Below are 288,358 nucleotides of genomic sequence, written 5' to 3'. Positions count from 1 at the left end.
TCGATGGTCCATATATGCATTTTCAAAGCCCTGGTCATGACACACAAGAGATTCTACCAAAAAACCCCCAGCCTACATAGCATCCAAGCTACACCTATGCAACCCTAACCACCCCCCTCCGCTCCAAAGCAGAATAAAGACTCAGCATTCCTGCAGGAAGATCCCTCCAAATGAGTACAGTGTATAAACGCTCCTAAAGCCATTTCCTACCTCAGCTATGGAACCGACTACCCACACAGATCAGGTCGCTAGAGCAGTAAAGACCTTCCTCTTCCTCCAATTGGGCCATTAAAAACTGCCTCCTCAATATATTTTTCCTAGTACTCTTTGCTATAAGCTCTGTTATTGTCTACTGTAACCTATTTGTTGTCATGACTAGTCTGTCTTCAAACGACTGTGAATGTCTACTTGTAACCCGTTCTGAGCTTCTGGGAGAACAGGATAGAAATTGAAATAAATAAAATAAATATATCAGATAACTTATAAATGACCCACATTTCATAGCATGAGTAAAATTGAATCATGTGCCTGGTCTTCAATTGTTCTTGTTGTGAAAAACTTTCTTGGCAACAAGCAGGCATGCCACTGCTATCGGGAACAGGCCGAGATCTCCCTGCTTCTCTTCTGCACCGGGCCGACCAACTCTCACCGCCCGACGTCAATTCTAACGTCGGAAAGGACGTTCCGGGCAGCCAGGCAGCGATTGGCTAGCCAGAATGTCCTCTCGACGTCAGAATTGACGTCGGGCCGCGAGAGTTGGTCGGTTCCGCAGGGAAGAGAATAGTGGACCGCCCTCCCCCCTTGGTACGCCACTGGAGCAGCAGCGTGTCTGGCCGGCTCGTTCGTTCAAAGCCGCGGGTGGCGGCTCCTTGCGAGATCCGTGCATGCATCTGAAGCCTCTCTGATGTTGTGACATCAGAGAGGCTTCCGATGCAGGAGTGGATAGTGCAAGGAGCCGCCAACCCGCGGCTTTGAACGAACAAACCGGCTGCTGCTCCAAAAGGAAGACAATGATCACCTCCAGACCGGGGGCCGCAAATAAAACCTGGAGAGCCACATGCGGCCCGCGGGCCGCGTGTTTGAGACCGCTGATTTAAACACTACATTAAAATATCTTGATTTTTTAAATGGGCGAGCAGAGTGAAGAATGGTATATGGCACATGTTCTGTATCCCCAAAGCTAGAGCTGATAGGAGAAAACTGGTGCCATTTTTGGAAACAGCAGGTCAAATATACCCGGAAACCGGTCTAACATTTGAGGCACCACAATGAGTGTTGGCCAGTGAGATAGAAGTGTTGGTGCCCTGTGATTATTCTCCGTGTCTCATGGAGACAGAAGATTCTTAATACCCAAAAAAATGCAGAGACCAAGAACATTTTGCAGAAAGATACAGAAATATTCCCCATCATGCCAGCTGCAATTATACAACATTTCTAAGTACACCTAGACATGTTGTCTGTGCATATCACATCTTATGAATTTCAGACAAAAGCACTTTGGCATATTGCAAGTCCTATGGAAAGCGTTAATAATGAATTGAGAGACTGAAATCATACTCTGCATTACCCTCACTTGGGAGTGAGGATCATTACTGTCATGATATTATGCACAAAATTAATCCATTTGGAGACATCATCCACTGGAAAACTGCCAGTCAGCACTGCTATATTTTACTGCAGCTGAGTAACTACGTGCTGTACGCCTATTACGCAGATTTGATCTTTTCCACCTCCATCAACTCACATTTTATCTACCCAATTCTATACTGTTGACCTAAGCTGTATAAATCACTTGTTTTTTTCTCTTCTTTGAGTAACGGGTTGTGCCAAACGCGCACCTCCGTCATTTTTAAAGAATCTTCAACCATGGCAGAAGTATAATATGTTCCAATGGTTGAGCTACCAGCCGAGCCTTTTTCTGTGTTTTGTAAGTAACCTAAATGTCTTTTTCATTCTGTGCAAGATCAAACTGCAACACTTGATTTACTGTGTCAAATCATTCCATTCCTGAAGTGCTTACTGTTGTAGCTTGCTCTGCTGGAGTATATGAAATCCCTTCAGATTTTATACACAACCAGCATCTCTTGTAAACATTTTTTTCCAGGAAATACTAAATAATGGGCTGGGGGGGGGGTAATCTATTGAGATGGCAAACACATGAAAACATTTTTATGCATATATATTCAGCCATGATATATCACTGAGTATACACTCCTTATTTTATACCGCTAAATGTTAAATGTTTTGCATGCCAAAGTATTTAAATAGATGCATTTATCCTGCCAGTGCTACTGCTGGCTGCATATTGTAAGTGCTTTTAAAAATTTGCTCTTTTACCTATATAGACTCAGGATGCTCAGAAGAAAGACGTAATTGGAAAATCCCAGGAAAGTTCTATGGATGTATCTGCTTTATTAGAGCAGTCAGACAGAGAAGTGGCTATTCCAGCCACTCTCCTACTGACTGTAGTTCTGGCTCCAGATAAAGACTGGATCCTTAAACTTTTCTTTAAAAATAGAACCACAGACTTCCTGGGTTTTCATATTCAAATTTTTCCGGATGTCTCTAAGGAGACTCAAAAGAGAAGAAGGGAATTTCTAATGTTGAAACCTGGTGTGACCCAGATTGGGGGTTTATTTTTCCTTAGATATCCTTGTAAATGTGTAGTAAGGTATCATACTTTGAAATATGTGTTCTTTGAACCAGCTCATTTGACAGCCTTCCTCTCCACGAAACGCCTTGGGAATGAAGGAAAATCAGCGTCCAAGGAATAATTAGCTCCTTTTCAGTATCAGATAATGTGATTTCCTTTAGTTGTTATTTTGTATCCTTAAATCACTCCGTTTCTTAAGTCTTGGATCCTAATTTTGAGGACTAGTGTGCGATTAAGTTGAGAGTTATTTCTTCTTTTTTGGATAAAAAGTTTTTTTAATGTTGTGTTTAATATTATGTTTTCTTAATTGCACTTTCTGTACAAGATGATATGCTTGTTAAATAATGTAAAAATTTCTAAAATAAATAATAATTAAAAAAAAAAAAAAAATTTGCTCTGGTCTCAAACTCAAACCCTTTGCAGGGCCACAGATACATGCATAAATTTAGGTGTACGTCAAAAAAGGAGGTGCAGAAATGAACGGGTCACGGCAGGTCAGGGGCTTTCCTTTAAGTTACATTTGTAGTTATTGAATAAGGGCCTCTGCATCTAAATTTAAGCACAGGCATTTCAACAATGTTTTCGTTAGTGCAAAAGTTATGCATAGTTCCCGGACATAAGAGCTATTCAGCAAACTGCACCTAACTTTAAGCACAGTTTATAGAAAAGTACTTTTTTCAGCGCCGATTTATTTACGCGCCATATATAGAATTTCCCCCCTAATGTGCAACCTAACAAGATGAGATCTTCTTTTGTCCTTAAGTTAAAACTCTATAAGTTAAAACTCTATCCTGCATCATACTATCCTGCAGATTGCTTTCACTTACTATATTACATAGTTTGGCGTCATCAGCGAATAGAGTTACTTTACCCTGAAGCCCTTGGGTCAAGTCCCTTATGAATATGTTAAAAAGGAGTGGACCCAGGACCGAGCCCTGTGGCACTCCGCTGGTCACCTCCGATGTCTCAGAGAGGGTGCCGTTGACCACCACCCTCTGACGTCTTCCACTCAGCCAATCATTGACCCATGCAATTAGTGTCTCACCTAACCCCATCGATTTCATCTTGTTTAATAGTCTTTGGTGTGGGACGCTGTCGAAAGCCTTACTGAAATCCAAGTACACTATGTCTAGAGACTCTCCCAAGTCTAGCTTTCCTGTTACCCAATCAAAGAAGCTGATAAGATTGGATTGGCATGACCTACCTTTAGTGAATCCATGTTGACTAGGATCCCTTGGATGAGGGGAATCTAAGGGATCCTAGTCAACATGGATTCACTAAAGGTAGGTCATGCCAATCCAATCTTATCAGCTTCTTTGATTGGGTAACAGGAAAGCTAGACTCGGGAGAGTCTCTAGACATAGTGTACTTGGATTTCAGTAAGGCTTTCGACAGCGTCCCACACCGAAGACTATTAAACAAGATGAAATCGATGGGGTTAGGTGAGACACTAATTGCATGGGTCAATGATTGGCTGAGTGGAAGACGTCAGAGGGTGGTGGTCAATGGCACCCTCTCTGAGACATCGGAGGTGACCAGCGGAGTGCCACAGGGCTCGGTCCTGGGTCCACTCCTTTTTAACATATTCATAAGGGACTTGACCCAAGGGCTTCAGGGTAAAGTAACTCTATTCGCTGATGACGCCAAACTATGTAATATAGTAAGTGAAAGCAATCTGCAGGATAGTATGATGCAGGATCTGCTTACGTTGGAAAACTGGTCCTCGACATGGCAGCTGGGCTTCAACGCTAAGAAATGTAAGGTTATGCATCTCGGTAGCAGAAATCCATGCAAATCTTACACCTTAAATGGAGAAACACTAGCCAGGACTTCAGAAGAAAGAGACTTGGGAGTAATCATCAGTGCAGACATGAAGGTCGCCAAACAAGTAGAGAAGGCCTCATCCAAAGCAAGGCAACTTATGGGATGTATCAACAGAAGCTTCGTTAGCCGCAAATCTGAAGTCATAATGCCACTGTACAGAACCATGGTGAGACCTCATCTGGAGTACTGTGTACAATTCTGGAGGCCACATTACCGTAAAGACGTGCTTAGAGTTGAGTCGGTTCAGCGGACGGCCACTAGGATGATCTCGGGGCTCAAGGGTCTCTCGTACGAAGAAAGACTAAACAAATTGCAGCTCTACACTCTAGAGGAGCGCAGGGAGAGGGGGGACATGATTGAGACATTTAAATACATCACGGGACGTGTCGAGGTGGAAGAAGACATCTTCTTTCTCATGGGACCCTCGGTCACAAGGGGGCATCCATTCAAACTCAGAGGAGGGAAATTCGATAGTGACATAAGGAAGTATTTCTTCACAGAAAGGGTTGTAGATCACTGGAACAAGCTTCCAGAGCAGGTGATCAAGGCCACCAGCGTTATTGACTTTAAGAATAAATGGGATGCCCTAGTAGGATCCTTACGAGGGTCGAGTTGAGGAACTAGGTCATTAGTACTCAGACTTGATGGGGTGGGTCAGTAGAGTGGGCAGACTTGATGGGCTATAACCCTTTTCTGCCGTCATGTTTCTATGTTTCTATGTTTCTATTACATATTTGCAAGTGGGTATATACAGCATTGTAGTGAGGGAGGGTGGTGCCCCCTCTGCACTCTTCCCCACTTAGCGCACTCCCTCAGCGTACCTCAACAATTCTTCACTGGCAGTGAACAGGATCTCCTACCTGCTGTTTGCGTTGGCCTCAGATCTCCCTCTGACATCACTTCCTGGTCCTGCTGACATCCCTTCCTGTTTCTTCTCTGGTGGGACACAACAGAGGGAAGCATTGCTGTTGCTGGTGATGGCACTGAGGTAGAAAGGGCATTCTATAAAGGTTGGGTGTCCTTTATAGAATGGGGACTCAGTGCTGATCTTTTCAGTGCCTAAATCATCTGATAAACTACTGAACTATAGAACCTTAAACAGCTCAAGACTACCTCATCATGAGTAATGGCTTACAGTGCTTCTGGTTTTATCTACAGTACTGTCAGTAAATCTTATGAATTCTACTTTAATCAGAGAAGTCTCCATTTGGGAAAAGTTTATGTGTATCCATTTGTCCATAAAAAAAATATAATAGGCAAAGCAGTACCGAGGAAAGAATGTAAAGTGCTGCTAAAGAGAATCCAGGGAACGCTATTGAGCTCAAGCCACATATTTTAAACAAAATAGCTGATGGTAAAGTTCAGTGAAATAGCACTAATCTTCATCCTGAGCCTGCTGTGCCTATGGATCCCTTCCAGCAGAGCGAAGTAGTGGCAAATTCTGGCATGAGATTATTTTTGGCCAACAAAACTTGGACCAGGATGCTTTCTTCTATCCTGGCATCGATCAGGATTTAGCAAGAAGCACCTGGACCTACGTCAGGTCAATGTCGGGGTGTTGATTTTATGTAGGTGCAAAGTCATTTCAGAAAGGGTAATTGTGACTTCGAGCATGAGGTAGAGTGGTCTATGCTTTTTTTTCGCATGGGGGAAGTTGCACCCGCAATCTTTCACGAGAACAGTGAGGCACCACCGTCAAATCAATTACAGGAAACTTTGATCTAGCGCAAGTCAAGAAGGGGGATATGCCCTTCAGCTGGCAGTAACAACTCCTGATGCAGGCTTCAGCCAAAATATGAGCCTTGTCATGCCAATAAAAGCTCTTCATTTATTTTTGTATATCTACTTGACATTTGGACATTGGATCCTCCCTGCCTTTCTTTGCAAATAATGGCCCTATCTCATGCTAATTTTTGACCCTTGCAACTTCTCCTTTGAGCTTTTTTTCTAACAATGTCTTCATTTTATAATAGTCTTCCATTTTAAAATTAAATGCTACAGCAGAAGTTTTATTTTTAGTGGCATTATTCCAAGGATGACAAATTTGATCATATGGTGGCCCCATCCCAAGTCATTCAGAAATCATCACCCTAAATCAGAAAATAATATTAAATATTGAACTAAGGCCAGTACTGGGCAGACTTGCACGGTCTGTATCTGTGTATGGCCGTTTGGTGGGGGATGGGCTGGGGAGGGCTTCAGTGGCTGGGAGGGTATAGATGGGCTGGAGTAGGTTTTGACGGAGATTTCGGCAGTTGGAACCCAAGCACAGTACCGGGTATAGCTAAGAATAAAAAATTAAAAATTTAAATTGAATCAGGTTGGGCAGACTGAATGGACCATTATCTGCTGTCATCTACTATGTTATGTTACTAAATGAATCACTTTAGACCTCAGCGGTATGGCTGCATTAGTTAGCACTTTTCATGCAAACTCATCGCACCATTATCATCATCAGTCTTACAGGTTATACTTATCTTTTATCTATTCAATATTTCTTAATTCTTTTCCTTATTTCTTACTTTAGCATGATTAAATAATAGTAGTCATCTTATAGACTTAAAACTAGCTAGGGGGATCTCATTCTGATATACTTCCTATGTTGCACGGTAGCTTTAAAAAGGATATTCTCCTCAGTTTGCTGTATCTATCGTTCCCGCATTTACCCCCCTTTTAAAAAGTTGCGCAAGAGGTTTTTAGTGCCGGCCGGCACGCTGAATGCTCTGTGCTACTCCGATGCTCATAGGAACTCTATGACCGTCAGAGCAGCACAGAGCTTTCAGCGTGCCAGCCGGCGCTAAAAACCTCTTGCGCAGTTTTGTAAAAGGGGCGGGGGAGGGGTTGTCTTTCTAAGTCAGGCATATCATTATCTACCCCTAATACACTAACTTTTAACTATGCATTTTACACTAAGCACCTAACTGTTGTAGAATCACGACTCAAGAGTAATACTAGACTCAAGAGTAATGATTTTTTTTAAAAAATTACTCTCAAGAGTAATGGTAGACTCGAGTAATGATTTTAAAAAAATTACTTTCAAGAGTAATACTAGACTCAAGAGTAATGATTTTAAAAAAAAAATTACTCTCAAGAGTAATGGTAGACTCGAGTAATGATTTTAAAAAAATTACTTTCAAGAGTAATACTAGACTCAAGAGTAATGATTTTTTTAAAAATTACTCTAAAGAGTAATGGTAGACTCAAGAGTAATGATGAGGTCTGTGCTTGTATTCCTATGACAAAATGCTAATAAAACTGATTGAACTTAAAAAAAAAAATTACTCTCAAGAGTAATGGTAGACTCAAAAGTAATGATTTAAAAAAATTACTCTGAAGAGTAACGGTAGACTCAAGAGTAATGCTAGGAAATTCTTCTTTACGGAGACTGTTGATGACCGGAATGCACTCCCGAGGGAAGTGGTGGAGAGGAAAACAATGAGAGTTCAAACAATCATGGGATGAACACTGGGGATCTCTAATCAGAAAATAATGGCATATATTGAAGGAGCTAAGGCTAGTACTGGGCAGATTTGCACGGTCTGTGTCCCGTATATGGCCTTTCATTTGAGGATGGGCTGGGGAGGGCTTCGACGGCTGGGATGGTTTAGATGGGCTGAAGTGAGCTTTGACGGAGACTCCAGTAGATGGAACCTAAGCACAGTAGCGGTTAGAGCTCTGGGTTTCTGGCCCAGAAATATCTAAGAAAAAGAACAATTTAAATTAAATCAATAATTTAAAGAAGGTACGATTGGGCAGATTGGATGGACCATTCAGGTATTTATATGTCATCATTTACTATGTTACTACCAAGTTAGATGCTTAACTTTCTTTTTATTATTATTATTATATCTTTTAGTTACTACATAACATAACAAAACAATCAAGAAAAATGATATCAAGAACAAGGAAAAATACATAATCATAAGTAACATCGATTAATTTTAGCCCACATTATTGGGACTGTCTAGATCAGTGTTCTTCAACCACTGGTCCATGGACCAGTGCCAGTCCACAGAAATTTCCTGCTGGTCCACAGGGCCAGCACGTGCATCAGGCCCAAAACAGTGTTCTTCAACCCCCAGTCCACAGTGCAATCGATGCGGCGTTATCTTCGAGCCAGCTCCCTCTTCCTAACTGATTCGGTGCACAAAGCCACGGGCAGTGGCTCCTACGGGCATCCTGCGCCTGAACCGGAAGCCTTCTCTCTGACATTGCAACGTCAGAGGGAAGGCTTCCAGATGAGGCACTGGACGTGCAAGGTGCAATTAGTACTATTATGGGGGCGGGGTCTGGGGTGGAGATTGGGTAGAGAGGGCGGGGTCTGGCCCATGACTTAGCCCAGCGTTCTTCAATCGCCGGTCCACAGACCGATGCCTGTCCACAGAATAATTATTTTATTTCTGCCGGTCCATAGGTGTAAAAAGGTTGAAAAACACTGGTCTAGATCAGTGTATTGCAAACTGTGTGCCACGGCACACCAGTGTGCCTCCTGAGATTTCATGTGTGCCGTGACACACTGGCAAAGAGGAGAGTCATCCACCCTGGCTGACTGCCTACAGGACGTGCCTCTTGTAGCCCAAGTAGTTTACATTCAGGAACTCAAGCACTTTCCCCTATCTGTCCTGGTGGGCAATGGGGGATTGAGTGACTTGCCCAGGGTCACAAGGAGCAGCGTGGGATTTGAACCCACAACCCTCTATCTGTCTTCCTTACTTCCATTGCTTTCCCCTGCCCCGCAGCCATGATAAAACAACTACAAACAGTTCAAAACATTAAGACGTATCTATTCACTAAGGAAATACGACCACATCACGGCGGCATACCTCAACTCGCACTGGTTCCCAACGCAAGCAAGTCAGCTGGCGCGGATGACTCTCCTCCTCGCCAGCATCTCTTCTCTTCTCCTCTCCCCTCCTTCCAGATCCCTCCACCAAAGTAGGTCACGGCCAAAAGGGCCTCTGCGCATATGCATGATGTCATTGCGTTGACGACTGCGCACTTCCGGATGCCTTCTGGCCGGGGCAGTGGGTTTAGTGTGCCACCAGCCGGAAAGTTTGGTCTAGATGTGTAACTTTCAATTAACTCCACTTAGAGACAATCAAGAGGTGCTGATTATTAGTCTCAATTTGGCTTATATCGGTGCCTAACTTTAGGCACGCCTTATAGAATTGGGGTGCCTAATTCTCTCATCTTTGTTTTTTTAGACTTAAGACATTTTTATACATTCAATTTTCTCAAAAGCGAACAGAGGTTTTTCATAGTAATCTGTTCTACAACCAGTGCTTTTTAACTTAATTATTGGGGATTTGGGAATCAGAACAGTGAGTTAAGTGATTAAAAGGCCGTTTTCCTGAAGGGCATTAAAATCTAATCTAATCTGGGACTTATGAGTCACGCTATGCCTAAAAAGGTTCAAGGTGACTTACAGTACAATTTATGGAGATACAGTTTAGAGCAGTGCGAGAATGCATCTGGTCTCAGTGTGTCCTAAAGCGAGACTTTCTCAGGTGCTAAGCCCAGCGTCATCATGGCAAAGCACAAGAGGGTGCCGAAAAGTTCTCAGCCCAGCCAAGAAGAGAATGACGTGGATAGGGTTCAATCAATGATCTGAAAGAATGTCAAAAGCACAGAATTTCATTTCTGCAAATTGGCACTTAGTGAAATAAGATAAAACTCTTTCAGCTACAGTGGCAAAATAATGCTCAGAATTTAGGAAGTTGGTTGGTTGGGCTGAGAACCTTTCAGTACCGCCTCATAGGTAATAAAAGTGAGCCAATTATAGGACAATCAAGCCATTGTGACATCACTAATGAGGTTGGCCTTTATTGGTTGAATGAGGCATGATGACATCACAATCTCAGCTCTGGTTACCAGAGACTGAAACTCTTCACACTACAACGGGGTGCTGAAATGTTCTCAGCCCAACTAAGAAGAGAATAACGTGGATAGGGTTCAATCAATGATCTGAAACAATGTCAAAAACGTAAAAAATTTTTTTTCCTGCAAATTGGCACTTAACGAAATAAGATAACACTCAGCTCAGAATATAGGAAGATGGTGGTTGGTTGGGCCAAGAATTTTTCAGCACCCCCTAAAGTATTCCTTTTTTTTTTTTTTTTTTTTTGCTCAGGTTTATGGTGATGTTGCCATTAGTGCATAACCCCTGCACAAAATTAATCTGGGAGTTTTCACCCCCTCCTATTTCAGAGGTTCTATGTGATCTGTGTTGTCTGCATTATACGGTTAGCACAGGAGTAGGGAACTCCGGTCCTCGAGAGCCGTATTCCAGTCGGGTTTTCAGGATTTCCCCAATGAATATGCATGAGATCTATTTGCATGCACTGCTTTCAATGCATATTCATTGGGGAAATCCTGAAAACCCGACTGGATTACGGCTCTCGAGGACTGGAGTTCTCTACCCCTGGGTTAGCATGTAATAATCAGAACACACTAGCTGAATAATGCTTCCACACCCATTTTTCACCCATGACAGGTCCCCTCCCTAGAAAATTTTTTTTTTTTAATGTGGTTATTTTGCAGAAAATGGGGAAATGTAAAATGCCATAATGTGTTTTGTGTAAGGACTAAGAACATAAGAACATAAGCAGTGCCTCCGCCGGGTCAGACCATAGGTCCATCCTGCCCAGCAGTCCGCTCCCGCGGCAGCCCAAACAGGTCACGACCTGTCTAAATCACCAGAAGGGGCCCCCATGCCACCTCGGTTTCCTAATTGAGTCCTATCTTCCCATCAAAGTCCTAGCCCTCCGGTCTTGCACCTGCACGACCTGGTTGGGTTTCTACATTTATTTTCTGGTTAGCTTTCTCAGTATCCCATGATCCCTTTATCCCTCAGGAATCCATCCAGTCTCTGTTTGAATCCTTGTACCGTACTCTGCCTGATCACTTCCTCCGGTAGCGCATTCCAAGTGTCCACGACCCTCTGGGTGAAAAAAAACTTCCTTGCATTCGTTCTGAACCTATCTCCCTTCAGTTTCTCCGAGTGCCCCCTCGACTACTAGACCCTGGCTACGAATGTTAGCCCCTGTTTGCATATATTCCCAGAAGGAAGGATACACACGCACTTACCAGTGTTTTTTCTTTCTGAATGTACAAAATTAAGGATTTGGACAAAGCAGAAATAGTATAGGAATACCTCAACCAATGTTTCACAAAATTACATTACATTTCATTAGTGTCTCCTATTCCGACACTACCTTTCGATTCAAGGCGGATTACAAAAAAATTGGTCTGGGCATACCCAGAGAAATTACCAGATAGGCAACTAGCAGAAGCGTTACGTTCCAGGGATATATGGAGAAGGTTAGTTAGATCATTTGACAAATTTCTTAAATAAATTTCTTGGGTTTTAATTTATTCCTGAAGGTTGCTTAAAGAAGCTGAGGTTAAAAAAAAAATTACCTACAGGAACACCTGAATTATATAGTTCCTGATAAAGCCTACCTATTAAAGAGCTTTCAAAAATCAGGCACAAAATTCATTGGGGAATAGAAAACAGACCATATGGAGATAAAAGATTTAGGGCTGCTTTTATCAAGCTGCGCTAGCGTTTAACGTGCGTAATACTGCGCGCTAAACCGCCTGCCGCGCTAGCCGCTAATGCCTCCCTTGAGCAGGCGGTAGTTTTTAGGCCAGCGCAGGGGTTAATGCGTGATGAAACATCACGCGTGTTACCCCTGCAAGCATGGCTTGATAAAAGGAGCCCTTAATCAGGGTGTTTCCAGGTACAATCCTCAATACAAAACTAAACTTCTCAAGTTTCAATAATTAAATAAGGGGATTTCAGTACGGGCTCAATTATCCCTATGAATGACCAAAAGCCCAGACCTACAAAGTTCTAATAAACCCTGCCCCGTACATCATGATTATCCTTATTTCAAAACATTTAACTAATAGCATTAAATGAATATATAAATATAAAGTGCAAATGTGCATCCAGCATGGGAAGAAAAGGAGGGGAGGGGGAATATATTTTAATCAGAATTTTCATAGTATTGGTAATTTACATCTTTTGGTTTTTTGAAGCCTATTCTGTAAAAACAGATGCCATAATCCCCCCTCTCCACCCCCCCCCCCGATTTTCTAACCGGCACCCATGTCACTGGCACCAGTTACAGAATCATGCCTGCCTGATCGAGGGATCCCTTGCCATCAGCTGATTGCGGCAAGGGAACCCCTGATCAGCTGAGCCAGCATGCCCTTCAGCTGGGCTTTCTTCTACAAAAGGGTGTTGGGAAGGGATTTTGAGAATCGTAGGGTGTTGGGGGTTCTGGAAGGTGTCGGGGCTCGGTGGGGGGTGTTGGCGACAGGAGCGAGTGGGCATCCATCCTGTTGGTCTTCAAGAGGGGGTCGGGGGTGTCACCGCTTTGAAGGGGTGGCAGCAGGAGGGAGTGGGCATCCCTCCTGCCAATCGTGATGGGGGGATTGGCAGCAGGAGGGCATGGGAATCCCTCTGCTACTCTTCATATGGGGGGTGCCACTTCAGGGGGGTGTCGGCGGCAGGAGGGAGTGGGAATCCCTCCTGCCGATTTTGCAGTACATGTTGGGGGGGTCCCCTGCCACAATCAGCTCAGCTAATCGCAGAAGGGGTGTTTTCCCCTCAATCAGCTGAGGCAGCAGGATTCCCCAAAGCAGCAACTTTTGGGAATCCTGCTGGCTCAGCTGATTGGGTATTCCCAAGCCGCGATCAGCTCAGCCAGCCACGGCTACTTTTAACTTTGGAAATGTAGACCAGTATTTTGCTGGCCTACATTTCAGGCATCTGTCATGGCCCTAGGGAGACACCTAGGGTTGCTTAAGCTCGCCCAAGGCCACTTTCGGGTGAAACCACACCCACGCCCAGTCTTGGGCGAGTTTAAGTGTCCCTAAGTATTTCTCTAGACCTGCAACAATCACCTACAGTGCAGGCATCCTGCCTCTGGGGGTTTTTTTTATTTTAATGTGCATCCCAATTGGCTGCCAGACCATGGTAAGATGCCTACCACCGCCTACAATCGGGACGCCCGTTTATAGAATCAGCCCCTCAATGACTTGACTCCCATGATGAAAAAAAAAAAAATGGCCATCCAAAAATAAATCAATCATTCCCAGAAACTATTCGCGAAATGACACAAAATGAACATTTTCTGGCTCCAGTCCTAATTTAGAGAGATACCAGTCACCACCCAGTGGCCACTGTGCATAATGCATTGAAATCTGCTCAGTGTGCCTTCATGCTTCCATGCTCATCTCCACTTTTCTTTTTTTGACACTTATTCGTTATTGAAACAGGTCTAGCCTCAAATGTCCAAGTTTTGCCCTGAACGTTTTCTGCAGTGTTCCACGGAAGAACCACACTTCTAGCTGCTGCTGTAAAGACAGAACAGTATAAAATGCATCTTGATGTTTGTCTTTTGTGTGTTTAGTTTCTACTTAAGCAATTGCCTATCTAGTCACATCTGAGTTAGCGTCAATTTCCTGGATGTAGAGCGGGTACAAGATCAGATTTGCCATTCAGTTTAAATTCAAGTTCGCAATATGGAAAAATTCTATTCAAATTAATTCCTGTCATGAATAACAAAATAGTACATGCTGATGGTTTATTGTATGTCTCTAGCTGCCCTGGTGGTTCTTGAGCAGCTTATTCTGGTTGGCCAATATAGATTTGTAGGATTTTAATGTGGTCCTTGCAGAGTATGTCTCTGGATGGAAAACTTGGAAGGATTTAGCGATGTTAAAAAGCTGGCAGCTCTCCCATTTACAATGCATAAGGATTGGATGCAATAGATTTTATATAGCGCTACATACATCAGTGCTAAGTGGTGTATAATGCTAGCAATTTCTATTACATGAGTACAAGCACGTGAGACTGCAATATCATAGATATTACACTGCAAAACTCTTAGCTTTCAGTGAAGGGAAACCAATTGGATAGGAGTATGCCAGGAGTACTAGAATTCATTTTCCAACTTGAACCAGAAGCTACGTATTAGAGAATGACACGGGGACAAATTTTTCCCCGTCCCCGCAGGAACTCAATTTTCCCGTCCCATCCCTGTGAGTTTTGTCCCTGCCCCATTCCTGTAAGCTCTGCCTTAACTGCACAAGCCTCGAACACTTATGATTTTGAAGTGTTTGAGGCTTGCGCAGATGAGGACAGAGCTTAGGCATTGGTGGAATGAGGCATTATGACATCACCATCTGAGCTCTAGAATGGGCAGCCAGGCAGCGATTGGTTAGCCAGAACGTCCTCTCGACGTCAGAATTGACGTCGGGCCGCAAGAGTTGGTTGGTCCCGCAGGGAAGAGAACAGTGGACCGCCCCCCCCCCCCTTGGTACGCCACTGGAGCAGCAGCGTGTCTGGTCGGCTCGTTCGTTCAAAGCCGCGGGTGGTGGCTCCTTGCGAGATCCGTGCCTGCGTCTGAAGCCTCTCTAATGTTGTGACATCAGAGAGGCTTCCGATGCAGGAGTGGATAGCGCAAGGAGCCGCCAACCCGCGGCTTTGAACGAACGAGCCGGCTGCTGCTCCAAAAGGAAGACAATGATCACCTCCAGACTGCGGGCCGCAAATAAAACCTGGAGAGCCATTTTAAAGGGTTTTGAGGCTTGTGCAGATGACAGAGTTTAGGCATTGGTGGAATGAGGAATTATGACATCACAATCTGAGCTCTAGAATGTTGCAGATGAGGGCAGAGCTTGCAGGAATGGGGCAGGGGCAGGAAAAGAACTCGCTGGGATGGGACATGAAAATGAGTTCCCATGTCATTCTCGACTATGTATCACAACTTGACACAGGAGTAGGGTTGTCAACCACCCCCGGTGTCAGGTCAAAAGCGCGCCGGGACAAAGGCGCATGCAGACAATTGAGCGCAGCGCGGAGGCGCGCGCTGCAGAAAATTACTGTTTTTAGGGCTCCGACGGGGGGCCGTGGGGGGTGAACCCCCCCAACTTTACTTAATAGAGATCACGCCGCGTTGTGGGGGGTTTGGGGGGTTGTAACCCCCCACATTTTACTGAAAACTTCACTTTTTCCCTGTTTTTAGGGAAAAAGTGAAGTTTACAGTAAAATGTGGAGGGTTACAACCCCCCAAACCCCCCACAACACCAGCGCGATCTCTATTAAGTAAACTGGGGGGGCTCCCCAACAAAAACCCCCCGTCGGAGCCCCTAAAAACTGTCATTTTCTTCGGCGCGTGCCTCCGTCTTGCACTCAGTTGTCAGCGTGCACCTTTGTCTTTCGCGGGGTTGTCTATGAACCCCCACCCCCAGAATTCCCCCATCTTTCAGGCTCATAGATTACCATCAGTCTCACTGTCTACCAATGTAATATACTGCATAAGCTTGAATTAGGTGTTTAACAAACATCAAAGCTGGCTGACACCTATAGATGCTAGTGTGAATATCAAGTCAGATTAGATAAAGCCACGGTACAGTTTTACAGTGCATATATTTTGTATCAGTTGTATAATAGGAGGCACAAGTTTGTCATGATTACTTTGCTCACTGAATTGCCAGTTTCACTTAACTATTATGAAATAAGGTCTGAAATTCTGTTGTTTTCATTTTTACATATGCGCTGTGCAAATTCAATCTCTATTTATCTGTGTCTGTCTTCGCAATGGAAAATAAACCTATTTATCTGTGCACAGTGGACTTTTGAAAATCTCCCTGCTAAACGGAGGTATCAGCCGGCTGTATTGCTTCTTATGCTTTTACCTGTAAGGAAGGGGGAATGTGAGGAATAGAATTAAATTACATATAGGAACTTGAAAATCAAATCTTTGCATGCTCTTTCCCCCCATGGCATCAACTCATAAAGGACTCGATCCAATCAAAGGTATCTAGTACATGCTGCAATTTTAAAAGCATACTATAAATCTCATGGATATCAAGGGGGGAGTGTGGTGCAGTGGTCAGCGCTACAGCCTCAACACCCTGAGGTTTTGGGTTCAAACCCACACTGATCCTTGTGACCCTGGACAAGCCACTTAATTCCCCCATTGCCCCAGGTGCATTAGACTCCAACGGATCCAAAATGCCGCGGCCAAGCTTATCTTTGCAAGAAGTAAATTCGACCACGTCTCACCTCTCCTTGCCAAGCTTCACTGGCTTCCGATCATTTCCAGAGTCCACTTCAAATCCATCTGCCTAACTTTCAAGATCCTCCACGGCATCCTTCCTCCATTAATCCCACTGTCCTGGAATTCCTCGAATCTTAGTACCACCAGACCTACCCAAAAATAGAAGCTATCCTTCCCCTCATTAAAAGGCATTTCCCACCCAGGAAAACTGGGGACCTCCCTCCTCTTCAGATTCACCGAGCTCTGGAACAACCTTACCTCCCCTCTTCGGAACCTGAGTGCTCTCCAACCCTTCCGGAAACATCTGAAAACCTGGCTTTTCTCAAAAATTTAATCACTCCCTTCTCATCTGTCATCCTAGCTCTCTAACACTCTTCTTTCCTCCGATCTTCATCTAACCCTTTCCCTGGAGTTCCTTTCTCATTACAATCCCTGTAAACCGTGCCGAGCTCTATGACCATGGAGATGGCGCGGGATACAAACCTAAGGTTTAGTTTAGTTTAGTTTAGATAGATTGTGAGCCCGCTGGGACAGACAGGGAAAAATGCTTGCGTACCTGAATAAATTCCTGTAAACCGTTCTGAAAATGGTATAGAAAATTGAATAAATAAATCTGTGCTAAGCTAGTATTCTGCAAAGGGTGCTTTCCACGGAGTGCCCTTTATAAAATACTAGGTTAATGTGAATTCCCCCTCCCCCAAATTCTATATAGGACGTTTTGAGTTGTGTATGCAAATTTGGGCATGCATCCAATTTGCATGTGCACTTTAATTGAAAAACAAGATTTTTTTTTAAAATAAATTCTTTATTCATTTTCAACACATTCAGTAAGTGAAAACAGAATTTAATTAAACGTTTACACTTTAGACATCACTTAAGTTTTACAAGATTCATACATATTAATACCCTCCCCCCGCCCAATCTAATCATTGAAATAACTATAAAATTTTCCATATCTTCAGAAATATACTATATATATTTTAAACAGAAATTACATATATATATATAACCATTCAGACTTATTTATCAAACCTCAAAAATTTACCACTCTTCCCCCCTATTTCCATCCATAAAAATAATCAATAAAAACCTTGTATACCTTCCATCCCCCCTCCCTGGATGTGCATTTTATCTAACAACAAAAACATAACTATAGTGATTTTACAAAGGACGTCAATGGGCCCCAAATTAATTTAAAGTTTTTATTATTTCCTAACAGAACAGCGTTCATTTTCTCATATTTATAGATTAAACATAGACTTGCCCACCAGAATGTAAAGTTGAGATGATCCCAGTTTTTCCAATTTCTTGTAATCAGTTGTATAGCTGTACTTGTCATAATTAAAAAGAGACGTCTTTTATGTTTATCTAGAGGATCTTTGATATGCAGAATGGTATCAAACCACAAATTACTATTTCATAAGTTAAAAGAATCTCAGAATCTAAAATATTATTAATATGTCCCCAAATTGATCTCCAAAAAATCATTATTTTAGGGCAATAAAACAGTAAATGATCTAATGTTCCTATGTCTAGGTGACAGCATCTATTAGATCTAGAATTATCTAACTTATTCAATCTAACTGGGGTCCAAAAAGAACGATGTAACAAAAAGGACCAAGTTTGTTTCATAGATGCTGACGCTGTACACTTCATCCTCCAAGACCAAATACGTGACCATCGAGATGCAGAAATATACTGCTTAATCTCAATGCTCCAAATGTCTCTAAGAGCGTTTTTGGGTTTCTTATTCATAAGTTCAGATATTAATTTATACTACTTGGCGGCTTGATGTCCTAACATGTCTGCCTGAAAACAGAGGAATTGCAGGCTATAAAAATTTCTCAAATTATGCCACTCAGGGAACCCTTTCTGAATAGCCTGCTTCAGTTGCAACCATTTATAAAATTGAAATTTTGAAATACCAAAAGATTGTTGCAATCGTGAAAAATCCAGCAATTTTCCATTTGAAACAACATCCTCTAATGTTCTTATGCCTACTTGAATCCAATCTTTCCAGGCAATTTTAGACCTGCCTATTTGTATCTTGGAGTTCAGCCATAAGGATTGACACAAAGACTGTTCTATAGGAATTTCAGTTAACTTATTTATACATCTCAGGGTCTTCCAAGTATCCAAAATAATGTTATTATCCTTAGCATAACTAGGTAGTTTAATGTCCAATACATGAGAGACAGACGCATTGGGGACATAATTTTACATTCCAAAATTAACCACTCTGGTTAATGTTCCATGAGGTCAGGCAGGATCCAGTACATACCCTGACGCAGAATATAGGCCTGATGATGCCTATAGAAATTTGGAAAATTAACCCCTCCCTCCACAATTGTTTTTTGTAAAGATACTAAAGCTATTCTAGCAGTTTTGCCCATTCAAACAAATTTGATAAGAATACTATTCAATTTCTTGTAAAAAGAATCTTGAAAATAAATAGGTAACATTCCCATTTGGTAACATACCAAAGGCAAAATCATCATTTTCACTGTTTGAACTCTCCCACACCAAGATAAATGTAATGTATTCCATTGCTCACACATTTCTGTTACCTTTAACAATAAAGATTTTTCATTTATTTTCATTGTTTCTTCCAGTGTCTTATAAATCTGTATTCCTAAATATTTTATACCCTCTTCTTTCCAAAGAAAAGGGAAATGATCAAACAATCCTTTTTGAGAATGTATATTGAGCGCAAGGATTCCTGATTTATTCCAATTTATTTTATATCCTGAAAATTTTCCAAATCTTTCAATCAAGTCCAATAAATGTGGAATGGTAGATTCAGGATTCCTCAAGTGAAGCAAAATATCATCTGCCTATGCAGAAACTTTGTATTCCCGACCAGCATAAGGGATACCCTGAATCCCCTCTGCCTCTTAAAAAGCCAATAGTAAGGGTTCCAACTTCCAATACAATATCAAACAACAGAGGAGATAAGGGACATCCCTGCCTAACTCCCCTCTCCAGATGAAAACTGTCCGAAAAAGAATTATTTATATACAATATGGCCAAAGGGGAGCTATACAAAGCTTTGGTCATTTGTATGAATTGAAAACCAAGATATGAGAGAATGAATTTTGAACAACTGGTACACTATAACAAATTCAAAGAAACTTGGGGTCTATTAACGGAATTTGTAAAAACAGATTGATCAAATAAGCCTTTGATTCCTAATTGTTCTTTTCACACATCCAGGGAGGGTGGGAGGGAGGGGGTGTACTTTATATCATTATTTCTTTGGATGTAAGTGCTGATTATTGTATTAATTGATTGTATATTTTTTTCACTTTTGTATTTGATTTGAAAATTAATAAAGAGTTATAAAAAAAAGAAAAACAAGCCAATGAACACTGATGATTGGCTTCTGAATAAGCAATTATTTGTGTTAATTGGTTTTAATTTAAATATATGTATTCATTCAAATGAGGTGTGGGATCCACGGCTAAAATTTATGTGTGGTGGCAGAAAGGAGGTGTGAAAATGGTTGAGTCATGGACAGATCAGGGGCGTTCCTCAAAGTTAAGTCTATAATTATAGAATAAGGGGTATCTTTGCCTAACTTTAGGTGAAGGATTTGCATGTTTCCTCTGGTGCAAAATAGACTTGCCTAAAGTTAAGCATGGATCCAAGGTGCCGGTGCCAATTGTTTAGGCCCTGTATATAGAATTCCATCTTTTGTGATATCAGAAGGGAGCTGAGGCCGGCGTGAGCAGCAGGTAGAAGATGCTCTGGCAATGCTGTGTGCCACTGCCCTGGCCTCCAATCTCCCTCGCTATGCTACTGGCCATAACACTTCCCTCTCTGGCTCCCAAAGCAACATAGGATTTCTGTTCTGCTTCTTTTCAAGTGCTCCTTGAAAACCTTCTTATTTAAGGACACGTTCGAAATTTAAACTCTTTAATTCAGTCCCGCCCAAACAGAATAATGCTTATTTCTTGGCCCTACACTACCTCCTCCAAAAGATTTTGATTTTGTTGTGCCCCTGATGCCTTTCCTCTTTCCATTAGCGTTGGCTCTCTTATAAACATTGTAGTTCTACCCTCCTTTTTCCGTCATGTTTCTGTTTGTATAATGTCCATTTATCGTTGTTTGTTTTTAATCTTAATTGTTTGATATTTCTCATTTCTATGTACTTCGCTTAGAAATTCTTTTTATAAATGGTTTATCAAATTTTTTTAAAAATTTGAAACTTCTTATCTCCAGTCCTGTAGAGCTCGACTGGGAGATATCTCTTCACTTGTTGCCAGAAACCCCAGTTCCAAGGCTCGAACACCTGACTCACCAGTTCCCTCGACGCACTGGGCTATAAATGTACAGCGTTCGGATCTACTGTGGAGATACTGAGGAATTGCCATTCCAACGGGGAAAATGTGGTATCATATGCATTTGAATGAGGATCTCCAGGCACCTCATCCTTAGTAGCCTTCCCCCCATCAACTTTGACAGATGTCCTCACAATCACGAATCGATCCATGGTAGGCTGTCCTGGGAGTGATGGTGGGGATTCCAAGGGATAAACCCTCACCTTTCCTTTCTGTTTGAGCATGGTAGCAAAGAAAACTTATTCAAGGGGAAAAAGATATAACAATTATCTTTAGAGGCGCTCCCGATTCGTGTGTGTGTCTTCAGGACGCCATCTTGGCTCCTCCCCGATACCTATTTTCTAGGTGGTAAGGGCTTCCATACTTAATCATGTGCCACACTCGTAGTTAATGTGCAGTGATAGTGCGCTATCCGATTAGCGCCGAGCACACCTACTCTCAACCCTCAAATATATCCCCAGCCAGGGCTACCAGATGTCCGGATTTCCCCAAATGGCTTTTCCAAAACCCGGCACTTGGTCTGAGTTTTGAAAAGCTTCCCCTGAAATGTGTCAGGCAAGAAGGCATCTGGGATTAGGGGCAGGACTGGAGTGTAATAGGGCAGGGATGGGCGGGCCTGGGGGTGGATTTAGGGGGGGTCCAGATTTTATGAATGTAAAATCTAGCAACCCTATTTTCTAGTGCATAGAAACCATGCATAGATTCAAAAACTACCACAGGATGTCCACATTCGTGGATTTTATCCTATGGTAAGCACGCATACGGGCTTATTGCAGTTTAGTAAAAGGACCCCTTAGTATATTAAAACCTTTAAGCACCTTTCTACTGAGTAAACAATGATAAATGTTTCTATAATTTGATATAAGGCATTCATTAAACACATGAAGAAAACAATCAGTGTTTTAAACAGCATTGCTGGGAATATCTGCTTTCACAAATGTTCACTTCTTTCTGCTTTGACTAACAGCGGTAAAAACAGGTTGAGGAATGAGAGTCATTTGGAATGCCTGAGAATGGTGTACTGTATCTGCATATTCGCTAATAATCTGGGTTGCTCAGCATTCACTTCACTTCTGTGGTGTCAAGAAATTCAAAACAATCATTAAGAACTTTGCTCAGCAGAAATGTTAGACTCTGCAGCCACTGCAGAAGTGAATTTAAGCAGGGAAAGTCTGTTTTCTGTAGCTTTTGATACATTCAGCAAATGTTGAGTTTTCCCACAGAAGCATACTTTTGCCGATTCCACTCGGCCTCTGTGGTGAGCCAAATGATGAAGTGATATCATTTAATACTTCTCCCTAGTCAAAGGGGATATTTATTTATTTCGCTAAATGATTTGTAGTCTGGAGTCATCAGTAAATTGGAGAGTTGGTAATCTAGTTTTGCTGCTTGTGTGGCTAGGCCATCGTACAGTTTTTTTTTTTCGTTTGATGTCTCTGATTGGGGGATGCGTGAACGGTTTGTGGATTCTCCTATGTCTGGTTGAGGTAGTTTGGATTAGGCGGTTGTTTAGGTAGGCTGGGCTGTCTCCATTTATGGTTTTAAATAGTAGGCAGTAGAATTTGAATTGTACTCTTGCTTGTATTGGGAGCAAGAGTACAAGTCAAATTCTACTGCCTAATGATCTTCCCCATTAAAGAGGGCCTATCAATTCAGGCTTCTCTTAAATTCAACACGTTGCTCATTAAAATTGTTGACTCCTTAAAACTTTTAGGGGTCACATTCGACAGCAAATTTACTTATCATATACACATTAGTACTATAGTTCAGCGCTGTTTTCATCAACTAAGAATGATCAGATCTCTCGACAAATTGCTTGAACCTTCCTAATTCACACTAATTCACTCTCTAGTGATATCTTGTATCGACTACTGTAACGCCCTCTTTAAAAGCATAACAAAAAAAGAACTAAGGAGCCTCCAAATAGTGCAAAACACCGCAATAAAAATAATATTTAATGCTAAAAAATATGACCACGTTTTCCCCCTCTTGTTTAATGCACATTGGCTGCCAGTTAAACACAGAATTAATTATAAAATCCTTCTATTTACCTTCAAGACGCGTCTAAGTAACCAACCCAAATTTATCAATAGCCTTCTTATTCCCTACAGTCCATCTAAAGTCCTTCGCTCTATGAATAAAAACCTCCTTGCAGTCCCATCATTAAAGCATATTAACACATTAAGGCTGAACAATTTTGCAGTGACTGCACTATCTATTTAGAATTCTATTCCCAATTACATCCACAAAGAATCATCTCTGCCCCATTTCAAAATAAAGCTGAAAACATTTCTATTCCAAGATGCTTTTGAAACTTAACTGCCCTTATAAGGGCTAAATACTTATGGACATTTTTAATGAAATCCCCCTTCCTATTGTTTATCTCTTATTTGTTCTCATTTCTCAAAATATTGTAGTTCTTCCTCTTTTTCCTTCTGTTCTTGTTCGTCTTTAGTCAGAGTATTTTTTCATTTCTTCTAACATCCCCTGTTGATTTATTGTCAATCCATAACATTGTTTTATCATTGTAATTCTATTTTATTGTACACCGCTCAGAAGTCTGATTGAGCGGTATAAATTTTTTTAAATAAACTTGAAACTTCTATATTAGTTGAAGTCTCTGAAAGGCCCAAATACATTGAGTTACAATAATCCAACCTTGACAAAATGATTGATTGAACTAGTACTGAGAAAAGTTGCCGAGGAAAGAGCGCTCTCACTCTTCTCAGAACACGGAGGCTGAAAAAACACTTTTTTACTAGCAAATTTAATTGTCCTTTGAATGTAAGTGCTGAATCGATGACAATAACCAATATTAGTGAGGAAAACTTAATTTTTTGAGATACTAGCCAGTTCTTAGTAGAGCCACAAGCAGGTCTCTGGAGTAGCCTGGTGGACAGTGTAGTGGACGCTATGCCATGCCACGCTAACTAGTACACTTGTGGTGGTAAAATCTTCTGTACTGCCATATAGATGATACATTCTACTTCCAACCTTGGTGTGAATAAATGAACTTTAATAGGATTGTCTATCCTCAGTTGGTTGCTCTGAAACTGAATTAATAAAAGGTCGACAGACCCAAAGAACATGGCAAAAATTTGTCTTGTCTCCTCATGACGTTCATAGCGAAACACAGCTTGGTGTAGAGCAAGACCAGTTCTAGCATGTGTCAATAGATGCTTCATGGTAAAGATAATTATTCTCCTGGTTAAAGATTTATTCTCCTCGTGATTCAATCTATGTTAAGAAAATCGAGAATGTATACCATTCTTCAAAAAACATCATGGACTATTGTGGTTAAGATACATTCTAAAAGACTGAAATTGGGTTTGATTTTAATACATGCACATGGCGTGGGGTAGTTTCTGTCGGATGTTGTGAATTGATTGTAAATATCTGTTATTTGTGATTTGATATAGTTTTGAAATAAAGCTAATTTGTATTGAATAATAATAATAGATTTGAATTACAAAATGCAGGCTTCTTAGTTAATGTATACTTTCCTTTGGAAAATATGTCAGTTATGCACATACCTGCTGCCCAAGCAAATCAGTCTGCTTTAAAATTACCCTCACTGTTTTGCCTATCTCTGATTAGTTCCACAAGCTGATGAAAACCACTGATAACTTCCTGAAAAGGATGAGACTGTAATAGGCCGATAAGTGGAAACTAAGGAAGCAGGTTGCAGGAAACAATTATTCTCTTTTCTTTAAAGGACAGGTCTTCAGCAGGTGACCTTGTTCCTCCTACTCAGCACAGAAATAATGAAACAGATTGAATGTAATTTACCTGGGAAATCAGATCTGGATTTCAGCTTTTTTAGCAGACTGCTGTCACTTTCCTATCAGAAATGATTTATTGAATACTCCTCCTGCATGATGATGAAAGCTTTTGGCGTAGGATACTAAAAGGTCTTGCGGCAGTCGCAGACGCGTGGACAAGTGTTTCTGTTTTAAAGATCCGCATTCTTTCTCATCCTCTTCTGGGATACAAAGAATGAGACTTCGGTTGCATCAGCCATTCGTAGTTATATAAATATTAGCAGAATATTTAAAAATTTCACTAAGAAGCGAAGGTAACCGGCCAATTTTAGCCAATTAGCATTGAAAAATATTCAGCTGATCTGACTAATTAGGATTTCAGATGAATATTTTCCTATATTTACTAGGTAAATATATGATTGACTACATTTAAAATGACTGGGTTTCCTTGTTAAAAGTGTCTTATCAGTGCATGAAAATCACTTCAAGCTCGCCCCCTCCTTTACTAAAGTGTAGCGTGGGTTTTAGCGCTGCCAGTTACCACCATTGTTGGTGCTAAAACCCATGCTATGCGTCAGTAAAGGAGGGGGGGGGTCAGTGTTTATTTCTTTAAAAGCATTTATTTCCTGCTTATCCACTATTCAAAAGGTGAAGGGGAGGAACCCAACTGCTAAACTAATACCAGAATAATATAATAATGGTGAAGTATGTCCTTAGTGTGAGGTTACAAGCTTGCAACCTCACATTGAGGACATACTTCACCATTATTATATTATTCTGGTGTTAGTTTAGCAGTTGGATTCCTCCCCATCACCTTTTGGCAAATATAAGAACATAAGAAGTGCCTCTGCTGGGTCAGAGCAGAGGTCCATCGTGCCCAGCAGTCCGCTCGCGCGGCGGCCCAATAGGTCCAGGACCTGTGTAGAAGTCTTCTATCTATATCCCTCTATCCCCTTTTCCTTCAGAAAATTGTCCAATCCCTTCTTGAACCCTAATATCGTAGACTGTCCTATTACACCCTGTGGAAGCGCATTCCAGGTGTCCACCACCCATTGGGTGAAGAAAAACTTCCTAGCATTGGTTTTGAATCTGTCCCCTTTCAGCTTTTCCAAATGCCCTCTCGTTCTTGTATTTATCGAGAGTTTGAAGAATCTGCCCCTCTCTACTTTCTTCATGCCCTTCATGATCTTGTAAGTCTCTATCATGTCCCCTCTAATTCTCCTCTTCTCCAGGGAAAAGAGCCCCAGTTTCTCCAGTCTCTCAGTGTATGAAAGGTTTTCCATACCTTTTATCAAATGTGTCGCTCTCCTCTGAACCCTCTCAAGTATCGCCATACCCTTCTTAAGGTACGGAAACCAATATTGGACGCAGTACTCCAGATGCAGACGCACCATCGCCCGATTAGCTCTATAATCCACCAAGCATTAAATACTTGACAGTGCATTTCCAACTATCTTGTGTTGCAGGTTTCTTTTAAAATGTAATCATCTGAGTTTGGATTTTAGATATGTTGCTCACCTTTTCCAAATCATAGCTTGTTGCAAATTACATTCAGGTACTACAATTAGGAGTCCCAGCTATTAAACAACTATGAAATTTGAACATATCGAGGACTTTTTGATTGAACATATCTTCTTATGCCACCAGGAAAAAAACCGAGGTCTATAGTGATTTGTATCTTGAGGTACTCTCAGTTATTGGTAATTCTGAAAAAGCCAATATATCAACACCTGCTCTGCAGGAAAGAAAGAACATTGTGATTCTTTTCAACCTGAAGTCAGCGCACAGAAAAGAAGAAAAAATAAATAAATTTGGGCAATTCAAGGACACCAAAGAAATACAAAAGTGATGCTCAGATTGTTCTATCCACTGTGAAAAATACACTGTGAATAATAAGACCAATATCTTTGACTGTACTAAATAACCGCAAGGGTGTATTGATTCTCTTTCAGGAAACAAAGTGAAGGCATGATGATTCATATGTGCAGGAAGAGACAAAAAAAGGAGAAAAAATTCAGGCACAGGTTTATACACTGTGGGGTAGATGCATTGTAGGTCTCTAAAAGGTTGGTGCCAAAAATCTGAGCACTAAACTAATATTCTACATGGTTCAATCATATTACTATGTCCACCTGCTAAAATCCATAATAATCGCCTCTGGCAGCATGGATGACAGTCAGACGCTGTGGGAGTGACTCAATAAGATTCTGGATGGTTTCAAGAGGTATCTGGAGCCATGCAGACTGCAGTGCATCTGACAGTTGCTGACGGGTACGTGGTGGTGGTAGATCCAATTGTCAAACATGCCAATCGAGGTGGTCCCAAATGTGCTTGATTGGGTTAAGGTCTGGGGAATTTGGAGGCCAGGGAAGTACCTTGGTCCTGCTCTGTGAATCACTCGTGAACAATTCTTGTGGTATGACATGTTGCATTGTCCAGTTGAAAGATCCCATTGGCCATAGGGAAATCCATCAACATATAAGGGTTTACTTGATCGGCAAGGATGAAGAGATACCCATTTTGGTTGAGAGTACCTTCTAGAGGTATCAAGGGATCCATACCATACAAAAAAAACATTCCCCAGACCATAACACTGTCATCACCAGCTTGTGTATGTCCAATAATGGTTGCCTGGTGATTGTTCTCTGCGGTTTCATGCCTGACATACCAATGTCCAACTGTTCAATGGAGAAGGCAACCCTCTGCCAGTTGGTGCAAGTCCAATGTCAGTACTCCTATGCAAAATGCAGCTATTTTTTGTGATGAACCCTCATGAGTATGGGTATAGTTACCAGCATCTGCTCCAGAGCCCCATTTGCAACAGGGTTCGCTGCACATTCATTTTGGACACACATCTGGAAGCCCCATGGTTTATTTGGATAGTAAGTTACATAGAAACATAGAATATGACGGCAGAAAAGGGCTGTAGCCCATCAAGTCTGCCCAAGCTAATAACCCACCCCCAGACTTCATCCGGCTAGAGATCCCACATACATATCCCATTTCTTTTTGAAATCGAGCACGCTGCTGGCATTAATCACCTGCAATGGAAGTTCATTCCAATGATCGACTACCCTTTCGGTGAAGAAATACTTCCTGGCGTCGCCATGAAATTGCCCACCTTTGATTTTCAGCGGATGACCTCTTGTGGTTGAAGGTCCTTTAAGAAAGAAGATATCGTCTTCCACCTCGATGCGGCCCGTGATATATTTAAAAGTCTCAATCATGTCCCCCCTCTCTCTACGTTCCTCGAGCGAGTATAGTTGCAGTTTATTCAGTCTTTCCTCATATGGGAGGTCCATGGTAGCATGCCAATTGGCTCACACCAACCTGCTCAGCCGATGTTCATCTCTCGCATCAATGGCTCATGCTGCCCCACAGTTACCACGTTGGGTCATCGAACAGGTTCCATTCGTCCAGTCACAGCACACTTTAACCACAGCAGCCCATGAACAGTTCACAAACTCCGCCGTTTCTGAAATACTGATGCCCTTAGCCCAGTAGCCCATGATCATGCCTTTTTCAATGTCTGATAAAATCATGCTTTTTCCTTATGACAATAGGAACAGACAAGGAAGTGGGGAAGGGACAATAGTCAAACCACTGTATGGACAAATACGCTTATTTAAAATGTCAAACAAATTTCGGGTAAAATTACACAAATATATGAATAAAAATGTAGCAGGCATATAAAGTTCTTTGTAATAAAACATATATTGGATCCCAACACAGTTCGTGTTTCAGCCAGAAAGGCCTTCCTCAGGGGTGTGAAAAGTAGCCCAATAGATGGCGCCAAATGACATAAAACAAGCAAAAATAAGGTTACTTGCAGTGAGTATTACAAAGTTCCTGCCACTTGGCACATTATCAGAAAAAGCGCAATCTCAACATAACGCTGCGATAAACAGGAATCGCTATAATGTCAACTTACTGACAGCCCACCTTATATATCCACAAAGGCTGAATGTGACACATGCATTCGTTCATTAGCTGTGCGTCTCTAACATCAGAGGTAGGCGGTAGTCATAATAATGTAACTTGACCATATATAATGGCAGAGTTGAGTGCCAAATCTGTTATAGAATACTAGTGCAGAGGCAGACATGGGGGAAGCCACTGCTTGCCCTGGATCGGTAGCATGGAATGTTGCTTCTATTTGGGATTTTGCCAGGTACTTGTGACTTGGATTGGCCTCCATGAAGATGGGATACTGGGCTAGATGGACCATTTGTCTAATTCAGTAAGGCTATTCTTATGTTCTTATGTAAGCCAAGCATAGGACAATAAGGCCATTTTGATATCACTGATGAGGTTGGCTCTTAGGCATTGGTGGATTGAGGCATTAAGACATCACAATCTCAGCTCTGGAATGCTGCTACTATTTGGATTTTTGCCATCTACTTGTGACTTGGATTGGCCTCCTTGTAAATGGGATACTGAGCTAGATGGACCAATGGTCTGACCCAGTAAGGCTATTCTTATGTTCACAGTTATGGGTCAAATGTTAGGGGTGACCACTTATGCTATGTCTAAAACTGGCATATATGGTGGCACCTAAATGGCACTGCAGAGAGTTTGTAGATTTTTAGAAGTCGTTTCACTTTCAGTTTGGGTTTCTTATAGGTTTGCGTAAGGACGTGCCAACGCTCCTCACTGGGGCATAAAGTTTGGTTATCCATGGCAGCCATATTTTTACACATTTCATGATGAGGATAGGTTTTGTTTCCTGTGTCTACCCATTCAAGACTGTCAACTGCTTTCACCACATTCTCTGGCAATGAATTACGAATTTCAGAGTGTAGCATGGCGTGATCATGCTCCGCAGTTTCAACTGCACATACAGCAAGGAAGAGGACACAGAAAATGCATCAGTCAGCTAAAAGATGGTTTCCTTTCTGCAATTTTTGATCCTGGCATTTATGGATAAGGATTTTCTCTTGTCTTCCTCATTGCTAGACCGACTAAGCTATTTAGCTTCACTTGAATTTGTTTCATTGTAGAAACAGAAATTGGTTGCTGATGAAAAACATAAAATAGCAACAGCAGCAGTGGCATCCATATCTCCGTCATCCTTTCTATTCATATCACAAAGAAATACTAGAGCAAGACCTGATTACTCACTCTTCCTTTTTTCTATATTGCCCCATAAATAACGGGCCCGATACTCAGTGGCGCTGACTAGCACTGGCACTGTATTTATAAATCCATCAGTGCTATCCATCTGAATAACAGCATTGAATATATATTTGCAGTATGCGGAAGCTAGTGCTGCCACTTCTTTATTCTTAAAATCTCATATACTGCCATTTAAAGAGATCATTCAAGGTGATTAATACAACATAACATGAAATACAATCCATAACCCTTCACACATATCCGTTGACATCAAAATCCTGCAACAGACACATTTCAGTATTCACTAACTCTTCTACAAGAAAAAGCTCTCAGCGTTACCATCAGAACCTATTTGTCTTTGCCCAATTAACAGATTGTGTATAGATTGTTTGAACCATTCAGATCAACATATATGCAATAATAGAGGAAATCAGAAGGGGGGGGGAATACTTTTTCACACCACTCTAAGGGGATCATTTTCGAAACACAAAGATGTCCAAAAAGACGGCATAGATAGGCACTCGGACGTTTTTCTCACCAAAACGTCCAAGTGCCGTTTTTTCGAAACCGACGTTCTGGACGTCTGAGTGTCCAGAGCTCAAGTGGGCATGTTGGAGGCATATTATGAGTGGGTTTTGAGCGTGCTTAGCACTTGGATGTCTTGCTTAGGTAATCGAACCTTAACCAAGATGTCCAGGATGCAACTTAGGTGTCTGGAGCTAGACCTGTATTAAAAGCATCGAAGTGCAAAAAGGTACCCAGACTTACCAGATGACCACTGGAGGGAATAAGTTATGACTCCCCCACACTTCCCCAGTGATCACTGACCCCCTCCTAGTACATACCTGTCTCTAGAACAATAGCACCTGGTATGGGAAAGCCTAATAAAGCAGCAAATAGGTGTCTGGAATAACATAGTGGGCGGTGTATTGAACCATAGAGAGGGGGGGTCCAGGCCCATATCCCACTCTAACCACTACATTTATGGTGAAAAGTGTAAGCCCAACAATACCCTACTACAGTATACTGCCATATATGTGCCACCTGGAGCCTTAAGGGGTTTTGGGATGGTAGACAGGTGGGTATAATAGCTTTTAGGGGAAATTTGATGGGCTCACCATATATTATAAGGGGGCTATGGTGAAATGTGTATATAACATCCTTTATATGAGCAGTGCCCTCTAAGGTCCCCTACTGCTCTGCTGGCATGTCTGTGTGGCCAGTGTAGTATAAATGGTGGCCCTGCATATATCCAAATGGCCTGGTTTTTGACATTTAGAACTTGGAGGCTTCTGTGTTCGAAAATGGCCAAAAAAGTTAGGCGTCCTAAGGTTTGATGTCCTGATGGCCAAGACGTCTAATTAGGCCATTACAAAAGGATAAATGTCTTGTGGGTTCAAAAATGGACATTTTCTCCACCCGATTTGTGGACATTTTTCTTCAAAGTCGAACTTAGACATCGTATCAAAAATGCCCCTCTAAATCAAATATTTATAAAATCACAAACATTCAATAGACACGTGGTACTAAATTGTATAAATGGCTCCTTAAAATTAAAGGTGCACTCAAAAATAGGCACAGACATTTTCTAGAGCTGTAACAAATATCATATTTTACTATTTGGCCGAATACAAATAACAGACACTGAGCTTTAGCATAACAAATAATAAAAGAAGCAATGTGAAATCAGAGATCAAGGGCCTGATATTCAGATCAAGGGAGCTAGCCTAGCAAAGGTAAACCCCATGTACCATGGTTAATTCCCAAACTACAATGCCTACCTTGGAATATATACAAGTATAGTAGAGACCATTTAGAACAGCGGTCTCAAACTCAAATCCTTTGCAGAGACACATTTTGGATTTGTAGGTACTTGGAGGGCTTCAGAAAAAATAGTTAATGTCTTATTAAAGAGTTTGAGACCACTGAGTTAAGGGGAACAGTTAATCTGCTGGCTGGATTGGAGGGCAGAGGGGAGAACAGGACAATCAAGCCATTGTGACATCACTGATGAGGTTGGCTCTTATTGGTGGAATGAGGCATTATGACATCACAATCTCAGCTCTGCTTCCCAAAAACAAACAGGATGTCATGGTTACAGTTAAGCCAATGGTCTCCAACTCAAACCCTTTGCAGGGCCACATTTTGGATTTGTAGGTACTTGGAGGGCCGCAGAAAAAATAGTTAATGTCTTATTAAAGAAATGACAACTTTGCATGAGGTAAAACTTGTTATAGTTTATAAATCTTTCCTCATTTGCTTCTGATAATTTCAGCTGTACACGGTTGAAAGCAGTGCAACATGCAGAAAGTGAAGTTTAGATAGTTTTTCACTTTCTGCATGTTGCACTGCTTTCAACCGTGTATAGCTGGAATTATCAGAAGCAATTAAGGAAAGATTTATAAACTATAATGAGTTTTACCTCATGCAAAATTGTGATTTAGATTCTAAAATATCAATTACAAGAGACAAGATTTTGGTGTAGTCCTCTAGGCTTTTTTGTAGGGGGGGGGGGGGGGGAGAATCAATATCCAACTTGTGCCTTAAGTGTCCGGTGGTCGCGTCCGCAACCGCCTTCAGCTCTCACCTCCTCCAGCACCGGACACAACCGCCTTCTTACATCAAACAGTCACCGCCAGGAGAGGTGCCAAATTTCATGAGAGTTCATGAGATTACATACACACGCACAAGCTGCACTGCCTCCAATGGTTACCTTACGTTCTAGAACATTGCCCGCCTCACTGCTGTAACCTCACGCAAGCACTTTCCTGCGTCTATATGCGATTGTCCTCTCCACTCCACCTCACAGTCGCATACATAGACAGGAAAGCGCTTGCGTTAGGTTACAGCAGTGAGGTGGGCGACGTTCCAGACCAATGGTGACATACTGAGGGCCTCAACATAGTACCTGGCGGGCCGCATGTGGTCCCTGGGCCACGAGTTTGAGACCGCTGATTTAGAAGCAGCATTGAACATATTAGATAAGATTTTTCTCATATTAAGTAGCATAGTCTGTTCAGGACCCTTATTTAACCATACTCCTAGGTATTTAAACTGTAATGGCGACCATTTAAATTTGTTACTCTTAGGGCTCCTTTTACGAAGGCGCGTTAGGGCCTTAACGCGCAGAATGGCTTGCGGTAAAATGCTACATGCGCTAGCCGCTACCGCCTCCTCTTGAGCGGTCGGTAGGTTTTTGGCTAGCACGCGCTATAGCGCACGCTAATCCGGGGTGTGTGTTAAAAACGCTAGCGCACCTTCATAAAAGGAGCCCTTAGTGTAAATCATTTTTTATTGTTGAACAGCGCATAACTACACGCAAATCACATATAACAATAAATATTAATGGATGATTCAGAGGTGTACGAGGCGCCGCTGGACTATTCTTAGCCCAACCAAGAAAACGATGATGTAGAGCCATGAAACTTATAATGCTATGAAATGAAATGAAAAGTGTCAAGAAAAGTGGGGGAAAACGTGTAACTTTCATGGCTCCCCATCATTCTCTTCTTGGTTGGGCTGAAAGCTTTACAGTGGCCCCTCGTAGTTATTTAATAGTATGATTTCAGATTTATCCCAGTTTAATATTGTAATCTGAAACACCAGAAAAAGGGCCTGATTCTGCAAACGTGCATACCAATGGTAGGCAACCTACTCCCATCTCAAAGTCAATCGGGGGACACATTTTTTAAAAAAGATAGGAAGGATGCTTATATTATAGGCACATGTCACACACCTACAGGGAAGCATAGAGATCTACAGGCCTTGAGATCAACTAATCTATGGTGGCATTGTGAGAGCGAGTTAAGCTCTATATCCCATATGCTATTTGAATGCTCAAAGATTAGGTCTTTCTAAGACAATATATGGTTTATTGTACAAGATCTTTTTGATATTAAACTCACTTTTTCATTACCTCTAATTATACTCAAGTCAGCTCATCCATCTTTGCACCTCTTCGAGCTTATTCGGCATTTTTTTTTTTTAAATCTAATATGGTACAAACAAAACTAGGATCTTGGAAGAACTCCAAAAATCTTAATGATACATGTTGGTAGCACACAGTGTGCCAAACTCACAAATTAGAATTAAAAGTTTCTGAGAAAACAAATCTCCATAGAAAAGTAAAACAAAATTTGGCTCCCACTTGAAACATTCACATCAAAAAAGCACTTTTTTTTGTCCCACTGAGAACTTTAGTAGATGGCTCACGTAAACACGATCATTTCCGTATTTCCTTTGTGTTATAGAAAATAAGTCCAACTCACAATACGGATGTCCAGGTCTGTATGTCAGAAATGGTTGTCCATTTTTCATTTCTTTCTTTCAATAAATATAAATTCAAATAAAATGCAAGATTTGTGAGTATTAGTGTGAAAAGCTCAGACCCACAACCAAACCTCAAGTGATAAACACGGAGCTGGTTGCCGATGAGACCATCACTGCTAATCACCATCTCCTACCACCTGTATACTTATTACGCATTAGTTCATCGTAGCTTAATATAGCATTAATCAATTTATCTGAACTGTAAGGTGGCTATGGCTCATCCGCCCAACCGCTTCGGGCCTGTATCTTATTTCAAAACGAGTGCTGCTGAAATATTGCTGTCACAAAAACTCCTCGACCTTCCCCCACCCCCTCCCCACCCAAACTCGAGTTTCACAAATTGGAGCTTCTTCAGGAGGGAACACTATAAATAAATAATAAATCCTCAATCATTAAAATGTCCAAACCCTCCATGCTAGCTACTGGGATCGGTCGCTGCAGCCCCCCCCCCCTTTTTTTTTTTTTTTTTCCTTTTCTTTATTTTTCTTTTTTGGGGGGCCTTTGGGATCTTCATGACCTCTTGGTCATCTTTTGTGTGTTTCTCTTGGGGGTGGGGGAGTGGAGTTGGGGTTTGGGGTTTTTGCTGGTAAGGTAGGGTTGGGGAGATGGGGGGGATTGCTGCTTCTGTTTTATTGTCTATTCCAATATGTTGTATTGTGGGATGCTGGTTCTTTTCATTTTGTTATGTTCCTTGATGTCTATTGCTTGGCATTCCCAATAAAAAAACAAAGATTTGAACATAAAATGTCCAAACCCTCCCTAAATACCCCCCACTAAGCCAAACATAAACCTTAGAATCGAATCTCAGTTTTATCTAAATAATTATAAGCAGCTCACCCATTCGCTGGCAGTGTTTGCCAAGTCAGTCCTGGAGTACCCCCTTGCCAGTCAGGTTTTTAGGATATCCACAATGAATTTGCATGAAACAGATTTGCATACAATGGAGGCAAGGGAGGCAGTGTATACATATCAATCTCATGCCTATTCATTGTGGATAACCAGAAAACCTGATTGGCATGGGGGTACTCCAGGACCAACTTGGGAAACGCTGCTTTAAAATACATGAGAAATGGATGCCCAACCCCCTCTTTTACTAAGGTGCGCTAATCGAATTAGCATGCGCAAAACGCTAACGCATCCATAGACTAACATGCACACATGAGCATTCAGCGCTCGCTAATTGGTTAGCGCTCCTTAGTAAAAGAGGGTCCAAGTGCTGGCAAGGGTCCAGTATGAGCATCCGTTTTTAAAACTGAAACACCCGCTATGAGCAGAGCAAAATAAGGGGCATGGACCTCCGTGTGGCAGTAGAGAAATGTCCATATTATAAAATGATGATACAGCAATCCATCTGAAGGCGTAGCCTAATGATTACAGCAACCAGGGCAGAGAAGCAGAAATTTCCAGTTCATGACCTAGTGCAGCTTTGTGTAATTTTTTTTTTTTGTCTAAATACCAGTTTCAGGCATCCAAAATATGAATAGAGCTCCCAAAATAACTACTATAGTGCTCTTTATGCTAGCAATTCCTGCCCAGCAAATGCGACAAAGCCCATTCAATTACTATGAGCTTCATCACATTTGCCGCACGGGAAGCGCTAGCGTAGATTTGTAAAAAGAGCTGATAGTGTTCCAGAATATACAGTGTTCCCCCGCGAATTTGCGGTTTGCGAATCGAGGACTCATTCATTCGCTGTCTGCTCTGACTGCCTCTTCCTGTAGTAAAGTCGGGCTACACCAATCAGGAGCTGCGTGTCAAAGCAGCTCCTGATTGGTGTAGCCTGACTTTGCTGCAGGAAGAGGCGGTCGGAGCAGACCGTGAGTGATTTTTCTTCACCCGCCAGCGCTCCAACTGCCCTCTCCTGCCTCCCCTGTCTTTTTTGAAATTCCTGGGGTTTCCTGGAATGGAACACCCGTGAATTTTGGGGGAGTACTGTAAATACTTTAGCCAATAAAAGAAAGACACTCTAGGGCAGTGGCATAGTGAGGGCGAGAGGCACCCTCCTCATCTCCGCCCCACCCCCGCTCCTTCCTTGCAACCACGTCCTCTCCCTCTGATGTCATGTCCTATGCGCGGCACCCGGAAGTGATGTCAGCAGTAGCCGACGCGGTCACAAGGAGCATGTTGAAGTTGTTACTTGCAGCGGTGAACAACTAGAGGTACGGGGGAAGAGGGGCTCGTGTGAGGCAGGGGGGAGGAGTGGGAAGAGCGGAGAGGAGGAGGAGTGCCATGGCGGACCATTCCCCCCCCCCCCTCCTCCTTATTACACCACTGCTCTAGGGTGTGCATTTTAGGTGAGAACAGAAAATCGTTCACATCAATTTTAGTTTTTGTTTTATGTTTCTCAATTTTCATACAATTAATGCAAACAATAGCCACATGATACAGAAAAAGTGGCAACAATAAGATGAGCAATGTTAAAATAAAGATAAATCACGGTAGCCTAATTGTTAGTGCAGCAGATTGAGATCCTGAAGAACTAGGTTCAATTTCCACTTCAGCTCCTTGTGACCTTAGTAACATAGGAGATGACGGCAGATAAAGACCTGAATGGTCCATCCAGTCTGCCCAACCTGATTCAATTTAAATTTTTTAAATTTTTTCTTCTTAGCTATTTCTGGGCAAGAATCCAAAGCTTTACCCTGCACTGTGCTTGAGTTCCTACTGCCGAAATCTCCGTTAAAACCTACTCCAGCCCATCTACACCCTCCCAGCCATTGAATCCCTCCCCAGCCCATCCTCCACCAAATGGTCATATACAGACACAGACCGTGCAAATCTGCCCAGTACTGGCCTTAGTTCAATTTTTAATATTATTTTCTGATTCTAGATCTTCTGTGTTCATCCCATGCTCCTTTGAACTCAGTCACAGTTTTACTCTCCACCACCTCTCTCGGGAGCGCATTCCAGGCATCCACCACCCTTTCTGTAAAGTAGAATTTCCTAACATTGCCTTTGAATCGACCAACCCTCAACCTCAAATTATGTCCTCTGGTTTTATCATTTTCCTTCTCTGGAAAATATTTTGTTCTACGTTAATACGCTTCAAGTATTTGAACGTCTGAATCATATCTCCCCTGTCTCTCCTTTCCTCTAGGGTATACATATTCAAGGTTTCCAGTCTCTCCTCATACGTCTTCTGGCGCAAGCCTCCTATCATTTTCGTCGCCCTCCTCTGGACCGCCTCAAGTCTTCTTACGTCCTTCGCCAGATACGGTTTCCAAAATTGAACACAATACTCCAAGTGGGGCCTTACCAACGACCTGTACAGGGGCATCAACACCTTCTTCCTTCTACTGACTACGCCTCTCTTTATACAGCCCAGAATCCTTCTGGCAGCAGCCACTGCCTTGTCACACTGTTTTTTCGCCTTTAGATCTTCGGACACTATCACCCCAAGGTCCCTCTCCCCGTCCGTGCATATCAGCTTCTCTCCTCCCAGCATATACGGTTCCTTCCTATTATTAATCCCCAAATGCATTACTCTGCATTTCTTTGCATTGAATTTTAGTTGCAGGCATTAGACCATTCCTCTAACTTTTCCTAACATCTTGTATGCTTTTTTGGCCACCGTCGCTGGGCGGAAGGTTTCAGCGTATTGTCTAGGACTACACCTAGATCTTTTTCTTGGACCCTAGCTTCTAGTAACTATGATTTTGATTATTCATCCAAATGTGCATCACTTTGCATTAAATTTCAATAAATTTCATCTCCCATTTAGATGCCCAGTCTTCCAATTTCCTAAGGTCTGCCTACAATTTTTCATAGTCTGCATGTATTTTAACAATGTTGAACAGTTTAGTGTCATCTGCAAATTTAGGCCTCCTTTTATGAAGCTGCGTTAGGCTTTTTTATTGCTGGCCGCAGCAGTATAACTCTGACGCTCATAGGAATTCTATGACCATCGGAGCTAATATCGCTGCGGCTAGTGATAAAAAAAGCCTAACGAGGCTTTGTAAAAGGGGGGGGGGTTAATCACCTCACTCATCGTTCCAATTTCCAGATCATTTATAAATATTCTAAATAACACCGGTCCCAGTACAGATCCCTGTGGCACTCCACTATTTACCTTCCTTCATTGATAAAAACAGCAATTTAATCCTATTCTACGTTTTCTGTCCAATAACCAAATTCCTAATCTACAACAAAACATTACCACCTATCCCATGACTCTTTAATTTTCTCAGGAGCCTCTCATGAGGAGCTTTGTCTAACACTTTCTGAAAATTTAGATACATTACATCAACCAGCTCACCTTTATCCACATGTTTATTCCCCCCTGCTCCCATATATGCCCTTGGGTCTTGGGCTTAGCTCTGTGCTTAGCTTTCTTTAAAAAAACAAAACTTTATTTATTAGGCTCAACCAATCCATCAAAGACAATAAATGGCTGATTCTACAAACAATACCGTAAGTTAGGTGGCAGTAGGGACCTTATCACCATCTAACTTACCGTAATTGTTTTCATTGGTTTAATCGGTGTACTAATTGACTGTACCAATTAAAACCTCATTAAAATATGTAGGCACCCGCAGGCACCTACACAATGGGTGTCGGAATCGTATCTTCAGAGGTGCCTTGTGGCACCTAAGGTCAAAGTAGGTGTGGTTTGGGCACACCAATAGGAATGATTCTTCATCAACGGTAAGCATCAACAATGTAGGCTTTTAAAACCCTGGCCTATATAACCCGTGCCTACCTTTCATGGGAGTCGCAATTCTGTAAATGGAGCCGTAGCACGGTTTATATGTGATTGGTGCAGTTTTTGTAGGCGGCCTCTGATTATGGTGCCATTTGCAGAATCTGCCCCTAAGAGTACAAGGACATGATGGGCTCTTATCCACACTATCAGCATCGCATGCAAAATAATAGTTCCCTTATCTGATAACTCTCAATGTGAGCAAATCAAAACAACACAGTCCACTCTGGAACATCAGTTAACAGAAGAGATAAAATACAGAGAACAGTTTGCCTGGCAACATTTTTCAAATTTTGTTTAATTATCAATAACAACCCAAAACAGAGGAGCCCAGAAGTTCTTCCACCCTCGCCCATTACCCCATAACACACCTTACACCAGGGGTAGGCAATTCCGGTCCTCGAGAGTCGGAGCCAAGTCAGGTTTTCAGGATATCTACAATGACTATGTATGAGATGGATTTGCATGCACTGCCTCCTTGAGATGCAAATCTATCTCATGCATATTTATTGTGGATATCCTGAAAACCTGACCTGGCTCCGGCTCTTGAGGACCGGAATTGCCTACCCCTGCCTTACACATTCCCTAATCAGTAATCAGCCAAAGAACAGTCATTTCCATAATTTCAGGGCTCTGGCAATATACAGTACATAAGATGTGATTAAACCAATTAATCTGTTTAACACTAAGCTTCTGTATCTGTGAGAAAATATGGCCTAAAAGGGTTCCTACATGGATTGAATGCCCCTCTATTGCTGAGTTTCTTCTAATTTACCCCCTGCCATTCCAACAAAAGACTGCTGAACCATTGAAACAAGCTTGGGGCTATTTCTAACCAATTACTTTTTTGGTTTTTTTTGCCAATAATAAAGCTTTCTGGAGCGATAATTTTAAGCACTCCAATAGTGAATCAATTGTTCTCTCCCTCCCCTCCTTCCCCCCCCCCCCTCCTCAACTTCTGGAAGAGGAAGCAAACAGGTTGCATAAAAATCCCACAATGCCATAGCCCCTGCAGTGTACCTTTAAGCTGCTGCCAGTAAGATTGTGCCCGAGGGCAGTATCAGAACATATGGGCCAACATGGCCCCATTACTTTTGCATTTTGGACAGGAGCCATCCATATTAAGGTTAGCCTTGAAAGCTCTCCGTGGAGCAATATGCACTCTCAACAGGAATTTTTTACTCAAGCTTTATTCAGTAATGAACAAATAGAGATGGAATTGATATTTTGGAAAACAGGCTTGTAGCAGAGAGCAGTGGCCTCTACCTCATAAGCTAAACCATCAGTCCAAGCATGGGGTGAAACCACAAGCCCCCTAACCCGGAAGGAGATCCATCACATAATAAAAATATCTAAGTTGTACTCTCCCCTTCTCAGAAAACATTGTGCAAAGAATTGAGCGTATATAGCTGTGAATTGGGCTCTTGGATCCTCGCTATGTAATGTCTCATCTGGGAGAAAGCCAAAGGTTCTTTGGAATGCAAATTGTAGAGGGTTCGAATCATATCTAAAGATGTCAATTGTCCTTTTGAATGTCCAAAATATATTCCACCCATCTTAGCCCTTTATCCTTCCATTTATGAAAAAATGATGCCAGGCACAAAAATTCAGGTTATCAACCAAAGGCATCAGCGGGATAACATGGAGGCTGCTGTCCAATCAACAACACAGTTTCACCAGTTCGTTCTAATCTAATCCTTGGTTCATATACCGGGTCATCTCCCAGTGGAGCTCGACTCGGTTCACATATAATTAAGACTAGAGTACATAGCAGAAAACATAGGAGAAGGAAGAACTAATTAAAAACTAAAGTACATAAGAAAAGCATAAGAAAAATAACTGTAATATTATCATTTCATTGAGGCTGTAGTTAAACCATTTAAAAATTGTGAGAACAACAAAGTTTTCAGGAATTTACGAAATAATTGCAGCTGGCCTAAAACCCTAATGGAGTCAAGAAGTTCATTCCAGATCTCTACACACTGGAAAACAAAAGATCAACTGAGCTTCCCAGCAGATTTAATTCCCTTAAAGGAAGGGAAGGCTAACATATCTTTGTGTGTTTCTCAAATGGCAAAGTCTAAGGGTATTCCAACATAAGGGGTCAAAAGGATCAAATATTCCATAGAGAACCTTGAAGATTATGCATGTGCATTTAAACTGGATCCTAAAGCGAACAAGTTTTCAAGTTTTATTTAAAATTTGATAAATCGCTTAATCACATCTCAAAGTGATGAACACTGATAAAAACAATTTTACAACATTAAAAGAGACCAGATATCTAACGTACAAAAGACAGACAGGACTTACTGAACCAAAAAAGGAAAGAAGGGGAGGAAACACAATATTAGATAGGAAAGAAGACGATTAGGTGAAGATTAGCACTGTCCAATCAACAACACAAGTTCACCAATTCGTTCTCATGTATAGTCAAATAATGTATCCTCATGAGTGCTTATCCCGCACTAGAGCCTTGGTGTGAAGTAAAAAGCAATCCTGACATTGGAGGCAGAATTTGCAATTCATGCTGAACGAGTGTGAAATCCTCCATGTTTGAACTCCAGTCTCACACCTGCACCTGGCGTAGCCCCGACACTAACCCCCTCTTTTACTAAGGTGTGCTACGCTTTATAGTGCACGATAAATATTAACGCACGCCAATCATGCGATAAAAGCTAACGTGTGCATGTTATCCTATGGACACGTAAGCGGTTAGCTCACACGTTGATTTAGCGTGCGTGAAAATGCTTAGCGCACCTTAGTAAAAGAGGGCCTAAGGTATGCATTTGAATATCTAATAATGTCAGATTTCCCTTCTCTGTCAGAATCATTAATAATTGCAGGGGTATCTAGCCTTCTTATCGTCCCCCAAGAAACCAGAGAGGGAATTATGCAACTGTTGCACATCCTGTTGTCGAACCTACAGGAGGAGAATCTGTAAGATAAAGCCACCAGGGGGTTATAAGCTTACATAATAATATTTTACCCCAGGCCTGCAGTCGCTCTACTGTGCTTTTCAAAATAATGATTCATGCCTTCAACGTAAAATTTGTCCCATGTTGTGTAACACATAGGTTAAGGGGAAGGGCTTCAAGTTTAGATCCATTTAATTTTAAATCCAGAAAGGACTTTGAACTGTGCAAAGGAGTGCAATTCCGGTCCTCGAGAGCCACAGGCAGGTCAGGTTTTCAGGATATCCACAATGAATATGTATGAGATGGATTTGCATGCACTGCCTCCTTGAGATGCAAATCTACCTCATGCATATTTATTGTGGATATCCTGAAAACCTGACCTGCCTGTGGCTCTCGAGAACCAGAATTGCCTACCCCTGATCTAGGCGAAGCAGGTACAGGGCCCATGATTTTCAGTATCATGATTTTATCCATGAAAGCCAAGTGTTTTACTTTTTTTCTTCCCTATCTGTACTTCTAGGATTCTCAAGGCATATTCAAGCTGAGTTAAAAGGGCTCCAAAAATAAGAGATATAGGAGTAGTGACAATGGACAACCCCTGTCTCGGTGAAAATGCCCATGAAGGTAACCTGTGAAGATTTTCCTTTACTCTCAGCTGTGCTGGAAATTGCAACATAAATCACATGTTGTGAGCTACCTGTGCCTTGCACACAGTGGCATATCCACAACACAATGGAGCTACACACACCGAGTAATATTGGAACAAGAGTACCCAAGTATTAAACCCCATTTCTTTTAACAAGCAGTAATTATGCAAAACTATGTCCTTGTGGGTAAAATGTAGCTTTCTGGTGACGAGGTAGAACAAAGAGCAGACCAAACGAGTATACGAGGGTTGTTCAGAAAGTATCAGACCTTTTTTTCATAAAAAATGCTCGCATTCAGATACAATAATCTTATACAAATCTCCTTCAAAGTAGTCCCCTTGGGCCACCACACACTTCTTCCAATGGTTATGCCGCTGTCAGAAGCAGCGCTGGAACGCCTCTTTTGAGATTGTTCGCAACTGGTCTGTCGCATTCTGCATGATGTCTTCTCTTGACTGAAATCTGGTCCCTTTCAGCTTAGGGAAAAGCCAGAAGTCACATGGAGCCATGTCAGGAGAGTAGGGAGCCTGAGAAATCACAAATGTGTTGTGTTTGGCCAGGAAATGCCATATCAAATGTGAAGAATGGACAGATGCATTATCGTGATGGAGCTGCCAATTGTCCACTGCACACAGGTCCGGCCATTTGCATTTCACAGCGTTAAGAAGGTGATGCAGAACCTCTTGGTAGTACCCCTTGGTGACGGTTGTGCCGTGTGGTGTGTACTCATGATAAGCCATGCCAGTGGCATCAAAGAAGACAGTCAGCATGACTTTGACATTGCTGCAGACCTGCCTTGCTTTTTTTGGCCTCGGGGATGTTGAATGCTTCCATTGTGATGACATCAACTTGGTTTCTGGGTCATACCCATAAACCTAGGACTCATCATCAGTGATCACTGTGCTGAGAAAGTTGAGATCACTTCACAGTCTCCAGCAAGTCCTGTGTAATCTACAAATGGAGTTGCTTCTGCTCGATCGTTAGCAGCTTTGGCACAAACTTCGCTGAAATTCTCCTGAAGCCCAAATCCTTAGTCAAAATGGAATGAACGAATCCATTGCTGATGCATGCCTCATCTGCAAGTTCTCTGATCATGATTCGACGATCCTGCCTCACCAGGGTCCTCACTTTGTCAATGATCTCATTTCTGGATGATGAGTGCCTACCAGAACGTAGGCACTCATCATCCAGAAATGAGATCATTGACCAAGTGAGGACCCTGGTGAGGCAGGATCGTCAAATCATGATCAGAGAACTTGCAGATGAAATCTGGTCCCTTTCAGGGTCGTACCCATAAACCCAGGGCTCGTCGCCAGTGATCACTGTGCTGAGGAAGCTGGGATCACTGTTCACAGTCTCTAGCATGTCCTGTGCGATCTCCAAATGGAGTTGCTTCTGCTCGATCGTTAGCAGCTTTGGCACGAACTTCGCTAAAATTATCTTGAAGCCCAAATCTTCAGTCAAAATGGAATGAACGGATCCAACGCTGATGCTCGCCTTGTCTGCAAGTTCCCTGATCATGATTCGACGATCCTGAATCACCAGGCCATCTGTGAAGCGGTTGTACCACTCCTTTATCTGTGTGGTGCCCATTGCTTCGTCCCCGAAGGCCTATTGAATCTTGCAAATTGTTTCCACTTGGGAATCGCCAAGCTTTATACAAAATTTAATGCAGTAGCGTTCAACTTTATCTGTCATTTTGTCAAAAAAGAAAATCTGACAGCGCTCACTTACACTTCCTCACTTATCGGCAGTCTGCTGGCAACTGACAGCTTCTGTAGGCAGGAAAAAATTCAAACATGTGCACTAGGGTCGCCTACATACATGCACCAAACCACGCCTCCCTAGCTTTATTAACAAGAAAAATTAAGGTCTGATACTTTTGAACAGCCCTCGTATGGAGTATATGGTCTGCTTTTTGTTTTATCCCTGAATCATCGCAGATCATCTGCCTCTTACGACCCTCCTCTCTCGTTTTCTGGTGATAACTACTCTTGGTTTACTCTTTGCACATTCTTGCCCACATGGTGATCCAGTTCGATTCTTAGAGGGCCCAAAGCCAAGACTTTAAGAAGTTCCATTGAGAGCCATTTTTCCAGGAAGCCTAATAGCTCATTATCTTTTAAAGTCCCACTAATCTGGTATTATTTCTTCAAAAACCACTTTTCTAAATCATCATGTTTATCTCTGTAACCAGTCACTGTCTTATGCAGTCATGCCAACATGATCCCTCTGTTCTAATTCAGGAACACAGCCATTAAAATCAGCATCGTACTTTGTGATGGACTGAACATTTTTCATTGATAGTATCAATAGTACTGAATCTAGTTTTCCAAAGCACAAACTTCAGCTTAGGTACCTTTCTATTTTGCCATATCACCATCGGTCCATCAGCAGCAGAGTCTGCCATCTTAGGATCACATGCAACTGGCAGTTGGCTTTATCTTTGTCCTTTTTCGCTGACTTAGCCACAATGGTGTCTCCAAATTTGCAAATATATTTGGTAATGCAATTTCCAGAAGTGAGGGTAATGATCTTTTTCAAGATGTTAGATTTAAGCCACAATGATTCCTAGCTGACACTTGCGGGATACAGGAATCAATGTGGTATGTGTGATATGGTACTAATCATTTCTATAGCACTACTAGGCATTAGCAGGGTTTTACACATTATATGTAGGTATTATCTCTGTCCCTAATGGGCTCACAATCTAAGTTTTTGTACTTGGGGCAATGGTGTGCCAGGTGACCTGCCCAGAATCACAAGGAGACTACAGATGGTGCTTTAGGGCTATGAGTTAAATTCAACCTCAAAAAGGTGGCCTTTTAGTCTGGACTTGAATAATACTAGGGAGGGGGCTTGACATACCAACTCAGGCAGTATGTTCCTGGTTTACAGTGCAGCAAGAGAGAAGGGACTTAGTCTGCAGTTAGCAGTGGGGAGAGAAAGGCACAGATAAGAGAGAGACTTGCCCGATGAATGGAGTTCTCGGGGAGAATTATAGAGAGAAATAAGAGAGGAGAGATATTGAGGAGCTAAGAAATAAATTCACTTATAGTTCAATAAGAGGAATTTGAACTGTATGTGGTGACAGATAGGGAGCCAATAAAGCGACTTGAGAAGGAGATGATGTGGGCATAGCGATTCTGGCAGAATATAAGTCGAGCAGCAGCATTTTGAATAGATTGAAGGGGAGAGAGGTGGTTAAATGGGAGACCAGTGAGAAGCAGGTTGCAGTAGTCTAGGCAAGAGGTGATAAGGGTTTTGGTAGTGTGCTCAATAGTATAGAGATATAAATAGTAGGTTTTGGCGGACAGGTGGATTTGTGCAGAGAAGGATCTCCCCCCAGTTTATCATGTTTAATGTAGGACTTTCACATGCATTAAGTCCAGAGAAGAGCAACAAAAATGGTTAAGGGACTGAGGGAGTTGCCGTACAACGAGAGGCTAGAGACACTGGGCCTCTTCTCCCTTGAAAAGAGAAGACTGAGAGGGGACATGATCAAAACATTCAAGATATTGAAGCGAATTGACTTAGTAGAGAAGTAGAGATTGTTCACACTCTCCAAGGTGAAGAGAATGAGAGGGCACTCACTAAAGTTAGAAGGGAAAAGATTCCGTACAAACGTAAGGAAGTTCATAGAAACATAGAGTATGACAGCAGAAAAGGGGCAACGGCCCAACAAGTCTGCCCACTCAAGAACCCTCCCTCCCACGAGAATCCGTATATTAAGCATTCCTCTTGAGCGACCCCACCTGTCTGTCTCATCGTCCCTTGAAATCAAGCGTGTTACTGGCCTCGACTAACTGACGTGGAAGACTGTTCCATCGATCAATTACCCTTTCGGTGAAGAAGTATTTCCTGGTGTCCCCATGAAATCTTCCCCCTCTGATCTTTAGCGGATGCCCTCTTGTCACCATGGGACCGGTAAGAAAAAATATTTCTTCCTCCACCTCAATGTGGCCTGTGATGTATTTGAATGTTTCTATCATGTCTCCCCTTTCTCTACGCTCTTCGAGAGAATACAGGCGTAGTGTGGCGTAGTCTCTTCAAGAGAATACAGGCGTAATATTCTCTTCACCCAGAGAGTGGTGGAGGGCTGGAACGCTCTTCTGGAGGCTGTTACAGGGGAAAACACCCTTCAGGGATTCAAGACAAGGTTGGATAAGTTCCTGCTGGAACAGAACATATGCAAGTAAGGCTAGACTCAAATAGGGCACTGGCCTTTGACCTAAGGGCCACCACGTGAGCGGACTGCTGGGCATGATGGACCACTGGTCTGACCCAGAAGCAGCAAATCTTATGTTCTTATGTTATTCAGGGCTTTTAAAATGATTGCAATTTGCAGGTTCTACACTCATTTTCTCATTAGCACAAGGGACTTGCAAAAAAAATGGACAAGGGAACATCTCCTAGGAGGTGGTAACTGCTCCTGTATTAACAGGCCCTTTTACAAAGCGTGGCAAATGTGACGAAGCCCATTCAGTTTCTGTGGTCTTCATCGCATTTGCCACACCAAGAATCTCTACCGCAGCTTTGTAAAAGCGACTCCAAGTCTGCATTACCCATTGGATAATGCTTTCACCCATGGCATGCCCCCTCCTGGGTCACCATGTGGGCAAGAAAGTACAAGGTGTGAGTAAACCCAGAGTAATTATCATCAGAATGCCCATGCAATTAGCATACACAGGCAAATTACTGCAAAACGCTTTAATGCATTTTGTTGTAAGCCATTTTTGGCATGTTAACTGCGCATTAGGGCTTCACACCCAGTAGTAAAAGTGCTGGAAAGAAAATGAAATAAAAAATTTTTTCAAACCCTGAAATAAAAAATATGGAAATCCCATTGGAATCAAATGGGGGAAAAAAACTATGACATCCACTCTCCTAATTTTCTCTATCCCAAGAGAAGATAATGGGTATAACATTGATTGGAATATTGCAACTTTTTATTTAGTTAACAGCCATGTTTGTGCCTTAGGGAAATTGAATATCAAATGCATTTTTTAAAGACAAACCTTCTAACAAGAGATTTTCATGTAGTGATTTTCATGTACTGTGTTTGTGAAGATGATTGAAAGCAAGTGGGACACTTCAGTGTTTGAAGGATTTATTTTTAACCTGTTACCAAGAGATGCGATCTTCACTGAAAGACTTATTCAGTGTTCTGCGTGAATACCAAAATGTTTTTCTCAACATGGTATATGTACCCCTGAAGTAGAAAATCACCTTTGCATTATTATGATTTCTCATAGGGTACCTGTATAATATTTTATTTTATAAAATATGATAATTGCTTGCATGTCACAATAAATACAATTGTCCTGCACACCCACAGAAATATGCATGCAGTGCATCTTATACCTTTTATATTGGAATTATGCAGAGAATATATACTGTGTTATATTCCAATGAAGTAACTATTGTTTCAATTTTTTTTATTTTCTATGCATCTTTTCTTTACCACATCCTTTTTTACAGATCTACTCAACAGAATTAACTGAAATATTGCAAATTATTAAATCCATGGCATTCATCTTATTACTTTACTAATCTATGCTTTAATTGTTATTCACTCGTTTTTTTCTGGTAATTCTTGCTAAATTGATCAATCCATTATTCCTTTAACCTTTAAGCTTCTACCACGGGCCAGCGACGTAAATGCTCCTACACTCAGAGAATTTCTGAGAGCATTGGGGCATTGACCTCGTCGGCCCGCTTTATAAAAGAACCCCTTAATAACCTTTTCCTGTTTCTGAATTCTGCCTACAATTTTCAAAGCAAAAGCCACGTGTAAAGAGACAGAGTACCGCAGGACCTTCGCCTACTGGAGATGCAATACATCCGTCAAGTTTTGCTTTGAGTACAACACAAGGTTATTTCTGTGATCCATCAAACTGTTTATCATCAGACACCTTGGTATTTTCAATAAGTCATTGCGAACTATAAACCAGGCAGATCTTTACGATCTGAAAATAAAAATCTGTTAGCCTCAGGGAAGCAAGGTTACTATGCAGACACCAGAGCAAAGACATTCTGCATAGCTGATGTTAAGATGTGGAATGCTTTGGTGGGTCAGTTGCAACAATTTATCGATCGGATTCAACTCAAGAAACAGCTAAAAACCCAACTGTTTGTCACCCGCATTCTTATGACTTAATAGTTCTTTGGAAAGGAAAAGATAGTTCTCTCCAGTTGATTTTTTAAGATTTTAGTTTGTCATAATTATTGTTTGTTTTAACTCAAAAGGAGGAAAAATGGTTGACTCGAGAATTCGCAGGATCCAGTCAGGAAGCCGCTCGGCGCTGAGCAGCAGCGCCAAAGCGCGCTCCTGCTCACGCCGCTCAGCGGCTGAAGAAACTGGAACTTGTGGCGGCCATGGCAACAACTGATCGACCGGGTTAGCAGCGGGGCAAGAGCGCAGAAAGCTCGCTCCCGCCCGCTGCACCTCTGGACCACCAGGGATCGGCAGAGCAGGTACAATGGACAGGGCAGGGAAGGAATCAGGGTGCATAGCCTGGCTGCAGCCTGCAATAATCTGGGAGTGGCCGCTGGCCCGAATATAAACTGGGACCCCCCGTTTTGGGGCCAAATTTTTTGGCCCCCAAATCCCGGTTTATATTCGAGTATGTAAGTGGACTAACATGGCAACATTAATACTGTACTATTTAAAAATTGTATAGTTATTCGTCCCCCAAATTCTGTATATGGCACTTTAATTTGTGTGCACAAATTGGTGCACACAGCTGATTTGTGCACACACCTTAATTGGCTTAATTGATACTGTTAATTAGCAATTAACACTCATAATTGGCACTAATTAACAGTTACACGTACAACTTGGAAAGCACGATTCGCATATGCATCAGTTATTTTGTGTGTGAATTTGAAAAGGGGGTGTGGCCAGGGTCAGATCTTGGGCGGATTGTGGGCATTCCTAAAAGTTATGCACATTGTTACTGAATACTGTCACAAGCCCGACTTCCCCGGCAGCCTAGTGCCAGTTATAGTCACAGAATATTTCCTGCACTACAGTCCACAAAGCACAGTCAGGGAAAACAGGGGCATGCCCCTTTAAGGGTATCCATTTTGAAATTGCTAGCAAAACAGGCTGAAAGGCAGTCAGAGCTGAGCAGGGACCATCCCCTGTGCAGGGCTGGGCATGGCTCTGCAGCTGTGCAGCATTTAAATGCCTGGGAACCACAGTCAAGGAGGCAGCCCAGGGAAGCTCCTAGGCTGGAGGAGCCTCTGCAGTCTCACCAGCCAGAGGACGTGGAAATGCAGACACCCAAGGAAGGAGTTTTACTTCTAGAGGATAATTTGCCAGAGGCCATGGAATGGAATGCCCTGCCTGAGCTATCACTTTCTGAAGAGGTGGAAGTGAGTTAAACTGTTTGTTGGCCTTTGCCATGGGGTTTGGTTTTTTTTTTTCTTTCCTTTTTCTGGAGCAAAAGTTTTGCTGTTTTGTTTGCTAGGACAATTGCTTGCCTGTAAGGAAATTTATGACTATGAGTTCTGCTGGGATGTTTGAGAATTTGTGGGGACTTTCAGAAGGGGAAAGTTTACTCCTTGAAACCTTGCAGTGAGTTGTTTTCTTTTTCCTGGAGGTTTTTTTTTTCCTTTCAAGATGGCTGCCAGAGCAGCCAGGAACTCTGCTGCAATTAAGCAGGGTTAAGACTATCTTTGCCTGCTTTATTGAATCTAAAGAGACATTGAGGTTGGGGACTGGATTTGCTTGTCATCTTCATGGAGGAATTTTTGAGGGTTGTCAAAGTGCCAAATTGGCAGATCCACCAACCTCGCTCTACTTGTTTGCATTGAGAGGAGGGAGAATTTTCAATGCCTGAGCTGCAATGTGTTTTTTTTCCCTGCTAAAGAACTGAATGATAGTAATGTTTTGATACATGTTTCATTTGATGTTTGAAAATAACCAGAACTTACCTGGGACATGGACTGAGCACTCAGGGTTTTTGCCAAACCAGGCTGGCAAGTGAAACTTTGGGGTTTTGTATTGTTGGTTGTAATCCAGGACACAGTTTATTATGAATTCTCAGTCAAGCCTGTATGAAAAATAAATTTTGTTTGTTTTGAAAGCTTACCTGTTTTATGCCCACCGATACAGGGACTTCCTCCTATTCGGGGAAGTACACCGGGCGTATATCAGTGGCGTGTGCCTGTCCCTGCCGTAGCCTAAGGGACGGCCACACTACAATACACCCCATTCACGTACAACTTAGGTGCAGGTATTTAAGCCTAGTTTTAGCTGGCCTGAATGGGTGCGCCTAAAAGTTGCACAATTATATGAAATGTGCGCACCACCGTTGAGAATCGCGCTAAGTGCCGTAGGTGAGGGCCTTCATTGTATAGACCAGAGCTGCCCAAGTCCGGTCCTTGAGATCTACTGGCAGGCCGGGTTTCAGGATATCCACAATGAATATGCATGAGAGAGATTTGCATGCACTGCCTTCTTGGTATGCAAATCTCTCTCATGCATATTCATTGTGAATATCCTGAAAACCTGGCCTTCCAGTAGATCTCGAGGACAGGATTTGGGCAGCCCTGGTATAGACTGGTATAGACTGTGCTTATTTATCATAATATATAAAGTTGTAACTATAAAGTCCAACAGAAATATATACGAGTTTGTTAAGAAGTAGACTTCAGCTCAACCAGCAACCAAGGTACTGCCACATGAAAAGAGGATACACTGTCTTGTGTTTTGTTTTTGTTTTTTTATCATGAACGGATCTCTGTTTTGTGTCTCATAAAGACTTCAGTTTGGCACAGAAACTCATTTACAGACAGATTTAATGGTAAAATCATGCCAAATTGTGACCAGGAGGGCAAGCCAGTCCAATCAGCTCACCACCTCATTAGCTATATGATAAATTTTAAGAGTAATGTCAAAAGGCATCAAACAAATTGCTTCTGGTTATTGCCAGAAAGCTAAACATTGCCATTGCAAAATTTACGATAGCTCAGTATCTGGGTCCTCTGTTAAAAAAACAAATGGAAAAAAAAAATGAGGTTGATTGTATTAGACCTTTTTTTGCTCTAACACTCATATCTAAAAAAGGAGCTGTACATATCCTATTCACTCACACACCTTCTTTTTCTTTTTCCCAGGCCTCTCCTGCACATTTTCTCAGCAATGCTAATGATGCAGCCACAAGGTCAAGCTCAGCTTACCGCAGCCAGCAGTGAAGCAGCTACCTGGCCTCCCTTAGGTACCACCAGTCAGGTTGCATAAGCCACTAGGCAAAAAAGTGGTATGCTCCTAGGATTGGGACAAAGCGACGGAAGGAGCAGGTTGCCATGTTGTAAGACGAGAATGTAAGACAGTACGTGAGCAGGCGAAGGTACAGAGGGGTTGGCGAGGAAGGGGGAACCACGAGGGAGATAATTTTGCGAGACGCCGTTGTGAAAAAATGCAATGTGAAGGGGACGGTTTGGGAACTTGGAGCCGTGGAGAAAAGACAAGCAGATTTTCACAAGCAGTGGGATGTGCTCTTGACATTGCCCCTGAGGAAGAGAACGAAACAGGGGACTCTGTGGGGCATTCGGTTGAGGCACCCCCCCCCCCCTAAAGAGAGAGCTTTGACGCCATGAGGACTCTTGAAAGCTAAGTTTTTCTGCATATTACATTCTATGGCGAAAACTGCTACATTTAAGAACTGGTAGATTTAAACTTTTTTTTTTATTATTAAGATTTTATATACCGCCTATCAAGGTTATCTAAGCGGTTTTTACAATCAGGTACTCAAGCATTTTCCCTATCTGTCTTGGTGGGCTCACAATCTATCTAACGTATCTGGGGCTCTGGAGGATTAAGTGACTTGCCCAGGGTCACAAGGAGCAGCATGGGGTTTTGAACCCACAACCCCAGGGTGCTGAGGCTGTAGCTTCAACCACCGTGCCACACACTCCTCCACATTTTCGCTGATACACGATTGATTTACTTGATTCCAAACTTGCACTTGGCACTTTACCATTTATTGATTGTTTTATATATGAAAGACACTTTGATATTTAAAAGGTTCATGGGGAGACTGAAGGTGATGTTTGTGGGTTAAAATCCTGTAGGGCGCTTTGTGCGCTCATGCGCTGAGGATACACCCAGGTGAACTCCTTTGGAGCTTTTTCTCTCAGGAATTTCCCAGGACTGATTACTCTCCCTGTGTTAACCATTCTACAGATTTAATTTTTCTTAATTCTTTTTGAATAGGGTGTGTGCTGGTGCATAGTTGGAATACAAGGAACTGAAGCAGGTCTGTGTGAGCGTACTATATTTGAAATTGACCCCCTTCGTATTTATAAGTAATTTTAGGCTTTTTTATATTTTGGGGAACCTGGAAGACATTCTTTAGCGGTGGTAGCAACTGAGAAACTGGTTTGGACAGGTTCACTTTGAGGATTGCACGTGTGTGTTAGAAAAACGAAAGCAGTTCGCAGGTAGAAGTGTGTTTTAGACAGGAAATGGGATTCATAAATATGCAGACACGTACTATGTGCAATGTATTATATAGACAATTTTACATCTACTATCAATGATGCCTAACTCTGAAATAACTTGTTTTTTGAAATCTACTACTACTACTATTAATTATTTCTATAGCGCTACCAGACATACGCAGCGCTGTACAGAGTCACAAAGAGTAAGAAAACAGTCCCTGCTCGAAAGAACTTACAATCTAAACAGGCAAGACAGACAAACAGGATGTCCTGGATACAGTTCAGGGGAACGGTTGATCAGCGGGCTGGGTTGGAGGGCAGAGAGAGTACAGGATAATCAAGCCATTGTGATATCACTGAGGAGGTTGGCTCTTATTGGTGAAATGAGGCATTATGACATCTCAAGCTCAGCTCTGCTTCCCAAAGACAAACAGGATGTCAAGGATACAGTTAAGGGGAACAAATAATCAGCTGGGTTGGAGGGCAGAGGAGTAGGGTTAAGGACTGAAAGCTATATCATAAAGGTGGGTTTTCAGTCTGCTTTTAAACAAGGGAAGGGGCTTGACGGACGAACTCAGATAATTTATTCCAAGCATAGGGGGCAGCTAGAGGAAAGGAATTGGCAGTGGAGGAGAAGGGTAACATTAAGAGCGACTTATCTGAGGAACGGAGTTCTCTGGGAGGTGTATAAGGAGAGAGAAGCGAGGAGAGATATTGAGGGGCAGCAGAATGAACACACTTGTAGGTCAGCAATAGGAGCTTGAACTGTATGCGAAGGTGGTTGGGGAGCCAGTGAAGTGACTTAAGGAGAGGGGTGACATGAGCGTAGCGAGGTTGGCAGAAGATGAGCCGCGTGGCAGAGTTTTGCACAGATTTCAAGGGGGAGAGGCGACACTGAGGGATACCAGTTAGGAGTAGATTGCATAGATTAATGCATAGATTAGTGGTTGGCTGTGGAGAGCTGTTTATGAGTTAATAGTCAGTCATTCTTTCTAATTCTTTGTCCACTCGTTTCTCATGTACTCATTTTTACTCTATAACTCCCTCCCCCCCCCCCCCCCACACACACACTTAAAGAGATTATTAGGGGCATTTTCAAAAAATTAAGATGTCATAAAGCAGCACATGGATGTCCTAACCAGGACACCCAAGTGTTGGTAATCAAAACTGTCTTTCTGGATGTCATGTGCAGGGCCGCCATCAGGGCAGTACTACCAGTCCTGCATTCAGGGGCCCGGAGCTGACAGGGGGCCCGGGCTCCCCCAGGGTCCTAGGCCACAGTCTAGGGAGGGGGCGGTCCGCCCCAGATGTACAGGAGAGAGCTGGATGGGGCATCCTCGGAGTTCAATACATCTCGAGCCGCGAGGCTCGTCTTCTGTTCCTACCTGCCCTGCCGCTCACATTTAGCCGATTGGAAGTGTTCCCCAATGTCAGCGCTGACGTCGGAGGGAGGGCTTAAGCAAAGCCTGCCCTCCGACGTCAGCGCTGACGTTAGAGAATACTTTCGGTCGGCTATTTGTGCGCGGCAGGACAGGCAGGAAACAGGAAACAAGCCTCTCGGCTCGAGCTCCGTTTTGCTAAGAAAGTTGCAAAGATGGGCTGGGAGGCAAACGCGGAACACAAAAAGGGGGAGGGAGTGCGTTTTGGACACAAGGCATGAACTTGGGAGAGAGGAAGGGAGGGAAAGAGATGCTGAGGTGGGGAAGGGAATGGGTTTTTGGACACAGAAGGCATGGACTTGGGAGAGAGAAAGGGAGGGAAAGAGATGCTGAGGTGGGGGAGGGAATGGGTTTTTGGACACAGAAGGCATGGACTTGGGAGAGAGGAAGGGAGGGAAAGAGATGCTGAGGTGGGGGAGGGAATGGGTTTTTGGACACAGAAGGCATGGACTAGGGAGAGAGGAAAGGAAGGAAAGAGATGGTTGTGTACACGGGGAATAGAAGAAAGGAGAATTTTTGGTCATAGGGAGGGAGTGAGGTACAGATAGTGGCATACCCACACCTGGTTTACATCCCAAGAGGGTGTACAGCTGGCCACCCTCCAGTGTTCTCCCTAGGCTGGCAAACTGCGGCTCTTTAGCCACTTGAGTGCCATCGCCGCCATCAGGAACAGGCCGGCGCCAAGTTCTCCCTGCTTTTCCCTGTGGAGCCGACCAACTCTCACCACTCGCGTCAATTCTGACGTCGGAGAGTACATTCTGGGCCAGCCAATCGCTGCCTGGCTGGCCTAGAATGTCCTCTCCGATGTTAGAATTGACGTCGGGTGGCGAGAGTTGGTCGGCCCCGCGGGGAAGAGAAGCAGGGCGAACTCGGCGCCAGCCTGTTCCCGATGGCGGCAGTGGCAGCCTATTCCCCAGTGGCGGTGGCAGCATTTTCCCAATGGTGGTGGCATAGGGGAGGGCAGGGAGAAAGAAAGAAAGGAGGGGACAGGAAGCCAGGAAGAAAGAAAGGGGGCAGGGTGAAACAAAGAAAAATGGGGCACGGAGAGAGAGAGAGAAAGACAGACATACAGAACGAAAGAGGGTGTGGAGAGAGAAAGAAAGAAGGGGGCAGGGTGAGAGAGAGAGAAAAACAGACATACAGAAAGAAAGGGGGTATGGAGAGAGAGAAAAAGAAAGAAGGGGCAGGGTGAAACAAAGAAAAAGTTTGGGGAGGGAATGAGGTCTGGATGAGAGGAAGCATACAGGAGGCTGAAAGAAGGGAAGAAATATTGGATGCACAGTCAGAAGAATAAAGTGCAACCAGAGACTGATGAAATTACCAAAGGTAGGAAAAATGATTTTATTTTCAATTTAGTGATCAAAATGTGTCTGCTTTGAGAATTTATATATGCTGTCTATATTTTGCACTATGGCCCCCTTTTACTAAACCGCAATAGCGTTTTTTAGTGCAGGGAGCCTATGAGCATTGAGAGCAGCGTGGGGCATTCAGCGCAGCTCTCTGCGCTAAAAATCGCTATCGCGTTTTAGTAAAAAGGGAGGGGGAATATTTGTCTATTTTTGTATAGTTGTTACTGAGGTGACATTGCATAAAGTCATCTGCCTTGACCTCTTTGAAAACCCGCGGAATATAAATGATAATTAACATTTTCTCTGCGTACAGCGTGCTTTGTGTTTTAAAAATGTTATTGTTGGTAGATCATTTTGACTTGGCCACAAAGGTAAGGGGGAGGGAGGGAGGGGAGCTGCTGAAAGACATCTAGTAATCCTTGCAGGCTTGACTATGCAGGGAATTATTTTTGTAAAATCATGTTTTGTTATGTGACTGGCATTATTTAGACTTTAATTTCTATGAATGAATAGAATGAAAATGATATAAATTACTTGCTTGTTTTTATGTGCGTGCGCTGAAGGAAAGTGGAGAGAGAGTGGGCTGAGGACGCTGAAGAGAGAGTGGGGAGAAGACGCTGATGTATAAATTGACAATTGAACAGAATATTGTTTCTTTTTTATATTCATCCATAGCTGCATGTTAATGATGTGCTCATATGCACTTATTTATCATCATAACATATACATCATCATTAACATGCAGCTGTGGATGTGTAAGGACAGGCTGAGGAGGATGGATGGGAAGGAAGGAAGGTGCACATATCAACATATCGTACATACATGCATGATGCAGCTATAGGCAAGCTGAGGAGGATGGGATCATACAGATGTGTATGTTCAGATATGCGCTCAGATGTGTAGTTTTTCTGATATATTTATTAAGCTTACAGTATTTATAAAAACACATTTAATACTTGTTACAAAAAATATTGTGCAATTGTGATCTACTTCTGGCCTACAAAAAAATCCTTAACTGAGATTTTACATTCAAAAGTGAATTATAGCTACTAGCACTATTATTTATTAGTTATTTATTATGCAGATGTTTGTTAGTTTGTTATTAGTTCAGTATTAGACATATGTTAGTTTAGAATAGATAGGTATAGATTAGTTTAGTTTAGGTTAGGTTAGGGCCCTGCTGAAAGAGTCTACCTTGACGTGGTTGCAGGCTTACAAATCTTTTGGTCAAAGAGTGCGGTGACAGAGAAAAGTATGTGTGTATTCGGCCCATGGAAGAAGGGGGGTCGGGGGGGGGGGGAAGGGGTGCGTGGGGAGCCCAATAGGATTGCTCAGTAAGGGGCCCAGAAATTTCTGATGGCGGCCCTGGTCGTGTGAGGTGTCCTAGCTGCTCTGCATCCAAGGTTCCTGGGAGCATTTATTTATTTAAAAAATGTGTATACCGTTTATAACTAAACAGTTAACAGAATATGCATACAAGTCACTCAACCCTCCATTGTCCCAGGTACAAAACTTTCAATTGTATACCCACTATGGACAGAGAAAATACCTGGAAGCATGTGTGTGTGATTGTACCACAGAAAGGCAATATATCTAATCCATCACTCTTAAATGACAAAATTCCACCTAAGTACTATTCTGTAAAAAGCATGTATCTTACATGGTGCACATATCACATATAGGCACATGCATGGGCAGAGTACAAACTACATGAATAACTTATAAAGTTGTTTCATATAACACATGCACCTTCAACCCTTAGATACATACACACACCTGCTCTATTGCTGGTGTATGTGCACCTAAATTTTAGTCACATTTTCTCTAGTATGATAGGATTCTAAAAAGGAATTTAGGTGCCTATATAGGAATATAGAATAGGTCCCCAAGGGTAAAAGATATAGAAACATAGAATATGATGGCAGAAAAGGGCCATCGGCCCAACAAGTCTGCCCACTCTAAGAACCCTCCCCCTAAGCACTTCCTCGAAGTGAACCCACATGCTTATCCCATTTTTTCTTAAAATCGAGCACATTGCTGGCCTCAATTACCTGAAGTGGAAGATTATTCCAATGATCAACCACCCTTTCAGTGAAGAACTATTTCCTAGTGTCACCGTGAAATCTCCCATCCTTGATTTTTAACGGATGCCCCCTTGTTGCTGTAGGTCCTGTAAGGAAAAAGATGTCTTCTTCCACTTCAATGTGGCCAGTAACATATTTGAACATCTCTATCATGTCTTCCCTCTCTCTGCGTTCCTCGAGAGAGTATAGCTGCAATTTACCTAGACGTTCCTCATATGGGAGATCCTTGAGTCCTGAGACCATCCTGGTGGCCATTCGCTGAACCGACTCCACTCTCAGCACATCCTTTTGATAATGTGGCCTCCCAAACTGAACACAATATTCCAGATGAGGTCTCATCATGGGCCTGTACAATGGCATTATAACTTCGGGCTTCTGGCTGACAAAACTTCTACGGATGCAACCTAGCATTTGTCTAGCCTTGGATGATGCTTTCTCTACTTGATTGGCAGTCTTCATATCTTCACTAATGATTACTCCTAGGTCCCGTTCTGCAACAGTTCTTGTTAAGGAGCCTGTTCTATAATGGAACGTAGGCACCTAGTAGCACTATAAAAATGATTAATAGTAGCAGTAGTACTGTAGCATATAATGTGACCCAGTTATTGGTGCTATAGAGTAGAGAATGACATGGTGATAAAATTCATCACCATCCCCGTCCTCGCGGATAACCGTGGGAAACCATCTCCATGTCATTCTTTAAGGAGAGAGGGAAGAATTAGAGTATGAATGGGCACAACCATTGACCCTCAAGCCTTGAATTGAAGAAAGCTTGTGTGGAAGGACTGAAGTTGAGGTTAAACACTAAAGAATGACATGCAATGGTTTCCCATGGTTATCCGCGGGGATGGGGACGGTGATGAATTTTGTTACCGTGTCATTCTCTACTAAAGAGTCTGTGTAAAATCTGGCAACCCTATTTAGAACGGAATCTGATTATGGTGCAAACCATGAAAAAATATTTTGACCCAATTCCATTCAGATTACTAGTTCAGGCGTTAATCCTGTCCATTCTTGATTATTGTAATGTATCTGGGATCCTATAAAACAATACTTGGAAGATTAAGATTAATTCAAAATACAGCAGTTTGCTTAATCTTCGGGCTGAGAAAAAAACAAGAACATGTCAGCTCTTATTACCAGCAACTGCACTGGTTACCTGTCGAAGCTAGAATATTATTCAAATTTGCCTGCATTTGTTATAAACTGTTATCTGGATTATCTCCACGTTACCTTATCTCTCATTTTCAATTGTATAGACCGGTCAAGTTTACTCATTGTACTAGCTTATTTATATTTCCGAATCCAAAAAAATTGCCATTACATGAAGTTCCTTGATAGAACCTTGGCCTTTCAAGTGGGTAAAGCTCAATCTTGGCTAGATAATTTGATTCATCAAACTGAATCATACTGTTCTTTCAGGAAACTAGTAAAGACCTATTTGTTTAAGAAATTCTTATCTGTCTAAGAACTATGCAATTATATCTATGTCTTTTGCTCATTGTATTTTTATCACTGATTGTCCAGTTCTTCTTATCTGTAAACTGCCTAGAACTCTTCGGGTGTTGGCGGTATAGAAAATAAAGTTATTATTATTATTATTGAACTAGTCTTTAAGCCCTTTACATTAACGGGTACTAGAATAGATTTGTATGTCTGTCTTTCTTTCTTTCTCTCTCCTTGGCCGCTGTCTTTCTTTCTTTCTCTCTCTTTCCTCAGCTGTCCACCACCACCCCTTGCCTGCTCCCCCTGTCCAGCAGCAGCCCTTCTCCCTTCCTTTTATTTCCCCCCCTGTCCAGCAGCACCTCTTCCCTGCTCTCCCTGTCCAGCAGTAGGCTTCTCCCTTCCTTTTACCTCCACCCCCCCCTGTCCAGCAGCACCTCTTACCTGATCCCCCTATCCAGCAGAAGGCCTTCTCTTTTCCCTGCTCCCCCTGTCCAGCATCCACTAGCCCGGGCAGCCTCAGGGCTTTTGCTAGACCAGCCCACCTCGCATTATCAAAGTGGGCCGGCCTAACAAATGCCCCGCAGCTGCTGCGTTTGGTGGTCAGGGGGTGAGAAGAGGTGTCCCAGTAGCGCAGGAGTCAAACCGCTGCTGAAATCGCTGTCGCAAACTGCCCCACGCGCCGGAAATGGAATTCGGCACGGAGGGACACAGCACGGTAGCAGGGATCAGAAAACCCTAAGTGCACATGCGCGCTTAGGGTTTTAACCCACGCTGCTCCTTGTGACCCTGGGCAAGTCACTTAATCTCCCCGTTGCCCCAAGTACATTGGATAGATTGTGAGCCCACCGGGACAGACAGGCAAAAATGCTTGAGTACCTGATTAATTCATGTAAACTGTTCTGAGCTCCCTGGAAGAACGGTACAGAAACTGAATAAATAAATAAAATAATTGTTTTTAAAACCTCTGGGTTGTATCACTCAACACAGCGGCATAGCAGTACAGCAGAACAGCTTCACACAAGCAGTGCACCGTGCTGATTGATGTTCCAGAAACCTTTTCTTTTATTCCTCACAGCGAGAGAAAACAAAATTATATCCAAAACTGAAATACACAGGTGAGCAAGTTTCACTCTAATTACAGTATTCACGTACAACTGGTTTCAGCTGTACAAAACTCATAACTGTAGAATAGCAACAACATAAAACATTTCTCTCTAGAGAGCCTAGGAGCATACAGATATCTTTTCCAGAGCTAATATTTCTTTCAAACAATCCAGGCACACCTGATGGGTCTCAGGGCTGGTCAGCAATGCAGTTCCTACCATATTCATGTTCTTTGGAACCTTTCCACAATGCACCAGCCTCACCTCACAAGAACACACACATCAAAAAGTATATTATAAAGAAATGAAAATAACATCCAACCTATAAAATGTAAGGAGTTGATGTTCATAGCAATTACCAGCTGTGGGTAACGTGATTTTTGTTCCTGGGTAGTAAGTATAATTTCATAATTGTTCATGTCTAAAAAGTATAGAAAATGGCTGTTGCTTCCATAAAAGTTTGCTTTTGTGACCAGGAAGGATAGTCAAATTTTGCAATTTGCCTATTTAAAATGTGAACACACTAACGGCCTCTTTTACAAAGCCGTGCTAGCAGCTGCCGTGTGGAAACAGCCCCGAAGCCCTTTAATTCTCTATGGGCTTCGGGGCTGTTAGCGCAGAGCAGCCGCTAGCGTGGCTTTATAAAGTAATAAAAAGCAACATATGAATCACAATTAACATGTGTTTATATTGAAGTTATACAAAGATGAACACAGAAGATTTAGAAGTGTGTAGTTTTTTGAGATTTGGGATTATATTGTAAGTCACTTTCACAAATCAGGCCCCAGATGTAATCTCCCATCATGTTCTCATTATATTGCCTTGGTAGCGGCATTGGAAGTCCAGTATATCCTGGTGGAAGCACTCACCTTGCTTCTTTGAATATGCTCCTATGTTCTTGTTGAATGTCTGAAATTTTCGGCCTTGTGATTGCCCAGGAACCCTCGAACCACTGCGACACAGCTGTTCCAAGCCACTGTCTCCTTCCTAGTTAGCTTCTGGGGAAATTCCTTCTTGGGAGAACAGTATAGAAAATTGAATAAATAAATAAAAATAAAAAATAAGACACCAACTTTGACCTTTGCCTCAGACAGACTAGGGAAGATGTCTTGAAAGCACTTAAAGGCTACCGACTCCTTAGCTAGAGCTCTGAGAAACTGTTTCATTAGGCCCAATATGATATGCAGTGGAGGCATCAACACCACCTGAGGGTCCACCAGTAGTTCCCATTTGACGTTTCTCCTCACAGAGAACTCAGTCCGCTGTGGCACACTGGTAGTGCACCTTTGTGTCCCTGCTCTCCCAAAGGCAGAGGTAGCAGAGAAACTTGGTAAAACCATCTTGGAGACCCATTAGGAATGCCACCATTTTGAAGTCTCCAATGACCTCTCAGCCGTACTCATCATACTTCAAGGTGCCTAGTAAGGTCTTGATGCTGTTATAATCCTCTTTGAAGTGTACTTAGTGAGCCAGTGGAAGAGACGGGTACTTGTTCCCTTTATGGAGCAGCATGGCTTTGATGCTCCTGGATGAGCTGTCAATGAGGAGACACCACTCTTTCAGGTTGCAGTGGATTCCGATTGCCTCAAACAATCTGGTCACATTGTGGCAGAAGCAGAACCCATATTGATGAATGAAGAAGGTGGAAAAAGCTTCTTCTGATCTGCATACTTTCATTCACCAAGTTCCGCTGCTTGAGCTTAGACATCAAAAGCTCGGCATTGGACTTGGTGAGATCAATATCTCTTATCAAGTCGTTGAGGTATTTTTGGTTTAGATAGTATGGGTTTCTCTCATCAGCTGCACCACTGATATTGTAACCTGGATCTACATCTAGCTTCACTCTCTGACTTGCTACTCTCTTTTTAAGACAACTGTTCTCTCTCATAGAAACATGACGGCAGATAAAGGCCAAATGGCCCATCTAGTCTGCCCATCCGCAGTAACCATTATCTCTTTTTCTCTCTGAGAAATCCCACCACGTGCCTATCCCAGATCCTCTTGAATTCAGACACAGTTTCTGTTTCCACCACCTCTTCCAGGAGTCTGTTCCATGCATCTACTACCCTTTCTGTAAAAAAGTATTTCCTCAGATTACTCCAGAGCCTTTCACCTCTTAATTTTATCCTATGCCCTCTCATTGCAGAGTTTCCTTTCAAATGAGAGACTTGACTCATGCATATTTACATTACGTAGGTATTTAAACGGCTCTATCATATCTCCCCTCTCCTGCTTTTCCTCCAAAGTATACAGAGTGACATCTTTAAGTCTGTCCCCATACGCTGTATCATGAAGAACATACATCATTTTAGTAGCCTTCCTCTGGACTGACTACATCATCGGCATAAAAACCTCTTTGTATCACTGAATGTTTGAAATAAGCAATCCTTAAAGTTTGCTTGATAGTTTTGACAATATGTAAAGTTATTACAATTTACTGAAAATTGTCAGATACAGCTCTTTTCTCCCTATTCCCTGAGGCAGCCACGAGGCAAAATGTTTGGCCATCGTCGGTGGGGGTCAGTTGTCTTTGCCGGAGCACTATATGCTTAAGATAAGTCCCTGTATCTGACAATTTTCAAGCTAAAGAGCCCTAACTTTTATAGACTTTCCTCATATGAGAGGAGTTACATCCCCTTTATCATCTTGGTCGCTCTTCTTTGAACCTTTACTAATGCGCTATGTCTTTCTTGAGATAAGGGAGACCAGAATTGAACACAATACTCCAGGTGAGGTCGCACCATGAAGCGATACAGAGGCATTAAAACATTCTTAGCCTTGTTAACTATCCCTTTTTTAATAATTCCCAGCAACTTGTTTGCTTTTTTGGCCACCGCCACACATTGGGTGGAAGGTTTCATTGTATTGTCTACAATGACACCCAAATCTTTTTCAGTGGTGCTAACCCTCAGGGTAGACCCTAGTATCTGGTAACTGTGATTTGGGTTATTTTTCCCTTTGTTCATCACTTTGCATTTGGCCACATGTAAGTTTCATCTGCCACTTGAATGCCCAGTCTTTCAATTTCCTAAGGTCTTCTGCAATTTTTCACAATCTGCATGCGTTTTAACAATTTTGAACAGTTTAATGTCATCTGCAAATTTAATCACCTCACTCATTCCAATTTCCAGATCATTTATAAATAGGCTTTACTACCCACAGCAGACTTTCTTGCTTCTTTTTTCGAAGATATAATTGTTACTATTAGGAATTATTTTTCTGCAGTGAACCTTGGCCTCTTTTTAAGGGATTCTAAGGATAATTCTAAGTTGATGCCAGCTGATCGCTTCTGGTATTCATTTGACTCAATATCTGAGTCTCAAGTCTCAAAACTTTGTGCAAAATTGATGAGATGTAAATGTATTCTTGATCCTTTTCCCTCTTATCTTTTTGCCAATATTTCAACTCAGGCGATCAATTGGCTGACTATATTATTAAATTATGCTTTGGAAACAGGATTTTTTTTCCCATGATATGAGTTTAATAAGTCTTACTCCCCTTCTGAAAAAATCAGATCTCGATCCAACCGTTACCTCCCACTATAGACTAATTGCTAATATACCTCTCTTAACTTTATCTTTATTGTCTTATACTACGGTTATCTAATATATTGATCATCTTCTGATGTTACAGACTTTGGATACTGCTGTAACTCTTTATCATACTGCAAGAACAAAAATGTCATTCTTGTTCTTTCTTGGTTGTATTTTATATAGTGTTTATTGAAAAGTCTAATAAATATTATTGAACATAAACTCATGTAATCAATTGTTGCTACCCAACTCTCAAGTTATCTGGAGAAATTTTCTATTTTTTTGCCTTTTCAGCATGGGTTCCGCCCGAATTTCAGTACAGAAACTCTTCTGGTTTCACTTCTTTCTAAGATTCAACAGCTACAGTCTAGTAAGAAGCGTACTATCTTACTTCAGTTCAATCTCTCTGCAGCTTTTGATGTAGTTAATCACAATATTCTGCATTACCTGCTTTCAGAAATCAGCCTTCATCAAATTGCTCTAGACTGGTTTGACAAATTTCTATCTTCTCGTTCTTATTCAGTCAATATGAAAGGCTCTAATTCAAAATCGTGGAGAGCCCTCTGTGGTGTCCCCCAGGGCTCTACATTGTCTCCAATCTTATTTAACATCTACATGAGTTCATTGAAACATTACAATTTGAATACCCGAGAAACTTTACTAACATATGCTGATGATATCTTCATATTACTTGAGGTTGATCCACATCTTGATAATTTGATACCCAATATTAACCATTGTATTACTAAACTTCAGTCCTGGGTGACAATGGTCCAGATGAAATTAAATGCTGCAAAGACTAAGCTTGTATGGCTTGGCCCAAAGTTAGATTCTCTCCCTTCTGCTGTAATCTTAAACTCAGGAGAATCTTTGAAAATTGAGTTTTCCTCGTTAATACTGGGTATTGTTATCAATTCTTCACTTACATTTAAGGACCAACTAAACTCGCTTATTAAAAAGTGTTTTTTCAGTCTCCGTGCTCTGAGAAGAGTGAGAGCATTTTTTCACCAACTTCTCTGTATTGGTTCAATCATTTTGTCAAGGCTAGATTACTGCAATTCAGTGTATTTGGATCTTTCAAAGGTCAGTCTGCAGAAACTTCAATTAATACAAAACACTGCAGCTAAACTTATTTTCAATAAGAGTAAATTTGATCACGTAACCCCTCTGCTCAAGGAATTACATTGGCTTCCAGTGTATCTCAGAATTCAATTTAAGTGCATTTCTATTGCATTTAAGTTCCTATTTGGCATTTTTGCCATTTTGATTCCTTTAGACTGGAATGTTCATAGATCTCATCTTGACAGAAGTTCTCAAAAATTAAAACTTACATTTCTCTTTCTCTCAGTGGTAAAAACAGAACCTTTAAGAGATTTTGGGCTCCTTTTACTAAGGTGTGCTAGCGGTTTTAGTGCGCACTACAATATTGCACACACTAAACGCTAATGCCTCCATAGAGTTTGCGTTAGTATTTTTTGTTTAGCACGCACTAAAAACGCTAGCGTACCTTAGTAAAAGGAGTCCTTAGTTATTCTTTTGTTTTTAAATTAACCAAATTCTGGAATGCTTTATCGCTTACATTAAGAAATTTAGGTTCTTTTGCTTTATTCCGGAAAGTTCTGAAAACTTTTTTGTTTGCTAAACATTTTGGAAATTAACTATTTCAATCTATTTTTCTTGTCAAATTTGTGTAAAAAAGCCTCCATTATTCCAATAATAAAAGATCACAAAACCAGCTTTGAGAATGCCACAAATTACCGGCCCATAGCCAACATTCCTTTTTTGGCAAAACTAACTGAAAGGCTGGTTTTTGAACAATTATCAGATTTTGTAGAAACAACTAATGTCCTACACCCAAATCAAACAGGTTTTAGGAAAAATCACTCTACGGAGTACTCACTAATTGGACTAACCACTAATATACTTAGATCACCATAATTCTGTTATTCTTTTCTCTCTTGATTTATCAGCAGCATTTGATACCATTGATCACGTATTACTTCTTGATAGATTGAAATCAATAGGAATTGGTGGTCAAGTTCTCAATTGGTTTAACTCTTTCCTCTCCGATCGTTCATCTGCTGTTACTTTTAAAGACACAGTTTCAAAACCTTATACTTCCAATTATGGTATTCCTCAAGGATCAATACTATCTCCACTTTTATTCAATATTTTTCTTTCTCCACTACTATGCCTATGTCAATCTATAGGCTTCACTACTTTCACTTATGCAGATGATGTTCAATTGCTTCATCCAATAAATCCAGAAAACAAAAATGAAATAATTAAAATAAATAGAAAGCTAGTAGATATTAAACAATGGCTTAGTTCTAATATGTTAGCTTTAAACATACAAAAATCCAAAACACAATTTTTCCCCTGGAAAAAAGATATTAATCTAAGTGATCCATTCATTTTGGACAATGTTCATTTAAAATCAGTAAAATCTCTAAAAATATTAGGTATTACTATAGATGATAGGTTATCTTTTCACGAACACATTACTAACACTGTCAGATCTTGTTTCTATAGGCTGCGTATGATCCGCTCAATTGCCAAATTCTTAGAACCAAAATCACTCAACATACTGATTCATTCGCTAATTATTTCAAAACTTGATTATTGTAACTCTTTATTAATAAATGTCACTCATAAAGAGAAGAAACGTCTTCAAATAGTTCAAAATACTGCCATCAAATTAATACATAACCGCAAAAAATTTGATCATGTTAACGCCGCTCTTGATTGAATCACATTGGCTTCCTGTGACTCATCGCATTACTTTTAAAATTTTACTTTTAGTTTTTAAAACATTGTCCACAAAAGAACCCCAATTCACCAATAAATGACTTATTATCCATAGTACATCACGTTCTTTAAGATCCACTAATCAAAAACTCTTAACAGTTCCATCACTAAAAGTTATCGGAACTCGTCATCCTGATATTTTTTCTGTAATGGCGCCACAACTATGGAACACTCTGCCTCAGTATCTAAGAGAGGAAAGCGATCTGAAACACTTTAAAGGCATTCTGAAGAGCTTCCTTTTTAAAGACGCTTTTAATTTATAATCATATTTAATGATTACCTTTTTTTTTTTTCCCGCTCTAATCCTCTTTTTAATTTTGTTTACCTTACCTGTTATTTTTTACCATTTATGTTTCCTTTATATATACAATTGTAGTTCTGCCCTTTCTTCCCTCATGTATCTGTTAGTTTGTATGATAGTATGACAAATTTATGTAATCTTTTATAAATAATTTAATGTGTACACTTTTGTTCTTTTATTTGTAAATCGCTTAGCAAATTAAATTAAGCGATTCAATAAGTTAAAAATAAACTTGAAATTATTATGTTTTACATTATTGTAAACCGAGTTGAGCTCCTCTTGGTTGATGACTCGGTATATAAACTAAGTTTTAGTTTTGTTTAGGTTATATAACACCAGTTCCAGTACCGATCCTTGCGGCACTCTAATGTTTAGTATCCTCCATTGAGAAAAATGATGATTTAACCCTACCCTCTGTTTTCTATCTGATAACCAATTCATAATCCACAACTGAACTTTGTCACCTATCCCATGACTCTTTAACTTTCTCAGAAGCCTCTCATGAGCAACTTTGTCAAAATCTTTCTGAAAATTTAGATACATTACATCAACTGGCTCACCTTTATTCTCATGTTTATTTACACCTTCAATGAAGTCAAGGAAATTTGTGAAGCAAGATCTCCCTCGGCTGAAACCATGCTGACTCTGTCTCATTAAATCATGTTTGTCTAAGTGTTCCACAATTTTATTTTTTATAATTGTTTCTGCCCAGCACTGAAGTCAGTCTTATTGGTCTGTAATTTCCTGGATCTCCCATGGAACCCTTTTTAAAAATTGGCATATCATTGGCCACCCTCCAATCTTTAGGTACTACAGATGATTTTAGTGACAGATTACAGATCACTAACAGCAGGTCAGCAGTTTCATGTTTGAGCGCTTTTAGTACCCTGGGATGTATACCATCCGGTACAGGTGATTTATTACTTTTTAACTTGTCAATTTGACTTATTACATCTTCCAGATTCACCAAGATTTCTTTCAGTTCCTCCACATCATTCATGCTTGAAAACCATTTCCAGTTCAGGTAAATATCTTATATCTTCTTCCGTAAAGACCAAAACAAAGAATTTATTCAGTCTCTCCATTATGGCCTTATCCTCCCTGAGTGCTCCTTTAGCTCCTTGATCATCCAATGGTCCCACAGATTCCCTCACAGGTTTTCTGCTTCTAATGTACCTAAAAAAACTGTTATGAGTTTTTGCCTCTGGCAAGTTTCTCTTCATATTCTTTCTTAGCTTTCTTTACCAATGTTTTGCACATAACTTGCCAGTGCTTATATTTCTTCTTATTTTCTTCATTCAGTTCCATTTTTCATTCTTTAAATGTTCCATTCTTCCATGTTTTATTTTCTCTAATAGCCATTGTGGCTCTCGTTTCCTCTTCATTCCACCTTTGTTAATACATGGAATACATCTAGCCTGGGCTTCCACAATGGTATTTTTAAATAACATCCACCTGCTTTATAGGCCTAACCTTTGCAACTGATCCTTTTAGCTTCTTTTAAACTATTTTCTTTATTTTATCATAGTCGTCCTTTCAAAAGTTAAATGCCTCTACAATAGATTTCTTTTGCGGTCACTCCAGGAAACCAAGGACATGCTTTTAAGGCTGAGAAAAAAATGACAACTCCACACCAGATAGTGTTTTCCAAATTAAAAAGAGCTTGCGGATATGAGTTGCTATATAATGATCAGTTGACAAATAAATTTTATTTTCCTAATATCCATAAAACAAATGTAAATAGTCACTTAAATATAGAAATGCTGGAGCCTCCCTTGACTCTAGCTACTTCTTCAGACAATCCCCATGAGATCTACACTTGTTTACCTTTGACTCCCCTTTGTACCTGATTGTTGCTGACTTCTCTCTTGATACTCTTTTTGCTGTCCTAAATGGCTGAGGTCAAATGTGGACTCTCTGAACAAAAGGATTTCCTTCTGTATTAGGAGCTCCACTAAAGAAGCTCATGCTGCACTTTCTCAATGGTAGCAAAGTGTCCATCACTTCACACACACTAGGCACTCCCTGATCCCTTATGTACCGTTATCCAAAATTTCAGAGAACATTGGAAAGGATGTTTCTGAGCAGAACAATTATTCTGTTTTCCATTTCCAGGAGTCTTCTACATATTCCTTTGTGAAATCCACTCAAAGCACACTCTCCTTGAGACCCAGAAGTACCTTTCCTGTGCTCTGGATCTTTCTCAAAGATAAAGCCAGAAAGTTAGGCCTTGATTTTACAAAAGGTGCCTGACATTTTGGGCGGATCCAAAACTAATATGGGCGGATTTTAGGTGGATCCAGAACTAATATGGGTGATCATTATACATTTAGGTATGTGCAGTATTTCTTGGCTTAGCCCTAGAGTACACGTGATAATGGATTTCTAAGTAAATAGTCTGCCCAACAGCTATCCCGCAGCGACATAAACTACACTCGTACTTAATGGAAAACCAACATTTTTTAATATAGTTGTCTGGCCAAATTTAAGAGACTAATGTATTATCACCTACTATAATGGCAAACATCTCAGCACACATGACTGTATCCTGCAAAATGGTTTTAGCAATGGCACATATCCTTCAAATTTTGCTTTATAAGAAATGTAAATGCATGATTACGCGGAAGTCATTAAAATACCTTTGACATCTTTTTTTTCCTCCCTCTGGCTCTACTGCTTTCTCTCCCTTCTGAGACTGACATTTACCAGTCCAAGCTCCTGACAGTCAGAGGCGTAGCGAGGGTGAGAGGTGCCTGGGGCAGTGCGGCCCCTCCCCTCACTCTTCTCTGCCCCACCCCACCCCCTCTTGCCATGCATGCCTCTTCCCTTCCCTCATACCTCCTTAACATTCCAGGCAAGAGCAGCAACTCCAAGCTGCAGCTCGCACCAGTGTCGGCTCTTCCTCTAATGTCACTTCCTAGACACGGGTCCAGGAAGTGATGTCAGAGGAAGAGCTGACACTGGCGCAAGTAGCAGGGTGGGGTAGCTGCTCGTGCAGGGCATCTTAAATAGGTACGAGAAAGGAAAGGGGCATGTGTGCACAGTAGTGGGGGGTGAGGAAGGAGTGGGGGGGCAGAGAGGAGGAAGTGTGCCAGCGCCCCCACCAAGATGGCGCCTGGGGTAGACAGTACCCCTCTTTACTACGCCACTGCTAACAGTGTTCCTTCCACGCCATTCTCCTTAGAAAGGAGCCAATAAATCAAGATTTTTCCTTCTCACTTATCCTTTGATAAGGTCTCATTCTATGCTAACAGATGAGAAGTGTCCTTAGCAGTGTGGCTGACTGTTTCTATGTTCACTGGGAGATTTTATTTATGTTTTATTTTTCCTATAGCAGCAAAGCCACCGTGGCTTGACACTGTTTCCTCTTTGCTGCGAGGCCTCTCCCTTGCAAACGCCATCCCTGGAAGGGAAGTGTAGTATCCACCGCCAGCAGCTACCTCACCTTTTAATTGAGTCACCAGGTACTGATGGCAGTACACACAGGAAAGGAAGAGGATGCTAAAGCAGAAGCAGCAAAGGTCCAAAGTATGTACAGGGGAAGAAGCAGTTTCTAAAGCAGAGCAACATATCAAAATGAAACATAGAAACATGACAGCAGAAAAAGGCCAAATGGCCCATCTAGTCTGCCCATCCGCAGTAACCATTATCTCTTCCTCTCTCTGAGAGATCCCATTTGCCTAGCCCAGGCCCTTATGAGTTCAGACACAGTCTCTGTCTCCACCACCTCTTCTGCGAGACTTCCACTCATCTACCACCCTTTCTGTAACAAAGTATTTCCTTACATTACTCTGGAGTGGCCTATCACCTCTTAACTTCATTCAATGCCCCCTCATTGCAGAGTTTCCTTTCAAATGCATTTGTGAATTCTTTTTAATCAGTCTGTATTTCCCACCAATGTTTGTCCTGCTTGTACTGTGAATGGACTCTTGTGACCCGTTCTGGGCCCCTTTGGGAAGACGGGCTAAATAATTGAATAAATAAATAAAAAATAAATAAGATTGGTGGCTCCTAACAGAATTGAGAGAATTTCTATATTAAGTTGTTTTGGGGGTTGTTGTTTTTTTTGATACCTCACAGCTTACAATAAAAATTGATATAAATAAAAGAAAAATAAAATAAAAACATCACACAACATGTATGGTTAACGGGGATGAATTACAATTCATGACAGAAAAGCAAGGGGAAAGGATAACACAATAGGTCAAAGGGATGATCTATGCATTCCAGCCGGAATATTCTATACTAGCTGATGCCCCGGCGTTGCACGGGTATTTAATTATAGCAATAACACTGTACATGGATTCATATAAAGATACTTTATAGTGGTGAATGAAATTATTTTTTACAGCTTAATAAAAAGTACAATATTCAAATTATAATGTGAAATATTTGACAAAATGAATACAATACAACTAACGCAAAACGTGATTATAAACAACATTTTTAGTTTCACCTCCAGGAGCAAGAACATATAAATTGTTGGGTGAACCCACCCTTGAGCAAGCAACATAGAGTTGTGGGCCGAGAGACCCCCAGAACATATCACCCCAGGTAGTGAGGGATCTGCATACCAAGTTTCGTTCAAATCGGTCAAGCCGTTTTTGAATTACTGTGAGAATGGCAGCTTTTTACATTTTTTCCATTGATATGAATGGGTGAAATCTGATTTTATGTTTGTAGCTCCGCCCACGTGTGCAGGTGGGCCGCGAGACCCCCAGAACATATCACCCCAGGTAGTGAGGGATCAGCATACCAAATTTCGTTCAAATCGAGCAAGCCGTTTTTGCGTTGGCTGCTTTTTACATTTTTTCCATTGACATGAATGGGTGAAATCTGATTTTCTGTTTGTAGCTCCGCCCACGTGTGCAGGTGGGCCGCGAGACCCCCAGAACATATCAGCCCAGGTAGTGAGGGATCTGCATACCAAGTTTCGTTCAAATCGGTCAAGCCGTTTTTGAATTACTGTGAGAATGGCAGCTTTTTACATTTTTTCCATTGACATGAATGGGTGAAATCTGATTTTATGTTTGTAGCTCCGCCCACGTGTGCAGGTGGGCCGCGAGACCCCCAGAACATATCACCCCAGGTAGTGAGGGATCTGCATACCAAGTTTTGTTCAAATCGGTCAAGCCGTTTTTTAATTACTGTGAGAATGGCAGCTTTTTACATTTTTTTCATTGATATGAATGGGTGAAATCTGAATTTCTGTTTGTAGCTCCGCCCACGTGTGCAGGTGGGCCGCGAGACCCCCAGAACATATCACCCCAGGTAGTGAGGGATCTGCATACCAAGTTTCGTTCAAATCGGTCCCACAGCTTTTTACATTTTTTCCATTGACATGAATGGGTGAAATCTGATTTTATGTTTGTAGCTCCGCCCACGTGTGCAGGTGGGCCGCGAGACCCCCAGAACATATCACCCCAGGTAGTGAGGGATCAGCATACCAAGTTTCGTTCAAATCGAGCAAGCCGTTTTTGCATTGGCAGCTTTTTACATTTTTTCCATTGACATGAATGGGTGAAATCTGATTTTCTGTTTGTAGCTCCGCCCACATGTGCAGGTGGGCCGCGAGACCCCCAGAACATATCATCCCAGGTAGTGAGGGATCTGCATACCAAGTTTCGTTCAAATCGGTCAAGCCGTTTTTGCGTGATCGCGACACATACACACATACATAGCTCCGATTTTATATATATAGATTACAAAATATTTTAAAATCGAGTGTCTACGAGAAAGCATCAGTAATTTTTTTTTTTTTTAAAGTCTTAAGATCTTTTTTGAAAATATTTAGAGAGGTTTGAAGCCCAAGATGAGTAGGAAGCAGATTACATAGTTCAGGACCCTGGACAGAGAAAATGGAATTACATATGGAATCTAAAAAATATCTCCCTAACCCCTTCCTTTACTAGCGCATAGTGCGGGTTTTAGCGCCGGCAGCAGCGGTAACTGCTCTGACGCTTATAGGAATTCTATAAGCATTGGAGCAGTTATCGCTGCTGCCGACGCTAAAACTTGTGTTAGTTGGGTTAGTAAACAAGGGGTTAAATGTAGGTACTACTATATCTTTCTGGTAGCTCTGAAGGGCTGATTTTATAAAGGGCGCCTAACTTAATTGGCAAAATATCCTTAACAGCCTCAATAATTTGTTTTTAAAAAATTAATTGGGTGATAGGCATCTCTCACAGGGGTCCTTTTACTAAGGCATGCTAACCGATTTAGCACATGCTAAATGCTAAGGCGTCCGTAGAACAGTGGTTCCCAACCCTGTCCTGGAGGATCAACAGGCCAGTCGGGTTTTCAGGATAGTCCTAATGAACATGCATGGAGTAGATTTGCATGCCTGGCACCTTCATTATATGCCAATCTCTCTCATGCATATTCATTAGGTCTATCATGAAAACCCGACTAGCCTGGGGGTCCTCCAGGACAGGGTTGGGAACCACTGCGGTGGAATATAATGGGTGCCTTAGCATTTAGCGTGCCTTAATAAAAGGACCCCATAATGCGCTTAGTGACGCCTAACACTTAAGTGGGTGTTTCTATGGGTGGAGCGTGAGTTAGGCGCCGCTAAGCACGATTCTCCCAAAAATTTAGCTGCCTGAAATTGAGGCCTTTAAAACCCTCGCCTACATTTCAGACGCTTTTTACATAGGCACCACTAGCTGCGATTCTGTACACGGTGCCTAAGCACGATTGACACGTGGCAGGCGCCTTTTTTTAGGCCGATTTAGGTGCCGTTTATAGTATCAGCCCCTTATTGTTGTTTTTTTTTTTCTGGCACAGCTATGTTATAATGTGTGCATAGCTTCCAATAAAAGGAGACCAGCTGCTTAATATTCCTTTCTATATATATATAGTCTTATAAAATGACCTGGTAGACAGGACCAGTGAAGCTTTAAATAAAGTCAATTGCAATCTGGTGCTAATGCACAATTCCAAAGCTGTATAACAGCACCTAGCAAATTAGTTGATAGCTTGAAGCTTGTTGAGACACCACGCTCATTAAAGAATGAGGCGCCTTCTTTTGCTATTGAATATATCAATAATGCTGTCATGGTCCAATGAATCACACAGTTCTCTCTCAAATGATAAAAGTGACAGGCTATGAGGGCGGCTGGTAAGCATTGAGGCTCTTGATGCTGTTTTGATCTTGTTTACTGCAGAAAAAAAAGTCGTTCCACAGAGCAGGTTGTCAATACAGCGTGCTAAGAACTCTTAAAAGGGCACTGACATTTGGGGAAAACGTCCACATTACAGTTATCTAGTAGTTCGATTAACGGTGGTTAATTTGTGCCTTCCGCTACTTTGAGTTTTAGATGTTGAATAAACACTGATGACTCTGCTTCTCCTGTTGTGATGTCCTACAAAGCACATGGGGGCAGTGGCGAAGCTAAGGTGAAAGGCACCCCTCCCCACCCTATTCGTCGTACCCCACCCCGTCCGCTCCTTCCCCTTCTCCATACCTCTTTAACTTTCCAAGCGTAAAAAGCAACCCCAAGCTGCTGCTCGCACCACCGTCGGCTCTTCCTCTGACGTCACTTATGAGGCGCGGGTCCAGGAAGCAACGTCAGAGATGGAGCCGACTCATGCCGCGAATGTGAAATAGGCGTGGGTGAAGGGAAAGGGTGAGCGTGCGTGCGCGGTAATGGGGGGTGGGGAAGGAACACTAAGGGCTCCTTTTACTAAGGTACACTAGCGTTTTTAGTGCACGCAGCAGATTAGCGCACACTAACCCCGTGCTACGTGGCTAGAACTAACGCCAGCTCAATGCTGGCGTTAGCGTCTAGCGCGCAGCATTGTAGTGTGCGCTATTCCGTGCATTAATGCCCTAATGCAGCTTAGTAAAAGGAGCCCTAAAAATGTATTTCCAAATTATATTGGATAATAGTGTCCCAATTAGGTCCTTATAATAGCCTCCTTGTTTAATGTAGCTTTTTGCTGACTGTTGTTTTCTAATTGAATATTTCTTCAAAATAAAATCAATAACAACAGAAAGTCTTTTCTTTATTTATTTTTAATATGCAGTATCTCTAGCATGCCCCGAAGGGACCCATTTCGCCACAAGGGCTTTTTCAAGGGAGCACTACTTAAAGTATTTTTCGCTCCATAAGACGCACTTTTCCCCCCAAAAAAAAGTGGGTGTAAATAAGGGTGCGTCTTATGAAGTGAATATAGAAAAAAAATAAAATAAATAACCGGCAATACCTTTAAATGTTGGAGGTTGGTGACGGTTGCCTGCTGCTTGTCGGGGCCCGCAGCACACAAGCGCACAAATGCCTGGCCCAGACACTTCCTGGGCCGGTCGCTGGTGCTTCGCAGGGCTGCCTGCTGATTACTGGCAGGTCGGGGCCAGCGGTGCACAAGCGCGCTGCTGTGTGGGGGGGGCTCCACTTCTGAATGGCTGCCTCAAAATGAGCAGCAGTGTCACCTTTCATTCTGGGGTGAGGGGAGGGAATGGGAGGGATGATAGTAATATGTATGGAAATACTTGAATTGTATATTTGCTTAATTCATTAATTACAATGTTATAATTGAAAGAAAAACAATGGGGGCTAGGAAGGGAGAAGGGGGAGAGGAAGGGGGGTGGGAATAGAGGGAATGTATAGAGGTATGAAATAGGTAATATGAAAATATATTTTGTAGGAATGATAGAAATATGTATGAAAAATTAGTATTGTGAATATAATTGTAATGAATATCTTATTGTATTATATTATTGTATACTTTTTAAATTGAAATGTCAATTACTTCACAAGAATCCTCTTGTTCAAGAAAAACAGAAAGAAAACGTATAAAAGAAATTACATCACTAATGTTAAGAATATTAACAAACAAAATATATTCAATCTTTCTCAGACCACAACTTGGAGGAGGAGAATTCCATATAGTAGAGAGACTCAAAAAGGAAAACCAAAACAATACAATAATCTGAAAATAAGCTTAACAGCTATAACACCATATTATAACTACTGTTCTACAGTTTCTGATATTCCCCCTTTCGCCAGTCTTCAGAGTCATCGATCCGATAGCGTTCTTTTTTCCTTACTATTCCTGTTCTGGAAATGCCGCACACGAAGTGCAAGGGCAGTATCCGAACCGACCCCACTGCGGCTAGGACATCCACCCCTGTCCAGCGCTCGATTTTGAATTATACCGCCGTCACCAATAACACCAGAGGTTTAAATGGAGGTACACGCGTGCTGTCTTCATCAGAGAGAGCGACCGGAGACTTCGAGCTGGAGGTTTCTCTCTCCCCTCCAGGAACTGTTCCTCCGCCACTCTCTGCTGTAGTCGCGGCCCTGTCGGGAGGCCCCTGTGTGGAGGAAGAACCAGGGGAAACCCCGGATCAGGGGGCTGGGCTTGCGATAAATCCAGCAAGCCAGGGAGAACAGAGAGCCGGCTTGGAAACTGGCTTGTTAACACCAAAACCGACGGGTGATTACCCTCGAGAGCATTTGGGAAGCTCTCAAGAGGCTGAATTCCTCAATGACCAGGTCTTCACAGGAGATTGCGACTCTTGTAAGTACTGTGGATGTTCTTGGAAAGTCTTTTCAAAATACTAAAGAATTTTCCAATGACATTCAACAAGTTAAAACAACCATGACAGACGTGCAGGCTGTTACTAATGACTTGATTAAAGAGAGAAACTTTTTGCTTAGAAAAACTGAACAGCTGGAAAATTATAACCGTAGATTAAATATTCGTATACTGAATTTTCCTAAAGCTAATGTATACTTATTGGATTCCTTCAATAAAAAGTTATAAATTAAAGCTGCACTGGTCTCTCTGGGCTTGATTCTGTATAGGACGCCCAGTCTTAGAAGCCGCCTAAGTGGGTTTCGAGAATCGCACACAGGCATCCTATACAGAATTGCGTGGAACAGATGCCTAACCCTGGCTAACCACCCCAATTCTCTAACCGGTGGCCATGTCACAGGCGCCATTTAGAGAATCATGTTGCTGCTGAGCTAATCGTGGCAAGGGAATCTCCCTTCCACTTTTAGCTGAGCAGCAGCAGCAGGGAACCCTTGAACTTCCTTCCCTCACAAGTTGGCCAGCAGGAGGGATGCTTACTCCCTCCTGCAGGAACCTCTGGAACAAACCCCTGACAGGACGGATGCCCAATTCCTCTTGCCGCAATCCCCGGCCAGCTCCCCCCCCCCCCAACATCCCCAGCAGGAGAGATGCCCACTCCCTCCTGCCGGCAACCCCGAAACACATGATACCCCTGAACCACCCCACCCCCGAAATCCATCTGGACCCCCCTATACGTTTATCAGCAAGCCCAGTCAGAGGGATGCCTACTCCCTCTGACTGGCAGGCCTGCCTCTTCAGAATGGTGGGCCTTTCCCTTCCAGGTAGGAGCCTAAGGCCCTGATTGGTCCAGGTGTCTAAGGCCCCTCCCATAGTAGGGCCTTTAGGCACCTGGGCTAACCGGACTCTTAGGCATCCTTCCAGTGCATTCTCCAGTTGCACTGGGAGTGGCCTAAGATTCCGATTGGCCAGATTCCTATGCACATCCATAGTAAATATATTATTAACCCCTTCATCCCTTTTGCAAAACCCTGGAAGCGGTTTTTAGCACAGGCTGATGCGCTGAATGCTCTGTGCTGCTCCCAACATTCATAGGAACTGTAATGTTCCCGTCAAAAAGAATGGAGATCATGACAGATTAAAGTATTGCCAAACATTTATTTCATTTCATGCTGCAGCCATTCTAAGTGAGGGCATGGATGGAATGGATGAAAAAGAAAAGAAGTTGGGAAATGGTAAAGGAAAAAAAAGGTACACCGTCAAAAACGCAGAGGACAATGGCGCGCCGACAGTTGAGCACAGGACAAATGCGTGCCATACTTCCGCTGCTTTGAGGCCTTCCGTTTTACACTCTGAGGGATGGTGTGGGGGAGAACCCCCAACTACAGTTAGAACTCTTTGTGCTCCCATTGGAGGGATTGGGGGAAACCCTTCCTCCAGTACACTGAAAACTCCCGTTTTCCTTCCCGATTTCGGTCTTCAGAGGTTTTCAGTGTAGTGGGGGGTTCCCCCCCACACACACACCCCCAACGGGAGCGCGAGGACTTCTAAGTGTAGTGGGGGGTTACCACACACACACTCCCTTAGAGCGCAAAAAGGAAGGCCTCAAAGCAATGGAGGCTCAGCACACATTTGTCCTGCACAAATGTCAGTGTGGGATTGTTGGCGCGACGTTGTCCTCCACAGTTTTGACACGTCACTGAAAAAATATATATATATATTAATTTGAAGTTTCTTTTAATAAATTTGTGTTTTATCATGGACCGCTTGTTGACTTTCCCTTGATTTTTGAAATTTGTCTATTAGCTGGATCTTTCACGACCAGATATCCAACAGTTATGCAATATGTTTTTGAAAATAAATATTAGCATTTCATAAAGAAGGCTCGCACCCACCTGTTTTGAAGCCAATGTAGATGGAGATTTGCCATCCAGCTTTGATGTGAATTGGTTTCTTTCATCGTAATATATTGTTTCATGTTCACTGTAAAGGCTGGTTTGACTTCCGAGATCCAATCTCTATAGAGAGAAGGGAGACAAGAGGGGGAGGGCAAGTTCTTTCTGTTAAACATCTCTTGCTACTCATGCCAATTTCTTATCAGTTTAGCCTCACTGACCCCAATCTCTGTTGCTTCCAGTGGAATTTCATGTATATTTGGGCACTGAAGAGCTATGCTCAGTATGACAGACAGAAACTGTTGTCTTGCATCTCTTATTTCTGTATTTATGGACAAATGTGTTGGATAGCACTCATGTGCCCTTGGGTCCATCTGGACATGTATAGCAGTGGTCTCAAACTCGCAGCCCACCAGGTACTATTTTGAGGCCCTCGGTATTATAAAGAATGATCCTTGATGGAAACTTGTTCCTTAAGTGTCCAGCGGTCGTGTCCGGTGGTTGCATTCTGGAACATTGCCCGCCTCACTGCTGTAACCTCACGCAAACACTTTCCTGCGCCTGTATGCAGGAAAGCGCTTGCGTGAGGTTACAGCAGTGAGGCAGACAACGTTCCAGAACGTAAGGTAACCACTGGAGGCAGTGCAGCTTGTGCGTGTGTCCGGTGCTGGAGAAGGTGAGAGCTGAAGGCGGTTGCGGATGTGACTGCCGGACACCTAAGGCACAAGTTTTCCATAAAGAATCATTTTTTATAATACTGAGGGCCTCAAAATAGTTGGTCCAAAATCTTTTCTCTCGCAGTTGATACTTTGATAGTTTTTCACTTTCTGCATGTTGCACTGCTTTCAGCTGTGTATAGCTGAAATTATCAGAAGCAATTAAGGATGCTTCTGATAATTTCAGATTTCAGATAATCCACATATTGGATTTGTAGGTACTTACCTCATGCAAAGCTGTCAATTTACTATTTTTTTTTCTGCGGCCCTCCAAGTACCTACAAATCCATAATGTGGCCCTGCAAAGGGTTTGAATTTGAGACCGCTGATGTAGAGTATGTGTATATTTTCCTTTAGAATGAGTTTCTTTAGCCCTGACCCTATATTCTTGTTTCATTTCCAGGGAAGTGACATCAGGAGAGCTGAGGCCAGTGCAAGCAGCAGGTAAAAAGATTCCGCTGGCATTCAGTAAAAATCCGAAGAGGTGGGTGGGCGAAGAGAAGGAGAGGTGCCGGCGCCCAAGGTGGTCCTCACCCGCCCCCTACTCCCCCCTCGTTACATCACTGTTGACGCTCCCAGTTTAGGGATGTTTTTCCAGTTATTACTTGATAGGCAGCATTCATAGGGTTACCAGATGTCCAGGAATACCCGGACATGTCCTCATTTTAGAGGACTGTCTGGGCTCCCGGACAGACTTTCCAAAACCCAGCATTTGTCCGGGTTTTTGGAAAGCCCCTACAAGCTCCAGAGCTTGCTCCAGCCCCCCCCCCCCCCCCCAGATGCTGCCGAAGCTCGTTGCACAGCGATGAGGCCTTTCTGAGGGTGGGGCAGGAAGGCGGAACATGGCGGGACTAGAGGCAGAACTGGGTAGAGCTAGAGATAAAACTGAGCGGGGCTGGAGCAGAACAGGGTGAGGTCATGTGTCCGGGATTTTCTTTTTTTTTTTAATATGGTAACACTAAGTATTCATTGCAAGTTGCATTATAGATTTTATTTAGTAATGAGCTGCTTTACATGCATTTGTATGTTGTGCATCTCAATAGTGGCGTACCAAGGGGGAGCTGGGGGGAGGTCTGCCCCGGTGCAGCCTTAGGGGGGTGCACAGCTGGCCCGGTCCCTATCGCGCTCTCTCCCTCCTTACTGCCGACCTCCTTCGTGGTGCTTTCACACACACACCCCTTACCTTCGTGGCGCTTTCACACACACACACCCCCGAGGTCCGGTCCAGTCCAACAAATCTCCCTGCCCTGTGGCCGGTGATGTCTAAACTGTCTTCTTATGGCAGCTGCAGTGTTGTAGTTGCATATGGCTGCCGTAAAAGTCGTCTCTGACGCAACCGGATGTTGCATCAGAAACAACCTATACGGCAGACATATGCAACTACAACACTCCGGCTGCCTTAAGAAGACAGTTTAGACAACGCTGGCCACAGGGCAGGGAGGTTTGTTGGCCCGGGCCTGTTAGGGTGGGGGGGAGGTGGAATCGCCACGAAGGTAAGGGGCAGGAAGGGAGAAAGGGAGGAAAGGTGGGGTGGAGAGGAAAAGACGCTGAAGGGAAATGGGTAAAACAGAGGGGGAAGAAGGACGCTGAAACACATGGGGAAGACAGAGGGGGAGAAGGACGCTGAAAGCACATGGGGAAGACAGAGGGGGAGAAGGACGCTGAAAGCACATGGGAAAGACAGAGGGGGAGAAGGACGCTGAAGGGAAATGGGGATGACAGAGTGGGGAGAAGACGCTGAAGAGAAATGGGGAACAGAGAGTGGGGAGAAGATGCTGGAAGGGAAGAAGACAGAGATGCCAGACTATGGGGGGGGAGAGGAGGGAAAAAGATGGGTGCCAGACTAATTTGGAAGGGGGGGGAGAAAGGGAGAGGCACAGTAACAGAGCAAATGGAAGACGCAGAGGGAAGAGAGACAGTGGATGGAAGGAATTGAATGAGAAGATGAGGAAAGCAGAAACCAGACAACAAAGGTAGAAAAAAAATTATATTTCTTTTTTTTTTTTTTTTTTTTTGCTTCAGGATAAAGTAGTATATTAGTTGTGTTGATAAAAATTTATAAACAAAGCCCTGTCAGCTGAACATCTTTCTCCAGTTCAGCAGCCAGAACTTTGATTTATAAGGAAGGAATAAGCTAAATATTGCAGTTCTGAGGCTTGTATGGATGCTGTGGGGATGGGGACGGGGCGGTGAAGGGAATGACGGTGACAGAGCGGTGAAGGGGACGATGCAGTGATGGGGACAGATTTTTTCCCCGTGTCATTCTCTAGTGCTCACGTCTAAAGCTTCCCTCTGACTCAGCTTCCTGTTTCCACTTTGACTGAGCACTGCGTTGCCGATCTGAAGTTCTGTTGATGCCGGGTGTAGAAGGAGGCCCGTTGCCGATCTTAAGTGTCATCGCGGGATGGGGGGGAGCGTTTCCGATCTTGTTGCCAAAATCGGAAAGGTGAGGAAGGGAGAAAGATGGGCCTGTGGTGGATGGAGAGATTGAGAGAAGGGGGCAGATGATGGAAGTGGGGAGAAGGGGCAGATGATGGAGAGAAGGGGGAGGGAGAAGGGACAGATGATGGAAGTGAGGAGAGAGAAGAGGGCAGATGATGGAAGTGGGGGGTAAAGAGAGAGAAGGGGCAGATGATGGAAGTGGGGAGAAGGGGAAGATGATGGAAGTGGGAAGAGAGAAGAGGGCAGATGATGGAAGTGGGGAGAAGGGAGAGCAAATGCTGAATGGAAGTGGAGAAAAAGAACACATACTGGATTGAAGGAGCGATAAAGAAAAAGGGCATATGCTGGATGGGGGAAGAAGATAGAGTTAGTGAGATAGTGGAGGGGTGAAGGAAAGGGGTGGCATGCTGTGGGTAGACATAGTGAAAAGAGGGAAACTGAGGACTGCGTAGTAAGAAAGAATTTAATTTTGACGGGGGCAGAAAATAAAGAAGGAAGACCAGAGAAGGGAAGGGAGAGAGGAGAGAGAGAGATGCCAGAGAACGGGGAAGGAGACAGAGATATCAGATCTGAGCGGAGAAATGAGAAGAGAGAGATGCTAAAAACCACAGGGGGGATGGAAAGAGGAATGAAAGGAGAAAGATGCCAGACCATGAGGGAACAGAGGGAAGATAATGGATGCCAGACCAAAGGGGGGGGTGTCTAGAGGAGAGACGGCAGGGGGAGATAGACAGTTTCTGGAAGGGGCAAACAGTGGATGGAACGGGCAGATGCTGGACTGAAGAGACAGGGCAGACGTGGAAGGAAAAGAGTGAAAAGAAGATAAAAGCAAAAAACAGAGACAACAAAAGGTTAAAAAAAAAATCATTTTATTTCAATGTTGTCATTAGAATATATCAAATTTGAAATATATATCCTGCTAGAGACATAACTGGGGACTGCAAAGCCCAGGCAGTGCTTCTTTAGCTTCTAGCTGGCTTAGGGCTCTCTCGGACCAGGGGCCAGTTGCCCTAGTTGCACTCCCCTAACACTATTCCTGTCATGACTGCAGTATTCTGTTAGCATGATATTTCTGTGTAGCATTCTATAATAATTTGGCTTGTTCAGTTTTCTTGATAGTAGAGGGGATATATGTGAAGGGAAGGGGAGACAGGGGTTTTGTTGGTCCTTGCTCTGTATATTTATATTTATAAAATGACAATTGTACAGATTATTGTTTCTTTTTATACTTTAATAAAATATGTTCAATATAACATCATAACTGAGACTTGTGCTGATGGGATCAGATGGTTTGCGGGGACTGAGCTTGCGAAGACGGGGCGGAAATGTGTTTTATAAATTTCAGTCTTAGTAGTTTGCCGGTCCACAAAATAATTATTTTATTTCTGCCAGTCCACGGCTGTAAAAAGGTTGAAAAACACTGCTCTAGAGCAGAGTCGGCAGCTGCGCTGAGATGCAGGAAGGTCCCCCGATAACTCGTCTGCCGGCTTTGCTCCGGAAGAAGTAAGTTATGTCGGAGGGGGTGGACCCAGCAGACGCAGTCATCGCGGGTCCTTGCCGCAACTCCCTGCGTCTGCCAGGTCAACCCCCTCCGACGTAACTTATTTTTCCCGGAGCAAAGCCTGGAGCCATCGCGGGACCTTCTAGCACGTGGCTGCTGACTCTGCTCCAGAGCTAGTACGTCGGAGTGGGGTGGACCGGCAGCCGGCAGCTACAGTCATCGCAAGAAAGGAGCAGTACTGCTGGAATGAAAGAGTGGTGCAGGGAGAGAAAGGGGGCAGTGTGGTATGGAAGGGTAGTGCTGATGGAATTGATGTACAGGGAAAGGGGAGAGAGACATAAGGAGGGAAGGATAATGGATGGAATTGGATTGGAGGGAAAGAAAGGGGGCAGATGCTGATTGAAGAGGGGAGAATGGAGAGAGAAAGGGCAGACATTGAATGGTAGTGTGGTGGGTAGAGGGGGAGCCTATGCTGGATGGAAATGCAGATGGGAGAGATAAGGGAGCAAATGCAGGAAGGAAATCGGAGGAGAGAAAGGGGAGCAGACGATGAAAGTGGACAGAGAGAGGAGAAGGTACTAGATGGAAGGGGTAGAGAAAGAGGGCACATGATGGAAGGAGGGGATAAATAAAAGGAGGGCACATGATGGGGGGGGAAAAGGATTGAGTTAGGGAAATACTGGAGGGGTGAGGGAAAGAGGTGGCGAGCTGTAGGTAGACAGTAAAAAAGGAAATTGATAAGAGGGTAGTAAGAACATAATCTAGATGGATGCAGAAATTAAATTGAAAAGAAAAATGAGGGAAGAAATGGATTGCAGAAGAGAGGTGTGGGAGAGGGAAGGAGAGGAGAGAGATGCCAGACCAATGGGGGTGAAAGGAGAGATGGAAGGAGGAGGCATACAGTTTCTGGAAGGGGCATAGAAGGAGAGAAGATGCCATATAGGGGCAGAGAAATAGCAGACAGTGGATGGAAAGAAGAGAGTAACAAGAAGATGAAGAAAGCAGAAACCAGAGAAGACAAAGATAGAATAAAAAATTTCTATTTATGTATTGCTTTAGGAGACATGTGTCACTGTTTCTGTGGTGTTGCATTGTATGCAGAGTCCAGCTTCTTGCTGGTTCAATTTAACCTTTGTCTATGTATTTCTATTTTATCCCCCCTTTTACAAAATAGTGGAGCATTTTTTAGCGCCAGCCATGGTGGTAGCAGCTCTGATGCTCAAAATACTAGGCGAAGGTGTTTTCTGTGTTCTGTGTGTTCGAAAGACATGTTTTTCTGTTAGGATTGATCTGTACTAGTCTGACTTGTTTAGTTTTACAATGGGTGTATTGCTATTGTACTGCTCACTGCAATATGTAAGATGCTGCCTTTTCCTAGGTACTCATGTGTGACATGTGGCTTGTTACTAAAAATCATGTTTTTCGTACAGATGGGGGGGGTGCCAAAAAATGATGGGCCCCGGGTGTCACATATGCTAGGTACGCCACTGCATCTCAATACTATGTATCTTCTGGAACTCCTCTCGTATGAGGAACGACTACAACGGTTAGGGCTCTTCAGCTTGGAAAAGAGATGGCTGAGGAGAAATATGATTAAAATCTACAAAATCCTGAGTGGAGTAGAACGGGTACAAGTGGATCAATTTTTCACTCTGTCAAAAATTACAAAGACTAGGGGACACTCGATGAAGTTACAGGGAAATACTTTTAAAACCAATAGGAGGAAATATTTTTTCACTCATAGAATAGTTAAGCTCTGGAACTCATTGCCAGAGGTTGTGGTAAGAGAGTATAGCGTAGCTGGTTTTAAGAAAGGTTTGGACAAGTTCCTGGAGGAAAAGTCCATAGTCCGTTATTGAGAACAATATGGGGAAAGCCACTGTTTGCCCTGGATCAGTAGCATGGAATGTTGCTACTGTTTGGGTTTTAGCCAGGTACAAGTAACCTGAATTGGCCACCGTGAGAACGGGCTTGATGGACCATTGGTCTTACTCAGTATGGCTGTTCTTATGCTCTTAAGTGTGCCAAGTATAGGACAATTAAGCCATTGTAACATCACTGATGAGGTTGGATCTGAGGCACTGTGGAATGAGGCATTATGACATCACAATCTCAGCTCTGGAATGTTGTTCTCATTGGGGTTCCGGAATCTTGCTATTCTCTGAGATGCTGGAATGTTGCTACTCCTTGGGTTTTGGCCAGGTACTAGTGACCTGGATTGGCCATTGTGAGAACGGCCTACTGGGCTTGATGGACCATTGGTCTGACCCAGTAAGTCTATTGTTTTTATGTCATCTTTACATAGGTACTATACAATAGGTTTTGGAGGGCTCACCATCCAATAAAAGGAGGTTTTCAATACAATAAAAAGGCCTTTTCAAGTGACGTTCACTGCAGTACCCCCTAGAGTGCCCCTCTGTTCTGTTCAGATATGTCTGTATGCCCATTTGAAGCTGTCATACAGTCATACTGTTTCTTTCATATCGTTGGGTGGTGTGAGGGGGTCAGTGACTACTGGGAGGAGTAAGGTGGGTCATGCCTTATATCCTCCATTGTTCATCTGGCAGTTTGGACTCCTTTTTGACCGTTATTCATTTTTAAAACAGGTCTAGCCCCACATGTTTAAATGACGCCCTGGAGTTTTTGTTAAATTTTTGATTATCCCTGCAAAATGTTCAAGTCCGAAGTCTGCCCAAAATAAGCCTTCGACATGCCTCCATGGAATTTAGACAACCAGCCTAGAAAGATGTCTAAAACACGGGTTTTGAAAATAGAGATTTGGACGTTTTCTCAAGAAAACGTCCAAATGCCACTTTTGGGATGGTTTTCTCTTTCGAAAATGAGCCCCTTAGCATTCAAGTTTCAAGTTTCAAGTTTTATTTAAATTTGATGGTTCGCTTAATATTTCTAAGCGAATTACATAAAATGTACAATTGGGGTAAAACATTTAAAATATTAATAAAATTTCTACAATAAATAAAACAGAGCAATTACAAACTGACAATACTAACAGATTATGCAAAACAGGAGTGAATAGGAGAGAACGAAAGGGAAAAGTTACAAAATTTTTGTTTCCTAGTGCGGAGAAAAAGAAGGTTGAAGGGGGAGGGTAAAAACATTAGGGATTAGGTATGAGATACTGAAATTAATATTTACGTGGAAGAATAAAAATTTTAGAGGTTGAATGCAGCTTTAAAGAGGAATGTTTTTAAATTAATTTTAAATAAATTGAGATCTTTAGTTTTTCTAATGTACAAAGGAAGGGTATTCCAAACAAGTGGTGCCTTGACTGAGAAGATGTCGTGGCGCCTGGTTCCTATTGTTTTTAATGAGGGGACCATTAATAGATCTTGTGTATTAGATCGAAGGAGACGATTTGAGGTTTGTGGAATTAGAAGGCGGTCAATGAACTGTGGTTCTTTGGTAGTTATTGCTTTAAATACTAATAAAGCTATTTTATATGTTATTCTTTGGTTAATAGGTAACCAATGCGAGTTAATTAGGTAGGGCGCTCATCTGACAATTTGTGACTTCTCTTTGCAAATGCATTATAATATTGCAATCTCAACCAAGTAAGTACATATGGTCAAATCGACAATCTGTAAGTATCGCAAACTCTGATTTATCCAAGATGAGACTGGGGGCTCCTTTTACAAAATTGCGCTTGCGTTTTTAGCGCCTGCACCAGATTAGCACGTGCTACCCGAAAAACTACCGCCTGCTGAAGAGGAGGCGGTAGCGGCTAGCGCACGCGGCATTTTAGCATGCACTATTCCGCGCGTTAAGGCCCTAACGCACCTTTGTAAAAAGGAGCCCTGAGTCTTGGTGTTGCTTATTTCTTGCTTTATTCATAAGGATTTAATTTGATTTGATTTTTCTTATTGTAGTACCCAGAAGAATGTCCTTTCCTCTATATAATCTGTGTTGAACTTAAGAAGGTACAGTATATGCGGAATAGAAAAATTCATGCTGTGCTATAATCACTAGGATATTACATACCTCATTATGGTTTATTTCAAGTGACTGTGTTTGTTGTGAATTAAGGCAGGTGCTGATGGTTGAACATTAAAAGTATCAACAGTGAGAGGATTATCTTGAAAGGATCTGTAAATTGAAAAAAAAAAATCTGCTTGGCAGATAAGTACCAGCTTCTGGAGAAATATATCTCTGTTAATAGAGTTTTGGGATGGTATTTTTTTTTTTTTTTTTTGTATCTTTTATATTTTGAGCTTTACACATTGAGGAACTTTGCAAGTGATTTGTGACTTTTCAATATTCCAATTAAGTTGTTTTGGGTTTTTTTAGGCAGCTATTTTTATCCAGTAAGCTAATTAATAAATTAATGTAATTTTCTATACTGTTCTCCCAGGGGAGCTCAGAACGGTTTACATGAATTTAATCAGGTACTCAAACATTTATTCCCTTATTTATTAACTGGAGATTTTTTTCACTGTTCTTTTTTTCTCTCCAATGGTTAGAAGAAACCTATGACAATATGGGTGACTGTGATCAAAGGTGTCCTGTACCTGGGAATAACTAAGACCAGATGTAGGGCATTGCAGGTGGTCCAGAATGCCGCAGCTAGGTTGATAACTGGAACATATTACTCCATATCTTCAACAACTGCATCGGTTGCCAGTTGTGTTTCAAATTCAGTACAAGGCAATCGTGTTATGTCATCAATTCTTATATGGTACGATGCCTGAAATTTTTATCAACCACAAAAGTCCCTCATTCTGCAGATGCTGTACTGTTGAAAACAAAGGCCAACCCTAAACATGTAGATACCAACACTATGACTTTTACATGTGCAGGAGTTAAGCTATGGAACGGCCTTGTTGGCCAAATTCGAAAATGTGGAGGGAGGAATTATTTTAGGAAAATGTTGAAAGACTTAATATTTGTTAATGCATTTTTCTGAGCAATTGATTCACGCTACACTCAATTTATGCTATACTGAATATGTCTATTTTATCTTTTTAGTTTGTATAGACTTTTAACATTTTATGTATGTAATCCCTTGTGAACCGTTTTGGATAAAAACGGTATAGAAATTTTAAAAATAAATAAAATAAATGATAAAACACCCTAAAGAGGTTTGAGGCATCCTTTGTTTAAAAATTTTTTTAAAAGGTACCCTTGCATCTTTCCTCAATTTTTGGCAAGCTATTTAGTGGTATTGGGTTAATTCAAATACAGCCATCTGAATCTGGTTCCCGTATACACCTCCAAAAAAGAGGGGCTCTTATCCTCTCTAGTGAGCTAAATTTACCAAAAGGTGCTAGTGAGTTGCTGCATATTTACTTGCATTAATATATATTATTTATTACAGGTTCCATTTTATGCAATAGGGTGAATTAACTAATTATGTCCATTAACATGCTATCAACAAAAAACCAATAAAGGAACAAAAAAGGACTTTTAATACCTTTTTAAGCCTGAGTGGCGCTCAGAATCCAAGAATGGAATGAAAAAACTCAATGTGGGGAACAAACCCCTATAAAGTTTTTTGCAGAATCTATCATTGCACCAACTTTGAAGTAAAAGGTTATTAAAAATGCTTCTTCAAAAATTATAACGTGTGTTGTATATCCATAAAGTGAAATAAATGTCCAACTGCTTGGTAACTTCAAAAAAAGTGAATTCAAAATTGACTTAACTTAAATGTCCGTACAGCGATGGTCCGGCAAGGTTGTATTGGACATTAACATGCTATTACATGTTAATATGGTAGCACACTTCAGTAAATCTAGCCTAGTATTTGCAAAGTCTGCAAATGTGAACTTGGACACTAATTTTCAAACAGAAACTACAAAAGCAGTATTCATACACCAGCTATTTGTGTGTTTGCAGAAATAGAAGGGTGATGGTAATGGTGGAAAATAGGATTCGTGCTTTCACTGAATTCCTCCTCTGAGCTAAACACACTGTTGAAAATGCCCCCTTTCAATCCCTTTCAAAGCACGTGCAGCGTGATGGCTCACGAGAGGTTGCAGCTTGAAGGGCAAATTTCAGACAGATTTCAAGAATTCAGGATTCGAAGGGTACAGAAGAACTGCAAGCAGCAGTAAAACAGGACATGAAGAAAGCAACAAATCTCTAGCAAGGCAGGTTAACAAAGAGGAGAAAGTGATCAATATGGTTCTCCAAGGAGAAAGCAGAAACAGTAACAGCTCAGAGTCCAGCAATCAGAACATTTTTGGAAAAAAAAAGTCACAGGAGAGGGACAGGCCAACTTATCTGGAAATTCAAAGGAGGCAGAAAAGTCGATAGCATGAGCATAGGCTGAAACAAAAGATAAAACGGCACGGTCAATAAAAACAGGAGAGAGATCTCATATATAGATGAGAGATGAATAGCAGGATAATAGTCAAAAGGAAAATCTGTTGACAAGAGGGAAGAGAAGCCAACAGAAGGTAGAAATGTTAAGCAAATTTATTTCCTCAATAGTAATGAAGCAGCTGTGGATAGCTTTTGCTCATAGACTATAATTATTTCCCTCTATACCAGGGGTGTCAAAAGTCCCTTCTCGAGGGCCGAAATCCTGTCGGGTTTTCAGGATTTCCCCAATGAATATGCATGAGATCTATTTGTATGCATTGCTTTCAGTGTATGCTAATAGATCTCATGCATATTCATTGGGGAAATCCTGAAAACCCGACTGGATTGCGGTCCTCGAGGAGGGACTTTGACACCCCTGTTCTAAGGACTACCTAATGTTTGATTCTAATAACCCATTCCTAAAGAAGGAGCCTTATACATAAGCTTTTCTTTCAATGCACTCAAACCCCTTTCTTTGTTTCTTCCCAGGTGAACAGCTAGCCCAGGGGTGGGCAACTCCGGTCCTCGAGGGCCGGAATCCAGTCAGGTTTTCAGGATTTCCCCAATGAATAGGCAAATGATTTATTTGCACGCACTGCTTTCAACGCACATTCATTGGGGGGGAAACCCTGAAAACACGACTGGATTCCGGCCCTCGAGGACCGGAGGTGCCCACCCCTGAGCTATCCCCTTACAACAGCTATACCTCCTGCAATTAATAGGTAAGCAGCCATAGCCACCAGAAAGAGAGAGGCATCTGCTGGGCCTCCATTTGCATTCTGTTATTATTTATTTATTTAAATTAAACAGTTTCACAATGGTTAGATGCACTCTGTCAGATGGTGTATTGGTGACACAGTACAGGCTAAATAAACATTTTCAGACGGAGGAAAAAGCCTCAGACAAGGGCCCTCCCACCTCCTCATTGGCTAAAAAAAAACCTCCTTCAGATGAAACAAGCACTGTACTGTACTTAGAAGAAATCCAAGATAGATGAAAAAATAAATTCAACTTATCTTCTGTTGATCGGTACACCAACGATGGCCAGCGTTTCACAATTCAGCTGCCTCAGGGTGTAACATAGTATCCGATCAAACTTTAATCCGGACGCTGAACGCGTCTCCTGCAACCTCCGTTTGAAAATGTTCATTTAGCCTGTACTGTGTCACCAATACACCATCTGACATAGTGCATCTTACCATTGTGAAAGTGTTTATTTTAATCATTGTTGGTTTTCACAATATCTGAGTCTTTTTGGATATTATTTATTCATTTATTCATTCATTCAATTTTCTAGTCCATCCTCCCAAAATTGCCCAGAACAGGTTACAACTTTACATACATAATAGAGGTTAGCGATAAGATAGTTTGAGTAAGATCTTCCAATAAGGATAAGACAAACATATTTTGAGTAGCGATAAGATAGCTGGTATAAGGGCTTTAAATGAACATAAGGCAATTTTAACAAAATGGCACATTCTTCATACAATAATAAGACCATCTCTATATACAGTATGGAAAATCGAATATAATGCGTTGGGACATATTACAGCAACAAGGCAATTCTTAAGGCACTTGTAACGATATGGGACCAGACACGGTAGTAGGACAAATTCTGTTTGAGGTATGAAATCTAGCATATGAGTTGGGATTAATTGCAGCAACATAACAATAACTTATTACAACAGTAGGAGATTTTGACAATTCTTTCTAAATCATCGGGGGTGGATCCCGGGATAGCATAAATGAGATTTAGGCAAGTTGGTTTAGGGTTAGGAGCTATCTTTATGGGTGGTAATTATGTGAAGAGGTGGGTTATAACCGCGTTCCTTAAATTTAATAATCCAGACAGTGATCTGATAGCAGGATTTTGTTCCATAATCTGGGTAAGAAGTGGGAATAAGCATGTTTCCGGGTTTTTTTCTAGTAGAAGTGTATGTGCCACAGGGAAGATAGAGAAGCTAAACAGTCTCTTACTTTTTTTCCTCTCGCTGTAGGGCCTTCTTGTTTGCCCTAAATTGATGAGGATAGGACCCTGGAGGCAATTCTGAGGTTCTTTCATCCTTTCTCTTCTGGTAGCCAGATGCTCTTGGCTAGCATAGGAACAGCCATTGCACTATCTACTGTTGGAGCTCAGAGAAGCACTGGGGGGTTTCCTCCTGCATCCAACAGGGGTGGTGCAGTGACTGCTGTCATGGAGCACCTATGGCAGTGAGTCAACACCATCAAGTAAAAGATGGAGGTGAGCATGTTCTGGTACAGATGCTAGATCTGATATCTCTGATATCATCTGCTATTGAGTAGAGGGCATATTTTCTTTGTCTAAATGCTACTCCCCTGAAGTCCATCCCTACCTCTTTGAACTTATTCTTCCTTCCATGGGTTCTTTGTTTTCTACTATTTTAGGCCCCTTTTTATGAAGCTGCGTTAGGCTTTTTTATTGCTGGCTTCGGCAGTATTAGCGCCGATGCTCATAGGAGTTCTATGAGCGTTGAAGCTTTTACCTCCATGACCGGCGATTTAAAAAACCTAACGCAGCTTCATAAAAGGGAGGAGTAGTTTCTTAGATCTACAATATTTACTCTCAATTTATCTAGGTTTTTTCATATACTAACTAAAAGTGTATCATATTATTTGAAAAGTTATCGTGTCTCTTTTATTACTTGATGGACTCCCACTCAACCATGCCCTATAGCTGTCTACGTGATATAATAATACAAAAACTGGCTAGAAGTGTATATAGTTTGAAACTCAATTTCAAGATTGAGAAGAGGACCATTACTCAGTATGGTACTTAAATAAGGATCAGGCACATCTGCAAAAATGATAACCTAATATGTTGCACTTCTGAGCATGCATCCATAGTTCACTATCTAAACCCACACCTAGAGCTTTGGCTTCTAATTTAACTGACCCAATTAACAGATCCAGAAGTAGGAAGTAGAGGTTGTAAAGTATGGGAATAAAGTTTATTATCAAGTTTCAAGTTTATTTGATATACTGCCTATAATTACGTCTAGGTGGTTTAAATTTTTAAAAAAGCCATATATGATAAAACAGGGGAATAAATGAAAACATCATTACTGGAATATAGAGATGAAAATGAAACAATGATCGGAGACAAAAGGGGGGAGGGGAAAATACAATATAAAAAAAAGAAAAGGCCACACAGATAGGAGGGGGTAAAGTTAATAGTCTGTACTAATAGAGAATAAGAACTTCTTAGATAGTATAGGCATCCTTAAACAGAAAGGTAAGAATGTTTCTTGTCTAAGATGACGTGGAAGGGTGTTCCATAAGGTAGGCCTTGAGTCATACTTGATGCTTTTAGCCATTAGGAAATTGCATATTTTAAGAGCAATTGTAAAATTTTCAGTGCAGCCCAGACTTTATGAGAGAGCTGTAAAGTGTTTATTAGCTGAATTTTGAAACTCGGCCTTCATCTGCAGAGTTCTTGTTCTATGGAGCTTTCTTTCTGTAGAGACAAAGGCGACAAAGGATTATTTTTGTTTTAGGATATTCAAATGAAACAATTGTATAATCAGGCATTCCATGTCTGAATGAGGCTTTCAGCTCGTTTTACTGGAGGTGAAATCTTGGTGTTCTTTGTAATTGTTATTATGATAAACATTATCAAGTCTATTTGTTTGGGTTTTATTCAAATATAAGCCACTTAACAGAAGGACGATGAAACCACCTAACTTAGGGGTCCTGTTATTAAAGTGCGCTAACCAATTTCGGCATTGGTTTCAGCTTTGGTGCCAAAACTGGTCCAAAATTCAAATTTGGTCATGCCATTTTCAGCCGAAAATGCCAGTACTGGCACCGGAGCCTATTTTGTTATAGAATCTAGTCCCACTAGTTCCCGTTTGAGGATACTAACATAGCCTGTTATTGACAGGCACATGTACAGGGATATGGTAAGCTATGTGCATGCAGTGCAGCCATACAGAGCAGAAGGGAGGCGGGGCTCCAAAACTGTGTCCTGTTCACTGCCTTCCCTGCTTGGCTGCAATGCGGTGGGTGGAATAGAAGCTCTAGGCGTTTGTTGCAAGTAGCTCGTTTTCAAACTGAGATGGTCCTGCGCCTGCATTTACATCACAGAGCTGATGCAAGTGCGAGTGTCTGAATGTGCTAGGGATGCATGCAGCTTATGGGGCTCATGATCATAAAATGCAGATGTCCAAAAATTGGCATAAACCAGGATATCCCAGTGCGGATTTTTGAAACCATCTTTCTGGATATCTTGCGAGGTGTTCTACCCGCTGTGCATCTAAGAGTAAAGGGGGTGGGGGGGTGTTGGAAGCTTGCTCTGGGCGGGCTTAGACTTGGATGTCTTGTGGTAATAATTAATCAAACCTTTCCCAGGACGTCCTGGACAGAAAGACATTCTGAGCCAGACCTGTTTTAGAAACCACAAAAGTACTCAAACTAATCAAATGACCACTGGAGGAATTAAGTAATGGCCCCCCCCCCCCACCCCACACACACAAATACTCTCCTAGTAGTCACTGACCCTCCCCCCCCCCCCCCCCCCACACACACACCTACCAAAAATCTGAATAAAACAGTGCATAGCATACCTGTCTCTAGAACATTTGGTATGGGAAATTCTAGTAGAATATCACACAGGTGTCTTAAGTAGCCTGGTGAGTGGGCTGGTGAGCCATAGAGGAGAACCTAGGCCCATAAGCTACTCTAACCACTATCTTTATGGTATAAAGTGTGAGCCCACTAAAACCCACCAAAATCCTTCTATACTAGCATTTAGATGCCACCTGCAGCCTTAAGGGCTATTGGGGGGTAGACAGACAGGTATAATAGGTTTTGGGTGTGTGCTGGAGGGCTCACCATACATTAGAAGGGGGTTATAGTGAGATGTACTTCTGGTACCCTATATGTGAAGATCATAGCAGTGTCCTCTAAGGTGCCCCACTGCCCTAGGGGCATGTCTGTGTGGCAAGGCCATTACAATGCTAGCCCATCCCACATCCAAATGGTCTAGATTTGGATGTTTTCGACTGTTTTTGTGGTCAAAAATGGTGAACAAAGTTAGGTATCCTAAGATTGGACATCCTGGTGGCCAAGATGTCCAAAATATATGATTTGGGGGGAAAAAAAAAAAGTGAGCATCCATCAGTTTTGAAAATGGACATTTCTCTGCCCCTGACTTTGGATGTCTTGTGGGAAATGTCCAAAGTCGGACTTGGGGGTCCTTTTATCAAGCCGCGCTAGCGGGGTTAGCACGTCGGACATTTCATCGTGCGCTAACCACCGTGGCCGGCTAAAAAACTAATGCCTGCTCAATAAAGGCGTTAGCGGCTAGCGCGGCAGGCGGTTTAACGCACGGTATTACGCGCGTTAAACCCCTACCACAACTTGATAAAAGGACCCCTTGGATTCACTATTGAAAATGGCCCTCCACACTTGTAAGTGGGTCCCTTGCCCATTCCCCACTAAATGGACTGGGCGGATTCTTTCATTCAGTTCTTTTTATACTTAAAATTATTACTTGGGCTGGAGAGGGGCAGAAGGATGGAAAGATACCTCAGATAACTGGTATATTTGGTTGCCTGGCACCGCATTATTATTCCACGTGTATGCCTAATGGTCCTCCCCCATATATACTTCCCTTCCAAATATGTGCTATATAAGTTATGCTGGCCTTTGCAAAATAGTACTTGGGCAACAAGCTGACATTTACACACCTAAGGAGAAGGCTAATGGTTAGTGCAGATGCTTGAGAACCGGAGAATATGGTTTTGATTCTCACTGTACCTCCTTGTGCCTCTGGGCAAATCAGTTAACCTAGAGGCAAAGCTTAGGTGTGGGGGGGGGGGGGGAGATATAAGTGCAAGGGGATCAGCTAATTCCCAAACAGATTTTGAATGAAAAGGCACCTAATCTAATCTAATACACATTTTTTCCCCCTTTATTTAGTTATCAATTTTACATTTATCAAAATCGAACATTTTATTCAGAAAGATTGTTTGTTAACATAACATTAAAAGAAATAGAAAATAGAAAAAAAAAAAAAATTTTCCTACAAGAATAATTTTACTTCATACAATCTCAAGTCCACGTTTCGATCCAAGAATTTAATGAGTGAACATTAAAGAAATTCAATGGATATATAGGCAAAAACAAGGTATCTATGACTGGTTCGAGGAGTTAAACTCTAATTAACTAATCCGATGTTCCTTCCTATCCAGACGTTTCAGCGTCAGGAAGGTTGTAAGTTGGGCCGGTTCAAAAAAGACATATTTATTATCTCGATACCTTACAATGCACTTACATGGGAAACGTAAGAAAAAAATACCACCCAAATGAGTGACACCTGGTTTCAATAAAAGAAATTGTCATCTGCGGTTTTGAATTTCTTTACTAACATCTGGGAAAACTTGAATTTTCAAACCTAGAAATTCCTTATCTTTATTTTTGAAGAACATTTTTTTAATATCCATTCTTTATCTGGCAATAATGCCACAAATAATAAAAGAGTAGCTGGTTTAGCCAAATCCTTATCAGATACTTCCAAAATTGCTGTCAAATCTAATTGAAAGTCCTGCTCCTGATTCTGATCTTCTGCTTGCTGTTGCAATGCTTTACCGGGAAAATAATACACCCGAGTAAAGGGAGGTATTGAGTCCTCAGGAATTTTCAAAATCTCCATGAAGTACCTTTTTACCATTTCCCTTGGACTTATAGAGAGAACTTTTAGAAAGTTTAGCAAGCGTAAGTTATTATCTCGATAACTATTTTCCATTGTCTCTAATTTCCTTCTGATAAACTGATTATCTTTTATCATTGTTAATTGAACTTGTTTAATCGCGGTCACTTCTTTTTCAATATCTCCTACCTTAATTTTAACATTGGAAATTTTTTTGTCTATTTTCCTCTATTTCTTGTTTCTGAGTTTTTAAGTTCTTTTCACCTTCTTTAATCTGTTTAGTCAAAGAGTCTCCTAGTTTGGAAACCAAGTCCCATATTGAATCCAGGGTAACTTCTTCTGGCTTCTCTAAATGAAAGGAAATTCCCTGTAATGTTTGTTCCGGCTCACCTTGTCCACCTTCTGTCTGCCGAACCTGGAAATCTCCTCCCAATGGTAATCTAGCAGCTGGTATAGTCTCAGGGCTTAAACAGTCTGTTGAGACTTCTATTAGCTGGCTTCCAGATGATTCAGCCTCCCACTCAGGAAATGCTACCACTCCGGGCTTACTCCCTTCATGTGGTGAACTAGCACTCAGCGGGGGGAGGAAGGAGGATTCCTTTGGTCGGGGCTCAAAGTTGATTCCAGCCCAGGGACTTCTGGGTCAGCTTCACTCCACGCTGATGGGTCCAGCGAGCGACTCCCCGACGCTACTGGCTCGCTCTGAAGACGCTGCAAGAACTGCTCAATAGTAGCGAGAGGCTGCAGCGGCACTCCTGCCCCTTCTCTTCGGCATCACGGGAAGAACCCTAGCAGGAAAATCAGCTCAAACGATCAGCACCTCTCACAGCGTCCCTCCAGTCAAAAGGTACCTGACGCCATCTTGGATCATCCTAATCTTTTTCTCTAATACATAATTTATTAATCGCTCTATACCAAAAAGGTTCAAGGTGATTTACATTCAAGGAGGCTGTAAAATCTAAGGGGAAATACAAAAGCAATCAATAATTAAAATAGCATCATAACATGAATATTACAAGAAGTATATATAAAAAAAGTTTTCACATTTTTATGAAATTTTAAGCAATTGATATCAGTCCTAATATAAGAAGGTAGATTATTCTAAATTGTAATGGCAGTGTATGCAAAAGAGGAGTTGAGCTGTCGTTTATATCAGTGGTTCCCAACCCTGTCCAGGAGGACCACCAGGCCAATCGGGTTTTCAGGCTAGCCCTAATGAATATGCATGGAGCAGATTTGCATGCCTCTCACTTCCATTATATGCAAATCTCTCTCATGCATATTCGTTAGGGCTAGCCTGAAAACCCGATTGGCCTGGTGGCCCTCCAGGACAGGGTTAGGAACTCCTGGTTTATATCATAATCCTCTAATCTGTGGAAAATGTAGTAATAAAGTACCACATAATCTGGTGGAAGAATAATGCAAATGAGAAAAAAGCAAAATCCGATTATCTGAAGAGTCAGTCTGTAATATACGATGAACTATGCATGCTGATTTAAGCTTAATTCCTATGCAGATCAACCCTCCAGCCTCACACTAACAACTCTTTTATAAAAGGTCTGCTGCCCATGACATCAAAATCTGGCCATGCTTCTGCACTTAACCCTCCATTGCACCAGGTACAAAATACCGTATTTCACCATGTATAAGCCGCAGCCTATACATGGGTTTATAATCCCCTGCAGTGGGTGCGGCTTCCTTATATGGGGCAGCCTTTCTAAAGACATCGTAGATAAGCCACCCCATTGGGAGATCAACCGCGGAGTCCCCCATCGTACCTGCAGCTCCCTCCTGGATGGCTGCCGGCTGCCTCCTGCCTCATCGCAGCCAGTGGTGCCAGGTAGATGCGATTCTGTCAGCATCCAACCATCCCCGCGCTGCTTCCTCAATGCCTGTGCCAGTTCTCACAAGATTGCTTCTGCCCTGCAACGCTGGCCGCGATGAGGCAGGAGGCAGCCAGAAAAGGTATTTACTGTGGGGGAGGGATGTATAGGCCGCCGCAGCCGCCCCATTGTATAGGCAGTTTTAGGTTTTAAAACGCTTAGATAAACCGCGGCTAGTAACATGGGGCGGCTTATCTAAGAGTTTTAAAACCTAAATCTGCATTTCCTGCAGCCTATACATGGGGGCGGCCTATACATGGGGAAATACAGTAAGTACCTGATTGTAACCACAGAAAGCTAAATGCTATACAGTACTCCCCTGAAATTTGCAGAGGTTCCACTCCAGGAGCACCCGTGAATTTAAAAAAAACGTGAATGCAGTTTAGAAGCAGATTAGAGGCAGGAGAGGGCTGCAGGGGTGGCGGCGGGTGCTGGAAAATTGGGTACGGGATCATTCTCAGTATTTTCCGACCGTCTCTTCCGGAAACTAAAGTCAGGCTACGCCAATCAGGAGCTGCTTTGACACGCTCTCTGGCGCGTTGAAGCAGCTCTTGATTGGTGTAGCCTGACTTTAGTACCTGGAAGAGGCAGTCAAAAAATACCGCGAAAGACCGAGTCCGCGATTTGCGAACCACAAACTCACGGGGGTCTACTGTATATCAAATCCCCATTCCCCTTTTAACATTTGCAAGTACAATGCTGCATAAAATTAGCAACTAGTTTGTAGAACTTGCCCCTCGCTTGCTTAGAAAGCCCCTGGATCAGATTTTGAATCTGCCTAACTTTTAAAATATAATTTCAGAAAGTATTTCTATATTGAAAAAGCATTAAGCTATACCATTTATCTTCTACCACAGAACTTTAAACCTCAGAGAAGTATGGCAAAATGTGATAAGGTTATGGGAAAAAAAAGCTTGACAGCGAAGCCTAATGGTCTGGGTGGATTCTTTTATGTAATTCTTGTCATTAAAATTCTGTGCTGGCAATTAAAAGCTTCTCAGCAGAATTCTGCACAGCAACACATGCTAGGCTTTGAAAATCTAGAGAGAATATACCCGTCAAGAGTGACTACAACACACCTGTCAAGGTTAGCCAATTTTATCATGTTTATTTATAGACAGTAAGATTTGCATGATCTGCCTTACACGTGGAATAATAATGTGGTGCCAGGCAATCAAATATACCAGTTATCTGAGGGATCTTTCCATCCTTCTGCCTCTCCCCAGCCCAAGCAATAATTTTAAGCATAAAAAGAACTGAATGAAAGAATCCGCCCATTCCATTTAGGCATCCCAGGCATATTGCAAGCCAACAGACTAATCATTAAACTACTATTGGAGTTTATGTTGGCATAAATATTTCCAGTTTATACCCATGTCTCTATGACGGTCTGCTAATTGTTATGAAGATATTTTGTGCACAATAACAGTACTTTTAAGTTGCTTTTTGGTTTATAAAATTACTAATGTGTTAACAAATTATACAAGGACGCACAACATCTAATATGTTCATATAATGATTCAAAATGTTGTGTGATCGTGGCACCGAGGGACCCCCCTCTTCAAACGCAGCATGCACCCGAAAAGAGGGAGAAAAAGCCTCAGACTAATGCAGCAGCATAGAACCAAAAGCCGATTGGTTGATTCAGACCGGAAGTGAGGTCTATGTTGGAGGGAGGGCTTTAAGTGCTCTTATCTGTTTCCTTGGTTCTGGGGCTGGTCTCAGCATGGCTGCACTTTTCAAGGCTGTATTGTTTGTTCCCCCGATGAGCCAAACATTGGTGAAACAAGGTCGGTTGTTGGGAAGATTGGAAAAGACGTGACAGCGTTGGAGCTCAAGTCGTCTTTTGTCAGCTAAGCCCTTGAACGAGCCTCCGGATTACTTTGCCCTTTTCTAAACCTGAGCTGTTCTGTAAGGGAGTTTTTTTTTGCCAGTGAAAAAATCAGTTTTGGTTTGTACCTTTTGGTTCTATGCTGCTGCATTAGTCTGAGGCTTTTTCTCCCTCTTTTTGGGTGCATGCTGGATTTCATGTGGATGCCACGATCACACAACATTTTGAATCTTTATAAAATTACTATTGTAGTGTGTGACAGGGATCTGGCTAGTCTTACTGAATCCAAGGAGAAAGTTCCTGTAAGCCCCAGTAAAAACCCGGTGACCAGGTCTAGGAAACATCCTGAGCGAGGTGAAAATCCTGTGAACAGCTTTAGGAAGGTGCCTGCCCCTTTAAGAGTATCCAAAGCTCAGGCTGTTAATGAAAGGACAGGGTCCTTTAAGAATTTGGCTAACCCTGCTAGGAGGGGGTGTGGCTTGTTGCCGAGGCTCCCATTTACGGAGCTTTCCTCGTCAGATAGAGAGGAGAGGCAGCTGGGAGAGGAAGCTGAAGTGAAGCCTATAAAATGGGGCTGCTGCGGCGGCCTATACATCCTCCCCCACAGTAAATACCTTTTCTGCCTGCCTCCTGCCTCATCGCGGCCAGCGTTGCAGGGCAGAAGCAATCTCCTGAGAACTGGCGCAGGCATTGAGGAAGCAGCGCGGGACACAGTTAGAGCTATTATCAAGAGAGCCTTGTACCAAGAAGCTAACACCTGAAGCATGGACTGTTCTGTGATACTATGAAATGTGGCCAGAGGGCTAAACTCAGGATTGTAGTATCACTATTCTGGACTGACTCTGTAAGCACGGCTGGTGCTAGGAGTAGGACATATTGGTTTGAAAAAGGAGCGAAGCAAAATTCTTGAAAGTTTGTTTTTCCACTCGTGCCAAATTCTGACATATTTTTGTTGTTGGAAACTTTTGGCTGTTTCATTAAAGTGTTTTTGTTTGAACAACCTGGACCTTTTTGTGTACAATTTCTGGGAGACAATAAGAAATCTGTGTTCCCACTATCTTTATTTTAAACTCAGGACTAGGATTCAGCGAAGCCATTTGGCCTAGCCAGGATCCTTGTCCCACAAGTGCTAGGGTGTTCTGTCAATACATGTGTTACGAATCCTCAGTGTGAGGTGGTAAGCCAAACAGAGCACACATCCTAAATAGGAAAGAACGCCAATACTTAACAAAGCCTGGTTTTACCCAGTTGAGAAACTTTCTCACTTGTCAAAACCGCACACCATCATAGGATATCGCACAGTGTGCTTTAAATCATAATAAATATACTGTGAAAATGTGAAAAATACTCATCACACAAAATATAATAACTTTTCCCTCCTCCCCAGACTGTCAGCCACAAAAAAATTAAAGTGAAGTCCAAACTTATCTTAGACAGTGAAACGTGTCCAGACTGACAAAGGAGGAACGCCGTATTAGAAAAGTGTTGTTGCCTTCTTCAACGTTGGCATTTGGGTTCAATCCAGCTCGGTTTCAAGGGCGAACCCCTTCTTCAGGAACCATCATAGTAACACAGTAGATGACGGCAGATAAAGACCCGAAGGGTCCATCCAGTCTGCCCAACCTGATTCAATTTAAATTTTTTTTTTTTTATTTTATTTTTTTTTTTGTAATTTTTCTTCTTAGCTATTTCTGGGCAAGAATCCAAAGCTTTACCCGGTACTGTGCTTGGGTTCCAACTGCCAAAATCTCTGTTAAGACTTACTCCAGCCCATCTACACCCTCCCAGCCATTGAAGCCCTCCCCTGCCCATCCTCAGAGTTGTTCTTTTGTTGTCCATTGTCAAAAGATAATTTCTGGAAATGCTGACACTTCACCCACAAGTGAATTGGGCTGAAAAAGGAGGAAATGGCAGAGGGAGAAAAACAGACTGAAGTTAAATCTGCCGCAGGTTGACGTAAACCCACGTAGCACCATAGAGCAAGAGAGAAGGGACAAACTTCATCCCGCCTGAGAGAGGCAAAGAACGCTAAATCCTCTCAGGTAAAAATGGAAAGCCATACATACTGTAAAAGGATACAAAACCTGAAAATATAGAAAGGTGATGATAACGAACCCAAAAGCCATATGATAGTATTCCATTTTATGAAGTCATTAAGACCATTTGGTTTGACATAGTCCAATTCAAAAATCCAAAACTGTTCACGCAACATAATGCGAGCCATTTTGTTCCCTTTATAAGTGCTTGGAATTTGATCCATAATAAACCATATTAGGTCCTGAAATGTATGATAGCTGTCCATGTAATGAAGCACCATAGGTGCTGAAATAGTAGATGTATTTATCTTGCTCTTATGTTCCTGGAACCTTATTTTCATCTGACGAGAAGTACTTCCCGCATACAGTAATTTACAGGGGCAGATGATTACATATGTCACCCACTGGGATTTACAGGTGGTATAATATCTCAAGCTGTACTCTTTATTTGTGCCAGGATGCACCCGCATGGAGCAACATAAAGTATTTGCACACATCTGGCATGAGCCCTGAATATGTATACCCTAGAGGAAAGGAGAGACAGGGGAGATATGATTCAGACGTTCAAATACTTAAAGCGTATTAATCTTTTCCAGAGAAAGGAAAATGGTAAAACCAGAGGACATAATTTGAGGTTGAGGGGTGGTAGATTCAGGGGCAATGTTAGGAAATTCTACTTTACGGAGAGGGTGGTGAATGCCTGGAATGCACTCCCGAGAGAGGTGGTGGAGAGTAAAACTGTGACTGAGTTCAAAGAAGCGTGGGATGAACACAGAGGATTTAGAATCAGAAAATAATATTAAATATTGAACTAGGCCAGTTACTGGACAGACTTGCACGGTCTGTGTCTGTGTATGGCCGTTTGGTGGAGGATGGGCAGGGGAGGGCTTCAATGGCTGGGAAGGTGTAGATGGGCTGGAGTAAGTCTTAACAGAGATTTCAGCAGTTGGAACCCAAGCACAGTACCGGGTAAAGCTTTGGATTCTTGCCCAGAAATAGCTAAGAAGAAAAAAATTTAAATAAAAAAAAAAAAATTTAAATTGAATCAGGTTGGGCAGACTGGATGGACCATTCGGGTCTTTATCTGCCGTCATCTACTATGTTACTATGAACCACATAGCTAATAATCCCGTGAAGCAATTGTATCACTCTCGCTTGCAATTCTGTAAGGACTTGTTAAATAATTTGCCAGGTTCTTAGGGCGAGAAAATGCCATGCATGGACCTTCAGCCAACACTGGGTGAAGCAACAAAATGTGCCAGTGTTTCTGGATGAATTTTGCCCTTGCATCGGCTTGATCAGTGAAAGTAAAAACACAAAACTGCTTGTTGGAAGTTTGTTTGTGTGGCGGTAATAATAAAAAAATCTGGGTTGGCATATCGTGCTCGCAGATAGGCCTGTTTTATTGTCCGTTCTGGATAACCCCTTTGTCGAAATCTCTTAGATAACATTTTGGCTTGTTTTTTAAACTCCAAATCTCAAGAACAAATCCGGCGTATTCGTAAAAACTGGTTAATGCCTGGTTTTGTCTAGGAGGATAGCAACTGCTATAGTGAACTTAAGTATTATGATCAGTTTGTTTTCGATATGCTGTAGTTGTCAGATTGGTATCATTCTTAATTACCTTGGTGCCCAAAAAGGTAATGCATTATAATCATGTGTCATAATGAACTTAAGGTGATAATTAAGGGTTTTCAACCAAACCTTAAACTCCATAAGAGCTGCTTCAGTGTGGCTCCTTTTTCTGGAGCCTAAATAGGGGCCACTGAAGTGTGTGGGTGGGGGGGGGGGGGGCGCCCACTGTGTCAAGCCCAGGGACACTGATCTGCATCCGGGAGGTAGGCAGGCATGTTTTATGCCATCACTATAAAAAAAGAAGTGCTCTTAAGAATTTAAATATTGACTGGTAAATGGCTACTTTGCTGAGAAGGACTCCAGCTGGGTAGCTGAGCCATTGGCGAGGCTTCCTCTTTTACCACATCTGGTCCTGCATCCTCCGTGCGTGTCACACCCCTGAGCTGCCATGTCAGCTGGCCTAGTAATGGGCCTGTTTACAATTATAATAAACATTTCTGCTGAATACAATAAAAATCACTCTGTTAGTTAAAAAGAGGCACTGTAAAGGAATAAATATGTATTTATTCCATTCCATGAAAATTTCTTCCTTCAAATGATCATTTGGTAAAAAAAAAAAAAAAAGAATACCTTATGAAACAAGTTGCAGAACCAATGTCTGCCTTGTTAATTTCTATGCTACATTTTCTTAGTCTACCAATTAAAATATTTTAATTAAGCTACTGTTCTGTGACAATGATATACAATACTCAACCTCTGATTTTTTTTTCTCATGAAATCATCATGCAATAATTGACAGTTTTCTCATGAAACTGAAAAATGAAAATTCTCCCTGCATTTCTTAAGCTATTTTTCACGGTGTGGTGTGTGCGTCACCTGTATAAACCCCAAGCCTCATTATTTAATTAAGCACAGAAGAACCAAAGTCAGACAAACTAATATGACCCAAAGGACTGATGTTCACAAAGTGACTTTTGTCATTACAGGGACACTTTAAAGAATACAGTAAATCTATTAGCCTCACCTCTGGACAGCTTATTAATCTGGTTTTCAAAAGAAGCATGCCATACAAACTCCTTAAGTGCAAGATGCATCATGTTAATGCCTCTCCGGTAATATCTGTGAAGCATAGTAATGGGATTAGTCAAGATGCTGAAGGATAAATATTGTAGGTCAGAAAGGGGGGAATTATATAAATGGCAGAAAAAAATCAGCACTAAGGGCCAGATTCCACAAACAGCGCCAGTATCGGCGGCTGCATAAAAAATGGCTACTGACAAGTCAGGAAGGAAGAGAATCGTATTACCCACGTGAGTTATAAGTGCAAGGGATCTTGCCTTTTGCATAATTTCCAGCACTTGAGGGTAACGGAAGACTTTGAGCACGATGGGTCTCGGACGCTGATCACATGGTTGGCGCGAAGATGGCGATCTATGCGCGCGTTCAATTTCAAAGTCTTTCTTTAAGTGAAGGTCTAGCAAAATAGGGATAAAGGTCTCCAGGAAGGCAATCATATTGTTTCCCTCCTGACCCTCCGGGACCCCCAAAAGACGTATATTGTTCTGACAAGAGCGGTTACTCGCATCTTCCAGCTCTTTTTCAATAGCCAGCGTGCATTTCACATGGCTCTGCAGCGCCTTGATGTTGGCATCCGCAGTTGCCGCTCTAATTTCCAAGTCAGCGACTTTGGTCTTGAACGTGGTTAGATCTGTGTGAAAAACCAGGTTGACTCTATGGTACGTAAGGGCTTCCACACATTGTGGAAACTCAGAACCATTAGAGCATATTTTGATATAAACTCATTCCGATTGCTAGTGCAAGCCTTGGTTTTGAGCTAACTTGATTATTGTAACATCATGAATCTTGCTGGAGCCCAAAAAAATCTGCAGAGACTGCGCATTAATCAGAATGCAGCGGTTCACTTGATCTATAATCTGAAGAAGTATGGTCATGTTACACCCTACTATCATCAATTATATTGGCTACCGATTGAAGCACGGATTAAGTTTAAGTTTGGATGTTTCTGTTTCAAGGCATTGGTAGGCTTAATTCAAGAATATCTCTGGAAATCATTTACAGGATGATGTCACACGCCTGATGTCTTCCCTTCCTCTGTTCTCTGTTTCAAAGGAAAATGCTCTTGTCCTCCCTGTTTCATCGGCTTGCAACCTCGGGGCCATCTTCAACTCACCTCTTTCCTTCTCTTCACATATCCAGCAGACTGCCAAAACTTTCTCTCTGTCACTAAAATCCAGCCTTTCCTTTCTGAGCACGCCACCAAGACCCTCATCCACACTCTCATCACCTCTCGCCTAGATTACTGTGATGTGCTTCTCGTAGGTCTTCTGTTAAGCTATCCCTCTCCCCTTCAGTCTGTTCAGAATGCTTCACTGACACCCTTTCCATTTCCGCATACAGTTCAAACTCATCTTACTGACCTACAAGTGTATTCACTCTCAACTCCTCAGTATCTTTCCTCTCTCATCTTTCCCTACACTCCACCTCAAGAACTCCGTTCATTGGAAAAGTCTCTCTTATTAGTACCCTTCTCCGCTACTGCCAACTCATGACTCTGTCCCTTCTACCTTGCTGCGCCATACGCCTGGAATAACCTGCCTGACTCGGTGTGTCAGGCTCCCTCTCTGGCGGTATTCAAATCCAAGTTGAAAACCCACTTTTTTGAAGCTGTGTTTAAGTCTTAACTCTAACATCCTGTAAACCATCAATACCTGTGTCATTTCCTTTATAGTCCCGTATCGTATCCTCATCAGTCCCTTGTAAATGCCTACCTAAGCAATATGCATAGATTCACCTCTGTCATGTGTGTCTATCTTAATTAGATTGTAAGCTCTTTTGAGCAGGGACCATCTCTTGAATGTTTAATGTACAGTGCTAGATGCCTCAGTTTTGATATTGACCTTCTATGTAAAATGAGGCTGTACAAGTTTTATTTAATGATGGTCGATGTCCCACAAAACATCTGCCATGGGGAGTTCCACAGGGTGTGCTGGTTTCTTCCCTTCTGTTTTATATATTTTTACAACCAGTAGGTTAGACAGTATGATCATATGATATTATATTTGATGCATGCACCGTGACATTCAACTGATAACCCCCATAGGGAAGGAATACAGATCAGGTTATCAGTCGGTTAAATCATTGCCTGGTATATGGAAGGACTTGGATACAGGAAAACCTGCTAGTTTTAAATGTGTAGAAAATGAAATGCCTTTGATTCAAAGAGATGGATTGGAGAGGTTTAAGCTCTAAGTCAATTATTTAAAGCATGATTATTCCTCTAAAGGACTCCTTGAGATCCAGGAGTATTTGTTTGAATCATGATGGAATGGTACAGCAGCAAATCACAAGAACAACTAAGAATGCATAAGTTATGCCTGGTAAAACAAGTGAAACTATTTTTAGAGGCTAGTTCATCATGCTCTGCTATACAGGTAGTGGTATCGAGTTTGTGGAACTATATTACATATGGGATTGTCACCTAAAATGCTACGTAGATTATAGATAATCCAGAACACTGTAACATGAATTTATTTTTATTTTTTAATTTATGCATATTGAAAATTACAAGCATCCACAAATCAGAGTATCCTATAATTAACAAAAATAATTTCCAAAATTGACATGAAAATCAAATAAGGTACCTTAGCTAGGTAATTCTTTTAAATTTAAGAAAATTTAAACAAGTCTAATTTTCAACTCTTAGAAAGTCCTCAATATCAAGTGAGAAACAATTGAAAAAGAGACAGAGAGATCTCAATATTAGGAAAAAGCTGAATGCATAAAGAAATGGCTTAACATGATAATAAACAGACCATCAAATTGGTACTACCCTACAGCATTTTCTTAGTGTCCAGAAAGCTACGAAGGTGCTCGGGAACAAAGAAAACCTACCGACCTACCGACCTCCTCAACCAACCACTTGAACTACCTGTCGCCCAACACACCGACGAACCCAGGGTAGATATGATCTGGAGCGACTTCTCTATCCCCACCTGGAACCAATTCTGCAAACTCTACTCGAAATATGCTGATTCATACTGCAGATTAGACAACTGCCCACCTAACGTCATGAAAGCCGCTCCAGTCGCCTTCAAAGCCAAGCTACACGATTGGCTCTCCTCCCTTTTGCTGTCTGGCACATTCCCCAAGGAGTTAGGTAAGATACTAATCACACCGATTATAAAAAAATCCCAAGGAACCCATTAAGTCGACCTCTAACTAGAGGCCCATTGCTAATATCCCCCTTTTTGTAAAACTGATAGAAGACCTGGTAAACCAGGATTTAGTATCGTACCTCGACAAATTCAGCATACTTCATGACAACCAATCTGGTTTTCGTTCCGGGTTCAGCACGGAAACAGTTATTGCTTCACTGCTGGACTCCCTCCTGAACCTATTCAGCCAAGGCTCCAGTGCACTGATCCTTCAGCTAGATTTGAGTAGTGCCTTCGACTTAGTCGATCATGCCATCCTAACTGACTGCTTAGAATCAATTGGACTCTCCAGAAATGTACTGAAATGGTTCCCAAGGTTTCCTGACTAAACGATCCTACCAAGTCCACATCGATAACAATCTATCCCCCTGCTGGGCAAACCCATGCGGAGTCCCTCAGGGCTCCCCCCTATCCCCCACCCTTTTCAACATTTAACTTGCCTCATTGGCGGCCCTACTACAAAAATTAAAAATCAAATTTTACATCTATGCTGATGACATCACCATAAACCATCCTCTAACAAACCTGACTCCAGAAATGAAGAACCAACTATCATCAACATTGGATCATATTGAATCATGGATGACTGAGTTCAGACTGAAACTCAACTCTGAAAAAAACAAATTCTTCCTGGCAAGCCCAAATGACAAAATTAAAGACACTTCAGTTTCCCTGAACGGACAAACCTTCCTCATTGTCGATTCCATAAAAATCCTGGGTGTGACGCTAGACTGCTACCTCACTCTAGATATTCACACAGATTCACTAATCAAAAAAGGATTCTCGACACTATGGAAACTCAGAACCATCAGAAAGTATTTCAATGCAGCATCCTTTCGCCTACTGGTACAATCCCGGTTAGAGGATGCAAACTAAAAAAAACACATCAGGCTGCTCTATGGGGTAAAGATCTAGAACAACTCCTATTGCCCACCACTTATGAGGTATTCAGGAAATGCCTCAAAACTCACCTATTCCTGAAATACCTAGACAGCTGACCCACTTCCCTTCTTCCCCTCTCTTGCCCTTTCTCCCCATTGTTCCCACATCCCTTCAGTTAACTCAACTTTTACGTCAACTCAACTTGTACCCCACTAATCTTCTGTAAACCGCATAGAACTTAACGGTATTGCGGTATATAAACTGTTATTATTATTATTATTATTATTATTAATCCTCCATATTGAGCCTACTCGACTACTGTAATATCATCTATCTGGGGTCCCTCAAGAAAACCTTACATAGACTCTGAATCATACAAAATTCTGCAGTGTGACTGATCTTCGGTATAAAAAAATGGGACCACATAACCCCCTACTACCAAAAACTCCACTGGCTACCACTAGAAGCAAGAGTCCTATTCAAATTTGCCTGCCTTTGTTTCAAATCTGTCCTTGGCATGGCCCCGTTATACCTGGCCTCCCACTTTAAATTTGATTGTTCCACCAGACCCACACGTAGAATACATCTGTTCAGCCACCCTTCAATAAAAACCTGCCAATACAAAAGATTCCTAAACAGAATGCTAGCCTTCCAAGCAAGTCAATAAAACAACTGGCTAGGCAACTTCATCAAACTCTCCTCATCCTACCTTAACTTCAGAAAACTAATTAAAACAAACCTGTTCAACCGATTTGTAACCAAGAACCCTTAAACCCTCTATTGCACTCCTTTTCACATCTTCTTGGTTCCCCACATTGTGACTTTATGCAACCAAAATCCTCACTGTTATTTTTTTCTTCTTCGCTGTATCCAAAATTTCCATTGTTATTTTCCTTCGCTGACTGTCCAGCTCTTCTTGTTGTAAACCGCCTCGAACTACTATGACTTTGGCGGTATATAAAAATAAAATTATTATTATTTAATCCCAGTGTATCTTATCAAGCACTTACAAGGGTAACTAAGCAGAAATGTTGCCCCCAAACTCTTCACTTCCTCCCTCATGGCAAGAAACAGCTTGAGTAGACTTTGTCACATCAGAAAAAAATCCAAATTCTCTGACCCATAAATAGAGCCTGGAAATGCCAAAAGAAGATTTTCAATATAGCATTAAGATCTTGTTCAAAGACTTGGGATAATATAAGTGTACCACAATATTCAATGTCTTCATGGGTGGCTTCCAATATGCCTGTTAGGTTATTTAAATCAATAGGTTGGGATCCGCCATTTTGTTTAACAGGTGAGGAAAATTCAGCTTTCCTTGGAAGATAGTATACCTTATTTATAGCTGGAATTGCATCCAGAGGAAATTTTAAATTCTCAGTTAGGTATTTTTTAAACATGTCAAGTGGGGTAATAGTCAAAGATTTAGTAAAATTTAGCACTCTAAGATTGAGTCTCTTGTTGTAATTTTCCAGCTGTTCAATCTTCTTTTGGAAAAAAAAACCTGTCTTTAACCAATGTTCCTGTTAAATTTTGGACTGAAGCAATTTCTTTATTGATTTGATCAAATTTTGTAGTAGTTTCAGTTTGAATATTGTGTACAGAAGCAGAAAGATCATCTAGTTTACTCACAATTGTAGTGATATCACTGGCAGATTTTGTAGCAGCCACTTCTAATTTCTGGAGCACTCGCCAAATGCCGTCCAATATTACCTTTGATGAGCAGCTGTCCTCTGCTCCTAAACTTGATGAAGACTCAGCGCTCAGAGCGGCATCAGGCTCCCCACTGCGTGAGAACGCTGGACTCACAAGGACCATGGCACTCACGCTCTTGATGTCCTCTGGCACCAGTTTAGGTGGCAAACGGGTAGCCGGAGGGGAGAGCGAGATATCAAGTTCCATGGTTCCGGTGGCTCCCTCCAACTGAGTCATCGCTGGGTTCCTACCCACTTCGATACTGGCCGGAGAGCTGGTGAGAAAGCAATCCATCGACGCTTGACTGGGTATGGGGGGATTTACCCGGAGAAAGCCTTTGCATTTGGTATGGGGCATCGTTGAAGGAAAGAAATCCCTCTTCAAACTTGAGGTATTAATTAGAAGTTGCAAGGCGCGACGGAGCTCAATTCACTAGCTGCTATCATGCCACTGCCATTTTGTTCCTCCCTCTGCTCTTAATCTTGCTCTCGCAACATTAATTTTAATGAGAATAAAAAGGAGAGAAATTTCCTGTCCCCATTACATAAGTGCCACATTTTGAGAATCAAGCTGCCCAGAATATTTAAGGACAATAGTATTTTTTCCAACTGGAACACATTAAAATTCATTAATAAATTAACATCTATTCCAATACAACAATCCACGTGTCAATCCTTATGGTTGAACTCCAAGATTCAAATTGGCAAGTCTAAGATTCTCTGGAAACATTGGCTGCAGCCAGGTATATGTACTGTAGATGATATGAACTCAAATGGGAAAATGCTAAATTTATTACAACTGCAACAATCATTCGGCATCTCAAAGTCTCAAGCTTTTAAATGGTTGCAGTTGAAACAGACCATTCAGAAAAGGTTCCCTGATTGGCAAAATTTAATAAATCAGTATTGCTTGCCAGGTCTATGTTTCCAGACAGATTTCCAAGGGCATCAGGCCGCCAAGTGGTACAAATTAATATCTGAATATTTAAATAAAAACCCAAAAACAAGCTTAAAAGACATTTGGAGCATTGAGATAAAGCAGCAGATTTCTGCTACTCAATGGCCATGGATTTGTACTTGGAGGATGAGATCTACAGTGTCAGCACCTATGAGACAAACCTGGTTCTTTTTGTTACATATAATTTTTTAGACCCTAGTTTGTTTACAAAAGTTGGACAGTTCAAAGTCTATTAGATGCTGGCACTGTCATTTTGAAATAGGGACACTGGATCATCTATTGTTCTATTGTCCCTTGATACTCAATTTTTAGAAAACAATATGGGGGCAAATTAATTTGATACTGGAATCTTCGATTCTGTTGTTCTATGAGGTGGTAATCTGTGGGAAATTGTTGTAAACTAAACCTCCGTTAGAAAGGTATAAAAGCAGACTTTTTATCATTATGACTGGGATAGCCATGCAAATGATTACCAAGAACTGGAAAAATTGGGACAGACTTAATTTTTCCTTTTGGTGGGAAACTTTATGTTTATGTTATAAATATGAAAAAATGAATTCAGAAATATCATGTCATAAAAAGTTAAATTAACATGGGGTCCATTGACAAATTTTATTAACTCTGATTAGTTGGATTATGCCTTTATTTTCTATTTGATTTGCACATCCAGGGAGGGAGGGGGTAATATATTTTGTTGTATTCATTGATCAATTGTAAGTGCTGTCTATGACGTTAATTGTATGTATATATTTAATGCACTTTTCTCAAATTGAAAATTAATAAAGATTTATTTTAAAAAAAAGAACTTATATACAAGCGTTTAGCTCTACTCTTTTTAGACTTGTCACAATTATTGTATTGAACCCAATGTTTCTTCAGGAAGTTCTCCCCCACCTGACTGCCTGAAGTATGAATATCCCACTGACCCTTCTTATTTCTGGGCAGTGGGTTGAGAACCATCCACCCTTGTTTTAATGGTCTAAGATTCCCCTCCCAAAAGTTCACATTATCAGGGATGTGCAATGTCAGGTCACTGAATCTACTCCGGGCTTTATTGCTTCTTCTAAGGATAGTTAGCATTACCTATCCCTCACTCATTATGCTTTGCTTGCATACAGGGAGTTTGGTTTAATTTCTGTTGCTAACCAATCCTCACATTCACACATCAAACATTCATTCCTTATACAGTCTCTCATGAGGACAGAAATGTTGCTTTGAAGTACACTTTAGACCATTATTGAACAAACTTTCATTCCCTTCCCCCACACAGCACCTTACTGACTCATGCTGTATTCAGACATATAGGGCTCCTTTTACTAAGCTGCGCTAGCAGTTTTAGCGTGCGCTAGATGCTAACGCCAGCATTGAGCTGGCGTTAGTTCTTGGCGGTTAGCGCACGCGGCAATGCAGCGTGTGGTAAAAACGCTAGCGCACCTTAGTAAAAGGAGCCCATAGTCTAGGGCTTCTGAGCTGCGGTTCATTTCATTCCCCTCAGAGACATCTCCCTCTACCTCCATAAGAGATTCCTCACTCTCTGAAGCTGGATACAAGCTATCCTCTGGAGCAGTATTTGGCCAGCCCTGCTCCTGGAGCTTTTCCCTTCCAATTAGCCTCTGCTTGGAAAGCAAAGTTTTTGTCTGCATGGCGGTACTGTGGAACAGGAGGTTTCGTAGCAGAAAGCAGTAAGACAGAGCTCCTAGCCTTCAGTTCCCTCTTCTGTGAGGAACATCCTTCCCTCCAGGTTCCTGATTCTCTGCATGTGTTCTCAGCTTGCTTGGATTTATCCTCCTGTGAAACTTTCACTTGTGCTCTAAGCACTTCTGTCTGTCAGCTCCATCCCTTTCCTTAACCCTTGCTGTGTCAGCTTGCCTGACCAGAGGTTTAACCTGAGAATGAACTGATGATTTATGAAAGGAATTATAGGAGCTTGGAACAGGTATTCTGTTTTTCTCTGCCCTCCCTTCTCTGTTCTGCCCTGCCTGTCTGATCTTACCACTGGGAACCGAGTTAACGGGGAGCTTCCTTAGCTTAGGAGTAGGCACATTTGCTTTAGTGGCAGGGTTTAAAGCAGATTTTGAACCCATGGCAGGAGCTTCCCTGTCACACTATTCAAGCACTGGGAATATTGCAGATAGCTCAGAATTCAGCAGGGTGACCTGTCAGATTTATTCTGATTCAATCATACCTCTCTAGTCTTGAAAAGCTTACACTGGTTGTCTATTAAATGGAGAATTCAGTTTAAGAGCTTGACCCTTATCATCAAGCAATGGCTTCTTCTTTGCATACTTACCAATTTTCATGCTTAATGTTGCTAGTTGTACCTGTATTCCATCATTTCAGGCAAAATGATTATAAATCATTAATCTTTTGCATTGCTGGTCTTTTATTGTAGAATATCCTCCCACAGGAATTATGCAGTGTAACTTCATTTTTATACTTTCAGAAATGTTTGAAAGCATATCTTTTGGCCATCTTTTTTAAACAAATTTTATAAGTGTATTGTTGATTTTTATTTTGGCATGTTTTTATACTTTTTATTAATTTTGTTTGTACTGTCTTTTGTTGGCTACTAGAATGTCTTTGTTAATTTGTAAGGTAATATGTAGAAATAAAACAAAAACATAAAGGGAAAAAAATACCTTCTTTATTGGACTAACTTACCCCCCCCCCCAACACACACACACACATTTTTACAAAACCGCAAAAGCCGTTTTTAGCGCAGGATGGTGCCCTGAATGTTCTGCGCTGCTCCCGATACTCATAGGAACTCTGTGAGCATTGGGAGCAGCGCAGAGCATTCAGCACGCCATCTGGTGCTTAAAAACCACTTTTGCGGTTTTGTAAAAGGGGGGGGGATTAATGTAGTTTATGATTAGCTTTTGAAATTAACCCTTTCTTCCTCAGATTGTTAGCCAACCAGAATTGTTTAGATAGTGTGGATTATACATTTTTTTAAAAAATAAATAAATACATCTTTTACTAACATGCACTCAGATTCTCTAAATTGCTGTAAATTGATGGGATATGGTTCAAGTGAAAATGATAAGAGAAAATGCCTTGGGGCTGATATTAAGACCACGGGAAGCAGCCTATATCTGACCACCAGCAATGAATTTCTAGGTTAAAGGCAGCCGCTGCATACATAGGCAGCCACGTTGATCTTCACTGGCTGGCCTGCAAAGACCTAGTGGTCAAAGATAGACTCGCCTAAAAATCAAGTTTCAAGTTTATTATGTTTTTATATACCGCCTATCAAGATTATCAAGATATCCTATATGGTATCCTCCCTCCCTTTATCCCTCTTTCTTGGAATTCCTCAAACCCTAATACCACCAGATCCTCCCACAAATTAAAACTATCCTTCCCCTCGCTAAAAGGCATTTCCCACACAGGAAAGCTAGGGACCTCCCTTCACTTCAAAATCACTGAGCTCTGGAACAACTTTACCTCCCCTCTTCAGAACTTGAGCTCTCTCCAAGTTTTCCGCAAACATCTGAAAACCTGGCTTTTCCCTAAAAATGTAAGTCTCCCTCCAACTTAGGAATCAAGGAAACTCTTATATCTTGGCATCTCAAGTCCTCTAAATTTTCTTCACACTTCTACCTCTAACCCTCTGTTGTAGTTCCTTCCTATTTCTCCTACTGTAAACCGTGTCGAGCTCTATAAACGTGGAGATGATGCGGTATACAAACCTAAGGATTGGATTAGATTATCTAAGCGGTTTTACAATCAGGTACTCAAGTATTTTCCCTATCTGTCCCGGTAGGTTCACAATCTATCTAATGTACCTGGAGTTATGGAGGACTGAGTGACATGCCCAGGATCACAAGGAGCAGCGTGGGGTTTGAACCCACAACCCCAGAGTGCTGAGGCTGTAGCTCCAACCACTGCACCACACACTCCTCTGCTAGACCATTAGACTTAGCTGATCAGCCAATGAACAGCGGCACTGACTGGCCATGTCACGTGACTGGCCAATCTGCTGACCAGGATATCCAGCGGGAGAGAGCCAGCTTTCTCTCACTGAATATTGGCAGTTAACCATCTTAGCAGTATTTAGGCAGCCAAGAGCTATTCCCGGCCAACTAAATACCGCGGAAATATCAGACGGCTTATGCTTAAATTTAAGAGGCTGGCAAAGATAAAATAAAAGGTATATTAAACATGCCATTCTCATATGTTTGCTTTCATGCTTCTTTCGGGCTGTTCCCTGGCATGAAACATGTGGGCACATCTGCAGATAAAGTTTTTTTTTTCCCCCCATTCTATTTCAAGTTTGCAACTGCATCCTAATTAGTGCAAATGAGCCAACCAAGGGAGGGTTCCATAAAAACAACCGGGGGAAAGCACTCTAATAAGCAATAGGTAATAATAAGGGACACAACCTGCCGAAAAAGCAATGAGCTATAATGCAGCCTAGCACCTTATTTTCCTAACTCCCGCTGTTTGGCTACACTGAATGCCATTTCCACTAATATCCACACCATTATGATAATGGCACATGTCGAACCATTTAGACTTTCAATAAGAGCTCTGCAATCATAATCTGCTTTTGCAAAATGGGTTTATTTATCTTTTCTAGACTTACGCAAGCTTGCAAGATTGGTCATGGCCTTTGTGCTGCGCATTAGAGGCTAATGCGGTAATATTTTCATTTTCTTCTGACATTTTCATACGACCCTTCCGTCAGGCACGTGAGCTTTAGAAGTATAAAGAGACCCTGGGCTTAAAGTCTTTTTTTCTTGTTCTTTTTTGTGCTTCTGGTTTTCTGTTTTAAATTCACTTGCAATATACTCATCCTCTTATTTGATTAATATGTATGCGATACAGAGATGAAATGCAGAAGGATTAGAATGTTCTGCTGCTAGATTGGTTTCAAAAGAAGACTGGGATACTTTGCGGATTCTAATTTCTTTTGTTAGAGCAAGCAAAGAAATATTATAGTTAGATATTATTGTGCATGAGCCTTCAGGGACATATGAAGCAACAAAGGATTATGTGTAAGAACAACTGTGCATACCATTTCTTTTATTGTTTCAATTAAAGACATGACAACCTTCAACATATCTTGCTAAATATGCTAATAATGAATTCACAAGCCCTATGCGGAAACAATCTTTGGCCATTTCACGTTGCCTCAGACGTACAGTTCAAGTTAAAGCGCATCTATAATATGACCGCCATTGAATTTTTTTAAACAATTTTTTTTTTTATTTAATACAGCTTTCAGAAATATTATACAAGTAGTACATTTGAAAAGAAACATGAGCAGATCAATCCAAAATAAAAATTTTCCATAAGTTAATATAAAAGTATATGGATAATCCCTGCTATAATAAAGTTAAGAACATAAGCAGTGCCTCTGCTGGGTCAGACCAGATAATAATAATAACTTTATTCTTCTATACCGCCACAATCTTGCGACTTCTAGGTGATTTACAATCAAGAGAGCTGGACATTCAGCGAAACACAATATGCAGATATACATAGGAAATACAGATAGCATAGACAAGAGGACATCATGCCCAACAGTTCGCTCACGCGGCGGCCCATCGGGTCCAGAAACCTGTATTTAACCCTCTATCTATACCCTTCTATCCCCTTTTCCTTCAGAAAATTGTCCAAACCCTTCTTGAACTCCAATATCGTACCCTGTCCTATCACGCCCTCTGGAAGCGCATTCCAGGTGTCCACCACCCGTTGGGTGAAGAAGAACTTCCTAGCATTGGTTCTGAATCTGTCCCCTTTTAATTTTTCCAAATGCCCTCTCGTTCTTGTCGTTTTCGAAAGTTTTCCACTTTCTCTATGCACTTCAACATCTTGTAAGTCTCTATGATATCCCCTCTAAGTCTCTGCTTCTCCAGGGAAAAGAGCCCCAGTTTCTCCAGTCTTTCATAAGAACATAAGAAATGCCTGCACCGGATCAGAACTGGGGTCCATCCAGTCCGGTGATCCGCACACGCAGAGGCTCAGCCAGGCGTACCCTGGCGCATACATTAGTCACTCGTATCCCTCAATGTGTCCTGCAAGAAGATGTGCGTCCAAATTTCCCTTAAATCCTAGAATGGTAGTTTCCTCCATCATCTCTTTCGGGAGAGAGTTCCAGGCGTTCACCCCTCGCTGTGTGAAGCAGAACTTTCTGACATTTGTCCTGGCCGTGTCCCCTCTCAGCTTCAGGCCATGACCTCTGGTCCGAGTCTGGGTCACATTCGCCAATGTGAATAAGGCTATTTCTTGCTCTCCATCCTTTCCCCCTGCTGGTGAGTGAGCTTGCTCCATTTTGTCGATTCCTTTTAGCAATTTAAAAGTCTCTATCAGATCCCCTCTCAGTCTTCTCTTCTCAAGGGTGAATAACCCTTTCAGCGTATGAAAGGTTTTCCATATCTTTTATCAAACGTGTCGTTCTCTTCTGAACCCTCTCAAGTATCGCCATATCCTTACCTAAGGAGAGAAAATGAAACGGGCAATAAGGAAAATTGCTCTGCTGAATGTACAGCCAAATTATACTATTAATGAACATCACACTGAAGAACTAACCACTACAGGATCCTTTTACAAAGCTGTGGTAGAAAGTGGCCTTAGTCTACATGTGCGAGGGGCCGCTGAAAAGTTCTCAGTCCAACTAAGAAGACAATGATGTGGGGCCATGAAACTTATACGTTATTCCACACTTTTCAGTTCATATCTTTGAAATGAAAAGTGTCGAGAAAGATGTGGAATAATGTGTAAGTTTCATGGTCCCACATCATTCTCTTGTTGGTTGGACTGAGACCTTTTCAGCGGCCCCTCGTATCGTGATGTCATAATGACTCATGCCACCAATATCTAAGAGCCAAAACCATTGGTGATGTCACAATGGTTTGGTTTCCTTATACTTGTGCCCGTTTGCTAGATGCATTTGCCTCATTGAAACAAAAAATGTCAAGAAAAGTGTGGAATAACGTGTAAGTTTCATGGCCCACATCATTCTCTTTGGTTGTGCTGAGAACTTTTCAGCGGCCCCTCGTATGTGGGGGTTTTCTGCATATACCCCCTCCTTTACAAAGCCATGCTAGCATTTTTAGCACCGGCCGCCTCGGTAACAGCTCCGACACTCATAGAATTCCTATGAGCTTCGTAGCTGTTACCGCCGCGACCAGCGCTAAAAATGCTAGTGCTGTTTTGTAAAAAAAAAGGGGGGGGGATAGTGTCATATGTTGTGTGCACTGATGTTTAACAAGACCAATTGATACTGATAAACCGCAATTAACACCTCATGATTGATACAAATTGGCACAAATTAGAAGTTGCGCATACAACTTGGCAGGCGCATTCTATATAGCGGTGTCCATCAGTTCTAGTGTGCAAATCTAAAAAAAAAAAGGGGGGCATGGGCAGGCGAGGAACATGGTCGGATCATGGACGTTCCTAATATTTGCACACAATGATATACAGACTATGCCTTATCCATCAACAACTTAAGGCTCCTTTTACTAAGCTGCGAATTTTAGCGCGCGCTAAACCCGCGCTATATGGCTAGAACTAAAGCCAGCTCAATGCTGGCATTAGCGTCTAGCGTACGTGGCAATTTAGCACGTGCTAAAACCGCTATCGCAGCTTAGTATAAGAAGCCCTTAGGCACAGGTATTTAAGCCTGGTTTGTTTGGGTTTTTTTTTTAACCTAAATGGGTGTACATAAATGTTAATGATGTATGCTGCCACTATATATAGAACCATGAAATCAGTTTTCAACTGAGCTCCCAGATTTATATAAATATATTGATACTTTAATTACAGAGCAGCATTTATCTTCACGTATATATAAGGATCTTAATAAGTATAATGATGTTTCTCCTCATTCTTCATACGATGTCTGGGAAAAAGATGTTGCTGGACATTTAACTACATCACAATGGGAGGACTTTTGGATTAGTATTTTTAAAATCTCAATGTCTGTCAATTTAATACAGTCCTTATTTTTTGTTCGTCATCATGCTCTTTGGACTCCGAGGAAACTGTTCAAGATTGGGCATTTCTCATCTGATTTTTGTTGGCCTTGTAATTCTGAAAAAGGCACGTTAGTCCATATGATGTATGAATGTTCTAGTCTAAAACCTTTTTGGTCTTCAGCATGGAATATTATTTCTCGTATTTTATCGCTTACTGAGGAGCTCTCTTTGGCCATTGTCTTTTGGAGAAGCACTGTTCCGCGCTTTCCCCTTTCTAAGGGTCAGTCTCGTTTGTTTGATATTCTGTTGGCTCTTGCACTAAAAGTGATCCTTAGAAATTGGAAAATACTTCATGATTTACATGTGGCCACTTGGGGCTCCTTTTACTAAGCTGCGGTAGCGTTTTTAGTACAGGCTCGTGCTAACCCCACACTACGCGACAAAAACTAACACCAGCTCAATGGTGGCATTAGTGTCTAACGCGTGCAATTTAGCACAGCTTGGTAAAAGGAGCCCTTGGTGGAATTTAGGGGTCATTTTATCAAGCTGCGGTAGGGGTTTAACGCGCGTAATACCGCGCTAGCCGCTAACGCCTGCATTGAGCAGCCGTTAATTTTATAGCTGGCCGTGGGGGTTAGCGCGTGATGAAATGTCGGACACGCTAACCCCGCTAGCGCGGCTTGTTAAAAGGACCCCTTAGTTTGTTTGACTCATAAGTTTGAGATGGAAAATGTTTATTCTACTCCCCCGTTTTCGTTCTGTACGTACTATGTGGGCCACTTTCCAATCTTATATTTGGACTGAATGTTTCTGTATGGATTGTGCTGTGTAGCTGTCGCTGTACTAGTTTTCCTCTTATTGTGTGGTTTGACACGATGTTCTTGTTTAAAAATTGAATAAAGAATGTTTGAACAAAAAAAAAAAAAGAGCCATGAAATCATAGCACATACTTTTTCACTAGTCCAGTATTCATTACACGGCCCGGGGAGCCATGTTAAAGAGCTATGAATGACGGATTACGTGCGTTCCAGTCTCCCCTGAAGCAGAAAGCAGACATTGTGAAATAGGGAGCCCCTGTCAGCAGTCGAACAACGGAACATTTCTTTTGGCAGATTTCAGATAAGTAACTATAAACCAACAAACAAAAACAACTTGTGGAGAGTTGATGGCCAAGATGAAGGCTTTATTAGAACAAATAAATAATGTGCATAAAAAAAGTCTAGGGCCTGAACCTCTGGAAAGATATGGACCCAACACAGTCCATGTTTCGACACTATTGTCTTCCTCAGGGGTCCCTATAGGTCCTATAAGCAGGCTTGTGGATTAAATAATAAAAACAACAATAACCTCTTAGACATCAACTCTCTACAAGTTTTTGTTTTTGCTTGTGTTTCCTTTTCTGGAGGAATCAGGGTCAACTTTCTTGTTGTGTAGATAAGTAACTATCACATATTTTGGAGCTTGTTTGGTAATGAGTGTTATACAGTATTTGTGAAGATTGCAGAATATGACTGGATTGCTTGAGAAGAAATAGTTGTGATTTATGAGATGTTTTGAGCAGCTACCGTCTATTACATGTTAAATAGTTTCAAGTTTATTAATTCTTGATATCCCGCAAATCGTATAACAACTAAGCAACTTACAATAAAATTATGATAGATACAAATGACTAATAATATTAAAGATAAAAACAATAAACAATAAAATAATTATAAAACCAATATGTGGCACATAATGATAGAGGGAGAAATACAATTAAAAATAGAAAAGCAAAGGAAAGGATAACACATGAGGTCTAGGAACAGTCTATATGCTTTGTCTGGTGTAACCAGCATTACAAGTTAAAAAATCGGATGCCTAAGAAAAAGCATCAATGAATAAAAAAGTTTTGAGATCTTTCTTAAAATTAGCAAGAGAAGTCTGTAGTCTGAGAAGACTGGGAAGGGCGTTCCATAATTCAGGACCTTGAACGGAAAAAATTGAATTGCATATAGACTCAAGAAATATTTCTCTAAAGGTAGGAACTACTAAGTGATTATGATTGAGAGATCTTAGAGTTGAAATGGAGTAAAGGGTATTAAAAATGTACTGAGACTCCCCACCGACCATTTGGTATTGGCTCAATAAATTCCATTTTCTAATGGTCTGGGAATCCCTCTCAGTTCGGTTTTCTTGTCATCGTAGTAAGCTCTTCTTGGCCGTTTGGGCATCTTATTTGGATACATTACCCCCTCTGATTAAAAGCCAAGTACTCAACTGGCTGCGGAAGCCAGTAGTACTAGGGTTGCCAGTGGGTTAAGGGTGGGACAGAGGGTGGTGGGAGTGGGAGGGATGGGGGGGAGGATTTACTGTAGGGTGGGGCTTGGATGAGTCTGGGTATAAGAACCCAGCCCAGACTCTGACGGTCTCCACCAGTTTTGGTGGTTTGCTGTTTTGTGCTTTGTCGACCGAAAATGTTGTATCAGCTGCTTTTTTTTGTTTGTATTTGGTTGTTCAATAAATTGTTTTGCAAAAAAAAAAAAAAAAAGTACTGAGAAACATGGGGCGTCTATGGAACGGATTTTGAAAACTAATAATATAATTTTATAGGTAATTCGGTGAGATATTGGAAGCCAATGAGTCAATTTGAGTAAAGGTGTAACATGATTGTATTTTTACACATGTACAGTGCTGCGTATGCCTTTCAGCACTTTTGAAATGTTAAATAGTAGTAATACTGTGTTTTTGTTTTCTGGGCTTGTTTTGGCCATTTCAATCAGAAGGAATTTTTTGGCCTGCGATTGACATAAACTTGCAGTTTCGATGTGTCTAGAAATCAAGCTTCTATGACTGAGATCTTTTTTCTCCATCTACTTTTAGATTTTGGTGAATCATAGTCTTCTGCATTAGAGAATGACACAAGGACAAATTTTTCCCTGTCCCTGTGGAAACTCATTTCCTCATTCCTGTCTCTGCAAGTTTTTTTTCCTGTCACTGCCCCATTCATGCAAACTCTGTCTTCATCTGCAGAAGCCTCATACACTTCAAAATCATAAGTGTTTGAGGCTTGTTCGGTTAAGGCAGAGCTTACAGGAATGGGGAAGGGACAGCAACAACGACAAAACTCACGGGGAACAATGTGGAAGCTGAGCACCAAAGCAGTTCAAACTTGTTAAAAGTTATGTTGAGGGAGAAGAAAACATAAGAACATAAAAATAGCCTTACTGGGTCAGACTAATGGTCCATCAAGCCCAGTAGCCCATACTCACGGTGGCCAATCCAGGTCACTAGCACCAGGACAAAACCCAAGAAGTAGCAATATTCCATGCTATCCATCCAGGGCAAGCAGAAAAACTCATCCATTTTGGTCTGGTAAAGATAGCTCCAAGGTTGAAGTCCTGAGTATGATCATCTGCCAGATTTTATTTTTATTTTTTTGAAATCCTAGTGTAGAACTAAGGGGCTCATAATCGAAAGAGAAAAACATCCAAAAGTCGGCCTAAGTCGGCACTTGGACGATCATCAGTCAAAAACATCAAAGTGCCGATAATTAAACCGGGTTTTGGACGTATTTAAAAATGACCTAGGCCTTCACAGTGCCACTGAACGACCATAGCTAAATGGGGCGTTTCAGGAGGAATGTCGAAGGCGGGATGTGGACAGGCTTAGACTTAGTTGTACTGCATGTATAACTGAAAGTTATACAACACAGCATAGATGGAACTTGGACGTTGTGACTTAGACCATTTAAAACATGGTCTAAGTCACAAAAACCCACTTAAAGTCACCAGATAAGCACTGCAGACACAAACATCAGACCCCCACACACTACCATAGTGATCACTGACCCCCTCACCCAATCCCATAAAAATCGTAATCACACCTTTAAAATTCAGCCTCCAGATCATCATCACCTGGCAGCCTGGCATAGGAAAGCCTAGTCGACCTGCACAGAGGCGGCTTAAGTCGTCTTCAGAGTGGGTTAGAGAGCCATGGAGAGGAGAACCCATGCCCATAAGCCACTGTAATCACTGCATTGCTTGTTAAACATGTGCACTCCCCTAAAAAAAAAAAAAACAACAACACCCTTTTGTAGTGCCCTATAAGTGGCTTCTGCAGTCATAAGGGCTATTGGGTGGTAGATAGGTGGGTCTAGGGGATTTTGGAGGTGGTTTGTGGGCTCACCATTATCTATAAGGGAGCTGTAGTGAGATGAAGACCTGGCACCCTTTTTGTGAAGTTCACAGCAGTGCCCTGAAAGGTACCCCACTACAAAGTGATGGACTGGTTGTCCAGTCCATCACTTTGTAGACCCCTCCCACATCCAAAAGGTCTGTTTCTAGGTGTTTTTGCCTGGCATAAAATGTTGGACGAAAATGTGGTATAAAGATGGATGATTTAGTAGCTTGGACGATCAGATCGGCAGGACGTATAGTTAGACGATTTTCGAAATGGAAAATAATTTGGACATATTTTTCGAAAATGTGTCCTAAGCTGTTTTTTTACTTTGGATGACTTACGACTTGGACGAAAACGGACTTAGAAGTTCCTTTTGATTGTACCCCTCTAAGTATTCTACTGTAAGAAGCAGGGCTTGTGGGCCTGCAGAACATTTTATGATGTCTCTATGCATATCTGGAAGCGCATGAGTCATGTGTAGAGCATATGTGCAAAAGATTTTTATTCATATTCTCTTTGCATATACTTTGCCATTATGCACATATGTTGTGAGAGCACAGATACATCTGTTTTATTAACTGTGTGGGATCTCAACGCACCTTTTATATAATACTAATGCATTTTAAGCGACCCCCATTACACATTTCCAAGCTGACATACTGTATGCATGCTATATATAATTACCTTCCCTAATTACTGACATCTTCCTTTGAAAAAGATAAGATTAGAGAAAAAAAATTTCATGAAGTTTACAGGCTTGCAATAAAGTAATTTACCCTCTACGAATGAGCTACATTTGTAATCATCGTACAAATTGGAGACCCAAAGGATACCAAATTACAGGGAATTATCAAATGTTAGCCTTGGCAGCAGATGAGCTGAAGGTCAAGAATCCATCATCCTCTCATTAAATAACTAAAATGGAAATCAAAGAACAATAAAACAGAAAATCAATGGCTATAGTGGCAGCAGGATTAGAGTTAATGCTTGCAGAGGGATTACTGTTCAGGTCGGGTAGATTTTAAATGGCAAAGCTGTATGTTCTTGTTGGGGGTTGCAAACTCTGAGCCACTTTCTTCTAATGCAATGACCTTTGTGATAATATTCTTTTGGGTATGCTGATCATGAAAGCAGTGGGAAGAGATTCTGCCAGTTTTTTTGCTGTGACCGGGTACCTTCTTGTTAGGAGCTCAAGATTTTCTATGCTGCATAATCCTGTTATGCTTATTTGGAAGCACATGAGCTATTTAAATACAATTCAGATGGAAATAGAATGAATCTGAATGATACCAATGTATTGCACTGAGTGAATAATTATATTTTTGCCAGGGATAATTACATTATTGCAGGTTTCATAGAGGTCTGGATCCTTATACCTTATTGTATAAAAGGAAATATTTGTTCACGTAAAGCAAAAACAATTTCTTTCTTTGGTTTTAAATGATAATATAATTGGTTTGCTTTTCTGGTATGAAATCTTTTCTGCAGCAAAACATACCAAATTTCTGCCTTTAGACAGATGCCATTACTTAACTGTTTGTAGACTCTACTACAGTAAGGTCTTGCCTTCAATGGTAATGACAAAACAAAAAGAAATCCAACAGGTGTGCAGTGAAAGTCGAACAACACAGAGGACACGGACCTATGGCCGGAGAGATGGACATACACCAGGGACACGGACCTGCGGCTAGAGAAGCAAGAGAAGATAGAGAGGACAGCAGTCGTTGTAGGTGACTCCATCTTCAGACAAGTCGACAGCTACATAGCGGGAGGAAGATAGGATCGGCTGGTGACCTGTCTACCAGGAGCCAAGATAGAAGACATAGTGAGACGCATCGACAGGATCATCGACAGTGTGGAAGAAGAAGATACGGCAGTGGTGATCTATGTGGGGATGAACAACGTGAGCAACAGGAACTACAACAGGGAAGTACTGAAGGACCAGTTCCGGATGCTAGGAACGAAGCTGAAGAGCAGAACGCAGAGGGTAGTATTCTCGGAGATCCTGCCAGTACCCAGGGCCAACAAGAAGAGGCAGATGGAGCTGAAAGCAGTCAATGCGTGGATGCGGCGCTGGTGTGCAACTGGACGACGTTCTGGGGGAAGAATAAGCTATTCAGGAAGGATAGACTCTACCTCAGTGGAGACGGAATGAGACTACTTACAAGCAACATCAAGAGAGAAATTGAGAAGTTTTTAAACTATGAAGAAGAGGAAAACCGACAGTCGACCGAGAGTCGATGGTTCAGGAACCGGTATGCCCAGAGGATACAGTGCAGAAAGATAGCGGGGAAGACTCACCAGATCATAACCAAGACAGAAATCCTGATGGATCGAAAGGGACACAAGAGGGAAGGAAATGCAAGAAAGTAACAGGCTGAAAACTCAAGTGTATGTACACAAACGCAAGGAGCCTAAAGAATAAGATGGGTGAATTAGAAACTATGGCACAAAAAGATAACCTTGACATCATCAGCATCACGGAAACATGGTGGACCGAGGAAATGTCTAAGACACTGTGCTACTGGGATACAAGCTATACCGCAGAGACAGAGTGGCTCAAAAAGGTGGGGGCATTGCCATATACGTCAAAGAGGGAATTGAATCTACTGGAGAGAACACGCACAACAGACGGATAAGTTAGAGTCACTATGTACTATGGGTCAAAATTCCGGGAACAAATGGAACAGAAACGAAGATCGGCATCTACTACCAACCCCCAGGGCAGTCCAAAGAAATTGATGGAGAAATGATGGACGAGATTAAACGCAACTGCAAGGGAGGCAACACAGTTACCATGGGTGAACTTCAATTATCCAGGGATAGACTGGAACCTAGGCACCTCCGGCAGCAGTAGGGAGACTAAGTTCCTGGATGCTGTAGGTGATTGCTTCCTGGAACAACTTGTCAAGGAGAATACAAGAGGAAACGCAATTCTGGACTTAATTCTAAATGGACTACAAGGACTGGCACAAAGTGTAGAAGTAGAGGGGACACTGGGAACCAGTGATCACAATATGATCCGCTTCGACCTGGACACAGGGGCGAAACATTGATCCAGAACGATGGCCATGGCGCTGACCTTCCGAAAAGGGAATTACGAAGGGAAAGAGACTTGGAAGTGCTGTTCAACAAGTTGATGAAGCCGCCGCACAATGCGCAATGCACGGCAGCAGCGAAAAGGGTGAACAGGATGCTAGGAATGATTAAGAAGGGGATCACGAACAGATTGGAGAAGGTTATCATGCTGCTGTACCGGTCCATGGTACGCCCTCACCTGGAATACTACGTCCAGCACTGGTCGCCGTACATGAAGAAGGACACGGTATTACTCGAAAGGATCCAGAGAAGAGTGACTAAAATGGTTAAGGGGCTGGAGGAGTTGCCGTACAGCAAGAGATTAGAAAAACTGGGCCTCTTCTCCCTTGAAAAGAGGAGATTGAGAGGGGACATGATCGAAACATTCAAGATAATGAAAGGAACAGACTTAGTAGGTAAAGACAAGTTGTTCACCCTCTCCAAGGTAGGGAGAACGAGAGGGCACTCTCTAAAGTTAAAAGGGGATAGATTCCATACAAACGTAAGGAAATTCTTTTTCACCCAGAGAGTGGTGGAAAACTGGAACGCCCTTCCAGAGGCTGTTATAGGGGAAAACACCCTCCAGGGATTCAAGACAAAGTTAGACAAGTTCCTGCTGAACTGGAACATACGCAGATAGGGCTGGTCTCAGTTAGGGCACTGGTCTTTGATCTAGGGGCCACTGCGGGAGCAGACTGCTGTGCACAATGAACTACTGGTCTGACCCAGCAGCGGCAGTTCTTATGTTCTTAATGGTAATGAACTGTTATTGCCCTGTTTATGCAAATACTAAGCCAATAGAAAAGAAAAATGTCTGTGCCATTAAAACATGCTTCAGAGCTCTGTTTAGGAGATACAAAGTGTAACATCCTGGGACTACCTTGTACCTACCTAATTTTTAAAAAGGGATAGTAGATTTATTGAAAACAGCAAACATATATTAGAAAATCCCATCCAAATGTACTGTTTTCTACCTCAACCTAACGTGTCCATGGGAAAGCCTCTCCTAGTAGTATTAGGGGCCACAGAAAAGTTCTCAGCCCAACCAACAAAGTTAGGGTAGTCTCCATCGAGGGCTTTATACTTAGTCCAGTGATTTTCCACTTTTTTTTGTCCCATTGAAAAAAATACAGAACGGAAAAGTGGAAAATTACTGGACTAAATATATAGCCCTCGATGGAGGCTGCCCCAACTTTGTTGGTTGGGCTGAGAACTTTTCAACAGCCCCTCGCATCTTTGCTTTGGAATCAGTTGGTATGTAGAGGGATGGAATTGTGACAAGTGTGAAGATGATAAAATATGCTAATTTATGTACATACTTAATCATCTAGGCACTTTTAATGAAAATGAGTGAAAGAAGATTTCAGACAACTAATTTGTCTGAGCCTGCATTAAATGACTTGTAAAACTGGTTAGGAATACTTGAATATAGAAATACAGTAAAATCTTGGTTTGCGAGCATAATTTGTTCCAGAAGCATGCTTGTAATCCAAAGCACTCGTATATCAAAGTAAATTTCCCCATAAGAAATAATGGAAACTCAGACGATTCGTTCCACAACCCAAAACCTTTAATATAAAATACGTGCTTGTATTGCAAGACCTCGCTCATTTAGAACAGTCACTACACTACAGCGTCAGAGAGAGAACCATCGGCTCAGTTGTGATGATGTGACGCGTGTATTCTGCGTGTACTCGTTTTGCAAGTCTTTGCTTGTTTAGAACAGTCACTACACTCTTGAAGTGTCAGAGAGAGAAGAACCATTGGCTCAGTTGTGATGTGTGTATACTGTATGTGCTTGTATTGGAAGACATTGCTTGTATATCAAGTTAAAATTTAATTAAATGTTTTTCTTGGCTTGCAAACCACTTGCAAACCAAGTTACAGGTACTTGCAATCCACGGTTTTAATGTATGGCTTATGCACACACATATGCTAAGAAGCAGGAACACTGTTACCTGCTGAATACCCTGATCTCCTTAGGTCAAGAACAAATGCAAAATGGCCGCCTTGATAATTTTGAGCATGATTCTCAATTGACTTGTTTTGAGGACAGTTTTTGGTTGTTGTTTTTTTAATCTTTATTAATTTTCCATTCGAAAAACAATGCAATAAAATATATATACAATTGACTTCAAGACAGCACTTACAATCGATCAAAGAAGTACTACAAAACATCCCCCCCCACACACACACACCTTAATTCAAAAACAAAAACAAAGTGCATTATTACATATATACATACAATTAAATCATAAACGGCATTTTCCTGTGATCAATTAATACAACAAAATATAAGACCCCCCCATTCCCTCCCACCCACCCACCTCTCTGGATGTGCAAATGAAATAGGAAATAATGGGATAATCCAGCTAATCAGTGTTAATGAAATTTGTCAATGAACCCCATGTTAATTTAAATAGCTTATTATTATACGATATTTCTGCATTCATTTTTTCATATTTATAGAATAAACATAAAGAATCCCACCAAAAGGAGAAATTAAGTCTATCCCAATTTTTCCAGTTCATGGTAACCATTTGCATGGCTATCCCAGTCATTATGTCAAATAGTCTGCTTTCCTATCTATCTAATGGTGGCTTAGGTGACAGCAATGTACCACAGATCACCACCTCATAAGACAACGGAATCGAAGACTCCAGAATCAAATTGATTTGTCCCCATATTGATTTCCAAAAGTTGAGTATCAAAGGACAATAGAACAACAAATGATCCAGTGTCCCTATTTCAAGATGACAGTGCCAGCATCTATTAGATCTTGAACTGTCTAATTTCTGCAAACGAACTGGGGTCCAAAAAACTCTATGTAACAGAAAAAAACCAAGTTTGTCTCATAGATGCTGACCCTGTCTGTACATCTTATCCTCCACGTCCAAATCCATGGCCAGTGAGTAGCAGAAATCTGTTGCTTTGTCTCAATGCTCCAAATGTCCCTTAAGCTTGTTTTTTGGTTTCTTATTCAAATACTCCAATATTAATTTATACTACTTGGCGGCCTGATGCCCTAGGAAATCTGTCTGGAAACATAGGCACAGTAAGCTATACTGATTATTCAAGTTACGCCAATCAATGTATTGAGGACTGGCTTTAATAACCAGTTGCACTACTCTACTGAGCTGGAATATTGCCTGTAGTTATCCTCTGGGAGCAAGGGAGGTCGTTTGAGCCACATTTCATGGGATCTAACTAGGTTTCTCATTTAGGATCCTGTTCACTATAATGTGCATAGCATTATTTATTTATTCAATTTTCTAGACCGTTCTCCCAAGGGAGCTCAGAACGGTTTACATGAGTTTATTCAGGTACTCAAGCATTTTTCCCTGTCTTTCCTGGTGGGCTCATAATCTATCTAATGTACCTGGGGCAATGGGGAGATTAAGTGACTTTCCCAGGGTCATATGGAGCAGCGTGGGTTTGAACCCACAACCCCAGGGTGCTGAGACTGTAGCTTTAACCACTGTGTCACACACTCCCCACACGGTAGTTGTGCTATTTTGCATGCTTGGCATATACCATGTTATGTGGGGGGGGAGGGGAAGGAACTGGGCAAGTTATTGGTGGGGAATGGATATAGCCTATATAATGAGTTAGTGCACAGTGAAGGAAAGGGATTGGGATTTGATATACCGCTTTGACAAGGTGGATTAAGCAGAATATAATCATTTGTTCAATCATTTCCCCTATCTGTCCCAGCAGACTCACAGTCTGTCTATTTTACCTGGGGTAATGGAGGATTAAGTGACTTGCCCAAAGTCAAAAGAAGCACCACAGGGTTTGAACTCACAACCTCAGGGTGCTGAGATTGTAACTCTAACCACTACTCATTAAACCTTTTGTTTATTTTTCTATCATAGATAATAATCATTACTTACATGGAAACTTGTGGGGTGACGTCTTCCTAATAATCTTGTCGCCAAACTGACTCTTGTCTGAGCTATCATTAGTCTTTTTATTTAAAAAAAAACCTTTTTAAATAATTTATCTTAAGGTTTTTGGTTTAAATTTTTGAACAATGGGATAACACCAAATCTTGGTTCTCTCGTTCTCTCAATGGAGCGACCCCCCCCCCCCCCCCCCCGTTTCACTTCTCTTGGAGCTTCATCAGGAGTAAATCTTCCCTGTTGTTCCCCATGAATGGGAAATGTATTGATCCTTTCCGTAAGGACGTGCCCAGTTTTAAACACCGAAAGCGGCTGGGGCAGATTTTGGGCATGGTTTGACTTAGGGGCTGGTGGGTGCCAGCCTTAGGCGCACTCATTTAGGCCAATAAAACCCTGGCCTAAATAGCAGTGGGCCTAAGAATTCAACACCTACTGACTCCTAAGACTGCTTAGGCACCGCCAGACATGATTCTAAAAACAGCACCTAACATATTATGGACAACTGTGCCATTCATGACACCTAGGAGTTAGGTGCCATTTATAGAGTCGGCCCAGAGGAAGGCTGCTAAAATGGCCGGTGGTCTTCATCACAAGGCATATGGGGACAGACTTAAAGATTTCAATATGTATATGTTGGGGGAAAGGCTGGAGAGGAGAGATATGATAGAGACATTTAAATACCTACGTGGCATGAGGCGAGTCTCTTTCGTTTGAAAGGATGCTCCAGAACGAGAGAGCATAGGATGAAGTTAAAAGGTGATAAACTCAGGAGTAATCTAAGGAAATACTTTTTTTACAGAAAGGGTGGAAGAGACGTGGAATAGACATGGTGGAGACAAAGACTGTGTCTGAATTCAAGAAAGCGTAGGACAGGCATGTGGGATTTCTTAGGGAGAGGAGGAGATAGTGGATGCTGTGGATGGGCTGACTGGATGGGCCATTTGGTCTTTATCTGTCTTCATGTTTCTATGTAATCCTTCTGTGCCCTTTGGTGCTGGATGTTCCTTTTAGAAGTACAATGACATTATCCAACTAATATTCAACGTTATTTAATTGGCCAGAAATGGCATTGACTAGTTAAATAGCACTTAATTGTTTAAATATGAATATTGTGGAAGACACACTGTACACCCTGATAAGACATTATCAGTGTTCATGCCAACTTCTACGTTAGGAGATAAACCAGCTTATATTCCTTGGTTTGAGAAGCCTGCTATTGTCCTGAGCTCCAATAGGAACAAGGTTGGGGGAAGGGATAGAAAAGGGAATACAAAATCAGCTTGTTTGCGGATGATATTTTACTTTATTTGGATCAGGCCCCCCTCCATCTGGCGGCAGCGCTGGCACTCATCCGGGACTTTGGGGTGCTTTCGGGTCTGCAGGTTAATTGTAGTAAATACGAGCTCTTGCTACTGGCTGGTGGCCCTGAGGAACCGTGGCATGCCTTGCTTCCTATTCTGCCTTCGGCTGCTCCAGTCCGCTATCTGGGTATATATTTGAGCACTAACTCTGCCACATTTACTCCAGGAATGTTCTTCGCTATCTAGATGCCATTGGAAAGTTGTGTCAGGTGCGGAAGGACCTTCCTTTGGGCCTCTTGGAACGAGTGGCTTTGGTTAAAATGGTCCTGCTTCCCAAACTACTTTATTCCCTTCAAACGGTACCGCTCTGGCTTCGTCACCAGAATGAACATCACTTTAAATCCCTAATCTCCCGGTTTATTTGGTGGTCTAAAGTCCCTCGAGTCACCCTGGCTAAGTTGGCTCTGGCTAGGAGGGCTGGCGGGTTGAATGTACCAGACATACGCTTGTACAATGTTGCCGCTCTCTTCCTTTGGATCCACGAGGGTTATATGGGATCTGCGTGCTACTTTCGTCAAGGGTAGGCTGAGTGCTGGAGTCAACCTTTTCAGTTTTTTTAATTTACTCCACTCCCAGTCAGAATATGCTACCCAAACGGGGGGGCCGCTCGAAGTTCCTGTTACCTTTTCGGAAGGCTTGGCAATGGTGGCAGCGCCGAAAGGGTCTGCCGACAGCGGTTTCTCCCTTTCTGAGGGACGTGTACATCCTCCTCCCAGCTGCTGCGTCATCTAAAATGGGTCACTTGAAAGTGGGGGAGAGTGGGCATCTCTCCCACTGCGGGAGGGGGGCGGTTGGGTCACAGCAGGGTGGTCGCGTTGGGGATTTTAGTGCAGCAGGAGAGAGTGGGCGTCTCTCCTGCTGTGGAGGGGGGGGGAGCGGTCAGGTCATGACGTGTGCCATTCTCACTTAGGTGGCTTCTGAGACCGGGCGCCCTATAAAGAATCCGGGCCTTAGCGCTCCGGGCCATGGTAGAAACCTCTACCACGGCTTAGTAAAAGAAGTCCTAAATAAGTAAAATTTAATTTAAAATAATGGACACAAACTGTTAAGAGTGGCTACTCTGATTCTTTTGTAAAATGCAGTACCTAAAATTGCCAAAACTCTGGCTAATGACATCTTCTGTGTATATTTCCTAGCGTCTCATGGGCTACATAAAATTCAGTGGTGGGCCACAGGCTGACCATCCCTGCTCTAGTCTATTATTCAGGCCTCAGGATTCCCTGCTGGAGACTTGTGACAGAATGAATCATCCAAAGTATAAATAAAAAAGCTGACAGGGAAACTAAATCTGAGTCCAATATGAAAAGACTGGGGAAAAAAACTCCCAAGTATCTGGTCCTAGTGCTAATAGCAATCAGGAGCAAGCCATTCTTGAGCCTGTGACTCTTGGATTCGGATAAAGCTATCTTCCAGAAGGTACCCATCTTCTGGAGAGTCTGCTATAGGCAGCCCATTCTTAGTTCTGTCTTCTATTTCTGTGAGAGAATGAATCAGCCAAAATCAAGGTACTGAAAGATTGACTCAGTCATCTAAATAGAAAAGCTCTTAAAATAATTCAGCTAAATTTGAGTCTAATCTGAAATGACAGTTGAAAAAAAGAAATGACAGGTTTCACTCTAGTGTTATTAGATTTCAGCATTTTTTTTTAGTGTTGCCTGCTGTCTTGAACAAACCACCCCTGGGCCTATGACCTTCAGAGTGGAAGGCAACCAGGAGCTACTCAACAACCTCTTGAGAGCCTACAACAGCCAGCCATTCCTAGCTGTGTCTTGTATTTTGGTAATCTGAGTTCCGGTTTTCTGACTGGTCCAACAGGATCCGCTTTGGGCAGGCCTGAACATTTGTCCTACCTCTAGGCTTATGTCCTTTTGCTTCAGTATTCTCCTTGTCCAGTTGTGCTCTAACATAAATTATAATAATGAAATGAAACAAAGTGAAAAAGCCAGGCAGGAAACTAATAACTGAACAAAATGATTGATTGATTTTTTTTGTCTGTACCTCCCTAGCAAGAGATCTTGCACCAGAAGCAAAAACTCACATTAGAGAGTGAAAGAAAGAAGATTAGAAAGATTAGATTAGAAAGAAGATTGGGCTGGAAGCCAAAACTCATTAAAAAACTTTTTTAGGTATATTAAAAGCAAGAAGCTGGGAAGAGAATTGGTTAGACCACTAAATGACTAAGATATAAAAGGGGTTCTCACGGAAGACAAGGTCATAGCAGAGAGATTAAATGAATTCTTTGCTTTAGTCTTCACTGAGGAAGGTGTGGGAGAGTTACCGGTGCCAGAAAAAGGAGTCCTAAGTTGTTAAGATTGGGATCAATTTCCAACAAAATGAGGATATCGTCTGCGTAGGTAAATATAGTCTCTACAGATGTGACACAAAGGTTTTTCAGTGAGGTCATATAAATATTAAACAGTATCGGCGACAAGGGAGAACCCACAGCTCGGTGTCCATGAAGAGGACGTCACACCCTTCAAATATACCTCATAAGATCGTAATGATAAGAATTTATCAAACCAGTTCAGAACCGCTTGATTTAAACCAATATCTGATAACCTACGGATCAAGATATCACGATGGACAACATCGAACGCGGCCGACAAGTCAAATTGCAGGAGTACTGCATATTTATTTTGCATCTGTACATTTCGAATCTTTGAAATTAGTGACACTAAAAGGGTTTCCGTGCTAACATGTGGTCTGAACCCATGTTGGAATGGTAACAGAACAGAAAATTTCTCTAAATACTCGGAAAGTTGGCTAGAGATAATAGATTCCATCACTTTTGTCAGTAAGGGTATATTTGCGATTGGATGGTAATGGGAGGGAACTGAAAGATCCATATCGGTACTTTTCAGTAGAGGTGTTAGGACTATGTTCCCCATAATCCCATTTTCAAGGAAGTGATTTAACAGTAATACTACTTAGGATCTAACTAGGTGCTTGGAACCTGGATTGGCCACTGTTGAAAATAGGACACTGGGCTTGGTGGTCCTTCGGTTGGCAATTCATATGCTCTTATAGTCTTAATTCTTATGTTCTTATGTTACCTCATGGGTTCCCCTGTCCCCTCCTCCTTTTTTTTTTCTTTAATATTAACATCATTGTAATTATGTACTCCCTTCACCCTTTTCCTATTGGTGTCATTGTCAGTTACTTAAGTATTGCTTGTGAATTCCTTTTAATTTTCATTTTATATACTGTTTTTAATTTATATATATATATACAGTATAGCATTTTATTGTGAACCATTTAGATATACAGTAAACAGTGGCGTACCTAGGGTATGTGGCACCCGGGGCCCATCATTTTTTGACACCCCCCCCCCCTCATGGAAAAATTTTTTTTTTTTTTTTTTGCAATAACCATGAAATGGAATAAATGGTCAGAATAGAAACAGGCAGTGAAAATTTTCTTTTATTGAACCTCATTTATGTAACCATTATTCCAAACATAACATAACATAAATTATGTCGGAATTGTCATGACATCAGAAGTACATATGGAGTAGTTGCAGGTGATGCTTGGGACAGTTCTGATTATGTTAGTTTGGTTTTATGTGTTTTTTGAATAGAAGGGTTTTTATTTCTTTTTTTAAGGTTTTGTAGTTTGTGGTCGAGGTCAATAGGTTGTAGAGTTGGGGGTCAAGTGTTGCAGCTCGAATGGCTAGGAGGTTGTCGAACAGTTTTTTTCTTTTGACGTTTTTGGTTGGAGGGTGTGTGAATGGTGCGTGAGTTCTCCTATGTCTGTTTGAAGTGGATTGAATGATTTAGCTGAAGAAATTAGTTACCCCCCCATTCCACACACATTAATTCTCTTCCATTTTTGTTCCCATTATAAAAAAACACTGATAAGTTCCCAGGAAAAAAATACATTAAAATAAGAAGTGAAAACAAAGGCCCCTACAGATGAGAACATAACATAAGAATAGCCTAACTGGGTCACACCAATGGTCCATCATGCCCAGTAGCCCATTCTCATGGTAGCCAATAGTGCTGCCCGATTCAGAGAAAAATATTTCATTCGATTCGATTCACCCTGTTGAATCGATTTTTCGATTAGATTCACTGTTAATGACACCGCTTTTTAAGTTTAAACAAAGTATAACAATAAATTTCACAACAACAATAAATTTCACAAAGTACTTAAAAAAAAAAAATCACATTTTTCCATTAAAGCAGTTCTGGAGACATTTGCTTGAACAGTCTTTTTTCCCAGTCCATAAGCAAGCAATATGAAAAAGATTTCCTTAATTATCTACTCAAACATTTTTGCTATTTACTTTCATTGTACCTAGACTATTATTCAGTAGAAAAAATTTAGTTTGTTCAATCAAGCAGAACATTCACTCATAGAAGTCCAATGTCCACACAGGATTTGATTGAACAAACCAAATTTTTTCTACTGAATAATAGTTTAGGTATACTGAATAGCAAAAATGTTAAAGCCACACAGAAAAGCAGTAAAAGTCAATAGGTTCTCCAAGTGGGAACAACCTGATGTCTCAGCACTTGAGGAAAAGACCACGTAATAATGTTTATAAGATAAATCATATAAATGATTATACTGAAGCAGGGTGTCCTCAGCGTGAGAGGTAAGCGAGAGGAGAGAATTCTCCAGTGCTTTACACAATAAGGCTCCTCTGCCTGCAGTGCACACCATCATAGGACTCCTCAGGTGTGCTCAAATTAATCAATGTGATAAATTAAACAGTGATAAACAATTGGTCAATCACAAGAGTGCAAGATCAAACAGGTTGTTCCCACTCAGAGAACCTATTGACTTTACTGCTTTTCTGTGTGAGTAGATAATTAAGCAAATTTCTGATAGCCTACAGAACTGATTCTCACCTTCCATCCCCAGCCCCCAAGACTTACCAGACCCCCCCTGCCGATGCATTTACTTACTGCCTGAACTGGATATTAAATCGTGGGGAAGAGAGGAGAAATGTGGGGAAAGAGCCAGCCAAAACTAGTATTTGTTGCTGCTGAGTGCACCAATCCAGGGCAAGCAGACGCTTCCCCCATGTCTTAATAACAGACAATGGACTTTTCCTCCAGGAATTTGTCCAAACCTTTCTTAAAACCAGCTACGCTATCTACTTTTAACATAACTTCTGGCCACTTCATTTTTAAGCTTAGATCTTTCCTTCCAAACAGAGACCTTGCTAGATGTCAAATACAGCACAAGGTAACTTCACATGGACTTAACTGTGCAGGAAATGAATCTCCTCATACACCCACCATATAGTGCAAAAATGTGCAAAGGTCTGTTTTTTTCTTTCGATCACTACATAGCCTAATGCCACACAAGCAGCGCTGTTACAAACATATTCTGAAGGTCAATGCTAAGGTTGACAAAGTTTCCTTCCTTGGACCAGAAGGAGATACTGACAAACCACTGGAAGAGATTCTAAAACAACTACCCAGAAATAACACCCAAAGACCCACTCAGTGTGTGAACCAGTTGAGTGGAGTGGACTAACTGGGGGTGGAAATGGGCCCAGAGTTTGCTCAGCAGAATTTCCCAGACTACCTCTTCCTCTCAACACACTGACATGCTACCACCACCACCAACACTAGGAACACCTCACCGAGTATGCCAGCAATGCTTATAAACTTTATAAAACACATTATTATATTTTCTTATAAAGCATATATTTTAACTGAACTCAGCCTTGCCATTCACAAAAATAGAAAAGTTCCCATTTCAAGCTGTCTCATGTACACTTTTCAAATCTAACATATTGTAATCACAAAACAGAAAATAAAATTATTTTTTCTACCTTTTGTTCTCTGATCAATATTCAAATCTTGTTGGTCCCAGGCTCTTGTTGTCTTGCTTGCCAGGGTCTCCTTTCTCCGTGCTAACCATCCGTCTGCCATCTCTGTTCTCCCCTTCCGTTTCCCTTCCCTCTCCCGGAGATCTGGCATCTTTCCTTTTTTTTGTCTCCATCCACAGATTCACCTTTTCTCAACTCCCCACCACCCCAGGATCCACCATCTCTCCCTTTCTGTTCCCAACTATCCTCCTATCCAGTATCTCTATCCCCCCTCCACACCATCCCCTGTTTCCAAGTTCTCTCCCTTTCTGTTCCTTCCCTCCCTAAATCCCATTATGCACCATCTCTCTCCCACTCCTCTGTTTTTAGACCCATTATTTCTAACCCCCAAAGTCTGGCATATGCACGTATCTTTGAACCCCCCCTTCCCTCTCTCCCTCTGTGTACTTTTACACCAGGACCCCCCTCCCCCGAAGGTCTGTCCCCCCTCAGAAGGGCTACACCCCACCCCTGAAGACCTGCACCCCCCGAAGGACTTTACCTCCCACCCGAAGGTCTGTCCCCCTCTGAACGCCTAAACCCCACCCCTGAAGGCCTGCACCCTCCCCGAAGGATTGTACCCCCCACCCGAAGGTCTGTCCCCCCCTGAAGGCCTGCACCCATCCCGAAGGCCTGCACCCACCCCGAATGCCTGCACCCACCCCGAAGGCCTGCACCCACCCTGAAGGCCTGCACCCCCGAAGGCCTGTCCCCCCCCCTTGAAGGCCTGACCCCCCCTTGAAGGCCTGCCTGCTTGTCCCCCCTTGAAGGCCTATCCCCCCTTAAAGGTCTGCCTGTCCCACCCCCTTGTAGGCCTGTCCCCCCTTAAAGGTCTGCCTGTCCCACCCCCTTGTAGGCCTGTCCCCCCCTTGAAGGCCTGACCCCCCCTTGAAGGCCTGCCTGCTTGTCCCCCCTTGAAGGCCTGTCCCCCCCTTGAAGGTTGGCACCCCCCCAAAGGCCTGCACCCCCTTGAAGGCCTGTCCCACCCCCTTGTAGGCCTGTCCCCCCCTTGAAGGCCTGCCTGCTTGTCCCCCCTTGAAGGCCTGTCCCCCCCCCTTGAAGGCCTGCACCCCCCCCCTTGAAGGTTGGCACCCCCCCAAAGGCCTGCACCCCCTTGAAGGCCTGTCCCACCCCCTTGTAGGCCTGTCCCCCCCCCTTGAAGGCCTGCCTGCCTGTCCCCCCCTTGAAGGCCTGCACCCCCTTGAAGGTCTGCAACCCCCCCGAAGGCCTGCACCCCCCCGAAGGCCTGTCCCCCCACTTGAAGGCCTGCCTGCCTGTCCCCCCCTTGAAGGCCTGCACCCCCTTGAAGGTCGGCACCCCCCCTGAAGGCATGCACCCCCCCCTGAAGGCCTGTCCCCCCTTGAAGGCCTGTCCCCCCCCCTTGTAGGCCTGCACCCCCTTGTAGGCCTGTCCCCCCCCTTGTAGGCCTGTCCCCCCCCCTTGTAGGCCTGTCCCCCCCTTGAAGGCCTGCCTGCCTGTCCCCCCCTTGAAGGCCTGCACCCCCTTGAAGGTCTGCACACCCCCCCCCCCGAAGACCTGCACCCCCCCTTGAAGGCCTGCCTGCCTGCCTGTCACCCCCCTCCCCCTTGAAAGTCTGCCTGCCCGCCCACCCGCCCCACCCTGAAGGCCTGATGCCCCGACCCACCCCGAAGGACCATTCGCCCCCCTGGCCTCCCCGCACTACCTATGAAGCAGCCGCAGCAGGATCGCGACGTCAGCTATCTTTGCGCTGCTTAGGAGCTGCTTCCTGCACCGGGCTACCTTAAGCTACTGCCCCCCCACGCCCGAAGGACCGCTCGCCCCACTGACCTTCCAGCACACCTATGAAGCAGCCCGCAGCAGGATCGCGACGTCAGCAATCCCTCAGCTGCTTGGGCGCTGCTTCCTGCGCCGCGGTCCCGCCCCCTCCTCTGACGTCAGAGGAGGGACGGGACCGCGGCGCAGGAAGCAGCGCCCAAGCAGCTGAGGGATTGCTGACGTCGCGATCCTGCTGCGGGCTGCTTCATAGGTGTGCTGGAAGGTCAGTGGGGCGAGCGGTCCTTCGGGCGTGGGGGGGGACTGAGCGGCAAGGCCGGGAACACCCCCTCAGGGCTGGTACCCGGGGCGGCCCGCCCCCCCCCCCGCCCCCCCCTAGGTACGCCACTGACAGTAAAACCTTGGATTGCAAGTAACTTGGTTTGCAAGTGTTTTGCAAGACAAGATTTGATTAAATTTTAACTTGATATACAAGCAATGCCTTGCAATCCAAGTACATACAGTACACACACATCACAACTGAGCCGATGGTTCTTCTCTCTCTGACACTGTAAGAGTGTAGTGACTGTTCTAAACAAGCAAAGACTTGCAATATGAGTACATACAATATTTTGTATTAAAGTTTTTGGGTTGTGGAACGAATCATCTGAGTTTCCATTATTTCCTATGGGGAAATTCACTTTGATATACGAGTGCTTTGGATTACAAGCATGCTTCTGGAACGAATTATGCTGACAAACCAAGGTTTTACTGTATTTGATAGACTGTATATCAAGAAACCAATAAACTTGGAAGCTTGGATAACATTTGCCAAGAAAATAAATCTGAAAAAATTCTTATCATAGAGGCAAAAATGAATAATAAAACATTTATTGAATGCATCAAAAGCAAGAAGGCTGTGGGGTGATCATTTGGGCTACAAGATAACCAGAAGGAGAAAGGGCACTTAGGGAAGCAAAATACAACTGGAAATCACCAAATCACCAGTATTAACGCCAAAGTTTTGAAAGAACTCAAATGTGAAATTGCAAATCTGCTATTGGTAACCTATAACCTATTAACTTTCTTCTCCTAATCAATATATTTAGTAATGTGTGAGTGGCCTAAAGGAACCGACTTAATTGTTCTAAGACGGAGATATTGCGGATAGAAATTCATTATTACATCAGTGTTTACCTTGTCCTCCAGAATTGGATGTGGAAGGAACAAAACCCACTCTCCGGTTAGAACCTGTCAGGTAGAATTTATTGAAAGATGTAGAATTCTGCAGAGAAACAGAGCTAGCCCGTACAGATCACACTATCTGGTGTTATTCCTAAAAAAAAAAACAACAACACACCAATTCATATAATTTTGTTCCTCTAATACAGTAAGCTCCTGCTTTTTCACTGTATCCTCCAAACGAGCGGTTATCTGTTAGTGATTGAAGCATAACATATATCTGAGACATCAATTTCACAGCACGAAAAGCTTGATGTATATAATTCTCCATTTTTCATTCCCCCTTCCAAGAATTTCTTACCATAACCAGTTTTAACTCTTGCTGATATAAGCAAGTCTCACTTCATATATCACAGGCAACAACCTGCTTCCATTTTGTATTCGTTCACTGACCGGCATAAAACCTTTTACTTACTTTTATTCTTTCTGACATTGCCTCAGGGGGAGGGAGTTCTTTTTCACTAGGTGATTAGTAGGATGTGGGCAACTTGTGAGTACAGTAGTCTTTCATGCCTTACTCTAAAGATTTATGGTCAAGCAACTGCCTGTTTAGCATTTTTCAGCCATGGGTGCTCTGTATATCACGTTACTATTTATCTAGAGGCAATTTTTGATTGATTAGTTCAGGTTATGAAGATTGTAATGTGACGTTCCTATGACTTTCTAAGACCTCGTTTCAGGTGTTACAAATTATTCAAAACTCTGTGGCTCATGTGATAGTGGATTGTTAATATTGCAGAGCACGGGAAAAAGTGGAGATGGCCAATGTTGCGCAAATATCCTTTAATAGATATCTTCTGAATGAATTGACATGGGCCATATTTCAGCTAAATAGCCTGTAACAGGAGTCTAAATGTATCCTATATAACAATTGACGATGATACTCAATATGCCTTAGAGATCTGGGCCAACCAGAATGTTAGGTCCATCTCCCACTGCGTTCTGGATGGGAGTGGCCTAAGATTCCGATTGGGCATGGGAAGTGACCAGAATTGCACACAGTATTTGAGGTGTGGCCATACCAGAGCGATACAAAGGCATTATAACATTTTCATCTTTGTTTTCCATTCCTTTCCTGATAATTCCTAACATTCTACAGCATTTGCTTTCTTAGCTACCACCGCACATTGAGCTGAGGGTTTCAACATATACATAAGAACATAAGAAGTTGCCTCCACTGGGTCAGACCAGAGGTCCATCTCGCCCAGCGGTCCACTCCCGCGGTGGCCCATCAGGTCTGTGACCTGTGAAGTGGTTACTGACCACTTCTATAACCTACCTCTAGTTTTATCTGTACCCCTCAATCCCCTTATCCTCCAGGAACTTATCCAAACCTTCCTTGAACCCCTGTAAAGTGCTCTGGCCTATCACATCCTCCAGAAGCGCATTCCATGTGTCCACCACCCTCTGGGTAAAAAAGAACTTCCTAGCATTTGTTCTAAACCTGTCCCCTTTCAATTTCTCCGAGTGACCCCTAGTGCTTGTGGTTCCCCACAGATTGAAGAATCTGTCCTTATCCACTTTCTCTATGCCCTTTAGGATTTTGAAGGTTTCTATCATGTCCCCTCTAAGTCTCCTCTTTTCCAGGGAGAACAGCCCCAGCATTTTTAACCTGTCAGCGTATGAAAAATTTTCCATACCTCTTATCAGTTTAGTCGCTCTTCTCTGTACTCCCTCGAGTACTGCCATGTCCTCAACAATGACACCTAGATCCTATGGTCACTCAAAGGAATGAGTTTAAAGCCAGAAGTAAGGTGCTACAGATACAAGTGTTATATCTGGGACACCTCAAAATGAAGCAGGGTTGTCCAAGGGAGTCCTAGAGGCTTACATTCCTCTTCTTCCTATTCCCAGTTGTGAATATGTCAAAGGATCAAGGGATCCTGAAGTCAAGCCTGGTCACTCATGAAGACCGAGTTTTGGTGGTTGCCAGAGAGCTGTGTTGAAATGGATACAGAGGTTGCTTGTGTTGGAGGAGATGCTCTCTTCTGGGGATGTAAAGAACATAAGAGTTGGCATACTGGGACAGATCAAAGGTCCATCAAACCCAGTATCCAGCTTCTAACAGCAGCCAACCCAGTTCACAAGTATCTAGCAGATTCCAAAGATTAAATCAGATTTTATGCGGCTCATCCTAGGAATAAGCAGTGGATTTCCCCAAGTCCATATTAATAATGGCTTTTGGATTTTTCCTTTAGGAAGTTAACCAAATCTTTTTTAAACCCTGCTAAACTCATCACATTCTCTGGTAACAAATTCTAGAATTAATTACATGTTGAGAGAATAAATATTTTCTCTGGTTTGTTTTAAATCTACCCTTTAGTAGCTTCCCTGCATGCTCCCTACTCCTAGTATTTTTGGAAAGAGTAAATAAGTTATTAATATCTATCCATTCCACTCCACTCAGTATTTTATAGATATCTATCAATTCATCCCTGACCCTTCTTTTCTCCAGACTGAAAAGCCCTAACCACTTTAGCCTTTCCTCATAGGGAATGAAGATTGCTGGTACCAGCTAGATAGGAAGGTTATGGTACAGCCAACGGATAGAGTTCCACTTCAGATATTTCCTGCTGGACTGGACGTCCCTGTGATGGGGACTCATTGGTGTGGCAGAGACCAGTGGCTGTTGTATGTATCTTGCCTTGTTCATGTGAGAGTGCTAAAGGCATAGCGTCTTCAGGGTGATGATCTGATTATGGCTCAGGAGTGATCTTAGCAGTTCCTAATGGTTGAGAGGGTCCTGGGTACCAAACGGGGTAATAGCCCTCAGCTCATAGGACTAGTGACTCTGGTTGTGTCAAGTATTCAACCTATGAGGGTTGAGCTGAGGGGGCAAGTATGTGATGGAGTGAGTGGTATAGCGACTGGTGTCTTTAGCAGAGATATGGCCAGTAGGAAAAATGAGGTATTGATGCCACTGTATACGACTCTGGTAAGAATATTGTATACAATTCAGAAGATCGCACCTTCAAAAAGATATAAACTCGATGGAGTTGGTTCAGAGGAAGGCTATTAAAATATCATAAGGCATATGAGGACAGTCTTAAAGATCTCTATATGTATTCTTTAGAAGAAAGGTAAGAGATGAGAGATATGATAACGACAAATGCCTATGTGGCATAAATACACATGAGGTGAGTCTCATTTAAAGGAAGCATGGATTGAGAGGATATAGGTAGGGTTACCAGATGTCTGGATTCCCACGGGCATGTCCTCCTGCGCATGATGTTGTTGCGTGACATCCGTGCATGTGCGGACTTCCTCCCTGCCCCACAAAAGCAAGGAGTGGGAGGTGGGGCTTGGGCGGGATTAGGGCGGAACTAGGTAGGCCTGGGGGCGGGTCTAGGGGGGTCCGGATTTTCCAATTGGAAAATCTGGCAACCTTGATTGATATAGGATGAAGTTAAGAGTCGATAGGCTCAGGGGTAATCTAAGGAAATCCTTTTTTTTACAGAAAGGATGGTAGATGTGTGGAATAGTCTCCCGGCAGAGGTGGTGGAGACAAAAACTGTGTCTGAACTCAAGAAAGCCTGGGATAGGCACATGGGATCTCATAGAGATAGTGGATGCTATGGATGGGCCATTTGGCCTTTATCTGCCAACATGTTTCTATGTTTCTTTCCAAAAGAATGCACACTGATAAAGGTATTGCTCCAGTGATGAAAAAAAAAATTGTTGGGCTAAATAAACACAGTGAAAATCCATGTAAATGACAAGGGAAAGAAAACTGCAAAAGTTTTAGGCTGCACACTCCTACTTCTATCAACATATTTTAGCCAGCATTAAGATGTGTGACTTTTTCCAATTCAGTAATACAAATTTGTACTTGTCTGTGTTGGCTGTGAGCCATCTTGTCTGCAGTCCACTATCCTGTGGTGCAGCTGTCAATCTTGAATCTTTAGATCCAAGTTCAGTTCTCATTAATCATTCCTCTGTCAGATTTTGTTCCACTTGCGGTTTTTTGCAATAACTTTTTGTGTTTCTCAAAGTGTTTGTGCTTTAGTCAGCTTCCCCCTGCCCCCCTTGCTTGCTGGTCTTTTTCTTTAAAGAATTTTTTTCTCCTGTTTAACAAATTCTGGGGTAGATATTTAACATAGAAACATGATGGCAAATAAAGGTCAAATAGCCCATCTAGTCTGCCCATCCGCAGTAACCATTCGCTCTTCCTCTCTCTAAAGCAGGGGTGTCCAATCTGCGGCCTCGTGAAGTGTTTTGTGAGGCCCTGGTCGAGGGCGATGCAGTGTTTTCCTCTGCTGCTCCCGGGTGTTTACCGTCTTGTCGGCTCCCTCCTCTGTCTTGCTACAGCGGTTGTGCGTTTGTGCGGCCCCAGAAAATTTTTTTTCGGCCAGTGTGGCCCAGGGAAGCCAAAAGGTTGGACACCCCTGCTCTAAAGAGATCCCACGTGCCTATTTCACGCCTTCTTGAATTCACAATCTCTGTCTCCATTACTTCCTCCGTGAGACTGTTCCACACATCTACCACCCTTTCTGTATAAAAGGGGGTTTAAGCGGGCCGAAGAGGCTCCTGTCCACTCAAACCATGATCAGTGCACTGGGATAGGCTGTTCAGAGGCATTTAACAGGGCAATGCCACTGATAATCCCCTCTGACGTTTAGGACACTTTTCGGTTAATGTCAGGGTGAACTGACAAATATGTGGACATCAGCCATATTTAGTGCTACTATTTGCACACCTAACACAGCAAACAAGGCTGCACCAAAAGTAGTCCTGCCTTTGTCCAGCTAATTTGCATAACAGCTGGCACCCATGTAATGCCTCTTCAGGTGTGCTCCTATATATATGGCACAGAAAGTATAGGGCAGTGATTCCCAACCCTGTCCTGGAGGAACACCAGGCCAATCAGGTTTTCAGGCTAGCCCTAATGAATATGCATGAGAGAGATTTGCATAGGATGGAAGTGATAGGCATGCAAATTTGCTTCATGCATATTCATTAGGGCTAGCCTGAAAACCCAATTGGCCTGGTGTTCCTCCAGGACAGGGTTGGGAACCACTGGTATAGGGGGTCAATATTCTCAATGGAGAAGAGTAAACTGATTTATTTTATTTCAGTCGTTGTTGCAAGTTATGTATTTTTCTACTCCGAGGAATTGATGCGCATTTTCCTGCTTAAGCCTTTTGCTATTAGGATATCCTGATTACTTTTAAGTCATCCAAACCAAGCACAGCTGGAGACAGACGGTTGGGCTTGATTGATCATTGGTCCGAGTCTGAGTGACACCTCTTATTTTCTTATTAAGGGGTCATGCAATCTTTCATTCATAAGAAAGCTTTTAAAGTAGCTTCTTAGTTCTGATTTAAAAATGATTCTTCTCTTGTGATTTCTGGCTTCAAAAAGCTTGAATAATGCAATAGTCAAAATCACTGCAATATGTTTCCGTACTCCTATTAATAACTGTACTCGCATGAATGTATTTCAGATTATGAGATAAGTACAAGGTATTATAACCTGACTGTGAGCTATCATGGTTATAATCCAATAATAGAACAAAATACACACTATATAAGAAGCAAGTAATAGCAATGAATTAGAGACCGAGATCATCTCTCGGTGGGACGTTCAACTTTGTTCCTGTCATTATGTGCACAAAATTAATCCATTCAGAGACATTTCCCTTAGAATGCTTTCTTGAAAGTCTCATGTCTTAAATTTACAGAAGAAAAATAACTTGAAAGACTTGTTCTTTTCCAGTTGAACTGTATTATATTCACTTGGAAAAGAAAAAAAGTGGATTATAAGCTAAATTATGACAAGCTGTGATGCGTTAGCTATTTCAAACATTTTTTTAATTGATTTTGCTCACACCGTTTCAGTACATAAGAACATAAGGGTGACGGGTCAAAAACGGGTGAGACAAAGACGCGCCGACAATGCCGCCCAAACAATTGCGCGCAGGACGTCAGCGCGCTGGATATAAATACTATATTAAAGCGCTCTGAGGGGTGTGGGGGGGGACCCCCCACTTTACTTAGAACTGTCAGCGCTTCCGTTGAGGGGGTGGGGGAACTCCCCATTACAGAGGAAACTAATTTTTCCCTAAAAAGAGGGAAAAAGGCTCTTTCCTGTATAATGGGGTGTTCCCCCCCACACACACACCCTCGGAGTACTTTAAAATAGTGTTTAAATCCAGCGTGCTGATGTCCTACGCGCGATTTTCTGGGTGGCTTTGTCAGCACATCATTGTCTTGCGCGTTTTCGTCTATGTACCATACATAAGAACAGCCATACTGGAACAGACCAATAGTCCATCTAGCCAGTATCCTGCTTCCACAGTAGCCAATCCGAGTCACAAGTACTTGGCAGAAACTCAAATAGCAACAGTCCATGCTGACAATATCAGGGCAAGCAGTGGCTTCCTCCATATCTATACTCAATAGGAGACTATGAACTTTTCCTCCAGGAACTTGTCCAAATTTTGTGCTAATTGCTGTTACCCATCCTCTGGCAGAGCTTAACTATTGTTTGAGGGATAAAATATGTCCTCTTATTTGTTTTAAAGGTATTTCCATGTAACTCAGAATGTTCCCTAATTTTTTTGAAAGGTTAAAAATCAATTCATTTTACTCATTGTGAAAAGGGCACACATAAGCCCAGCAGGAAGCAAGTGTCTGCCACTTTAAGGCCCTGTTTCTGCCCCAAGATGCAGACTTCCTCCCCCCCCATTATTCCTCTCAGACAGGCGGTATACACAAAGCAGCTTTCCTGACTGCAGGAATTGGGCCCAGAATGCAGTCCCAGAGCTGGGGCGGAACCGTAGGACCCGCTGGGAAAGGTAAACGCCCTCAATAACCCGGGAGGAAGGTCCAGGTTCCAGGGCTTCTGATTGCTTCCAATATCCAATGGGAGTGAGCTGGCGCTTCTCATAATGAAGCTTCCTGAGTCCGAGGGGAAAATGGACTGGGAGCCCTCAGCAAAGCCAATTGCTGACACTGCTAATAATTCTCCTTAGGAAATGGAGCATTTTTGAAGGTAGTTTTAGTAGGAAGCTTTTGAACTATCAATGAGTCTGACCTGTTGACTAGGGATCCAAAATTGCCTGGGTGAAATAATTATAAACCCGGTGGAACTGTTAATGTATTTGTTTGTTTGTTTTGGGTTGCTAGCTACTAGGGCTACTACTAAGCTGTTTTTGAGTTGAGAGGAAGGGATTCAAAGGGAGGAGGGGGATAGGATATAATCCTCGTTCCACGGGAGCAAGATTAATAAACCAGTGGAGACAGCTGGAAACAGCTGAGGATGTAGACTGCTGGATTGTGAGGTGACGCATCAAAACCGGGGAGGAGAGCGGCGCGCCGACAATCCTGCGCCGACATTTGCACGCAGGAGAATTTGTACCGCTGCTATGAGGCCTTCCCTTTTGCATTCTTAAGGGTGGATGTGGGGGGAACCCCCACTATACCTGGAAACACCCCCCCTAACGGGAGCGCGAGCAGTTCTAACTGTAGTCAGGGGGTTCCACACACACGCACACACCCTCACAGCGTAAAACGGAAGGCCTCAAAGCGGCGGAACCAGCGCCGCGCATTTCTCTTGCGTTCAAAAGTCAGTGCGGGATTGTCCTCTGCGCTTTTGACGATGTACCGGATTGTGGGGGGGACTAGATATTTGTTTGCTACTAAAATGTGAACCGCTAGCGGTGTGGGTTTTATTTTCAAGAGAACTTTTTGGTGCCAATACTCTTGAAAGGGCGGCTGCAGACCCCTTCACTGTTCCTAAATGACCAGAACAACAACACTCTTGCTGTAGCTTAAAGGTATTAATTTAATGTAAAATAGAGCAAAGGCAACTTACATAATTGGCATCAATGAAATGGTTTTACAGCAAGTGTGCGAGTGAAGGGAATTCCCAAATGCTAGGTTGTCTGGAAGAGCTCCGAGTCCACTCTGGCTACTTCCTCCTGTGTCAGCTTCTTTTATTCTTTTACGTGACATGTTACCGAGCTATTCTGATTGGTAGTTACACTGGCATTTTAATTGATTGGCTGTGGTTACATGCTTACTTTCTAATTGGTCATTTGTCATATTACCTTAATTCATTTCAAGACTTTGGGTGTTGTCCAAAAAACAACTTTTTATCTGTCCTGACAGCTTGTCCTCTTAGAGCTGGCCTTAGAGCGTCACCTTCACCTTTCTCAGCGGCCCCCACCCTCTGCTTCTTCCTCTTTTCTTCTCCTTCGTAGGTGTTGCGGTCAGTGGATACGTGCAGGACATCTTGTGCTCTGGCCATATCAGTTATTTTTCTGAGGCACTGCCCTGCAACTGTCTTTTCCATGGAACTAGAGTACTCCCCCGATATTCGCAGGGGTTCCATTCCAGGAACCCTCGCGAACCTTGAAAAACCGCAAATACGTTTTTTAGCGGGGGAGACAGGAGAGGGCAGCCGGAGAGGCAGGAGAGAGCAGCCGGAGCGCCGGCGAGTGAAGGAAATCACTCGCGGTATGCTCCGACCACCTCTTCCTGCACTAAAGTCGGGCCTCACCAATCAGGAGCTGCTTTGACACGCAGCTCCTGATTGGTGAGGCCCGACTTTAGTGCAGGAAGAGGCGGTCGGAGCATACCGCGAGTGATTCCCTTCACTCGCCGGCGCTCCGGCTGACCCTGCCTCTCCGGCTGCCCTCTCCTGCTCGGTCATTCATGGTCGGAAAATACCGCAGATGACAGGGACCGCAAATCGCCAACCGCGAATGACCGGGGGAGCACTGTATAGTGCAACAGCTTGTCCTGCTTTTAGGCCCTCTTTTACTAAGGTGCGCTAAGCATTTTAGTGCGTGTTTAGCATGTGTTAAATCAATGTGCACTAGCGTGTCCATAGGATAACATGCACACGTTAGCATTTAGCGTGTGATTAGCGCACGATAATATTTATCGCCCGCTAAAAAGCATAGCGCACCTTAGTAAAAGAGGGGGGTTAGTGTGCTGCTTTTAGTTCTTATCTGATGGCCAGCACAGCACCTCGCTGTAGAAATGTCTTTAGCTCTGTAGAAATGTGCTCAGCCCTTGCAAAGCTGACAGGGCTGACGCTTCACAGAATCCATTTTGCGCTCACCGAATCCATCCTGTCTTATGCCTGCCTTTTTCCTTGTAGGCAGTTCCTCGGCCCTGCATCTCAGGGCCTGTTACTGAGGGATTCTGGCACCGCGAGAGGCACGTCCTGTAATCAGTCAGCCTAGTGCCTCTCCTCCTCGCCAGCATCTCGCGGCACACCTGGAATCTGCCGGGGCACACAGTTTGCGATACATTGTTTTAGTGCCTACCTCAGCTTAGTAAAAGGAGCCTTTACTAAATAACCAGGGTCCAGGGCAGGATTAACCAATAGGCCAAGTCTAGGGCTCGAAATGGTCAGGGGGGCCCGATTAAGGAGGGCATCAACATTGTTTTTCCAAACGGCAATGGGCCCCTCCAGCATCGATCTGCAACGCGACCCTCCCCCCCCCCCCCATTGACGTAAAGTAAGACAAGCAAGCAACGCAGGCAAGAAAGGCAATGGGAACTGTAATTGTGCAAGCGGTGCTGCTTGCCCAAAGCTTCCCTCTGACGCATCTTCCTGTTTCCGCTTGGGCGCATGGTGGGGTGGGGCCAAAGCTTCCCTCTGACGCAGCTTCCTGTGTCCGCCTGAGCGCATGGTGGGGTGTGGGCGGGGCAGGGGGCCCAGCATACTTGGGTGCCTAGGGGGCCCTCGACGAATTAATCCTACCCTGCCAGGGTCTTTGATTTTGAAAATCCTAGACATGCTCTCACTTTTCAAACAGGGACAAACAGATCTAGGGCTCCTTTTACGAAGGTGCGCTAGCATTTTTAGCGCACGCACGGATTAGCGCGCGCTTGCTGAAAAACTACCACCTGCTCAAGAGGAGGCGGTAGCGGCTAGCGCGCGCACCATTTTAGCGTGCGCTATTCCGCACGTTAAGACCCTTTGTAAAAGGAGCCCCTAGTTTCAAAGGGAAGCCCAAGAAAGAGCTTGCATTTGCAAATGGGCTTGCAGGATAAAGTCAGCCTGAAAATTTCAGCAAAAGTTTCCTATTGGATCTGTTTTTGATCAAAATCTGGGGCTGCTGCAAGGCTGACTGTAAAAATTAGGATAGAATGATGGGTTAATATTTTGTTCACACAATTCAAACTTTAGATGGTACATTTAGATTTATGGAAATGCATAATATTCATCCTACACACTGTATATCTCTCCTCTGATAAGCAAAGCGTCAAAAGTATTTTATTTAGCCTTTAATATTCAACAGAAAATAACTTGAATATTTAGGGAAATCTAAGCATATATTTTCCACCTTTACTTTGCAAGTAAAAGTTGCTTAAAATGAAAGTAATGGTTCAATGAATAGAGACTGGAGAATGTATAGTGAATGCAAAATAATTCCAAACCAATTTGTTTCACTGATTTGATGAGTGGGTTGTATACATATTTATTTTCAATCTGCAGCAACGCTTAGGGATTTTTTTGATTTTTTAATTTATGATGCTCATCTGAAGTGTTCAATTTCCCAAGATTGCAGATATTTAAATTCATGCGCTCGTGCTTATTTGCTTACTGAAATCCTATGTAAATTATGGCTACAGAGGCCCTTAATGATATGGGTAAACATTCTATATGAAATATGCTTATCAGCAGCTATCGCTGTCATCTCTGTCACTCTGGAAGCTTTGACGTAGTCTAGAAGTCATAAAAATACAAGGTCATATGTGTTTACATGGTTAGGTGAATGCTTCTGAATGATTAAATTATTTTAAAACAAATTGGAAATACATTTAATGCTATTAGCATTTTACACTGTTTGTTAAATCAGTAACGGGCACTAAGGGCTCCTTTTATCAAGCCGCGCTTGCGGAGTTAACGCACTCGACTTTTCATCACGCGCTAATCCCCGCGCGGGCCTCAAAACTGCCGCCTGCTCAAGAGGAGGCGGTAGCGGCTAGCGCGGCCGGCGGTTTAACCCGCGCTGTTACGCGCACTAAACCGCTCGCGCGGCTTAATAAAAGGAGCCCTAAAAGTGGACAGAGTCAATGGGTCGCTAAAATGCATCACGAGACACGTGATTTATTACGCTTTTCGGAGGTTTGCTCTTTCGAGAATAAAGCAGGAAACCAAGACATGGGATCAGACAGGTCATCATAAGGGGGGGTCCTTTTACAACGGCGCGCTAACCGATTTAGCGCACACTAACGATTAGCACGCGCTAAATGCCAATGCATCCATAGAATATAATGAGTGCTAACCAATTTAGTGCGCGCTAAATTCGCTAGCGTGCCTTAGTAAAAGAGGGGGGATGTTAGATATGGTGACGGAAGATAAATAAGGATCACCCTCTTTTATATCCCTGCTGAAAAGGCATATTTATCCAGATTCTTCTGTAGTACTATTTATTATTTCTATTGCACTACCAGGTGTACGCAGTGCTTTACATTAAACACTCAAGACATGGTCTATGATCAAAAAAGCTTACAGTCTAATTAAGACGGACACATGGGACAAAAGGTGAATCTGCATATTGCTCAGGTAGGGGGATTGATGAGGTGGATAGAGTAGGGGACTATGGAGGGAATGAGCTTTGGATTCTTGCCCAGAAATAGCTAAGAAGAAAAAAAAAAAAAAAAAAATTTTAAATTGAATCAGGTTGGGCAGACTGGATGAACCATTCGGGTCTTTATCTGCCATCATCTACTATGTTACTATGACACTGAGATTCTGCAAATTTGTCCTCTCCTGGTTTGCCTCCTTCCTCTCCCATCACACATTTAGGGGCTGATTCTACAAACGGGCATCCCGATTGTAGGCGGCAGTAGGCATCCTACTGCCATCTGGCATCCAATCGGGATGCATGTTTTTAGAAAAAAACTCAGGGGAGGAAGGCTGCCTACATAGTAGGCGTCGGTCACAGTTCTACAGGGACACAGAGGGACACTTAAGCTCGCCCAAGGTTGCACGTGGGCGTTGTTTCACCTGGAAGTGGCCTTGGGCAAGTTTAAAAATCCCCGCGTGACTCCCTAGAGCCTCAGATGCCTGAAATGAAGGCCTGTATAATGCTGGCCTACATTTCAATCCTAAAAGTAGGTGCCGCTGCCTGCTCAGCTGATCGTGGCATGGGAATCCCCGATCAGCTGACCTGGCAGGATTCCCTGAATCCACGGCTTCGGGGAGTCCTGCCAATTCAGCTGATTGGGGGGAAAAATACCCCTGTCACAATCACCTGTGCCAGCTGCAGCATAGGACCCTCCTCCCCCCCCCCCCGACACCCCACATCCATGATCAGCAGGAGGGATGCCCACTCCCTTCTGCCTAACTCCCCTAAACACACACACACACATATACACAAACATCTAGTTAGCAGCAGGGATGCCCACTCCCTCCTGCCATCATGCCTCCTTGATCACCTCAGCCCCTGACACCCCCAGAACCCCAACATCACATCTGACACCCCCGATGCCCCAACATAACACCACAACAACTCATCCCACTAAGATATTAGCCACCTTTAGAAATTAAAGAGAGAAAGGAGGCTAGAAAACTCAAATGGATCACTGCTACAAAGAATACACAAAATAATGCCTCAAAGCTATAAAAATCTGAATTCCAAAATTTTCATGGCAAAGAAGGGGAACATGTTTTCCCAGAGATAACATAGCAAAAATCCTTGGTTTACTCAGATTTCTCAAAAGACCACAAAGGAAAAGTAATACTGGTGAAGCTGCCCAAGTTCCAATACTCACCCTCTCATCATAAACTTGGAAAATAACCAGTATTTACAGATTATTGTAAACTAGTATTTTAGCCCGTTACATTAACGGGTGCTAGAATATGTGTCTGTCTGTCTTTATTTCTGTCTCTCTCTCCCTCCCGCTGTCTTTCTTTCTGTCTGTCTCTGTCCCTGGCCCCCTTTGTCTGTCTGTCTTTCTGTGTATCTCCCTGCCGCTGTGTCTTTCTTCTTTTCTTTTTGTCTCCCTGTCTTTCTATCTATCTGTCTCTCTCCCTGCCTCCTATGCAGCAGCATTTCTCTCCCACCACTTCCCTGTACAGCAGCCAAAGCAGCATCCCTCCCCCCACACCACTTCCCTGAATTGCATTGAATTTTGACGTCAAAACAGCTCTCTTCGCCCGAATTCAAAGCGCATGGATTGCTCTGCCCACAGTCTGGCATCTCTTCCTCCCATTCTCCCGAGTCTCATCGTCCGCGGCCCCGACTTCTCTCCCTCATTCTCAAACGCCCCATCCCCACGTCTGACCTACAAACCTGTCTCTGAAGTTTCCAACACCACCCAAAAGTTTGCTTCTCCAACGTCCCGCTCCCTCCACCACAACTTCTTTCCATGTGCCGCGTCCCGCCCTGCCGGAAACAGGAAGTTGTGGCAGAAGGAGTGAAACGTAGCCGCTGGAAAGCTATTCGCCTCAGCGGACAGCCGCAGGGAACGCTCACCGCCCCAGCTCCGTCCCCATTCGTAGCCCGGCACGGGCCTCCCGCGCTTTTTCAGCGGCCCGGCTCGCTCGGTTGGTTGTTTTATTGTTTACCTGGCCGCTCCGCTTCCTGCATTCGGCTGCTCTCCACCAACAGCCGCCTGCTTCAAAGCCCTCCTCCCTACCCTACCCCTAACATGGCCATTGCGCCTTGAGATTGCCCTGATCTCGGGGCGGGCGATGACGGCCCCTTGCCCAGCAACGCTGCTTCTCTCCATCCCCGCCAGTGACGTACTAAGTGTGCATGCGCACTCGTGCCACCACACCCCGACAGAACAGGGATCAGGGAACATGCGACGTGAGTGCGCATGCGCGGCTAGCATTTTATTATTATAAATGAATGAATGGTGATAGTAGCGCAACAAATGCAATACTCTATTTATGTAGGAATGAACAGTTGATCCATATCATACTAAACAGTGGCCAATCTAGGTAACAAATACTTAGCAAGATCCATAACATAACATTTCATTTCTAAACTGCAAAACATAAGAACATAATAATTGCCGCTGCTGGGTCAGACCAGTGGTCCATCGTGCCCAGCAGTCCGCTTCCGCAGCGGCCCTTAGGTCAAAGACCAGTGCCCTAACTGAGTCTAGCCTTACCTGCTTACGTTCCGGTTTAGTAGGAACTTGTCTAACTTTATCTTGAATCCCTGGAGGGTGGTTCCCCCTATAACAGCCTCTGGAAGAGCGTTCCAGTTTTCCATCACTCTCTTGGTGAAGAAGAACTTCCTTACATTTGTATGGAATCTATCCCCTTTTAACTTTAGAGAGTGCCCTCTCGTTCTCTCTACCTTGGAGAGGGTGAACAACCTGTCTTTATCTACAAAATCTATTCCCTTAATTATCTTGAACTTTTCAATCATGTCCCCTCTCGGTCTCCTCTTTTCAAGGAAGAAGAGGCCCAGTTTCTCTAATCTCTCACTGTATGACAATAATAATAATAATAACAACTTTATTTTTTCTATACCGCCATAGTCAAACTGACTTCTAGGCGGTTCACATAGAAAGAAGGCTGGACAATCAGCGAATTACAAAATGCAAGAAGGAAGTTACATCATGAATTGGAGAAACATGGTGAAAGAATACATGAGAGAAGAAAGATGTTACATAATACAATGGGGTTATAAGGTGAAAAAAAGATAACATGAGAGAGGTGATCTCATTAAGCAAGGAATTTGTCAAATAGAACGGTTTTAATTGATTTTCGGAATGTGTTGTAGGTTTGCCTGGCTTTATTTATGTGGCTTCCCACAAAGGATGGCTGTCTGTTTGCTTGGAACATGAAGGTTCTGTCTAGGAAGGATTTGTTTTTGCAGCCTGTGATCTTTGGGTATGCAAAGATGTTTTTGTTTCTGGTTGTACATGTGGACCCTTTCGAGTAGTACCGTTTTCAAGTACGGCAACCAGTGCTGGATGCAGTATTCTAGGTGGGGGGGCATACCTTAGCCCAGTATAGCGGCATGATAACCTTCTCCGATCTGTTCGTGATCCCCTTCTTAATCATTCCTAGCATTCTGTTTGCCCTCTTCCCCATCGCCGCGCATTGCACGGACAGCTTCATTGACTTGTCGACCTGTACTCCCGTCTCTTTCCGGGGGGGTCTCTCTAAATACTGCACCGGATATCCTGTATTCGTATATAAGATTTTTGTTATCGACACACATTAAACTTCATGTGCCATGTCGCAGCCCATTTCTCGAGCGTGTTTATGTCACGTTGCAAGTCTTCACAATCCTTCTGTGTCTTCACTACTCTGAATAACTTATCGTCTACAAATTTAATCAACTCGCTCATCTTAGCAATTTCCAGGTCATTTATAAATATGTTAAAGAGCATGGGTCCAAGCACTGAATTCTGCGGCACTCCATTCGTGATGCTGTTCCAGTCCAAATATTGTCCATTTACCCCCACTCTCTGTTTCCTATCCGCCAGCCAATTTTTAATCCACGTGAGTATTTCACCCTCGATTTCATGGCTCGCAATTTTTCAAAATAATCATTCATGCAGGACCTTGTCAAACGCCTTCTGAAAATCCAGATATACAATGTCGACCAGGTCACCCTTGTCTATCTGCCTGTTTACTCCCTCGAAGAAGTGCAGTAAGTTTGTCAAGCAAGATCTTCCTTTGCTGAAGCTGTGCTGACTGGTCCTCATCAGATTGTGTCCGTCAAGGTGGTCAATGATGCGGTCCTTTATCAGTGCCTCTACTATCTTTCCCGGTATGGAGGTCAGACTCGCAGGTCTGTAGTTTCCTGAATCTCCCCTTGAACCTTTCTTGAAGATCGACATAATATTTTCCACTTTCCCGGTCTTCTGGAATCCTTCCCGATTTGATTCACAGATTGGTTATTAGTTGAATTAGTTCAGCTATAACCCCTTTCAGTTCCTAGATTACCCTAGGATGAATACCATCCGGTCCAAGGGATTTATCGCTTTTAAGCCTATCATTCTGCCTGCATACCTCTTCTAGACTGACCGTCAACCCAGTCAGTTTCCCGTCTTCGTTTCCTGTGTATAGCCTGTCGGCTTCCGGTATGTTGTGTATATCCTCTTCGGTAAATACAGACGCAAAAAATGTGTTTAGTCTGTTGGCGATGGCTTTGTCCTCCTTTAGCACTCCCTTTATTCCTTGGTCATCAAACGGTCCCACCGCTTCCTTCACGGGTCATTTCCCCTTAATATATCAAAAAAATGGCTTGAAGTTTTTCTCCTCCTTGGCTATTTTGTCCTCGTAGTCTCTTATGGCCCCTCTCACCGCCTTATGGCACCTGCTTTGATGTTGTTTGTGCATTTTCCAGTTTTCATCCGTTTATGACCTTTTCCATTCCTTAAATGAAGTTTTCTTGTCTCTGATCGCTTCTTTCACCGCTACAGTGCGCCACGCTGTTCTATGCAGTTCTATGCGGTTCACAAAAATCAAAGAGTCTGTACAACATCAGCGGTCTTTCAGAGCTTCAAAAGTTATAAAGTAACAATTTAATTTAACACGAATCTAGAGAAGAAACTTGATTTCAGTAATTTTCTGAACTGCATGTATGATGAGAAGAGAGGAAACAATTTACAAAGCTCAGCATCCCAGCTAGCAGCTTGATATGCAGATAGTCATTGTAAAAATCTTTTATAAACGCAGCCACGTACAGAAGGAAACACAAATAATGATGTATGTCGTAATGGACGATCAGGAGAAAAGAGGGTAAATTGATCCATCAGATAACCGGATGCCTGGCCATGCAGGACCTTATAACAAATAGTTCCGAATTTGAACAATACTCTGACCTCGACTGGAAGCCATTGGAGCTCTCTAAAGTATGGTGTAATGTGATCTGATTTCTTTAGTTTAAAAATCAAATGCACTTCCGCATTCTGGATTAAACGTAATCCAAGAGTAAAACAGATGTAAACTCTTTTGCCTCCTTTTACGAAACTGCGATAGCAGTTTCTAGTGCGGGGAGCCGCGCTGAATGGCCCACGCTGCTCCTGACACTCATTGAGTTCCTATAAGCGTCGGGAGCAGCGCGGTTAATTCAGCTTTAGTTAGAGTGGAACATGGGCTGAGTTCCCACCTCAATGGTATGCTGATTAGGCTACTTCAGGAGTCTGCTTGCTGCTCTGCTGAGATTGCCCATAAGATATGAAGCTAACAAGTAGAAGGTATGTACTATTTCATTCACATCTTTGGTGGGTGGGAGGAGGACATTGACCACTGGGGAACTGTGTGTGTGGGGGGGGTCATATTTATATCCCTCCGGTGGTCAGTTAGGGCAGTGGTTCCCAACCCTGTCCTGGAGGACCAGCAGCCAGTCAGGTTTTCAGGACAGCCCTAATGAATATGCATGCAGCAGATTTGCTTGCCTGTCTCCTCCATTATATGCAAATCTCTCTCATCCATATTCATTAGGGCTATCCCAAAAACCCGACTGGCTGGTGATCTTCCAAGACAGGGTTGGGAACCACTGAGTTAGGGCACCTTTTTGGCACCTATTCATTATTAAAACAAGTCTAGCCTCAAAAGTCCAAACTGTGCCCTGGAAATGTTTAATTATGGCAGAAAAACATCCAAGTCATGAACCCTTCCTAGTCCTGCCCATACCACACCTCTAATACCCTCCCCCTTTGAGATTTAGGCGAACTACTGATCAACAGTATAGATATCCTTCTAGAAAATAGGTTTCAAAAATAGCAAATTGGAAGGGTTTGGCAAAAAAAACATCCACCCCTTTATGCCCCTTTTTGGACATTTTTCTCTTTTGGAAATGAGCCCCAAATTATCTAGCACCACCTCTGTTGTGATTGGCAGAAAGATCACTTTATACATGCTTGTTAACATATTAATAAACTCGTACAGCTTTCATTCCTTCCCCGCACCCACTCCTTTTTTTTTTAATCCTAAATTAACTAAAAAGAAACTTCAGAATATGATAGGAGCTCACAGTTTACATTTATTTTATTTGACATACTGCCATTTATTTTATTTGATATACCGCCATTATTAACAAAAAAAAAAAGAGTCAAATCAAAGCAGTTAACAATAGATAAAAATCAAAGGGAAATAATTTAAAAAACAATAAAATAAACACAACAAGGAAATGTATACTGTACAATTAACAATACTGGACACAAAATGACATACAGATGGCACGAACAAGCATCACTCTTCGATCTGGCAAGACCCTCCCTGTAGAAGAATCCTTCAAAATCCTAGGTTGACTCCACACTTACCATGGAACCACAAGTCTCCAGTCTCCGAAAGAAATCCCTCTACACCTTGAGACAACTAAGATTAATCAGACCATACTTTCACCAGCACCACTTCGCCCTAATTGTACAACTGATGATACTACCACAACTAGACTACTGCAACTCCATCTACATAGGACTCAACACTACTTTAATGCACAAAATGCAACTCATCCAAAACACAGCTGCCAAATTAATCTTCAACCTGAGAAAATACGACTTGATTACAGCCTTCACCAGGCAACTGCACTGGCTACCTATCCCATCACGAAAAACCTTCAAAACTTCATGCATCATTCACTGTATACTTTATGGAAACTCCGCAGCTCCTCTCGTCCAACTCTTCTCCAAAGTATGGTCTACCTCCCGCAGAAGCCTCAGCAGAATACTTCTAAATCTCTCCTCCACAAAAAATCTTCAATACAAACATGTTTTCCACTCCATGCTCACCTTTCTTGGTGTAAAAACTTGGAATGACCTTACTGAAGCGATCAGAATGGAACCTAACCATACCATATTCCAGAAGAAATTGAAAACTCAGCTATTTGACACTTAATCACCTATATCCTCCCCTCCCCCCTCCTCCTACCCTCCTCTTCTCTTCTCCCTCCCCTCCCCCTCCTCCATCCTCATCTCTCTCTATAAGTTGTTTTGAGCCTACCTAGGTATGAGCAACGCAGGAAAAGGTTTACAATATTATGAGGTAAGAACAAATAAGGTAAAAACAGGAGGGGGGGGGGGAAAGAAAAAAATGCGAGAAGAAGAAAGTAAAGGAAGAACTAAACTGGTGTTAAGAACTAGGGTCAAACACCAGATTAAAATAATAGGCTTTCAAATGTGATTTAAATGATTTTAAATTTAAGAGATTTTTCTGTGCACAGATATAGCGGAAGGTAGTTCCAGAGCTTTGGGGCCATGACAGAGAAACTAGAATCTCAGTAAATGTCTAGAAAAAGCTGCCTAATTGATGGAATGGTCAGTAAGGATTGATTGGAGGGGCGCAGCTCCCTTCCAGGAGAGTACGGAATCAGATGAGAAAATAAAAATAGAGGAGAACCAGAATCCAGTATCTGAAAAGTAGGTTATATTTACAAAGAATCCTGAAGGAGATGGAAAGCGTGGACCATTACGTTATGTTTGTTAAATTCTATTCAATAACTTTTGTTCTTGTGTAATTTCTGAGTACTCTTTGTTGATCTGACTGTACAAAAAATTATTCTTTTAATTTTGTCTTTATTTTCTCTCCTCCTCATATATTGCAAAAGCTAACAGAAAGTAGGAAGAAATCCCAGAGGAGATTTAGCATATTTTAAAATACAACAGAATGTTCTGTCCTTCTCACAAACATTTATGCCCGTGTTCCTTCCTACGCAGTTTACCTTCAAGGCACTTCAGTGGATTACAGTCAATCTGAGTGTTAAGAGGGCACTTCATTCAAGTGTTCTGGAAAACTGACTATATTTGCAGGTCTGCCTTGCACTGAGAGGATAATTGTATAATGATTTGTTTATTTTTCTTTCTTCCTGCTATCACAGACCTTGCCAAGCGCAAAAATGTTTCTCTGGTGATACGATGATACTCTAGTATTTTGCATGCAATATTAAAGAGTACAGCTAAATAATTCACCTTATATACGACTGCTCTTAGACGTGGAGGGGCATAATAAATAAATAAAAAGTCTAAATCTCCTTTTGGCCTAAGTCACTAGACGCTGAAGTTGGCAGCAGGGAAATTTCCATTCTCAAGAAAAACGTCCAAAATGAGGGTTTTTTTTTGAGAATGGCCTATCTCCACATTCAGCAATCTATTTGTCCAGACTGTCACTACGTCTATCCTTACAACACATTCCCGATCAAAAAATCGCCTAAATCCCAAACCCAAACCTTTTAGGTGAAGGAGGGGCCAGTCCTTCGCCTAAAATAGTGTTCTGTAATTGGCGGCTGTCAAAAAACAAGGGCGGTTACAGAATCCTGTAATTGTACCTCCTCCCTCCCACCCCCACCCACCGCAATGATCTTGGTCTAAGTCAAAACGTTTAAGTTCCGACTGGGCAATCTCGTTAAACTTTTGGTTATATTTGCAGTACGACTAAGTCTAGGTCGGCCCACCTCCCGCCCTTTCCCCTCCTCCAAAAACACCTCTTTCCGCTTTAGGCGTTCAGAGGCAGGATAAAGGCCTAAGCTGGTTTTAGATATGTCTAAAACCATCTTTGATTATCGGTACTTGGACGATTTTATTATGAGCCCCATAGTTTTCTAAGGGGCATTTTACTAAGCTGCATTAAAAAACTGGCCTTTGTACACCCTTAAGTAGGTCTTTCTTTATGCACAAAGGCCATTTTTACCACGGCTGTAAAAACATATTTTTTGTACTGATGCACTAACATCGCCATTAGGTTCAAGTTTTTTTCAAGTTGCAAGTTTTATTTAAAATTTGATGTAAACGCTTAAAAAAAATTCTAAGCGATGTACATTACTAAAAGATTAGCGCGCGCTAGCTGAAAACTTACCGCCTGTTTAAAAGGAGGTGGTAGCGGCTAGCACGCGCTAAAACCGCTAGCACACCTTTGTAAAAGGAGCCCTTAGGCCCTGATTCTCCAAAAGTGCGTCCCGATTTTAGGCAGCTGTAGGCGTCCTACAGCTGTCTAATCAGCCAATCGGGATGCACGTTTTTTAATAAAAATGCTCCCCAGGCAGGCCTGAAGGCGCCTCCGGGAGCCTAGGGAGACCCGCAAGACGCCTAAGCTCGCCTAAGGGCCTTAGGCGGGCCTTAGGCGAACCTAGGTGGCCCTACGCGTCTCCCTAGTAGAGGAAGAAACCTTAAAATGTAGGCCAGCAAAATGCTGGTCTACATTGTAAGTAGACGCAGCCGCTATACTTATCGCGGCAAGGGATCTCTCTGCCGCTATAAGTATAGCGGGCCGTGGCCTGTCCGATCGGATGCCCCCCCTCTGACATTACCGACCGCCCCCCCTGACATTACCGATCTCCCTCCCACCCCGACACTACCGATTGCTGGCAGAAGGGTGTCCAATCCCTCCTGCCCGAAGATGCCCCCCCCCGCCCCCCCCGGCGCTAACAACCCCCAAACCTCCAAACTAACCTGTTCTTCAAGCCAGACGGTTCTTGCCCGTCCAGCCTGTAGGCCCGCCTGGTCGAAATGAGGCGGGCTCGCCCCTTCCCGGCCCATCCCGCCAAAGCCTAAGGCTTGATTGGCCCAGGCTCTAGAAGCCTGGACCAATCAGGCCTTAGGCATAGCGGGTCCGCCCATCCCCACTAAGTCTAAGGTCTGATTGACACCCTCCTGCCAGCAATCAGTAGTGTCAGGGTGGGAGGGAGATCGGTAATGTCGGGGGGGGAGGGCGGTCGGTAGTGTCGGAGGGGGGGGCATCCGATTGGACAGGCCGCGACCCGCTATACTTATAGCGGCAGAGAGTTCCCTTGCCGCGATAAGTGTAGCGGGCTGTGTCTAATCTAACCCGATTCTCTAACCAGCATCTGTAACATGGACGCCGGTTACAGAATCGGGGTTTTAGTGTAGGCCGATTCTGAATAGGACGCCTCTCCCGGGCGTCCTATACAGAATCAGGGCCTAGGTGTCTTGCGGGCCTCGCCTTCAATATAGGCGGCCTGCCTGGGGAGCATTTTTTTTTTTTTTAACGTGCATCCCGATTGGCTGATTAGACAGCTGTAGGACGCCTACAGCTGCCTAAAATCGGGACGCACTTTTGGAGAATCAGGGCCTTAGTGTCCTGGATGGAGCATAGGGTATAAGAAGCCTGTCTAAAAATACGGGCGATTTTGACTGTCGAATTTTAAAGATTAATAGAGCTAATTTGTAAGTAATTCTGTAAGAGATCGGCAACCAGTGGGCACTTTTTAGGAGCGGCGTGCAACCATTTTTGACAAATTAGTGTATGTGGCGCTGATTCTATAAATGACGTCTAACTCCTAAGCTAGGCACCATTCATAGAATCAAGCCTAGCGGTGCCTAAGTGTTCTTAGGAACCAGTAAACATTGAATCCTTAGGCACACTGCCAGTTAGGCCAGGGTTTTCTTGGACTGAGTGTGCCTAAGTCGATCCACTTCCTGATTCTGTTCTGAATAGGCACATACTAGCTAATACATTTTTTTAATTGGTTTTTAATGGCACTACCAATTATTAGCGCTGCTTTTAAGCCAATTAAAAAAATTAACCCCTCCCCCCCCCTTTTTATGAAGCCGCTTTAGGCTGCTTTTATCGCCAGCCTTGGCGGTATAAGCTTCGATGCTCATAGAATTCCTTTGAGCGTCGGAGCTAATACTACCGTGGCCAGCAATAAATAAAGCCTAACGTGACTTCATAAAAGGGGGGCCTAAGTTAGCATTTAAATTGACTAGGCGCACTGATCTGGGTACCTAACCTCCAGCACCATTTATAGAATCTGGGCCTTACTGCCTCCCGTTAAGGATTCACATGCTATCTGTGCACTACGTGTTAGTGCGTGATTAGTCCAGGAACATGCACACTCCTCACCTTAACATTCCCCTCAAAAAGAATTTTAATACATGGTTAGCATGTGCGCATTTGACAATTTCCGCGGGATACCTAAGTGCATCCCGTAGTATACCATTTTAAGCTACCTTAGGCACATGTTAACCTGCTTGAAGGATATTGGGATCTTCTAGAGAGGAATACTTGGGGCCGTAGGCATCAGAAAGGGGAGACCACAGGGGCCATGGCCTCTGCTCCCCTACCTCCTCTTCTGGCTGCTATAATTTTAAATCTTTGGTGTGTAGCATATGTTCTTCTTTCCTGACACTCCACCTATCCACAGGATCTTTCATTACAACCTCTCTCTTCAGCTTCAGACTCCCCCACCTTCCTCCTCCCCTGACACTATTAAATCTTCGGGCAGCTGCCGCGCAACATCAATGAGATGAGCCTGTCCGCCGTTGGCCTGTCTTCATTCTGCAGTCACTTCCTGTTCCTGCATAGGTGGGATGCTGTGGAATGAAGGGTTCCGGGGCAGGCCGATGGCAGCAGGCTCATCTCGTTGACACTGTGCGGCAGCTGCCCAAAGTTTTAATAATAATAATAATAATAACAACTTTATTCTTCTATACCACCATAGTTGAAAGACTTCTAGGCTGAACAATCAGCGAAATACAGGATGTAAGAAGAGAGGGTTACATAAGAAATCGGTAAAGGAACAGCAAAAAACAACGAAGTTACATCGAGGTAGAGAGAGGGAGAATATATCATTTGGAGGCTTCTGTTTAGGAGATAAATTTGTCAAACAGAATGTTTTTGATTGATTTTCGGAATGCGCCGTAGGTCAAACTGGCTCTGTTTATGTAGTTGTCCAGCCAGGACTGCTGTCTGCCTGCTTGGAACTTGAAAGTCCTGTCCAGAAAGGATTTGTATTTGCAGCCTGTGATTTTAATAGCAACAGTGGATGAGGTAGGTGGGAAGTTGGAGAGAGAGGTCATAATGCAAGGTCCCAAGGTGGGGGGGGGGGGGGGAGAAGAACATATGCTGCACACCACAGGCTGGGGGTAGGGTGTTGGGAAGACTGGGAGGACAGATGTTACACGGGCTCAGAGGGGGTTGGGAAGGACAGATGCTGCATGGACTGGGGGGTTAAGAATGGAGGGAAAGAGATACCGCTGGTTTGGGAGGGAAAAAGAATGCAGAATTGTTGGACATAGGTGTATGGGGTGGGAGGGAAAGAGATATGGTGCACAAGGGGAAAGGAAGAAGAGGGAAAATTGTTAGACATAATAGTGGTGGAGAGGAGGGATGGAGAAATATTGGATGTTGTGGTGGAGTGGGAAGGAGGCGACAGCTGAAAAGGGATGCAAGAGGGAGGAATGCTGGACAAGGGGTGGAGGGAAGGGAGGAAGAGATGTAGCATTGTGTTGGAGACGGTTGATAGAAGGAGAAATGTTGGGCATGGGGCTAGTGGGGAAGGACAAAAAATGCTGTACAGGAGCCAGGAGATGAGAGAGGGAGAAATGTTGCACTTGACAGGAGAGGGGTTGGGAGAGATGCACCCTAGATCCCCCTTCTCTCTCTCCTTTCCCATTCCCTTTGCAGCAAGGGAGGAAATGAGAGAGAGAGATGATGAATAGAGTGAGAGAGAAAGGGAGACATGTTGGTACATGGAGAGAGAGAAAGAAATGCAGAAGGAAGGCAGAAAAAAAAAGATACTAGAACCAATTTGATGGAAAAAATAAATCTCCAGACAACAAAGGTAAAAAAAGGAATTTATTGACTACAATATGTTAGCTTTGGGTAATGTATATAGCAGACATCTTTGTATTCTGTTCAATAGAAAAGAAAATTCCTTATGGGGGGGGGGGTTCTCCAGTGCTGAAGTACTTGCTGACCCTTGCTGTAGCTGGTGGGGATCCCCAAGAACCTCCAACTGAAGTCCTCCTCCATAGGTGCCAAGAACTCCCTTCTACCAAGCTTAGCAGTCACTGGCAGCATCTTGAGCCACTGAGATACCAACATCTATGGCTTAGGGGCGTTGCTGCTGTCTGCAAAGTGTGGTAAAAGGGATTTTTGGCCACCTTCAGAGGAAGTCTTAGGATGACATAGCTTGACAGCTTGAAGGTCCTCTTCAGCTGGAGTATTTATTTTTTATATTTACATTAAAGGCTCTGACGAGATCCATTTACAAAGTATGTATTCTTCCTAATTAATATTTCCAAATTAATAAAGTGTCTTTGCTTATTTCTAAATGGATCTCTACCGGAGCCTCTAATTCAGCAGCATATTTAAATGAAACAACTATTTCTGATGTTTATAGGGACGGGCGGGGACAGAAGAGATTACTTGCAGGGACAAGCAGTGACAGAGTTTGCAGGGACGGTGGTCAGATCTTTTCCCGTGTCATTCTCAAGTAGGAAGTTACGATGTATAACTTCTAACCACCTTATGTGCAGTGTCTGCCCACCTCCTGCACCTCTCTACTGCCAAAGTAAGGGGCATAATTACATCTACTGTATTTTTGTGGTGATTTGTGTTGAGAGTGGGTGTTGAAGAACTCACAATGCTTTGCAGTTTGTGCAAGGAATGATGTTTATTAAAATTAAATATTTAGGAAAAAAAAAAAAAAGGATGCAGGCTACTGTGCTAGATGGACCATTAAATCTGACCCCATATTTCTACCGTGTTTCCCCCAAAATAAGACAGTGTCTTATATTAAATTTGGGTCCAAAAAATGCATTAGGGCTTATTTTGGGGGATGTCTTTTTTTTTTTCATGTACAACAATCATCGCTCCCTTCCTCTCCTCCACACCAATTCTCATCTTTACTTTCTCCCCCTCCCCCCCATGTGCAGCATCTTTCTTCCCCTCTCACCCATCCCCTTGTGCAACATCTTTCTATCACTCCCTCACATCCCCCTATGCACCTATGCAGCAGAACCTCACCGACCCTCCCACCTTGAGATTCACATACCTCCGTTCCAAGCCCTCAAAAAACAGCAGCGGTGGCAGCACTCTGAACGGGCTGCATCGTGATCTTCCATGCCGGGGCCGGACCTTCCCTCTGCAGCATCTTTCTATCTCTCCCTCCAATCCCCCTGTGCAGCAGAACCCCACTGACCCTCCCAGCAGGGAAGACCATGAAGCAGCCTGTTCAGAGCGCTGCCCTCACTGCTGCTTTAGGAGGCCTCGAAGCGGAGGTATGTCAGGTCTCACCAGGGTGGGGGTCAGATTGACGAATCAGATTTTTTTCGGCAAATCAGGCAGCTCTAGTGTCAGGGATGGAGTCGGAGAGTGTCAGGGACATTCGGGGGGGGGGGGGTTTGGGGTTGATCTTAACTAGGGCTTATTTTTGGGATAGGTCTTATTTTCGGAGAAACAGGGTATTCATACGCTCTTTGCAGGGCTTTGAATTACTTTTGATGTACTTGTTTGGAACTGAAAGGGAGTTTTCTGTAGCAGCTAGTGAGGTGACATTGCATATTTTAAAGTCATCTGCCTTGACCACTCTGAAAAAAAAAAAGTTGAATATAAATGTTAATTACAGTTTTCTCTGCATACATTGTGCTTTATGTAGTTTAATTTTGTGGTTACCATTATGTATTAATAAGATTCTATTGTGTGTGTATGAAGAATGAAAGGAAAAAATGGCATTGCAAGTAGTATTACCATGTTTCCCCGAAAATAAGACATTGTCTTATGTTAATTTTGGGTCCAAAAAGTGCATTAGGGCTTATTTGGGGGGGGATGTCTTAATTTTTTCCATGTACAACAATCATCTCTCCCTTCCTCTCCTCCACCCCAATTCCTCCTCTTTCCTTTCTCCCACCCCCCATGTGCAGCATCTTTCCTCCCCTGTCACCCATCTCCTTGTGCGGCATCTTTCTATCCCTCCCTCCCATCCCCTTGTGCAGCCGAACCCCACTGACCCTCCCACCGTGAGACTGACATCCTCCGCTCCGAGGCCTCCAAAAACAGCACGGACAGCAGTGTCAGGAATGATGTCGGGGAGTGTTGGGGACATTCGGGGGAGGGGGCTTCAGGGGTCGATCTTAACTAGGGCTTATTTTGGGGGTAGGGCCTATATTAGGAGCATCTTTAATAATCATGCTAGGGTTTATTTTCAGGATAGGTTTTATTTTCAGGGAAACAAGGTATTTTGGGGGTAGGGTCTGGGGCAGAGCTTGGGAGAGGTCATGGGCGGAGCTTAGGTGGGTCCTCAGGCAGAGCTTTTGCCCCCCTCCCCAAACAAAAAAGCATTCCGCTGCCTATGCTTGGGTGGGGCGATTGGATTTGGGAGATCGCGAGGCTGCCATTCGTATCTGCGACCACATTCTGAGCTCTGGCCCATCGTGAAAATGGTAGTTCATAATTTTGCCTCTGCCTCTGCGTGCCCACTCGGACTGAAGTCACCAGTAATGGATACCAAACCCAGACCCTATGCAGTACATGCCCTGCATTCATTCTTTATTTTCTCCTGCTGTTTGGCCTGCTCCTGACGCTGACCTTGTTTTCTACGTTTTCCTGTGTCTTCTGAGCCTGTCATTCGTACCTGTGACCGCACTTGACTCTGACTCGCTGCAGCAGTTCCTTACTCCACCTCTGCTTGCCCCCAGAAGTGACATCACCCAGTAGTAGGTACTAAACCCAGACCCTTTGTGGCTCGCTGAAAGGTACACACAAAAAGGATTCGGTTGTGCTCTTTCATGCGCACCTTTATAGCCACTCAGCATGCTGATTAAACTTCCTGCTCTAATCATTCTCATCTTTCTATTCCACATGCCATCTCCATTACCAATTTCAGTATTATGGAACCTCGGACCTCACCTGCCTCTTAAAGAATGCCCTCAGGAAAGAGGCCTAACACGTTTTTCCAGTTACCAGGAAAGCAATTTCTTATTAAGAACCTGATCACAGCTTATAAATTACATAACGTTTTTTGTAGTAGAAACCTCATTATTGGAAGAGGATGAGACCTATATGAATCAAGTCACCCCGTCAACCTCTCCCACATACTATAATTGACAGAACAAGGAAGGAGGTGACCTGGCTATCCTTTTCTCCTCTCATTAAAATGTTCACTCAACACTACTAACCTCTCAGACCTCATTAGAAGGCTTGTACTTCTCTATAGCTTCTACATCCTCATTAGACTTTTTACTATTATATCTAGGGCTACCAGATGTCCGGGAAAATCTGGACATGTCCTCTTTTTTGAGGACTGTCCAGTTTCCCAGATGTACTTTCCACAACAGTTTGGGTTTTAGATAGCCCCCGAGCACCAACTGTGTCTGGAGGGCCTTCAACAAGCATGTGTGGATGATGTCACATGCATCCGTACATAAGAACATAAGAATAGCCTTACTGGGTCGGACCAATGATCCATCAAGCCCAGTAGCCTGTTCTCACGGTGGCCAATCCAGGTCCCTAGAACCTGGCCATAACCCAAGAAGTATCAACATTTCATGCTATCGATTCAGGGCAAGCAGTGGCTTCCCCCCATGGTCTTTCTCAATAACAAACTATGGACTTTTCCTCCAGGAAATTGTCCAAACCTTTCTTAAAACCAACTACGCTATCCGCTCATACCACAACCTCTAGCAATGCGTTCCAGAGTTTAACTATTCTCTGAGTGAAAAAATATTTCCTCCTATTGGTTTCAAAAATATTTCCCTGCAACTTCATCGAATGTCCCCTAGTCTCTGTAATTTTTGATTGAGCGAAAAATTGATCCACATGATGGAGGCCCTCCAGACGTGGCCTGGAGGTCGGCAAAAAAAAGAGACAAGGCTTTTTGGGGGATGGGGCTGCGGCAAAACAGGGCAGGGCCATGTGTCCGGGTTTTCCCATCTGTAAATATGGTGACGCTAATTATATCAACCTCCCCCAATGTCGCCTAACACATTTCCACTTGGAGCAATGAGTGCACAGGCCAACAAAACTGGGACCAGTGATTCTTTATTCAATGAAAGACCCAACACTGCCAGTGTTTTGTCTTTTAGCCTGCCTCAGGGGTCTGTAGTTGTCTTTCACCTGATTTCTCCTTAAAAGATAATTGTCCCAAATTCCACATGGAACACTCTTGTTCATTGCCAAGGATTTATCTGAAAAGACTTTTCTTTAAGGAAAAAAAAGCACATTTCAACATTGGAACACTGCATGCATTTATCCAATCCCATTTATTCTTGGAGACTTTAACATTCGCCCAGATCAGTGGTCTCAAACTCGCGGCTCGGGGAACACATGCGGCCCGCCAGGTGCTATTTTGAGGCCCTCAGTATGTTTATCATAGTCACAAAAGTAAGATAAAACAGTTTCTTGATCATATGTCTCTTTAATTATAAAAGACAATATTATTATTAAGACTTAGCCAAAAGGAAAGATTTGTAAATATAAAGAGTTTTACCTCATGCAAAAGTGTCATTTCTTTAATAATTTCACATTTCATCCAACTATCATGCAGAGTCAAAAATCGGATTTCTCCTAGGGGATCTTCAGACCACCACCGAGTAATTTAACTTCAAGTGGTATCAATCCTCATTAGCCCCAATGGGTTGGTAGTAAGCCACATTTTTTCTTTTTTAATCTTTTTGTTTATATTTTACTTGGCAATTTCATTTAGTTTGTAGATAATCTAATATAATAAAACGGTAAGCCGCGCACGCGCAGTTCCTAAGCGTGCGTCCGTTTTCCGTGCGCTGTGCATGCGCGGCTTACGGTCTGCCCTTCCCTGCTTTCCACCTGCGGAGCGGCGGCTGCCGGCCGCTAGCACCCCCTGCCCTCTCCGTCGCCTGACGAGCCGCCAGACACGCTGCTGCTCCAGTGGCGTACCAAGGGGGGTGGCGGTCCACTGTTATCCTCCCTGCAGGGCCGACCAACTCTGGCGGCCCGACGTCAATTCTGACGTCGAGAGGACGTTCTGGCTAGCCAATCGCTGCCTGGCTGCCCGGAACGTCCTTTCCGACGTTAGAATTGACATCGGGCAGAAGAGAAGCAGGGAGATGGCCTGTTCCCGATAGCGGCAGCAGCAGCAGCCTATTCCGCGGCGGCAGTGGCATGGGGGAGGGAAGGAAGGAAGGAAGAAATAAAGAAGGTGGGGTGGGGACAGGGAGCCAGAAAAAAAAAAAAAAATGGGGCACGGAGGAAGGAAGAAAGAAGGAGGGGGACAGGGAACCAGAAACAAAGCAAAAAATGGGGCATGGAATCAGAGAAAGACAGACAGAGAAAGAAAGAAAAGGTTGGGGGAGGGAATGAGGTCTGGAGGAGAGGAAGCATACAGGAGCTTTGCTCTGGGGGGGAAGACAGAAGGGGCCATGGAGAGACAGGGAGAGGGTTAGGGGGGAGGGGTATGCTGGGGGGAGACAGAAGGGGCCATGGAGAGATAGAGAAAGGGGGCTGCGTTGGGGGGAGGGGTGCTGGGGACAGACAGCTTTGCACTGGGGGGGGAAGACAGAAGAGGGCCATGGAGAGACATTTGGGGGGAGGTGGGTGCTGGGGGCAGACAGCTTTGCTCGGGGGGGAGGGGGAGACAGAAGGATTCAGACAGCGGCCAAGGAGAGAGAGAGAAAGAAACACAGACAGACAGACACATCTATTCTAGCACCCGTTAATGTAACGGGCTTAAAGATTAGTTTATAAATAAATTCATATCTCTTCCTCGTTGCAGTGTTTAACTTCCATAATCAAATAGTACTTAGCTTTTTAAAGTGCTCATCCCCTTATCACCGACGCGTTTCGCAAGCCTTTCTCAAGGCGGGGGAATGCATAACAGGTGTAACTGAACATACACTGCTCTGTATCAGCATCCGTGTATATTCAGTTATATCCATGTATTTCCTGTTATGCATTCCCCCCACCCCCACCTTGAGAAAGGCTTGCGAAACGCATCATAGTGGGATGAAATCTGATATTATTGATTGTCTTTCGTTCTGAGTTATAAAGGTTAGTTTTGATTTCTTTAATAAGACATTAACTATTTTTTTTCCCGAGGCCCTCCAGTGGTTCCCAAACCTGTCCTGGGGGGACCACCAACCAGTCAGGTTTTCAAGATATCCCTAATGAATATACATGAGAGAGATTTGCATACCTGTCACTTCCATTATATGCAAATCTCTCTCATGGATATTCATTAGGGATATCTTGAAAACCTGACTGGCTGGGGGGTCCCCCAGGACAGGTTTGAGAACCACTGCTGAGGCCCTCCAAGTACCTACAAATCCAAAATGTGGCCCTGCAAAGGGTATGAGTTTGAGACCACTGGGGTAGGCAATTCCGGTCCTCGAGAGCCGGAGCCAGGTCAGGTTTTCAGGATATCCACAATGAATATGTAAGAGATGGATTTGCATGCACTGCCTCCTTGAGATGCAAATCTATCTCAAGCATATTTATTGTGGATATCCTGAAAACCTGACCTGGCTCCGGCTCTCGAGGACCGGAATTGCCTACCCCTGGCCTAGACGATCGTGCTGCTCCTTTTTTCACAGACCTATCTACCTTTTCTCAGTGGCCTTCACCTAACACTACCTGTCGTAGAATCTACAAAAATAGCAGGGCACATCCTGGATACTATTCTATCGAATACTGTAAGCTTACATATTTATTCAGTTCATAGACAAAACCGCGGAAGACAAAGGTGCGCGCCGACAACTGAGCGCAAGACGGAGGTGCGCGCCGACAACTGAGCGCAAGACGGAGGTGCGCGCCGAAGAAAATGACAGTTTTTAGGGGCTCCGATAGGGGGTTTGTTGGGGAGCCCCCCCCCCCCCCATTTTACTTAATACAGATCGCGGGCGGCGTTGTGGGTGGTTTGGGGGGTTGTAACCCCCCTCATTGTACTGTAAACTTAACTTTTCCCTGTTTTTAGGGAAAAAGTGAAGTTTTCAGTAAAATGTGGGGAGTTACAACCCCCCAAACCCCCCAAAACGCCCTCAACGCGGTGCGATCTGTATAAAGTAAAATGGGGTGGTTCCCCCCACACACCCCCGTCGGAGCCCCTAAAAACAGTTATTTTCTTCGGCGCGCGCCTCCACACTGCGCTCAGTTGTCGGCGCGCGCCTTTGTCTTCCACGGTTTTGACCTGACACCATTTATTCATTTATTGGGTATTTAATAATCACCTTTATGAAGAAACTCACCCAAGATAGTGTACAGTGGTTCAACATAAAAATTACAACTTTGTTGACAATATAACAAATAGTAAAATGATCGAGCATAAGAACAAATATAGTCAATAAGTCAAACTTGTAAATTGCAAGTATTCTAATCCAGGTTAAAATCCTCCTCTTTGAGGCTCCTTTTAAATCTTTATCTCCCATGCTCATGTTCATTTCCATGTTATTTTTAACCGTTTCCCTTAATAAATGAACCCCCCTGTCTGTCTCCCTTGGGTAGTTTGTATGTGGAGCAAGGACTGACTGTCTCTTGCACAGAAATGCATATGTCTACTACTGCTATGTAAATGATAGGTCATAGTAGTACAATTATGTGCTTATAGGCTGTACATACCGTGTTTCCCCGAATATAGGCACAAAAAAAGGTGGAATTGTCCTAGTCAGAATGGTGAACACCAAAAAAGTGTTCTTCAACTCATCTGATACATACAAATGTAATGTAATGTAATGTAATGTAATTTATTTCTTATATACCGCTACATCCGTTAGGTTATAAGCGGTTTACAGAAAATATACATTAAGATTAGAAATAAGAAAGGTACTTGAAAAATTCCCTTACTGTCCCGAAGGCTCACAATCTAACTAAAGTACCTGGAGGGTAATAGAGAAGTGAAAAGTAGAGTTAGAGGAAAAATAAAAATAAAATAAACATTTTAACAAGACAGCATTGATCTAAATACTTTGGAAGGTAGAATGCCTTTATTCATCCAAAAGCTCGTATATATATCCAATTAAAAGCATACAAAATATTTTTTTAAATGTGAGAGATATTCATAAAAACATGATAGATAATATAATATAAACATGAACCAGCAAAGAATAAAACACATGAGAATTCATATATATGGATTCATAAAAGACTAAAATAGACCACATATGAATTAATCACAAACATACATTAATACTTTGTATGTCATATACCGTCTCAATCAACATTTAGTGATTTAAAAACATCAAATCTCAATAGGTATATGCAAATTAATATTAAAACATCAACTTTCTAAAAACCTTAATAAAAACCTTAAAAATCATATGGGGATATAAAACTATGTAGGAGTAAGTTATAAGACTGCTAAAAAAATAATTATATATATACAAAAAAGGAATAAATATCCTAGGTATCAAGCAAAAACATTGTATATATATAAAACCAAGGGGAAAAATGTGTAAAAGGGCATAATCGTAAGAGCTAGATAATCATCACAAATCGATTCCTTTGAGCATAATAAGTATAAAACATACCTTATGAGTCTTCAACGGATGTATTAGAAAACCGTATGAAGTACAAGGATGCACACACCCTCTATATGTGGCTACTAAATTGAAAATTAAACAAAAAACAAATTAAAAGCTCATATCAAAAATAACAACAAAATAAACATAAAAGCAATAACGCAAAAAAAGAACTGATTGCCATTCAAAAAAGAAGTAATAATTATTTTTTGTAAAAAAATGAAACACATAAAGATAAAAAACAATTCATATGGTGATAAAAAGCCACATGTAGTAAAAGTAGATGAAAACTTTAACGCCAAAAAAGGAAATGAAACGCTATGAAAGGGGAAGAAAGTGTGTGACTATCGGGGAAATCACTCTGTCGCATTGCTAATGGTGTCATCAGTAGCATGGCAGATAGAATTCCCCAATGGACAAAGCCAAGCAGCCTGCTTAGAGTGCTGCCGGCCCGACACTGCTTTGCATGAAGGTGGGGCTTGCTCGCGGTCGGCGGGGAGGGAAGGATGGTGGGTCAGCAGGGGTTCAGATGCGCGGTGGGGGCGGGGGGAGCTCAAGGGTTCTTCTGCACGAGGGATGGGAGGGAGGGAAGGATAGAAACTGGGCAAGCTTTGGCTGCACAGGGGGATGTGAAGGATGGAGGGATAGAAAGATGCTGCAGAGGGAAGGCACAAGGGGATGGGTGAGAGGGGAGCAAAGATGTTGCACATGTGGGGGAGAGAAAGAAAAGGGGAAGAATTGGGGTGAAGGAGAGGGAGGGAGAAATGATCATGTACATACCCCGAAAATAAGACCTAGTGCGTTTTTTTTTGGCACCAAATTAATATATGACACTCTTATTTTCGGGAAAACACGGTAGTACAAAACGCGGCAATCAGACTACTAAAAAACCTTCGTACCCGCAATCCTGTCTTCATCTCTTGTTTGACTTTACGAGGGGTTTCTGTTCCCTCTCTTGTGCTCTATATAGGAAAACTTTCAAGTCATAAGCCTGCCCCTATCCATGCAGCAAATAGATTTCAAAAATAATGAATTAGAAGGGTTTGGTGGGAAAAATGTCCATATATCCCTTTGAGGTCGCTTTTTGGCCATATTTCTTTTTAAATTTAATTTACCTCCCCCACCCCTTTTTTTTTTTTTTTTTTTTACAAAACTGTAAAAGTGGTTTTTAGTACCGGCTGGCACGCTGAATGCTCTGCGCTGCGCTCCTCACACTCATAGAGTTCCTATGAACTTCAGAGCCACGCAGGGCATTCAGCACTCTGGCCTACACTAAAAACCACTTGCGCAGGGGTTAATGTGTTGTCTTACATACCACTAAGGGCTCCTTTTACAAAGGTGTGCTAGCGTTTTTAGCGCACGCACCGGATTAGCGCACGCTAGCCAAAAAACTACCGCCTGCTCAAAAGGAGGCGGTAGCAGCTGGCGTGCATGGCATTTTAGCGCACGCGAATCCACGCGTTAAGGCCCTAATACACCTTCGTAAAAGAAGCCCTAAATCACCCAAAGGATTTGAAGCGGTTTACAAAACAATTAAATTGACTTAAGTAATGGCCAAAAATCTAATCGGGTACTTTGAATTTTCTTCTCTGTTCCAACAGGCTCACAATCTAACTATAGTACCTATGAAAGAAATAATTACTTACATTTTCCTATATAATGAGAAGGAAGAGGGAAACGATAATACAATAACTTCAACACTTTAGGCGCATAAAAGGCACAATAGAAGGGAAACCTTCAATATCAAAGATCTCAAAAATAAAATATCCTAAAAATAAAAGCAGGACAAAAAATAGCAAAATTAAACAAGTCCAGCAAATTAAAAAGACAATTAAAAGTAAAATAAAAATAAACCCTAGTCATTCTCACTACCCTCAGTCGCAGTCATCTTCTAGGGCTCCTTTTACTAAGCTGCGATAGCAGTTTTAGCGCGCGCTAGACCTTAACGCCAGCATTGAGCTGGCGTTAGTTCTAGCCGCGTAGCACGGGTTTAGCGTGCGCTAGCATCCTGCGTGCGCTAAAAACGCTATCGCAGCTTAGTAAAAGGAGCTCTTAATTCCATGTCCTCAATCGAGCCAGGCCGATACCACAAAAGCGACTCCTCCGCTTCAATTTCCCTGCTCCTGAAAGGCAGGAACTAAACGCTGCGGCTCCGCCAGCTCATTCTGAGATGGCGGTATGAAGAGCGGTGGACCGTCCTCCCTTGGGACTCCAGAAGAAGTCGTGGGCTGGGAGCTGGACGCAAGCGGAGGCTCTGAGCTGAAAGCTGGGTGTAAGAGGCATTCTTTGAAAATGAGCCCCAAACTAATTAACAGTTTTAAACAAATCTTAAATCCAGTTTCATAAGATCGTATCACACGTACCCCCTCTTCTACAAAACTGCGCTAGCGTTTTTTTACCGCAGAGAGCTGTGCTGAATGGCCCGCGCTGCTCCCAACGCTCATTGAGTGTCTATGAGCATCAGGAGCAGCGCAGCTCTCTGCACTTAAAACCGCTAGCGCGGTTTCATAGAAGAGGAGGGTTAGATTATTATAAATTTATTAGCTGTACTGGAGTTTTTCATTCTGCTCAGCCACTGCTAGATCGAATACACTCCAGACCCAGTTTACATCACATGACCTTTCTCAAAATACATTTCTACTTGGCTGTGTATCAAAAATTTATTCAATAAAAAATAGGCATGTGCCGAGACCCAGTAAAACTACAGTGTTCAATTTAAAAATCCACTGTTACTCCTGTTGACACAAAATTACCTCCCCTTGATGAGACATTTAGTTTAATCTATAACCCAATATTGAAGATGGTTAAGTGTGCTGTGATTCAATGCCGTGTGAAATTAAAGGGGGAAACACTTCTTTGTATAGTATAATTGCTGTGATGATTGCTAATTCTTTGTCTCAATGTCTGAATAGTTTTACCTACATGGACATTTTATCGCGTGGGCATTTTTATCGCATTAGATTATAGAATAGAGAAAGCGGAGTTGGTAAAAAAGAAATCACAATTTATAAGTCTTCTCATCAACCAGAATTAGTGGATTCTTTTAATTTCAACGTTATATTACAAGTTGAGCGCTGGTCACCTTTTAGAAAGTAATATCTGAAGGCCAAAGTTCTTTTAAAGTTGTAGCCTTTGCATATGCAAATCTCATTTCTTTGATTTGAAAGCAGTCTAATAACAATAAGACTCCTGCATTTCTATATATTTTTTTTAAAAACCCTTGACTAATTTTATTTGATAGGACTGAATATCTCATAATATATATTACAGCAGGGGTGTCCAATGTCGGTCCTCGAGGGCCGCAATCCAGTCGGGTTTTCAGGATTTCCCCAATGAATATGCATTGAAAGCAGTGCATGCAAATAGATCTCATGCATATTCATTGGGGAAATCCTGAAAACCCGACTGGACTGCGGCCCTCGAGGACCGACATTGGACACCCCTGTATTACAGGGACAAGACAAAGGATCCCAGGATTCCAAGACTTTGGGGCTCATTTTCAAAATAAGATAGACATCCAAAAGACAGCATAAACCGGCACTTGGATGTTTTACTAGTCAAAACATCCAAGTGGGGGCATTCTCAAAACAGACTTTCTAGATTTCGTTCTGGTCACTTTCTCTCCAGTGCATCTAAATCTTAAGTGGGGGGGTGTTAGAGGTGTGTTTTGAGCGGGCTTAGGGCAGGCTTAGGACTTGGACATTCTGCAGGGATAATCAAATTTTTAACAAAAACGTCCAGGACACCATGTAGATCAGGGATCTCAAAGTCCCTCCTTGAGGGCCGCAATCCAGACGGGTTTTCAGGATTTCCCCGATGAATATGCATTGAAAGCAGTGCGTGCACATAGATCTCAGGCATATTCATTGGGGAAATCCGGAAAACCCGACTGGATTGCGGCCCTCAAGGAGGGACTTTGAGACCCCTGATTTAGATGTTTAGGGCTAGACCTGTTTTAAAAATGAATAAGGATCAAAAAGGTGCCCAAACTGACAAGATGACCACTGGAGGGATTAAGGCATGACACCCCCCCTTACTCACCCAGTGGTCAGCGACCCCCTTCTGCCACCCAAATATGTGAAAAAAAAATTCAGTACTATCTTGCTTATCTTACAGATTCACACGGCGCTTAAAACCTTTTGCGGGGTTTTGTAAAAAAGAGGGCTTTATTAGTAAACTGGCTTCAATTATGAGCTTTAACAAGCTTATAATTGAAAAAAAAAAAAGAAAAGTAAAAATTAATTGGGTGTTAGAAGCCCACCTTCTTAGACTGGAATATATTAACTGGAATATGTTTATCACAGATCTTTGCATTATGTTCAGTAGTGTAGCACAGTGATTCCCAACCCTGTCCTGGAGGAACACCAGGCCAATCGGGTTTTCAGGCTAGCCCTAATGAATATGCATGAGAGAGATTTGCATATGATGGAAGTGATAGGCATGCAAATTTGCTTCATGCATATTCATTAGGGCTAGCCTGAAAACCCAATTGGCCTGGTGTTCCTCCAGGACAGGGTTGGGAACCACTGGTGTAGCAGACAGCTGATGCAGGGAGGGGTTGGGGGGGAAGAGGGAGCGTGGGAGTGGCCCTGAGCCCCAAATGGGTGAACACCAAATTTTCTCCTTGCCCCTTGTCCAAATGCGAAATGTAAATACCTAAGCTGATGGGGAATCCCAAAGCCCTGTCAGCAGAACACCTCTTCCTCTAGTCCAGGGGTAGGGAACTCCGGTCCTCGAGAGCCATATTCCAGTCGGGTTTTTAGGATTTCCCCAATGAATATGCATGAGATCTATTTGCATGCACTGCTTTCAAGGCATATTCATTGGGGAAATCCTGAAAACCCGACTGGCATACGGCTCTCGAGGACCGGAGTTCTCTAGTCCATTAGCCAGAAATCTTCAAGCTTTGTAGCAGCTCGGGGACACTGTTGCTAGCTACAGAGCTTGGAGATTGATTGATTTATAGCATTTTCTAACCCGCTTAAACCTAAGCAGTTTACAAAAATACATATATAATTATCAAACAACATACAGCAGGTTTAAACAGATCCCGTAAATGTATTACAACATTATTCCTTAAATAAAAGCTTCTGTAAACAAAGTAGTTTTCAAAACCCTTTAAAATTTTAAAATATCAGGAAGTGATCTCAGTGATCCTGTCAATTTGTTCCATAAAACTCCTGCTCCCAAAATCACACTTGCTCTTATATTTCATAATGCATATGTACAAACCCATCCATACACAGACATATCTTCCCTTCTAAATCTTAATGCTCTAGGGCAATGGTTCCTAACCCTGTCCTGGAGACCACCAGCCAGTCGGGTTTTTGGGATAACCCTAATGAATATGCGTGAGAGATATTTGCATATAATGGAGGTGATAGGCCTGCAAATCTGCTCCTTGCATGTTCATTAGGGCTATCCTGAAAACTTGACTGGCTGGTGGTCCTCCAGGACAGGGTTGAGAACCACTGCTCTAGGGGGTTGGTAAAGCAACAACACTTGTGTCAAATATAAGATGATCATATGTCCCGTTTTGAACAGGACTGTCCCCTTTTTAGATCTCCTGTCCCGTTGTCCCCACGCACCGCTTCGGGAGGCCGAAATGTCCTGTTTTCAGGGACAGCATCTCAAAGCTGTCCGTGCGGACAATGGGACAGGTGATCGCTTCCCCTCCCTCCAGCGCCGAAGCCGAAGCCTGCCTCCCCCCCCCAGACCGGCCCCCGCTTCTGCTGCCTACCGCTGCTTCAAACACCACCACCCCCCGGTCCGCTGCCGACCGCCACAACTAAAGCAAAGTAAGGTCCAGGCGCCGGCCCACAAACCTTCTTCCCGATGTCAATTCTGACTTTGGAGAGGAAGTTCTGGGCCAACCAGGAATTGACATCAGGAAGGTTTGTGGGCCGGCACCTGGACCTTACTTTGCTGTAGTTGCGGTGGGCGGTGGGCAGCAGCAGCGGCGGACCGGGGGGATGTTTGAAATGGCGGTAGGCAACAAAAGCAGGGGCCAGTCTGGGGGGAGGGGCAGGCTTCAGTACTGGAGTGAGGGAGGCAGGCAGGCTGGTTGGCTTTAGCGTGGCAGGGAGGGAGGAAGGTAGGCTGGCTAGCTTTGGGGGAGGGGGTGGAACAAAGGCTGGAAGGCAGTGGGGGGGACATAGGAAGGAGCACTGGGGGCACTAAGGACATAGGAAGGGGCACTAAGGTCATGGGAAGGAGGCACTGGGGTCACTAAGGACATAGGAAGGAGCACTGAGGCACTAAGGACATGGGAAGGAGGCACTGGGGGCACTAAGGACATAGGAAGGGCACTAAGGACATGGGAAGGACACACTGGGGGCGTTAAGGACATAGGAAGGGGCACTAAGGACATGGGAAGGAGGCACTGGGGGCACTAAGGACATAGGAAGGAAGGAGGGAGGAAATAGAGAGGGACAATTATTGTGCCTGAGTAAAGAAAGAAAGAAATGAAATAAATGATGCACAGTCAGAAGGAAACGCAACCAGAGACTCATGAAATCACCAGACAGCAAAGGTAGGAAAAATAATTTTATTTTCAATTTAGTGATTAAAATGTGTCAGTTTTGAGAATTTATATCTGCTGTCTATATGTTGCACTATATTTGTCTATTTTTCTATAGTTACTGAGGTCACATTGTATATTCTAAAGTCATCTGCCTTGACATCTTTGAAATCCCCCCAAATATAAATGATAATTAACATTTTCTCTGCGCATAGTGTGCTTTGTAGTTTTTTTTAAATTTTATGGTTACCATTATGAATTAATACGATATTATGGGGCTCATAATCGAAAGAGAAAAACGTCCAAAAACCGGCCTAAGTTGGCACTTGGACGAACATTTCTCAAAAACGACGAAGTAAAACATGTAAAACATGGTCTAAATCACAAAAACCCACCTAAAGTCACCAGATATGCACTGCAAACACATAAAACAGACCCCCATACACTACCCCAGTGATCAACGACACCCCCCCCACCCCCATAAAAATTTTAATCACAACTTTAAAATTCAGCCTCCAGACCATCATCACTTGGCCACCTGGCATAGGAAAGCCTAGTCGTCCAGAACAGAGGCAGCTTAAGTCGTCTTGGGGGTGGGTTAGAGACCCACAGAGAGGAGGAACCCATGCCCATAAGCCCCTGTAATCACTGCATTGATACTTAAACACATGTGCGTGACATCATCACAGCGATGTCTGCGCACTTCTGGATGCCTTGAACCACAGTCAACCATGTTTAGTAGTGTCGCAGCTCGAGAACGTTTGCGGGACACAATGTTAAATGCTCAGATTTGCTCCTACCATGTGCGCTGCAGCTTTCTGGATCACCTGCAACGCTTTACATAATGAAGCTGATATTTCTGAGTAGAGAGCATTGCAATAATCCAGTTTTTAATAATTACAGTCTGTACCACGAAATGAAAATCCCACTTTGATAGCATTCGTTTTAAGTTTATTCAACGAACGCATTTTCTGGCTGCCAGACCAGAAGAGGTGGTCAACGGGCGGGCGGTAGAGCTGCCAGACGTCCTTTTGAGGACATGTCCGGGGGTCCGGAGAATTTTCAAAACCCAGTACTTTGGGTTTTGGAAAAGCTTCTGACGTTGGGACAGCATCCGTGAACATGCAGACACAGCGCAATGATGTCCCCTGCACACACCCGGCGTCAATGTGTCACCTACGTGCAACATCATTGCGTCGCATCTGCGCTTGCGGGGATGCTCTTCCGGTGCATGAACAGGTTAGGGTGGGTAGAGCTGGGGGCAGGGCTGGGACGTGACGGGGCGTGCTGCGGGCGGAACCGTGTGGGCTTGGTGGCGTGGCCATGGGTCTGGATTTTCCTTAGGAACATCTGGTAACCCTAGCCTTAGGGATCCCCACCAGCAAGGGAGGTGGCTACCTCCAGGAGATCCTGGGCTCAGGACCCCCTGTGTGTTCTGTACAAAAAGTGTCTATCTGTTCTTATTTTTCTCGCTGAGTTAATTTATTGGGGTTCCCAGTTCTGTATTTGATAAAGGTCTGTCTGTGTTTTGCGTCTGAAAAAAAGTTGTTTTTATGTGGCATAGTAATGGCAGGTGAGGAGATTAGGGGGAGGGGTAAGAAGGAAAGGGGTCAGGGACCCCCTCCTTAATTTCTGCCTTGGGCCCCAGCCTCTCTAAAACCAGCCCTGATTACACTATAGCTCCTGTATATTTTACAAGGGTTTTATCAGAATAAATTTGAGTGTGTGTACATTAAATATTGTTTTCACAGGAAACATTTTTATATGCAGGATTTGACAAGGGTTGACACAGCTGAACATTAAATAAACAAATTTTGAAAATTCTGCATAGTAGCGTACCGCAGTATTCATAGGTTGTATCCATAGAAACCATAACTTCGAGAGCTGAGCTCAAGCGTTCTAGTCTTCCAGTCTTCCATCATTGTCAGGTTACAGATCCCAGAGCTGCAGTGTAGTTGCTGGCTGAGCTGCGGCTCGGAAATAACAGGGTTTTTTTTTGTTTGTTTGTTTGTTTCTTGCCACCAGCCCCTGGTTTCATCACAGGGAATGACTTTGTGAGCTGTTTTCAGATAATGCCATCGACAATAAGGAGGGGAATTTGGTTGCAGGTTGCCTAGCATGTGGGGCACAAGCGTGTGTATAATTACACCAGTTTTAGAAAGATACTGCTACTAGTATTAATTATTTTCTATAGTACTACCAGACGTACACAGTACTGCAAAGAGTCACAAAGAAGGCAGTCCCTGCTCAAAAGAGCATACAATCTAAACCCTATGGCAGGGGTGTCCAACCTTTTGGCTTCCCTGGGCCGCATTGGTCGGAAAAAAAAAATGTTTCTGGGGCTGCACAAACATGCAAACACTGCAGCAAGACAGAGGAGGGAGCTGGCAAGACGGTAAACGCCCGGGGGCAGCAGAGGAAAACACTGCATCGCCCTCGACCGGGGCCACACAACTTACTTCACTGGGCCGATATAATGGATGCCTTAGCATTTAGTACGCGCTAAATCGGTTAGCGCGCCTTAATAAAAGGACCCCTATACGTGCGTGCTTTCCTTTTATAAACTTGTCTGTACACATTTACATCGGCTCTCAGGAAAACATAGATTTGCAGTTATAGCATCCAGGTATGAGTGTGAAACTCTGCTCAAACTCCACTTCTAGGAATGCCGCCAACGATGCTGGACATATTTATGCGTATTGTAGGACCATATTCAGTAAATGGCGGCCAAATTATGCCTCATTAAGATCCACACAAAGCGCCAGTTCTATACAGGTCACTTAGGGCCAGATTCTGTATAAGGCTGTGTATCTAGGAACGGCTGTGGCTCACTGGTTGAGCTGCTGCCTCTGCGCCAACAGGTTGTGAGATCAAATCCTGGTGCTGCTCCTGGTGACTACAGGCAAGTCACTTAAGCCCAAATTCTGTAACCAGCGCCTTAAGTTAGGCACCTATTTCGGAGGCGCCTATCTAAATTGAATAAGAAGCTCCATTAAGCTTTTTAATCAGCACCGATGGAAACCTAGGCGCCTCTCAAGACAGCCCGATTCTGTAACAAGGCGCCTCTAAAAATTTAGGCGGCCTTCAAAAAAATAGGCGTTGTGCATGTTAGGCGTGGGCGTGGCTACGTGTTAGGCACCTTCTTACAGAATCACCGCTCTTAAGCGCGCTTAAGTGCTCGCATGGGCGCCTAACTTTTAGCTGTGCCTACAGCTGTCCTATTTAACGGGCGCCTCCAAAACAGGTGCCGCTCAGCGTGATTCACTGAGCAGCACCCAATTGTACTTGAATCAAGCTGAACAGTGCCTATATCGGCGCCTAACTTTGGGGTGCTTTTTATAGAATTTGCCCTTTAATCCTCCAGTGCCCACTGCTTTGACATGCCAAAGCAACAAGAAGGTAGTATACGAGTCCCCGATCCCTACACTAGGTATCACTAGGCACCCTAATCTAGGACATCTAGGGATGCCTAAACTTTGGAATCCCATCCTCAACGTTTGCGTAATTTGGCTGCACTAGTTTTCAATCTATCAAAAAAGAAAAAAAAAATTAAAATAACCAATTAAGATTTCAGGGCCGAACTATTAGGATGCCTAGCGACGCATAAAGTGGAGCTTCCCTCTGACACCTAATGACATCTAACTGAAAAGTAGGCGTGGTTAGGGGCAGAGAATAGGTGTTGTTGATGTAGGCGGTGCTAGGCGTCCCGAGTTAGGCGCCAGTAAATTGGGCCAAGTAAAAACTGATCTAATATACTGGGGCCTACCTCTAGGATGCCTAACCATATCTAGTTTCCGCTAGGCAGAATGCTATTAGAAGAGCTTAGTGGTCGGTTGACAACCGAACTGGCTGGCACCTACAATGTAGGCGTGCTTAGATGCCATTTGCAGAATCTTAGTTATCCCCTGAATTGGTTGACTAAGAACTTGAGGTATATGTTTTACTCTGTGTTTTTCCATCCATTACCACCACAAACCCCCATTTTCCCACCAATATAAAGTTCTTGTGAGATCATACCAATTTAGAGTTTGCTTTAAACTTGACTTATTTTTTCTAGTTTGGTTGCAGGACACCGTTTTCTGACTAGCATAAATGCTATACAAAGGAAGCAGAATTTCCAATTCAGCCATAAGCAATGCCCCCCTATGTGTTTTAAAATCTCTTTCGGAACTATTTTCTGGCTGCTTATGAATATAAAACATACGAATAAGCCATACTGGATTGGACCAATGGTCCATCTAGCACAGTTTCCTATTTCCAACAGTGGCCAATCCAGGTCACAAGTACCTGACAGCAGTGGCGTATCTAAGCATATGTGACACTCGGGGGCCCATCATTTTTGACACCCCCCCTCCCATCTATATGAAAAATGTGATTTTTAGTAACAATCCACATATCGCACAACAAGAGTGTACCTAGGAAAAGGCAACATCTTAAACACTGCAGTGAGCACTAGAACACCAACACATACATTGTAAAACTAAAACAAGCCAGATCCCGCACAGTCAATTGATCCTGCAGTCAATGCCAACTGAAAACTATGTCCTTTCATGCACACAGAACAGAGATACACCCTCGCCCAATATGGAATAATCACAAACTAAAAATAGAAATATGTAGACAAAAGTTAAACTGAACCGCCAAGAAACCAGACTCTGCAAACAATGCAACACCACAAAAACAGTAACACATGTCCTCTAATACTGTGCAGAATATAAAGACAGTAGATGTAAATTTGAAAAAACTGTTACATAACAATCAGCACTTTACAAATTAACAAATAAAAATAAAACAAATAATGAGAAATAAGAAAATACCATTTTATTGGACTAATCCCCGTAAGCTCAGTCCCCATCCCCGCAAACCACCTGATTCCATCCACACAAGCCTTGAATTGTTTTATATTGAACTTATTATATTAAAGTATAAAAAGAAACAATATTCTGTACAATTGTCAATTTATAAATCAGTCTCTCTTCCCCATTTCCCTTTAGCGTCCTCAGCCCACTCTCTCTCTCAACCAACTCTTGGTCGGCCCCGCGGGGAAGAAAAGCAGGGAGGAAGAACTCGGCACCAGCTTGTTCCCGATGGCGGCAGTGGCAGCCTATTCCCCAGTGGCAGCCTATTCCCCAGTGGGTGGCCAGCTGTGCACCCCCTTGGGGCGTGCACCCCCTCACCCCCCCTTGGTACGCCACTGCCTGACAGAAACCCAGATAGTAGCAACATTCCATGCTACAAATCCCAGGGCAAGCAATGGCTTCCAGTAAAACACGGAAGATGGTGTGTGGGATTCCTTAGGAACAATCCTCACTTGCAGAATAAATCCCACTGAAGGGTATTCAAAAGAGATTGTGGAGAAAAATGGTCTCAGTAACCTGCTTGGATAAGGATATTTAGATCCAAGGATATTTCAATCTAATACTAAGCCATTCAGGGTTAATAATTTGGTCAGTGATGGTAATCATTAACCATGAATGGCTTGGTAAAAGATTGAAATATCCTTGGATCTACCTATCCTTATCCAAGCAGGTTACTGAGACCATTTTTCTCCACAATCTCTTTTGAATACCCTTCAGTGGGATTTATTCTGCAGTCAAGCAGTGGCTTCCCCCATGTCTGTCTTAAAAGCAGACTATGGACTTTTCCTCCAGGAACTTGTCCAAACCTTTCTTAAACCCAACTACGCTAACTGCTGTTACCATATCCTCTGGCAAGGAGTTCCAGAACGTAACTATTCTTTGAGTGGAAAAAAATATTTCCTCCTATTTGTTTTAAAAGTATTTTCATGTAATTTTATTGTGTCCCCTGGTCTTTGTATGATTCACTTGTACCCGTTCTACACCATTCAGGATTCTGTAGACCTCAATTATATCCCCCCCCCCAGCCATTCTTTTTCCAAGCCACGAAGCAATCTTATCAATTGTCTTAGTCAATAGTTTTTGATCCCAGTTTACAGAAGCAGAAGGAGAAGGAGAGATAGATCTTCAGCTGCTTCCTTCACAACAACCTCTCTAATTGGAAATAACCCAAATTTGGGTGCTGTGAAATCAAGCCCCTCCCTCTGGCCTAGGACTTCCCCAGGGAGCCATTTACATTATGTATGCTTTCAGAATAGTCAGTCTGCTTAAATCATCGTCTTTTCCTTAGGGCTTGCATTGCTAGGTTTAATTGTTAATTCCCTCCGTTTCAGGAAAAAGGTTTTTCTTGCAGCCTTTGGCAGATAAACCTTCCATTTAAGACTCTGTCACACTTGCTTTTGTCTAATTTAGCAGGACATACCACTGGCACAACAAATAGAGGCAGCTAATTGCATTAACACCAAAGCATTAAATCCAATGGGAGCTGGACACCTTGCAGACTTACTGATGTGTAAATACGAGTAGCTCGTCTCTGCCACTTGGCACATCTCAAACGACACTGTTACCCTAGTTTCACCCCCCTCTATGATCACACTGACAGCCACCCAGTGCATTTATTTCAGTGCCTCTTTCTCAGCAATATGTAAACATTTAATCAGAAATATAAATAGGACCCACTTTGCCATTTGGGAATAACTGTGAAATGTTATTTTGAATAGGTGTTTGAATGATACTTACTATGGGCTCCTTTATCAAGCCACGCTAGAGGGATTAGCGCGCGTGGACTTTTATTCACGCGCTAACCCCCGCGCTGGCCAAAAAAACTACCACCTGTCTCAATGGCAGGCGTTAGCGGCTAGCGCTAGCCGGCGTTTTAACGCGCGTAACGGCTTGATAAAAGGAGCCCTATGAGTTTTTCATTTGACTGAAGTTTATGAAAGAGCTAAGAAACTATGCAGTATTTTGAGATCAAATGTAGGAAGGAATAGAGTGTATATTGACCAGATTGCAAGATATAATGTATTTTTTTTCTGAGTTTCGCATAAATGATATACATAAATGAATACATATGGTATAAATATGTAGGATAGATGTAGCTATTATTTATTCAAGCTTATATAACCACTGCTTATTCCTAGGATAAGCAGCATAGAATCGCTTCTTGGGATATAACTAGGTGCTTAGGACTTGGGTTGGTCACTATTGGAAACAATCCAGGCATTGTGACATCACTGATGAGGCTGGCCCTTAGGCATTGATGGAATGAGGCATTATGACATCACAATCTCAGCTCTGGAATATTGCTACTCTTTGGGTTTCTGCCAGGTACTTGGGACCTGGGTTGGCCACTGTTGCAAACAGGATGCTGGGCTTAATGGACCTTCGCTCTGTCCCAGTATGGCAATTCTTTTGTTCTTACTAATGACTGGAACAGTCACATCTGCGCAGTTTACATTAGCTTTTTTTAAAGGAATTGCACAAAGTGAAATCAGACGGCTCCAAATCATACAAAGTGCGTCCATTAAACTTATAACAAAGACAAAAAAATGTGATCACGTAACACCACTTCTCAAGAACGCTCACTGGCTTCCGGTATCTCATAGAATAACTTATAAAATATGCCTACTCACTTTTAACAAACAATTATGACTCACTTCAAGTTATGAAAAGATAGCCTCAATAATAATTATGCTCAGAATACCTTATACAATCCAATGGGAATTCTGATTCCACTTTCTCAAAACGAGTCAATGGTGTTGGAATTCTTCATCATTCCCAATACATGGAAAGTACTCAATATGTTTTTTAGAGATATATTTTTTAAAAAAGATTTTTTCTCTCTTTTTTTGCTTTTTAGAGATTTTTTCTATTTTCACATCAATATAACTTATTATGGCTTAAATAGCTTATATATAAAAGCTATTTAAGCCATAATAAGTTATATTGATGTGAAAATAGAAAAAATCTCTAAAAAGCAAAAACAGAGAGAAAAAATCTTTTTAAAAAAATATATCTCTAAAAAACATATTGAGTACTTTCCATGTATTGGGAATGATGAAGAATTCCAACACCACTGACTCGTTTTGAGAAAGTGGAATCAGAATTCCCATTGGATTGTATAAGGTATTCTGATGCATAATTATTACTCACTTTTAAATCAATGCCTTTATTTTTAAATCACTGATCCCTTACTCCACAAACAGAATATTGCGGTCAAACGAACAACATTTATTGACAATTCCATCCCTTAAGATCATCAACACTAGAAGACAATTTATCTTTTCTGTTACTGCCCCACAAATCTGGAATTCTCTTCCAATTTAATTAAGAGAAGAACATATATTGATAAATTTAAGACCAATCTAAAACATTCCCTTTTCAAAGACGCTTTCGAATAATAATTCTTAATCCTGAATTTATTAATAATGTTGTATTTGACCATTCATTTTAAATTCCCAACCCTGTGTTTTTACCTGACCTCCTTTTCTATAATAATTTGTAGTTCAAATCCCCTTTACCTCTTTGTTTTTGTTTTATTAAAGTTTGTATATAGTCTAGTTCAGTGATTCCCAACCCTGTCCTGGAGGAACACCAGGCCAATCGGGTTTTCAGGCTAGCCCTAATGAATATGCATGAGAGAGATTTGCATATGATGGAAGTGATAGGCATGCAAATTTGCTTCATGCATATTCATTAGGGCTAGCCTGAAAACCCAATTGGCCTGGTGTTCCTCCAGGACAGGGTTGGGAACCACTGGTCTAGTTTATTTTAATGTTTATGTTTAAATGTATTACTTTTTAATATATTGTAAGTTTAATTGTTTTTTTAAATATGTTCATCGCTTTGAAGTAAGATTAAGCGATTAATCAAAATTTTAATAAACTTGAAACTTGAGCTTTCCAATGGTGTCACAAAACATGGGCTCCTGTAGTGGTGTCACAAAACAGAGCTAATTACACGGGCGGTTGACATGGTGTTACAATGCATTCTCCTCAATTAATCTCATATTACATTTACTCTATGCTTATCCATATAGACCCTCTCAAACCATATGTATAAACCAAACTAAAATATAACTATAAATATAGAATATAAACATAAGAAAAAAATATATAGAATATACCCCCCCAAAAAAAATAAAAGCTCAACACAACATAAATTAAATTAAGACCAACTAAACCAAAAACCAAAAAGTAAAAATTAAAGAAAGTAAAAATAAAAATAAAAACTCACCCCCTCTTCTATGAAACCACGCTAGCAGTTTTTAGCGCAAAGAGCCACGCTGAATGGCCCGTGCTGCTCCCGACGCTCATAGCACGGTTTCATAGAAGAGGGGGGTCAGTTTTAAAGTCATTGTCCACAAGGCTTCCATCTTTCAGTTCAGGTTACTTCAGGATCCTAGTCTGCCTTGGTAGGTTTGTGTCTGTGCCATTTATACATGCAGGCCATCAGCTGGTCCCCTCAACACCATCCGGACAGCAATGCTATGCACCAAGACTTCACCTCCAGCCCATTGCAAACAGGGCCTGTCACAAGGGGCAGCCTCCGTGATCCAGGGTAAACATAGTAATCTAAAAGACACACATAGAGAGTGACGATAATGGGCTCCTTTTACAAAGGTGCGCTAGGGCTTTAACGTGTGGAATAGCGTACGCTAAATTGCCACGTGCGCTAGCCGCTACCGCCTCCTCTTTTGAGCAAGTGGTAGTTTTTCGGGGAGCAGGCGCTATAGCACACGCTAATCCGGTGCGTGCACTAAAAACGCTAGCATACCTTTGTAAAAGGAGCCCAATGTGTAAAATACTGTACAAACTCATGTATTATAACACCATTGTTAAAGCCTTTAATTCGTAGCTCATGTATTAAGAACATAAGAATTGCCGTACTGGGACAGACCAAAGGTCCATCAAGCCCAGTACCCTGTTTCCAACAGTGGCCAACCCAAGTCCCAAGTACCTGCCTAGATCCCAAGTAGTAAAACAGATTTCATGCTGCTTATCCTAGGAATAAGTAGTGGATTTCCCCAACTTATCTCAATAATGGTCTATGGACTTCTCTTTTAGGAAATGATCCAAACCTTTTTTAAACCCTCCTAAGTTAAACTGATTTCACCACATTCTCAGACAAACGAATTCCAACGCCTTGTTTTTTAAAGACTACTACTTAGTAGCTTCATAGCTCCATTTCTTTTTGTAATTTATTACCACTAAGAGTGCCATTTTGTGTGACAGTGCCTTATGGCTAGGAACGACTGAAGATCGCTCCTATCATGGGAACCCACTAAATCACTAGGGTAATGCGGTAAGACCACAGGAATTGGGGTTCCTTTGAGGGGGTTTCTGGATTAATAGTGGAAGCTTGCTCAGGGGATAGGCTTTGACATGGGAGGTGGAGGAGTGAATCATAGGGGATAAGGGTGGGCCCTGGAAGCAAAGACCCAGAAGCATCAGGCCACAGCTTTGCTGCCTGATGCTAACCCCAGCTTTTGGCTGGGGATGATTTTATCATCATTGTGGGGCTAAAAAATAACTTATGCTGTACATCTCATTACTGTGTTACGGCAAGAAAACCAGCATTAGAGCCCTTTCAGTCAACTTCCCTTACCTTGTTTAAAAGCAGACTGAAAACCCATCTTTTTGATATAGCCTTCAATCCATAACCTACTACCCACTACCCACCAACCCAGCTAGCAGATTAACCATTCCCCTTAACCGTATTCATGGCATCCTGTCTGTCTGTCTTGTCTGTTTAGATTGTAAACTCTTTTGAGCAGGGACTGTCTTCTTTGTGACTCTGTACAGCACTGAGTATGTCTGATAGCGCTATAGAAATAATTCATAGTAGTAATGTGAAGAGTTTCAGTCTTTGGTGACCAGAGCTGAGATTGTGATGTCACAATGCCTCATTCCACCAATAAGAGCTAACCTCATCAGTGATGACACAATGGCTTGATTGTCCCGTACTCCCCACTGCCCACCAACCCAGCCAGCAGATTAACCATTCCCCTTAACTGTATCCATGGCATCCTGTTTGTCTGATTGTGAGCTCCTTCGAGCAGGAACTGTCTTCTTTGTGACTCTATACACCGCTGCATACGTCTGGTAGCACTATAGAAATAGGAGAATAATCCAAACCCGCTCTGAATGCTACATTGACAGTGGCTCACTGAGCCAAATTACCATAGATTTTTAACATGAATATGCAATAGGCGGATTTGCATATAATAGAGGTGACAGGCGTGCAAATCTGCCTCATGCATATTAATTAGGGATATCTTGAAAACCCGACTGGCTAGAGGTTCCCCAGGACAGGTTTAAGAACCACTGGCTTAGTTTAATCCATCCATCTGATTGGTCACCGATAGCAATTTGCACTGGGGAGATGATTCTCAAAGGGATTCAGGGATTCCCCGTGGGGATCCCGCATAACTCTAAATGCAAGGAAAGTACTTATACTATCCACAAAGTACTTTTATCCCCATAAACCCATTCGGTTTAGTGAGAAATGATAAATGCTTGATGAAACTGGAGCTGGTTTCTTATTCCTACTTCCATTCTGCCGATATCCTCATTTTGAAGGCCTCATATCTGTCTTCTTATTATTCCGTTTTTCACATTTATAACCCGATTTTCTTTTAGGTTCAAAGTGGAGTACAGTAATCACACCATCAGATTCAATCATCATCAAAAACAATAAAAACAGCCATTTAATATGAAACAGAATAATGGGGTAGTTTTATTTATAATTTATTGGAATTAATTATCTGCCATTAATAAAAGAGATTCACCCAAGGCGGTGTACAACAGATGACAGCTTTGATGTTTTTGAGATTTGATTTTTTTAAACAGCACAAGACTTCCGAGTGGCAGGTGATCAAAGGCTTAGCAGCATGACCCGGACTTTAAGAATAAGTGGGATACCATTGTGGGATCCTACGGGGGGTCAAGGTCCAGTGAAATAGGGTCATCTAGGGTAAAGTGAAAGTGGCTGTATAATTAAAGTAGGGGTCAGTTTGACTACCAAGGGGTGGAGTCAAGGGATGTGGGCAGACTTGATGGGCTAAAGCCCTTATCTGCCGGTCATCATTTCTATTTATTCTATGTTTCTAATAGTACAAATGACCACATATAAATATACGATGCCACCTAAGTGCACGTCAGATAAGCGCACGCTCCGGTTATTTGTACCCTACCGCCATGGTCCCTGTTTTTGGGGTTGTTGATTTTTTTTTTTTTACATTAAAGTCAATGGACATAAACTCCAAATATTTGCACTTCTGATAAACAAACAATCCGCTTATGCGCACTGATGTCATAGGTCCCAACCTCTATTCTTTCACGTTATATTCACTCCGATTAAATGCAATCACAGGTCTTCTGTATTTATTGCACCGCATTTACTAGCCACCCCACCCCCCCTCGCCGGAACGTCACAGCATCGCAAGCCGTCCTAGGCAGCAAGTAGACGGGAGACCTACGCCAGCACGCTGAGCACTCACCAGCACCTTCCTCTCAGCACTGCTTGCTGTTGCCGCCATCACCCCAGGTAGCTGCCGATAATAGCTAAATGACCGCCTGACTAAAAAGTGGTACTCCTATTAAGCGCACACTCTGCTTAAGCGTACGTGGCTGTCCAGTCCGGAGGCCTTGCACTTAAGCGGAGTCGACTGTAATACATGTGATAAACTTGAAAACGACCTGCCCACCCCCCTAGATATCAGGGAAAGTCCTGGGTAGATACATGGGCAGGAGTGAGGCAGCAGAAGGGTCAGAAGGACTGCATTTCTTGGAATGTAGGGGGTGTCATGAGGGTGGAAAGGGTGTTTTGATTGGGGTGTTAGGGAGAGTCAGATAGCATCATGATTCCCTTTAAGAGGCTGCTCATGTTTGGTGGCCCAATGCCTTAAATTGTGTATGCAAATCAGTGTACATAGCCCAATTTGCATGCACTACTTAATTGTATTAACAAGCCTAATCAGCGCTGATAATTGGCAATTAATATCATAATTGACATTAATTGGCACCCTTTAGAAGTTATGCACACAGCTTGGTAGGTATATTTTATAATATTTTATATTGTTGGCGGTATATAAGAATAAAGTTATTAAAATATGCTGTCTGTCAGTTCTTGTGTGTGAATCTGAAAAGGGGATGTGGACAGGGAAGGAAGCGTGGGGTGGATTGTGGGCGTTCTTAATTTTATGCGCGCCGTTCTAGATCACACCTGATATATGTACAATTTAGGCACAGAGATTTAGGCCTGGTTTATTCCTTTGCCTAAATGGGTACGCCTATAAGTTTTGACATGCATTGGTGCTTATGGCCTCCTTTACAAAGCCGTGCTAGCGGCCTGCGCTGCCCTAACGGCCCGAAGCCCATAGAGATTTAAAGGGCTTCGGGGCTGTTGCCATGCAGCTTTGTAAAAGAAGCCGTTAGTGCGATTCTTTAAGGATTTTATAGAATCACTCTAAGCACCATTCTAGTCTGCAGCAAAATTTTGAGTGCAATATATAGAATAAGACTAATTCACAAAAATGGATGCTGATCCCACACAGTTAAGCAAACATTTGGATCCAGCATATAAAACAGCAAATATAATCCATTCGCAACTGTGTTTATCTCATTCACGGAACTTATACAAAATAATACAACCATCTTTCATTTCCTTTTTGCCTTTTTTTTGTTTTCTACTTTTTAACAATTTTCTTTTTTAATAGGGGAAAAGGACCTCAGAAAAACCAATCCGCAAATGAATAAATTATGCATAAATCTGATGACTTGACGGGGTTCAGCTTTCATTCATAGGTTCAAAATCCCTATTCATTTTTTACAAGTTTTTTAAATATATTTTATTGCATTTTTAGACTTATTTTACAAGAATACTCTTGCATCGGTAATATAGAAAGAAATATCATTTAACAGAAAAAGAGGAAAAAGAAAATTATCCATATATGCTTCCTTAGACCCCCAATAACCCAGATAAAGTGAAGAGAAACTCAAATTACACATTGGGCTCCTTTTACTAAGGTGCACTAGCGTTTTTAGCGCGCGCAAACTATGCGCTAAACGAAAAATTACTAACACAATGCTCTATGGTAGGCGTTAGCGTTTAGCGCACGTGGCATTGTAGCGTGCGCTAAAACCGCTAGCACACCTTAGTAAAAGGAGCCCATAATGTATAATAGGTTATTAGCATAACCAGCTAGGTCTCACTATCCTAACAGCTGTTCTATAATAGCTAAACTGTTCTTGACACCAACTTCTTCAGATCCTAAAAGGCTCATAACTGTTCAGGTGGAAAAAATACATATTTCACTGCAAGATATTTAATCATGCACTTGCATGGATAAGCCAAAGAATTGAGGCACCTAGAGTCACTGTTTCAGTTCTCATTGCCAAAAATAATTTCCTTCTTTCCTGTGTTTACCTGGTTACGTCTGGGGGCATCTAAACCCTTTTTCCCCATAGAACAAGGGTGTCAAAGTCCCACCTCAAGGGCCACAATCCAGTTGGGTTTTCAGGATTTCCCCAATGAATATGCATGAGGTCTATTAGCATACAATGAAAGCAGTGCATGCAAATAGATCTCATGTATATTCATAGGGGAAATCCTGAAAACCCGACTGGATTGCGGCCCTCGAGGAGGGACTTTGACACCCCTGCCATAGAATAATACTTGAGAGTTACAATAATATAATCTAAATACAGCATTAATATCTTGCTGAAAAGACAAATGATTTTAACGTAGCTGTTTCTTCTGTCTCTGGGTTGGCTCCTATTTCTTTCTTTACAGGCAAATAGTATATTTGATTCACTGGCGGTAATATTTCAGGGGAAAATCTCAAAACCTCAGTTAAATATTTTTTTTAATATTTCCATAGAAGTTATTCCCAGAGATTTTAGAAATTCAAAAGGTGCATATTCAATCTAAATTATAGTTCGCTAATTGTTCAATCTTTCTATTTAGCAAAACTTTGTCTTTGACAATTCCTGATATTAAAACTTGGAGACTTTCAACAATGTTTTAACTCTTCTTTTGTACCATCTAATTTTTTACCCAAAACGTCCACAGTACTCACAAGAACAGCAACTTTCTGTGAAGACTTGTGGCAATAGCTCCTCGGATTGGCATCTCCCCCGGGAGAACATCCCCACAGGGTTCCTCTAACTGGGCCATGATTGGAGCAGGACACGGTGTCTAAGTCTTTGGTATCTCTTCTTGCCGAAGACACAGCAGACAACTCTCCTGATACTACATAGGATCTGTAGGTAGCGGGCGAATTTCAGAATTGACTGTTACGCAAGGGACGAAGTTTTCACCACCGAAGGGTTGGATCGATCATTCTGTTTGTATTTGGAATGAGGCATATCGGTATCAAGGGTAAAAGTTTAGAAATCTTCTGCCAAGTCAAAGACGCCAACACCTTGCTGCTGCCAGTCTATTGTTAGAGGGCATCAACTTTTTACAATCTTAAGTGATCAAAAATTGTAATTCTCTCAATTAAATATCTCACAAAGTCTTCAATGGCTTTATTCAAAAAAGGATCTATTCACGTAGTATTTAGCTTAATCATGGGCCTTCCTCAGGGATTTCCTTTAGATAAGTACATATTGCATACAAACTTGGCTGCTTCTTGCCCCATTAACCCTGATTTTATAAATGATCCCTAAAACTTTGGTGTTAGGTAGAGTGGCCACTTAAGTGCCAACTCAATAAAGTTAGGTGAACTTTATAGAATTGGGCCTAGTAGTGCCTAAAGTAAGCTTAGGTATCTAATAGGCATCCTAACCTTAGGTGCATCCTATTTATGCCAGAATTTTCTTGGCCTAAATGAGTGTGCCTACATGAAAACATGCCCCTCAATCCACCCCTAACCATGCCTACATTCTGGTAGGTGCCTTGGAATAGGCACCTATCTCAAAGTGGTAGGCACCTGCTGAGCTAGGCACCGCCTAGGCATCCCTATGGTAGGTGCCAGTTATTAGACCAGGTTATACGTTAGCCTAATTTTCAGGTACCTAACTATGATGTCTAGTGATGTCTAAATCAACCATGCCAACTCTCTGCCCCTAACCATGCCTACTTTTCAGGTAGGTGAAACATAGAAAATGACGGCAGAAAAGGGCCATAGCCCATCAAGTCTGCCCACCCAACTGACCCACCCCCTAGCTTTGCTTTCCTAGAGATCCCACTCCTAACAACCCAACTCCTTAACTCTACCCTCTTAGGGATCCCACATGGGCATCCCATTTACTCTTAAAATCTGGCATGCTGTTGGCCTCGATTACCTGTACCGGAAGCTCATTCCAACGATCGACCACTCTTTCGGTGAAGAAATACTTCCTGGTGTCGCCATGAAATTTCCCGCCCCTGATTTTGAGCAGATGTCCTCTTGTGGTCGTGGGTCCTTTAAGACAGAAAATATCATCTTCCACTTCGATACGTCCGGTGATATATTTAAACGTCTCAATCATGTCTCCCCTCTCCCTACGTTCATCGAGAGAGTAGAGCCGCAATTTGTTCAGCCTCTCTTTGTACGAGAGATCCTTGAGCCCTGAAACCATCCTGGTGGCCATCCGTTGAACCGACTCGACTCTCAGCACAACTTTACGGTATTCCTGATGAGGTCTCACCATGGTTCTGTACAATGGCATTATGACTTCACGCGGTATTCCATGCAAACCTAAATTGATTATTAAAATATTTTCTCAAGCAATTTTTAATGGCATGGTTAAATTTCCACACAATTTAAATCAATTTTAAAACAATTTGGTGCCACACAAAATTAAGTTAGGTGTTGCTAGGCATCTATGATTATGGCACCTAGCGGTATCTAACCTAGGCGCCCATTTATAGAATCAGGCTGAATGATTTAAATGAACTGAAATATGGTATAAATCCTGGTGCGTAAGTTAAGCGCAGATCCCTGATATTCAGTTAATACTGTGCGTGTCTTTAGTGAATGCTCCTGACCCAATCATACCCCTCCCTTGGGCTCCCTTTAGAGCTGTGCATTAAGGGGTTATTTTATTAAAGTGCGCTAACCAATTTAGCGTGCGCTAAATGCTAAGGCATCCATTACATTCTCTGGGCACCTTCGCATTTAGTGCGTGCTAAATCAGTTAGTGCGCCTTAATAAAAGGACCCCTACAAGACTTGTATGCAGATCTTTATAGAATAGATTCACTAAGCAAACCAATCGTGTACCGATCGGTTTGCGACGCCGTTGCGACCAGATTTCCCTCCGGCCCAATTCACTAACCTCTCCTGTGATCCGCTTCCAATCCATGCATGCAAATGAGGGGAACCGCATGCAAAGTAGACAGGGACGCGATTTATCACAGAAATTTTTGAAACCGACTGGGCTGGCCGATCAACCCAAGAAGCAACTGCTGGGGACCGGCCGCAAACGTCTTTCTGACTCTCCAGCTCCATTGAAGCCCTGCTCTCTGCATGTCCTGCTCTCTGCTGCCTGCCGCCCCGATGCTCTTCCACAGATCTCTATTGCCTTCTCTGCCCTGAATCGCCACCCTGCTCTCTCACAAATCGCTGCCCTGCTTGTCCCCGGATCTCTCCTGCCTGCCCCCCCCCCTCCTGAATCTCTCCTGCCCTTCCCCGCACTGCGAGCCCGTGGTTTTAACCCGCGGATTTAAAGCGGGTTAAAACCACGGGCTCGCTGAGCTAAAACGTAAAGTTTAAATAAAGTCGCGGCTCGGACGGGTCTTAGACCATGCACAGACCATCTACAGATGGTCTGCGCATGCGTCAGGATCGCACACTAGTGATCCATGCCGGCAGATGGGGGCGTTCCTCCGATTGCCCCCATTTGAATATTAGAGATTGAAGAATCCATTGGACCTGCCCGGATCGGATACGGATCGGTCACGATCGGGTAGGTTAGTGAACCTAGCCCTTAGTAAGATGCACGTGCGAATTCAAATTGTTGACAACTCCAGGAGCTAATTGTCTTGTTAGTCAATTATGCACGTTAGGATTGGGGCAACAATGATGTCTGTGCCTGTCGCAGGTGCTAAACTTTGGAATGCCATGCCTGGTATTCTGCGATTCTGAGTCGGAAGGATTAATTTCAAGAAAATGTGTTGAAAACGCAACTATTTGTTAATGTCTTCCTATGTTAATGCCTTTCTCTGGTAAATCCCTCCTTGTGGTTGTTACTGCTTTTCTGGAATTTTTATGATACAATCCTCAAGAATATTTTGAATGAATTTGACCGTTATTGTCTTCCTGTTTTTAGTATTGTTGAAATCTGACCTGCTAACGTCTTTTCATTCTTTCCCAGAATTTTGTGATACCGTGTGGGGAGGATGAAGTTTAAGAACTTGTTAAAAATGTGTCTGGCTATTTTGCCTTCCTGTGTTACACTCGTTGTTGTTGGGTTTTTTTTTTTATTGATCGAAGGGCGCTTAAGATAATGTGTATGTAATTTGTAAACCGCATAACTAATATGTGGAACAATACTCCCCCGCAAATTCGTGGTCAGCGATTCGCGGTCCCGGTCATTCATGGTATTTTCCAACCGCGAATGACCGGGCAGGAGAGGGCGGCCGAGAGAGGCAGGAGAGGGCAGCCGGAGCGCCAGTGAGTGAAGGAAATCACTTGCGGTATGCTCCGACCGCCTCTTCCTATACTAAAGTCGGGCCTCACCAATCGGGAGCTGACTGTCAAAGCAGCTCCTGATTGGTGAGGCCCGACTTTAGATGTCCTTCACTCGCCGGCGCTCCGGCTGCCCTCTCCTGTCTCCCCTGCTAAAAACTGTATTTGTGGTTTTTCAACATTCACGGGGGTTCCTGGAACAGAACCCCCGCGAATATCGGAGGGAGTACTGTATATAAATTTTTTTAATAAACTCAGAAAGCATGCAATTTTGCATGTGTAAATTTGTCTGCCATTGTATAGAATCTGGGGGCTACCACCTAATGCAGCCAAAAGGGCCTCTAAGAGTTCACATCTTCTGCTGTGGATATTGGGATAGAGTAAGTGACTAGTAAAGACTTTAGTCAGTGTAGTGTGAGAACAGAGCAACTGTATTTCAGGCTAGTTGTATACATTGTAATATTTCATGCACTAATACAAACACATGGAGGGGCATTTTTGATAATGTCTGTAAGTATGACTTTGGACGCTTTCCGCAAGACGTCCAAAAAATATATTAATCGAGGGGCAGAGAAACATCCATTTTTGAAACCACTATACATCCAAACTTTATTTTTTTGAAAATGACCTATTTAGACGACTTGGCCCTTGAGATATCTAACATTTTAGGCCATTTATTAATACAAAATGACCAAAAATGTCCAAATCAAGTCCATTTGGCTGTGGGAATGACCACCATCTTAATGGACTGGCCACACAGACATCCGAACAGAGCAATGAGGCACCTTACGGGGCACTGCTGTGAACTTCACATAAGAGTGCCAGGTACATAGTTCACCCAGCATGCCTTTTTAGTGTATGGTGGGCCCTCCAAAACTTACCCAAAACCTACTATATCCACCTGTCTTCCACCCTAGTAGCCCTTATGGCTGCAGGTGGCACCTATATGGCAGTACAGTAAATTTTGGGTGAATTTTGGTGGGATCACACTTTCCACCATAAATGTAGCGGTTAGAGTAGCTTATGGTCCTGGGTTCTTCTTTCAATGATTCACTAGCCCACCAACCAAGAACTTGTGAGTTGGTCTACTAGGCTTTCCCATACCAGGTGCTGATGTTCTAGAGATAGGTATATACTGTTTCATTTATATCTTGGGGGGATGGAAGGGGGGTCAGTGTGTGTGGGGGGGGGAACATACTTTCATCTCCCCGGTGGTCATCTAGTCAGTTTGGGTACTTTTTTGGCCCTTTTTCGCTTTTAAAAACAGGTCTAACTCTGAACGTCTATGTGATACCCTGGACATCTTGAAAAAGGTTTGATTATCCCTGCATGACGTCAGAGTGCTAAGCCTGCCCATATCCCACCCAAAACATGCCTCTTGCATGTATCCCTATCATTTGGATGTCCTGGAGGGCGAATGCCCTGCAAGATATGTACAAAAATTAGTTTTAAAAATTGGCACTCGGACGTTTTGGTGATTAATACAGCCAGGTGTCAGTTTATGATGCTTTTTGCCTATTTTCCTCTTTTGAAAGTGATACCTTTAGTATATTTTCACATATTATGAATCTTTTTGCAGATTTTAATTAGATTAGTTTATGGATTTCTTAATTATCTTTCTGCTAAATGTGACTTTCTAAAGGTTAGTTTTTACATTGACTTCTTGTGAAAGGGGCAAGGGAGATTGACACTGAACTTTTTTTCCCTCTCTTTCTATATTCATATTACCATATTTTTGATAGAGTCTGGAGTCCCACAGGAGTCTAATATTTCTCTACTTCTTTTTAACCTTTATTTGAAGCAGTAGGTGTCATTTGATACAGAGATTTTTAAATCATGTATATGAATGATGTGTTACTGTTCTTGCTTCTGAGGCTGATCCTGCGATGGCATTAACACTTTGATGACTTCCTGGGTTAAAACTAATTCTTTAATTCAAGGAAATTGATTTACTTTTAAGACATTTGATAACTGGGGCCGATAGCTCAATTAGGAATGGGGCTCCTGAACTGGAAGAAAACTGGGAAATGTCTATGAACTCTAAAGTAAATATTTGGGGGCATTATCCTGGTTAGTTCTTTAACAATGGAGTTGTAAATAAGTTTGATTTTATTCATATTTTTTGTGTTTTGCATCTTATCCGGGTAGCCAATGATTTTCTAAGATCATCTGTGCAAACACTGATCCTTACATATCTAGTATCACAGTGTAATCCTCTTCCTCTAGATTTCTGAGATACTTATTATATCTTTCTCTTCCTTCAGTGCTATACACTGAGGGGCAAATTCTATAAATGGTTTCCTGATTGTAGGCTATGGTAGGTGTCCTACCATTATCTAACCAACCAATTGGGACACACCGAGGCAGACCGCCTACATTGTAGGCGTTCTTTCGTGGGTGCAGAGAGGCATCTAGGGATGCTTAAGCTCGTCCAAGGCTGGGCAAGGATGTGTTTTCACCGGAAGTGGCCATAGGTGAACTTAAGCAGCCCCTAGGTTTCTGAAATGTAGGCCAGCTAAATGCTGACCTAAATTGCAAATACACTTGGGCATAATCAAAAGAAACGTCTAAGTCCATTTTTTGGCCTAAGTCGCTAGTCACCCAAATTCAGCTAAGGAAAATGTCCATTCCCGAAAAATATAGCCAAAATATTTTTCTCCCCTCAAAAATCGTCTAGTTGTGCAACCAGCCGTTTGATCGTCCAGACCACTAAGTTGTCTATCGTTATACCCCATTCTCATCCAAAAATTTGTCCAAGTCAAAATGCCCAGAACAAGACCTTTTGGACATGGGCAGGGTTAGCAAAGTGATGGACTGGACACCCAAACATTGCACTAGAGTAGTAGGGTACCTTACAGGACACTGCTGTGAACTTCACAAAAAGGGTGCCACATAAACATCTCACTACAACTTCCTTATAGGTCATGGTGAGCCCTCCAGAACTTACTAGACCTACCTGTCTACCATCCCAATAGCCCTTATGGCTGCAGGTGCCACTTATATGGCAGTACAAAAGGGTTTGGAGGGGTGCACATGTTTCACCATGAATGCAGTGTTTAGAGTGGATTATGGGCCTGGGTCCTCCTCTCCATGGTTCACTTACCCACCCCCAAGACCACTTAAGCCACCTCTGTGCAGCTCTACTAGGCTTTCCTTCGCCAGGCTGCCAGGTGCTGATGTTCTGGAGGCAGATATGTATGTTTTTATTATGATTTTTATGGTGTTGTGGGGGGGGCAGTGTGTGGGGGTCTGTACTTTGTGTCTGCAGTGCTTATCTGGTCACTTTGGATACATTTTTGCCACTTAGACTGTTTTTACATGGCCTAAGTCACAACGTACAACTTCCGTCCAGGCAGCCTCGTTAAAGTTTTGGTTATACTTGCAGTACGACTAAGTTTAGATCAGCCCACATCCCACCCAAATCCCGCCCCTGCCACTCCTCCTAAAACGCCCCTTTTAGCTCTGGTCGTACAGCAGCACTGACAAGGCCTAAGTCGTTTTTAGGTACATCTAAAACCTGTTTCGATTATCGTCACTTGGGTGACTTATCTTTTAGATCCCAATTTAGGCGGGTTTTTTAGACATATTTATTTTTTTGATTATGAGCTAAACTGATTGCGGCAAGGAAATCTCCCTGCCGCAATCAGCTGAGTGGCCATGGCAGGAAACCCCTGAACCCCATCGCAAGTTGGCCAGCAGGAGGGATGCCCACTCCATCCTGCTGCCACCCCTGAACCTCCCCACACACTGTCCATGACAAGAGGAATGCCCACTCCCTCACCCCTTGAAACCCAAACACCCCAAACTCCACCCGGATCCCCCCATACCTTTATCAGCAAGGCCAGCCATAGGGATGCCTACTCCCTCTGGCTGGCAGGCCCACCTCTTCAGAATGGCGAGCCTTCCCCTTCCTGGTACATTAACGGACTTGATCTGTGGGCCTATAATATCCCCTCCTTTAGTTTTGTAGTGCTGATTTTTGGAAATTTCTTAACAAGATATTGAAAACCTGGTGAGTTTGCTTTACCCATGGCATTTACAGATTCTTCATCAACCTCAGCTTGATATGAAGAGTGTGAAAGAAATATTTTTATGAGGATCCACCAATGGCATAAATTTCACATCTACTTGTCCCTAGGTTAAAGGTATCCCTCAGCTGCCAGACACGTTTAACATAATGTTCATCTGTAGATCTGCTATCCCCACAAGCACAAGAAACAGCAGTATTTAGTGAATTCTCCTTGCATTCCTATTAAGCATACCAATGACTGTCCAGATCACCACAAATGTTCCACTAGTGTGTTTTTATCACTGATATGCTTCTAGTAAATTCTTCATATTCTCATAAGATTCCTTTTAGATGAGCAGAATGGGCAATTGGTATAACTTGGTTTGGAATTTCCATTGTGCAATAATGCTGCCTTCAAGCTTCTCTGTGAAGAATCAATGAAGAGACATCATTCATTTGGACAATGCACTTGTGAAAAACTTGAAGAACCTGTTGATGCCATGACAAAAGCACAATCAGCCCATTTACAGTGAAGAATGTTGTTAAGTTATGATTTATTTTTCTGTAATGAGTTATATTAGCATCTTTTGCAAGCAAGTACTTTTGCTTAAGCCTTGAAGCAAGAAGTTCTGCTTTTTTCTTTTGAAATATTTAGATTCACAATAGATCATTTGATGCTCAGCTTGTGTAAAGGTCTCTAGTTCTGATTCTTCATCATTCACATCATCAGGATCAGATAATTCCTGGATTGTGACCAGCTGCTGCACCATTATCACATTCCTCATCATGTTCCACAGAAGTAAGTACATCTTGTGGAGGGACAGGGACAGGCAGTGAGTCATCATGAGAAAACAGGCCTAATAGCAGAATCCACAGTGGGATATATAATTTTGTGCTTATTTGTAGCTGAGAATCCACTTGTGTTCACAAGGCAAAAGTAGCAATCGTTAATATGGTCTCACGGTTCCCCCCATATCATTGGAATTGCAAATGAAATCGTCGATTGAGCCAGTCATGAAGTTCATTGGAACAACTGTACAGAGGATAAGTGGAGACCAAGACTTATCGTGGTCACCCAGTGGACAGCCAAAGTACAATTTGTATACCTTCTTCAGATCTACGGTAATTGGGCGATGGTTGTGCTTCGTCGTGAATGAACCACAGATGTATCTGGATGATTAGTACAATGTCTTGGCATGATAAAGACTATGATATTAATCACCATCTGTAGCATAAAAAAACAAAGACAAACTATTGTTAACCCTCCATTTAGGTTTATCCTATAAACGCATGATATATCGCCCAATTAACGTTTATAAATATATATAATGAGCCTTATTACAAAAATGTGACGTGCTATGTGAAAAACTAAACACAGATTTGAAATCAGCATGAAAAATACCATAAAACCCACCCAACAATAAATCTGATGAAAATGAAGGTGTTGACCTGTATTATTGACCTCAGTAATAAGGTTTTGGGGAATTTTAACAAGTGGTATAATTATTATATGTCCTTTACTTTTTGTAATTCTCCCTTCTCTAATATGTAAATTAACAAATTAAAAAGCTATTTCTGAAAAGTAAGATTGGGGCTCCTTTTACGAAGTTGCTCAAAGCGTTTTAGTGCATGTACCGATTAGCGCGTGCTATAGCGCGCGCTAGCCGAAAATCTACCGCCTGCTCAAAAAGGAGACGGTAGTGGATAGCATGCGTGGCAATTTAGTGGGCACATTCTGCGTGTTAAGGCCCTAGCACAGTTTTGTAAAAGGAGCCCTTGATGTCTTCATAATAATTGATGACAGGTATCTAATAAACAAGAAAAGTTAGCAGATTTTAGATATAAAGTTTTAAACTGAACACAGTTTAGGTATTTTAAATCTGCTAAACAAGCATTTGGAGGCATGTATGTCTGGAAACAACGAAAGTTATATCAGAAGTTGTAGGAAAAAGCTGTCTAAAGGATTTAATTTTGCTGTCAAAATAATGAGCAATCTCAGAAGAAGATGGGAGGGTTATCTTGAGGTGCATGTGTTAGACCAGAAACATTAAAATTGATGACACAATTTTAAAACGTTATTTTGTATTAGGCTTATGGAGCCCAATTTTTTAAAGAATAAAATTTGCCTTACGTTTTTTCCTGTTATTTCCTTTTCTATTCACGTATGAAAGGTAGCCCACTGTTTTACAGTATGAAAATTGTTTATAGGAAAAACCTTTCACCTGATAATGGATAGGTGAAAACATTTGTATTCATATTGAGTTTTGCACATGGAACATTTTCACACATTGGAAGTGTTCTATTAGATGCTTCCTTATCATCCTAGTTGCAGGAGTAAGGCAGAAAGCACAAGCATATCCCAGAAGTTCTCCTTCTTGTAAACTTATTATTGGTCCCTTATCTGGACAAATTTTGGACAATGTGCCAGTGTTGTTTTCAAAATCTTTACAATTTGACAAGTACGTAAACAGTTATGAGCCATATTACATATTGATTTATTTGAATTGTAGTATTCTGATATCTCACCCCTGAGCTTGATAATCTCAGAGAGAGCCCCAGGAAAGAGACTTGGGATTTACTTGTACACAAGTCAATGGAAGCCGTTCGCACAATACGCGGCGGTGGTGAAAAGGGCAAACAGGAATGCTAGGAATGATTAAGAAGGGGATCACAAACAGATCTGAGAGGGTTATCATTGCCAGTGTACCGGGCCATGGTGCTCCCACACCTGTAATACTGCATCCAACACTTGGTCGATGTACATGAAAAAGGCCATAGTACTACTCGAAAGGGTCCAGAGGAGAGTGACAAAATGGTTAAGGGGCTGGAGGAGTTGCCGTACAATCAGAGGCTAGAGAAACTGGGCCTCTTCTTCCTTTGAAAAGAGGAGGCTGAGAGGGGACATGATCGAAACATTCAGATATTGAAGGGTATTGACTTAGTAGTGAAAGAGAGATTGCTCACCCTCTCGAAGATGGAGAGAACAAAAGGGTACTCTCTACAGTTAAAAAGGGATAGATTCTGTACAAACTTAAGTAAGTTTCTTCTTCACCAGAGAGTGGTAGAAATCTGGAACGCTCTTCCTGAGGCTGTTATAGGGGAAAGCGCCCTCCAGGGATTCAAGATAAGTTTTAGACAAGTTCCTGCTGAACCAGAACATACGCAGATAAGGCTAGACTCAAACAGGGCACTAGTCTTTGACTTAAGGGCTACCGCATGAACAGACTGCTGGGCACGATGGACCAGCTGCAGCAAATCTTATGTTCTTATGTAAAATACCATGGTCTGTGCCTGGTGCCTAAGTCATTGTTTAAATTCTGGAACTTCTCTATACTTCACTGACTCATTTCTAGCCAGTAATTGGTCCCTAAGTGGATTACAGTAACAATATCAGAATCCTTTCTGTCTCTTCTATTAGAACTAAAGACCTGGTTTGTTTTCTTGATAACTGAGAACAACAAAATGCATGCAACATTTTTTTGTTTTCCCTACAAATGTGCCTCTAAGTTAATGTGTTTGATAAGGAATCTCCAGTAGAAGGGACGATCTTCTTTTAGGAATCTTTGATGGTACAATTGAAATTTTTGAGTACAAATGAATCTTTCAACTCAGATACCATTTCAGGTATCATGTCTGAAGTATCTTCTGCTTTCAAGGCTGTGAAGGAAGTGTAGTTTACTGGTTAGACTGCTTCTCTGTGTCCTTTTATTGACTCAGCTACAAAACTCAGATTGTAAACCCTTTTAGGCAGGGAAATACATAGCCTACCTGTATTTAACTTCCATTGAGCTCATATTTGAAAAGATGAGTAATTAATCAAATTCAACCCTTTCCTGACAAAGGTTTTATCCTATCAGATCCCACTGCGCTGCATACTATCTGGTAGTGCTATAGAAATCATTGCTAGTAGTAGAAGGACTGAGGTTGAGATAGACAATAAAAGGATTGACACAGGAATTATTTTACCTGTTCTGTTTTTCCCCGACTATGAAGAGCAAGTCAGTGATATGAGCTGGGCTTCTGATCCCAATAGTCGTCTATTTAAAGCCTGTTTTCTGGTTTTTAAGGTTTGCCATTTGATAATAATTATCTTCCCAGTTTATCCCTTAGTGCAACTCATCATTACCAAACTTATATTTAATCCAGGGATCTCCAATCAGTCAGGTTTTCAGGATTTCCCCAATGAATATGCATTGAAAGCAGTGCATGCACATAGATCTCGTGCATATTCATTGGGAAATCCTGAAAACCCGACTGGATTGCGGCCCTCAAGGAGAGACTTTGGAGATCCCTGATTTTGAGTGCCATTTATTGAATCTAGTCCTTAATGTCAGGAAGGTCCAGTGACAGGTTATAGTTGAAAAGTTATCCAGGAACCACCAATATACTGTACAGCAGTGGTACCCAGATAGCTAACAGGTTAACTTAGATCTGAAAAAAGGTTGTCTTAAGTTAACCAGATAACTATCCAGATTACTGCTGTAGAAGTCATTGGTACCTGGTTAATTTCTGGCAATCAAGCATCTGCTTTATCAGCGCTTCTGTTTAATATTTATGTAGCATCATTGGGGAAAGTATTTGAACAATTGCAGATTTCATACAGACAATATGCTGATGATTGTGTTATTCTTCTTCCTATTACATAAGTGGGGAATGGATTTGCAACAGTCCATAAATCATTACATGTTGAGATAGAAGATTGGATGAGAAAGCATGGTTTATGCTTAAATGTGAGAAAAACAGAGGTAATGTTTGTTGGAAGGAGTGGGGAAGAGCTGTGGCCTGATTCCTTTTTTTTTTTTTTGGGGGGGGGGGGGGGTAACACTACCCTGTGAGGTTGTTGTGGATTCAGGCCTGACCATGAAGCTGCAAATAGTTAAGACATGTTAAGGCAAGTTTTAACCATCTTCATATACTCTATTGTTTGAAATCATTGATTTTGCCTTCACTGTTGTGCAGGGGATGGTTTCTGTCTAGGTTAGACTACTGTAACACTCTCTGTCTTGAAATTTTTGAAAAGAGGAGGCGTTACAACTGGTACAAAATGCCGCAGCAGGTTGAGTCATGGGAGTTGACAGGATGGCACGTATTACGCCGATTCTGAAGCAATTACATTGGTTACCAGTTGTATTTCGAGCGCAACATTAAGTTGTTTCTGTTGTCCACCAGATTATTTACCATCAAGCACCACGGCACTTTCGACAAGTTGTGGCACTCTATAAGCCTAATAGATCTTTACGACCCGAAAATCAAAGCATTAATTCCAATAGTGCAGGAGATTATGCAGTCACTATAAAGCAATGACTTTTTTGTATTGCTGGGTGTTAAAATGTGAATGATCTGAGGGGCCCAATTGCGACTGTGTGTAAACCGGTTTCCATTACGAAACAGTTAAAAACTCAGTTTGTTTGTTAATGCATTTATGTGTTTTAATTAGTCGGCATGTTGAAGGAAAAGAATCTGCTCTAACTTTGCTATTGTAATCTTGCGATTTATTAGTTGACATTTGAAGAGAATAAATATGTTTAATTATGTTAGATATTTATATGGCATGGTTTGTTTATATCTTACAAAGCAACAAAACAAAAAGAAGAGTTCCAACCTAAACTGCAGTAAAACCCTTTACCAATCAGGGGACCCGACACGGTCCGTGTTTCGGACAAACCTTCGTCAGGGGTCCATGGAAAAAGTAGAGGGAAAAACAAAAAGTCACAAAAAAACTGTATAGTGGCAACAAAGTATGGGCGACGTCAAGATCCGTCACTGTAATAAGTCCCCTGATTGGTAAAGGGTTTTAAAAAATTTTTTTGTCACAAATAAATTTTGCCTGCTTCTTGTACAGATCTGCAGTTTTGTCTTGTTTGCTCTTCGTTGTTTATATCTTATGTATGTTTTAATTGATGTAAATAGTATTTAAAAAAAAGTTTTAAATAAATAAATATCCAGGTACTGCAGCAGACGTCATCGGTACCTGGTTAATTTCTGACAGTCCAATAGCCATTCTGTCATTCCAATAGCCAGATATGGCTCAGCACTGAATATCTAGATCTAAGTCAGTCCATGGTCACCAGTGTTTAAAAAAAGTGTTGGCCACTGTATGTTTTCTTCTCCCAAAGGATGTAAATTCCAAAAGATTCCTCAACAGACACTCTCCTTCCAAGCAGGGATTTGGAACACCACCTTAAGTGACCTAATCCTGAACGCACCAACATACCTTTCATTCAGAAAATCACTAAAAAACCCACTTATTCAACAAATTTATCTGATCCTTCAATTCTGCATCATCTCTTACCTCTTCTTATACGCTCCTTCTTCCTACCCTACCACCCCGTTCATTCAGCTGTCTTCCACACCTTCCCAAATCTAACTAATGTAACCTTGCTGTCCTTACAGCATCTCTTAATGTATACCATCTTGAACTGAAAAGGTATGACGGGATATAAATAAAGCTATTATTATTATTATTATTATTATTAAATATTGACCAGTCAGTTTGTAATACCTGAATATGATTCACCTAGAGTAGTGCTGCCCGATTTCCGATTCGAATCGATGTGTGTTTTTAAAAAATCAGCCTGTCCGATTCGGGGCCCAACCCTCCTCCCCGTGCCCTGCTGTCATCGTGATCACGAATCCTGCTGTCGCCGACACCACCACTCAAAACATTTTTTTTTAAAAAACTCTCTCACCGGCTTGTGGATTCCCCAGCCTGACTCGGCGCAGCCTGACGTTCTGTGTTTGACTGCGGCTAAAGAAAGTAAAAAGAAAAAAAAAAACCCAAAAAACCAGGCAATTCCTTTGTTTTCAAATGTACACTTGCTATGTTGCCCCTCTTCCACAATCTGTACACATAGCAGATGAAGAATGCATAGAAACTTGCATAAAGTAAGTGTATGTATTAAAACAACATGCATAGTTTGAAGCTGCAGAACCTCAATGCCATACAAATTCTACAGTACATTCCCAATCTATAGTATCAGTCTATATACAGTAAGCCCTACATGAAGAATATAGTGGGTGTATGCAAATGAGTTAAAACAATAACAGATTGCATTAGCTAAGCATTTCTTACTGGGTGAAGGAAAAATAAACAGTCTATGATAAACATTTAATCGATCAACTAATTGGATGTGTTCTCTAACTCGTAAGCTATCACGATCAAATTATGGTACATGTTAACATTTAATGAATTATTATCAAGGACAAGATTTATTACTATATTCATACAGTTTTACAGCCTGGCATTAATATTTAAACCCTGAATCCAAAATTGTATAGCGTTGTTTACAGCAGTTACTTCCTTAATGATAAGCATTAATCTTGCTATGCACTGTCAGGTGATTTTTTTTTTTTAATCTTAATAGAAGGCCTAATTAGAAACCTCAAATCACATTTGAAATTGCTGCTGTCTAAGACTGTGATAGCCATTAATTGCTTTTTTTTTTTCCTCCCTCCCCCAAAAAATTGAAGGCCAGGGCAAGAGATTCAAATTGTCAAGGTACTCCATTGTCTTTTTAAACCCTGGGGCAATCAATAAACAGCAGTGAGCAACCAATGAGGTGACAATGCTCCACTTTAGAAAACACGAATCATTGTCAATCAATAGTGTAATTGGTTTTGCTCCCACGGGAAATAGCAACTCGGAATCTTGTTTGTCACACCGTAGCTAATTTCTTGTAGAAATAAGAAGCATTTTTAAAATCCACGTCATTTCTTTTGCTGGCCGGTCCATCTATTTTCAAAGACATTGTTGACAGAGTTAAAATGGTAATTTCCTGTGATTTCCATATTAAGATTATGTTTACAAGAGTGAATATTGAAAATAAACCACATGGTTTAAGAATGAACTATTAAATCAACAAACTTGCAATTTTAATAAACATTTCTAAAGAGATAAATGAGAAGCTCTGTCGTCTGATTTATTACCACTGTTAGGCTTAACCTAGCAGAGATTCAATTAACAGGAATGTGGGAAATATACTATGCACGCAAAACTTCTCTATAGCATTGCTGACATTTTAAGGCACGTTTTCTAGTATTTGCCAATGTTTTTTTTCTCTTGACATAGCTTTGTTTTCCTTTTTATTGAACTTATCCTACTGTTTGTATTTCCATGATTGCGAACTGTAATCCTTAGAAACACAGAAACATAGAAAAAGACGGCAGATAAGGGCCGCGGCCCATCTAGTCTGCCCACCCCAATGACCCTCCCCTATTTAACTCTGTGCAGAGATCCCACGTGACGATCCCATTTCTTCTTAAAGTCAGGCACGCTGCTTGCCTCGATCACCTGAAGTGGAAGTCTATTCCAGCGATCAACCACTCTTTAGGTGAAAAAGTATTTCCTGGTGTCGCCGTGCAATTTCCCGCCCCTGATTTTCCATGGATGTCCTCTTGTCACCGTCGGACCTTTGAAAAAGAAGATATCTTCTTCTACCTCGATACGGCCCGTGAGGTATTTGAACGTCTCAATCATGTCTCCCCTCTCTTTGCGTTCCTCGAGTGAGTATAGCCGTAATTTATCCAGCCGTTCCTCGTACGGGAGATCCTTGAGTCCCGAGACCATCCAGATGGCCATTCGCTGGACTGACTCAAGTCTCAGTACATCCTTGCAGTAATGAGGCCTCCAGAATTGTACGCAGTACTCCAGATGGGGCCTCACCATGGATCTATACAACGGCATAATGACTTCAGGCTTATGGCTGACGAAACTTCTACGTATACATCCTATGATCTGCCTAGCCTTAGATGAAGCCCGCTCCACTTGATTGGCAGTCTTCATGTCTTCATGTCTTATTCCACCATACAGGACTGACTTGTAGGATTTCCGCAATAAATATTCAAGAGATACCAGTATATATTTATTCCAGTATGAGGTTAGTTTATATAATTAGGCCTTTCCTAAAATAAAATACGGTTTGGACAATTGAAGAACAGAGTTTTCCATTGCTGGACCATTTGCTTGGTAAACTAAACTGGACCAAATTATAACAAAAATGATAAATAAGAACTATTAACAAATACAGTAAAACCTTGGATTGCAAGTAACTTGGTTTGCAAGACAAGCAAAACATTTTATTAAATTTTAACTTGATATACAAGCAAGGTCTTGCAATACAAGTACATATAGTATACACAAGTCACTTCATCACAACGGAGCCGATGGTTCTTCTCTCTCTCTCTCTCTGACACTGCAGGAGTGTAATGACTGTTCTAAGCAAGCAAGGTCTTACGATACGAGTACATATGGCATACACACATCACAACTGAGCTGATGGTTGTTCTCTCTCTGATGCTGCAAGAGTGTAGTGACTGTTCTAAATGAGCAAAGTCTTGCAATACGAGTACATACAATATACACGCATCACATCATCACAACTGAGCCGATGGTTCTTCTCTCTCTGAAGCTGCGAGAGTGTAGTGAATGTTCTAAATGAGCGAGGTCTTGCAATACAAGTTTGTATTAAAGTTTTGGGGTTGTGGAACGAATCATCGGAGTTTCCATTATTTCCAATGGGGAAATTCGCTTTGATAAATGAGTGCTTTGGATTACAAGCATGCTTCCAGGATGAATTATGCTTCCAAACCAAGGTTTTACTGTATTTTTTTTCAGAGAAACATGGAGAAAGAGAGTGTGGTAAAAAATGTATGCTGATCAAGATGTGTTTTAAAAACAAATGCCAAGGGCATTTATTATAGGCAAAGGGTCATGAATTTGGCATACTGCCTTTCTCTGATACAACTAAAATGGTTTGCACATACAGTACATGCAGGGAAGGGAATGGGATTTGATATACTGCTTGGACAAGCAGTACTAATTGGTTTACAATTAGTTAATCAAGCATTTTCCCTATCTGTCCTAGTGGGCTCACAATCTTATCTAATGTACTGGGGGCACTGGATGGCCAGTTCCCACAAAACAGCAAGCCCAACCAAAGTAAAGAAACAATGGTCTGCAGTGAAGAACAATCCAGAGCAAACAAAACCAAAAACTGCAGACTTTGTACACGATGCAGGCAGACTTTATTTATAACAAATAAAACATTAGATTAAAAACCTTTTACCAGGCAGCACTTCCAGCGTGTCACCAGCGTTTTAGATTTCCTCAGCACGTCATTTATTGGACCCCTGATGAAGATTATACGAAACACGGACCGTGTTGGGTCTCTTGCCTGGTAAAAGGTTTTTAATCTAATGTTTTATTTGTTATAAATAAAGTCTGCCTGCATCGTGTACAAAGTCTGCAGTTTTTGGTTTTGTTTGCTCCAGTTCCCACAAAACCTCAGCGAAATCATCATAACTCCAATCCTAAAAGACCCCAAAGGAGCAATGGACCAACCATCCAACTACAGACCCATAGCCTCAATCCCACTTTATGTCAAACTAAAGGAAGGCCTAGTAGCTAAAGCCCTAAATGTATACCTAGAAAACTACAACATACTTCACCCCACACAGTCTGGCTTCTGATCCAACTACAGCACTGAGACCCTACTAGGAACACTCATGGACATCGCGAGACAACACCTCTGTACAGACAAGAAAATGATGATCATACAACTAGACCTCTCCGCAGCTTTTGATCTAGTAGACCACGACATCCTCTTACAAACTCTAGACTCAATAGGAATTACAGGAAAAGTTCTAACATGGTTTAAAGCAGTGTTCTTCAACCTTTTTACACCCGTGGACCGGCAGAAAAAAAAGAATTATTTTGTGGACCGGCAAACTACTAGGACTAAAATTTAAAAAACCCATTTCCGTCCCATCTCCGCGAGCTCGGTCCCCACAAATCATCTGATCCCATCCATACAAGCCTCAGTTATGATTTTATATTGAATGTATTTTATTAAAGTATAAAAAGAAACAATATTCTGTACAATTGTCATTTTATAAATACAAATAATTCAGAGCAGGATCAACAAAACCCCTGTCTCCCCTCCTCTTCACATATATCCCCTCTACTATCAAGAAAACTGAACAAGCCAAATTATTACAGAATGCTACACAGAAATATCATGCTAACAGAATACTGCAGTCACACATGACAGGAATAGTTTTAGGGGAGTGCAACTAGGGCAACTGCCCCCTGGTCAGAGAGCGCCCTAAGCCAGCTGGAAGCTAAAGAAGCACTGCCTGGGTTTTGCAGTTCCCAGTTATGTCTAACACCAGCTCTAGCAGGATATATATTTTAAATCTGATATATTCTAATCACAAAATAGAAATAAAATTATTTTTTTCTACCTTTTGTCGTCTCTGGTTTCTGCTTTCAATCTTCTTTTCACTCTCTTCCTTCCAGCGTCTGCCCTCTCTGTTTCTTCAATCCAGCATCTGCCCCCTCCATCCTCTGTCTGTCCTCTCCCCCTTCCATATGGTATCTGTCTTCTTTCTATGCCCCTCTCCCCTTTCCATTCAGCTTGTGCCCCCTCTCTCTTTTTTACATGATTCATTCCAGCTTCACTGCTCTTCATTTTTATCTCTCCTACACCAGATCTATCATCGTTGTCCCTCTCTGCTTATTTTTCTGCTGACCCCTTCCTATCATCAATCTCTTTACTTTCTCATGCCTGTGTCTCCCCTTCCCCTCCTCTAATCTCTCTGCCAGCTGTTTCCTTCCTTTTTTCATTCTCCCTTCCCTCCTCCTCCTGTCCAGCAGTAACTCTCTTCCCTTCCTCCCCTCCCAGCAGCATCTCTCCTTCTCCCTCTCCAGTAGCAGCTGCCCCTTTTTTTCCCTTCCCCAGGAGCTTCCCAGATTCCTTTCCCTTCTCCCCTCCCAGAAGCATCTCTCCTTATCCTTCTCCCTCTCCAGTAGCAGCTGTCCCTTTTTTTCCTTGCCCAGCAGCTTCCCAGATTCCTTTCCCTCCTCCCCTCCCAGAAGCATCTCTCCTTCTCCCTCTCCAGTAGCAGCTGTCCCTTTTTTTCCTTGCCCAGCAGCTTCCCAGATCCCTTTCCCTCCTCCCTTCCCAGAAGCATCTCTCCTTCTCCCTCTCCAGTAGCAGCTGTCCCTTTTTTTCCTTGCCCAGCAGCTTCCCAGATTCCTTTCCCTCCTCCCCTCCCAGAAGCATCTCTCCTTCTCCCTCTCCAGTAGCAGCTGTCCCTTTTTTTCCTTGCCCAGCAGCTTCCCAGATCCCTTTCCCTCCTCCCTTCCCAGAAGCATCTCTCCTTCTCCCTCTCCAGTAGCAGCTGTCCCTTTTTTTCCTTGCCCAGCAGCTTCCTAGATTCCTTTCCCTCCTCCCCTCCCAGAAGCATCTCTCCTTCTCCTACTCCCTCTCCAGTAGCAGCTGTCCCTTTTTTTCCTTGCCCAGCAGCTTCCTAGATTCCTTTCCCTCCTCCCCTCCCAGAAGCATCTCTCCTTCTCCTTCTCCCTCTCCAGTAGCAGCTGTCCCTTTTTTTTCCTTGCCCAGCAGCTTCCTAGATTCCTTTCCCTCCTCCCCTCCCAGAAGCATCTCTCCTTCTCCCTCTCCAGTAGCAGCTGTCCCTTTTTTCCTTGCCCAGCAGCTTCCTAGATTCCTTTCCCTCCTCCCCTCCCAGAAGCATCTCTCCTTCTCCCTCTCCATTAGCAGCTGTCCCTGTTTCCCCTTGCCCAGCAGCTTCCCAGACTCTGATAGTGGTTTTCTCCCCTCTCAGCAGCTCTTCTTACTTCCCAGCGCAGCGATTCACGAAGGCAGCCTCGGGCCCTTTGTTGGGTCGCGCCGCCTCTGAGGAAAGAGGAAGTTGCATCATAAGAGGCAGCCGCGACTCAGCAAAAGCCCCGAGGCTGCCTTTGTGAATCGCTGCGCTGGGAAGTAAAGGAGAGCTGTAGAGAGGGGAGAAAGCCACTGTCGGAGGCTCCCCAAGATCTCTCCGTCCCAGCGCAGACTTCGGATGTTGATCTTGCCGGCCCTGCGCGGACCGGCAGGAAGTTGAAGTCAAGTCAGTCTTGCCGGCCCTGTGCGGACCGGCAAAAATTTCCTGCGGACCGACACCGGTCCGCGGACCGGCGGTTGAAGAACTGTGGTTTAAAGGATTCCTACAATACAAAACTTATAGAGTCAAAACAAACAAAGAAAAATCAGAACCATGGTCCAACCCATGTGGAGTGCCACAAGGATCTCCCCTATCTCCCACACTCTTCAACCTATACATTGCCTCCCTAAGCTTCTGCCTATACAATCTAGGTATTACCTCCTAAAGCTACGTAGATGATATCACCATACTCCTCCCCTTCAACCAACTTGAGCCCTCCATGATAGGCACAATACACAGAACACTTGAAACAGTAGCAACATGGATGAAAGAACACAAACTAAAACTTAACCTGGACAAAATAAACTTCATCCTCCTTGAAAATAGCAAAACCCCAACCTTGACTAACCTAGAATTAAACTCGATCTCATACCCCATTCAACCCACACTAAAACTCCCCAGAGTGCTGATAGACAGAGGTTGTACCATATAACCACAAATCAACAAAATAATAAAAACATCTTTCGCCCCTATGAGAAACCTAAGACAAGTTAGAAAATTCTTCGACAGAAAACAATTCCAACTCGTAGTTCAATCACTAATCCTAGGCCTAATAGATTACTGCAACATACTATATCTCCCCTGCCCATCAACAATGATAAAACAACTTAAAACAATACAAAATACAGCCCTAAGAGAAAATACAACCACATCACAGAGGCATACCACGACTCATACTGGCTCCCAATACAAGCCAGAGTACACTTCAAATTCCATTTGACTATTCAAAGCTATAAATGGAAACATCCCTACCTATTGGAATAATCGACTTACTCATTCCACCTCAAACAGACATAAAAGAACCCACACAATATTCGCACACCCACAAACCAAAAATGTAAAACGAAGAAAAATGTATGACAACCTACTGGCCACCAGAGCAGCGAAACTGGACCGACAACTCACCAACCTGCTTACTTCAACCACAGACTACAAAACCTTCAAAAAAGAAACAAAAACCCTACTCTTCCAAAAATACATAAAACCAATATAACACAACCAATAATGTTCTAAATCCTGCCTACATTACCAACTACCCCTTAGCAATTTAGATAATGTTCAATCTATTCCTAAATACTTCTTCTTATCTCTTCAATATGTACCTCTTAAGATCATAGCAATTCTTATGTAATCCGCCTTGAACCGCAAGGTAAAGGCGGAATAGAAATCACTAATGTAATGTAATTAAGTGGCTTGCCCAGAGTCACAAGGAACAGTGCAAGATTTGAACCCATAGCCTCAGGGTGCTGAGGCTATAACTCTAAGCACTGTGCCACACCATCCTAGTGGACTCACAATCTAAGTTTTGTACCTAGGGCAATAGAGGGTTAAGCAATTTTGTGCCAGGACCACAAGGAGTTACAATGGAAACTGAACCCAGCTCTCCTTGTTCCTTGCCCCCTACACCTACAATTAGGCAGCTTCTCCACTCCGTAAATAATTAGTCCTGTTCTCTTAAGCTTCTGTGGCTAGTGTCATAACTATTGCAGTTGTCCGTGTCTTGCCACATATACAGCTAGACTCTGGTCTGGTTCCCCAGAGTAGAGAATGACACAGGGACAAATTTTTCCCCATCCTTGCAGGAACTCAATTTTCCCGTCCTGTCCCCGCGAGTTTTGTCCCTGTCCCCACCCCATTCCTGTAAGCTCTGCCTTAACCACACAAGCCTCGATCACTTATGATTCTAAAGTGTTTGAGGCTTGGGCAGATGAGGACGGAGCTGGCAGGAATGGGGCAGGGACAGGGAACGGGAAAAAGAGTTCCCGTGTCATTCTCTACCCCAAAATTACCTGCACAATTGCTAGCAGTTCATCTAAATCAGTCTACAGCTAGCTGAGTCAAAGATATCAAGTTGTTTGTATGCACGATTCTATAAGAGTGAGGCGCACTATATAGAATCACGCTTAGCACTGCCTAAGTGGCGTTAGGCGTTGCTAGGCGTCCAAACTTTAGGCATACCGTATGCACGTCAGGGTTGTCTTCACCTAAATATCTGCAGCGAAGTTAGGCGCCTAATTGGAAAACACGCCCACATTCCACCTCAAACCTTGCCCATTTCCAGGTAGGCACGTTGGATTAAGCGCCTACTTTTTACAGGATCTGTTTTTCGGAGTTAGGCACCTAACTTTCAATTAGGGCCAATTAACAGCAATCATGAGGTGTAAAGTGCCAATTATTGGTTCCAATTAAGCCTAGTAACCAATCAAGTTAGGCACCTACACTAGCCAGGCATGCTGATGTAGGCACCTATCTTTTTGGGTGGATTATACAGTATAATCTAATTATAACAGAACCTCGCCTATAACGGAAGAGGTCCGCTGGTCCCGGCCATGCGACATTATAAAGATACAGAAAATCAGCACACATGGCGGACTCACATATAACAGACTTTCGGATATAACGGACAACCAATTTGGTCCCCAGAGCCACTTTTAGCTGTAGTTTTCTTTGGCTATAACAACATGGCGTGCCGGTGATATAGTATCAAAAGGCAGCCCAGAAGAAAATGGTATATTTTTCTTTCCAGTACAGTATGACATAATGCTTTAGAATATCTTTTAGTGTTCTGGTTTTACAATCATTTCGTGCCATACCAATGTTTGGCTGAGTTTTGTTATTGATGTTGCCGATATGCTTGTGCAATGACTGTTGTTCATTGATTGTAAGTTGTTTCAAGTTGACCTAAATAAAGTTTTTTTAAAAATGCAACTCTGGATATAACGGACCGTTTTTCCAGGTCCCTTGAAGTCCATTATAACAAGATTATACTGTATAGAATTTGCTAGTGAATGGATAACTTATCCAGATAAAAGCGGATAATTGTTTTGGCTCACCATTGCTCCTTCCCAACCTATTCCCGAAATATACAGATAACATTGGGCCATTATGTGATTAAAACAGCCTGATATTATCTATATATAATAACACTTGGAGAGGGGCTAGCAGTGAACACATAATTGCCTTTGAATATCGGTCCGCTGGAGTGTAATTATTCACTCACAAGAGAGATTCTGTTCAACAGCAGCAGACTTTTCCACTTTCAGATATTGTGTAAAATAACACAAAACCCTGCAAACACACAAACGTGGAGGATTACCATCCCATACAAGCCCCAAGTCCAATAACAAACTGTACAAGTCGTACCTATGAAACGTCAGCACAGCATTTTGTCTAGAATGTCAGTAAATGTTCATTTGGTTGATTTTGGATTCCTACACAGAGCCAGACAAAAGGCTCTGTGTAGGAATGCAAACTTGCTCGGACAGTTATTCAGATACAAAATATGAATATTGATGACAAGGGCGCAGTAAGGGTGAATGGCGCCCCTATCCCTCCCCTGCCCCTTCCCCCCAGCATATGTGCGCCCCCTCCCGTAAGGGAGGAGAGCAACCTTGACTGTTTCGAGGGCCTATTTAAGAGTCATCTATTCAAAGAAACTTTCAACATTTGATTTTTTCACTCTTATCGTTCTTTAAATTCCTCTAAACAAACAAGGAGCAATGTCCCCCTTCCGTTTGTTTGTTCCTTATTTGGCTTTCTTTCTTATTTACAGTACACCCCCCGTGAATTCGCGGTCTGTGATTCACGGACTCAGTAATTTGCGTGTTTTTCCATGCTAGCGTTACCGCTCTCATGCCTTTGGTCCACCATCGCTTCCTGGTCTCCTTCCTGGACCACCAGACGTGACCCACCAGCTCTCCTTCAGACACCCTCTTCCTTCACCACCCATCTCATGTCCCGCCTTGCCGGAAACAGGAAGCAACCTCGGAAGAGGGCGAAACCCCAGAGAAGGGAATGATACGGGGGATCTGAGGACAAGAAAGTACTGTACAGGGTAATTTACAGTATTTGCGGTTTCTCAAAATTCGCAGGGGCTCCAGGAATGTACTCCCTGCAAATTTCTGGAAAATACTGTAACTTGTAGTTCCAACCCAGCTTCCTTTTTGTCTCATGTTTGTTTGTCAAAACGGTGAACTTTTAGTACGCCATTTATTTATTGTTGTTTCACTTAAATGCTTTTATTTATTCTGTTATTGGCGTTTTTATTTTGTTATGTTTTTGTTTTTATTCTCCCTATTATTTTTTTTAATTTGTATCTCGCTTAGAAATTGGATAAGCGATTGAATCAAATTTTAAATAAAAACTTCTAAACTTGACTTGAAACTTTCCCCGGCGTGAGCAGCATGCTCGTGTTGGTACTGACAAGCCCTTTGATGTCACTTCCTAGGTGTGGGTCCCGGAAGTGACATCAGAGAGAGCACCAATGCCAACGTGGGCAGCAACTTTATGCTGGGGAAGTAAAAAAGGGATGGGGGAAGGCAAAGGGTGCATGCGCAGCTAAGAGAGGAGCAGGGGGGGGGGGGGTCGGAGAAGAGGAGGTGGAGTGCTACCCACTTAGGAAGACCATGTCCCGGGCAGACCGCCCACCCCATTACTACACCACGGATCTTGATGAAGCACGAATAACCTCTGAGGGGATGTCAAAGACCTGGATGATTAATAATAGTCAGGTTTGGCCTATAACTGAATATCTGGTGGGGATAGAAAATTTTTTTTTAAACTTATTTAATTTCACAATATTCACAAGTATAAATCTTGTTCCATATAATACAGAGAAAGAAACAATTTTTTGGTCTTTAATTTGGTTAGTTCTTTGCACATCCAGGGTGGGAGGGTGGGTTAAATGTTTATTATTTATGATGATTATTTTTTGGAAGGGGGATGGGATAAAATGATTGTGTGTGGATATTTGTAAATTGTATGTGCTTTCACACTTTATTGTCTGTTTATTAAGAAAAAGAAAAAAAAAAGAAAGAAACAATTCAAAACAAATTTTTTCAACATAAGCAATATAAATTTTTCCCCTTCCTTAGACCACTATGTGGAGGAGTGGTAATCACAAAATAATGGAGATAAGTATGGATATCTGACACTCAAAAAAAAAAAGAAAAGGCTTAATGCACTATCGGTTGAAATATTCTGACTTAAAAATCCATTCCTTAATCAATCCTTAATGATTTTTTTAACTTTTAGAAACTACCTCAAGTGGTCTGGAGAATAAAAAGTATATTTAATTCCCAAATACCTAACCAGGCATTTACAGGGGTATGCTAGAAGAAATGTAGCCCCCAATTTAATAGTCTCTTGGTGTAAGGAAATAAAATCTTTTCTTCTCTCTTGTGTAACTTTTGAAACATCCGGGTATATCCAAAGTCTTTGATCTCCAAATAATTTTTTGAGAATTTTTGAAATATAATTTTAGAATCATATTTAGATCTTGCTCAAAGACGAAAGATAAAAAGAGAGTAGCTCTTTCAGTATCTACAGACAAAGTTTGTTCCAAGAGAGCAGAGATATTTCCAAAATCAATCTGTTTATCTTCTCCGTTGTCTTCCACAACCCCCCCCCCCCCTCCCTCTTGTTGAGAAGGCTTTTTATTTGGAAGATAATAAATTTTATTCAAAGGAGGAATATTGTTATGAAGAATTTTTAAATTCTCGATTAAATATTTTTTACAGAAATGTGGGGATAGAAAATTTTAAATAAACTTGGGAACTTGGATGAAACGAGATTTATTTATTTTAAAAATGTATATACCGCATATAACTATGCGGTTTCCATATCACATACATAAAATCTTGTTTCCCTGCGATTTCCACATATAACGTAGACATGTCTGGACAACATCATAAACATCTCCCCCCAATATAAAGTGTCAGTATATCAAGTCAAAACAAAATTCACCAATTAAAAAAAAAAAAACAAAAGACGTCAGATCAAATGATCGATTCCAAAGTAGAGAGCCAAACCAATTCACATGTGCATGCAAAGCGAGTCAAATTCCAACAATTCAGAAATACAAACAGGCTTTAAATCATACATTAATGTCAGGGAAATCTAAAGAGGATATTATCTGATGAAATAAGCATTAGCATAGGAAGGCATTGGCAAATAATTGTGCTTTCAACATTTTCTTATAATTCATCATCCCTATACAGAATCACAGGATACCAGGCAGGGCATTCCATAATTCTACACCACAGATATCATTGATGCTCCAATCCTAACATGCATAATCGACATTCTTCCCTCAAACTTAATTTCATCCCATTTACACATCTAAGCTCTCTTCTCGGTTTAATAAATGGGGAAACATTTCAGATTCTCGCCCATCAATGCTATCAAACTGCAAATGTCAAAGTGTTTTCATTGCTTCACTCGAAGGATATGGTAAATGGTTTCACATTTTGCTTCTTTTTTTTTTTTTTTAATCAACAATGTATCCATCCTTAGTGATTCAGTAGGCTTGATTTATATATCTTTGCATATTCAGGGTAGGTGGGGGAGGAGTTCATTTTTATATATAGCTTCAAAAGCTGTTTCCCTAGTCCCACATGTATCTATGATCTAAGGAAGCTGTGATTAGGGACATGCAATGCTGAAAAAAGAATGAATCCTAAATCAGTAAGATCCAAGATTTTACACTAGATCCATCACAGATGATTACAATTTTTGAAGAAAGAACTTTTGTTGATTTGTACCTTATAATGCCATGGTGATTAAGAGGTGTACTTGCTTCTTTAAGTATGAATATGCTTCCTATCGAATGGCTAATGGATGATCTTGAGCAAATTAATTCTCCATATTCAAATATGTTTCACTGATTCATGGGTTGTCATAGTAACAGTTGATTGCGTATGAGGCTGACTCATCTTCCCAAGAAAATAGGAAATATTTCCGTATTACAATCTTTTTATATTAAAAGACATCTTCTTAGATACTTATGCACCAGAGCTATCCAATGCCCTCAATGTAACTACAAAATAAAAATCCACAAAGCATACTGTACGCAGAGAAAATGTTAATTATTATTTATATTCATTTCTTTTCAAAGAGGTCAAGGCAGATGGCTTTAATATATGTCATGTCACTTCAGGAACAACTACAAAAAAATAGACAAATATAATGCAAAATATAGACAGCAGGTATAAATTCTCAAAACTGACACATTTCGATCACTAAATTGAAAATAAAATTATTTTCCATACCTTTGTTGTCTGGTGATTTTATTAGTCTCCGGCTGCCCTTCCTTCTGACTGTGCATCCAACATTTCTTTCTTTCTGCCTCCTGCACACTTCCTCTCCTCTGGACCTCATTCCTTTCCCCAACCAACATCTCTCTCTGTCCCTCCATGAGTCCAACTTTTCTTCCTCTCTCCTCCACCCTTATTGGCAACATGTCTCCCTTTCTCTCTCACTGTCCATCTGTCTTTCCCTCAATCCCTTCTTTGCTGCACAGGGAATGGGGAGAGAGAGAGAGAGATCTATGGTGCATGTACTGCCACATCCAACATTTTTCCCTCTCTCATCCCTCGGATCATGTGCACCATCTTTTACCGCTGCCCAACATTTCTCCTTCTATCACCTCTCTTCAGCACATGAAACTCCATTCCCTCCACCATTATGTCCAACATTCCTCTCCCTTGCATCCCTTTTAATCTGTCCCACTGTTCCCTCTCCATAACCGTATCCAACGTTTCTTCCTCTCATTCTTCTCTTCCCCATGCATCTCTACCTCACTCTTCTCTCTCTATATGCCCAATTTTCCTCTTTCTTCCTTTCCCCTTGGGCACCATCTTTTTCCCTCTCACACACTCATGCCCAACAATTCTCCCTTTCTATTCCCTCCCTCCCTCCCCTCTGTGTCCCAAGTTCATGCCCCTCCCTTCCTCCATCCACATGCATTTTTCCCCCTCTTCCTTTTCCGTTCCAGCCATATGCATACCCTCTCTCTATTTCCTTCCATTCCACTGTATCCATGTGCACCTTCTTCCTCTCTCTTCTTTTCATCTTCGTCCATGTACATATCTTCCCTTTCTCTTCAGTTCCCCTTCCCTCTCCTCCATCCATGTGCATTTTCTCCTCTTTCTTCCCTTCCTCTCCATCCCATAAAAAACATATTCTTTCCCCTCCATCTAGGTTCCAGCAAATCTCCACACACATCCAGCCAACCAGCCAGCCTTACCAACTCTCTCCATTTCCCCACATCCCTCAGTCCAACATCACTCTCTCTCTCTCCTCCCCTCAGCAAGTCAAGCATTTCTCCTCCTCTAACCATCTACCACCCTACCACTGCTTGACCCAGAATCTTGATTCTACACAGGGCCCAGCACCGAAGCTAACTTCAACAAAGAGCCTTCACATCCACGCACTCGGGAAGGCCCTCTCGGCTCTACCCACTTTGACACATTTGCATCAGAGGGGCGGTACCAACAGGGCCTCAGGAGCTGATAGATGTGAAGGCTCTGTGTCAGTTAAGCTAGCACTAGTGCCGGACCTTACTCCGGATTCCCTGACAGGCAGCGAGAGGGTGGCAGAAGACAGAGGGCTCTTCATCGCTGGAATTAGCTTGGTGTTGCTCAGACTGTGGGGCTACTCCGGCTGACCCAGAAGGCAGAGGGAAGCCTTCCGGGTCAGCTGGATGACCCCATAGTCCGTGGCATACAGCATGAGAGACACTGCTGTAAACCCTGCCTAACTTTAAGCGCTGTTTATAGAATAGCACTCAGCAATGTTTTTTTTTAGTGTCAGGTTTTGTTTTTGGTGCTGTGTATAGAATTCAGACCTAAATGCGGTTGTGGTTCTCTTATAAATGAACATCTATAAACCATCCCACTCCAATTCATTTGATTTCAAATGTTTGATAAATGCAAAATATTGTACCATTTATTGTCAGAAATAAAGAATCACAGGCCATTCATTGTTTAGGCCAGACAAAAAGGGCAGGGTTTTAAAAGTGAACGTTAAATATTATTTCAAAATACCCAATTAAAAATAAATTATCAGAAAGACATGTTGTATAAGCAAAATGTCAAATGTACTATTGATGCATTGTCCATGTCCCTTCATTATTGATGAGTCAGATCTGGCATTTTACAGCTCAGCAGGTGAACATCTACATGAAGCAGAATTGAAAGGGAAAGGTTTGAAGTTAACACAGTTCCCTTTTCAGATAATTCTTCATTGCAAGCATGATTCACTCGAAGACTTCCTTGCATTGTTATTGCTCATGGTGACAGGCTGCTGCTTGCTGCCTGCTGTGGACTGCTGCCAGGTTCTCAGAAACCCCATATACAGCCAGGCGCTTGTGGTGAAACAAGCAAATATTCAGCACGACTGACAACTTTAAAAAATATCAGCTATTGAAAATAGTACATTAAAGTCATCTGCATAATTTTATCCCTGCTCTTTGTGTGATCTAACCAGACATTGCTCAGTTCTGTCCATCTGCACTAACGCTGAATCCTTAGAATGCCCAAGTCACAACCTTTTTAAAAAGTTGCCTGACTATGGGAAAATAAATACTGTATTAAAGAAAATTCAGGTAGAATATATGCAGTTGCAGATGTTATATACTGTAGATTAAAACCAATGTTATCAAATTATGATTTCCGAACTGTGGTACAGGCATTGATTTTGAGCCAGTTCCACTATTGCAAAGCATTGAGAGGTCCTTTTACTAAGGCGCAATAACCGATCTAGCACGCCTCAGTAAAAGGACCCCTGTATTTGGGAATTGCAAAAGTGAAGATGAGAGCGCTGCAGTTGCTGATTAACTCTGCGGCAACGTTGATCACAGGTACTGCCAGAATGACACACAACACCCGTTTTAAAACAGTTCCACTGGTTACCAATCCAACAAAGAATGCGTTTTAAAATTTTGTCAGTAGAGCATCTCCTACTGTTTTGCAAAGATTTCTCGAAATTTATCAACCGAGAAGGAATTTGAGATTGGAGAATAGAATGGTTTGCTTGGATGGTAGAATGGCAATTTCCCACTCCATGATTGGCGACGCTATGCTATCATGAGGGAGGGGGAGGCAAAGCTTTGGAATGCTTTACCAGGAGTTCTGCGCTTATACGCAGTTAGATTGGGTTTCAAGAAAATGTTGAAAACGCAATTGTTTGTAAATGATGGGATATTGTGTGATGTAATTACCTGCAAATGCTCTACTAGATAGAGATTTTGGATCTTATAGTGAAGTTTTAAGTACTGCCTAATATTTATGATTTTTGTCATGTGCGGCGGTGGCAAAAAGGGTGAACAGAATGCTAGGAATGATAAAGAAGGGGATCACGAACAGATCGGAAAAGGTTATCATGCCGCTTTCTGGGCCATGGTGCGCCCTCACCTGGAGTACTGTGTCTAGCACTGGTCACCGTACATGAAGAAGGACACGGTACTAGTCAAAAGGGTCCAGAGAAGAGCAATTAAGATGGTTAAGGGGTTGGAGGAGCTGCCATACAGCGAAAGATTAGAGAAACTGGGCCTCTTCTCCCTCGAACAGAGGAGATTTAGAAGGGACATGATCGAAACATTCAATGTACTGAAGGGAATACACTTAGTAGATAAGGACAGGTTGTTCACCCTCTCCAAGGTAGGGAGAACGAGAGGGCACTCTCTAAAATTGAAAGGGGATAGATTCCGTACGAATGTAAGGAAGTTCTTCTTCACCCAGAGAGTGGTAGAAAATTGGAACACTCTTCCGGAGTCTGTCATAGAGGAAAACACCCTCCAGGGATTCAAGACAAAGTTAGACAAGTTCCTGCTGAACAAGAACATATGCTGGTAGGGCTAGTCTCAGTTAGGACGCTGGTCTTTGACCAGAGGGCCGCTGCGTGAGCAGACTGCTGGGCATGATGGACCACTAGTCTGACCCAGTAGCAGCAATTCTTATGTTCTTCTGTATAGGAGTTATACGGTATATACATTTTTTAAATAAATAAACTAGATGACTTTGGGGGGATTAAGGAGGATAAATAAAAAGAGAATCTTCGAAAATAAATATCTGTTCAGGTAACTCCCCATGTTATCCAGACAGATCTTTTATTTATTGGGATATTTTTTCTTCCGTGTCTTTATTTCTTACTAAACCTGCTATTTCACAATTGCATTACAAGACCCTTTCTGCGGCAGCAGAGCACTCCAGTTATATACAGCAGTCATGTGAAGTAGGCTGGCAGCAATAAAGCCTACAATGGCTCTCTTTCAGGGCCGCAGTGAACTATGTGCGGGCAGTGTGGCCGCACAGGGCGCAAGGGAGGCGAGCATCTAACATTGTGTCCTATCCATTGCCTTCCCTGCTTGGCTACAACGCAGTAGGCAGGATAGAAGCTCTAGGGGGCATGCCATACGGGACGCATTTCTGGCTCGGAACAGTCTTGCTCTCTTTAACCACTTTCTACTTTCTATCTGGGGTTTACCCACCTTTTTGGGCTTCTGCTCCTGCACCCTCTGATAGTTTCTTAAACCTCTGCTTTTCTGCCCCTGTTGCTTCTCCTGGAAACCTTTTCTTCTCCACTCAGACCATACCCCGATTTCCTTCACTAGGCCTTCCAAACCATACTTCTTCATTTATGCAATTTCCAGAAGTCTCTCTCGGAAAGGCGGACAATGGATTTGCCATTTTCTTATAATGAATTGTATCTTCTTTGAAATTTGATTCAGTACTACTTGCTTCCTTGAGTTTAAGAGAGAAAGGCGGAACACATATCAAACTAATCCCCCCCCCCCCCCACCTCCATTAATGAAGCCGTATTAGGCCTTTTTATAGCCAACCACGGCGGTAAAATCTCTGATGCTCATAGAATTCCTCTGAGCATCAAAGCCAATACCGCCGTGGCCGGCCATAAAAAAGCCTCTCGCAGCTTCATAAAAGGGGGCCTAAATTAAAGTTGGGCAACTTCTTTTATCAATCTTTGCTTGTTGCCTCTCTAGAATGCGCCTGTCCATGTAAAACCATCATTTGTTTTCTCCACGGAGAACATAAAATCTTCTTTAAATATGTTAGCCAAAAGTGAAAGACAGGCATAAATAATAAAAAGGGTGAAAGTGACCAACAAAAGGCAGAAAGCTTAAATCAGAATTTTTTTGGCTTGGTATCTATAAGAGAAAGTGAAAATGTTGAATTTAAAGTGGGAAATATCCTTAATAAATATGAAATGACTGCAACCAAATTACAGAGGGCATTTATACACATGAGAATGGATAAAACCATGGAAACAGATAACATAAGGATATTAACAGATAAGAGTGGTGCTGCGTGCCGGTGCCAGATGAGGGTAAGGCTTCAGTTTGGATGGGCGGGGGATGCCAGTTCATGAGGGGGGGCGATGCTGGTTCGCGGGGGGGGGGGGGCGGGGCAGCGTTTGCAGGCAAGGGAGCAATGATGATTTGCGGGGGGAATGTGGAAGCGCACCAGTCATAGTTCTTCTGCATGAAATCCTCGTTCCACTGGAAAAGCTGCTGCCTATGTTGTTTGGGGTAAGTATCTGGACCAGGATACAAAAAAAATAAAAAAAACCACCCAAACAAACCACAATTACATAAGAACATAAGCAATGCCTCTGCTGGGTCAGACCTGAGGTCCATCGTTCCCAGCAGTCCGCTCAAGCGGCGGCCCAACAGATCCAGGACCTGTGCAATAATCCTCTATCTATAGCCCTCTATCTCCTTTTCCAGCAGGAAATTGTCCAATCCTTTCTTGAACCCCAGTACAGTACTCTGCCCTATTACGCTCTCTGGAAGCGCATTCCAGGTGTCCACCACACGCTGGGTAAAGAAGAACTTCCTAGCATTCGTTTTGAATCTGTCCCCTATCAACTTTTCCGAGTGCCCGCTTGTTCTTTTATTTTTCGAAAGTTTGAAGAATCTGTCCCTCTCTACTCTCTCTATGCCCTTCATGAACTTGTAAGTCTCTATCATATCCCCTCTAAGTCTCCTCTTCTCCAGGGAAAAGAGACCCAGTTTCTCCAATCTCTCAGCGAATGAAAGGTTTTCCATCCCTTTTATCAGACGTGTCGCTCTCCTCTGAACCCTCTCGAGTATCACCATATCCTTCTTAAGGCACGGTGACCAATATTGGACGCAGTACTCCAGATGCGGACGCACCATCGCCCGATACAATGGCAGGATAACTTCTTTCGTTCCTGGTTGTAATACCCTTCTTGATTATGCCTAGCATTCTGTTTGCCTTCTTAGCGGCCGCTGCGCACTGTGCCGTCGGCTTCATTGTCATGTCCACCATCGCCCCCAAGTCCCTTTCTTGGGTACTCTCATTCAATAACATCCCTCCCATCGTATAGTTGTACCTCGAGTTTCTGTTTCCCACATGTAATACTTTACATTTCTCAACGTTGAACTTCATCTGCCATCTCGTCGCCCATTCCCCTAGCTTGTTCAAGTCCCTTTGCAATTCTTCGCAGTCCTCTTTAGCCCGAGCTCCACTAAATAGTTTGGTGTCGTCTGCAAATTTTATTATTTCGCACTTCGTCCCTGTTTCTAGATCATTTATGAATATATTAAATAGCAGCGGCCCGAGCCTGGGACTGGTCTTAATCCCAGTAGGCCGGGAGGTTTTCCCACACCACTAAGAAATCCATTCACACACCTGCTTTTTAAAAAAAATATATGTATATATTCCAGTTTTACTGAATGGGAAAACCCAAACAGGATATAACTTGCAAACAGGAATCAGTTTAATAGGTTTACTACTACTACTACTACTACTACTACTACACTACTACTACTACTACTACTACTACTACTACATATTACTTATATATAGTGCTGAAAGGCGTATGCAGCGCTGTACATTTTGACATTACATTTTGTCCACTAAGGGGTCCTTTTACAAAGGCGCGGTAGCGGTTTAACGCGCGGAATACCGCGCGTTAAACCGCCTGCCACACAAGTACCTAATGCCTCCATTGACGAGGCGTTAGGATTTTAGGCGGGGTTAGCGCGTGATGAAATGTCCGACGCGCTGACCCCCGTAGCGCGCCTTGATAAAAGGAGCCCTAAGACAAAACTCTGACACTCCCCATACAGGGCGGGTTCTGTCCCTTCCTGCTTGGCAGAGCAATCCGAGGGCTGACCCTCCTCATCGCTGTTTCTAATCGCATTGGGCTCTCTTCCAGCGGTCAGGCTTATGCCCGGCCTAGTCATCCTTGGTCCATCCAATCTTTCAGGTGTGCTTCCCCTCGCCCACCTCCTTCTCCTGGCAGGACTCTTCTGTGCCCAACTCTTTGGGTTCCCGACACCTCCTCAGAAGATCAATTCTCCAATTCTAGTCGCCCCCTGCAAGTGGGCAAACTGTGCTCCCACAGCCCCTGCCCCCCCCCCCCTTCTCCATTTCTTTCGCCAGGGAAGGATGCCAGTTCCTCAGGTCTTAGTGGGGGTTCAGGCTACCAAAGATCCTGCATAGGTCCGAGCTAATCCAGTTAAAAATATCCAGTATTATCCAGTTAAATATAACTGATAAAATCTAGTTCAAAAAGTCACTGTCCTAAAGTTAACATTATCCAGTTAACTTTGATCAACAATTTTTTAATTCCAGGTTTCTTATCTGGTTATCTTTAATCAAATATCCCACTGCTGAATATCAGCCATTCTTATGCTTCCATCCTGGTGGCAGACACAGCTTAATTTTCTCTTCTAGATGCTTTTTTTTTCTCCCTGTTTCCCAGAGCTTTATACAGAGTTTTCCTTCTCATTCTGTCATACCTTATCTCTGTCAGCTTTTAAGTTCAAATTTCTTTATTAGGTTCTCTGCCAGCTTTTAGAAATGTGCATCTCTTGTGGCTTTGTATTTTGCACACTGCAGGGGGGGGGGGGAAGCATTAAGAGGAAATATTTTTTCACTCAGAGAATAGTTAAGCTCTGGAACGGGTTGCCAGAGGATGTGGTAAGAGCAGATAGCGTAGTTGGTTTTAAGAAAGGTTTGGACAAGTTCCTGGAGGAAAAGTCCATAGTCTGTTATTGAGAGGGACATGAGGGAGGTCACTGCTTGTCTTGGATCGGAAGCATGGAATATTGCTACTCCTTCAGTTTTGGCTAGGTATTAGGGACCATGTGTCCAGGCTACTGGGCTTGAAGGACCATTGGTCTAACCCAGTGGTAGGCAAACTTATTAATCAAAAGAGCCAAAGATCAGCATTACAATGATTAAGATTTCTTTTGAGAGCCAAATTTCTTTTCAAGAAATCTATATGAAGCAGAACCATGTTTCTAGGAGTCGGTTTAAACTAGCTACTAACATTAAATAAAACCAGATATCATAATAATAATAATTTTATTTATTGACAAAAAAATCTTTTTCTACCTTTTGTCGTTTCTGCTTTAATCATCTTGTCTTCACTCACTTCTTTCTAGCCAGCATCTGTCATCTCTCTGTCTTCCATGCAGCATCAGCCCCTTCCATGTCTGCTCTCTCTCTCTGCCTCTGCCATCCACTGTCCGCCCTCACCCCATTCCATATGGCATCTTCCTTCTTTCTATGCTCCTTCCATAAACTGTCTAGCTTGTGCCCCTTCTCTCCTTTGTACATGATTCATTTCAGCTCTGCCACCTCTCCATTTTTCTCTGTCACCACCCCCTCCCCTATGCTCTGGCTCTCTTCTCCTTTCCTTCCCACCCCATGGTCTGGCATCTATCTCCTTCCCTTCCCTGATTCTCTGGCTCTCTCTCCTTTCCTTTCATCTTTCCCTCCCCATCCATGCTCTGACATCTCCTCCTTCCTTTTCCCTTGATCTGGCATATCTTCCTCCTTCCTTACATGTCTTGGCATATCTCCCTCCCTCTCTTCTCCCATGCCCTGGCATCTCTTCCTCCCTCCCTATCTTCCCTCCATGTCCTGGCATTTCTTCCTCCCTCCCTCTCTTCCCTCCATGCCATGGCATCTCTTCCTCCCTCCCTCCCTCCCTCTCTTCCCTGCATGCCCTGGCATCTCTTCCTCCCTCCCTCCTTCTCTTCCCTCCATGCCCTGGCATCTCTTCTTCCCTCCCTCTCTTCCCTCCATGACCTAGCATCTCTTCCTTTTCTCCCTCCCTCCCTCTCTTCCCTCCATGCCCTGGCATCTCTTCCTCCCTCCCTCTCTTCCCTCAATGCCTTGGCATCTCTTCCTCCCTCCCTCTCTTCTCTCCAATCCCTGCCATCTCTTACTCCTCCCTCCCTCTCTTCCTTCCATGACCTGGCATCTCTTCCTCCCTTCCTCTCTTCCCTCCATGACCTTGCATCTCTTCCTCCCTTCCTCTCTTCCCTCCATGACCTGGCATCTCTTCCTCCCTCTCTTCCCTCCATGACCTAGCATCTCTTCCTTCCTCCCTCTGTTCCCTCCAATACCTGGCATCTCTTACTCCCTCCCTCTCTTCCCTCCATTACCTGGCATCTCTTCCTCCCTCCCTCTCTTCCCTCCATGACCTAGCATCTCTTCCTTCCTCCCTCCCTCTCTTCCCTCCATGCCCTGGCATCTCTTCCTCCCTCCCTCCCTCCCTCTCTTCTCTCCATGCCATGGCATCTCTTCCTCCCTCCCTCCCTCTCTTCCCTCCATGCGCTAGCATCTCTTCCTTCCTCCCTCCCTCCATCTCTTCCCTCCATGCCCTGGCATCTTTTTCTCCCTCCCTCTCTTCCCTCCATGCCCTGGTATCTCTTCCTCCCTCCCTTCCCTCCATGCCCTGGCATCTCTTCCTCCCTCCCTTCCCTCCAAGCCTTGGCATCTCCTTTCATTCATTCCTTTCCCTCCAGTTGAGTACAGCAATTCTCTTTCCCTCTGCTCACTTTCATCCTTCTGTCACCCCATCCCCGGTCGGCAGTGCAGCCACTAAGCGGGTGCTCCAAGGCCTGGCATCATGAATTTCTTCAGGTAGCAGCAGCATTCACAATTTGCTGCTGTTACTGGCTTCAGGCCTTCTTCCTTGTTAGGTCCTGCCTACATGGAAACAGGAAGTAGGCAGGACTCAGCAGAGAAGAAAGCCCGAAGCTGGCAACAGCAGTTGTGGACTTTTCTGCAAGGAACTTGTCCAAACCTTTCTTAAAACCAGCTACGCTATTCGCTCTTACAATAACCTCTGGCAATGCGTTCCAGAGCTTAACTATTCTCTGAGTGAAAAAAAGTTTCCTCCTATTGGTTCTTAAAAGTATTTCCCTGTAACTTCATCTAGCCTCTTTTGGCTATTGTCTTCCTATTGCTGATTTTCCTGAGGAATTTTTTTTTGTGTGCGTGTGCGTTTGCTTGTTTTTTATTCTGTTTATAAACTTATGTATGTAACATTATTAGGTTTTAAACGGTATAGAAATTTTTTAAATAAATGAATAAAGCACCTTATCATGAACCTCAGGCTACAGTATTGTCTTAAGGGGTCATTTCTTCTGTTTTATCAGTTAATCATGGCACACAGTAGGGCTCTCCTGTATCCCCTCTTTTTTTTTCTTTTTTTTTAGAACCCCTGCTGCAAAGTATGACTCCACCTTGAACTTCACGGTGTCTATTTACAATGGTAGTTGTATACTGGTGGTTAAGATGTATTTATTTATTTATATTAGTATTTATATACCACTTATAGTCTAGGTTAGTGGTCCCCAACCAGACCAATCGGGTTTTCTGCATAGCCCTAATGAATATGCAAGGAGCAGATTTGCATGCCTGTCACTTCCATTATATGCAAATCTCTCATGCATATTCATTAGGGAAAGCCTGAAAACCCGATTGGCCTGGTGGTCCTCCAGGATAGGGTTGGGAACCACTGGTCTAGGTGGTTTACATGCGGGTACTTAAGCATATTTCCTTGTCTGTCCTGGTGGGCTCACACTCTTCCTAATGTACCTGATGACATTTTTCTTTTTTTTTTTTTTTCTTTTTTTAAATATCTTTATTCATTTTGAAGCCATAAATAAGTGCAACATATTTATACAATCTTATGTTCTTAAGAGAAAATGAGAGCTGGCAAGGTTAAAAGTGAAGTGAAAGAGGCTATTAGAGCCAAAAGAACATCCTTTAAAGCAGGGGTGTCAAAGTCGATCCTCGAGGGCCGCAATCCAGTCGGGTTTTCAAGATTTCCCCAATGAATATGCATGAGATCTATGTGCATGCACTGCTTTCAATGCATATTCACTGGGGAAATCCTGAAAACCCGACTGGATTGCGGCCCACGAGGACCGACTTCGACACCTGTGCTTTAAAGAATGGGGAATACAAATCCAAATGAAGAAAATAAGAAATGACATAAGCACTGGCTAGTTAGATGTGAAGCATCCATAAAAAAAGCTAAAAAAGAATATGAAGAGAAACTTTCCAAAGTGGCAAAAACAACTTTTTCAGGTACATCAGAAGCAGAGAACCCATGAGGAGAAAATATCATTGAATAGTCTAATAAAAATTCTAAATGGCATAAAAGTGGAAAGTTTAGCCAGCAATGGAAAATGGTGGCCAGACCGAGTTTATATACTGAAAAAATCATGAAGCTATTGAACAAGCAGAAGAGTGTGCAAAGCCGCATCTACCCACGTGAAGATGCAAAGTGCAAATAAGAACATAAGAGTTGTCCTATGGCGACAGACCTGATTCCAACAGTGGCCAACCCAAGTCCCAAGTACCTGGCAAGATCCCAAGGAGTAAGACAGATTTTATGCTGCTTATCCTAGGAATAAGCAGTGGATTTCCCCCAAGCCATCTCAATCATGGCCTATGGACTTCTCTTTTAGGAAATTGTCCAAACATTTTTTTAAACCCTGCTAATTTAACCACTTTCACTACGTTCTCCGGCAACAAATTTCAGAGTTTAATTAACCGTTTAATCTACTATTTAGTAGTTTCATCGCATGCTCCCAAGTCCAAGTATTTTTGGAAAGAGTAAACAATTGATCCTTAAAAATGGAGCAGCATGGCTCAATCAATTGCTCTATCTATTTATTTATTTGTTTTTCAATTCATTTTTAGCTTTACACCTACTATAAGATATGGGAAATGCCTTTCACATTTCATTTTTAACATCATCATAGGTTGGTGGTTGTTTTTTTTTTTATTATTTTATTGGTAAGTCCGTTTTTAGTGGTCAGGTTACATTACATTTATGGATCGCTAATATGCCCCAGAAGGAGTTCAATGTGATTTGTTCTTCCACCCCTCTTTTTTTTTTTTTTTTAATATGCACATTTTGCTGTACATATGCATGACTATAGATACTCTGGTGCCTTTTTGTTATTTTAAAGGGCTCACATCATGTGTGGCCGGCTCCTATGCAGCTACGCTTCGGTTGTTTCATACTTTGTGCTTAGCACAGAGTTCAACACGCTCGGTGAGTTTTCTTTTGTATATTTTTATCCCTTCTCTTTAGTTTTGGGGGGTTTTTAAAGGGAGATTTGCACTTCACCTCTTCGCATGGGCAGATGTGACTTTACGCACTCACGGTCTGCTTGCTCAATGGCTTCATTTTTCAGTATATACACTTGGGGCCCCTTTTACAAACAGTGGAGATACGCAATAGTGTTGGTGCGCTATTTTATTCAAAACGGTAGCAGTTTGTGTGATGGCTCGACACACACGTGTTTCGGCCAATATGGCCTGCCTCGGGAGCCTTATTGGTGTACTATCACATATGTGGTGTAGCCTGTCATAGATGAAAAGCCTCGACAAAATGCTAATGAGGATATCTTGTCAAACTCTACACTCACCAGGTGCGCGTGTAGGTCTCTTTCATTTTGTTTTCCGTGAGTGTAAAGGTTTGACAAGATATTCTCATTAGCATTTTGTCGAGGCTTTTCATCTATGGAGTTTTTTGCAGACCAGTGATGAAACGTGAGGCTTAGGATACCGTGCAGTCCCGGCCAATCGTGGATGAGGCCTGTTTTTCCTCCATCTTTCATATTCACTCTTATTATTTGCCTTCTGCGTTTGTTGATTTTTGATTAAGTGTGAGTTGTTTTTATCGTTTGCGTATGATTCGTTCTGTGTCGAAGTTTCTAGAATCTAAATCCTTAAATATTTTAATACACTCGCTTAGGATCGCCAAGCTCGATTATTGTAACTCACTATTGCTAAATATTACTCAAAAGGAAAAGAAACGCTTACAAATAATACAAAATACTGCAGTCAAAATCATTCATAATGGAAAAAAATTTGATCATGTCACTCCCTTCCTAATTGATTCACATTGGTTCCCCATTAACCAACGAATAATCTATAAAATTTTGTTCTCAGTATTTAAAACACTATCCACCAACGAACCTCAATTTATAGATCGGCTACTCATTCCTTACAACACGACACGTTCTCTCCGTTCCGCATCTCAGGGACTGTTAATGATTCCTTCTCTGAAAATTATCGGAACCAGATGTCACGACATATATTCTGTAATGGCCCCTCAAACCTGGAATGCCTTGCCCTTACATATAAGAGAAGTTAAAGATCTTAACAAATTCAAAAATATTTTTAAAACATTTTTATTCAGAGATGCTTTTAATATTTAAAATAATTCATCTTATTTAATATTTAAAGTTTAAATAATTCATTAGTATCAATTCCAATCCCTTTCCTCATGTTTTCTCCCTATTTGTTTTTCTTTTCCTTATAATTGAGATAAATATTAACATTGTAACTATTCTTTCTTTTTCTTTCCATTCCCTTATGTATCATGTTTGTTTGTTTTGTCTGTTTGTTTTTAACCCACTTCATTGATGTACAATGGATTCTTGATCTATCTTATATTTTAATGTTACTCGCTTAGTATGTAATAAGCGATTTATCAAATTTTAATAAACTTGAAACTTGCGAGTGTGGTTTTTCTGGTAAATCAGTATACAGTGTGTTTCTTTTTTTGATTTTTCATATTTAGAATTTAATATATATCACCATGGTTTTGGAGCACCATAAAACTTGTTAGATATAACCTTTAGACTGGTGTGCTTTCCAAATTATTTGGGAACCTGTTTGGACGGTGATGCCAGATCACACTTGTAGTTGGTTTCTAAATTGTTTATCACTTCTGTTTGACGTACTCCAAAATACGCTGTGCCTGATTGTTTCAGAGTAGGATAAAAACCCACCAAGTCTGAAGCTATAGCGTGCCTTAATAAGGGAGAATGGGGGGGGGGGGGGGGTAGGGAGACAATTATATAAAAGAAATGTTGAATTGTCGTTTATACATTTAGACATCAGTATAACACATACTCATTTCATGTAAATCTTGTTTGGCGGGATATTTGTTTCTCAATAAAGATCATTAAAACAAAAAACCAAATGCTGCTTGAAAATTCATATTCATATTAAGCCAGAAATATATATGATCTGCCTTTCTAAATCGGACATTCCTCGATTTCACTTGCTATTCCCCTTTCAGATTGTTAAGAGATAACCACATGCTAGACTAATAACAGATTTCAGGCTTGAAATTATATCTGCTCTCTAGCTACTAAAAGATAGAATTTGTCATCAAATTGAATAGGTCATTATGAAGCATCCTATTACAATTATTCTGCAACAAAGCCAAGAAATTATATCCGGCGCTGGCAGAATGAAGTGTGCATGGAAGTCAAAGCCCTGATTTAGTCAATGATACTCTCTTTCAACAGTATATGCTGCATTATATGAAAGTGCACTTTTCATTTTGTGAAGGAAATTAACTCTCTCTTGATATCATAATTTGTATTTCAATCTTATCTTTTGCTCAGTAAATTCAGTGATGTCTACAATGAGCTCCGTGTTTTTTTGCATAAGATCAAATTGTGAAATATGAATTTTTTATTTTTTTTTTTTAAATTAGAAAGGCAATAGCTTGGGTTATAGGGGCTGTGGGTCACCAGAGGTCCATATTTACCCGGACCTGTCCTCTTTTTAGATGGCATGTCCAGACGGCTTTTCCAAAACCCAGCACTTTGTCCGGGTTTTTGAAACGCTTCTTCTTTGGGACCACGTCAGGATGGCATCCGCGCATGCATGAATGCAACGTGATGACATCACACATATGCATGCACACATGCATGACATCATTGAGTTGCATTTGCACATGCGTGGATGCTTTCCCAACTGATGAGAGCAGGTTGAGGGGGCGGGGCTAAGGGTCTGGATTATTTTTAGCTAAAATCTGGTAACCCTAGGTGTGGGGGTAGAAATGCTAGCAAGTGTTAATGGTGGCAGATGCATTTTGCTAGAGTTCTGCCAGCCTGCTGGTGGGAAACAAAAGAAGAGAACCAACAAAGTCTGCAGTGAGAAAGCACGAACCAAACCAAGGAGAACTGCAGACAAATGTACAAGGATGCAGGCTAAATTTATTGGAACAGAATTTATGAATTCGGTTAATGTTACCACCTTGAGCCAAACCAAAGGACCCGACACGGTCCGTGTTTCGGTAAACACGCCTTCTTCAGGGGTCCCAGGTGGATATGGTATCAGATAGAACCGCAAACTAAAACTTAGCCTGTATGTAGAAAAAAGCAGGCTAAGTTTTAGTTTGCGGTTCTATCTGATACCATATCCACCTGGGACTCCTGAAGAAGGTGTGTTTACCGAAACACAGACCGTGTTGGGTCCTTTGGTTTGGCTCAAGGTAGTAACATTAACCGCATTCATAAAGTCTGTTCCAATAAATTTAGCCTGCATCCTTGTACATTTGTCTGCAGTACAAATACAGTTCTCTTTGGTTTAGCCTGCTGATGGGCCCATGTTTCCTCATGGATGCTGAGTGAGAAAATACATACCAGTTGCTGGTGACCCAGCGTAGTGATCTGAGATACTGCCTGGGGAGTGATTCTAAAAATGGCACCCAGTGGCACTTAACTTGTAGTCATCGTTTTGCACGGTTGCCAATCAACTACTAGGCATCCTTTATAGATTCATGCCTATCAGAACCTAAGTAGACTTAGGTGTCGCTAGGCATCCTAGAGGTAGGTGCCAGTATATTAGGCCAGGATTTACTTGGCCTAATTTCCTAGTATCTGCCTCAGATGCCTAACCAGGTCTAACTCAACTACACCTATTCTCTACCCTTAACCATGCCTACTTTTCAGGCAAGCATCGGAGGGTGTCGCTAGGTGCCATGGATAGGCATCAGAGGTGTCACATTGGAGGTCTCGCTAGGTGCCCCGCAGATATCCACACGCAACCTAAGCTGATAATTAAAATAATGTTTTTATTGGTTAATCACCACGCCATTAAAACCAATTTACTTCTGTGTAGAACAACCCCCCCCCCCCCCCCTTTACAAAACCGTAGTGCAGTTTTTAGCGCCGGCTGAGGCGGTAAGAGCTCCAATGCGCATAGAATTCCTTTGAGCGTCGGAGCTGTTACTGCCATGACCAGCATTAAATACTGCGCTACAGTTTTGTAAAAGGGAGGGGATAGGTTAAACATCTCTAGATATCCATGATTAGCATACCTAATGGCGCCTAACCTAGGCGCTGTTTATAGAATTTCCCCCCCCCCCCCCCCGTGCCCAATCCCTGAGTTTTACAAGGAGACAGGAGTTCTAGAGTTGTGGAGCATGGGTAGTGAGGAACAGCTGCATGCGGAGTGAAAGTATTGGACGTGGACGCTGGAGGAACTTCTCAGCTTGCAAGAAGGTATGTGGACAGAATTGCAGAAAGTGAAAGATGGCATGGGGGAGCCCAGTGAAAAATGTGTCCTATGTATAGGAGAACTAGATAGATCTTGTGGATTTGGAGTCCAGAGTGGCAGACACCTTGGCACGCTTAAGGTTGCAGATGAGAGTCCTACAGGTGAAGGTAACTGACCTGTAGGACCAGTTTCTGCACATGAATCTTCAAGATTGTGGGTGTGCCAGAAAAACTTGAGGGGACTGATGTTAGATACTTTGTGGAGGAACTGTTGATGGACCCGAGGGAGGGTAACTCATGAATACAGCTTAAATGGGCTCATCAGGCTCCTGGGCAACCACAGGAGAAGAAGAAAGTGTTGTGGCTTATCCTGTGGAAGATGGATCATCTGAGATATCAAGGTGCTTTAATCTCGTTATAGAAGGTCCATATCATAGTGTTACACAGAAATAGGGGAAGCTGTGCCTCTTTCAGGCCTATCTCCTTGCTCAATGAGGATGCAAAAATGTACACTAAAGTCCTGGCAAAGAAGTCGGCCAGGACCTGCGTAAGCCCTAGTGCTAGCATCAGGCAATTAGCTCTAAATATTCAGGGCTGGGGCCCAGACATAGCCTACCACTAAATATCTGGGGCTAATTTTACAGGGCATGGTCAACATTTAAAAAATACTGACTGATGCTGGACTAATATTGGCTGGATTGTTTCTTTACCTATATCAACAAAATCTGTTCCTTTCTACTAGAATCCTTACATTCTTATCTCCCACAGACTACTGCAACTTGCTTATCACAGGTCTCCTACTGAACCATCTATTTCTCCTTTAATATATTCAAAATTCTGCTGCACAATTTATATTCCACCAGTGTCGCTACACTCATATAATCCCTCTGCTCAAATCACTTAATTGGTTCCTATTCATTTCTATATAGATTCAAATTCCTTTTACTGATTTATAAGTGCCAAAAAGGTGGCAAAACTGACCAGATCACCACTGGAGAGATGTAGGCATGACCCCACCACCACCACCACCACACACACACACACACACTCCCCCAGTGGGGCAGATTTTCATGCCTGTCACCTCCATTATATGCAAATCTCTCTCATGCATATTCATTAGGCTATCCCAAAAACCCGACTGGCTGGTGGTCCTCTAGGACAGGGTCGGGAACCACTGCTTTAGATTATCAAGAGTCAGATAGTCTACAGGATGATAGAAATGGAGTAATCTTATTTGCATTTATCAGTAAAGCTACAATTGAGTTATTTTAGAATTCCAATAAAGAGCAAAGTGCAATTATCCACTAGGTATGGTGTGGGTGACTGTAGCAATTGCAAGGCCATCAAAGAAAAGGCAAAGGTGACAAACTTGGTGCATCAGATAGAATGACGATTTGGATACTGCCGTAATTTGAGCTTTGATGGTGAGCTTGGAGTCTAGCACAAATTCCAGAATGTGGAATTGCTAGAATAAGTAAATAAACTAGTTTTATTAGCATAACTCGGGCAGCAATTCAATATTTAATATACAGGAAAGAAAGCCAAAATTAATGCAGAAATATAGAGATATTGGATGCAGGATAACACATGCTTTTAAAGATATATATTGAAAATTTTATTGTGCAGAATATGCAATGTGAAATGAAAGTCTATTGCGTGATATTTGGTTTTTCCTCATTAAATTTACATTAGGGATTTTTAATGGATGTGCTAATTAAACACTGTTTCCACAGGGAATATTGCCTGAATTAAAATCAGGAAAATATATACAGTAAACTTCTTAACACTCACTGCGGAATTTGAAAAACAGTAGAATGATATTAACTCATCCTTATCTAGTCAATATAAAGAAACACAACCTTAAGCAGGTAGTTGTCAAAGCTTGAGGAAATAGCCATGAGAAGGTTGAACCTGCTGACATAGTACACATTTTCAAAGAGAAAGACCATACCTGCCCAGTGAAAATGCCTAATTGGCCCATGGACTTTGCCTCTGCTTTTTAACAGGTTAAAAATTGGCAAACAATGTATATGTACCATTAGAATCCTAACGGAGTTTAGTGGTATATAAGAAATAAATTACATTACATTACATTTCTTGGATGAGTGGCCATGTCCTAAGCCCACCCACAACACACCTCTAACATGCCCCCTTAAGATTTGGATGCACTGGAGACAAAACAACCAGAAAGGCGTCTAGAAAGTCTGTTTTGAGAATGCCCACTTGGACATTTTGTCTAGTAAGACGTTCAAGTGCTGTCTTATGGACGTCTATCTTTTTTGAAAATGAGCCCAAAAGAGATGCCTAACACTGCTTAGGCAAACTCCCAACCAGACCGTAAACCCATGTACAATGTAGTTTATTCTTCGCTGGATCTTCAGAAGTGCTTTCTATGGGCTCAATATTTTACTCCCATAGAGAAGCAAGCACACATATCGTCACAAGATCTGTCAGCATTTTTTATTCTTTTATAGCAATGCTCTGTGTTATTTTGTGAACTTATTCAAACTTAATTCATAAAAAATATATTACTTATAAAGATAAAGTTCTCCAGATAACTTAGCTTATTAGCTGTTTTCGAATTTCATCGATGTTGGGAGGAGACCAATCACTCCGACATATTTCACCCCGAAGGCTTCTTCAAGGAAGTCCCCCCTTCTAATTTTCCCTGCACCATCCTGACTCCATTGCTTCTATGTTACATGTGATATGTGGGGTTTTGGGGGTGGGGGGAGGCCGTAGCTATACAGAAAATGGGCCCTTCTAGGTGGCCAATAGTTTAGTGAGGAGTGTAGGAGGTATTATAACGTATACTATGTGTGACACCGCCACAGATAGCTATGACACCAAGTGACACCGCAGGTCTTGCAAATGGGATACTTGGACTTGAACATATGATTTACTGGAATTTGATGACACAGAGCAGCTAGGTCGTGAACGACTAGGTCAGGGGTAGGGAACTCCGGTCCTCGAGAGCCGTATTCCAGTCGGATTTTCAGGATTTCCCCAATGAATATGCATTGAAAGCAGTGCATGCAAATAGATCTCATGCACATTCATTGGGGAAATCCTGAAAACCCGACTGGAATACGGCTCTCGAGGACCGGAGTTCCCTACCCCTGGACTAGGTGATTGAGAAGAGGAGAGTTGGGGGGGGCACCCCTTCTCCAATTTACTATATAACATCCTTCTTCTTGCATTTTGTAATTCGCTGATTGTCCAGCCTTCTTTCTATGTGAACCACCTAGAAGTCAGTTTGACTATGGCAGTATAGAAAAATAAAGTTATTATTATTATTATTATAATGGAATCACATTGTTATTGAATTCTTATTGAAGTAAATAAAGCTGCAGCCAAGTGATTGATAAGACAGTTATGTGCTTTATTGATCTGGTTATGAGTGTTAAGTGTTGCAGGAGTGCGGTGGTGCGAGTACCAAATGCTAAGTGAGATATTCAGCTATAAAGAACCATATAAAGATAGGACTGCTTTTTATGTGGTCCTCTTATGCAGTTAAACTCTAAAGGGTTAAACCCCCCCCACCACACACACACCACACTTTTCGTAAACGCAATAGTGATTATTCGTGCAGGGAGCGCGCCGAATGCTCCGCACGGCTCTGACGCTCCTAGAGTTCCTATGAGCGTTGGAGCACCGCGGAGCATTTAGCACGGCTCCTGTGCTAAAAACTGGGAGGGGAGTAAATACTGAATATTGCACTTAAGGTCAACTCCACTCCCAGAATGCCCCCAAAGTAGCCAGTTTTTGGCTTGGACGCTAATCATGCATCTTCAGCAGCACCAATCCGGTTAAGAAAAGTTTGGTTAGCCCATCATGCGATTTCAAAGGCCAGGAGTTTGTTAACCAAAACTTCAATAGTAACACTTGATTCTGTATGGGAAACTCTGGTCAAATTGGAATCTTCCTTTTCCTCATAAATTTACTTTATTATCGCCTCCGGATCTCACAGGCTTATGGTCAGGTTTCTGAACTGAGATTAAATACTTTAATTCTGTAGAGAAAACAGAGAGTTTAAAGATAAGTGCTGTGGTTAATTTGTTTGAATATATTACTGTGCTGTTGATAAGAGTATCTACGAGATTTGCACATGGGCACTGATTTTGAAGACTAATTGTTGAATGAAGAAATATAAGGACTGTAATATATTTGTGTGAAGCTTGGGAGGTTTCGGCCTATGATTATAACAGGAGCTAATAGAAGCAGCACAACAAGATACAAGTGAGTTCACCCAGCCCACTGAGGTCTTTTTTTTTCCTTCCGTAAGCAACATCATTTCAGTTATCACAGTAAATATTTAAAAAAATTATAGGAGGATTAAAAGTTCCACTGATTGTTTGGTAGATGTTTCCATCTTTTTTTAGCTAGTGAATGTATGTTTGCTTTCTTGATTGGTTGATTCTCTTCAGTTTTACTTCTAGCTCTTCAAACGGAAGAGTTTGTTGCTGCATCTGTGAATGCTCGTATATTCTGTGTTCGGAAGGGCACTGATAAATCACCCTTGGGAATACTCTCGTTGGATTGGCTTTAGTTGGCATTTAAATGTATTGTTTAGGATGTCAGAGAAGGCTTTGAGGCCATGCAAGCTAAGAATTGGCTGGCTGAGCCTCACTTTCTGCTGTTGCACTTGAGGGGTAATGATTATGTTCCGTAAGAGGAGTGGACCTCATCAGGCAGAAAAGAGGACTATATTAGGAAATTGTAGGTCGCTTTTCTCTTTTTTTTTTTTTTTTGTTCAATGATTTTATATTGAATATTTACAGTAATATAACGATAGCAGTTCAGACACATAAAATCTGGATGAAAAACATTGTATAAAATAAAACCATGTCTGCAGTCATTAGCAGACACCCAGATTAACAACAGAATGCAAGTATGTGCATCTGCTCATAGAAGATATATGAAAGATACGGAAGTAAGAAGAGTGAATAATAGAAAAGCAGAGGGAGAGAGAGATAAAGATGAAAGAGAGAGATAGATAAATAGATGAAGATAAAGAGGCAGAAGTGTCTACTGGGTAGAATGAAACATAGGAATCTAAGAATGACAAGGTGATTTTTTTTTTGCACCATGTTCTTGGAGAGTCGAGAGATCATGCTCCTTCTAATATGCCATAAGATTCAAATTTGTGATACATGCTGAGAGAGTTCCACAAAAGGTGTAGTCAAGTAGCGAGGATGATTTCCAATTTTTAAGAATATGCATAAAAGCTGTTACAAACATGGCATCAATGAGTTATTAGGTGGGCAATTTGTTTGTGCAAAACAAGGGTGTTGAGAACGAAGATTAGCAATGTCTAAGGAAATCTCTTCTGAACATTTAGTTATAGATTTAATAGTGTCCCAGATGCGAATCCAGAAGGAATGAACCCATATTGCAATGAAAAAGCATGTGATCAAGAGTTCCAGACTCTTTCAAGCAGTTCCAGCAGGTAGAGTCTTGTCTTAGTTGCGCTTTCCACATGCGAAATGGGGTCCACACTGCATTCCACATTACGCAAGAACATTGATTGCGATACTCTGGAAGATAGAAGAGGACGATTTGTGGAAGACCAGAAAAGTTCCCAATCTATATCAGAAAGCGTAGTCTGCAGAATCGAAAGGTGCATTTAATCTGGTTTATCATTGGTCCAGAAGAGTTTGGCATAATATAAAGCAAATACAACTGAGCACTTAAAGAAACAGATGAACTCTGAGGTTGTTAAGATAGTGATATCGACAGGGAATTTGATTATGTCTCATGAGTTAATAACAGTGGATTGTCCTATTTGCCTCGGTCTATTGGTTTAGTAGTTTCTTGAGTGCTTTGAAATATGTTTGGAAGCTGGTAGCCAGGGCATCAGGGTTGCAGCTGTTGATGGGAGCTGAAGACAAGCGAGTCACTGACTTCACTTTTGGCAGATTGGGAAGGTCTGCCCTTGTGTGTTCCAGCCAAATGAGATTGAGCCATTGGATTGAGAAAACAAACCATTCATCTTCTCTTGCATTACCGCTTACGAATGATTTCAGTGCCATGTATCAAGTATGAGAGGACCTTGGACCTGAACAGCCCCTGACATCACCTCAGGAGTTTTGGATGGCCAATAATGATATTGGTTATCATCAATCAGACGAGGACATTGCTGGTTTATGATTTTAATATGCTAAGGCTAGAAGGGCAAAACTATGTTCATTCAGATTTATGTATTTGTGACATGTTTGTTGAGGTTAAAGGTAATAAAACTGTAGCCCTGTTGAACCATAACTGCAACTGTGTATATTGGCTCTTGTTGGAGTTGGGAGAAGGTTTACTATGAATGGTACATGTTAATGTTCACAAAATAATTGACAGTAGTTTCACCTGCTTTGGGGTATTTTTTTTAGGTCACTTATGATATTTAGTAGGCATGTAAAGAGGATAATTTGGATAGTGTAGGTTGAGTTCACAAGTGCATGCATAGATTATAGAATATGATAATCTATGTACACATGTAAATAATCTAAGCATGGACATTTACAAGTGCTAAAGAGCAGAAGTACAAGTGTCCACAACTGCTACTAACTAACTAGTATTTTATTTAAAAAAAAACACAGTGGCACCTATATGTTTTTATAAAACAGAATCTAAGTAGGTGCCTACTTGCCCTCCTAAACCAAACACCCTGTTATAAAATGGCTCTCAAATTACTTTCTCTGCCCACTCTCCATTAACAACCCCCTCGTATAATCAAAGTGCATCTAATTCTAGTTGATGCTCCTTATGTAAGGCTCTTATTATTTTATCAATCTTTTAAAATATGATCTTTCTCAAGATATTTTAATATCGAAGTGGTTTGCATGGGTGTATATCTGCATGGAATTTTGCTACACCTTGGGTTTTGGAACAGATACTGGTGACCTGGATTGGCCACCGTGGGAACGGGCTACTGGGCTTGATGGCCCATTGGCCTGATCCAGGAAGGCTATTCTTATGTTCTTATGTGAGCCAAGTATAGGACATTTAAGCCATTGTAACATCACTGATGAGGTTGGCTCTGAGGCACTGTGGAATGAGGCATTATGACATCACAATCTCAGCTCTGGAATGTGGCTCTCATTGGGGTTCCGGAATCTTGCTAGTCTTTGAGATGCTGCAATGTTGCTACTCTATGGGTTTTGGCCAGGTACTAGTGACTGGATTGGCCACCGTGAGAACAGGCCACTGGGCTTGATGGACCATTGGTCTGACCCAGTAAGACTATTCTTATGCTCATAAGAACATAAGAATTGCCGCTGCTGGATCAGATCAGTGGTCCATCGTACCCAGCAGTCCGCTCACGTGGCAGCTCTTAGGTCAAAGACCAATGCCCCTAACTGAGACTAGCTTGCTTGCATACGTTCTGGTTCAGCAGGAACTTGTCTAACTTTGTCTTGAATCCCTGGAGGGGGTTTTCCCCTATTACAGCCTCCGGGAAGAGCATTCCAGTTTTTCTACCACTCTCTGGGTGAAGGAGAACTCCTTACGTTTGTACGGAATCTATCACCTTTTAACTTTAGAGAGTGCTCTCTGGTTCTCTCTACCTTGGAAAGGGTGAACAAACCTGTCTTTATCTACTAAGTCTATTCCCTTCATTATCTTGAACGTTTCGATCATGTCCCCTCTCAGGTCTTCTCTTTTTCAAGGGAGAGAGGGCCCAGTTTCTTAATCTCTCACTGTACGGCAACTCCCTCCAGCCCCTTAACCATTTTAGTTGCTCTTCTCTGGACCCTTTCGAGTAGTACTGTGTCCTTCTTCATCGTACGGCAACCAGTGTGTGAGACGCAAGTATTCCAGGTGAGGGCTTACCATGGCCCCGCGCTACAGCGGCATGATAACCTTCTCCGATCTGTTCGTGATCCCTTCTTAATCATTTCTAGCATTCTGTTCGCCTTTTTCGCCGCCGCCACACATTGCGCGGACAGCATCATTGAATTATCGACCAGTATTCCTAAGTCTCTTTCCTGGGGAGGTCTCTCCAAGTACTGCACCAGACATCTATATTCGTGTATAAGATTTTTGTTACTGACATGGATCACCTTACACATTATCCACGTTAAACCTCATTTGCCATGTCATGGCCCATTTCTCGAGCGTGTTTAATGTCACGTTGCAGGTCCTTGCGCAATCCTCCTGCATCTTTACCTACTCTGAATAACTTCGTATCGTCTGCAAATTTAATCATCTCACTCGTCGTACCAATTTCCAGGTCATTTATAAATATAATCACAAGTGTAGTTGCCTTTTTTGCTGAAAGAAAGAAATGTGATTTCTCCTTTTTGTAATTATTTTTTCCCCCTTTTACCTAATAAAAGTCTGGGAGGACTTCATCAAGATCCCTGTGCAGTCGAGCATTCATTCTCTAACAGTCTGCAAACACCAGATTTTCCAAGCATCATCAGTTGGGTTTTGCAGTGCATCTCTCTAATAATTAATTTCTGTTCATAGCAGATTAACATTAAGAGTGATTTCAACATGACTTTTCATTCACATGGTCTCGGTCATGCTACTTAAAACATTGCTTATCATGGGGATGGGTGTATATAAAAAATTGTCTTCAGTGAAGAGTCTTCCTGGATTTCAGCACTGTTTTAGAGTATTCAGTTTGCCAGATTCTTTATGCTGTGTATTACTGTTCTGATGATACAGTGAATTCAGCAACTAATACTCAGAGGACCAATCACCATGCAGCAAAGCGTAAAAAGGTACATCGCAGAGCAGGGATGCAATAAATACGCCTCCCATGGCGTTGCATTGGCCCCATTTGAGAACAGTTTGCTTAGCAATTGTGAGTCCATTTCTAGTTCATTAATTCTGATAGTTCCTATCTGTTTAGTTGATTTCTTCGGGATCCCCTATGAATACAACAGAATTCATGGAAAACTGCAGTTTATTTTCATGAGAATTTTCAAGTTACAATTTTTAAGAATACTGACTAGATGTTTTTTGTTGATTGTAATACACTAAGGGGTCCTTTGACAAAGGCGCGGTAGCGGTTTAACGTGTGGAATACCGCACGTTAAACCGCCTGCCGCGCTAGTACCTAATGCCTCCATTGACGAGGCGTTAGGATTTTAGGCTGCCACGGGGGTTAACGTGTGATGAAATGTCCGACGCGCTAACCCCCTTAGCGCGCCTTGATAAAAGGAGCCCTAAATATGCTATACAGAAACCTCTAATGTACCTCAGCATGGGATGAGCTTCATTCCTGTGATGTCATTAACCCCTTTGGAGCCATTATCTCAATAGAAGATATGTACTAATCTTTTTATTGCATGCACGTTGCAAACAATTTTAACATGTGTGCTGAAATGTCACTCAGGGCTGTACATACCAACATAGGGCTCCTTTTACAAAGGTGCACTAGCATTTGTAGCGCACGCACCGGATTAGCGCACGCTATAGCACGCGCTACCCAAAAAACTACCGTCTGCTCAAGAGGAGGCGCTAAAACCACTAGCGCGCCTTTGAAAAAGGAGCCGTAGTTTATCATTGAGATGTGTTTTCTATTATTAAATAAGCCGAACGTATGTGCTAATTCATGGATGTGTTTGATACTGTTTGTTTACTGTTTTGTACCGCATAATACATAATACCTTTTTAAATTTTTTTTTTTTTTTTTAAAGAAGTATTATTTTATGACCTGAACAGCCCCTGGCATCACCTCAGAAGTTTTGGATGGTCGATAATGATATCGGTTATCATCAGACTAAGACATTACCATTACCATTTTGGATTCCGTTGTTCTGGGACTTTACATATATTGATTTCGTGCAATTTCAGCAGAGGTCCCATTTTAAGCATAAGAACATAAGAACATAAGCAGTGCCTCCGCCGGGTCAGACCACAGGTCCATCTCGCCCAGCAGTCCGCTCCCGCGGCGGCCCAAAACAGGTCAAGACCTGTCTGAATCATCAGAAGGGGCTCCCTTGCCACCTTGGTGTCCCATTTAAGTCCTGCCTTCCTATCGAAGACCTAGCCCTCCGGTCTTACACATGCACGACCAGGTTAGTTTATACTCATTACCTGATTTACTTCCTATACTTGTGTTACATCCCAGCTCCTCCCTCAGTATCCCACGATGCCTTTATCCCTCAGGAATCCATCCAATCCCTGTTTGAATCCTTGTACCGTATTCTGCCTGATCACTTCCTCCGGTAGCGCATTCCAAGTGTCCACGACCCTTTGGGTGAAAAAAAAACTTCCTTGCATTTGTTTTGAACCTGTCTCCCTTCAGTTTCTCAGAATGTCCCCTCGTATTTGCTGTCCCCTTCAGTCTAAAGAATCTGTCCCTATCCACCTTCTCTATGCCCCTCATGATCTTGAAGGTCTCTATCATATCTCCCCTGAGCCTCCTTTTCTCCAGAGAGAAGAGCCCCAGCCTATCCAGCTTCTCGGCATATGAGCAGTGTTCCAGCCCTCTTACCAATTTCGTTGCTCTCCTTTGGACTCTCTCAAATACTGCCATGTCCTTCTTGAGGTGCGGCGACCAATACTGAACGCAGTATTCCAGGTGTGGACGCACCATCGCTCGATACAATAAGAGCTAGTTACTAATAACTGAGGTTAACAGTAAAATACTGTGACTTAATGGTATCACACATTGATCATTTCCCTCCTCAGAGGGCTATCCATTAAAAATTAACATACACAGTGGCTACAGAAATCTATATCTCCTTTCAAAATGTTGACCTCTTCTTGCAATATAGCCTGTAAGTAAATCCACTCATTCTATAATCTGAGCACCTAAATAATAAGCAGTGGCATAGCGAGGGTGAGAGGCACCCAGGATGGTGGTTCCCCCCCCCCCACCCTCTTTTCTGCACCCCTGTGGGAGCACTTCCCTTCCCCCCGAACCTCTAACTTCCCCGGCGTGAGCAGCATTACCAGCCTGCTGCCCGCATCAGCATCGGCTCTCCCTCTGATGTCACTTCCTAGATACGGGACCCAGAAGTGACATCAGAGGTGGAGCCAATGTGAGTACACTTCTCCCTCCGAATCCGCAGTTTCAGTAGCTGCGGATTCGGTTATTCGCAATTTTTTTTTTTTTTAATCGATTTTAATTTTGTGGGCTATTTTTAAGCCCTCTGAGACTCTCGAGACTACGACGGGAGCTCAGGGCAGCCATTTTCTATGAGTGATCTGCACGGGCAGGAGCATAGGAAGATCACTCCTGCCCGAAAGCCCGCTAGACCACCAGGTAAGGTTCCGGGGAGTCTCAGAAGGCGCAGGGTAAGGTCCGGGATTCCGAGGAAAGGCAGGGGTGGGTCAGAACCGGCCCCGAATATTATTCGCATTTCTTAATATTTGCAGGCTGGCTCTGCCCCTAACCCCGCGAATATTGAGGGAGAAGTGTAGTGGGTTGGAGTTTCTGCTCACACCAGTGAAGAGCTAGAGGTACGATGGGGGGGAGGGGGGAATTGAAGGCGTGCGCACGTCGGGGGAGGAGAGGGAAGGAGCAGGGGCAGCAAGGGAGGAAGGGGTGCCAGTGCCCCCCACCAAGATGGCAACCAGGGTGGACTGCCCCCCTCCCCCGCTCCACTGAATAGAGGTTCCATTTCCGTTCTATGATTATAGAATAGTAGCATTTATACCTGTGAATGTAACATTCACACGTGTAAGTGCATGCTAAGCATTATTCTCTAAGCTTAGCACTCAACATGCATACTACGTATCTGCAAAAGGTGCAGGCACGTGGGTGGGGTCTGGGCAGGGCATGGGAGGAGCCCACACTTGCTCGCATAACAGAATATTATTAGGAGCAATGTCCTTCTTGGTCTTAACGGTTGAACTAACGCCTAACAGACAGACTCTCCTGTTTGTGGCAGTCCTCCTGGTTCACTGGTATTTTCTTTGTCAGTGCTTATTTTATTTGTTCCAACTTTTATTTTTTAATGCAAAAGACTTTTGAGTCTCCTCCTGTGGGATGCTGGGAACTGGTTTTGATTGCTGGCAATCACTGTGCATGGGCGAGGGCAGAAGACTAAAAGGCATTGGAATTTCCTTCAGACAAGTCCGAAAAGCAAGTAAAGCTTGCAATTGAAGACTAAGGGGCATTGTCACAAAGCACCATTTATTTTGGTGACAGAGGAATCTAGATACTTCTGCAGGAGCAAAACCAGTGGAAGATTACAGTTAAGAAGGCTATGCAAGGAACATTCGCCCTAAGGGAGCACTTATCTTATGAATAAAAGTCTAAGAACTCTTTTGAAAGCCTGTCAGAATAAACTGTGTAAGGAAGTCAGAAAAGCACACATAGCAATTCACGGAACAAAGTTAACTCTGCAGCCAGATGACGTCGTAACAAGATTGAAACATTATCCAGCTCCCCTCAGATCTTGCAAAGATTTGCAAATGCAGTAGCACAAAGCCAGCTTCTTCAATCTGTCTTCAATAAATGGCACTGAACGCTGGGGCACCAAAAGAATTTAGCGCTAATGCCGGAATTATAAGTGGCACTTTGAGTTGCGCACGCAAATTTGGGTATGTGCCCAATTTGTCCATGCAACTTAAGGAATGGCCTAGATTCACTAAACTAACCTTTGTTGGGCGATCTGTGGGCGATCCGTGGCCAAGTCCTGTCGGGCGACCGATTCACTACGAGTCCTCATGCAAATTAAAGGGATTGAGGCACGCCCCATAGCGACCCCATGAATCACTGCAGAGCGATCCAGATGCATGCGCAGACCATCTTCTTTGCCTGTAGATGCGATCCACGCTTGCGCTTGCTCTCCACACAAGTGAGGTCAAAACAAGGGTGGGGGTGGCTTCTATGGAACAGAACACGCTGCAGCCAGATTACGGAATAGAACAAGCTTTTAACCCATGGGTTAAAACCACGAGCTCGCAATTGTCGCAACCCGCGGGCTCCTGAAGCGAGCCTGGGTCACAGCAACTGATACTATTCCTAGCACGTTCCCTCCAACTAGGGAATCCTTCAGGCGCCTAGGGTGAAAACAGCAAGCAAAATAACCACAGTGTAAGCAGGCAAGGAATTCACACTCACAGAAAAGTCCAAGAGTTACATTACATTACATTAGAGATTTCTATTCCGCCATTACCTTGCGGTTCAAGGCGGATTACAAAAGAGATAAAAAAACGGTGGGTTACAATGGAAGAACATTTGTCCTTTCTAGAGAAGTAAAGAGTAGGTTATGTAGTTTCTGTGTGGCGGGAAGAGGGAGGGAGGAAGGAGAGTAAGTTTGAAGTTAGGGCTGTTCTTAGAAGACTGTAATATTTCCCAATGCAGTAGTGCAAAAACCAAAACATGCAATGTTGGGCCAACCTGGCCTCACTGGTTTCACAAATGTCAGAATGGCTCTTAATTTCAAAGTCCAAAAGAAACAGAAACACAAAACCAAAATTATGGCTGGACTTCAGTCTTTATCACTCGGTCCTCTTCACCAGCCTTAATAGGTAAAGGTAAGTTCATCAATGCTCTCTTTCCTGGGAAAAAGCAGTAAAGAAAAATGCACACAGTTCCTGTAGCTTGGAGAATAAACTCAAAAGCTCAAAAGGTAAACTGCTAAAGCTAGGAAACTCTGGCACTGGCTGACTGCAGCTAAGGAACTTATACAGATGGAGCTCTTCTGTGGCTGACGTTCCCTGCAGTAGCTTATCAATAACTAATGAGTCGCCAGCTGTGCAGAGAGGAGTGTAAGGAAAAGGCTCCGTAGTTAAATGTTCAAGCAATCTAAAGCAAAAGCAATGTAACAGAATACTTCAGAGGTTAGCACTGAAAGTCAGACAATTCTGCTGTACACAAAAATAAACTCAGGCCTCCACAAAAAAAAAAACCAGGTAAGAAAAAGTATCAAAACACTTCCCACCTTTCAGCTTGTGTCCATGACTTCCAACCTCTCACTAGGCACACTGGGCATACTAATATCCATAGGTTCCCAGCCCTCCAACTGCTTCTCAATGGTGGGATCAGACTCCTCAGAAAAGGTCCACCATCTCACACTCTTCTCCCAGTTCATTAGCATTCAGCCAGGGAGAGAAGTCATGCTGCCTCTCAGGATCACGTTCCCACCTCCTTCCCCCTCCCTGGGTCTCAACTGCCTCGTTTTAACAGGCTCCAAATCACCCCTCCTTGCTCTGAAGAGGGGGAAGGGAGAAAGCTCCTTCTGCAGCTGTGATGAGTCATGTGACAACTTCCTGCTGGTTCTTTGCCTTTCTAGGAGATGTAGTTTCCTGGACCCTGAGGTCTTATGAAATCTAATAGCAGGCTTGGGAGAGTAACCTGCAACTGGCCTGAACTCTCATTGGCAGTCTCATCAATATTGGTGTAAGGGAGGTCAGCGCTATCACACTCAGCAGAGCCAACCTGGTCAGCTCTCCTGCATAGGGGCTTACTGCTCTTCCTAGTTACTCCTGTGACAAAGCTAGGAGGAGAGCTAGATTTGTCATACACTGCAGGGACAAATTTCAGGGCGGCCGAGAGCAGTAGAGTTGGCAAAGCATGCCTTCTTGTGCTTAAACTTGGAGAGCAAAAAAATATAAATATTAGCAAGCTACATTTGATGTAATGCGGCAGGGACAGGGCGGCAGAGAGCAGGATAGTCGGCAGGACAGTAAGCAACTGGTTCTCAGCAGTTGCATCTTTTTGGATCGTCCAACCCAATCGGTGTTCCTTCTTTTCTTTACTGAATTGAGGGCTTCCTACTTTGCATGCCATTTCCCTCATTTGCATGGGCGGATTGGGCAGAAGATTAGTGAATCAGGTTGGGGAACGCTCAAAAACTGGTTGGCACACGATCGGGACACAATCAGTGCGTTTAGTGAAACTGGCCCAATAAATCAATTAGCACTGCTAATTGACGTAAGCAATTAGTGTTAATTGGTTTTAATTTAAATTTGCATGTGGTGCCAAAAAGGAGGCATAGAAATGGGAGAGTCTTGCTGGATTGGGGGTGTTCCTCAAAACTGCATGTGTAATTTTGGAATTCAGCGACTCTTATCTGAGCTTAACTTTAGGCATGAGGTTTTGCACCACATTTCCACTGATGTGATTTTTTGGCGCAATAGAGTTCAGTCCTAAGCGCTATTCTATAGAAGTCACATGCCTTATATAGAATACCATTTAGTGTGGATCCAGGGCCTAACTTTTGAGCTCTGGATTTACGCCTGCTAACAGCTGGTATGAACGTGGTAAGGTTATATTCTGTAATTCCACACGCAACTTTTCAGAATGACAAAGCCTTGGCCATGCCTCCTTTTCAGAGATGTGGTATGAGAATTTTCTTTTGTTTTGTAAATTTCTTTATTGAATTTTCAATTAAACAACAAAACAGTACAAGGTAAAGTGGACCACCCAGGTTTGTTCTTCATGGTGGCCCTCCAAAGTTTAAACATACATTCTCCACCCCTCAACCCAACCCCCCCATCCACCCATCCTACATATTCAACAAATAACTACGGGCTCTATGAGGCAGATTATCCCAAATAGGCGACCAGGTTTGAGTAAATCACCGCCATGCCACAGGCAATGCTCTTTTAACATCTAATCACTCCATACGGAGCAAAGCATATGCGCTATGAGAATTTGAGGCGGAACCTTATAAAATAGCATGCAGCCAGTTAATGTGAAAATCAAGACTGCAATGTGATTATAAATGTTTTTTTATTGTGAACCTCCTAGTTATTAGGTGGGTAATAAACATTTGAAATAAATAAAAATGTGAAAAAGAACAGGCCCAAGAGTCACACTACTAGTAACATCCCTTTCCTTAAAGCGATCTCCATTGACCACTATCCTCTTGTCGCCTTCCACTCAACCAGTTCCTGATCCAGGCTGCCACCTTGGGGCCCATACTGAGAGCACTCAGTTTATGTTTGTGTGGAACACTGTCAAAGGCGTGAGAAACAAGAAACAGTTCACAAGTATACTCTGGAAAGGCTCTGAATAAAGCAGATGATTTTATTTTCTCTCTGGCCAGACAGGGAGTCCCAATGCAAAAGAGCAAAGCAGGCAAGCAAAGCTCAGTAATGATTATTCATTATACAGCTCTCCCTCCGTATTCGAGGGGGTTAGGTGCAAATCCGGCCCGCAAATAAGGAAAAATCGATCTGATCCACCCCCGCCTCCCTCCCGCATCCCCGAACCTTACCTGGTCGTCTAGCGGCGACGCAGGGTAGGAGCGATCTTCCTATGCTCTTGCCCTGTGCAGAGCTGTCATCGAAATGGCTGCCATGAGTTGCCGTTGTAGTTGAGACTACAACGGGAACTCACGGCAGCCATTTTGATGATGGCTCTGCACAGGGCAGGGGCATAGGAAGATTGCTACTGCCCCGCGTCGCCGCTAGACCACAAGGTAAGGGCTGGGGAGGTTCTGGCAGCCTGCAAATAGAAGGAAAAAAAGAAGGAAATTAGAAGAAAAAAAAATCACAAATCGAATTCACAAATAGGGAAACCGCAAATAAGGAGGGAGAGCTGTATAGTTAATCCACAAATCTCTTAGTCCCTCCTGCCTGCCTGCTCATTGGTTAGAGCAGTAACAGTTAACAGCCTATCAAATGTTTCCTTCTATACTTTAATTTTCCACACCCCTACTTATTTCTCCCATTACTCTCATTCCGACCCCCAACCCTATTTCCCACTACTTGGTTATTCACATCCTTCTATCACGTGTCCATCTCTTCAGCTACATTCTTATGTCCTCACCCTGCGCGCAGAATCTTTTGATAAGTTATTCTGCATTATACTGTAAACGCTGAGCCAGCATGTTCTAGAGGTGCTGCATTCTCAGATAGTTACAAATAGGCTATCTCAGGAATGTCCCATGTCCTTCCCTCTTCCTTCCTCAGCAATTTATCAGTTCTGTACTTTTTCTGCAGACCTCTGCAGTTTGCAATAATTAACACTGGTTTATTTAATTAACATTACCACACATTATTAATGTACGTGTTGTTACCTATTCCCTAAGTTATGTGTTAATACCTTTCTCTTACTGTCTATATTTATTATTACATCCTGCAATAATTAACATATAATATATTCTAAGAGTTATTTCATTTCTCACAAAGACTTTGCTATAATCTAAATACACCACATCTAGCGTACTCCTTCCATCCACTTCTTTGGTCACCCAGCCAAAGAAATTGATCAGATTTGCCTCTAGTGAATCCATATTGCCTCAGATCCTGTAATCTATTGGATTTCAGAAATATCACTATTCTCTGTTTTCCAAGCATTTACAGTAATTTACTTGCCACAGAAGTCAGACTTATCAGCCTGTAATTCCCTACTTTTTCCTTCTACTTTTGTGGAGAGGGACCACATCCACCCTTCTCCAATCTTCCAGTACCACTCCCAATTCTAGAGAAGCATTGAAAAGGTCAGCCAACGGAAACTCCAGTCCTTCAGTACCCTCGGGTGTGCACCATCCGCCACATCATTTTGTCCACTTTTTAGTTTAGCTAGCTCCTCAAGAACATGTTCTATCTCAGGGGTAGGGAAATCCGGTCCTCGAGAGCCATATTCCAGTCAGGTTTTCAGGATTTCCTCAATGAATATGCATAAAATCTATTTGCATGCACTGCTTTCAATGCATATTCATTGGGGAAATCCAGAAAACCCGACTGGATTACGGCTCTCGAGGACCGGAGTTCCCTACCCCTGGTCTATCTCATCTCCATCCCTATTTGCGTTTTCCTAATGTGGTCCCACTCCCAGAGCTTCAGCTGTGAGCACAGTAAAGAAATATGTGTTAAGCAATTCAGCCTTATATTTATCATCTTCTACATATTTCTCCGCCTCACGTTTGAGTTTCACAATGCCACTTTTGCTCTTCTTCCTATCACTTACATATCTAAGAAATGCCTTGTCCCCCTACCGTGTCTGCAGTTTTTTCTCCCATTTGCATCTTTGCTTTCCAATCCTGCCTACTCAACCAACCTCTCTTAACCTTTCCAGATATTTTTGCCTGTCTTCCTCTTTCTGTAATCTTTTTGTAGTTCATTAAAGCTAACCTCTTTTTTCCTTACCTTCTCAGCTACTATTTTTGAGAACCAAAACATCCTTCTTTTCTTCTTACTTTTACTTACTTTCCTTACAAAATGGTTTGTTGCCCTTACAATAGCTCTTCCCACTGCTTTCCTACTTCTTCCAGATTTTCCTTGACGTAATCCCCCATCTGAACAAAGTTAGTTTTGTTTGTTTTTATATCATTTTTATATCATTTTTAGTGTTATAAAGACAATCAATACAACAACAAAACAACAACAGCAAACAGGAAGAAAATAGCAGAACAGATAGGACCTACTTGTTATTCCTTCACGAGGACCCACCACCACCAGGAAAACCACCCCCGGAAGTCCCCCAACCCCCCCCCCGCACTCCAGTGTAAAAGTCTGGAACCTTCTCTATACCTGCTTTAATATTAAACCTCACCATTCAACAATCCACTAGATATCAAATGATCACCTACTTTAACATCAGAAACACTTTCGCCATTTGTAAGCATAAAGTCTAGTATGGCTCCATTCAGCTTGGGTTCCATTACCAACTGCTGGAACAGTTCTCCTTGTAGAGAATCCAGAATCTCCCTACTTCTAGAAGACCCTACAATAGGGATTCTCCAATCAACATCTGGCATGTTAAAATCTCGTATTAATAATATTTTCCCTTTTACAGCTATATTCTGAATGTCTACTATTAACGGCCTCTTTTACAAAGGCACGCAGCAACAGCCCCGAAGCCCTTTAATTCTCTATAGGCTTCGGGGCCATTAGCGCAGCACAGCCACTAGCGCGGCTTTGTAAAAAAGGCCATAAATCTGTGTCCACTTCTTCTGTCTGTCTACTATTAAACCTCTGTCCACTTCTGTGTGTGAAGGAGACTTGGATAGCTCACCAATGTAAATACATTTTCCATTCCCTCTTTCCATTCCAGAAATAAATTCCATTGAAAGCTTGTGCTCATAAAAGACTATTTTCTTTCAAAAGAAATTAAGGCCTACAGAGACTTTATTCTCTCAGCTTGTCTTCTTTGAATTCATTCCTTGCTTCAGTTGGGTTAGAGGTTACTATGAGCTCTGCTGAATAATGAAAGTTTATATGACCCTGTAACCTACATTAAATTTGATCTCTCAGCTTATAAATATACAACCAGCATTTTTTTCTTAATGATTGAGATTAGAATTGACTCATAAAAATTTAGGATAGAGTTTGATATAAAAAAAAGAGAAGTCTTAGAAATACTGGAAATTATAAAGTAATATTAGCATACAGTATTACCCAAATTCTGGCACATTAAATTGTGTGTGCTAATTGGTGCACACAGCCAATATGCACGTACAACTTAATTGATTAATTGGCCTAATCGGTGCTGATTGGCAATCAACACCTCATAATTGATACACAACTTGGATAGAGTGAATTTGAAAAGGGGGCAGAGGCAGGTGGATTGTGGTTTTGTTTTGTTTTGTTTTAAACTTACTGGATCACGCCAATAGTCCATCAAGCCCAGTAGCCCGTTCTCACGGTGGCTAATCCAGGTCACAAATACCTGGCAAAACCCAGAGAAGCAGCATTCCAGCATCTCAAAGAATAGCAAGATTCCAGAACCCCAATGAAAGCAACATTCCAGAGCTGAGATTGTGATGTCATAATGCCTCATTCCACAGTGCCTCAGAGCCAACTTCGTCAGTGATGTTACAATGGCCAATCCAAGTCACAAGTACCTGGCAAAAACCTAAATAGTAGCAACATTCCATGCCACCGACCCAGGGCAAGCAGAGGCTTCCCCCATGTCTTTCTCAATAACAGACTATGGACTTTTCCTCCAGGAACTTGTCCAAACCTTTCTTAAAACCAACTATGCTATCCACTCTTACCACATCTTCTGGCAATGCGTTCCAGAGCTTAACTATTCTCTGAGTGAAAAAATATTTCTTCCTATTGGTTTTAAAAGTATTTCCCTGTAACTTCATCGAGTATCCTCTAGTCTTTGTAATTTTTGATAGAGTGAAAAATTGATCCACATGTACCCGTTCTACTCCACTCAGGATTTTGTAGACTTCAATCATATCTCTTTTCCAAGCTGAAGATCCCCAACCTTTTTAGTTTTTTCCTCATACGAGAAGAGTTCCATCCACTTTATCATCTTGGTTGCTTTTCTGTGAACCTTTCCAGTGCCGCTATATCTTTCTTGAGATAAGACCAGATTTGAACACAATACTCCAGATGAGGTCACACCATGGAGTGATACAGAGGCATTATAACATTCTTAGTCTTATTAAGCATCCCTTTTTAAATAATTCCTAGCAATCTTGTTTGCTTTGTGACCCAGCCTGTAACTTTAGGGCCCCAAGCCAAGGGCACTCAGTTTATTTATTAGACGTCTATGTGGAACACTGTCAAAAGGCTTTGCCTAAAATCTAAATTTACCACATTCTAGTACACTCTATCCAATTCTCTGGGTCACCCCAGTCAAAAAATTGATCAGAATGTGTCTGACCAAGACCTACTTCTAGTGAATCTATGTTGCCTCTGGTCCTGTTAATCCACCAAATTCCAGAAACTTCATTCTCTGCTTTAAAAGCATTTCCATTAATTTGCTTACCACAGAAGTCAGACTTACTAGCCCTGTAATTCCCTACTTCTTCCTTACTTCCACTTTTGTGGAGAGGGACCACATCAGCCTTCTCCAGTCCTCTGCTACCACTCCCAAGTCTAGAGAAGCACTGAAAAGGTCAATCAGCACAGCCACCAGAACTTCCCTAAGTTCCTTTCAGCATGCTCCAATTTACACCAACCGACCCATTTTGCTTTGTGCACCTTTAATTTAGCTATCTCCTCATGAACTATGATCAAGGTCTACCACTACTCCATCCCTATTCGTGTTTGTGTTCTGCGGTCCTGCTCCTGGCACTTCAGCATGAACACAGAACAGAAATATTTGTTGAACAATTCAGCCTTTTCTTTATCAGCTTCTAGAAATTTCTCCCCTTCACTTTTGAGTCTCACAATGCCACTTTTGCACTTCTTCTTATCACTTATATATCTAAAAAATGTCTTGTCTCCCCATTTTACCATATCAGCTATTTATTCTTCCATTTTGTATCTTCTGCCTTTCCTGACTACTCGACCAGCCTCTCCTTAACTTTTCCAGCTTTTTTTACCTGTCTTCCTCTTTCTGCGATCTTTTGTAGTTTATGAAAGCTAACCTCTTATTACTTACCTTCTCAGCTACTACTTTTGTGAACCAAAGCGGCCTTCTTTTCCTCTTACTTTTACTTACTTGCCTCACAAAAAGGTCTGTCGCCCTTAAAATAACTCCTTTCAGCTTTGCCCACTGAATTTCTACTCCTTCCAAATGTTCCCATCCAGACAACAATTCCTTGATGTAATCCTCCCATCCAAATGTACAGTCCTGTCAGATTTTCAGTAGAATGTCTCTCATTCCTACTGTGGATAATTTGATAATCCAGCTGGCTGAACAATTGCTCTAGATGACTCTGCATTTGGTCTTGCCAAAACACGTCGCTGATCAGCTATTGCTACAGTTGCCTCTTCATGATCCTATCACATTGGTATCAAGCAAACATCAAAGGTGTGTAGATTTCATTGTTAAAATTCTATCTTTGATTTTTTATAGTAATAAAAGACATGGGCTGCGCTATATTTACATTATCGTTTAATATCTAATACACTATCAATACTATTATCTAAAAAGATTTTGTTGACTGTTCCCTCAACAAATGAGATTGGTTTTTAAATCTCTAAATATTTAATCTTATGGAACTCTGTGCCCAGATATTTGACGATGCTGAAGGACAATTTAACCTTCAGGGAACGTCTTAAAGCCTGGTTATTTACTGCAGCCTGTGGGTCATTCCTAAGATATGGTTTAGTGTTGAAGATACTTGACAGATTATTTGCCTTTAGGGAATGCATTAAGGTTGGGTAATCTACCGCAATCTTTGACATTTCATAAGATGTGATTCAGATGTTTTAAGCAAAATGTTACGTTTTGGACTTGGTACTTTATAGGAAGAATCTGTACTTGCTAGATTAAGAAATATGCCATAGTACTTCATTAGCCAGATTTGCTTCTTTAATGAATGAAAGGATTCACATCTATATTTGATTAGGGAATAAATGAGCATCAAAGCAGATGAACAAATTTTGTGAAACTAAGCATTAACACAATTTTAATGCACAGAAACCCAAAGCTAATGCTGTATCAAGAAGGTCTGCTCCCAGCTGGGGTTTTTTTTTTATTGTCTGTCATTCATTAACATTCAGATTAATGCATTGGTATCTGCTCCGGGTTAACATGGAAGCAGGGCACAGTCAGAGAGGGACGGTCCGCCCCAGGTGCCATCTTGGCGAGGGCACAAGCGCCCATCCTCCTCTCTGCTCCTTCCCTGCTCCTCACCATCGCACCTGTGCACCGCTTCCCTTCCCCCATGCCTCTGCAATGTTCGTGGCACGAGCAGCAACACCCCCACCCCACGAGCTGCTGTGGCACCTGCGTCAGCTCTTCCTCCGACATCCCTTCCTGGACCCATGCCTAGGACGTGGCAATCAGAGGAAGAGCCGACGCTGGTGCGACCGCAGCTTGAGGGGTGGCTGCTCACGCCACGAACTTTACGGAAGTATGGGGAAGGTAAGTGGTGCATGTAATGGCGGGGAGGGGGTGGAGAAAGGAGCGTGTGGAGGTGGTAGGGGCAGATAAGAGAGAGGGGAAGGAGTGCCACTACCAGGTGCCTCTCACCCTCGAGATGCCAATGTGTGGAAGCACATAGGATTGCTTTTGCCAAGGTGTGTCTATAATTAGTGAGCACTAAGAAGTCCATAGGAATAAAATCAGCTTCTTTGCATTTAGAGTGTTGTTAGCGGACCTTAAGGGGAAATTCTATAAATGTTGCCTTAACTTCGGCAGTGGTAAGTGCCCCGCCAGAGCCTAAATTAACCCTGAAATGCCATTTGAAATGACAATTAACTTTAAATTCAAAGTGCCTACCAGTGCCTAAACAAAAGGTGCCAGAATTGTACCTCTGGAAGTGCCTACTGGTACCTAAGGCCACCATAGGAGTGGCTAACGCCGGACGTGGTTTTAGGAACCATAAAGTGCCCAGGTCGGCAGTGATTCATGTCAAAGATTGTAGGCCTTGAAAACCTTGGCCTACATTTCCAGCGTCTAACTTTCCCAGAGGCGCCGATTCTCTAAACGGTGCAGTCGTATGATATGATATGTAAACTGGCGGTCGCTTTTAAGGCGGCTGCCGACATCAGCACCGTTTTTAGAGCAGTGTTCCTCAAAGTCAAACCTTTGCAGGGCCACATTTCGGATTTGTAGTTACTTGGAAGGCCTCAGAAAAAAAAATAATGTCTTATTAAAGAAATGACAATTTTGCATGTGGTAAATTCTTTATAATTCTTTCCTTTTAGCTAAGTCTTAATAATAATATTGTCATTTATAGCTAAAGAGACATATGATCAAGAAACTGTTTTATTTTACTTTTGCACGGGGACACCAGGAAATTCTTTTTCACTGAAAGGGTGGTTGATCGCTGGAATAGTCTTCCACTTCAGGTGATTGAGGCCAGCAGCGTGCCTGATTTTAAGGCCAAATGGGATAGACACGTGGGATCTATTCACAGAGAAAGGTAGGGGAGGGTCATTGGGGTGGGCAGACTAGATGGGCCGTGGCCCTTATCTGCCGTCTATTTCTATGTTTCTATGATAAACATACCGAGGGCCTCAAAATAGGACCTGGTGGGCCGCATGTGGTCCCCAGGCCGCGAGTGGTGAGAGCACTGGTCTAGAGAATCCAGCAATTAGTGTCCATTGAAAAGGTAGTGAATGGCCCCATGTTAATCTACATCAGGCAGTTAGGACTAAATTCTATATATGGCGCTGAATAAAAGCCTTATTATTTGGTACCCAGACACCTTAATACCATAAAGTAGTTGTATTAGAATTAGATAAGAAGCGTGGGATACTTAATTTGGCTTGAAATCTCTAGTCCCAAGTGAATAGAAGAGACATTTATTACTAAAATGTGATTTATATCTTCTGTTCATTATTAATGCTTGCCATTTCCATGTAAATGATTTGTTTATGCCTAGCAGACAGGACAAGCATGACTCCATCATTCTCATTTTAAATGTGCCTATTTTCCAGATGCATAAAGTTCAAAATGAGGAGGGCAGTAAAACTTATTGGCTCCTTTTACTAAGCTGCGGTTAGCATTAGCCTGTGCTTGTCGCAGCTTTAGAGGGGCTTAGCGCATCGCCAGGTAAGTTCTGAATGTGCGCATGGAAAATCGCACGCACAAGAAAATATATTTTAACTTTTTCTGGGAAGGGGCATGTCTGGAGACGGAGAGTGGGCCTTTCTGTGCTATCGATTCACGCATCTACATTAACGCATGCTGATTAGCACGGGATTGAGCCACTGTTCTTCTAAGCAGAGTCTCAAGCCCTTTTTAGCTCGGCCACTATATGGAGCAAACATTATTATTGAAATTATAAATTTGCAAACCAACAAAAATTAAATGTGAGAGTTCTTTATTTCAAATTCGTTTAAGCAATGTATGGGTAACCTGTAACACCGGTGTGAAACTAAAGTAGATAGAATAGAATTACTAATTAATGCGATGGATGAGCTTGTTTTTGAGTGCAAATTAACTCAAATGCAGCTCGATAGTCGACAAGCAACATGCATTTCATCATCCACTTATCTGAAGTCGTTCTCTGTGTTTCAATTTAATTTCTGTCTGAACTGAAAATCCAGTTCGCGAAGATCTAAGAGGATCCTGACGGTAACAAGGCTCGATTGCTTTGTTGCTTCAGTTAGGATAACTACTGCTTAAAAATAAAAAAAAATTACTTGTTAGTTTCAAGGGCAATCATCTCAAAGAATGATTACTTGTCTGGGCGGTAGTTTTGTATCCTTACACACACACAGACCGCTCACAACATCTGACAGCTCTCGCGTAATGACGTACATGTCATCTATTCTACTGTATATTTATGAAGGGGATTTTTAGAAATAAAGTAAAATTCTGGAATTCTCCATGGCACACACTTGTGCCTTGGCACACAGTTTGAGAGGCGCCTGCTCCTAAACTGCCCGGGGGGGGGATATCGCCAGTGGGAGGTGCAGTGTTTCTCTATGACATTTCCAATGGCTGAGGACAGATAAGCTCCACAGCTACTCCAGAGAACTGACTATCCCTAGCCGTACAGCGAAAGATTAGAGAAACTGGGCCTCTTCTCCCTCGAACAGAGGAGACTGAGAGGGACTGATCAAAACATTCAAGGTACTAAAAGGGGGATAGTCTTAGTAAGGACAGGTGTTCACCCCTCTCCACGGTTAAGAGAACGAGAGGGCACTCTTAAAGATTGAAAGGGGATAGATTCCGTACAACATAAGGAAGTATCTTCTTCACCCAGAGAGTGGTAGAAGACTGGAACGCTCTTCCGGAGTATGTCATAGAGGAAAACACCCTCCAGGATTCAAGGCAAAGTGGAGCACTGGTCTGACCCAGCAGCGGCAACTCTTAATGTTCTTAATTGTGAGGCCCACCGGGACAATTAGGGAAAATGCTTGAGTACCTGATTGTAAACACGCTTAGATAATCTTGATAGGCTGTATATAAAAATCTAATAAATCGTTTTCGGAAACAGAACAGGTAAATTATTAGCCACATTGACCAAAAATTGGCAGGACGACCGTTAATTCCTCGAATTAAATTGGGCCCCCAATACTTACTGTACTAAACCGGCGGACATATGCAGAGACATTTACCAACATTTCATCTAAACTTTTACAAAAGTCCTGGTGCTTATGTAGGCCCTGATGTTTGTGATTTTTTGGAAGATGCGGCATGCCAAAGTTCACGGACCTGCAGAGATCGGTATATATAAATAGACCCTATTCAGGGAACGGAGATCCAGACAGCGATTAAAAATTTACGATTCTGGTACAGCTCCGGGCCTGATGGGTTTTCTATGAATTTTACAAAGCCATGTCACTGCAGGGTGTGCGAACCTCTTCTCCGCTATTATGTAGGCGGCATTGGAGAAAGGGACTTTTACCATCTCATATTAATTACCCGCCACCATTTACACCTACTCCCATAAACCGGGGCAAATCAAAAGAGAGGTCGACTCTTTTCGACTCATATCCCTTCTTAATGTTTGACATAAAAATTCTAGCTCGCTTACTGGCTAACCGATTGGCTCCCATCCTGCCACGCTGTAATTTTCGCATGCGCAGGCGGGAATTTGTACCGGGGTCGGCATTCTGTGGTAAATGTCCGGAGAGTAATATTGGCAATGTCTAGAGCGCAAGCGACATCTACACCAGGAATTCTGGTCAGTTTAGATGCGGCAAAAGGCATTTGACCAAGTTAACTGGAATTATCTCTTTGGGGTGTTGTCCTATATGGGGTGGAAGGCTGGTTTTGGTCAGCTTTGCGGGTGTTATACACGAATCCAACTGCATCCCTATTAGTGAATGGTATCCTGACACGGACTCTTATACTGTAGGCCGGGGAACTCGTCAGGGTTACCCTTTGTCCCCTCTACTTTTCTTGATTTATTTGGAACCACTATTACGTACAATACAGAGGGATGATATTATGGTGGGATTGTCGCGAAGGGAACTCCCAACTAAGAGTGCTGGCGTTTGCGGACGATATTTTACTAACACTGGCTCAACCGCACCGTTTCCTTGACACGCGCATTAGAGATATTGGATGAATTTCCATTTATATTCTGGACTGACATTGAATAAGCAGAAGAATCTATAGTACTTCTCGTTACAACCTATGATTAGGGACACTTGGCCGGAACCTTTTCCACGGTCGTATGGGCTAACTTCATCATTAGGTATCTGGGGGTCCTCATTCCCCGAGCAGACTTAGGCACATCTATTTATTCCATGAATGTGTTTGCCTTTACTTCTCTCGAACTGAACGGCGTCTCGCAGGCATGTGGCGAGCGTATCCCATTGACATTAATGGGTAGGATTGCCTTTATATAATATGATGGTGATCCCACAAATGGCTTTAACATTCTACAAACTATTACCTATACTAATATCGGCACGCCCCACCTCAGACATCATCATAGATCTAGTACTCAGCGATTTTCTTTGGGGGGGTAGGAGGGTCACGGATCCCTTTACGATAGCCTTATCATTACCAACCGCCCAAGGGGGTCTGGGTCTCTTGCATATAGGTAGATTCAATGAGGCATGTCAACTCCGACATTTAAATGACTGGTTTTGTAGTACGTCACATTTTTACAGCTACCGAGGTGGAATGTTCAGCGTTTACTCCCTACCACTTTAGTTACTTATTGCATGTTGGTTGCTTACCTACAAGGGAGGTGACTTACGGGGACTTGTTTTTGTTCCCTTTGAGAAAACTTTGGAGGTCTCTCTGCCGGCGACTGGCTGTTCGTTATGATGTGACCCCGTGTCTTCCGGTCGCCGGCAATGGAGCCTTTGCCCCAGGTATGCCCTTGACTGCTAGCATTTGGTGGAAGGGGAGGGGAATGTATTATTTGTGGAATGTGTTGCAATCCAATGGGTCTCTCCAATCTTTTCAATCTTTATGTGATTCTTCTATGCTGGAGCCTGGTGATTGGTTTTCTTATAACCAACTACATCATTATGTCAGCACATTGCCCAAAACAGACTTGACAAAGGAAGTTCAAGAAAAACTGTCCGAAGCCCTTTGTTTGACGGCACAAGAACCTATACCATTACGTTTTCATCACCACTTTTTACAAGACCTAGCCGGTGACCTGGATTATGCTTCTTTGGCTAGTCAATGGACTCAGGACTTACATATTACTGTTACACAAGAGGTAATTAAACGAAGTTTTTTCATTGGGAATGAGGACTGTTGGTATCTCCTGCTGAAAAAGAACGCTACTACCAGTTCCTAGCCCGGGCATACTTTGCCCCAGTTCGGGCTTATCGGGCGCAGGTGAGTGCTACCGACTGCTGTCCGAGATGCGCGGCCCGAGGGCCTCCCTAGGTCACATGTTTTGGCTATGTCCGGGAATTCAGGCATATTGGAAGAGACTTTGTCTACATGTTCAATCCATTTGGAACTGTACTTGGTCGCCCACAAACCTTTTCTTTTCACGTTGAAACTTACTCTAATGCCCAAACGTCCAGGAGCGCAGCATTTGTTCAAAAGACAATATTCATGGGCAATTAAAACTATTCCTTCAGTGCTGGTTGTCATCGCACACCCCAACATTAGCACATTGGCGTGCCCAGATGATCCAACTGGCGGGTTATGAACGACTGGCCATTACTGATATGAACCTCTAAATTAGGAGCATCATACTTACGTTGTTGGCTCTGCCTTTTTGCGATACTCTGACCCCATATAGTACGCAGTAGACTGCTTAATTGATGTGTAACTCTGGCTGTTCCATGGGTGGGAGTGGGTGGGTGGGTGGGTGGGAGGATGGCTCATTGGGGGGTTGACTTACTGGTACTGAAGTCTCGTTTGACTGTGTTGCTGGATTATTTGTTCTGATATTGTTATTTCATAAAATAAAAAAGATTTACTATAAAAATCTAATAAACTTGAAAAAACAGTAATAAAGCACCCCTCCTCCTCCCCCCCCCCCCCCACACACACACACACACACTAAGGTTACCATTATGGCTGAAGAGAAAGGACAAATTGAGACCACCCAGGTTTTACTTCCAATAACTTTCAATAGAAGTAACCACACACACACACACACACTGGCAGCAATGCAGTTGAAGGACTCCCTCTCAGCTAAGAGGGAACCGTGATTAGCACCTGAGCCCAAAGCCTACAAAATAGGTGGCAGTAAGGGCTCAGGCGCTAAATTTTGGTAATAGCCACATGCTAATGGCAACATTAGCCTGAGGCCATTAATTTGGAAAATTGAAAATAGTCCATTTGCCGGCAGCAGTACAAATGGTTGTACTGCGCTAGAAAGACCCATGTCAGTATGTGCCAAGGCCACTTTATACCACAGCTTTGTAGACGGAGTTCAAAGAAGCGTGGGATGAACACAGAGGATCTAGATTTAGAAAATAATAGTAAATATTGAAGAACTAAGGCCAGTACTGGGCAGACTTGCACGGTTTGTGTCTGTATATGGCCTTTTGGTTGAGGATGGGCTGGGGAGGGCTTCAATGGCTAGGAGGGTGTAGATGGGCTGGAGTGAGCTTTGACGGAGACTTCAGCAGTTGGAACCCAAGCACAGTACCGGGTAGAGCTTTGGATTCTTGCCCAGAAATAGCTAAGAAGAAAAATAATTTTAAAAATTTAAATTTAATCAGGTTGGGCAGACTGGTTGGACCATTTGGGTCTTTATTTACTGTCATCTCGTGCCAAACGAACCTGATTGAATTTATTGATTGGGTGACCAGAGAGCTGGATCGAGGACATATGCTAGATGTAATTTACTTAGATTTCAGCAAAGCCTTTGATACAGTTCCTCATAGGAGGCTGCTGAACAAACTTAAAGGGCTGAAGTTAGGACCCAAAGTGGTGAACTGGGTTAGAAACTGGCTGTCGGACAGACGCCAGAGGGTGGTGGTTAATGGAAGTCGCTCGGAGGAAGGAAAGGTGAGTAGTGAAGTCCCTCAGGGTTCGGTGCTGGGGCCGATCCTGTTTAATATGTTTGTGAGTGACATTGCTGAAGGGTTAGAAGGAAAAGTGTGCCTTTTTCCAGATGATACCAAGATTTGTAACAGAGTAGACACCGAAGAGGGAGTGGAAAATATGAAAAAGGATCTGCAAAAGTTAGAGGAATGGTCTAATGCCTGGCAACTAAAATTCAATGCAAAGAAAATGCAGAGTAATGCATTTGGGGATTAATAATAGGAAGGAACCGTATATGCTGGGAGGTGAGAAACTGATATGCACAGATGGGGAGAGGGACCTTGGGGTGATAGTTTCTGAAGATCTAAAGGTGAAAAAACAATGTGACAAGGCGGTGGCTGCTGCCAGAAGGATGCTGGGCTGTATAAAGAAGGCGTAGTCAGTAGAAGGAAGAAGGTGTTGATGCCCCTGTACAGGTCATTGGTAAGGCCCCACTTGAAGTATTGTGTTCAGTTTTGGAGACTGTATCTGGCAAAGAACATAAGAAGACTTGAAGCAGTCCAGAGGAGGGTGCCGAAAATGATAGGTGGCTTGCGCCAGAAGACATATGAGGAGAGACTGGAAGCCCTGAATATGTATACCCTAGAGGAAAGGAGAGACAGGGGAGATATGATTCAGACGTTCAAATACTTGAAGGGTATTAACGTAGAACAAAATCTCTTCCAGAGAAAGGAAAATGGTAAAACCAGAGGACATAATTTGAGGTTGAGGAGTGGTAGATTCAAAGGCAATGTTAGGAAATTCTACTTTACGGAGAGGGTGCTGGATGCCTGGAATGCGCCGGTTCATATACTTACTTGACTGGATGTGGAATCACGGGGAAGAGAGGAAAAATGCGGAGAGAGAGCCAGCAAAAAATTTCCGTTTGCTTCTGAGGTCCGCTGCACGAGGTCTGCTCACTCCCCTCTCAGCGCTCCCATGTTTTGCAAAACCGGAAGTTACAATAGATGGGAACGAGTCTGGCGGCCGGTGATGAAAAAAATAATGAACTTCAATCGAGGCTGAATCGTTGAGTTTGGTTTTTCACAAAAACAAACCGATTCGAATCGTGAATCGGGCAGCACTACTGGGCAGACTTGCACGGTCTGTGTCTGTATATGGCCGTTTGGTGGAGGATGGGCTGGGGAGGGATTCAATGGCTGGGAGGGTGTAGATTGGCTGGAGTAGGTTTTAACGGAGATTTCGGCAGAAGGAACCGAAGCACAGTACCAGGTAGAGCTTTGGATTATTGCCCAGAAATAGCTAAGAAGAAAAAATTAAAAAAATTTAAGTTGAATCAGGTTGGGCAGACTGGATGGACCATTCGAGTCTTTATCTGCCGTCATCTACTATGTTACTATGTAATCATTGTTGAATATTTAAACAATATGGTAGCAGAATTTAAGCAGCACAATAACATGGGATTCTACTGTTGGTCCTGTATTATATTGTCATCTCAGACTATCTTGAGCATTTCAATTTCGGGGGGGAAAAAAAATTGTAGCACGCATTGTAGTTTCTGTATCTTAATATGCTGCAACTAATATGAATGAATGCATGCACTGAGAGATTAGGACAGCAGCGGGAATGGTGAAAAATGAGTTATCAAGTAATTGCGTGGGTTTTTTTTTTCTAGATGGAGTCATTATCTTACTGCAAAGTACTTAGAAGTAAAATAAAATGGCAAATATCATTCCAAAGAAGAATGTGAAAAAGATTCTGCCAGTCATCTGGCAACACAGCTGCTCTTGGAGTTCATCAGGATAACGGATTTGACAATTGTGGGCTGACATTCAAAGGCATTTGTGAGGTCAATGACAGTACAGGCCATGTAAATATTTAGAAAAGTAAAATCTACATTGAATATGCAAATGAATTTGCCTATTCTATAATGGGAAAGGCCTTGTAGAAAAGGGTGTGATTTGGGACACTGATAGAAGACAAACATTTACATGATCAAATGTGAAACTCAGCCACATGAATGGATACGAGTAGCCGCTGAAAAGTTCTCAGCCCGACTGAGAAGAGAATGATGGGGGGGCCCTGAAACTTACAAGTTACTCCACACTTTTCTTGACACTTTTTGCAAACTTTGTGAGCCGCAACACACTAAACTGACGGCCACGGCTGAGGAGCACCCCAAAGTGCGAGGATGTCAATGTGACGATATCACGTGCATGCGCGGCGCCATCCCATCGACCGGCGCATGTGCAGAGGCTCTCCAGGCAGGGCCCTGAGCCATCGGTGGGAGGTACAGAAAAAGAAGAGGTGCAGAGAGGAGGCGAGAAGCCAAGAAGGAGGAGAGGTGCTGGCGGCGGCTGACTGCCTACAGGATGTGCCTCTCGCCACGAGAGGCACGTCCTATGGGCAGTCAGCCGGTGCTGGCGTCTCTCCTCCTCCCCAGCTTCTGGCAGCATACCTAAAATTTCATGTGGCACAGTTTGCGATACACTGTTCTAGGCTGCTTCTTCAAAACCAAAATTAGGTGTAGTACCACTGGTGATTTAAGACAAAGAATTTATACGGTCTGTGCCATTATTGACTACATAAAAGCACAATATCAGCCTTGAAGTTTTAACCTTTAATAGGTTCAAGTTTTACCTTTAAGAATTCAACGACATTAATTGCACTTTGTAAAATTATATTTTTGTCAATTTTCATCAATTTTCTTGTGATTTACTTCTGTTCCAGGGCTGCTACTGCTGTAGCCAAACAAGTTTCACTGTCTTTGAAATGATTTTCCAAGCCAACTGTGTCAAAAGCCAGCAGGGCTGAAGTGTCAGCATTTTGCTGTCATTGACAGCTGCCTGTAGGGTGTTTTGACTGCTCTGCCTGGCTGCCTGCCTGATTACCTGTCTGCTGCCCTACACCCTTGAGCTCCGGAGGTGCCATTTTGTGCCAGTTGCTGCTCCGGGCAAATAAGCTCTCTCCACTGGACCCTTTCCATATAACCTGCAGTGTGCTTTTTGTTTAGAGCTGTCTGTAGAGTTAAAAAGAACACACATGAGAAGGAGAATAAGTGATATGGACTCTGCTGAGACATCCCAGATAACTGTGAAGCCGGAATTTAGCCAAAAGCAGCTGCTTCTGGTGACAAATTTTAATAGGTGCCAAAACACCACTGGTGCCGCTCCTGCCTTGGCTTGATCAGGACTTGCTACTGCAGAGTTGCTGTTTGATAAGGACCAGACCAGCCTTACTATTGAGCAACTGTATTTTTCGTCCATGGTTCTTGCTTTTCAGCCCATAATAACTTATACAAATAAAGACCTGCATTTGAAAAGAAACTCTGTAATGAAAGGGCATAGGGTGAAGTGATAGGCTCCGGAGTAATCTAAGAAAATACTTTTTTACAGAAAGGGTGGTAGATGCGTGGAACAGTCTCGTGGAAGAGGTGGTGGAAACAGAGACTGTGTCTGAATTCAAAAGGGCCTGGGCTAGGCATGTGGGATCTCTCGGAGAGAGAAAGATAATGGTGAGTGCAGATGGGCAGACTAGATGGGCCATTTGGCCTTTATCTGCCATCATGTTTCTATTATTATTATTTTCTTTTTTAAATTTCTGCTAAGCTTTCATATTTTACCACTGAGGGAAATGCAGACCAGAAAATCACTTCCATTAAGGGGCCTGTTTTGCAAAAAAAATCCATGGAGAACTGAGCAAATAGATATGTTGAGGGTTTTTTTCCCCTATTTTCTCATGAGGCTTTTTTTTAAAACATCATTTTTATTGAATTACAAAAACCTCATCATCCATGAACAGATAGCATACATTGATGGAATGTTTCTCCAACATAAATAATCGAGTAGAAGGCACTGAATGGGTCATTCCACAAAACAACTTTATAGTAGGATCTAAGGGGAATACGGATTGCAATAGTAAACAGGTGGTTTATGCCATTTTATGTCGATGTGACTTAATTTACATAGGAAGAACTAGTAGGTCCATTAAGTTGAGGCTGAATGAGCACAAGTCCCGTATTTTGGGTAATCAGCAGGCTCCGATGGTCAACCACTGGGTTCAGAAGGGCCATCCAATTGAAGGCCTGAGGTGGCGGGTCATTGAGCAGTTAAATGAGGGGTGGGTGGGAGGTAATTTAGAAAGAAGTTTGAACTTTAAAGAACAGAGATGGATCTACTGGTTAGCTATGGTAGAACCGGGTGGGCTGAATGCTGAAGTTGAATGGGTTCTTTGATTGGATGAACTCTGACCAATAGTTAGGCAGGAGCGGGTAGGTTGTTAAGTTAAAAATTTACATAAATACATCATCTAGAGCAGTGGCTCCCAACCCTGTCCTGGAGGACCACGAGGCCAATCGGGTTTTCAGGCTAGTCCTAATGAATATGCATGGAGCAGATTTGCATGCCTGTCATGTCCATTATATGCAAATCTCTCTCATGCATATTCATTAGGGCTAGCCTGAAAACCCGATTGGTCTGGTGGTCCTCCAGGACAGGGTTGGGAACCACTGATCTAGAGGATGCCGCGGCCATCTATACTTTGATACATTAAGTGGGGTGGATGATACCGACGGTTGCAGTATGAATTTCTGAAGTTTATTTTGAAAGATTGTTAGGTGCTTGGTGGCTTGTTTGTTCTTGTTTGGGTGGATGAGTTACATGTACTGATTTAAAGTGTTTTGTTTTATAGGGAGGACCCTTGAAGAAGCAATATGTGAAACATGTTGGGTTGAACCCTCCCGAACTGAGTTACTCTATTAACTGAATGAATGAACTTATGAATCAATATTAGAAAATTTGCTACCAAAGCTAAGTTTATTGGTTTATCGATTTATTGGAATATGATCATGAAATGAACTGAATATAGGGCTCCTTTTTCCGAAGGCGCGTTAGGGCCTAACGTGCGGAATAGCGAGTGCTAAATTGCCCCGCGCGCTAGCCACTGCCTCCTCCTCTTGAGCAGGCGGTAGTTTTTCGGCTAGCGCGCACCAATCCGGTGCGTGCGCTAAAAACGCTTGCGCGCCTTCGTAAAAGGAGCCCATAGATTAATTAAGCACTAAGCACTTTAAGAGAAGTTTTGAGTCATGTAGCACAAAGCACGGTGCACTTTAAAGAAACCAGCTAATTAGAATGGTATTATAAAAATGAGCCTGTGCTGATATTACCACATAAAGCTCAACGCTATGAAAGTTATTTGATGCGGTGGAGTGGTGGGGCTGAGGCTCAATAAACTGAACTCAAAAATTTTTTTGCAAGAGTGGATAGTTGCTTGGAGTGTGAACCTCGAGTTTTTGTATAAGAGCATATTAGGAGCATATCAAAAGGGTGAAGCTTTTCAGGGGGAGGGGGAACCAGAAGGGCTAATATAAGGTGCCACCCAAGAGCATCAGGCCGTGGCTTTGTGGCCTGATGCTGCTGAGAAGAAAAATACCATCAGAATTTTGCAGGTGATATTTTTCCCGAAATAACATGACTTGTGCTGTTCACTATCTCATTACTATGTAACCAGCAGTAGATTAAACTAGCCTGCACTAGAATAACATAACTTGAGTTAGTGCCCTTTAATATGTGTTAAGGGACAAAAATATGTGTTATGACCAGAATGCACCTTGATAACTACCCTCAGAGAATAGTTAAGCTCTGGAACGCATTGCCAGAGGATGTGGTAAGAGCGTAGCTGGTTTTAAGAAAGGTTTGGACAAGTTCCTGGAGGGAAAGTCCATAGTCTGTTATTGAGAAAGACACGGGGGAAGCCACTGCTTGCCCTGGATCGGTAGCATGGAATGTTGCTACACCTTGGGTTTTGGCCAGGTACTAGTGATCTGGATTGGCCACCGTGAGAACGGGCTACTGGGCTTGATGAACCATTGGTCTGACCCACTAAGGCTATTCTTATGTTTCTTAATACCTAATAATATCATGCTAACCCACTATGGAAGATTGCTGTTTTCTGTTTTTTTGGACTATTTTTTGTGAACTGTTTTTGTTTTTTGATTTGTTTTCACTGGACACTTTGGGGGGATTGAGGAACTCGGTAATCGTAACCACCTCCATTTGTACCCCGATTGAAGAGCTGATTGGGACGCCAGTTTTGAGATAAGTTTTCTTTTCTACTATTTCTTTTATGAATAAATCTTTAGACTATAAGAACATAAGAATTTGCCTCCGCTGGGTCAGACCAGAGGTCCATCCCGCACAGCGGCCCGCTCCCGCGGCGGCCCTCCAGGTCTATCACCTGTGCTGTGGTCCCTGACTATTCCTATAACCTATCTCAACTCCTATCTGTACCCCTCAATCCCCTTATGTACTGATAGGGCAAGGAGGTTGTGCTATGATGTGGAAGATGTAACCATTACCGTATGGATGATTTATATCATGACTAAGCACTTTTCAATTATTTGATTTATTCATTGTAATTAGTTTCACCTGTGATAGATCCAGTTTATTATGTTTTGGTTTGGTCTTTTTATGGATCTAAAATATTTGGGGGGGGGAGTTGTTTTCCCATTTTTCTTTATTGGACCTTTTACAAAGTCATGGTAGCGATGCTGCCCTGGTAAATGCACCGAAGCCCATAGGAATTGAATGGCTTTGGAGTATTTACCGCGGCAGCATTGCTACTGCAGCTTTCTAAAAGGGGCGCTCTGTTTGAAAAGTCCATTAGAGATACATCTCAACCTAGGGCTAGATTCACTAAGCCCACCAATCGTGTCCCGACCATTTTGCAACCACTTTGTGTCCCTGACCCAATTCACTAACCTTCTGGCCAATCCTGTCCATACCCGATCCGATCCGCACATGCAAATGAGGGGAAATGCATGGGTAGGAAGGCAGTGATTCACTAAACCAACGAAGGAACACCAGTTGGGCTGGCCAATCCAAACGGAAGCAACTGCTGAGGACTAGTCGCTCACATCCCTGCCAACTCTCCTGCTCCATGCCGCCCTGAAATCCTAGCCCTGCAGGCCTGAAATCCAATAAAACTTCCCCCAAAGTAAACCATCCTGGTCTCTGCCTCTCTGCTCTGCAGCCCTGAAATCCCAACCATACTTCCTCCAAAACCACGCTGCCATCTGCCTCCCCGACTCTTCCGTCTCGCACTGCAAGGAAGGACTCTCCTGATCTCTGCCGCCCTTCCCTGCAGTGCAAGCCAGTGGTTTTAACCCACAGGTTCCTCGCAGTGCAGCCCCGCTTTAAACCCGCGGGTTAAAACCACAGGCTTGCAAAAAGTAAATAGTTTCCAGCTCTGATTAAAAATGTAAATAAAAGTTTCCAGCTCTTCCTTGCGCGGAGAGCATGCGCAGACCATCTACAGGCAAAGAAGATGGTCTTCGCATGCATCGGGATCGCTCTTCAGCGATCCGTGTGGTTGGTTTGGGGCATGCCTCCAATTGCAATAATTTGCATGAGGAGGCTTGGTGAATCGGTCACCTGGCCACGGATCGGATCGGATCATCCACGGATCGGATCCGTGAGGTTAGTAAATCCCCCCACCCCAGTTCCTTATTTGTCTGACTAAATCAATGGGCACAGTGATTGTGTGCAGAGAAAATGTTTCCCATAACACAGAGGCAATATTTAACTAATTGTAACCACCTAAGGAGGGAAGTCATCATAGGGTACTACCGTGTTAGTATGCGCTAATCTGATTAGCACGCTAGCACAGTAGCGCCCTTTGATGAATCCCCCTTAAATCTATTTAATATTGATGCTATACAGTGTTCCCCTGTTCGCGGTCCCGGTCATTCGTGGATTTTCCAACTGCGAATGACCGAGCAGGAAAGGGCAGCCGAAGCGGCAGGAGAGAGCAGCCAGAGCACCTGCGAGTGAAGGAAATCACTCGCAGTGGTTCCGACCGCCTCTTCCTGCACTGAAGTCGGGCCTCACCAATCAGGAGCTGCGTGTCAAAGCAGCTCCTGATTGGTGAGGCCTGACTTTAGTGCAGGAAGAGGCGGTAGGAGCATACCGTCAGTGATTTTCTTCACTCGCTGGCGCTCCGGCTGCCCTCTTCTATCTCCCCCGCTAAAAAACGTATTCGCGGTTTTTCAGCATTTGCGGGGATTCCAGGAACGGAACCCCCGCGAATATCGGGGGAGTACCGTACTGTATCTTTCCTAAATTGTGTAGGACAGTTTTTCTGGCTGTCCAGGAGCACTTTTAGCTAGATAAGAGGTGCTGAATATAATAAGGATAACTGGTAAATTTATTCATTTATCTGTAGCTACACTGTACGAGGGGCCGCTGAAAAGTTGTCAGCCCAACTAGCAAAGCTGGGGCAGTCTCCATCGAGGGCTGTACACTTGGTCCACCAATTTTCCACTTTTTTTGCTCCATTGGGAAAATACAGAATGAAAAAAAAGTGGAAAATCACTGGACTAAGGCCCGGATTCACTAACCGGCACCGATTTTTTATAGCTACCCAAGCTCAGTAAAAAAAAAAAAAAACCATCGTTTAAATGATGTTTTTTACTGAGTTTCAAGGCAACTACTGGTGACAAAAAAAAAAAATCGGTGCTGAAATCGTGCCTCCATAGGCACTTTAGGCTGCCTGATTCACATCAAAGGTAGGCGCCAGAAAAGTAGGCCTGGAAAACCCTGGCCTACATTTCTGGTGCCTGCCTTTTCCGGAAGCGCGATTCTGTACCTAGCGCTGTCATGTGATTGGCACGCAATTGTCAGCCATCAACAAAGGCGCCGGTTACATAATCCAGGCCCAAGTGTATAGCCCTTAATGGAGACTGCCCCAAATTTATTGGTTGGGCTGGGAACTTTTCAACAGCCCCTCCAGTTTTTCACAGATCAATTTGTTTGCTTTTAAAATATTTTAATATATCTAATGTCACCTAGTGATGTGTTTATGACTGCTTTTTTTTTTTTTTTTTTAATAAAAAGAGAGCCTAAAACCTCAATTGCTTGCATGAGTTAAAAATCCCTTTGGCCCAATAAGCTATTACTGTTTGAAGACAGAGAGCTGAATTTTAAATAAAAAAGAAAATCAATAACTGTGATTTTCAAGGAGCATGCTGCAGTTGTGAGACTAATTCAATGGCTCAGAGGAAACAAACCATGCCTGTCAAGGATTCTGCTTCAAGCAATGGAGAGATGAGTGAAAAAAATGTATATTTCGGTTAGTTTCTATTTGAGTGAAGCAGTTGCTTGGTAAAGCAGTCTTAAAATTTGTCAAAGGGCTCAGTATACTAAAATTCCTTTTGTTCACTAGAGAACAAAGGATAAAGCTGAGTTAGCCATAATAGCAGCTGTCGTAAAAGGGAAAAAGCTCATTAAAGCTGGGTTTTTACTAAACCACTTGAGAGCTTCCTACCGCGGGCCGGTGAGGTAAATTCTCTGATGCTCATAGGAACTGAATGAGCATCGGAGCATTTAACTCGCCGGTAAGCTCTTCCACGGTTTAGTAAAAGGAACCCTAAATGATACAGTATTTGTTATGGCCCCAAAATATATATATTCCAGGCAGATGAGTGAAGTCACCAGAGAATCTTCTGCACTATTCTTTAGTTCCTACAAAGAGATACCTACAAACTCCTATTCAACCAAAAGATGTATTTACCGTATTTTCACGCATATAACATGCGCGTTATACATGATTTTACAAACCGTGCATAATCGTGCGCGTTATACGTGTGAGCGCGTTTTACAACTTTTTTTTTTCAATCCGATCGGCATCCCCCCTGCGGACCGGCATCCTCCCCCCCGCTCGCGTCACCCCCCTCCCCGCGATCCTACATCCCCCCCAGCACCGCAAAACATCTCTTACCCGATTGGGCACCGGCACCAGCACCAATGCACAGGATGTGCCAGTGCCCGAAGATCCTCCCTCGTTGGTTTGGGCTGGGCTGGGCGGTGCGGTGCGGGAGAGATCCTCCTTCTTTCTGCGCCGGGCTGGACTAGGCTTTGAGCATTTGCGCATGCTCAAAGCCTTCTGGTCTCGCTCTCTCCGAGATTATCTCACGTCCTGTGCATTGGTGCTGGTGCCGGTGCCCAATCGGGTAAGAGATGTTTTGCGGTGCTGGGGGGATGTAGGATCGCGGGGGAGGGGGGGTGACGCGAGCGGGGGGGAGGATGCCGGTTCGCAGGGGGGATGCCGATCGGATTGAAAAAAAAAGTTGTAAAACGCGGGTAAGCGAGCGGGGAGGAGGATGCCGGTTCGGAGTAGGCGGGAGGAGGTTTTAGCATGCGCGGTTTGCGCTATATAAAATTTTTTTTACATAAATTTGTGTTCCCCACGCGCTATACCCGTGTGCGCGTTTTACACGGGTGCGCGATATATGGGTGAAAATACGGTACTTTGATATCAATTTTAAAAACCCCAATAATTAGCTAACTTTTAGGGATGTGCACAGGTAAAAATGCTTGGTTGCTTTTTTTGTTCAATTGCCTTTTTTTTCCTAATTTTTAGATTTTTTTTTAAACTTGTAATTTGAATTCACTTTAATAAAAAAAAAATGGTTTAATACACTGTACATCACACTTTTTTAATGTACACACACCAATCACATTATCATGCACTAATCATTTAGACCGTCTTTTACTAAGGTGCGCTAAGCGTTTTAGCGCATGTTTAGCGCATACTAAATCAACGTGTGCGCTAACCGCTAATGCATCCGTAGGATAACATGCATGCTTTACGTTTACCGGGTGATTAGCGCATGCTAATATTTACCATGCGCTAAAAAGCATAGCGCACCTTAGTAAAAGAGGGGGTTAATGTGTGTTAAAATAATTTACTATGCATTATTTTTTTAGGACTCCTAATGAACCAAATGCATGCTAACAAATGCACACCCCTCCTAACTTTTGCAGTTAACTAATAAAAATGTCTGATGAATGTTTAGTTATGGGTATCATGTTTTTGGCATTTGTGTTTTAAATTAAACTAAACTAAACCTTAAGTTTGTATACCGCATCAACTCCACAATCGTAGAGCTCGGCACGGTTTACAGGAAATGGTGTAGAAAAGGAACTCCAAAGAGGGTAACAGGACAGTGAAGAGAAAGTTTAGAGGGACTTAGAATAGCAAAGAGGAGGACATATTACATTTTTGAGAATAGCCAGGTTTTCAGATGTTTTCAGAAAAGTTGGAAGACGTCCAGATTCCGAAGAGGGGCAGAAAGGTTATTTCAGAGCTCAGTGCATCTGAAGGAGAGGGATGCACCTAGTTTTCCTGGAAGGGATATGTCTTTTAATGAGGGGAAGGATAGTTTGAATTGTTGGGTGGCTCTGGTGATGTTGGGATTTGAGGAATTCCAAGATAGCGGGAAAAGGGGAGGAAGGACCTCTTTTTCAAAGCCGCAATAGTGATGCTACCGTAGTAACACCCCTCTTTTACAAAACCATGCAAAAATTTTTTAGTGCTGGCTGGCACGCGGAATGCTCTGCGCTGCTCCAACGGTCATAGAGTTCCTATGACCGTCGGAACAGCTTAGAGCATTCAGGATGCTGGCTGGTGCTAAAAACCTCTTAGAAACATAGAAATAGACGGCAGATAAGGGCCACGGCCCATCTAGTCTGCCCACCCCAATGACCCTCCCCTACCTTTCTCTGTGAATAGATCCCACGTGTCTATCCCATTTGGCCTTAGAATCAGGCACGCTGCTGGCCTCAATAACCTGAAGTGGAAGACTATTCCAGCGATCAACCACCCTTTCAGTGAAAAAGAATTTCCTGGTGTCTCCGGGCAGTTTCCCGCCCCTGATTTTCCACGGATGCCCCCTTGTTGTGCTGGACCCTTGAAAAAGAAGATATCTTCTTCCATCTCGATGCGGCCCGTGAGATACTTGAATGTCTCAATCATGTCACCCCTCTCTCTGCGTTCCTCGAGTGAGTACAGCTGCAATCTATCCAGCCGTTCCTCGTACAGTAGATCCTTGAGTCCTGAGACCATCCGGGTTGCCATTCTCTGGACCGACTCCAGTCTCAGCACATCCTTACGGTAATGCGGCCTCCAGAATTGCACACAGTATTCCAGGTGGGGCCTCACCATGGATCTATACAATGGCATAATGACTTCAGGCTTACGGCTGACGAAACTCATGCGTATTCAACCTATGATTTGCCTTGTCTTGGATGAAGCTTGCTCCACTTGATTGGCAGTCTTCATGTAAAAATGTGTGGAGGAGGTAAATGCACCTAAGCCCATAGGAATTGAATGGGCTTCAGTGCATCATTACCACAGCTCTGTAAAAGAGGCCCTAAGTGATCCCAAAAGGGTCCATAATATTGAAGATTCCTTGAATGTGTTCTACCTCTTCAGAGCTGTATATGAAAATCTCAAGTCTGATTCTCTAAAATTCCTATCCCTTACAACAACGGCTCATGAAGGGATGGATGCTTTCGTATTGCTTCTGACATTATTTCATTAATTTTGCAATTCTATCAGACATTTCAAAATTCAAAATGAGCAAATTAAAATTAGAGGCAAAATAAATGAATGAAGTCGGGCAACGTGTACAAGGAAATTATCATCTCAGATCAATGGGAGTTTAAATGGTATGGGGTTTAGAAAGCTATTGTTATAATTGGACCATCTCTTTCCAGTTTCTGATAGTGCCACATTAAGAATTCCTTTCAGTCCATTTCACTGCTATCAAGAAATGGGTTGAAATGAGTTTCCCAAAGAGTTAATTGGCTTGGCTAATTTTCAGAAAGCGCATTTCTACGGCTCCAGCTGCCATTTACTGGAAAGTAGCCTCATGCTAACACGTTCCGATTTGCAAGGTATCACACTGTACGCTTTTTGGATATGTTAAGTGAAAAGAAAGCATCAATTAAGGTCTATATTCCCTTTACTGTGTCAATGCTAAAGTGTGTCGATGCATTTCAAACACTTCCAATAGCACAAATGTCGGGCACGCATTAAATCAATGTTACCACACCCACCTTAATTCTAACAAAGCCTGAATTAGTTTAATGCAAGTGCGTTAGGTAATGAAATGCTGAGATGCAAATTATTCAAATCATATCCATTTCAATTCGTGTGAGAAATTCTAGCTTGGTCTAAGTAGCTTAAATGACACAAAAATCATAACTACATTATTTCTAGAAGCATTTCAATAAAAGATGTGTTGCCTAATGCTGGTTTTAGGATGAATTGTACTATGAGGATCTATGAAACTATGGCTTTTTAAGATGTATCTACTCATCTGTAATTTACGATGTTTGTATAATAATAATAATAATAATAATTTTATTTTTATATACCGCCAGCTATCTTGCGACTTCTAGGCGGTTTACAAGTCTTGTTTGTTCCATTTTGTGTATGTTACTTTTGTAAGGCCACCTAGGAAGAGGCGGTTGACAAATTTTTTAAATAAAAATAAAAAACTACAATTCCAAATATGAACATATGTAACTTTTTTTTTTTTTAGTTCAATCATCTTTATTTGTATTTTCATTTTATAACTTACAGTGAGTCATTAAATGGACTTAAACAGGATAATATTGTTGTAAAAGCTAATGTGGAAAAAACTGAAAAAGAGATATTGGAAGTAAATCATATACAAACAACTTTAATTAGAGACAACCTTAATTTAAGAAGAAAAAGTGGTAATGATGGAAAACAATAATCGCTTAAATAATCTTAGACTACTGAATTTCCCAAAAGTACCTTCATTGTCTTTTAAAGAAGTCTTCAAGAAATATTTTCTTGAAGTTCTTAATGTTCCTCAAAATACTTTTCCTCCTTTTTCAAAAATATACTATCTTCCAACAAAAAGAATGGAGGAACAATATCCTTTAGAACAACAAGAACAGATGGACTTAACAATGATGCTGGAAACTTCAATGAAGCAGGTAGTTAGACTAGCTACCTTATTAGTCACGGTGGTTCTATCACCTGATAAGAACTGGATATTAAAGTTGTATTTCAAGAATAGACACAGAATTTCTTGGACACAAAATTCAGATATTTCTTGATGTGACAAAAGAAACCCAGAAATGTAGGAAACAGTTCTTGCTCCTTAAGCAAGGGGTCACTGCAATGGGTGTACTATTTTTATTATGATATCCATGCAAATGTATTGTAAAGTATATGCTTCAAACCTTCACAGCTAACAGGATTTTTCTCCAGGAAACGCTTTGAAGGGGAGATAATAACAACTTAATTAATCAGAATACTCTTGTATCATTTTCAGCTATCCGCCTAATTGGTAATTTGATATTGTCTTTTTTCTTTATTTTGTTCTTCCACTCATGATTAGCATCTTGGATCTCTATATTTGGGACTTTAAAATGATTAAGCGAATAATTTTTCTTCTAATTATTACTTCTTTTTTTTTATTGTTATATTAATGGATGTTTTAATCATATTCTGTACAAGAAGTTTATTCTTGATAATTTGCTTAAATAAAAAAATAAATAATTTTTTTTAAAAAAGAACAAAGTCGTTCAGCCAAAACACAAGTTCAAAGGTGTATTTAAAATTTGACATACCGCTTTAAAAAGTTGTCTAAGTGGTGTACAAAACATAGTAACATAGTAGCTGACAGCAGATAAAGGCCCGAATGGTCCATCCAGTCTGCCCAACCTGATTCAATTTAAATTTTTTAAATTTTGTCTTCTTAGCTATTTCTGGGCAAGAATCCAAAGCTCTACCCAGTACTGTGCTTGGGTTCCTACTGCCGAAATCTCCGTTAAAACCTACTCCAGCCCATCTACACCCTCCCAGCCACTGAAGCCCTCCCCAGCCCATCCTCCACCAAATGGCCATATACAGACACAGACCATGCAAGTCTGCCCAGTACTGGCCTTAGTTCAATTTTTAATATTATTTTCTGATTCTTGATCCTCTGTGTTCATCCCACGCTTTTTGAACTCTCCACCTCCTCTCTCGGGAGCGCATTCCAGGCACCCACCACCCTCTCCATAAAGTAGAATTTCCGAACATTGCCTTTGAATCTACCACCCCTCAACCTCAAATTATGTCCTCTGGTTTTACCATTTTCCTTTCTCTGGAAAAGGTTATGTTCTACGTTAATACCCTTCAAGTATTTGAACGTCTGAATCATATCTCCCCTGTCTCTCCTTTCCTCTAGGGTATACATATTCAGGGATTCCAGTCTCTCCTCATACGTCTTCTGGCACAAGCCTCCTATCATTTTCATCGCCCTCCTCTGGACCATTTCAAGTCTTCTTACGTCCTTCACCAGATACGGTCTCCAAAACTGAACACAATACTCCAAGTGGGTACTTACCAATGACCTGTACAGGGGCATCAACACCTTCTTCCTTCTACTGGCTACGCCTCTCTTTATATAGCCCAGCATCCTTCTGGCAGGAGCCACCTCCTTGACGCACTGTTTTTTTGCCTTTAGATCTTCGGACACTATCACCCCAAGGTCCCTCTCCCCATCAATGCAAATCAGCTTCTCTCCTTCCAGCATATACGGTTCCTTCCGATTATTAATCCCCAAATGCATTACTCTGCATTTCTTTGCATTGAATTTTAGTTGCCAGGCATTAGACCATTGCTTTAACTTTTGCAGATCCTTTATCATATTTTCCACTCCCTCTTCGGTGTCTACTCTGTTACAAATCTTGGTATCATCTGGAAAAAGGCACACTTTTCCTTCTAACCCTTCAACAATATCACTCACAAACATATTGAACAGGATTGGCCCCAGCACCGAACCCTGAGGGACTCCACTACTCACCTTTCCTTCCTCCGAGCGATAGCCAATTTCTAACCCAGTTCACCACTTTGGGTCCTAACTTCAGCCCTTCAAGTTTGTTCAACAGCCTCCTATGAGGAACCGAATCAAAGGCTTTGCTGAAATCTAAGTAAATTACATCTAGCATATGTCCTCGATCCAGCTCTCTGGTCACCCAATCAAAAAATTCAATCAGGTTCTTTTAGCACGATTTATCTTTTGTAAAGCCATGTTGCCTCAGATCCTGTAACCCATTAGATTCAAGGAAGTACACTATCCTTTCTTTCAGCAACACTTCCATTACTTTTCCAACAACTGAAGTGAGGCTCACCGGCCTGTACTTTCCTGCTTCATCCCTGTGACCACTTTTATGAATAGGGACCACATCCGCTCTCCTCCAATCCCCAGGAATCACTCCCGTCTCCAGAGATTTGTTGAACAAGTTTTTAATAGGACTCGCCAGAACCACTCTGAGCTCCCTTAGTATCCTGGGATCCTGGGATCCCTTAGTATCCTGGGATCCTGGGATCCCTTAGTATCCTTAGTATCCTGGGATCCTGTCTGGTTCCATCGCTTTGTCCACCTTCAGTTTTTCAAGTTGCTCATAAACACTCTCCTCCATGAACAGCGCAGAATCTACTCCATTTTCTCGTGTAACTTTGCCAGACAATCTCGGTCCTTCCCCAGGATTTTCTTCTGTGAACACAGAGCAGAAGTATTTGTTTAGCACATTTGCTTTTTTCTCATCACTCTCCACATATCGGTTCCCAGCATCTTTTAGTTTAGCAATTCCATTTTTCATCTTCCTCCTTTCACTAATATATCTGAAAAAATTTTTGTCTCCCTTTTTTACATTTTTAGCCATTTGTTCTTCCACCTGTGCTTTCGCCAGATAAAACTAGAATATAAAATATTAAAACCTATTGGGAGACAGATCTAAGACGTAAACAATATTAAATGCATATGAAATACAATTTGTAATAGGATAGAAGAACAAAAAAAAGGCCAGCACAATGGGGGTGGGGGGTGGGGGGGTTACAATGAAAGTACATTCATATAATAAAGGAGTAAGAATTCCAAGTCATCAAATTTTTGTGATAACAACAATGCAAACCACCCCTCCCCCAATCCTCTCCCTCCAACCCACCCATAACTTTCTGGGAGAAGTCAGGAGGCAATCAGGCATGGACAACAATCAAAAAGTACAGGGGCCTGGGCTCTTAAGACACCTAAACCTAATAAGCACCTCCCAGCTACCATCCCGGAGAAACAGCAATATCGTCTTTAAAGATAAGTGTTACAGTTCTGTCAACTTGCCATCACAACAGATTCAAAAGTAAACTATGTCCCCTCGAGGAACAAGATTGCAAATAAACGTTCCAAACGAGCAAGAATTTCCTCCGGCGTCTTGGATGTTCCTCCACCTTCTGTGCTTCCCAAGTGGCCAAGGTACGAAGTTGATTCCTCCACTTCCAAAAATGGCAGTTCAGAAGAAGTCCAAGACTGCAAAATGCATTTACGTGCTAGGAGATTACACCTTATGACATAATATTCAGGCTCCTCTGGGCAACGCCCCAAATGCTCTGGGCAAATCCAATGCCATTTGTGCTGCCGTGCCCTTTATAGATCTCCCCAGAAGTCTCTGCAAGTAGCGTTTTATGGTTAATCAAAATCGTTGGGCAAGCCAGCAGTCCCAAAAGGAATGAGACAATGTGTTAGGCTCTCTATGGCATTTAAGACACAAAGGGGGGGGCACAGAGAAGAGGGCGGGGGAGGGGCACCACCGCCCTCTGCGCCTCTCACCCTCGGAATTGAATGGGCTTCGGCGCATTTACCGCAGCAGCATCGCTACTGCGGCTTTGTGAAAAGGGCCCTCAATGATCAGAAATCATATACTTTCAGAAATAAAACTTTATTTTCTTTGACTATCCCATTAAATAGAAAATTAAATCTTGTCTCATTTCACACTGTTCTGCAAGCTCATTGATATTACACATAATGATTAAAATATTTTGACAGCTTCCAAAAATTAATTTTACCAATTAACAGTTTTTGTAGAGTGTCACAGATGAGGATCAAGGGAAAAAACACTTTTTTTTTTCAGTATCTAAATTTCCATGAAGATAATGGGAGTTTAAAAAAAAAAAAAAAGGAAGCAGAATTCAAGAACTTATGCAGTATTAAAAGCCTATGTTAGCATAGGTTAACGCAAAGAGAGGAGAGTGTGTCGTAGTGGTTAGAGCTACCCCCCTCGGCACCTTGTGTTGCTCATTGTGACCCTGGGGCAAGCCACTGCCCCAGGTACAATAGATAAACTCTAAACCTGCTGGGACAGATAGGGAAAATGCTTGAGTATGACTGTACTCCGCAAACTACACCTTGTCCAAGCAGTATATCAAATCCCAATCCCTTTCCCCTTAGCCAGAGCTTGGCATAGATTGCAGGGCCTTTGGCTAAGGCAGGAGTAGTCCTACCATTATGTAAGGGCAATATGTGTGGAAGGGCAATCCAACATTTCATGCCAGTATAAATGCTATTGTAACTAGAGAATGACCCCCCGTCCCCGCGGGAACTCATTTTCCCATCCCGTCCCGGAGAGTTCTTTTCCTGTCCCTGCCCCGTTCCTGCAAGCTCTGTCCTCATCTGCACAAGCCTCAAACACTTTAAAATCATACGTGTTTGAGGCTTGTGGGGTTAACCCTTTCAGGACCATAAGGATCGTAGGCCAATTTTTGTGGTTTTGACGACATTTTTAAGGTAAAAAGGGCTTGCAGATGCCAAAAAATTGATTTTTTTTTTGTGAAATATCATTATTTTTATTTAAAAAATCAAACTTCTGGCTTATGGACAGTGTGGCAAGTGAATCTTCTCGTCAATCTGGCAACGACGCTAATGAATGAATGTCGGAACCAGTTTGTTTACATAAAGGCAGTATCATATGGAATCCGTACATATCAAATTTAGAACTGTAGACTATCCCAATCAAAATTTATAGGATTTTAAAGTTATGGGACAAATATGTCCCTTGGTCCTGAAAGGGTTAAGGCTGAGCTTACAGGAATGGGGCAGGGACAGCGACAGCGACAAAACTCGCAGGGGCTGGGACGGGGAAATTGTGTCCCCGTGTCATTCTCTAATTGTAACAGCCATATGGGTCTGCTCGCAACACATGTTCCTCATAGCCATGGTGCCTAAATAAGCTCAGAAAGACATCCTAACACACTAGCAGAGTGCAGTAAAACAATCCTTTGGTGCCCCATTTCAAATCTTCCATAGGCTTTGTGATCATGTGAGGCCTACATTCTTGGGGTGCAGAAATAAACAGGGGGTGGCATGCACAGGGAGGTCAGAGCCTTATTGCAGTTTTGCCCAGATGACACCTGCAAACATAAGAGCTATTGATGTGGTGTATATTACATTGAAATTGTTCATCAAAGTAATAGAGGGGGGAACTTTAAGAGGTATCTTGCCCAGCGAGAACAACGCTGGATCGACCGATTGGGTTCTTTAGCCCCCTATGGGCTTAATAGAAATATTGAGTGGCAGCACTTTTACTGAACGATCGCTCCCGTTAAGGGTTAATGTCGGGAACGATGATGTCAGTACGTAATACAACGTCCTTTGTCAGCATATTACTGTTAGAGTATAAAATGAATGCCGGGGCTATTCTGCCTCGGTTTGAAAAACTCCTGTGCAGCTGAGAACAGTAAGTTACACTCTGTTAGAGGTGAATTAGGATTAGGAACGTTACTAAGTCTGTTTCCTTTTCTTTCTGAATCATTTAGAGTTGAGAATAAGGCTTGGATGCTTCTGCCAGTAGCCCTGAAGCAGCGGAGTAAATGCGATATCCGCGAAACGTTGGCAGGCAGCGACAATGATTTGATAGCAAGACAGCAGACAAAATGAACGCTGAGATAAGTGCTTGGTTGCTAGCTTTTTCAAACTAAAGAAGTGTTGCTTCCACAGCTATTATAAAGATATAAAATAAGCAGTTATTTCAAAAATTTATAAAGATATTTATGACAAAAGCGTTTTAGATTATTTAATAATAAAATTGAGTCTCAGGTTTTTTAAGCCAATGACTGGAACCACGGAGCGGAAAAAACCACGCTGAAAGTTGTGTCTATGATTAGACTGAGCGTGGGCTCCTACTCTGAGGCTTTTTCCTGAGTGAAAAGAATAGTTTTGTGACTTTTTGAAAGTGCTGAGAAAAAACAAAGAAAAAAGAAGTTTATGTGGTTGTAACACTAGTATAAGTGGTATATTTTCTTACAATTTTGGGTAGTATATTACATAGAAACATGACCATGATTAGGATTGCTCAAAATAAGTCTTAAAATCACTGTT

The sequence above is a fragment of the Geotrypetes seraphini genome, chromosome 3, assembly GCF_902459505.1.
Source record: "Geotrypetes seraphini chromosome 3, aGeoSer1.1, whole genome shotgun sequence".
Classification (NCBI taxonomy): domain Eukaryota; kingdom Metazoa; phylum Chordata; class Amphibia; order Gymnophiona; family Dermophiidae; genus Geotrypetes; species Geotrypetes seraphini.
Note: the sequence above shows the minus strand (reverse complement) of the source record.